Source organism: Phycodurus eques, chromosome 10, assembly GCF_024500275.1.
Source record: "Phycodurus eques isolate BA_2022a chromosome 10, UOR_Pequ_1.1, whole genome shotgun sequence".
Lineage (NCBI taxonomy): Eukaryota > Metazoa > Chordata > Actinopteri > Syngnathiformes > Syngnathidae > Phycodurus > Phycodurus eques.
The window spans coordinates 27,029,971-27,318,328 of NC_084534.1; the positions used below are offsets into that span (position 1 = coordinate 27,029,971).

Consider the following 288,358-nt stretch of genomic DNA (forward strand, 5'->3'; position numbering starts at 1 on the left):
TTTCAAGACGCTTTGTCTGTACGTTGGCGGGCAGATGCCAGCAGACAGAGTGTCTTGTTGACAAGAGTGTGATAGAAATGGAGAGCGAGGAGGAGAAAGCAGGAGGGGCAGGCGAAGTAAACAGCATAAAGGGAGAGGTTGAGAGAAGTTGAGAGGAGAGAGGGAGGGTGCGAGGGGGCACAATGGGGGCGGAGGCGGCAGGCAGAAGGGGCGGGGGACGTGGTGGTGGTGGGGGCTTTGTGAGCTTGGTTTCTGTTCATGAGTGGAGGACCTCCCCATGAACTGTGCAGTCGCGAGCCGGGTCATTGGGGCGAGGTTGTCAGAGCGTGCCTGAAACAGTACACCCAGGGGTTCAGCCAGAGTTCACACACTCGGCGTGCAAGATCCATGTCCCTCTGCCATGCAGCACACACACACACGCATAAACTCTGTCCTCTCGTGTGTGTGTGTGTGTGTGTGTGTGTGAGTCTACCACAAATAATCAACAAGCATGAGAGAAACCTGCCTCGGGCCTTTTGGGGTTTGCGCAAATGTGCATATGGTATGAGTGACGTCTTGTTTTCACACCAGCGCCTGCAAAGTTTATATAGAGGAGACACGTTCAATGTAAATACGCACGCGGGGAAGCAAGGGGGTCACGGCGGTGGAACACATGTAACCGAGCGATACTGCGGCCCGCGACGCCGTCGACGGCACGTTTTTGCGCAAAACGCAGCGAGAGAGATTTTCTTTAATTCCGCTCAGTGTGGTTTTAAATAGGAGAGGCCACTAAGCCAGATTCCCCTCTGAGTGACTGAGCTCTTTGTGGGAAAGCTGTCTGCTTTATTCCCATTGAAGACGGCTTGGCCCATTGTCAAACCCAGAGCTTGACCCGGCGTTGAACCCAATTGTCAAACTTGCCGTGGCGCTTGGGACTTTGGCGGTGGAAGGGGGTGGGAGGGTTGGGGTGGGGGGGGGGGGAGTTCTTTCGGCTGGCTCAGGTTTGGCTCAAGTGTTTGTCATTTTGAAAAGTGTCGTGACTTCATAAGCCACAGCTAATTTTGTTTGAAAAAGGTGGGGTTTCCTGTCTGAGTGTCTTTTATAAGGCCTTTTCGATGATGGCCACCTTCCCCTCTCTCTCGCACGGATTATGTGTCATTCGAAGGTTTTTGACGGACAGGCCCAGCTGTGGCAGTCAGGCGCCAGAGCACCACGCCCTCCAAGTCCAAGGCAGACACAAGGCCCGGACTCAGAACAATCCTGCCTTTGTGGATGTACTGGAAATCATCAGCGGCATCCAAATGACCGTAAGCTGCAGATACAAGCCAGATGTTGGAATTCCTCGACTCTGAGTTCAATCTCAGTCCAGTCTGGCTCATCCAAGCCCGGCAGCGCGGCAGTGGTAGAGCGGTGGGCGGGTCTTCGGGATTATTCTGTTACATGAAACATCTTTGGAGGAGGAGTGTGGCGCTTGATTTTGCCACTAAAAACAACTTTAAAAGACTCGCAACCTCCAGCAGGACACAATGATAAACCGCGAGGACAACAGTCATGAACTTATCAGGTTTATCAGGAAATTGCTTTGTTTAGAGGCCAAATAAATCCGAGTTTTGAGTGAGTTCCCATACTGAAAAAACACGTTTAGAAGGCGTCACAGGTGTAAACATGACTTGGGAAGTTGTGAATATTCAGCTCCCGCAGCCAGTTTCATTTAGCCGGATGAAAGCTGGTAGACATTTCGTTCATGAGTAGACAAACAAAAAAAGTCAGAAAAGACACGGGGAGTTTTCCATTTTGGTGCATATCGGCCATTTTTGGACCATTTTGATCATTTTTGGGGGTCCTTCTAAGACAAATTAATCATCGAGATTTGATCAGATTTATGTCTAATTTGAACCACGTACATCACACAGATGGGCAACGCTAAATGGCGAAAGATTTGTAATCGTCATCGCATGCGGTAGCATGGTTGCATAGTTTAATGACTGGTCATAAAACGCAAAACTCTTGATAACTCATTCCAGAAGGTCGGAACTGGACCAAACGTGTGTGCTGAAGTTCCCACCTGAAGAGGTTCAGAAACCCCCACTTACTGGCAGAAATGGCATTTTGCTTCCAACTTCGTGAACCTTTTGTTTCCCAGTACACAAAGCGAGCTCCAAGAAGGCACGCATGTAGGACTTTGGTGCGGAAGAACAAGCCCATCAAACACTTTTGGGATGAGCTCCAACGACGATTGGTGGAAAGCAAGAAAACCCTCAATCAGGTCCAGCACTGGTAAAATCCGACGTACAAATGGAACAAAATTCAACTCCAGCATCTTGTAGAACGTCTTAACAGAAGAGTTGAAATTGTTATAGCCGCGAAAAGATATGCTAACTTAGCTGTGGATACATGTCCCAACACTTTTGGGACTTCATTTGTCCGTTTGTAGGTTAATTACATGCATTTTCTTGTTGCTTGCGTTTTTATTCCAGGCCCATTCCAAGGCTTTTCATATTATGGGGTATGCTGTCAATTGACCACACAGAAGCAACATGCTGACGCGTAAAAGTTACTAAGGAACAAAACAACCAAAACTATGCACATAATGAGGCCTCCACATGTCTCGGACCGCCGCGTTAACTGAAGTGAAGCTCCAGAAAACAAGGAGAAAAGTGCCCGGCGTGAGGTTTTGGCGTATGACATCAACAAGTCAGACCCCTGCTGACTGGAGCGTTACAGGAAAAAAAGAAAAAGAAAAAGAAAAAGGGGGCTTTAAGGCTCTCCTGTGAACCCACATCCTCTCCGCAGAAGACCTAAGTGACGGCCCTCCAGAGGGATGCTTTCATCCTGACGCACACACGATGTGTTTGGTCTGTTTCCATTTAGCGAAAAGTTCAGGTGTAGTTCACCGAGGCCGCCCGCCTGCCCACGTGACCCGCATCTCGGCGCCGGGCTCGGGAGGACTTTGTTTGTGTAATAGAGCTCTGCGATCTCTCTGAAGCTCCTGTGCCAAGAGAACCCGAGAGTGACGTCCTTGAAGCTTGTCGTTCGTCCAGCTCACGGCTGCCCACGGAGGTTGAAGTGGTGGCACTCCGAAGAAGTGGAGCTCTGAAGATGTCCCCGCTCGCCTGTTTTTGACCTCCGTGTCCGTGAGTGCATGAAAGCAGATGGGAGTAAGTCAGATATGCTCAACTCATGGTAAGTCTCGTGACTTAACCGTCAAGTTTCCAGCAAGTTACTGTGGCAAAAATCAAGCGAGACAAGTTGTCCCCCGCAAAATTACAACCAAGTCAAGGTCATCACTTGCGTGAAGTCATTTCTAAAATATTTGCACATCAGCCACTTTTCACTCATTATATCTACCTAGCTACACTAACATTCACAATCACATATTTTTAATGGTTCCAAAACCAGTCTCGGTAATGGCTAGTACTTCGTTGTCTTGTCAAATAAACACATAACTGACATGACGCAAACATAGTCGACATACTTTATTACGGTTGACCAGATACCGGTGAGCTCAACTGTGACGTTAGTGAGCGTTGAAGCTAGCTGTAGTAGTTGTTGTGTCTCTTACCTTTGAGTTGTAAACCTTTCATGTTGCCATTCTCTTTTTCCAGATTTCAGCAAAAACATCATTCCTGAGTCCAAATGTAACCGTCTACATAGTTGCCTCCATTATACTCGCTTCATGTGCCTCCGCGCACCGCGTCCTAGCATACTGGAGGGTTGCTACATGAAAATGGCACTTTTTTGGGGGGGGGGGGAAACAGGCAAGACTCATCAAGTCATGTACAGTAAGTAGTTCAAGTCAAGTGGAGTCTCATAAATGCCAAGTCAACGTCAAATAGTCTTTCATAAGTTTTAGCTAAGCAAGTCCCAAATTTGTCAACTTCAGTCTGACTTCAGTTCAGTCCTCCACCCCTGACGCACTGACAATGACAATGACAACATAAAAAAAAACAACCAAAAAAACCATCCAATTCCCTCGCTCAAGCGTGACAAAGACAACACTGATTTTTATTCCAGAAAGTGTCGCTCGGTGTGCTCAGATGCATCGCTTGGAAGGTCACTGATTTAATTGGGAGGACGCAGCTCATCTCAAACACGCCACCGGGGGGGAGGCACAAAAAAAAAAAACAAAAAAAAAAACCACACTAAAAATCAAAACCAAAGAGCAACCAAATACAAAAGGCGGACCGCTCAGTGAAGGTTTCATTCGATTCTCAAAATTTGAAAAGTCCAACTGAGAACCCAACCAATTTATTTACCTTGTTGTCTCATCTGTTTGAATACTACATGACAAGGAAAATGTGACGTATGACAACAACGAAACGACTCAGACTGAAGAAACCAGGCAACTAATTACAAACAAACTGACGAGTGGCTGGAGGGAGCTGACTGGTTGACACAAAGAACAGGGCTGACGAGAACAGGTGGACAAAAAAACTTTACAAACAGATGACATGAAAATGACATAACATCATACAAATCTAATATCCAATCAAAAAACAAAAATAGAGTGGGCCAAAGCAAGATTTGGCACTGGATGTTATCTATCTATCTCATATGACCTCATTGTTCAGTGCGGTATGCAAGCCTGGCGAGAGCGACGGCGTCCACCGCGTGACCCACCTCGGATTCACCTTGAACAAGACCAGCTCGCAGGCAAAAAAAACCAAAACAACAACAACAATGGCGGGTCACAGAGTTCACTCGCAGCTGTGACACTTTTGCATAATCGTAATAAATAAATGTCGGCGAGGCCGGCCGGGCCCGTGTGGGAATGAAGACTTTTCAGGAGCGCTCTCCCGCTCCGGTGCCCGTTGGGCTTTCCAAATGCGGCTATTGCGGCAATGTGAACTTTGGTTCACCCTCCCACGCCCTTCCCCTGCGAGTTTTGTTGCCTTCTGAAAAGCAGCCTTCACTTGGCTTTGTTTGTCCCTAAGCGCTCGCCTCCCACTTTCGCGCCGCTAACTGTCGGCGCTGCAAAGCACATGTGAAACACAGCCCAGTGACCCAGAGGGGTTCTCTTTTTTTTTTGTTCTTTTTTTTAATGGGCCCTCAGGAGGAAGAAATGGCTCTCTCTTCTTCTTTTTCAAATCTTCAGGTGGCGCGCAAAATTGAACTGGGAGTCATCGATTTGAGTTCAGAGCTGCCATTTTGGGTAGATTTCAGGGCTCGAGCTTTGACGATCTACCGCAAAGGAATTCATCCAAATGAACCCCAACCAGAAGCAGACGGGCAAGCCAAAATTACCGAGCTTTTTATTTGCCATCTGACGGGGTCCAAATTTGAAGATCAAGAAAGGAATCAGCTTTCTGGGGACATCAACAGCCCCGAAAAAAGCAGTTTTACCAAGCGACACAACATTGGGAAGACATGTCCATCATTAGAAAACACGCCAAAAAGTCTCAAATCGAAAATGAACAGCACGTCGGACATTTTGGACGCATTCCAGTGCTGGTGCTTTGTTTGGCAAACTCCAAAAGCAGGTATCCAAGACAGATGAGTGACGCTAGCGTGGGCAGAACATAGCATGATGAGTTTGATGATCATTTTAGGGATTTGCCATGAAAATCGAGGAATGAATTGCCCTGCTGAGGGCCTCCCCATTTCTGAAGACTCGCCAATTTTGCAAAAACGTGTAAGCTGAACGCAAAGCACATCACTCAGTTGTGAAAGTAAGAAAAAAAAAAAACGGCCTCTGACACCAATTTCGCCGTGCGACACGGCACTTTTAGGGCCGTCAACTCAAAGGATTTGGCTTTAGTATCTTTTACTTTTTTTAACAGCTGTAAATGGCGCAATTACCTTTGAGCGCAATATGTTGAATTATTGTTTGATTTGAGAATGTAGTAGGAGATGAAAATGAATGGGTGTCAATGGCAGGGCTGCCAGGGCCACAAATGTTAGCGCTACCTTCCCCGTTACTGAGCGAGATAATATTATTCTTATGCTGCTCACATTTTTGAATTGTATCTGGAGGTGGCTTGGAACTGCCAGTGTTCCAGCCCCCAATTCAGTGGATATTATGCCCGGGCGACATTTCTCAACCTTTACCAGAGAATTGCAATGTTTTTTTTGTGTTTTGTTTTGGGCTGTAATCTTTATTGCGGCTCCAGCCCGCTGCGCTGCGGCCGTTCTTATCTTTTTTGCCTTGATACGATGTTCTTAATGAGCAGCCGTTAAAGATCAGGATTTATTTTCGAACAAACGTGATTTGCCCGCCTCACACTGGAATGTATTCAACGTGCATTCTTACTTCACATACCGCTGCCCTCCTTCCTTTTATGGATTCGCGTGACTTTACTACATTTATCTACTGTGCTTGTGTGTGTGTTTTGACTGACGCCCTCTGGGCTTGTTGCGCCCCTCGACCTTTAACACCACTGTGTACAATAAATCTGGCCGCTTGACAGGTCAACTGAGGCGTCACGGCTGGCCCCTTGCCGTGGGTTAGGCCCGGCTCTTTTTGTCACGCCAGTCGCCCCGTGACGGATGAACCCCGAGTGCCGAGCGGCCCGGCGCCGGGTAGAGAGGTGGATAAGGTGTCGACACAAATGCCACTTCGCCGTGTTGCCTCCGGGGTCGCCTTGGCGCGACCGCCGGCTCGGGGCGATGCCCGCGGGTCAGTGTGCTTTATTGCAAATATGACTTTTAGGCTTTTTATATACAGCTCTGAAAAAAACGAGACACTTGCTATTTATAAGTACAGTACATATACTGTATGTTTGGGAAAAGTGAATATTTTTGTTTTATTCTGTAAAGAACACACCTCCCAAATACAAATTCGAACATTTACTTTATATGATATGGATATGAAAAATGGCCAAAATACAGAAAATGTTCAGTGTTTTCAGATCCCACCCCCCCAAAAAAATTGCATCATTCCTTTTATTTTTGCATTAAGCCCTCAACTTTGAACACACGTTTCACATTGCTGAGCACAAAGGCAAACAAACTCCAGATTTGCCATCTAATAATAACAAGACAACCTTTCCTCTCCATTAAAAGTTGTCCTGTGAAAATATATAATCAAATATTACCAAAAATGTGTGGGGTGTACTTAATCTAGATAATATAATATAGCAGATCTGACATTTAAGGCTGTCAACACAAAGGTTTAGCTTTGTAAACTGACTTATTATTTTTTTTTTTAACAGCTGGAAAAGGCTTGATTATTTTTGAGTGCAATAATCAGCGCTGTGTGCTCAATTAGTGTTTGGTTTGTCAATGTACTAGAGGAAGTGTGCGATCGAGGGCTACCTGTGTAGTCTCCTCACATCTTGGCGCTTTTTAAAATGAGAAACAGTGGAGCGGACAAAAATGCGTACTGACTTGCCGTCACGTGTGTGCAGGCGGGCTGAATAAAAGTGAAATGCCAAAGCATAAACATTGCGGCGTTTGGTCACAGTTGAGACAGCAATGCGTAACCCCTCGATTCTCTAAAAAAAAAAAAAAAAAAAAAAATCAGCTTCCACCTGCATTAGGTCAGTCACCCTGGCGCTGAAGGCCTTCAGCGGGGAAAAGGGCCTTCCAAGCCCTCTTTGATTTATTTAGTATTTGGCTAACCTTGCACTGAACTTGCCCCGGGAGATTTCAAAACCATTATAGACCTCCTCTTCCAGCATACGTGAGCGACGTGCCTCCCCGACCTCTTCCCATCCCGAGGAGCGGCTCCGTCCCGCTCGGCTTTCGCAACGGCTCGGCCTGACGAAGAGAAACGGGCTTCCCCCGAGGCCGAGCTTCCTCAGCCGGGTGGTCACCGGCTGATCGCAATGTGCGCACGGGCTGGGTTGGAACTGTTCATTACACTCGTCTGGATGCGAGAGGGCAGGTCGAGATCACGCACACGCACACAAAACTGTAGACCAGGGGTGGGCAAAATATGGCCCGTGGGCCACATAATGACACACTTTGTTCTGTAATCCGGCCCACCGAAGATTACATTATCAAGAGTCCTGTAAATCCATCCAACGGTCCATTTTCTTCACGGCTTCTCCTCACACGGGTCACAGGCTGCTGGAGCCTATCCCAGCTATCTTCGGGCGGGAGGCGGGATACACCTTGAACCGGTCGCCAGCCAATCACAGGGCACATAGAAACAAACAACCATTCGCACTCACATTCACACCTACAGGCAATTTAGAGTTGTCAATTAACCTACCATGCCTGTTTTTGGGATCTGGGAGGAAACTGCAGTACCCGCAGAAAACCCACGCAGGCACGGCGAGAACATGCAAACTCCACACAGCCGGGGCCGGGATTTGAACCCCGGTCCTCAGAACTGTGAGGCAGACGCTCTAAAATAATTTCAGGCACAAAAGTTCACCCACCTTGCTGTAGCACTTTTCAAACTGGCCTTCTATGGTGGCTTTTCTTTGGGGGGGGGGGGGGGGGGGGGAGGTTCAAAGAGGCAGAACACCGTCAGTGTCTAAGAGGATAGAATGTGTGGTTCAACACCCAAGACTCAACTGTCTTGAAAGCAGTTGGTACCGACACTGCATCAAATGATTGTAATGTGCCAAGCCGTGTGAACATATGCCACAGACACGGCAATGTCCCACTTTGGCAAATTCTGTCTGACAGACACAGACCAATCGATGTTTTCAATCATGACTCCAAATTTGCTGGGGAGGCTTCTGGAAATTCTGGTGCAAGATTTAAACATGAGCCCAGGGATAATCTGGGCTCAAATAACCCCCTTTCACACAACCTGTGAAAGGCGGCTTCGTCATGTCTCGCTGTTCTGTAAAAATAGCCCCCCCCCCCACCCCAGTTGACGATTGGCCTGAGGTGCACAATCGACGTTCGGTGCACACTTTGAACTGCTATTTAGAAGAAAAACAATCACTCGTATTTGGAACATCTTTTTAAATAATAATAAAAAAAATAAATCGATGATGAAACAGAAGTTGCTAATCCTGATCACGAATGGAAACAAGGCATCAGGTCTTACGTTGGACATAGAAATTGCTGAATAACGGGCGACTCGTTTTCCTCAGAAGCAGAAGGTCCTATCTCCAATATTAACTTTTAATATTGCTGAGCCTGCAAAGACTTTAATCATGTTTACAGTATATTAAGCTATCTGCCACAGCCAATAATTAATTACTCCACACAGAAGATTAAGCATAACTGTCAAAACATGAGCGATCTGACCGATCTCGTCCATTCTTGCAGCTCGGTTTTCTCCAAATGAGAAATTGACACAGAACGAGTACATTCTCAGCGAATGAGATGTCACGCAGTCTCATATCGTGAGCCCAAGACCAGTATGTCAACTTCATAATCCATCAGGACCACACCAGCTACAAACTGGACATATTACAGTAAACACTCTTTTGAATCTGTATGGAATCAAAAAGTGCACCGTCATGATATGAAAACAAGTGAAAGCATCGCGCTGATGCTGACTCACAGGTTGTCGGTTTAATGTGTGACATTGACTTTTGGCCCCCCGATAAAAGAGCTTTAATGGCCGTTTTATGTGGTGCACGAGATGGAGGTCAGACGCGGACGCAGAAGACCACACCGAGTCCGAACACGCCTTAGATCATCCGAGGCGGGTAACGGCAAGGTCCTGGGTGAATTTCACCCGAGTTCGACAGCAGATAATACCCCCAATTCCTTGTTTTATATCTTTGACAATTCCCTCTGTCACAGTCACTGAACACTCGCCTGACATAAATCGAACAAGTGCTATTACGCTGCTGCAGGCATCGAAATCCAGACACTAAATGCTTGAATTATGCACAAAAGAAAGTCATCTCTTGAACTGCATTTTATTGTCGTGATTTTATGCAAATAAAAATAAAAACAAGTTAAAAAAAAAAAAAAATCTGACTAAAACAAGTGTCACAGGTACAAACCTATACATGGCTTCTGAGAAAGCATCTCTGTACAGTATATACAAACACATGTGCAGAAACGCATTCCCTGACATTCAAACAGGGTGAACACTCAGTCCTTTATCACAATTATTTCACCCTGCAGATGCAAAAACCTTGCAAATATCCCCTCGGCGATGACGTCTTCCCCAACTCCAAGTACATGTAGGTCCATTGTCCCCTATTTTAATTCTCGGAGGTGGCGAGGGCGGCCGAAGCTCATGTCCGTCCTTTGAATGTGTTCATGCAGGTATAACTCCCCGTAAACTTGTGGATTTCTTCAAGTGCAACTTGCGGCATGAAGCTGGAAGAGTCACAAAGAACAGGGGCAGAATATTAGCAAGTTGAAAAAATGCGGAACGTAACCACGCTCACCTTTTAAGAACGACAAGCGCGTGCATGGTCCAAGGCAGGTAGAGAAAAGCCACATCCGCTCGGACCGCATCCACAGTCTTTTGGGCGACCACCTCGGGCTTGAGAGGTGGAAACAGCTGAGGGAATCTAGGACATAAACGACAACGGCGTTAGGAAAACAAGGCGATCACGATGAGGGGCTTGAGCTCATTTGTCACTTTCAGAGTCTGGGTGTCTCTGCTCAGACGAGCTCCTCAGATACAATATATTTTGGGATTCTTTATAATGGAAACACTGACAAATGCGTACTGTAACAAAGTGAACTGACCTGTTCGGTGGAAACGGGGCTTAAGTCAATGTGAAGTGGTGGACAATTACAATGAGCGCTAAAGCACAGTTATACTAGCTACAGCTTTTCTTTAAAACTACAATTATTGCACAGGAAGCAGTCGCCGCTTGAGCTCGTGATTGCGACTGGCAACTAAACTAAACTAATGTCCTGAAAACTGGATCAGTTTTGGTCGGATGTTTTGTGTAGAAGCAGGCTTCAGTCAATACGAAACTACTTTTGGAATACTATGTTCTCGTCCAATGCCAAAGGGAATTGAGGAGCGCCAGCAAATATAGAGAAGGTTGAAAAAAGTCATTAACTAAACAGTGTTTAATGAAAAGGAGCGCTGTTCCCACCTGACTCTCATGCCCTGGAACATTTCGGTGTTGGTGTGAAAGGGGAGGACCGTGGTGCAGCCAACGCCGGGACAGTCCAGCAGGCCCAGCGTCAAGCTCTCCATGAAGGCCAGAGACGAGGCCTTGGATGTGCAGTAGTCAATGGCCCCAGGGATCGGCGACTGGGACAGGATGGAGTTGATGCACACGACGTGGCCGTGCTGAAGCTCCAGCATCCGAGGCAGAAAGGCCTTTGTGGTCTGAAAAAAGAACGGAGGAAGGGTAACAGATGTTATGAAACAAAGGGAATGAAATATAGTCAAGAACTGGCCTAGTGTCAAACCACAGATTATTTCCCCATTTCCATTTAGGGGATAATTGAATTTACATCTGCATATTTCAGTCTTCTGATCTCCATTTAAAGTAATGAGGCTATGACTTCCACATGCCCTCGCTGAATGTTTTGGGAAATGAGGCCTTCAGAAAAATTCCACTTAACCTGAACCTCCAAACTTATCAGGCTTGACAAGTTGGAAGGTTCTTTCAAAGGAATTTGGAAAGTCCCATGTTAAGCCTTTCGTCGACTTCCAATCTAGGTTTTTCTCATTTAAAATTTAATATCTTTAGCGGCATGACATTTGCAAGGAAAAGTAATTACCGTACTACTAACACACGGGACTTATTCATTTCATTTGAACTTTAAGCACGCCTTTCCTGCAGATGTCCTTGCTTCTACCTTAAGCACAATAAAAGCAGTTAGCAAATCTAGCAAAAAAAAAAAGAAAAGAAAAAAAAATGCATACTGTTCACCGTCATCCAATGTTTCTAATTGTATACTCTATAACGTAAGCTATGCTGCTGCTAATAATGCTAATACTTCTGTTGACGCTGCTGATAGAGCTAACGCTATGCTTCCTAATATTTCTACTTCTACTAATGTTCCTGCTCTGAAAGAAAATACTGCTAAGACTACTAATAGTGTTATTGCTCCTTCTACTATAACTACTTCTTCAGTACATTTACTGATACTCCTCGTACTGCTTTTGCTATTACTACGACCACGACTAGGAGGCTTTGGTTTTAATGCGACATCATGCTAGTTCGGGTTAGCTGGGCTGCTAGCCATGTACGGAGGATATTTGGAACTCGGAGGTCAACGTCAAACGTTCAGACGGTCGCACAGTCGAACAAGAATCCTAAACCCGAACAAGACGAGACAAGGTAGCTCACTATTAGCTTATCTCTGTTTTTGTTATTTTCTTAGCTTTTGTTTTTTTGTGTAGCCCTTCACAAGCGTATCAAGGATAATGAACCAGAGAGGAAAATTAAAATGACGATAGAAACTTAACAAAAGTGGTCAGTTTTACGAATTTAAAATGTTACCTGTACATTGTTTAAACATTAAATGGAGAACTGTTGAACCCTTGAAGGCATTCATTTGTTTTTAGTTATTTATAATTGGGATAATTTTTTGAACACCCTCCAGAAACTTATTGTTGAAGTTCCACGGATACTATAGCGGTATTTCCCAACCTTTATTGAGCCGGGGCACATATTTTAACATTAGGAAAATCCCACAACACGGCACCAAACGGAAATGTCACAAAAACCTATTTGGTGTGAAATCTGGGCCCGTTTATTAAGACCCAAATCTATTATTCTGTTGTATGTTTGGCAACAGGATACACAGGTTAATTGTAGCTTCTGCTATCTAAGAGCATTTCACTGTCATGCCTGCCACTATTTGCTGATGGCATACTGGAGATAGATGAACAAAGATGCATTATTTGTAATTAAAAATAAAAAAAGTAAATTTTTGGACCAATTAAGTGAAATTGGACCATTTTGCACTGCAGCACGGTGGCTGGGAATCACAAGACAAAAGACATGAGAAGAAATGACTCGCTTATATAACCCCGCTTACCCAAAACTGTCCCATGGTGTTGATGTGCTGCGATTTCAGTAGGGCATCGTCGTCGCTGTCCATCAGGCTCTTGCCGTGAACCACAGCCGCGTTGTTCACTAATATCGTAACATCTCCCACCTGAGAGCGGAACACGAAGAGAGAAAAAGACAGAAACATTGGCAAAAGCACTGCCTGTCTGCTTCCATGAGATAATGCACTTTGCTGCACCAGAGCTGTCATCAACATTCTGCGCTCTTATTCCGAGATTTCAGTTGAAGTATAAATCTATACGCCAGATGGGAGAGACGGAGCAGCCCTGAGCCAACATGCGTGCTCGGAGGCCGGGAAGGAGGAATCGCAGCGAAACATTTCGCCGACTTTCACCAGTGTGCAGTACCTTTTCTCGAACGACCTTGGCTTGCTTGTAAACCTCCTCCCGATTGGCCACGTCGCACAGGAAGTAGTGGCACTCCGTTCCCGCCAGGGAGATCTCTTCGGCCGTCTCTTTGAGGCACTTCTCCGTGCGGCCCCACAGGATCACCTGCGGCAAAAGTTGGTGGTTTAAAGCCCAAAAAAAAAAAAAAATAAAATAAATCAAAAAATTAAAAAAGAGTCCAACTTTTATTATCATCATGACCAGGGGGGCGGCGCTAGGGAGTTGCCAAGAAGAAGAATATCAATAAAAGCATGGATTGTGTTTTCACTCATGGAGGCAGCAGTCACTTCACTATGTCACCGTCGTCAAGTCGAGCGGCAGACCTACTCATATGCGACACTACAACATTTTAGCCAATCAGACGCACAAAGTCATTTCCGGAAAAGGCACTGTGCAAACTAAAGACGGCGCTCCGCCGTGGCCCATAAAAGTGGTGACTTCCGGATTCAAACGGACGGGAAGATGTTAAGGTTCGCGCAAGTCTGTCGGTACAGCCTTTAAAATCCCAGCGTTGGTGTGAAAAACAAACGCAAACACGTGTCATGCAAGGCTCGCCCAGGGCCAACAAAATAGTGTGCATGCCTTGCACAACATTTCTGGCAGTGAGACCGCGTTGGGCTGCGCAGATAAGCAACACTCTTTTCATTGAGAGAACAGAGAGGCCATTTTCACTCTGACAAATAGTTTTGAGCCAGATTAAAGGCTTGCGTGTTTGTGGCGGGGGTGGGTGGCTTTTTATGGCGTATGAATGAATTGTCTCTTCATCCAGCGCAGGACCAAATGAAGGCCCAGTCATCCAAGCAGGGTCCATGGAGTGGGGTAGGGTAGGGTGGGACGTGGTGGGGGTGCGGTACTAGTGATTGGGCAATTAGATCTGTCAGTCTCCGGGGTCAGCGAAAGGTAATGAAATCAGGGGGCGAGCCCTCCTCATCTCTCCGAGCACAAATTCTCAAAGAGATTACACGGCCTTTTGAGCAGATGAGCGCTGTCATCTCTGCTCAGGAAGTCTGCGAACGTGCGCGAAGTGCTGAGGGCACAAGCGTGCGATTTGGCCGCTGGCCCGCGACTTGGGCTAATATCTGAGAGGGAAAGTGCTGTGGGAAGTCAAGCGCTAGTGGCTGAGGCCACGCTGGCCCACTGATCAGCTCGTCTGGAGTTTCAATTAGGTGTGGGCATTTCAGTTTGAATTGGTATTTTCGCACTCTCCCTTTGGTGGCAAATCAGTTGAAAGCTAAAAGTTGAAATCTCGACTCGCATTTGTCTCAACCGCACCAAGTATGCAACTTGTCTCCTGACCTGCCTCACCCCCTGACACCTGGATTTTGGTCTGTTTTAGTGCCACTTCTCCTAAAAAGACATCCCAGCATCAATTGTGTACTTGTATTTAAGAAGGTCAACAGTAACTTAGTATTTATACCGTATTGGCTTTCAAGAGACCCAAGGATGCTTTACAAACAATAATGAGAGTACTGTTTATCGTATGCTTTGGTAAACAGGTGGCGTGTAAGGTGTTGTTCCAATGTGTCCAGTGAAGAGGCAGTGCGGCGTGGGCCTTTGCGTCTTTGCGTGGCTAACCATAACTGTTGCTGTTTGTGTCAATGGCCTACAGTCAGAGGCTAAGCAAACACGGAAATTTGACACCAGGAGCTACGAGCCTCTGCTAACTTATTACAGTTGATTGGTTTTTTTTTGTTTGTTTTGTTTGCCAGGCCAGGAGAGATAAGCGCACAGCAGACAGGTCCTGATGAATAAGCGAGAGCTTTTAATAGGATCGGAGTCTCGCATACAAAGCTGACAAAAGAACCCTTCACACCCCCTCCCAAAAAAAATCTCATTAAATGTCAGCCCTCACCTGTTCAAAAGCACATTCATTAAGGTTTATCAGCAGTCAGGACACACAATAAGCTCGGAGCAAACAAGGATTAGCAAAATTGAAAGGAAACAGTAAGAAAGCAGTTTTAATTAACCCCCTGGGACAGCCGGCCACTCAATCAGTCGATGGGAATTCGACTTATTGAGTTAATTGAGTCCGACAGACGCAAATGAAGTCCGACTGAAACCCAAGCCGATGGGATCTGTGCAACATCTGCCAGTTGTAACACTAACCAAATCCTACGACGCCATACTTGCAGTTTCCCGGGACCGAGCTCATTTACATATTCCGTGATGGGATTGGACAAGCCAGAACTACGAGTCTCAAGGGGAAATACTTTGGCCAGTAAATCATTATTTCCTTCCCTTACGGCAACGGCCAAGTAAAATGAGTCGTTTCTTGTAAAACCTTTTCCCTTTGTAAAAACGGCAAAATATGCACCTTGTAAAAATATGCATAATATGCAACGGCTGTAGTTGGCGATGTCACTTCTCAACTGCTTGGCGTACTGGGTTTCAACATCTTCAGAAAAAAAACATCTTCAGTATACATATGACTTCAGAACTGAATGTTTGTTAGAAATTTGACTGCATTGGCCATACACTACTCATACAAAGATATGGATATTTGGCTTTGGCTTGAAATTTCACGTTGAACCTACAATGTACTATTGATGATATAACCTTTACTGGTGAACTGAATTTCAGCTTCTCTGAACTTCAATGTCCATCTGTTTATTGTTTCAGGATTTTTCGGTACAATTTGCTGTTCTCCAACACAAAATTCACAACAGGTGTTTGACCCATAATAATATATATAATGTCCACTTCTATGCCTTACTGTGACTCTTCCAGTCTTTCTATATCTCCGTTGTAACCTTCTGGTGACACTGAGAGACTTTAAGCTCAGTGGCCACTTCGCTCTTGAAGCCTCGCACTACTGACAAATTCTAAGGCGTCGTTCGTTCTCATGATATCAAACCAGGAAACTTATTGGTCGATTCATGGATCAAACACACAAAAACACTGCATTTAGAGAAGGTCAAAATTAAGTTCAACTGCAAAGGTTACAGAAAGTTTTAGGTTCATCTTGAAATGTCGAATACCTCCAACGCTTTGTGAGAAGCGCGTTAGTGTTGGAGTAAATGTTTACTTGCTGCATTTTCACTTTCAAACCGTTGTGTGTGAACCCCCTCAGCATTTTCGTGGTCGATCTCTAACAGTTTAGCTCCACTAACTTGCGCCTAACAAACAATTGTTCGGACAAGCGGAAGCATCATCGTGCCAATGAAACAAAAAATTCGAGGGAGCGCCGTTCGCCTTAGCTGCAACCCGACGGCGGTCACGCGCTCCACTCCGATGTCTGACTCCCTCCCCCCCCCCCCCCCCCCCCCCCCCTCTTTTTTTGGTTTATTTTATTTTATTTTATTTTTTTATTTCACGCCCGCCACTCTGAAGGGCTCCAGTGGCGGCGCACACAGAGGGGGCAGCGGGAGTTCAGGAGGCAGTCGCCTGCCGCTGTCTAATTACTGCAGAGACAGCAAGGTCAGTCGCAGGGCAATACCCAGCTGGGAGTGGTGTGCTTCCCGCCTCCGGGACAAAACACACACACACACACACACACACAGACACACACACACAAAGCTGTTGTCAGCGCTGTGGCTTTCAAATCCACGTTTTTAGGCATTGGTACTTCATTACTGTACTAAGTATCTGTTTGCATCTTACTTGACTGTACATTTTTCTGACAACTTTTTACTTTTAGTCCATCATTTTTTACATTCTTTGTCAGAATTGGCTGATGGTTTAAAAAAAAAAAAAAATAAAAAATAAAAAAAAAACATAAATAGAGCAAGGTAAATTCAACCGTGGTTCGGATATTGATTGATTTGTGATCTTGGGGTCTTTTAAGGTGTAAAATCCCCCCCCAAAAAACAAAAACCGGGACATCAGCGGTATGGAGAAATGAGAACCAAGGGAGCACTGAAGGCGATGACTCCACAGATTCAGTGAATCAAGATAGTCCTCATTCTCGGGCCTTATTGAAGAGAATCGCTTGACGTTGTCAACTATTTAGTTTTCATTTACTTCCCCTTTATTTTTCCAGTTACGGCAATTGAGAACAGATAGCGTCTCATTTCCAATGTTGACCTGGTTGCAGGCAGCAGAGTAAAACAAAGCAGATACACATCCAACAAACTGTACAAATGTGATATAGGCTAAAAGAGTGATTGGTGGCAAATACGTTGTGTTTTGTGACCGCCTACCGTTTCCCTCGCCACCACTATATTCTGGCATTCTAAGATCTAAATTTGCCATTTTCTTTTTTTTTTGGGGAGGGGGGGGGGGGCATCAGTCAGTTTACAACAATAGCAAAGGCTATGGGAAAATGTTTTGCTAGCATAAAAAAAAAAAAAAAAAGAGCCAACCCTAGCTAGCGCATAACGACATGCAACGTGTTTTCTTCTGTTTTCATTGTGCCAACCTATCAAAAAAGGTATTGTAGAGTATATAAGTGACCCTAAAAAAACAATTTGTTACTTTCAGTAAATTTTCAATGTCTCTATTTTTTTCTTAAAGTACACGAGTTGAATTAGTACTTCCACTTACACCTGTTTCCCCCTCCCCCACTCCCTCCTTTTACTTACTTCAACTTAAGTAAGTATTTGGAGTACTTTTGACACCTCTGCTGAGAGGCCTCATTTTTAAATTTGTATTTATTTATATATATTTTTTTTGGGTTGCCGTCCTGAAGAATTCTTCGGTTTATTGTTTCGGAGCGTCGTTCCGCAACGGTTCTCCGCTCTCCTCCTCGAGTCCCATCTCCGAGGATTCGTTCATCAACTCTGCAGTTTGCCTTTCATGCGGCGCGGAAGTCCGTGCAGAGGAAAAAGGAAATTCTGGCCTGACAATCACAAAGGAGAGACGGTAGGGGTGGGTGGCGCCGGTTCACGTCAGAGGTTAGCCTCATTCAAAATGGCCCCACTGTTTGCGCTTAGCATCAACGCAGGCAGGAGGTAGTTCGTCGCGCACATGAGCGCAGGTGTTGTTTTCAATGGCTTCACACGTAGGGGGCAGCCTGACAATGAGGTGCTAAAAAGCAGGACAACATCTTTTGCTGGGCAGCTGCATTCTGAAAAGGATTATTTTTTTTTTTTTTTTTTTTTTTAAATCTCCCCTTTTTTGGGGAATCATCGATAAATTGCCACCCAAGGCAGAGGTGTCCAAATGTTTTCCTCCGAGGGCCGGATAAGGAAAAATCCGAGGTTGCAAGGGCCACTTTGAAATGAATATGCTCTGGTTTCCTCGCAAACTTTCTGGCCTACTCTGTATAAGACCAGCGGACACTTCATTAGGTACACCTGCACAAACCAAAGCAGGATTCTCCCCACAGTTTTAAGCACCAACTCCAATTAAAAAAATGCAGTTCCTCAAAAGAAAAACGTTCAAACTTTAAACAAAATATGTCATGTATTGAGATCGACACGGCTATATTATATATGAAAAATGATAGCCAATAGAGGAAACTGTTCCAACTATTCTGCCATTAAAGCACATTGTTCAATCAAAGGTAGAAAATTTGATTATTTTACAGTATGTGGATTAAATCTTGAGTACTGCTACCACGAATACTTTTGATACATAAAATTTCAATGAACACAATGACAGATGATCGTGACCAACAACTTTTTTCTCCCCCCCTCTCTCTTTCTGACGCACACGATGATTCGCCTATGTGTCAAACTGCCGCAGTGGAGCGCCAACTACTGGCGAGGATGATTTACCTTTTGCCTCAAGTATCGATGGCTGGTATCATCAGCCTTCACGAGTACTGTATGAAATTCTTACACTCTTATTGATTATTATTATTTGGCGACTCTTAACAATCTTCCCCACACTCCCATTAACCTCTACCACTATTATTAAAACACTTTCTATACCTTTAAACATACGGTACAACAATGCAGAGTAATACTGAATGTACACTTTGCATATTGTATTCCCTGTAATGTGTTTTAATGATTATTATGTATTTTTTACTTTTTTTGCAGTTTTAACACATTCACTGCCATTGACGGGTTTAGAAGTCAAATATCCATGTTAGCTGGGAAGGCTGGCAGTGAATGAGTTTTGTTTTAGGTAAGCAAAAGTGTTTATTTTACCCAAAAAATAAATAAATAAAATTCCACAATGCAACGAGGTGAATAATAATAAGGCAAAAATAATGAGGGAAGACTGTACAGCAAACAGAATGTGGATTTATTCCAGGTGCAAATCCAGCTAATCTGATCGAGAGCTGTGTAGCGCATTTACAAAAACAGCGAAACTGAGTTGTGATTGGCGACTGTCAGCTCGGGTTTCATTTTTACCCCCACGTTATTTTTTTGCAGTCGTAGCTTGCACGAGAGCTTATTTTACCATGAGAGGAAAAGAAAACAGTGTCAATCAAAAGTGGATTAGTGGGCCACTATTTTTCATGCAGCTCTTGTATGGGATGATGAGGCAGGTGTCCCTGAATTAAATGTCCCGCGGGTGCCTTTTTCACACTACACCTCGTCGACATGTCAAATTGTCAATCCCACCCTCAGGTTGTGGCACAAAGCGCGTCATGCACGTCAACTCTTCTTCTTCTGCTGCTGCTGCTGCTCACCAGCAGTCGGCCATAAAACCTATGCGTGACCCCCCCACCCGGCTGTTGTGTAACACTCCAAAATCGCACACAACAACAACAACAAGAACAACAACAACAAGGTGTTTCTTTGCGTTACCTTCCGAGCGCCCTGCTTGGCAAACTCCTTGGCCAGGTGGCGTCCGATGCCGCGTCCCCCTCCGGTGATCAGCACCACCTCGTCGCCCAGCTGCTTGCGTCCGCTCGGCGTCAGCCACGACAGCGCCGAGCGGAGCGCGCACAAGAGCATTTGGACCGGGAAGAGGAGCACCCGACACGCGCTCCTCAGCTCCATGGCGAGAGAAGAAGAAAAAAAAAAAAAAAAAAAAAAAAGCTCTCACCTGCAGCCTCGCTCATGCGCACCTCGTGGAGCGTGTTGGCGCGCACCCAAATAAACCAAAGGCGTCGGAACTCGCTGCTTCGCTCGCCCAACTCGCTCTTGTGCGCTCCGCGAGCCGCCGCGCGCCGCTTTTATACGCCCGAACGCGGAGGAGCGTGGAGCCCAGCGAGAGGGCAGGCTGCAAAGGAGCAGGAGGAGGAAGAGGGCGGGGGTGGCATGCGGCCTGATTGACACGCGCCACCCCGCTGAGCTCCAGGTGGGCGCCTACTGCCCACGCCCCCTCCACCCCCCCCCCCAAAAAAAATCCAATTGTCCACTTCACCTTCGTTGTGACGATTAACAAACTCATTAAAAGTTGTTGTTGTTCAAAGCAAAACAAGCAAAACAAACAAGAAAGCAACTGGTCACTTCATTAGGTACACCCGAGAGCTACGTCATTGGGCAACGTTTACGTTGTTAAATGTCTTTATTTGGCAGCTAAATTGTGCATTACTCAAATGGTAAAGTATCCCCCCCTAATACAACAACATACCCGCATGAACTGCGTTGCTCACGCCAAAGTGGATGACTCACATGCGTGACATGATTTATCTTGCCCTACTTCTTCAAAATCATCCTCATGTCCTGATGTTTCCGTTTACGTTACCAATTATCATTGCATACAACAACAACATTTGCAAAAAAATGTGACCCTTCACAAACTTAGCAATGCAGAGTTGTTTTTTTTTTGGGGGGGGGGGGGGGGGGGGGGTTCATTTCAATTGTTCATTATTGTGCTTCCCTTTCATTCAAAAGAAATTGTCAGTATGCGTTTAACGGGCAAAAGACAGCATTGGAATGAAAATGATTGACTATTAATACCGTTAATACGTTGTAGCTTTTTTTTTTTTTGTGGTGCAGTCAGCCACCCTCATGCAGATGCTTCTCTTCATGATGTACATTTCAGACAGCATAATAAATACATCAAACAGCATCATATTTGAGAGGAGGCATTTGCTAAAAAAAATAATAATAAAAATAAAATAAAATAACAACCAGCATGGAAAGCGTGCAAATCCACCATCATTCAGTTTGCTTATCAATACATACATATGCTATCACTGCCATCTACAGATCAGATGGGAAAGTTCAGAAAAGCCACCCAACCCAAACCCACTCTCTCTCTCTCTCTCTCTCTCTCTCTCTCTCTCGCTCTCTCTTTTAAAATTTTTTTTTTGGGTAGGGGAAAAATGGTATACTGAGATAAAAAAAAAAAAACAATTTAAAATTGTAAAAATGATATGACAATATGAATTCACTTTGGTGGCACAGTGACCGACTGGTTAGCGCATCCGCCTCACAGTTCAGAGGTCGTGGCTTCAAAATCCAGGCCTTCCTTCCTTCCTACCAAACTGAATAGTTTACAAAATACATTCAAAATGATAAATGTCTACATCAAATTGTGTACTTTACTTGTTTGTTTTTAGTTGATTATTCGCAGAGACTCAATTAACCAATCATTTGCTGAGATAAATGAATACATTTATTGGTTAATTTGAGACTCCCCATGCAGGACCCTTCAAAGACCGACAGGTGCATCTTTCTATGGGAACCTGTGCAAACGTGGTGGGAACACAGACAGTTCCGTGAACTGTTCCGAGTTCCTTCTTGAACACCGTTACCTCGGACCTATAAAATCCACGTGCATTTACGACATGTACACTTTCACAGCTTCAAAATTGCCACTATTAGCACGTTTTTCCTTGATTGTTAACACATACTAAAAGTCCATTTCATTCGACAAAGTCCAAACTTGTGATCCGGAACAGTCTCAAAGTACACAAACTTTGTAGCATTTGTAAAATAACAAATCATCAAACATTGTAGTCTTTGTGTATTTTGGCTCACTTTAGGAAAAGTCATCACATACATTTCAGGGTGAAGTAATGACATTCGGTGTTTTATTAATTGCTGTCAAATGTGAAAATCGGTCAAATAAGACCCAATCCAGATGGAAGGGTTAAGGATCATCCGTTCATCCATCATATCCAGGTTATTTTAAATATTGTCCTCCACGCCCAGCTACAGGTGGATAAACATCGTGATGGTCAGACAAGGTCACAAAAAGACTTTGGCTTAATGATGGAACATGAACAACAGAATTAAAAACAAAAAAAGAATAATGGGCCAGGGCTTCTGTTGTGCCGTCAGCTAATTGGACTCATGAACCCGCGCTAATTTCGACGTCCCTGACGCGCGTATGAGTGCGGCGGAGCTAGCAAAATGATTGTTTGTTGCCTTGGCGGCTGCGGTGGATCATCGACAGTGTCACCTTAATTGCCGCTGCTTATTAGATGAGACGCTTCGTTCCTTTTGATCACTTTTCTTTTGTCTTTTCACATCAAATCCACTTGTCAGATTATTTGCGCCTGCATGCGCCATGGATATATTCTGTCTATATTTATATCCGCGAGATATGTGCAGTGTGTTGCTTTGTGTGTTTTGTGTGCGATGCTTTTCAAACACTAACTCAAGTGTGAGCAAAGGGCAAAGTTCACTCAGAACAAGGTCAAAAGTCAATTTGCTACAAACCAGATGGATTCATACCTCAAATGAAAGCTAGTAATGATTTACAAATATGTAAATATGCGGTCCTAATATTAAGACGTAAATGGCATTTAGGTTGTTATGTTTAATTGGCATAAGGATTACAAAAGGGTTTGAGAAAAGCTGATGAAAAATCCACAATTGTCACTGAAACAACTCAAAATTACAAGAAAAAAAATGAAATGTACTGCATAATTGCACGCATAAACTTAACAAATAAAAATGTGTGATGAAAAAAATCAAAAAGAAGTTTGAGAAACGTGCACCGAGAGACAAGGTCAGGTTTTTCTTTAACGTCTTCAAGGCGAAACGCGGCTTCTCGCGAGGAATAACTCTCACTTTGACTTTGAACATCAAGCACCTGTTTGTTTGTTTTTATTTTTAGCAGGCTTCTGCTTGTCTGAATCTGTCGTTCGCCTCCTATAGATTTTTTAAAAAATCACTTTTTTTAACTAAATTCTTTGAGAATCAGCATTGCCTTTGATTTTGGTGTTACTGCTTTGTGCTTCATATAAATTTCAATATAGCTTAGTACGATAGAATTCATGACTGAATCCACGAAATCAATCATCTGTCTGGGTTTGTAATCCTACTTGATTCATTCGAGAGCTCTAGCAAAGTCTCCGTTTCCTCCGTTAGCTCTTTGACAAACTGGAGTGGAGGTCGATTGCTTATTTTGTCAGCTCGATAGCAACACATGCATCAAACTGTCTCGGTGTTTCCTCTCACGGGGTACTAATTGGCCCCTGAGTGCCGTGCCCGGGCTGGCATGGAAACCGCTGCGTTGCCACTTCCTGTCTGGGGCTTATTGGCAGAATTTGGGCTTGACATTTCGCAGAGTGTCATGAGGAATAAAACAACACTGAACTGGACACCTTAATCCAAAGTAAGTAGACGCATTTTATTGAGGAGGTAAAGGTGTACGATTGAAATAGTCAAGAGGGATTTGCCAACCTTGTCTTTGTTGGTTTACGCTGCCATCGTATTTCAGAATCAAGAGACGTCCTTGTTTTTGCACCTGAGAACCTCCCTCGGGAATTAGTTATTGGACCCGAGAATGCCCTGGTGACAAACCGAGAACCGATTTTTGCCGTACCTCTACCAGTTTTGTAATTGTGGGTGGAATTCATGGACAGGTTTACTTACCTTGAAAGTGATATTCAATTTTCAGTTGCTCATGATGTCAAGAGCTCTAAAAAAATAAAATAAAAAAGAAAGGCTTGTTACATTTGTTATCCTACTGAGTGCCTCGATCTGGATTTTTTCCCCCCTACCTTTTCTTTCTGGGTTGAGCATGTGCAGACCTTTTAGACTCCTGGTGTATCTGGAATTGCTTCATGGCTGCAAGGATCAGTGACTTCAGACTTGGACTGGACTCCTTTGGTACCCAGTTGACGAGGAAAATCCTTGGATCCCGATGTGGAAAGATCGTCACAACAATCGGCTTCTTCAACAGTATCTGCAAATCTGCCTTCACAACATCCATTAATCTCCTCTTTGCTTTTCCTCTGTTCTGGATCCATTCCCACTTCTACACATGTCCAAACCATCTCAGTATAGCTTTGTCTCCAAACCTTCCGATGTGGGCTGATGTTTTTTTTTGTTTTTTTTTTACTCCTTCCTGTTCATGCCCATCCTCATCAGGCCTCGCGGATCTCAGACAACCATCGGCTTCTTGAGGAGAACCACACTGGATTTGTAACTTGCATCATTTGCGAACCACAAACAAGACACAACAGCCGCGTGTGGTGCTTTCTAGGGAATGATCCTTGCAAGTTGTTTGTTGTTTTGGGATACTTGATGTGTGATCAGGACCCAGAATATCAGGCAGATTACATGAAACCCATTGGAGGAGGGGTTCCATGTTGGCTTCGGTCAGATGATCGATGCGGTGCTTTTCTTTTTCTTGCTCAACGCCCTTTCTGAACCCGCAGACTGAGGGCAGCAAGAAGAAGCTTCTCGCCTTGTATCATCACAAGTTACCGTAAAATGCGATTATGAATCTGTTTGACCAAGCAGCGAGCAGCAAGGGTTCACCCGATAGACCAGATCTTGGAAATAGTACCAAGTCGTACCTGCACGCCAATGTAAACAGTGTCAATAGCAAGTACAAGCTAGCTAGGTAAATGCAGTCAAAAAGGGGCACATGCCTGATTGTCTAATGGCTTAAAATGTTCCATTTCGATTTTCTTTTCTCACAGAACTTAAGTGAACACATCTGGGGAAGTAGCCTGAGGACACAATTTGTGGGCTAAGTGTTTATCAATGTGTACTGCATTTATTTACGGAAAGTGCTGTACATGCTGCACTCAGTAATCAAAGCTTCTGCCTGTCTTGCTTTTTCTGTTTACTGGAACGATACACCTCAGTTCTCCCTTCCACCACCTGTGTCACAATGAGGCCGAGCAAGACCGGCTCGCTCGCGTTCGGTCTGTTCGAGTAGCTAACCGCGTCGCAGTGCATCAGGTAGAAAAAGAGCTGAGTAAATAGAAGTGAATATAGAGCCTCCAGTCAGTGAGCAAAACAAGGCGCTGCCAGGAGACTTCAGGTTGGTGTCTCGTCTTGTTCTCTGCTGTTGCGTAGCATGGCGGAACATTTGCTGAAGGCGGCATAATTTAAGCAAACAAAAGCACAGGTGCGGCCGAGAACGCGTGCCGGCCGGCGCCGAAGGCCCGATAGCGAACGATCTGCTTTCACATCATGAGACGTTTTCTTTAACCATTCTTTTAATCAAGTGAAATTATACCCATTTCTCAGAATTTGTCTGAAAATGATGATCTATTAATTACAAACACAGTATATCTTTGTTCCCCTATCTGTGGCGGCAACATATAATGACAGGTTGAACAATTAAAGGCTCTTCCATTAGATGGCAGAAGGATCACTTGAGCTGTGTATCCACCTGTTGCCTATTATACAATAATATAGAATAAGTCGTGGCTTCCTGCGATTATATCAGCTTTGCGCCCAGATTTCACACTGAGTAAGTCAGTTTGTGAGAAAATTGAGACGAGATCATCATGAGTTCAGTGTTCATACTTTTTGCGATTTTTGTGTGTGTTTTTTTTGTGATTTTTTAAAATGTAAAACGGGTGTTCTTGGTTCAATGAAGGTCGACAATAACTGCTTCGGGGCGCTGATGCACTTATGGTGATCGCACTCAGCAAGATATTATTGTTTTATAACCTTCCTGACATAACGTATATGTCAACTACATGTAAGATAAGCAGAAGTTTCATACTCAAAAACTACTTACATTCTTTAATCTTTAAAATGGCTTTAGATATTCATTTCTCGGTCGATATTTATTTGTCGTACTTCCTTGACACCGACTACTAACTTCCTATTATACAGGGCTTTGGTCTTTTGGCATATCAGGAAGAGCACCAAAAAACACAAACAGGCGAATTCATGTAAAAATTAACAGCAAATCTACGGGGATTCATGGTTGCTAGCCAAGGAGCTAAGTGATGTCCTACCTATAAGAAATGACGATACGTCCGAACGCTGTTGGTAGATTATTACAGATCTATAGCAAAGCGATTAGGGAGCATCCATTATGCTACATCAGCACTGCCTGATATGAGGAAGACTTATTGCCTTGATGCGGAGGTTCCGCTACATGCAACGATCAGGACCTGAACGTAAAATGACTGAAGAACTGTGGAAGAGTGAAGATCAATAGTGACTAATCCGTGGGCTTGGCACGTCTATCCGTCCCGGCCTCCCGCCATCACTTCACTGTGCCGTTTGAGTGTTTATTCTGTTTGACACAGTTCAGTTGAAACCTAACGACAGCCCACAGCAGTGGCCACCCGGCCTGACCCGGCCCACCGGGACTTCCAGCCAGACGTGTTTGAGACCAGAGCTGCCCTGCTTGCGCGCCTTCAGCCTTTAACTCCTTCAAGGCTTTAACGCCGCTTGAGTGGATGTCACCAGACGGCAAGTCAGGCTTTTAATCCCGGCGTTACACTGATGGCCAAGATAGAAGTCATTAGCAGAACAAATTTCTGGAGTATGTGTCAAACCATCCCTTCTAAGGGGCAATTAAAGGCCGGTTTGCCGGCACCACATAGCGAGCCTCTCGAAGTGTATTATAAAAGAAGAGGTCATGCACTTGAACTATATTAAGACAACATGTGACTTCCAGACTGCTTGAAATGAGCTCCTTTCACACGGCCTGTCAAACGTATTAGAACCCCAACCTATGTAACTTTATGCCAGAGTCTCCCTAAAATTAACAGCATTGGTAATTACCAATAAAACATGTTTTTGTTGTTTCTGTAAAATGTGTATGCTCTTTAGCCGAGATTATATTTTTCAATATATAATTATTGGTATCATCCATGAATTTTCAAATGTACAGTTTTACAAATTGTAAAGCACGCTCTTATTGTTTTGATGAAGATGTCTAATTATAGTTGTTTACTTGCATTCCTGAACGGAATTTTAGTCAAAATGGTAAAACACCGTGCGCTCACCGAAATGGAAAATACTGAAGTCTGCATCAAAGAACAAGCGGTCGAATGCACAATACACAATGGATGGGAGGGAGGTGGTTCTGCAATTGGTGCTGGTCAACAAGCTCCTAACCCTAACCCTAACCCTAACCCTAACCCTGCTTTGGGGACTTTGGCAAATAAGTGCCAACTCAGCTGTTAAAAAAAGAAAAAAAAAAGAAAAGGGAGCTATTGAGTCGGCCGGACCTGATCGGTGTTTAAACGGCCATGGGAGAGCGAGCCAAACATTATTATACATGAGGAATTAAATATTAAACCAGCCGTACCCCAGGGAGGAGCAAAACACACCTTGGGGTTGTATATTTTGGATACACGCAGCAGTTAGGCTCGTGAACAATGACAAGTGGGTCCACCCAGATGCACATTTTATTGTTGCGGAGAAGTTAATGTCTGCGGCGACTTCCTTTATGGCCCTTCCAACCAAACATTGTTTGCGCCAAAGCAGCAGTCACGCCAAGAGTTGCAATATCCCGAGGATTTTCCAAGGCGCAACTCCTTGGAATGTATGGGAATTTTCAGCAATTAATGCAAATAAAAATGCTAATTGCTTCAATGGCTTTGTAACATTTAAGAGGGAATATGTTAATTTTATGAACAAAAATAAACAAAATGATTAAAGTACTATTCACAAATACACTAAAGTTAAACAAAAAAAATACAAAATAAAAAACTTTTTAGAGCAGAAGAAAAAAAATCCCTTAAAAGAAAGTCACCAACTTCATTTAGTCTGTCTGGTCTTTGTGTAGTTTTCACATTATTTGCTTTTCTATTGTATTTTCTATTATTTTGTTGCATTAACACCAAACAATGACATTGAAGGCGTTCTACTCTACCTGTGCACATCACACGGTTCTTTGGGAAGATACAAATGCAATTCTGCAGTCAGCATGCCAGGCCAGAAGTTCAAACTGATAAACTTGATTGTTTTTAGCAAATAATCATGAACTTTGAATTTTATGGCTGCAACACGTTCCAAAAAAAGCTGGGACAGGTGGCAAAAAAGAATGTTGAGGAATGCTCATCAAACACCTGTTTGGAACATCCCACAGGTGAACAGGCTAATTGGGAACAGGTGGGTGCCATGATTGGGTAGAAAAGAAGCTTACCTGAATTGCTCAGTCATTCACAAGCAAAGATGGGGCGAGGTACAGCTCTTTGTGAACAAGTGCGTGTGAAAATAGTCCAACAGTTTAAGGACAATGTTCCTCAATGTACAATTGCAAGGAATTTAGGGATTTCATCATCTACGGTCCATACTAACATCAAAAGGTTCAGAGAATCTGGATAAATAGCTGCATGTAAGCGGCGAGGCTGAAAACCAACATTGAATGCCCGTGACCTTCAATCCCTCAGCATCAAAAACCGACATCAATGTGTAAAGGATATCACCACATGGGGCCAGGAACACTTCATAAAACCAATGTCAGTAAATACAGTTCGGCGCTACATCCGTAAGTGGAACTTGAAACTCTACTGTGCAAAGCAAAAGCCATTCATCAACACCCAGAAACGCCGCCGGCTCCTGTGGGCCCGAGCTCATCTAAGACGGATTGACACAAATTGGAAAGGTGTTCTGTGGTCCGACGAGTCCACATTTCAAATTGTTTTTGGAAATTGTGGACGTCGTATCCTCCGGGCCAAAGAGGAAAAAAACCATCCGGACTGTTATGGACGCAAATTTCAAAAGCCAGCATCTGTGATGGTATGGGGCTGTGTTAGTGCCAATGGCATGGGTAACTTACACATCTGTGAAGGCACCATTAATGCTGAAAGGTACATAGAGGTTTTGGAGAAACATATGCTGCCATCCAAGCAACGACTTTTTCATGGGCCCCTGCTTATTACAATGCCAAACCACATCAAGCAAGAATGGGAAATAATTCCACCTACAAAGCTTCAACAATTAGTGTCCTCAGTTCCCAAACGTTTATTGACTATTGTTAAAAGAAAAGGTGATGTAACGCAGTGGTAAACATGACCCTGTCCCAGCTTTTTTGGAACGTGTTGCAGCCATAGAATTTCATGATTGCGTTAATGATTATTTGCTAAAAAACAATAAAGTTTAGTAGTTTCAACATTAAATATCTTGTCTTTGTAGTATATTCAATTAAATATAGGTTGAACATGATTTGCAAATCATTGTATTCTGTTATTTATGTTTAACACACCGTCCCAATTTCATTGGAATTGGGGTTGTAGACGAACACGGATCTGCGTAGGCTTCATTAACCCAGTGAGAACAAGTATAAAGATGGCCCCAGGCATGTTACTGTTTGCTTTGCGTCACGTGTATGTCATCTGTTGATTCAAACTCTACACTATGTTTAACTTTTAACAGCAATGAACATGCTCCCTTTTCATGTTGCGTTTCTATCCAGTTGCTTCAGATCTTCTCGGTTTCTACATCACGTGCATTTCAGAGTGAATGTGGAACCAGAAGACAGGGGCATAAATTATGTCGACACTTCCAGAAGATAATGACATGCAAATTCCTCCACTCTCAAACGCAGCATTCTATTAGTATTCCCTGAGATCTTGCACAGAAATAATAATAGTAAAAGGAAAAAAAACAAACACGTGTTGATGCCGTAGCTGACCCGAATCTTGAGCAGTGATTGGTAGGAACGCATTACATTTACCCAAGTAACATTTTGAATAAATTATACTTGTCAGAGTAGGTTTAGTTTTAAAACATACGGCACTTTTACTCGGTTACGATAATCGACATGTCGTTCGCGACTTTCATTTATCATTAATTGCGTGCGCGATCCATTTTTCGACTTTCGTTTTCGGCTTCTGCATCGGGTGCCGTTGCTCCAATCCGCCGTAATTACCACAGTGACGTTTGACTCAAGTTCACCAATCAAACGACACAAGAAAGTCACGTGTCCGCACACAAAGTCTTCTATTGGGCTTCGCCGTCCAATCAAAGTGAGTCGTGACAGCCGCGCGCGACTCGTGTGTGTATATTACAGACGACGAAAAACGAACAGCTTCAACGTGCAGTGTGGTTTTGTCACTGCCCAAACGTGGGATATTTCAGCCCACTTCTAAATTGAGAAAACACCCTGCGGATGTTTGTGCTGTAGCTTTGGCTGTGCAAATGGCAACATTAGCCCTATTTTATGGTCACAGTAACTGTTAAACATGCATTGCTCTCTCACTTTATCCGTAAGTCTGGTCAGCAAACAACCTCTTCATTCAGTCGTTTTTGTGGTTAAAGCAAATAATGTTTTTGTAAGGACTTATACATGTGTTGTTGTTTTTTTCCCACTTGAAAATTGAAATGTTGGCAGGTGTGTTTGGAGTGCCGTTGAACATGAGTTTCAATGTGATCAATTACATCTGAACACAGCCACATGCCAGTTATAAGAGGGAGTGAAACTTTGTACATTTTTTATATATTTCATTTGAACTTTATTGAGGCATGTAAAGGAGCAGTTAAAACAGAACATCTTTTTTTCTACAATGGTGACCTGGCCAAGAAGGCAACAAGTTAAACGTCGAGTACAAGTCAATCACATTCCAGTTTATTTCAGTTGTTTATTTTCACCTCCCCTGTCAAAAAGTTACAAAAAATAAATCAGTAGAGTTGTACAAATTCTAGGTCACATTCATGGTGGAAAAGATTGAAAAAGATTTGGTCAGAATTCTTTTGCAACTCAAAAACCTGGCATTTGAACAGGGGTGTGTATACTTTTCCTCTCCGCAGCAGCCTTGTTGCTGTTTTTGTAATCTGCCTGGTGAGCCAACACCATTGTGCTGTTTAACCAGTGGAAACAATATAGTATAAGACCAGTTCTTGGAGCTGAATTTGCCTTCATTTGTTATTTTATAAAGATTGTATGTTTTTATGTTTTAGATGAAGTGACATTGTTCAGCAAAATCCAAATTTGCACATTCATATTTTATTTAGTTATTCTTATTTTATTTGACGTTCATGCTCTGACTTGAAAAACAAATCAGAAGTTACTCACTAGTTACTCAGTACTTGAGTAGTTTTTTCCCTGAGTACTTTCGTACTGTTACTCAAGTAATTATTTGCAGGACTACTTTTGACTTGAGTCATATTATTCGAAAGTAGCTGTACTCTTACTTGGGTGCAATATTTGGCTCCTCTACCCACCTCTGGTCATGAGTCATCCAAGGAGACGTCTGCAGGGATGCATGTAACTGCCATCCCATTAGGGGCTTAATTACATGGAATCAAAGTGTTTAATTAGGAAGAATCAAAGACGCTTATGTTTGACGGTCAACCATCTGCCTGCAACCGGTGGCAGCCCAGTCGCTCGGCTGTGCTGCTGCCGCCGCTCTCCTGTGTCCCGCGGATGATGTTGCAGCAACCTGTCAAGCTGCAAAGCACTGTTCTATTTGCTGCCGCAGCCGCACGATGGTGCTATCGAAGCACATCTCTCCAGGGATGCTGACAGTGGTTCAACGAGCCCCCCAGTCATGAATATACATACACATCTTATTTCTTCCATAATGACCCACACTGCAATGTATAGCACATGCACAGACTGACAAGTTTGTATGTCTTAAAGATGCGTCGAGGACAACAGACTTACCACAAAGAAAAACTCCTGTCACACATTCTGGTCACCAAAGGAGAGCGAGACCGGCTGTGACAGATGCTTTCAGACGCTTGCATCGCTGCATGACACCTCCATTTACATGGTGTTGTATTTGCACAGCGGTTGTAGATAATTGCATCGTGTCCAGGTCACTGTGCCAGTTATATATGTGCCCCGTGTACCACAAGCTCAGTGATGGATGGTGGCCGTGTTGCCACATTTGTATAATGTGTACAACTTACTGCAACACTTACTCATGAGTGGTATCCGGAGCTAGAAGCTGAAATGATGTAAAAGTCACTTAATGGCAAGGCGGAGCAGCAAATCTAAGGGTGGAAAGTGTTTGCGAGGCAGCACATCGTAAGCAAACAGCAGTCAGACGGTCATTAGGGCGCTAAGGTTTTACATTTATGGTCAGAGACTGCTAATAAAGGGACGGTATTTGCAATAGAACGACAATGAAAGCCACATTTTTGTTGTGTTTTGCATGTTTGCGAGGAAATCATGCACAAAGCAATCACTTTAATCCAATAACTCCTTTATGCAGAAATAAACATGTAGAACAGCACACCTACTTTTAGGACATACTTTTGAAATTCAGCATGAAAAAAACATCCGTCAATTTTTACTGTTTCAGTGTGAGACGGATATATTTGACCAAGGTCTAAAACTTAGGGTAACCTCAAAGCTAGCTATGGCCATGGTCAAAAAGCAAGCTGATGGAAAACTTGTGTGTGCTTGCAGGCAGAATGTTATCATCATTCTAAACTACTACTACACGCTGGTCTGCCGAGGGCTCTCATCGGGGAGCGACAGTACAAAGGGGAAAAGCAGGCCCTTGGCTGCAGAGGGGACGCTCAAATCATCGTCAGAGAAAGCCGGAGCTATCTCATCGGCCTCAAACCTCAAGGTGAAGTGACGGCTGACACAATAGACGATGTCGTCCATCGCCACGCACTGGAACGCGGGACAGTGGCGGAGGCGTTTGGTTCCGCACTCGTACCACAGTCGGGCCACGGTGTGGTAGCGGTATACGCTGACCCCCAGTAGAGGGTTGACCTCAAAGCGATACAGAAAGGGTCCCACGGCCACGATGTCTGCCGTCCTGTCTTTGCTGCCCATCATCAGACTCCCCTTCCAGGTGTCGCTCTTGGGGCTGTAGCGCAGAAGCATGTAGCGGAGACTACCGCCGGATACAAACAGCTCGCCATTGCACACGGTCACGTGATGAGCCACGGCGAACGTATCGTTAGGCAGAGGCGCCACAAAGGCCCATCTGTCTGATCGCGGGTCGTAGCGCTCCACCGAGGAGAGGCACTCCCCACCAATGGCGTAGATGTAGCCATCCAGTGCGGCAAGTTTGCAACGGGGCCTGGCTTCATTCATGGGGCTGATCTCCTTCCAAATGGCTGTGAGAGGATTGTAGCAAAACACTCGCTTGGAAGGTGTCATTTCACTCTCTGTGCTTTGGCAGCCCACGGCGACAAAAAGGTAGTTATCCATCGTGCACATGGCACAGGCTTTGCTGATGACTTCCTGTGGAATGGAGCAAAGTTTGTGCCAGGTGTTTCCATAGTCGTCATAGTAGTACACAGCACTCAAGTTTCTTTTCAACATCTTGCTGTTCCTCGACCAGTCTTGGGGGTCCATATCTGCCACCGTGACGAATCTCTTCCCTCTTGTTCTCTGCCTCCTGATTAGTTCCCGCTCGGCATCAGTAAGCCGCCCATAAAGGTCAGGATCCAGTAGTACCTGCAGGTAGTTGTCGGACATAACTTCAATGGCTGCTTGCACCACTGACCTGTGGTCGTGTTTTTTGGCCAAAAACAGTGCCTCTAAACAGTTCCCCAGATCCAGTTGACTTTTGAGGCTTTCCAAATCTGAACGGTGCACCAGACCACTCCCTACTACAGCTTCTAGATCAGACCGTTTGCTCACATTGTGGCATTTATTGTTTGTAGAAGGACTGATGAACAGTGGACCAGCGTTGGTTGAGCTAATAGAGGGAGGAACTGGATTTGGCAGCTCCGACTGTGCTGCAGCAGTTAGATAGCTCTGTTTGCGTAGAGGTCCACATGTCGTGGAGGGCCTCAGATTTGTGTTCCCGAGGAAGGAGGGTTCCTTAGTAATGTCAGGGTCCACAGAAACAGGGGAATCTGTGAGGGTGCTGCTACGGCTTCCGATCTCTGCTCGTTGCGACTCAGATATGCTTTCATTCTGATCCAACACTGTGTTTGGGTCCCTTGTACAGTGAGAAGAGGTTTTCACATAGTATTCATATATTTTTCCATGCACTACCTGGTCTCCTGAACGGTCCATCGTCAATTTAGCGTCCTCCACCTTAATCTCTGCCTTGGAGAGGAAGCTGGAGTAGACCCCATGTCGCTCCAAGTCCTGCCTTAGCTCCCTGCCCACGCCCAAACCGCCCTCCAACTTCTTTAAAAAGGAAGGAGAGTGTCGGACTTTTGTACTTGCTATCCCAGTCGTTACTGGTTCAGGAAGGTCAAGAGTATTGTCACTGGATGAAGATATTATTGCTTCTTCGCCAAAATATTGATCACTGTGTGACAGGCTACACACCTCCTGGGCTGGATTAGCTTCTATTGGTGTTTCCTTGCCGTTGTCAGATGATGGATCATAAGTGACCAAAAGTCCAAGTAGATTATCATCAGTGCCATCAGCCAGCAGGGTCGTCTTGCATCTTTGGCAAGTCTGCGGTTCTTCGTGATGCTGGACTGGAATTTCCTGCGTGCCCCGAGAGCTGTAGAACCTGTAGGCCAGTGACACCAGAAGCACTGTCGCCACAGAAAGACTAATTTTGAGCAGCAGCTGCATGTCGAATTGGACTCCTAGAAGGTCTGCGATAGCCATGGCAGCAGCATCAGCAGGAGCGATGGCGGCAATAAGCGGTTGACTGATCCTTTTGTTAACCTCTCTCAGCTGACAACTACATATCAGCTGGTTTTCATTGCAAACGAGCGCCCATGATCCAATGACTGCTGCTCTTTGCCTCCGGGTGTAAAATGAAACCTGTTGAGGTTCATTTGCATCTTTTTGTAGGCGGAGCTTGAGCCACACAACACCTGTGGTGAGTCAGATGCTAATTCAACACATCGAAGCACACGCTCAATAGCGATCAATGTGGTTGAGCCATTCTCTCACTACCTAATTTTTTCTCTCCATAAAATGTCATCCGAGACTTTAAGACCTAGGTACCATTTTATTTGCAGGTTTTAGTTGCTGCATAAGCATTTCATGGTTTATTACACACTGACTCACTCGACCTGCACAGCTTGAGCTGCCGGTGGAAAGCAGGGTTTATATAAGGGGTGGGGAAGAACAATAGTTTTATCAAATACTTAACAACCAGGATACAACTGTTTGCACAGAACCTTTCCCTTCCATAGTGAGCTCTGTCAGACAAAGTAGAAATGGTATAACAATCCTGCAGAAATTGGCAGAAAGTTGATGGAGTGAGCGTCCAGAGAGAAAACTGACAGCTTCATTCATTTCCATAAGCTGTACATACAGTTCAGCCAAAGTAAGATTGCCATGTGTCCCGCTGATGCACTCGAGCGAGGTTGTAGTCCAAAGGCAAACGCTTGAGTTTAACTTTGACTCTGTGGGAGGCTGTGGCCTCTTATAGGGCTCCCAATAAAATAGTTGGAAATTGAAGCCTATGACTTTTGAAAGGAAGTAGCTTGGTCTGTAACCGGAAGGGTCAGGGCTTACAAAATATGGAAATTGAGAAGAGTTGGTCCAGAAAGAGAATTTTTCTATGCAGATTTTCTGGGAGAAATTGAACTGCTCAACTTCTTTCTTATACCATTGTTAACTACTTCCTTAAGGGGCGGTACGCGACACAGTTTTTAGTTGGAAACTAAACTCATTGATGTTGTTTTGTTTACAAGAAAGTGTTTTGGGAGCAACTCCTATTGCAAACATACATTACTTTCATACGCCGACAAAGGATACATTCATTCATAATTGACAGTGACGCTGCTGACGACTGGCCTGGCACGCTTATTACTCGGTTTGCAATTGTTTTGTGGTTGTATGTGTTAGGGAGATAGTAACATCAGAACCTATCAAAAAAAGTTGTTCAGTCATGTACACGTACCCTAAGTCACCAAATATGCTTTCTAAGGAATTGGATAGGAAAAGGAAGGATATGTGTCAGCGATTCCAGATGGTCACCGTTTTCTCACGTGATAGCTTCCAGATAAGCACATGAAGGAAACCAAACTCTTCAAGGCAGCTTTGACTCGTGAATTATTCACAGGTGGGCCTCTGTGACATTCTGCTGATTGTCTTGAGCTTTTTTCCTCGCTCGGGTGAGCAGTTCAGACCACGATGAGCATGACATGACTGTCTACTTGCAGTGATTTTTTTTAGCTCACTTTTACTTTGCCGCAAGAGAAAAGGTTAAAGCAAACCTACGCCTTGACAAAATAAATAAATAAATAAATAAATACAAATAAAAAATTGGATCAGCACTTCCTGCATCTGTCTGAATGTTGGATAAAGACAAATTCCGCAACTCACACTTTCCAACTCTACAAATGTTTTCTTTCTTACCATGCCCTTACCGTATAGATATCGGTTTTGTAGTTTTAATACCCTCAGACAAAAATAATGTTGGGCGTAACTAAGGTAGCAATGTCGCTCAAACCTTAATTTAGACTTAATTTTCTCTCCACGTACATGGGTGTGTGATTGTTATGCCATCTTCAGCATTAAAATGACTCCCATAACTTTGTCACCAATCGCCTTGACATAGATTTGAGTGACTTATTGACTGCACGTGATTGTTATGCCACACATGTATTAACATAACTCACATAATTTCAATTTGCTCCAGCTAACTTTAATATCCCACATAGAGCCTTGATATAGCTTTGAGAGGGATCTTTTGACTGTGGTTGTTATGCCAAACAGGTATTAACATAACTCACATAACCTCATTCTGCTACAGCTAACTTTCATAACACACATATTGCCTTGAGAGTGATGTTTTCACTGCACGTGATTGTTATGCCACACATGTATTAACATAACTCACATAACCTCAACATACTACAGCTAACTTTATTACCCCACGCCGAGTCTTGGCATACTGTAGCTTCGAGTGACCTTTTGACTGCACGTTATTGTTATGCCACATGCATTAACATAGCTCACATAACCTCTTAATGGTACATGTAACTTGACACACACAGCCTTGACATAGCTTTGAGAGTTACTTTTTGACTCCACAAGTGCATGATTGTTATGTCACAATAGCTTTAATATGACTCAAGTAACCTTAATACTTGTTAAATTTACCTTTTATATGCTACCTTTTCATTGCTTTGAGAGGGACTTTTTGACTACACGAGCATGTTATTGCAAACATAGCTTTAAAGAGGCTCTAAGCAGATATGCGGGTTTTGTTTCCAAATACATTAAATATGTTTGAAGAGCTGAAAACATATGCAAAAGACAAACTACAGTGCTGAATTGTTGAGATATAGCTTAAGCATCTTTTTCACTGTTTGAATTTTCCTGATTTTGTGGGCAGGACTACAACACAGCCCCGTGATGGGGCATATACTTTCTAGTGCAAAGTCCCTCCCCCACTATATAAGTACAAAATAATGTCATTTTGTTTTGGCTATGCTGCACAGTTGTGAGTTAGCTGTGTTCAGCGTCCATAACAAGGCCCATTTGCCACTCCAGCATGCAGTTAGCAAGCTAACGATGGCTACACCCTGGAAATGCGTATTCGCTGGATGCCTCAATTTACAGGACAGCTCGGTGACGTTTTTTTAAGCACCCAAAAAATGAGGAAATAAAAAAAGCGATGGGTTGACTAACGCGGACAGCGAGCTGAACATCAACACCACCAGTCGACTCTGCAGTGCACATTTTACGATGGATAGTTTTGTAAACTTTCACCAGAGACAACATGGCTTCGTGGGTAACTTGATACTAGTGAACGGGGCAGTGCCGACTGTCTAACTACCACGGCTTTTTCCTACCGTGCCACTGTCGTCCGGTGCCGTGTTCGTCTGTAACATTATGTCACCGACAACGAGGGTAAGTTGACTTGCGTGCTTATTTTTATGATTATAGTCCACACGAACCAGTCAATTTTGAAGTTAAGCCTCCTTATGTGATTTCACATCGTATCAGCTATCGCGCCCTCAGTATGTTTGATTCCTTATGACACATCCATTCGACACGCCCACAGCGTCTGAGAGTTGAGAGGTGGGCTAACTATTCACGTTTTGAAACCTAATTTTACATCCTTAGCGATTTTCTCTTTTATAACTCATTCAAATTTGGCAGGCTTGTTAACATTACTCTTCTCTGTGCTGTTTTGAATTTACATGCCATTTTTTTGGGTCTGTTTAGTGCCTCTTTAACATGAATGTAAATTTAATATGTTGCAAATAGCCTGATAGTGACTTTTTCATGAAACAAGCATGTTATTGTTATGCCACACAGCCTTACCATGCCATGCAACGCCACCCAACATGGGTGTAATTTGTTGCTCAATGTTAATTGTTAATTTGTTGCCTGTGAACCAGAGTTTTATCTCACTTGGTGTTGAGCTTTGTGTCATCTAAGCTGGCGATTATTTTTCTCCACTGGAGAAATTCCACTGCAACATTCATCAGGTTCTGTGCAGCTTTGATCAAATGTACTAGGTCAGCAGATGCGGACATACAAACGAACAGTGCCCATTTCCATTCACCCAAGACTGGATAACACAAGATAAAAATGTTCACATCTGCCCATGCAATCCGGAACGCATCAACCTATTTTTATTTTTATAAAGCAGAAAAAGTGCCTCTTGAATTCAAATGGAAATGACAAGTTTTGATGAGATGCAGCCGGTGCACTCCACTTCCCTCACGAAGCTCAGGTCCTCTTAATATTGTTGTAATTATGTTGGAAAGCAGCTCTTCACCTCGAGGGGCCGTTTTGCAGCGTCGTACTGTCGCGAGGGGAGCGAGCATCACAAAAAGCAACTTTCGGAGTCTGCCATCTCTATTCGACCAAATAAAAAAATCTTTAAAACCTTCGCCCGCTCATGCATGTAGTTTATCTTAGGCATGATTAGCGATTTAAAAAACAACAAGCGATTATGGTATGTTAAATTAACCTTCATTTGGACACACATTTCCTTGGTTTATCATTACTCCTCTCCTTCAAAGGCTTGCTGGGGACGTTGGCCCTGTAGTCGAGCTAGAATAAATTTAATGTGTACCATTATGTTGCCGACATCAAACAGGGTTGCAAAATGAGCCCTGCAGCCATAGATATGCGGCAGTCCGCAATATTCTCGAAAAACACTCACCGGCCACAACAATAGGCACACAGGCACACAATACCACAATAATACAAAATACTGTCAACTTGTTCCGTTGCTCTAACAGTGTCTATCACAACTGAACATTTATCACCGTGGCAAATGCAGCCATTTTGAATTTGTGAGCATACACAGACAAGTGATGATTAGTCAGAACACATGCTAACATGTCATAGGCAAAGTCAAGGCGTGTCAGTGTGTTCATCTTTCCACTTTTAATACAGGTGAAATGAAACAGATGCAAACAACCCTGTTTTATCAGTCCGGCGTGGGGGAAAAAATGGCGGCTAGCGTGATGCGGCTAATCTCGGCAAATGTCTGCGTGCGAGACAGAAAGAGAGAAAGAGAGAGAGAGAGAGAGAAAGAGAAAGAGAAAGAGTTACGTATATACACACACACATACAATGTAGGTCACTTAAGATAGCATGACAAGGAAACATAACTGCAACAAACTGCTGCAGCAGTGCTGAAAAAAATAAATAAATCAAAATCACAATCCTGAAAACATCGGACATTTCTGAGACCACTTCCAGTCATACTGATATATAGATATTTTGGAAAAAAAAAAAAAAAAAGGGATACAGATAAAAGCTGCTTTTGTTCTATCAGCCAATGTTTAGATCTGATGGATGAAGTACAAACAACTCGACGACCGTCCCTCACCACAACCCCATAAAACCTCTTTTAATTATCTGCATTATTTACACGGATGTACACAAAATACACTCAAAAAAGCATTTTCTTTTGCCAAGCTTGCCAATGCATTTCAAGTCTTTTTGTACATTCTGAGCCCTCAAAAAGAGGAACCAAAAAAAAAGAAAAATCAAAGAAAAAAAGATACTTGTATAGTATATAGATTGTTCTGTAGGACCGTTTGCGTTGCCCCTGCCCACATCAATCCGTCCCTCCTCCGCCCGCTTGTGGTGATGATCCGGTGTGTTCCGGGACGTGGCGTAGATGTGTGTCGTGTTTTGCTGTTGTTTGGCCCAGTTAGAACCACTTTTCACATTTGCGTGAAAAATGCAATGACATCTTTCCAGTTTGAACTAATTTTATTGGTCACAACAGGCAGACGTGGGACAAAAAAAAAAAAAAAAAAAAGGGGGGGGGGGTAACTTGGGAGGGACATATGGGAGGAGATTGTCCTGTTCATCTTGTTGTTCTTTAGATAGCCTTATCGTGGTGATTATTTTCGTTACAAAAATGGGAGGAGCGCCATTGGGTGGCAGCACGGTGGCCTTCGACAGACGTTCTGTTGAGGGCCGGAGAACACTCGCAAGGTTGTGGAAAGTACGCTGATGATTTGTTCTCTTTTTTTTTTTCTTTTCTTTTTCAATGGTGGTGTGTGTGCGTTTGTTGTATGCAAAGGGCAAGTATGTGAGAGCGAGCGAACGAGTTTTCACGTCAGTTCCACGGTCACTGTGAGGACAAGGGCCATCCACGTCAGGCCGCCCGCGGCGTTCATGTGTGAGGCTCCGCCTGTAAACAACAAACAAGCATGCGGTCAGATACCAAAGTTGCAATTAGAATGCCAGTATAATAAGGTGCTTAAGGGCGGGGGGGGGGGGGGGGGGGGGCTAGTTTCAATAAGTTGCTGACATACCTTTTTTTTTTTTTACCTTTTTTTAAAAGTATTAAGGATATTCCATTACTGTGAAATGCATTTGAAAAATGAACATCACGGCAGTTGCAGTCAAAAGCTGTTGTGCCTCAGTCACTACAGTGGACATAGAAGCAAACACCTGCGGCTAATTGATGAACATATATGTATATATTTTTTTGAACCCCCAAAATCTTGAATAAGCAGGGATAAGCTGCCACTAAACATTTTCAGGGTTGGTTCCCCCACAAAAAAAAAAATAGAAAAAGAAAAAAAATGAAACCGAACTTGGGATAGATTTGGGATTTTGGATAGATTTGAAAAAATCCGTGGGTGCCGAACAGCGGTTATGATCATTTGTGCATTATTCACTACAGTGGACTGGACTGACATCCGAGAACTATTTTCTTCTATATGCACGAGTCCTGATATCGAAGTTTTGCATCAGTGGAAATGTATTCCAAAGCTATTTTCTTATATCTTATATATATGTCTTGATATCAGAGTTACACATCGGTCGCTACTGTGGACAACTAAAGCTGTTGTCCGTCCGACGCATGAGTCAAGTTGCGTATCCGTGACTACAGTGGACGTACAGAATATTCAATTGCTGATCAATTCCATATGCTTGAGTCTTAATGGTAAAATTGTTTATCAGTCATGACAGCGGTCATGCGTTATATTCAAAAGCAGTTTTCGTCTATACATTAGTCTCGATGTCCAAGTTCCGCATCAGCCACTAAAGTGGACGGCTATGAAAAAGCTGCCTCCTCATTTCTTTTAAGCGGCCACTATTGCTCAACCCTGGCAAAATGGCAAAACTAAAATATCTCCCGCAAGACCGATAAACTGCTTTCACAAATAGACCGACAGTTACGCATCATTAGCGTTGGTGAAATCAGCCTCTGTTAGCCAGTACATATTAACAATGTAAATGAAAAGCTAACCTCTCACACATGCAATATGAGCTGTGCGTTGTCGTTTAATGAGGGAAGCGCTCGATCGAGTGGCAAATGCATTTTAATGGGCCCAAAGTGTAATCGCCGCGTAATCCCTTTTTGCACATGTGTGACGGCCATGTTTGGTGCGGTGCATCGTGGGAACAGCTTTTGCAGAGCAGATGGCGAGCCCAGTCGACAGAATGACACAAATCAGTGGTAAAAAAAAAAAGTTTGCTGTGGACGCATGTCGATTCTTACCATTAAAGGGCAAAGGGCATCATCTCTTGTGGAAAAATGACTTAAGGCTGCCGCACGCCGAGCGATGCGGCCGAAACCTGCTGCCTGACATGAATGTTTTCTTGACATTGTCGTCATGCACATACACCGTCTGTCCTTTATTTGCTCTTCCTTGCTGTTGCTGCGCCTCTAGCTCTAGCTGTGGCTTGCGGATCCGCATTTGAATATTCAAATGTCAGCGCGGGAGCAGGTGTGTCACAGCAAGGACAGAATCGGGTCAGACACACACACAGGCACACACACACACACACACACACACACACACACACACACACAGCTCGCATGCAAGTTAAATTGGTGTACGACGAGGACCCGGGAGGCCATCGCGGACGTGCCCGCTCGGTGGCAGCTCAATCCCGGGTGCCTCGACCGCCGCCGTCTCCCGCAGTTGCCAGGAAAAACGATGCTTCCTGTGTTTGGACACGCAACCAACGCCGCCAACGCCCTCGCGCCCACGCTTTATGCCGACTCCTCTAAATGATGACCTTTAACACAATGTTATGCCCACTTTAGATAGAGGAGGCAAAAAAAAAAAAAAAAAAAGTTCACAATTTAGCATGGCTCAAATGTTTAACCTTCAAGGAAATTTTTTCAAGCACCCCTCATAATCCTTGCGCCAATTAAACATAAATAGGATTTTAAAAGTTGCCTATTTTCGAGATGTTGGAAAAATATATGCCTATGCCTTAACCAATATGAGAATGAAGTGAAGCAATTAGCTGAAATCTTGCAATCTTTTGTTCTTATTGATTGAATTCTATTGCGACAGTCTTTTTCGCTGTTGCAAAGCACACACTGGCAGAGAGAGACCACTCCCACAAGTGTCGCCGAGCAGGCTGGCAGAAGCTCAACGGCGTCCGAGCCAATGTGCGAAACGCAACAGATGGCCGGACGACTTGCGCGCGTACGCCAGTCGACTGCAAGTGGACCGCAGAGGACGCACTCGCGGTTGCATGAACCCGCTTTTGGAAGATTGACTGCGAACAACCTGCTGCTGCTGTTGTTGTTGTTGTTGTTCAATGTTGTATGATGCGTATACATAAAAAGCGGATTCAGGTGTGAGCAACATGCCAGGTGAAGATGATGTCATATGGGGATTTGCAGCACGTAATGAAGTGCAGTTCCAGGAAGATTGGGCCTCATTCAAGTATATTTAAGAACAAATTCCACAGTTCCGCTTTTTCCAAGAAGAATGTGGCATTCGCCGACGTACGAACAAGCCACATACTACTGACAGATAGTGAGAGCATGGGCATGAATTTGTTAACTAAAACCAACATGGTTAGGAGCTGAATATTAATACGACAAGATTGTGCTAACACATCATCCACAGTGCTCGGTGGAATTTTTAACAAAAAATGTCTTGTGCGACGGCGTCCCGCCCTGAAAAGCGTCACTGGCGCCCCCAATTGGCAGAAAGGCATAGATGCAATAACTTCCCTGCCCACCAACTGCTCTTAGGAATCACATTGACTCGTCTGGATTGTGTCTCCATTTTGACTGGCTGTCGACGAGGTAATTCGCACCTCACAAACGCGGTTAAGCGGGACGCCAAATCCCGGATGTTTATCCAGGATTTGGTGCTTTGGGCTCCAGAGGATAATCTGTGCTGACCACGCACAGCGAGGCCCCATCCAAAAATCGCCATCAGCGTCTCAGACAGCGAGAGCTAAATTGAAAAATAGAGAAATAACGTGGAACAATTGCAAACGACTGGAAACAGAGAGACGGAAGACTTGCTGCCACAGTCGTATGGAAAGCCGTATGTCGACTAGTGCACAGTTTTGCCTCGCAAGTAGTAGTTAGTAGTTGTCCTCCTGGTATGCCAAAGTTGTCCTACGAGTGAGGACAAGTACGTTGACCTTCAAATGGATATTAAATTAATCCTCAGAGGGTTTCATTGAAAAGTGTTTGTGCATTTTCTTTTCAAGATCTTTCGATATCCAGCTTTCGGTCCAGGTAGTAACACACTCTTTGCCCTCACTGATAAGACAATCAGCACACTAGAAGAATAACTAGGGCGCACTACTAGACTGACTGTCTTACTAGTCAAGTATTTCCCAACTACTGCCTTCCACTGCAGTATGATATTTCGTCACACTCTAGTCAGGACAACTACATTTTGCTAGTGAGGCAAAACTGTGCCCTAGTTGTTGCGCGCTACTAATACTACTAGTGAAGCGCTAGATGTTAACTAGTAGAATTTTATAATGTCACAATCTTTTGCTTGGTCGGTCATATGCACACATTGGGAATTCAGTGACGCATTTCGATGACACTCGCCCACTGGTCGCGTAGACGTTTGCGTGGTGGGAAAACTTACTGTTCTGGCTCTGCGTGTTTTTCATCATGCTTGGATTTTCTGTGGGAGACACACAAAAAAAAAAAAAAAAAAAAAAAGGTTATTATTGACAATGCGGCGTTCAGGCTCTCTTCCCCAATGAGAAAGACGACAGCCCGGTAATGGAGTCGGGGAACACAGTGCACCATAACAACTCGGCTCTGTTTGTGCCAAACACTCCAGGATTTGAGTAAATGACTTTTTTTTTTACATAAACTTTAATAACCAGTGCATGCCGAATGATTGCAATGTGAGGAAAAAAAGAGTGCCCCCTGGGTAAAAGCAACGCCTCCTCAGCTATTTCTGGATGCTACGAGCTCACATCTGAAGTGACGTGTCAACTGGATGTGCAGCGTGAGAAGCGAAGGCGCTCCGCTGAGATACACCCGCTTTATTAGGTACGCTCCTCAGGAGAGCCAATCCAAGAGACAACAAATCTCACCTTCGTAGACATATTCATATTCATCGTTCAGATGTTGTTTATCCAACTGCAGAGAATGTCAGCTAGCTGTAAGGCATTTATTCGGAAGCAGATACTTTGCTTACCTTTGTTAGCGTAATGATAAGTCATAGAATCTGCCCCAGGGCTCCGCCTGTGATGTTTAATTTAGTATGAATCTGTTAACTGACACCGACGTAGATTTTTCTGGGGTCCTTTGAAAATAAAACTTTTCTTCCAATCCAGTCCCTTGATAAATGCTAACACTACTCCTCTTCTTCATCATCATAAAAATGTAGCCCCTGAATCCAGTTTCATTGAGCAACATGAAATTTGGTAGGTACGTATAGACTCCCCCCAAAAAAAGTCTCAAGAAGCCATGCCAATGCCTTGAGACGGTCAAATGATGGTATGAAAACAACCATAATGATGAGGATATTAATAAATTAATACCAACACTATCCACAATATCTTTGTAAAAGCCAAATATACTAGATAATACGGCTCTTGTATTGGCAAGAGCCTAATGTTGTGGCCAGTGCATACATTACATGTATGCAAAGCACGGCTGCGAATTAGCGTTAAGTACGCAACCGAGGTTACGCGTGTCACTTCACGGCAGCCTCGCACGCTGGATGATGATGCACATTACAGGGATGCCAGCGCCTGGCGTCGTGGTTACACGCAATTATTCCTGCTGATGTATATTGGACATGTTGCCAGTGCAGAGCGGTGTCCCATCTCAAGGCCGTGAGGGAGGCGCCAAGGTCAGTCAATCACCATTTACTTCCCCGAAGCCGAGAGCGGGCGCGATCTACAAGGAGAAGGGGGGACGGACGACAGATGGGGCCGTACGACGCTCAGGGCCGATGATGCCTTCGGGGTCCACCGGGTGTTAAGTAGGCATCGGTGTGCTTGCTTGCCAAACCTTTTCCAAGGTAATGTCTCCCTGTCAGTTCTCCCTAAAAGTTGTGTTCAAATTGTGCCTGATACAGATTGAACAAGCGTAAAAGACACCTACTGCCGGAAATTAATAAATCGTGTGATAATGTGAGAACCTAAAATTGGCATCTCACGGAATGATTTTGTTTGATTTGTAACAAATACAGCCCCAAAAGCTGGTTTAACTTAGGAAATTGAGGTTTGGTAGGCATGTCTATCATGAATAGACCAACAAAAAAGCTTCTAAGTGCCATGAGACACTGAATCTGAAAAAGAAAAACATTTTTGAAGTTTGAAGCAGATCTTTTGGTCTTCAATGACAAATATTTCCCCTGGATTTGTGAAAACTCAGCAGTTTCATCCAAAACTTTGTCTTTTGAAAATGCAGCCCTTAAAGCCAGTTTCATTTAGCACGATGACATTTGGTAGGTCTCCCTAGCATGAATAAACCCACAAAAAAAGAGCCACAAAGACCCAGAAAGTTTGCCATTTTGCTTTGAAGCTACCATTTTCGGGTTTTTGCAGGTGTCCTTTAAAGAGAAAATTGTCCGAGGTATTTTTGCAACTTCAGCCCCGTAAGGCACTTTCACTGAACCAAAATGAGATTTCGAAGGCGTACAAGAAGCCACGCCCGAAAAGACACAGCTTTTTCTGCCATTTTGGGGTCATTTTGAATATTTACAGCAAACTTGCCTGAGGGATTATGTCCAATTGCTACCAAATTTGGACTACGTATACGAGACAGATGGGTGACACTAAACTGTGAAGAGCTCGACTTCCCATCATGATGTGTAGTTTGATGATTCCCCATAAAACACGCAACTCCGACTACGCAGGTCCGAGCCAGAACAGACTGGATGTGAAAGTCTCGCATTGAAGAGTTCCGTAGGCGCCCCCTACTGGCATTGACATGGAATAATTTGGTTCCTGACGCTCTGAAGTCCTTCAAATTGTGTGGACTGCCGTCATGTACTCCATCGACTCCATTATGCTCGTCGCCCGTTGGCGCTCGAGCGAGACCGCCGCTACAATGCTCGCCATTGATGGACTAAATCCCTCGTTAAGAGAATAGTCATCTCTCTAAGTGCAGTCTTAAAAAGAAAGTGTTGTTGAGCCAATTAGGGACACAATCTTTTATTAATCGCACTCTCGCAGCCGCATTAATGATTCATCGCCAAAAGTGGTGGCATAAATCTCAAGAGTTATATTTCACAGTTATTGTAGATACAGTACATGGGATAGATTTTGTCCAGTGATGTCATTCCCCCCCCCCCCCCCCCCCCCGTTTACTTAATTGCGTGAAGAGCATTCCAGCTCATTGTGGTGCAGTCCATTTGGCACACGTGCGCCATTTTGTTCTTTTAAAAAAAATAAAAATAAATAACTGCTCCGACTTGAACTTGATCGCTGTTTAAACTGAATAGAAAAACGTACCGAAGACGATGAGGCGGGTGTGCGTGTCCGTGGAGCCCAGAGGATTCTGGGCCGTGCAGCGGTACATGGAGCCGTTGAGCTCTGCCGGCACCCGCTCCAGAATCAGCTCCTTGCCATCTCGCTCGGTGCTGCCGTCCAGCAGGCGGCCCCCCACGCGGGTCCAGGTGAAGAGGGGCTCCGGGAACACCTCGTTCTGCACCAGTGCCGAAGCCAACGGAGGATCGAGTGCGGGGGTCGTTGCAGAGAAAGAGATTAAGAGCAAAGAATACATGAATACCACAGCCTGCCCCCCACACCCCACTGATTCAACCGTGAGTTAACAACATGCATTTATAATCAACACTCCAGTTTACAACAGTTTATTCCCCTCGCAGTTCTTAACCCTCCGGTAAACAAGAACATTGCTAAAAATAACGGCACCAAGCATATTTCCACGTGTGTCACTGTGTCCGGGGATAGATTCAAAAGACAGTAGAAGATACTTTAGCTACACACACACACACACACACAAACGTCCAATCGGTTGTACGTGCTAAAACATGGACGAGTGCAATTTGAACTGATTCAGTTTTATCGCCCAGATTGAATTTGAGCAATCTGGCAACGTATAACATAATATCGACGAGGTCACGCTGTCCGTATATCAAGAAGCAGAATGGATTTCGCTACAAATGGCAGAGGATGCAAATAATTCGGGAGCAAGTGCCTCCAGGGGCCGCGAACAGTGAATAAAAGCGCCTGTTCTCGACTGGACCAATACTGAATGATGACAAAGTGCAGGAATCAAGATTCGTGCAGCGGTGCCTTGAGATACAAGTCAAACTTTTCTTCGTTGGTCTCCATTACTGTATCGTACTGCCACCTGGTGACCAGGTCATGCACAGCAGAATGAGCCACAATGAATTCATCATGTTGCACCAACTGTTGAATTCTTTAACCTCTATTTAATTGTGTTACTATTATATGTTTCTTTAAAGTACAATATGGAATGTTGTTGGCGGCACGGTGGGCGACTGGTTAGCACATGTGCCTCACAGTTGTGAACACCTGGGTTCAAATCCGGCCTCCCCTGTGTGGAGTTTGCATGTTCTCCCCGTGCCCGCGTTTCCCCTGGTAAACGCGGCAACTGATGTGTCGTACATTTGGTCCAAAGCTACTTCAAACCCTTTGGATACGGTTCTGTCCTTCAAAAGGAGTAGCGTTCTCGCGAAGTAACCGCTCAAAAGATGGAGATCAGTCGAACAGCGCAACTGATTTTTCATGATTATTATTTGACAACTTGTGACACTCACAAATGAACTCAAAGCTGCCAATAATGTTGTGGAATGGAAATCTGTGCTCTGTGCTGCTCAAACCAGCAGCAGTGTCATATTGAATCTCATAAATAAAGCAACAAGGGGGAAAAAAAAGGAATAGGGAGAAAAAAAAACCAAAAAAAAAAAACCTGCACTGCCGAGGCGTCCTCAATAATAAATTCCCTGAAACAACACACCGTGGGGCTCGCTTGCTTATCGCTTCATCTCACTGCCAGAAGGGCAAAATGATCTGCATGGTGACGCGCAGTCATTTGTCATGGTAGAGGCGGGGAGGTGGAATTTGTGCTATTTGGCTAACCTGCATGCTTTCTTCTCATCGTCCGGAATACTCAATGGACAGGAATGATATGAATTAATTACAAAATAAGTCAAACAAATTTGAAATGTATAAAGTTGTGATGGAATTGTTCAATCGATGGTCTTATCTCTCCATTAGCATCAAAATACACACAATGTCTATATAAAATAAATAATTTTGTAATTTAAACTGTAAATATACAACAAATTATGATCCCAAAAACATTTGAATATTGTCTCAAACATTATTTATTGTACAATCTATTCCACTGAACAGACCAAAAACATAAAAATGCAGCCAAGCTGGTTTGTCAGCTGGGCGTGGTTTCACACATTCTATGGACACGCCCACAGCGTTTGAGAGCGGAGACAACGGCTTGATTTTTCATGATTATGAAGCCTCCTTTTACTTGATTTATTTTTTTATTCTAAATATTTTTTAAATCATTCCAATTTCGGATGGTTGTTATCATCACGGCTCTATGGTATCATTGCGATTAAGAATAATAAGACTGTGAGAAACACGGCGATGTTCAACACAAGAGTGAAAAATGATCGATGATATTGAAAGAGTCGATTCTCATCCCACGTGAGATTGAATCGTTTCACTTTGGTGCTCCACACTTACCCCGTGAGGTCCTACCTGGAATCCTTGCACAGTGATGCGCACTGTGTCTCCGACTTTGGCCCTGCTGGGGGTCATATAGAGCTTCGGGCCCTTCGGGGCAGCTGGAGGGAGATAAAAAACAAAAAGGAGAAAAAAAATAAGAGACAAAAGGTCGTCAGACTGCACATGGCGAGTAGAAGCACCTGTTCTGTCATAGGAGGAGAGGGACAAATACAATTTCCTGTCAATTAAGGTCACTCGGCAAGAGGCGGGGGACCTCGCAGGTCCCTTTATCAAAGCAACGGTGCTGGATTTATTCCCCCTCCGAGAGAAAAAGGGACTAAATTGGGTGGATACTCATTACTGGAGGAGAATGGGGGCGCGGCGGGTGGAGTGTGGAGGCGGCGAGATAAGGGCCGCTCGGAGAGCTAATTCCCTTGTCTTGCTGTGGACAGCCGGCCCTCGCCGGCTTTCGTTTGGACCCGCTACAACAATGTGGCCCGGGGAGCGGGGAGGTTCGAATATTCCATGATTATACGGGGGTCAGGACACGTCCCTTATGTGCCCAGCCTCGATAATAACACACACACACACAAAAGAATGATTTTCATAAGTTTAAAAAGCAAAAATGTTCATTTTCATGGCAACCCGGTGACCGTAAGATAGCGTTTGAGGCCGGTCTCAGCCGCTTCTGCATCATGTGATACGGCGCTACATGCTGAGCGGCGGGGTGCGGTTTTAGACGAACGAACTAATTAATCAGGGATGAGAGTGGAGCTGAGGCCCCGCTATCAATAACATCCATTCATTTGCTTGCTTTCAACTCTTAATAGAAACCACATGAGACGCTTATTTTCATTGACGAGCGGAAAATAAGAGGCAAATAAATAAAAACAAATATATGAAATCACTTGACGGCTATTTATCTGGCCACTCGAGGCTAATGATGAACTAATGATGGCTTTTGTAGGACGACAAGGCCTGGAAAAAAGATCAATTACGCCCTTTTAATTGTAATGCAACAATATGTCAAGCCTATGGATAAAAATGCATTTTAAGTATCTATTAGAATACATATAAAAGAAAATATAATTTTTAATGCTTGTACACAAATAGTTGGACGTGCCCAGCAATCCAGTGTGGAACTAAACAATCGAGACTTGTCTGCCTATTTCTGAAGAAGCGCCTACTCACAGACATACGTACCGCACAGAACCAAAATCGAGTTTCTATGCCCGTCACTTGGCAGCCGGGCTGGCCAAAGACCCTCGCCACTTTTGCTGCTGGTGGTAGGGATTTTACTTCGCGCATAGTAGAAATGATCAACAACATACATTAAAAAAAAACAACATGATTCTGTGAATTTGTAAATAGCAAACAGGAGGGGATTCACTGTGTATCCTTGTTCAAATGTTGAGTTATTTTAATACGCTCCACAGACTGAAGTATATCTGAAAAAAAAAAAGGATTCCCAAAGTAGGACAACAACAGTGACCAAATTAAAACTATAAATCTCTGACATTTTCCAAATGAGACACAGCATCAACATATTTCCCTTGGCAGCCGAAGCAAAGACGTAGCAGCGCGCGTGGCACGGCCCGGCGGGTCTTCTTATGCCCGCGACGGATGCCATTTCACAGGCTACTTCTGGCAACGGTGAGCGCAATCGGACGAGCTTCTCGAATTTTCATGGTGTCACACACGGAGCTTGCCGGGCATATGGCCGTAAACAAAAAAAAGATGATGGCGGAATTCTGGGATTTGGTCCAGTGGCGACAGTTGGCGTCCGACGTCGCCCACCCTTAAATACGGCATCAGGCGGCGAGGTGGACGTGAGGCCGAACAGCTTCAGCTCCAGGACTCCATCTTACCACAGCGGTTCCCAGGCTTACAAAAATTGTAAACATCAAGGTGACGGTTTCTGTTGTTGGAATACTTAATTTTGGCATAGGGGGCGACAGAACTTCCATATTATAGGTTTGAGACTGCCTCCACGTGAAAGACGTACTCAGCACTCCATAGACATGAGGAGGAGGAGACAATTAAGACACACAACGCTTTATTCCGCTTTGGTAAATTTGTGAAAAACTAAATAGTGACAAGCCATGAAGAACAAACCGGGTTTACTGACCAAAAATCGATTTTTCAGCATACCATTACACCCCAAAACACTACATCTTATTGCTCACTACTGCCTCTGCTGACCATGTACTGGAACTCAAACTAACCACCAAGTTTAATTCTACTATGGAGCGCTTTGTGTTTTTCTATCCTTTATGGCAGGGGTATCAAACAATGTTTTTGTCATGGGCCACATTGTAGTTCTAATTTTCATCAGAGGACCATTACGACTGTGAATTGATATCAATGAATTATCGCCTCATATATAGATAGACACAACAAATTAATGGATAACTAGTCTAGCTGACACGCGCGCCGCAAATCCAGGCGCCACAGAGACTGGCGACCACCTGAGAACCCCACTCCTCCACGCTGCCCTGCTGTGAGAGGGCGACGACGACAGCGCCCAGTGTTCCTCAAGTGGACCTTAACCTAATTAGCAGCTTCCCGTCAAATCTTGGCCCCGGGGCCACGCATTTGACACCGGTGCGTTAGGGGCACCGTATTCCAAGCTCGTACTGAAGACAACTTTTTGGCCGCGCGTCAGGTGTGCTTTGACGGTCAACAGGTGCGGCCAGCTGCACTGCCGAATGCAAAAGATGAGGGCAGCCTGTCGCATTTAGCGGGTGAGCGGCTTTGTGAAAGAAAAGGAAGCCGAGAGGCGCACAAACTACATTTGAAAAAGGCCCGACTGACGTGCCGGATCAGGCGCCGGCTCCATCCAGGTGTATCCGGCCATGTAATTCCTTTCACGGATCCGAGCGGGAACACTAAAGCCGCCAGATAAGACGTATTGATGAGTGGCCAATGCTAACACAAATAACTGCATGCGTCTACACACACACACACGCACACACACATCCTCTTCATCCTCTATTCACATGCCAGTGCCATCTGGAGGCGAGCATCTGCTCTTTGATTATCCCTGGCTGGCAAAGCGACGATGACGTGAGGTAGATATGAAAGCGGCGCACGAAATAAGACTTGCGGCGCACGTGTAACAACGTTAATATTGCACACCTTTGCTTGCCGAGATTTTAAATATTCAGGCGCCGACGTGAACTCTCCAGGAGCGTCGGAATACCGCGACGATCTCACGGAGGAGGAGCGCTCCTTTCCGACGCCCCGAGGCCCAGCCGGCGCCAGCCTCTCACCCCATTTATATGGCGAGCGCGCTGCCCTTCATGAATATTCAAGGCGTGTATTATAACATTGGTTCGATTGTCAGAATGTCGGTCCGTCTCATGCGATGAAATTAAATCGCTCAAAGATTTATCACTTATGGTCAGGGCAAAGACCACCGATTCGTTTCCTGACTGAGAGCAGCTCGCAGGAGCGAGCGTGCATATATTGCTCACTTGTCACGGATATGATGTACGAGTGGAAGGGATCATTATCAATTATACGATGCTTTTTTTGGTAACAATTTAAAACAGTTCTCAGGTTTCTGTCTCAAAATACCCCAACATTTACAAACCCTATATTTCGCCTTACACACGTGGCTTGTAAATGGCAGATCTTCAGCCAGCCTCGCTTCCACATCATATGGGGGATGTTATTATTAAGGCCCAACCGATATGGATTTTGTTTTGTTTTTTCAGGCCGGTGCCAATTGTGATATTTGGCGGCAAAACAATTACGATAACCAATTAATTGGCCACATAATTTAAAAAACATATATATTAAATAAAATATTTTTGGTCCCTCAGTGCTTACAACAACAAATATTGTATATAACATGATATAACATGATTGCTACATGATATAAGGTTGAATACTGACTCAGGAATGGTGTCAATTCTGGTCTTGTTGGATCTCAGTGCGGCTTTTGATATAGTAGTTTCTAATTTACTGCTGAACAGGTTGGAAACGTGGGTAGGGCTAAATGGAACAGTCCTTAAATGGTTCAGGTCCTACCTGGAGGAAAGGACTTATTTTGTAACCAATGGAAGTGTTCAATCTCATTGAATGGCAATGACCTATGGGGTCCCTCAAGGGTCAGTTCTTGGACCCCTCCTGTTCAGCCTGTATATGCTACCCTTGGGTCAAACTCTTCAGAACTGTAATTTTGACTAGCTAGATTTGCAGATGACACACAGTTATATCTAGCAGTGTCTCCAGATGACTACAGTTCAATTGAGGTGTTGTGTCAATGTCTAAAACAGATAAATACCTGGATGAGCCAAATTTTTCTTCAATTAAACCACAACAAAATAATAATTGTTTTTGGCAATAAAGAAAAGAGGATTGCTGTTAATAAATACCTGGAGTGACTAATCTTTAAAAACCAAAGCCCAAGTCCGAAACCTTGGCGTTCGGATAGATTCCGACCTGACTTTCAACAGTCATATCAAACCAATTACTAAACCAGCTCATTCAGAACGCAGCAGCTCGGGTTCTGACCAGAACAAAGAGGTCAGAGCATCTTACTCCAGTTCTAAAGTCTTTACACTGGCTTCCAGTCAGCTTTAGAATATATTTTAAAGTTATGCTACTGGTCTATAAATCACTCAACGGTTTAGGTCCTGAATACATGAATGAAATGCTAATGGCATATAAACTCAGCAGGGCTCTGAGATCGACAAACTCAGGTCGAATAGTGGAGCACAGAGTCCAAAGCAAACATGGTGAAGCAGCATTTAGCTATTATGCTGCACACAAATGGAAGAAGTTGCCAACATAAGTGACATCAGCCCCAAGTGTGAATGTTTTTAAGTCTTTTTTTCTCATACTTTTTAGAGCATTTCCACTTTGAAATGATATTTCTTGCACTGTACGCTGTTTTAATTGTACTTTTATTTTTTCTTTGTTTTAAATGTTTATAAGCTTGTTTTTTTCTCTTTGTTTTTTTTAAATGCTTTTAATCATGTAAAGCACATTGAGTTATCTTGTGTATGAAATGTGCTATATAAATACATTTGCTTTGCTTTGCTTTCGATTGAGGCCATAAATGTATGCAGTAGATAAGCAACATAATGAGTGAAGTTACTGGCAAAACATTGTGCATCCCTTCACCACTGAACCACATTTCTTCTATTCCATTATTCTCTTTGCCGTGACGCCTTTGTCAGACGTCAAAACAAGTCATCTTTGACAGAGTTGCATTTTAAATGTATGATGTAGAACGAAAAAAAACTGTAGCCAATCATTTTGCGTGTGCATTAGATATGTTGATTGTTTTGTGCATTGTTTTTAAAAAAAAGTGTACTCTTTATTTCCTGTATTGTTGTCTGTTTGAATATGTTTTATCATTATGTTGTAATGTGTTGTGTTAAAAAAAAAAGTCAAACATTCGGGCAGATTTGAAAAGGTCTACTATTTTTTTTTTTTTTCAAATTAAGCAATCGGGCCCTAGTTATTATGTAAATTATCCCCGCTGTAACATCACAGTGGGGCAGACATTCACAATGGGTTGACTAAAGATATATTTTCAGGAATAGGCAGATAAATGATGTGCTTGGTTGGGCAGGCACTCTCGAGATCCAATTATTTGTATACAAGCCATTAAAACGGCAATTTTCCATAATATGTCCCCTTTAAAGTGAAATGTCTGCAACCTTGTCTGAGGAGATACTGCTCGATTGAGAAGTATTTTGTGTTCTCGTCTCCTAAAGTGCGCTGAAGAGTGTTTGGCATTCCAAATGAGCTCTGATTCAATGGCTCATCTTCTATTCCCTTTCCCTCTTAACACGAAACTCAAATGTCTGATGAGGAACACGGTGGTGATAAACGAACGACTTTAAACAAATTGTCAAAATAAAAGCGGCGTTGACATTTAGCAAGAGTTTGTACCCGTCTTGTCGCCCCCTCCGCGGATTTGTCATGGGTTTAATCATCCATGTTGGAAGGGAGTGAGCTGTTAAAATATTTATTGCATTGCGCTTCAGTCTGATGAAGACCGCTCATGTCGTCGGCGCTCTGACTGACGCCGCTGAGTCGGTTTTGCACGTGATGAACTACATTTCTCCTCTCTGGGGGCGGGGGACGGGGACGGGCCTGTGACAGCTACCGCTCTCCGCCAGGAATTACCTTGTGAGGCGGGAAAAGTGAGACCTGGTAACAAAAGAGCTAAAAAATATATATATATATAATAATAAATCCATCACATCCCATTACATGTAATTTAATCATTTGTCAAAAAAGAGAAGAGCCTCCACAGATTAGCAACATGGGAAAACAGTCAACAGTTTGCCCCGAGATGACTCCAATAATATGAAACGCATGTCAGTGCAAATTGAAAATGACCTGAGCAGAAGGAAAGTTAACACTCGGTTGTAAACTCTTGACCACACCGACAGAACAAAGGAACATGAAAGCGAGGGTGCACACACACACACACACAGGGGCGTCCAATTTGATATACCCCCCGCGCCTCCAACTGGATTTGACAACCAACTTGGCCTACACTCAAAAACATGCAGTTTGGAATTTTCGAGGCGAGCATTCAAATATATGTATTGCTTGGACCTAACAATAACACTAAAATAATATAAACGCACCTCTTACAGAATAGATTTTTTTCAGTGTTAACGCAAAGATCTCTTTCATAAAACATCGTTTAAATGCATCTGCGCGTACATATCTTACATGGAAGTCATGAAGAGTCGACACAAAGTCAGCTAACGCTGCAAAAACTTTGAATTGATTGATTGACAATGAGAAATTTCAAAAACCGTGCCAAGCCTAATTCTTTTGCCAATGCCCGCTGTCAGTGTGGACCGATTCAGTGTCGACAACAGAAAGGTGTGTCCCTTCCGGGCTAATCGAGACTCTGTAGAATCAGCCTAATTATCCAGATATGGATTTGTGGACTCTGGCAAGGAAATCTTCCTGGCGCACAGAGAAGTGAGCATGCCTCAAAAACAACACTGGACCCGAGAGTGATTCGACAAGAACAGATGTTACCTCCAGCGGTCGGTCGGTTGAAACAAACATGATTAGCAGGTAGCATCATTCTAATGTTGTTTTTACTGATTTTGGAGAGCATTCACAAACTTTCCACTCTCATCCCAAGCACGACCAATGCGTGCTTCTCATGGATCACGGCGCTCATGACGCCAACGTTCCGCCTTTGAAGTGTTAATCCAAAACGCTGGGAGCCATCTTTGTTTTTAGTTTACAGGAGAAAAAAAAACTAAAGGTTTGTGCATTCATCTCCAGGATAACGAATAAAAAACAATACTTTACCCCTAAAAGTTTGACTCGCTTGCTTCATTGGATTCATTCTTTTTGATTTGTTTTTAAAATAATCCCATGCTAATAATAGCAATAATACAAAAAAAAGTGAAAAAACAGTCAAAAGACCTTCAGAGACATGCACAAATTTGAGAACGTTCTGCAACCTGTCTGAATTGTCATCCCACGTCTCTAATTCAGGTTGACTTTTTCCAATAACGGCAGCGCGTTAACTCCTGTGGCGGCAGAGAATTGGCCTGTCAGTCACTGTTGTTTTTTGTTTTGTTTTTTTCATTCCCAACCCGAAACTCCCAATCTGCTCAGCTGCAACACAATTAGTCGGCGTCAAATTAAGAGTTGTTCTGAGGTCGAGTAAAATTTTTGTTTTGTTTTAAATCTTGGCCACAATATCTATTCGCAGTTCATCCATTACTCCCCCGCCATATCGTGGATTGTTACGCAAACGTTTTCTTGAAGGGTTTTACAGTATGGGCAAGTGTGAATTTTGGTGTGTAGAACGTGAAGGAGTGTTTTTGTCTTTTGATAAGTTTAAATATGTTAAAAGTGTGTGGGTCTCATGGTCTCAAATTATCAATTTTTCTTTTTTTTTATCCCCAGTAACCAGTGATGCCGGTAACTCCCCAAATCCGCCATTTTGAAGTAACACGATACTTTTCCCGGAAAGTAAATAGACGACAGTTACTTCTTCAATTCAACAATAGCTACCTTTGCATCACCAATGTCTCACACCAAACAGTAATTTGTACCTGGTGATTCAAACAAAGAGCAGTCCAGTTGTGCACAAACGATTAACAAAGTTCACCCTTTTTTCCAACCAACAGAAGAAAGCGACTGCGCAGTGATGGTTGATTCTACAATGCACAGTGACGGTGCAGTACCATAAAAGTGCACAATTTCACTGTCACCACACTATTTTTGTTATTTTCAAAAGTAAAAAGTGTGTTTGATTGTTGTTACGTTTTTATGTACATGTTAAGAATACAGTTTTACTGGCGTGTTAATTGTGGGTTAATTATTCGTACTGAGCGCACGATCATCGATCAGTCATGGTGGGTAAGGACTGAATGAAGGACTTACAATAGCTTAAATAATATTTACAATTTACAATTTATTTACAGTATTTACAATTTTCGTCTGAGAGCTGATGGAACGCGCTGCACGGCTGACGTCACATAGTAAGAAAAAAGAATACAGAATAATGTGTACATAAAATACTAAGCCGTGGCCAGTATATACTAATTTGTGGCCACGAAATACATATAACTTGTGCATGAAATATTACGTTGTGGGTTTAATGTCATTGTGAGGAACAACTTTGGCATCCGGGTGAGCAAATGGAGCTGGAAACGGCAATATGCAAAGTCTTTTCTTATTCCGCTCTTGTCAATAATAGCCTTCAATGTCAGGCTGTTTAGAATGTCATTGTGGCTCCTCCCCATCCTAAAATTAAATTCGATCACTCTATCCTATTCCATTGCGTAGTCTCAGGGCATTGAATCGATCGACTGTTTGGGTTTTCGTTGACGAGTTTCAGCACTCATGCGAGCGGGCTTCATTAGTTCAAGCTGAAAGACTCCACCGGACCACCCAGGTCTGAGAGGATGGTGCCGTATCCAAGTATTTCTACTGGAAGGTAGAGGAACGCTCCAACCAAGAATGGTTCCACTCTTTCGGGTTACAAAATGACAGTCGAGTCCTCTGTGAGTCAATGACAATCGTATGGAGGGACTCACTTTATTAGTATTGCATTCAGTTGTACCAGTGATCCTGGAGGCACCCGTAGCCCAAAAACGGCTGTCGTGTTTGTTATTTGTTAAGAGTTTATTTATAAAGGGGGCGAGAAAGGACAGCATCCGATGTGGGAGATAAGTGATGACGCAGATCTTCTCCTCTGTACAGAGATGATTCCTGAACCTTGTCATAGTCGGTTTCCCTTGTTCCTCTTTCAAACCGTCGGTCTTCTCTGTCCAAAATATGGACATTTTTGTCCTCAAAACAAAGAGTGTTGCTTCTCTTTGAGGTGTAGGTAGTAAACTGATTTGTGTGGTGACGTGCGCTTGCTCAATGGCTGCTTGGTTTCCCCAATATATAAATCAGTGAACTCCTCACTGCGCTGGATAGCATACACCAGATAGTTTTGCTGGGTGACGGGGTTTTCGGTCTTGGAGGCGTGCCAGCCTTTGTCTCAGGTTAAAAATTAATTAAATGATGCGCCTTTCCCTCACTTCGACATAATTCCTTGGTCCCAAGATGCCACAAAATTTATATTACACAAGGCTTTGAGGTGAGCACAAAATAATGAAAAGGTAAGGTCATGAATAACAGAGGGTAGTGTTGTATAACACCCCCCCCCCCCCCTACCGAAGGATTTGGGAAATTCACAAATGCCGAACTGTGAATATGCATGGGTTCACTGATATGCTGTATACATATTGTAGCCGCCGCAATTTGATGTCTAGGGCTCGCTAGATACGGAATTCTAAAAGAAAAACAAGGCATCATACCCAATGTGACCTCTGTCTGCATGGGCATGGAGAGCGCCGGGTGTTTGACCTCGCAGCTGAACAGGGCGTCGTTATCCAGCTGTGGGTTGAGGGTCCACGTGAGGCGGGCCTGCACCACCACCGAGCCGTCGCTTTGCGGGATTTGCGTGTGGCTGAAGTAGTACAGGGGGTCCGTACTGTGGACCCAGCGGGGGAACTCTCGGCTCACCACCGTTTCGGGGATGACCTCGGTGGCGGGGCTGGGCTCGGAGGCCCGCAGGCCCTGAGTGCGGACACGCTGAGGCCGTTCCGTGTACAAATGCGCCGAGCGGCTCTCGGGGTCCAGCAGGGAGAGGGAGCGCTGCAGCTTGGTCTCGTCCAGGTCGCGGCTGATGAGCGGCCTGGCTCCTCGGAACCATGCCGAGCCGCCGCCCTGATCGCCGGCTGACGGCTGAGTGTAGGAGATCACCTCGATCAGCTCGCCGTCCCGCTTGAAGTACACCTTAGACACAACATGGAAAACAGAGTTAAACAATTACTGTGTTGTGAACTAGACCAACAAAACATTCATTGTTTTTAAAGTGAATAAAGTTGCAAGGAATGTTGACTGAGCGCCTGCACACTCTTGACAAATCCTTGAAATAATCAATACACTCTGATGTCATGCTTGGCCCACATTGACATTTGGCAAAAACAAAATTGACAAGTAACCCATCTGTATAAGATACAGAACCTGCCTCTGATAGGGATCATTTGGCAAATTCCCCAAGTAGGAGCCACGGAATTCTTACAAAATGGCTGCTTCAAATCAAAATGGACCACTTCCTGTTCAATTTCAGGCATGGGTATTGACTTTTTTTTTTTCATGTGTCCTTTGTGTGTCGTGATAAACGTCCACCCAATTTGGTGTGGATTAGTGAATTCTTTTTGGAACCTCTCATGGGGCACTACTGAGGGAGTATTGTCGCTGTGTGTGTTCGGGACTCCAAAATACAGAACACACATTTTCAACAGGTAACATACATGTACAAATATTGGAGCGCTTTCAAGAAAGTTGAGGCTTCATTCGTCACGTTTTCGTGGTGAATCCTCGCAATGATCGTCAAAACTTCCTCATGCTATCAGAAGAAGTTGTGAAAAAGAACAATTGTGCTTAAAAATTGGTGCGTTTGAGCTCTTTGAGGCCCTCAAAAAGGCAATTAATTTGTGGGAATAATACTAATAATAATAAACAGCGATTCCAAGAGGGCCTTCGCTCCGCCTGGTGCCCGAGTTACATTTTGGGGCGCTGACTGAGGAAAGGACGCCAACAGCTCCAAACAAAACATCACTTGTTTGGAGCTTCTGGTCCCCGACAAACATATGCTGTAAAATACAAATCATCAAAACACTGAATTGCGTGAGGGGACAGACTGTACGTCTTATTTGGGAAGGAACGGGAGACAAAACCATTGAGGTCGGTCGACTCTTGTTTGGATCCAGGCCAATATAAGGTCATGTATAAATGTGATTGGATCCCCGCACTGAAATCTCTCAAGGCCCATCCATTAATTATGGTTATTGCTTATCCTGTATAGGATCTGGTGTGGCTGGAGCCACAGTCAGCTCCACACAGTCAGCTCCACATCCCTATTTAAGGCCTTGTTGATGATGCAATCCGGGTCAGAGTATCCGGAAATCATACACGCAAGAGGTTACAACACAACCCAGTGACAGTTCTGCCTTGTCACGTTTACCTCTTCCTGCCCCTGTGGCTGTTAGGGATTCTGTTACAATGTCAAAAAGGTGTGAGTTCGCTGTTTCTCCTCTCTTTGAATTGTGGATTAAGACAACAGGGAAATCTGATTTTTTTCTGGCCTGCTATCTGTGGATTATGGAACATTGCACCACTTTGGCAACAATTTCTTCAAAGCCTGACCCTCTTAACTGTGAAGGGAACGGCTCTGTATGCTGGCTTTGAATTGACCTTTCACAGCTAATCTTAAAGATTATTAAAATCGTTTCAAACTTTTCCCATGGTTTGGTGTTTTGCATTTGGATCCTTCACCAGTCACCACGCTCGCCTCGTGTCATAAATACAGAGAGTCTTTAAGCAATCTAAGGTGACCAGAACTGCGGTAATACCGAATAAAAATAAAAATTAAAAAAATCCACAAAACCAGTTGAACTCACATCTCCTCCGGCTACGAACAATTTAAAAGATAGAAGTCAAACTCAAGGTCTTTTTGACCCTCAGGGATCCAATCCACCTCTCCAGTAAATCCTGTGGGAAATATCATTTTTGCCTTTAAAAACTCATGTCAATTACAGTATCTTCTTAAAAAAAACAATAACCCCGGTTTATATTGGGATTTAATTCCATAAATAAGTCTTGTTTCTTCTTTGAAGCCAGAAGACGTCTGGTCTATGCTATAATTGCATCTGATGGATCATAGGACCTATTTTACATTCATCCACCTGCGCACTGATTGCACGTTAGACTCTGCATATCACAGCACATTTCATTTGTTATTTTATTTTTTTATAGAAATTGAAAAACATTAACATATCACTGTTTATTATCAGAATCATCTTTATTTGCCAAGTATGTCCAAAAAACACACAAGGAATTTGTCTCCGGTAGTTGGAGCCGCTCTAGTACGACAACAGACAGTCAATTGACAAAGAACACTTTGGAGACATAAAGACAATGACCAAAAAAAAAAAAAAAAAACAGTCACTGAGCAATAAAGGGTTGCTAGTTATCTGGTAATGCCGGTACAATTTTTATTTTTTATTTTTATATACTAAGGCTGGCTGGCCTTCACTTGCCGTACAAAGACTTAATCACTGGTACCCATTCACGTACAAGGCTATTGTAAGTATGCTGCCAGTTTACATCTGCTCTGTGATTTCACAAAGATCACACCACCTTTCAAGAGGTGAAGCGATTGTGTCGCCTTTCAGGAGCGAGCACGGACAAAAGGCTTTTTCATGCTCTGCTTTACTTTCCTGTAATGAATGGCCTTCAAAAATACGTGGAACTCAAAGAACTTGCCTCGTTGCTTGCTTTTCAACCAATCCTCACAAGTAACTTTTTAAGTAATGTTGCTCTAAATATTTGTGTTATTTTATTGACCTTGTTCGTAATGGTTTTCTGTTCAATGTTGTTCTTATCTGCAATTTCCTGCTGCTATCTTGCAAAGGAGAGCTTCCATCTCATACAGAACAACTGGTTTTAGATATATATATATGGGAAAAAAATCTAATGTGCAGTTGCCTCCATGTGGACACGGCTGATTGTTGTTCAAAAATCCGAAAAGGAAATGAAGAAATTCTGTGGAGTGTCCTTAATACAAAAAAAATAAGTTGGTCAATAGCACATACTGTACTTAGACAGTTCTCAGGTGTCTTAATTACATGCATGTGGCATGCTTTAATCAAAATAGCGCAAGGGTCAACACTTATTGATTACTTCCTCCCCTATTTTTTGGTCGAATTAGCCTGCTTTCAGGGGGCAGCCCTGTCTCATGCAAGTGAGCCAGAACTCACATATACTGCCAGGGCCAACGATGAGTACGGCTTTCATTACCATGACAAGTAGGGGCGGAGCCAGGGGGGGGGGGGGGGGGGGGTTCTGTAATCGGAGCGACGAATCTAAGGAAGAAAAAAACCAAAACAAACCAACACAAAGGCAAAAGGGAGATTACAATGTTTTCTCTCATGGAGTCAGCACTTCAATCAACATGCTGCTGCATTGTCACTGTGTGGAGATCATGTTTCAGTGTCGTCCTGCTTGAAAGTGGCAAATCTTCAACCAGCCTAGCGACCAGGTCATCTCAGAGAAACTCAGTGTGGGGGCAGTTAGCATGTCAATTAGCTATATTTTCATGTCACAAATTAGCAAAATAAAAAAAAGAGGGCTCGCTCACGCAAACATTTATAGAAATAGGCAGATAAAAAAAGAGGGTACAGTACTTGTTTAATTTCTCACTTCATGGATAGGCAGGCACTCCAGAGACCCAACTATTTGTATCCAAGCACTTACAAAGTTTTTCAATGTCTCCTTTGAGGCAAAAAGACGAGATGTTAAAGTTCCAGAGAGCAGATCATGTGCGCACAGTCGATAATAATAGCACAGGTGCATCTAAACGCGGAATACGCTAGACTCAAGTGATGTCAATGCTATCATTCACACATACACTGATGTGGAAATAATAATAGGGTTACTGGTATCCACAGAAACATAGCCACAGACACCAAACGTGCATTATCGAGCGAGCGTCTTGAGCTGATGCAGGTACCACCCGGCTTGCAAGCTAATGACGTCGCTTTTGTTGCTGCAAACATGACCTCAGCTACAAAACGACAAAAAAAAAAAAAAAAAAAGAAACATAGCGTTGTCTAAAAATACATCACCTCTCTTGCATGAACAGACTTAACATAGGCAGGCGTGCTCCGAAAAGTACGTAGGGATCTGAATGCTTGCAATGCTAAGATGAACTACATTTGCGAGTATTGTGGTGCTGCCGAAGGGGAGCAATTAGTTGTCACATTAAAGAAGACTCATTCGCCACGACGTGATCTAGGACTGCAATCCGGGGACCATAGACTATGTGAATGTAAGCACATCATTGGCTGCAATTCCTTAAATTCATGTTCATATTTGTTTGCACTCATTATTGCTGTTTCTACACTCAAGGTAGCGAGCCTCAAGGTGCCAAGTGCAGCTAGTGGCCACATAAATTCACTTAAGTGCATGTACGTATCTGCGGATCATAGACACTAGGGATGCACTGAACTTTCTTTCAGATCGGGTACTCTACTTACATTTGAGTCCTTGCCGATACCAAATACCGACACTTAACGATGTCATAAAATCTTGCAATTGTCATGAAAATGTGTTTAATTTCCATCAAATTTTGTTCAGAGACACAAACTGATATTGAACATGTCATACTTTTCACTCGAATACAGTGGTGCCTTGAGATACGAGTGGCCCGCAAACGAACTCACTTCAACTCAACTTCACAGCGAGCCGCAGTTTGGCAAAGTGAATAAATCTTCGAAAAAGAGGCTTCAAACTCTTTAATGCCACGCCCAGTTAAAGTTTACTTATATATCGGAAAACAAACGGTGCAACGTGTAGACAGAAAATTCCAATATTGACGGGCCTGTTAGTGCAGCTTACTGAGTCGGTCATTGTGAAAGTCGTCTACATTTTGTATGATTCTATTATACTGCCTCCCAGTGGCCAAGGTGCGCACACCAAAAGGAGCCGTAATGCATTAATCATGAAGCACAAAGTGTTTCATTCTTTACATTCCATTTAATTATGTTGTTATTAAAAAGAAAAAGCCCAATATTATAGAGCGCTACTTTCCTTATACAAAAAATACACAAATTGTACTTGCTTTTTGAGGGGAGGCTGGAAGAGATTAATGGCATTTCAATGAGGAAAGATTATTCGAAATACAGGTTTTGTTTGAGTTCTGAGGATGGTCACGGAACAAAATAAGCTCGTATCACACTGTATACTACTGCACATCTTACACAGACATATCACGTAACCTCACGACATTGTCCGCTGAAAGCGCTTTACTGCACTTTATGAAGTCACCAGAACTGTAGAACTATGGTGTTTCACATTACGTGTTAGCATTAACATAGCGGACAATGTGTTAAGTTTAAATACAAAATGTGTAATTGTCTTTATTTTGTGTTTTAAAATAAAATTCAATTGGGCGGGTCAAGAAACAGCCTTAAGCAAGCTCATGCGGACTATTTTTGAAGAAGTGTTCTCTGCCAAATGGCACACTACATGCTCAGGGAGGGCAGAATAGTAACGTCGGGCCGGTAAAGTGCTATCAGCGTCGTAGTTTTTGAGCAATTTCACAAGTACGAGTACAGACGTACAGTATCCGCACCGATACCGTTACCAAATAGCCTCAAACAAATCAGATGAGCCAATCGGGAGAGAAGTGCAAAGTGCAGCTAGCAGGGTGCGAGTTTTCACTGGCTTCTGTTTTTGTTTGACAAGATTCTTTGAAAAAAAAAAAAAAAAATAGGCCTAGCCTCATTCATTGCGGAACTTCAAACAAATCGACCGCAACTCGGTGTACTCGTGAGTAAAGGTACCACTGTGTAAAAGTTTTAGTCCATAAAGGTTATTTCCAATGGGAAATCGAAACAAATGGAGCAGAGTGCGCTCTTTCATTTTTGAATAACATTTCTCAAAGCTGTCCCTAAATGTGTTTCTTGCTAGTTGATGGAACGGAAAATGAGGATTGACAGCTTTGCACTGGAGGTGAGAGACTTTTTTTGGGGGGTGTTGTTGTTGCCCTGCGGTTCTCTCCCCCCCCTTTAAAAAAAAAAAATTACGAGGAGATCACACACAGATGAAAATACTGCTTGTGCACACCGAAATAGACATATAACGCCATGAGAGTGTTTTTAGTGCATTCCATGCGGATTATATTATCTTTGGGGAATGTAGATGCTGTTTATGTCTGTCACTGATTTTCTTTGCCACATCTTTTGCCTGAATTGCCAGAGAGATATTCCTCTTCAAGAGGGTATAATCACATTTAATTGTGTAGTGTTTTGGGCTGACGTCAAAACAGAATTGTCAAGTGAGAGTCCCTCAACTTTTTCAGTGGATCGGTCATAAAATTGTCCTAATGTTGACCTCAAATGAGGCAGCAAGCGCCATACTGTGTTTTTAAATATTGACATCATCCCAAGCCCATCTAACGACCTGACCATGACGTGTATTGTTGTTTTATTGTTTATTCCTTTGAGCTGTGAAAATGTAGTTTTCCAAACATGTAGCTCAGTTTGACAGGCGTTGGTAACAAGCAGCAACGGGAAACAACACACGTGAAGTGTCTTCAAATGGGAGCGCACACACTGATTAATTTTCCTCAAGTGATTATGAGGCTGCCGGAAGATGTCGCTCACTGTGATACGTGTAAAAAAAAATATAAACATTACATTTCCCACAGTGACACGGGCACGTCGCTGTGCCCCTTGTGTGATTTTCCGACATTCAGCATGCAATTTGTCATGAGAAAAACAACAACAAAAAAGCTCCAAACAACCAGACTCATTTAAGTCTCATTAAATCGCTGCTGAAAATAGCAAATTGCAGATAACAACACAGCAACACTTCCCGACCTGCCGCGGTGGGACTTGAGTGGAAAAGATGAGGAAGGACACTTTGGTATGGCGCTAATAGCATCTATGCTAACAGCCTGAAGCCTTTTAAATAAAAAAGCCCGTTTCAAACTGTGTGAATGACTAAACAACTATAAAATCCACCAAAAACAGGCAAACGACATCAAGTTCATGCGTATGAATAGCTGGTCAAACATTAAGCTTTATGTCAGCTACGCACAATTTGCGTCCTAGCTTGAATGGCGCCCGATGCGAGAACCCGCCTCGCCGACGCACACACATACAGACGAAAAACACATTTTCTTCAAAATACATTGAATCACAAGCCAATTCGAATACGGCAAAAAAAAAAAAAAAGAATTATGATGAAGGTAACAGAGAACAAACACAAGCCTTGCGCTGCGCAATTTAAAAATACACGAAAGAACCTCGTTGCAACAATTACATTCTCAGCACGGGAACTTTCTATCATGACGGGTAATGGATTGTTCCTTTATTTCCCATGTGCAAAATTATTCTTCCATTGCACCAGAAGATGTTATTAATTTTAAGATAGGTCCTTCCTTTCACCCGCAATACATTTAATTGAACAGATCATAAAGTAATGCATAATACAAAAACATAATACAAACTATTGTAAGTACAGATACTAAATGCTAATATATGTTGTGACCACTTGCTTAACCCAAGTACAGTGGCGCCTTGAGTTACGAGTAATGTGCTCCATGTCCGTGCTCTTAACTCAAAACACATCTCAAATCATCTTTCCCCATTGAAATGACATTAATGCCATTAATCCATTCCAGCCTCCCCATCCCCTCTGGACAAACGAAGAATAGACTTCTTCTTCTGCTCTTCTACCGCACGGTAAGTTGCTCTAATAAATGTCATTTTCGTCAACGACAAAGAATATATGCCTGTAAGTAATGTTATATTATCTGTCTGTGTGTTTTTCCACCATGTGCGTTCAAATATGCGTGAAAGAAATCTAAAAGCGTTCTAAGTTCATGATGATTTGCTAAAAACAATCACGTTTATCAGTTTGAACATGATATATCTTGTCTTTGTAGTGGATTCAATTCAATACAGCTTGAACACGATTTGCAAATCATTGTATTCTGTTTTTATTTGTTTAACACAACGTCCCAACTTCAGTGGAATTGGGGTTGTACTTGAACGAGAGCAGCAGTGACGTCCAAACGTGGAATATGACTGTGGGGTGACGTTAATAAACTGTGAGGGATGCCTCTTGGAATGAGATCCCTTTTCACTGTTACTGAAACGTCCCATAGAGAGGCAGAATCACAATCGCCAGCTGGGCTGCTGAGCTGTCTATCATGTTTATTGTCACCGTTGTTATCAACAGCCACGATCGTTTTGTTTCGCTCGAAAATGCAGCCGCTGTCAGAAGGTCCGTGCGAGCATTGTCCTCCGCCAACATTGCCGGTGAACATGTTCAACCGTTTGTGCTCGTACGCAACGGTCGGCAGATATGAAATTCACGGAAGGCACGTCTCTCCAAAGCGTCGCTGTCAGGGGATGACGGAGGCCGCACCGCGAGTTTGTCTTCCTTTTTATACTCACCGCAGCAACGGCTTTAGCTGTATTTTCTGCAGCGTCTGATGGTGCGTTGGCCTGCATGATAATTATTTTACTGCAGAAGGCACGCCTCTCCAAACGGTGGCGGTCGGGGGATGAGTTTGTCTTCCTTATGTACCCATAGCAGCCACAACTTCAGTGCTGCTTATTAGCACATTCTCAGCGCAAAAACGTGCTTTGATTGAAAAGAGGGCCGCTGATGTGACGCGTGGTCATAAGGAGGAACGCGGACAGAGTTGCCGCCTGCCGTTCGGAGGTATACCGGCACCTACACGGTAGTGATCCTTCCGCAGGTTCACATACTTTTACTTTCGCCAGATCAGCGGTGCCCAAACTACAGCCCGGGGGCCATTTGTGGCCCAGCGTCCATTTTCAGCAGCCTGCGGAATCAACAATTGACACGGCCCGTGTCGTTTGGCTGCATTGCGCAACTTACTTTCTATATTGGGTGGCAAGGCAGGAGACGAGAAGAAGAAATTCGTTCTAATTCCTTTCCTTGAAATTGTTGGCTTCCCCTTTCTGCTGTGGGTGTAAAGAGAGGAAAAACTCATGGTTCATTCCTGAAAAGCGGTTTACTTCCAAACAGCAGCTCTGAGATTCAATGTGAGGGGAGGTGGCGAAAAGACTCATCGCGACAACTTCGCCACCTTTCCTTGTCATTATCGGCCCTCTTTTTTTTTTTTTTTTTTTTTTTTTTGCTCCTCTCCAATCAGAGAATGCGCAATGAGCGGCACTGAGAGGCTATTAGCGCTGACCCTCGTCATCATCATCACGGCAACGTGCCTCGAAATATGAACACGCGCGGGGTGCAAAAATAGTTCCTAAATGTCAATGTGACGTGAGTGTCATCATCATGTTGGAAGGATGTATTAACGGAAATTACTAATGCGCACTTCAAAACATGGCTTCATCAAAATGACTCAAAGCTTTCTGTAATTACGAAATGAGAGGTCGCCTAGCAACAAGGGATCATTTGCATGGGGAGGTGAGTCAGTTCATTTGTCACAACCAATCACAATGTGTCTTTCCCATGAAATAAAACAAAATAACAACAAAATAAATTCTCTCTATGATGAGATCACGTCTAGGCCGCCATGTTTATTTGTAACGTTTATTTGTAACATCAGAATTATGTCTGACAGGCATAATAATACAACGCCGGCTATCAAAGGGCTTCAGCTGTTTCTGAAGTGTTAAAACAGTTTAAAAAGCCATTAAAATCTGATGATGACCCTCGAAACGACGTTTTAGTTAAATGACGGCGACACATTCTGCTGTTTAATGAGCGACTCATCCCTTTCTCTTAACAAGCGTCCATATTTATGCACGGCATGCATAAAGCCAAGGATTGGCACATTATAATTTATTTTTATCAAATGTATAACAAATAAATGGTTTGATTTATGACTAAAGTAAACCCCTCCTATACGCGATGGATGGTGACCGAGCCCTGCCGTTTAGTATCGTCTATATGAATAGTTTAAACTTTAAGTATACCACACACTACTATATGATCCAAAAAAAATGAAACTAACAAGTATTATACCCTTAAAAATAAAAGGCTTACAGATGATCTGATGTGGAAAGAACAAAACAAAACGTGACATAGATTCTCTGTAACTTCCACTAACAACCCGGACTACATTTAGCTCCTCCCTGAAATACAAAAGCGTGTGTCTTAGTTGAAATGTAGCACTTCAACATACTTTCTAGACACCAATTACTGTACTGCTTTCCTATTTAGAGAGGGGATAAGCACATTTCGAAGCGAATAGCTGGTGTAAGGTTACACACACAAAAAAGGCAAATCGGTGAATTTGTGAATAGTGACTTGCAACTATGCAAGGATTTGCTGTTTTGTTATTATGATTATTAATACATAATACGAGAGATTTCTTTTAGAACGGGTTCCCAAGCAATTTAATTCCTCGATATTGTATGTTAGCTTGACTGACGACTTCGCTTATGGATTCCTTTTAGGAAAAATAAATAAGTAGCGCTTTGAGCGGGGGCTTCAAGCGCCTCCTTCTCCGTCGTTATTTGGCCGATGCAGCGAAGGGGAACGCAGGGAGCGGGAGCAGCAGATAGGGGAAAAACAAAACAAAACAAAACAAATAAACACTTTGACCAGGGCTCAGCCATTGGCGACGTCGCTTTTCACGCTCATCTCTCGTGTGTGCCCCCGGGGAGGCTCCCACGACTCTCTCTGGAGGTGGCAGCTTCTAAAAAGTGAGTTTCTATAATTGTGCGGAAGGTATTTTATAAATCCAGGTCAAATAAGTTTTTTTGTTTGGTTTGTTTTTACAGAAAAACTCGTTGTCTTATGTCCAAATTAATTTTGGGATCGAGTTGAATAGAAAAGGAGCACTGTAAATATTCCCAAATATGAGCAGCCAAAGTGTCATAGATAAGGAAATTTATTCAGTGAAAAAAATTCTATAACTGTTGCATTAAAAGGGAGCTGATATTCTGGCAGGAATGATGCGAGTGTCAGTCCCAATATTTAAAGTTGTTGTATGAGTTGAGCTGAAAAACTCAAATAATTTCTTTCCTCTGAATCAATAAGGGCTGGACTGGGCAATTTCCCAAGACACTTTGATATCTTGTAAGGTACGTAAAAGGTGCATTATACTTTTTGGTCTCTTGACATACTGAGAAGGATACATTACAGATGAGTGCATACTGGATATGTTGTATTTTCTGTCCAAAGAGGATATTAAAGAGTGAAGGCAAAGAATCCCAATTGTTTTACTTCATTCCCTCACGCAATGGGAATCGATAAGGAGTATCGATACTGGAATCGGAATCGCTAAATTCTTATCAATTGCATTATAAAAATACAAAGTAATAAATAACCTTATGTCCAAAATATGAAGTTTAAAAATTCACTTTTCGTTCATTAAAAAGTACTTGACTGCATGCATCGTTCCAGTGCAAACGTGGGTGAGATGACTTCCAGTCAAGTATTAAGATGTCAACGAACGCTTCACCCGCACACACGCTTATAACCTTTCATTTCCTACTGTGAGAACAGTGAGTCCTTCACACACAGGTGTTCTCACTCGTACTGACTGATTAAACCTCTCTTTGCGATTCTGCGCGTGTGCGCGCGTGCATGTGTGTCCGCCCGTGTGTGTGTGTGTGTGTGTGTGTGTGTGTGTCACATCCGCTGGAGTGAACAACAAGTTTGGCTGATTAGCTCTGTGACAAAAACACTGCATGAAGGTGGAGGACTTTTGCAAAGTTGCAGCACACACTCTTTATTATCCTCCAAACTCACACGTGGGCGCGGACGCACACTTTAAACGTACGCTGATAGCACGATTGCTTGAAAATGCGGAAATGATGGTGTGTTGTTATTTCTATGGCAAGTCTAAGTCGAGCACTAGATATCTGAGAAACCTCTGCTGCTGCACATTACCGGAAGTCACACACAACTGCAGTGGCTCTGCTTGGATTTTTTTTTTTAAAAAGAAAGCAAAGGAAGACTCATTCAGTTTTAGATTGCTCAAAATCAATAGTGTTCTACTTTGACATGAGAAGACTTGAACGCTTGACCGATATTGGTTAAAAAGTGCTCCCGGTAGAATGGCCGTTCTGATTAAAACTTTGAACTCGGGGACCTTTGTCATATGATACCGGGTAGAACTCAAAATGGCGCTCACCTCAACTCACGTCACAATAAGCAGCAGTTTGGCCCAAAAAGCTTTCAAGCATCAAACAACGAGAATTACACGTGCCGTATTGACAACAAGCACATGAGTTGGATTTGAAGTCTGCTCGCTTATGCTAACACATTAGAGGAAAAGCTGGAGACAGGCTAAACGTATAGAATCTACAGCATGTGCTAATGTTATAATGCTTTAAGGAAGAAATATTGGAAAACCACCTGTGGAGCAACACATCTAGACAGACACGATAACAATAACCTCTTTGAAAATGCTAAATTACTCGGCTAATATTACTGCAGATTACCGAGTCACTTGCAGTAGTGGAGTGTAAGTCTTCTTCGTTGATGTCTGCATGTCTGTTTTATACTGCCCCCGGTGGCCAAGTCACACACGCCAGAAGGAGTCGCAATGAATTAATCATGATGCACAGTTTAATTCTTTACTTATTTTCTATATAATTATGCGATTACTATATGTTTGTAAAAGTACAGTATTATAGAGTGCCATTTTCCCTGATTAAACCCCCCCCCCCCCACACATTTCAACATCTTTGTTGGCTGTTTTGGGGAAGCTAGAATAGATGAAAGGCATATCAATTCACTTCAAAGGGGAAAGATGATTTGATACGAGTGTGGTCACAGAACAAATTAAACTCTAATTTCAAGGCACCGCTGGCTTGGTTTAACGGTGAGTCTGACCAAAATTACCCAATAAATGTTCTGATTTAACCTTTAAAACTTTGTCCTTATCTGCCAGACTGCCCTCAATATCAACAGTTTTTTTTTTCTGACAAAAATAAACTTTGAAAGCTTGACCAATCATAGCTGAAAAGTGTTCATGCTGAAAGGCTGACAACAAAACTGATTTCACATTTAATTTTGAAAAAAAATGGATTTCATTTAATATATATTTTTTTTAACTTGGCTAGGTCCGTCACAATCAATAGTCGTCCCGGTGTGCAGCACAGGTGCCAGCACCCCCACCCTGAGAGAAGGAAATCACATTCGCCTTGCGTTCACTTCTCGCCAGGTTTCTAATCGCTGGAGATGCGAGCGCCGTGGCTGGGAGGCCATTAGCATGCGCGTGTGTGGACAATGATTAATGACTCATTAATGACCCGAGACCCGAGGGGCGGAGCTCTCGAGCTCCCGGGACAGCCTCACTCTGGAGGACTGGCCTGGCTCGTTTACACATCGAAGCAATCATGTATGGTGATGATGATGATGATTTCTGAGTGCATATGATCAACATGGCGTCCCTGCCATTACACGCTACAGCATGGCAGATTTCACAAGGTCATATGCTGTATGTTTCTTTGTGATTCTGCGTGGATTGCTCTACATTGCAGCAGCTCTGAAGCCATAGTAACAAATTACGGGATGTTACATTGGTGCTAAACGTTCCAGGATGTTCCACCGACCAATTGAGTTCACTAACCTGAAACCCTAACCTTGAATCGAAACCATCATTCTCAAACCAAAGCCTAATTTGGAAGTGAAATTTTGGCTTGAAACCCAAATTTGAAATGATAATTTAAAACCCCGATCCTGGCTTTAAAACCTGAACCCTGACTTGAAACCCTCATTTGCAACCCAAGCCCTAATTTGGAACTGGAACCCTAACTCGCTATGCTAACCCTACCTTGAAAACCTAACCCTGATTTTAAACTTACTATTTTAAAAGCCTGTCTTGAAACCCTCACTTAAAACCCTAGCTCATTTTTGTCACGGGCCACATCGTAGTTATGACTTCCATCGGAGGGAACTGTGAACCCATATAAATGAAAGATTACCTCCTACGCTGTATTTACGTACAGGATGCGCAACACATTGATGAATAGCCAGTTTTGAAATCAGAAACCTATGAAAACATGTTTTTCAACTATTACATTTCTTTTCAAAGGGGGATTGGTAAGAAAAACAAATGCTTGCAAATATCTCAATGGTATTACACCAGAACACCATGAGCAATTTTGATTTGCTTTCGCGGGCCACATGAAATGATGTGGCGGGCCAGATCTGGCCCCCGGGCCACCAGTTTGACACCTGTGCCCTAGTCTTTGCTTGAAACCGACTCACCGAAACTTTTACCACAAACACCAAGTGAAAATTTACCACCAATTGACATTTCACGCACAATTGTGAACAATAACCTTCAAAGTGGTTTCCAGGCTGCTCCTCCAATTCATTTTGTCCACTCACATCGGAATTTTTGGGGTCGCCATGGCAACACCCTTTCTTTTTATAAGTCAGCTTGTGAATGATTTTCACTGTGTTACTTTAAAGTGTGAAGTATAGCCGTTTGAGTATGTATTCAATATAAATCAATTTCGAGCTTCGGGCCCATGTACCAGTTTGCTCTTTGTCATGACTAGTAAGATATTTCAGCACACTAGTAGAATGAATTAGTAGATCTGATGATGTCAAACTAGGATTTTTTTTCCCTTCTACTATCTTTCACGACTTTTCTGCAGACTTGTCAGCGTATGACGTTCTTGTTAAAAGTAAATGGAAATTGAAAACAAACGAGTTCCCCCAACTCACCGACGGCGCGGGCTTTCCACCCTTGGCGGTGCAGATCAGCGTGAAGTTCTGGGCTTGGTATCGACTGAACGGCGCCGGCGTGTTCTCGGCCACCACTGAGATGTTGTTCGGAGGGGCTGACGGGGACACAAAACACAAGCAGAGCCGTCAGTCACGGGAAATGTTTAAAAACAAAAAAAAAAACGCAATTGCTGTGTTAAATTGATAATTTTACAGTTAATTCTAAAATGTGGAAACCCTGATTTAAAACCCTAGTCGAAAATCCAAACTTGAAAGCCCAATCCTGTCTTGGAACCTTAATTTGCAAACCTGATATGAAACCTGAATCCTGATTTAGAAGAACTTGAACTTGAAACCTTAACCCAGATTTCAAATCCTACTTTCAAAACCTAACTTCGGCTGAAAACCTCTAATTTTGAAACCCTACTTTGTAACACGAAGCCTGATTTAGAACCCTAATTTGAAACATGAATTTCACCCTAACCCTATTTTGAAACCATAAAGCTGATTGCAATACTACTTTGAAAGCCTAACCAAGTTTTGAAGCCCATAATCCTGAACCCTGCTTTGAAACCCAAATGCGTTTCAAACAAAGGCTAGGGTTTCCAATTCGTTAAGGATTCAAAGTAACGTTTCAAGTCAAGGTTAAGGATTTTGGCCAGGGTTAGGGTTTCAATTTAGGATTTCAAACCTGTTTTAGGATTTCAAACAAAGTTAAGGTTTCCAATTTCATGCCCCATAGGGTTGAAATGAGAATTTCAAAGTCAAGTAAAGCTTCAACAGGGTTAGGGTTTCAAAGTATGGTTTCAAGTCAGGGTTATCGTTTCAAGTTCAGGTTTCAAGACAGGATTAGTGTTTCAAAGTGCTGTTTTCAGCCATGGGTTTCAAGCGTGAAATCCTACCTTAAAACTGGATTTTATGTCACTGAAGAAGTTTTTCAGATATATTTTTTTGTTAAAGGAAATTGTTGATTGTAAAGTATAATTATATCGAGAAATAGTTTAAACCCCCCAATGCCAATGTATAATGATTATAGCAGACTTCCTTATTGACTCTTCACTTTGCAGCCCCTGCAGGTGTCTGGTGCACCGCGAGGGGTTTGGGCCTCCGCGCTCTTCAGCAAACAAATCGAGCGCTGGGATGTGCTGCGTGTTGACGCTCATCCAGAAGGGAGCGTCACCTGTTAACAAGTTAACAGAGAGGCTGCGAATATGTGCACCCCCCCGGCCCCGGGGGGTCGTCTCACGCGAGTCACAGGAAGATGGTCAGGTGGAACAGCTTTTACTGTAGGAACTGTATCACATGACAGGCAAGGCTTCCCAACAACAGGTTGTCAAGCTATGATTACGTTTTCAAAGTTTTGAATTTCATGCCAGGGCTACGCTTTCATAGTGTTTCATGCTATGTTCATGAATACGATAAATATAAAATGAGATTGTTGCGCGCGTCAATGAGTAGTTTCTTACGTGAAAGGTTTTCTCATCGGCTCTGAAACAGCCTCCAATGATCTGCTGTATGAAATCCAACACCAAACCTTTAATACTCGGGCCGGCACGGCGGTTGATATTTCCCTGAATCGGCCGCCCTATTGTCTATGAAATATTCACAATCCTATTCAAGCCCACGACGGCGAGGCACTCAACGGCCGCGTGTTGAAAATTCGATTTTCTTTGCCGCCTCGGAAGGATTTCCATTCATTGCTCGCTCCTCTACGAACGCCGTCTCACCTTGCTATTTGGAGTTAGGGATCCAAAGTAGGATTTCAAATTAGGGTTTCAAGACAGGCTTACATTTTCAAATTACTGTTTCAAGCCTGGTTTAGGGATTCAACGTCTGGTTTCAAGTTTGGGTTCAAACACTGAATTAGAGATTGAGAGATTGCGATTGAAGATTAAACTGTGGTTTCAGGTCAGGGTTAGAGTTTCGAAATAGGGTTTCAAACCAGGGTTAACATCCCAAGTTAGGGTTTCAAGACAGAATTAGGGCTTCAAAGTAAATGTTGACGACAGTGTTAATTTTTTATTTTTTTTTCAAGTTACTGTTTCAATGCTGGTTCAGGGATTCAAAGTAGGGTGTTAAATTGGGGTTTAAAGGCTGGTTTATGGATTCAAACAAGGTTTTTAAGTTAGGGTTTCAAGCCAGAATTAGGGTTTCGTAGTAAGCTTTTAAGCCAGTGGTAGGGTTTTGTCAAATAGGGTTTCAAGACAGCGTTAGGGTTTCAAAGCAAACTTGAAACCCTACTTTGAAACCTTAACCATGGCTTGAAACTTTAATTTGAAACCTTGACCCAGGTTTGAAACCCAAACCTAGGACTTTAACTCAAATTTGAAACCTTGACCCAGGTTTGAAACCCAAACCTAGGACTTTAACTCAAATTTGAATCCATCCATCCATCCATCCACTTTCTTTGCCGCTTTATCCTCACGCGGAGGGGCGAGAGGAGAGGCGGGGTACACCTCGAACCGGTCGCCAGCCAATCGCAGGGCACAAACAAACAAACAACCATTCACTCACACATTCACATCTACGGGCAATTTAGAGTCTTCAATCAACCTACTACAAATGTATTTGGGATGTGGGAGGAAACCGGAGTGCCCGGAAAAACCCACCCTGGCACGGGGAGAACATGCAAACTCCACACAATTGAACCCCGGTCCCCAGAACTGTGAGGCAGATGTGCTAACCAGTCGTCCACCATGGCGTCCAAATTTGAATCCTTAAATCATTTTTCTAACCCTTCAAAGCCTAACTGTGGCATGAAACTCTAATTTGAAACCCTAAACAAGGACTAAAACTCAAATTTCAATCACTTACCCATATTTAAAACCCTAAGCCGGATTTAAAGCTCTACTTGGAAACCCTAACCATGTCTTGAAACTGTAATTCAGGAATGAAATCCTAATTTGAAACCATAAAAATGACTAGAAACCCTACTTTGAAACACTAACCTTGACTTGAATCTGCAATTTGAAATCATAACCCTTTTTTGACACCTTAACCCTGCCATAAAACCTAACTTGAAACCCAAATTTGAATCCCTGGTGCAGGTTTGAAACTGTCTCTTTAAACTTTAACCATGACTTAAAACGTAGAATTATATCTTGAAACTCTAATTTGAATCCCCAACCCATTTCTGAAATTCTAACCCTGATTTGTAACTCTAATTTGAAACCCTAACCGTGGCTTGAAACTCTAATTTAAAACCCTGCCCTATGTTTGAAACTGCAATTCAAAAACAGAACCTAATTTGAAATCGTAAACCATACTTAAACCCCTACTATGAATCGGTACCACGTTTTGAAACCCTAATGGGAATCCCAACTCAAACTTTGTTTGAAACTCAAATTTAAATCCCAAACTCATGTTTGACTGAAATCGCCACCCTGACTCGATCTCCTACCCGTGGCTCGAATTTAAAACCCTCCCCTTTGTTTGATACCATAATCCTGTCTTAAAACCCAAACTTGAAATCATGACTTTGTCTTGAAACCCACATTTGAAACCCATGCCAAGGTTTGAAACCCTAACTCTTGAGATTATGGTTCAGAAGTGGAAACAAAGTCTTTGTCCTTCAGATGAAAGGACCTTAGACTTCCTCCACGCACGTTAAAGCAGAGAGAGGCAGCTGCGAGTCATCCATCACATCAGTCAGCTTTGTGTTTTTCGCCAGAATCTCAATCGATACGTGGAGAATTTGTTTGGCGGGCCCGAGCGGAGGACGACGTGACCGCGGGTCTCCGGCTTTCTCGTCAGAAATGATCATTGGACCGCGGCTCGTGCGGCCCCGCGAGATAACGACAAAGGTCAACGCGGTGGATTTTGGGCGCACGGCTTTAATGTGTGAAATCTATGAGGTGCGCTTAAACAGACATGTCACAGCAATTAATTGATTGAAGGCATCTTGGGGATTTCGCCACTGGCCCCCACGCCGCTGTGCTTCCGCACCTCTTAATTGCTTATTGATGGGATTTATGTGCTTGGAAATTAACCTTAGGACACTCCATTAGCTTCCTGACAAGCCGCCGCGACCCGGCGCAGCACGGGATCGAGTCGTCTTAACCGGCCCACGAATCGACAAAATAGACTTCACGCAAATAGAGGCACAGGCTCTCTTGCTTGAAACCCTAACCTTTGTTTAAAAACCCTAACCCAGGCTTGAAACAATCACTTGAAATTTCAACGCTGGCTTGAAAACCTGACTTTGAAACTAGGATTGTGCGAGTACCAATACCGGGTATCGGGCCAATACCGGCCTTATTTCAAGGTATCAGGGTACTCGTGAAGGCTGTCGGCACCAGCCACCGATATTTAAGGCAAAAAATATCTGGCATCGACTAAGTCCGACTCAGTATTTGGTGCTACACTGCGGCGGTTTGAAACATCGGCGAATCATGTGCGTCAGAAGTCACAATTATCTGTCATTGTGTTAATTGAAATTTTATGTATCAAAAGTACAAGTGGTATCAGTACTCGGTATTGCTGAGCACTCAAGATGGAATACTCATAGTGGTAAAAAAAACAACAACAAAAAAAAAAACAATTTGGTATTGAACATCCCAATTTAGAAACTCTACTTTAAACCTAGTGAAACTTCACTTGAAACACTGCTTAGAAACATAATGCCAGGATAAAAAATCTATACTTTGAAACCTTAACCCATGATTAAAACCCTACTTTGAAACTTTAACCCAGGATTAATAACCTACTTTGAAACCTTAACCCATGATTAAAACCCTACTTTGAAACTTTAACCCAGCATTAAGAACCTACTTTGAAACACCAACCCTGTTCGTAACCAGAACCATGGGTTGAAACCTTAGTTTTAAACCACAACCCTTTTTTTTTTTTTTAAAACATAATCCAGTTTTGAAATCCTAACATTGTCTTGAAACCCTACTTTGCATCCCGAACCCGGGTTTATAACCCTAACTTGAACTAAAGTTGTTTTTACATACTGTATTGTGATGTTTTTTTTTTTTAAATTTTTGTTGGTTTTCAAATACAATTTTGTTATTGCGAGAAAATCTTATCTCAAGTATGTGATAATAATCTTAACAGTTGCAACAATAACTGTCAAATCCCAGCCTTGGCCAGCCGGATAATCGTTTGTACTCCCCTGACAAGTACCTTTGCCAGTGAGCCTCGACAATCAGTGCTCTTGACTTCTCGCTGCATAAACTGGGGGGATAAATAATTGATCATGACACGCTCTTGTTTGCTGCCGCGTGAGGCCGAGGACCGCCGACAGAATAAAACCGTATACACAGTTTCTGTGAGGGATTACGGCGCTTGTCTGAGTCTCTCCTTCAGTGGTCTCACAGCTGATAGGTTCAGTCCATTTCTCTGCAAGTCGTGCACTCACACACCCGAATCCAAATGCGACAAAAATGTGCAAAACCGAGTGCAAAGACAATATGAAACGTTCGCTGAGAAAGAACATTTTCCGAAGCCGACAAACATTTTTGGGCAAAAACTAAAGTCAATGCGGATCTTTCTTTAAAGACGCATAAAGATTGAAGAGCAGTTTTTAAAAAATTCTAACTCAGGCGTCTCGCTCTCTCTTCCTTCCCATAATGAAAGCGGCTCAGTTTCCACGGAGTGGCGCTGAGGTAGAAACATCTCGGCTGGAATTCCGATTGTGTTCGACTCTTCTATTTTGCTGGGAATTATTAATCATACTGACACACATCGTCAGGTGAGCGCTTGTGGATGTGACATTCATTTGTCCCTTTTGTTGGCTTCGAGACGGAATTTATTCTGTGAAAATGACACTGCAGAAGATCCTTTCCGTTTGGAAAAAATACAGCAGGAGTTTTTTTGTTTTTTTTTGTGTGTCTCTTCCAGGGTACATTCTACATCAGTTCTACATGTATGCGACATACAGACAATTGATAAGATTGCATGTATTCCTTTAAAGGTAATTGTCAAGGATATACAAACATTGAAACTCTAATCCTGGTTTCAAACCCTAACTTGAGACATTAACCCTGGTCTGACCCCCTAACACTGAATGCCGAACGCAGGCTCAACACCAATCCGACATTGAAACCCTAACACTGACTTGAAACGCTACTTTGAATCTCTAACCTATGCTCGAAACACGTTAATTCAAAACCCTAACCCATGTTTTGAAAACCTACTTTGAAACCCTAACACTGGCTTGAAACCTTACATGGAATTCCTAACCCTGGCCCGAATCCCGAATCCTGGTTTGAACCCTAAAATTGATACCCGAACCCTGCCTTGAAACGTTACATTAAGTCCCTAACCCAGGCATGAAAGCTTAAATCGAAACGAACCTCTGTCTTGCAACCCAAATGTGAAGAAACTAACCCTGACCTGAAACCCTTCGATGAAGCCCTAACCCATGCTTGAAACCCTACTTTGATTCCCTAAACTACTCTTAGTAACTCTCATTCAAAACCCAAAGCCTAATTTGAAACCCTAACCATGGCGTGAAACCCCATTTGAAGAAACCCTAACACTTTCTTGAATGCTTACTTTGAAACCCTAATCTTATTTTAAAACCTTAACTTGAAACGCTGGCACAAATCCCTAATTCTGGCTTGATACCCTCAATTGAAACCGTAACCCTGGTTTGAAACCCTTCTTTGAAGAAACTAACCCCGGTTTGAGACTCTACTTTGAATACCTAACTTAAGCTTCAAATCCCTAAACTACGCTTGGAAACCCCTTCACTGACTTTAAACCCTAACTTAGAACTTTAACACTGGCTTCAAACCCTAACTGAAAAACTCTAACACTGGCTTATAAATTCCATTTGTGACCCTAATCCTGTCTTGAAACTTTAATTTAAAACCTTAATGTTTTAAATCAACTCTCCTGTAGAATCCGGGCCATCCAAACATGCCCTTTAAATGTTTAATTTATCCCTTTTATGCCGGAACAGTTTTACAGGACAAGCGTCGTGGACCCGGCTGTACAACCGAAGTGTGGTGGGAGTGGCTATGCAAATTATAAACATCTATAGGACCAGAGTGTAAGTGAGGGGATAGTTAAGAAGTTATTTGTCGCAATGAGTGAGTGGTCCCACATCCAGCGAATAAATCCCAGGGGTGCGTGTCTGTCAACACAGCATCACCATTCTGACCTTGAAGCTTTTTTTGGGTTGAAATGAAGCACCAACAATGGTGCAACCAGAATGCTTTTTGGAAAGCAAACATGGATCATTTGTCGCCATGGAAACAAGCACCAAACACAAGGATTCAAGGGACAGTGACTCACAATCCGCTGCAGGGTCATCATTTATGCCGTTCAAGTTGTATGAAAGCGCAGCACGACAAAGGTCTGCTGCTTTGACAACGTGCGATGTGCGCTTTTGATACAAGTACTTGGAGTGACGTATTCAAGTCACAAGAATTGTTATCCTACATGCTGTATTATATTTAACAAATGTTTTCGACCAGCGCCCAACTGCAAGGTTTTAGCCACAACCGCCCGAAATTAACAGCATTGACAATTTTGTACGAAATTGCTAAATTGCAGCCACATAGGCTAGAAAGTAAGGTGGTGCTAATTGGCGAAACCCGTTTTCATCGTTGCCTCTGGGCAGTTTGAGAAGTTTGATGACTCGCCACAATACACCCAAATAAGGCAAATGAATCAGCTCCAATAACCAGAGCCATTCGGGGGCTCCATACGTCAATATGCTAAAATGTTGGTATTAACGGGTCCGACTTCTGTGTTCCTTTCTCTCCTTCATATTCGACGTGATTCACGGCCTAATCTTGATTTGCTACTCAAAATCTTGTGTCTGTCGAGTCCAAATTAATCAACCATCTGCAGGGATCTGTCAGTCATTCCAGTGGTTTACAAACCTGAATTTCGCAGAGCAGCTGCATGAGACCCTTTTCCAGGCCTACCTGTTGAAAACCCTACTTTACGAGTATATACATCCACGGCAGTGAATGCGTGAATTGATTTAGCATTTTCCCCCTAATCCTGCTTTCGTGATGTCAAAATGATGAAAACCACAAAGCTAGTGGTGGCCAAAGTCTTGTGTGCGATACTGCAGAGAAACACACATCACCAGGATGATGCTTCTCTTGATCCTAAATGGAATGGAATCCAAATTCATGTCATTGCCGTCTTTGTCACTCGTTACCGTTTTACCGTGTAAGACTGACTGCTATGGGGAGAAGGTCCTCAAGACAACAAAGCACCTTCTATATCTTATCTGTATCTTGTTAAGAGACGCCCCTGGGGTGACTTGTTGCGGTTTCTTTGTTGTTATCATATTATTTTTGGAACGTGCATGCCCAGACCGAACGGGTGCGTGGTGCTGGCAATTACCGGGGACCCTCTGTCAAGGGAATCCTCTGCACCTGTGTACCCAGTTTGTGGGCACAGGTGCAGCTGATGTGATTCCAGCAGATGAGAAGCACCGGCTATCTTTTCATGAACGGAAATAACTGTGGCTGCCGATCTAATACTCTTAAATGAGAGCATATGGCGATGATGCTGTTTAGATGATTAGTAATGGTTAGGGATTGAAATGAGGCTTCCCCCCAATGGTATGTCATGGAAATGTACCAGAACAAATTGTCGCACGGATTCCCATAAAGTGCTCGTATAAAGTAACACGAGGCCACGATTCCTGTACACAATATTCTATATAACTGTCAATAAAATACGTTACGAGCACTGCTCCCTCCAAGCTGCGCGCGTGCTTGCGGTTGCTGATGTGGACTCCGCGCACAGAGATTTCTGCGTTAGAACATACAACTATTCAGTTTTTGCTATTTTGCAATGTGATTCAATGAGTGAGGGGTGACTGGCTGCTACATCCGATGGCACAATTGACATATGTACTTGCGCAGCCTGTCAACGTTGTTGACAATGACGGCGTCCGTATGCGCCGCCCGCCACCGGTCAACGTAGAGCGAAGACGAGCTAGACACGCCGCTTATGTTGACCCTCGATAATTATGCCGAAACGAGCGGGGAGCGACGTATCCTCAAACCAAGCCCAAGTAAAAAAGAAATGCTGCTCTCTTAAGATGGAATGGCTGACGGAACATGTGCAAATAGAAGAAAAAGCGGTGAAAGTGGTCGAGAGTTTCTCTTTTACGAGCGAGAAAGCTCTGGTCTGCAAAACATGTTGCGAAGCCCAAGTAGCAAGCGAGCTTTTGGAAGGAAAAGTGTGGCCGGAATGGGAGCTGGACTACCTCCAGCGTCACATTCAGCACAAAAGTCACTTGAAAACAGTTGGAATTGTGCGCAGGTGTAAGATGGGAATGGGGATCGGTCCCTTGTTGGGGGAGAGCGTCGAACGAGCTGACGCTGGTAAACAAATCGAACCCAGAGCAAGTCAAAATTCTCATCGACGATATTCTGCTAGCCATCAACGTGAATGCATCTCTGCTGTCGGTTCAACAAGTTCACAATCACGTGGCAAAGTACCGGAGGATACCAGAAAGCTGGCGTAGCAAAAAATAGGTTCAATTATATCAATCGAATTGTAAAGGATGAGACGGTGTGTAATGTTAAAAATGCACATTGGCACACCCTCATCATAGGTGAAAGCACAGACATTAAAGTGCACAAAATGCTAGTTCTGTACTTTAAATACAGGGAGGAAAATAACGTTCACCATAAAACTGTATTTGGCAGCATCATTCAGCTGTCAGCATGCACCGCTAAAGATATTGTCCAGGCAATAATTCAGTTTTACACCAAGCGTGCACTGGACCTGCAGAGAATGGTGATGCTGACCTCCGATGGTGCCTCAGTAATGCTAGGAAAGCACAACAGAGTTGCAAACTTTATTGAAGCGACAAATACCACACTTAACTGAACAACACCGTGTGGCCCAGAGAGAGGACCTGGGCATTGAAAGATGTGCCTTTGAAGTTTGTTGACATTTTCATTGTAAGTTTGCAAAAACACTTCAATAGAAGTGTTCTGAAGGGAATGTAAATGATGTTATCTGATTCTTTTAATAAGCCATGTAACTTCAATGGACGTGACACTGACCTGACCACAGTGCACACGTCTGATGTTGCTCACAGTGGTCGAAGCGAGCGATCAGGGGCTTAGTGTGTTTGTTCAGACACACAAACAATTAGAGGGCACATTAGTTACGAGTCTTCGTTTAAGACTTCCACTTGGGTAGCGCATCCTGCCAGTAGCCCGAGTCAACCTCCTTTTTTCATGTATGCAATTTTGCAAAGTCGTAAAATATTTATGATCAATATTTATTTTTGTTGGGCATGTACAATATATTATATTTTTTAAACGGCTTCTCAAATGAGTTTGACGTACGGGCAAAAGAATATTGCTGGCCGTGACTTCCGCTAGCCTGAGAGCGAGCTACACTATTTGTTTAAGGCGTGAACCAGGCGCGAGAGCACAAAAACAGCAACATATGCCGTCGCTGAACTAATACGTTCCGTGTTGGAACTTGGTACACCCACGTACTGTACTGAAGAAAAAGCCTGAATAAAAATATACAAATACATGTAACTTTTTACCAACTGTCCGTGACACACCATGGGTCGGACGACCCACTTTTCCACCAGTTAGGAATCACTGCTTTAGCCAATTCTTAAACAATTTCGAGTCTTTTGCATGGGCTAGGTCCCTATGCCTCGGGACGTATCACAATCACACATTTACATCGTGCTTCTGTGCTTTCTGTCCCGTTTGTAACTTCAACTGTTGGATTTCATCCGCCAACCCTCTTGCATCCATCACGATCCCTCCCTTCCGCGTCCCGTTTCAACTCTTCTTCTTTGAGGGCGCGGGCTGGGGAAGGACGCGGCAAATGGGATCGGTGAATGTGCAGAACAAGACAATGTTTATTGCTCTCGCGAGAGTACTTCCTCTGACCTCATAATTAAGGGATTTAAAGCTCCAGAGACAGCTGGACTCGCAGGAAACACTCCCGGCGTCCCCTTGCGCTAAGAACCCTGGCCTCCAGTCCACATCTCTGGGGCATTCCTTCAAAGTGTGAACGATTCGAACAATACGCAGCGATATTACGCTTATTCCACAAAGCTAGAAGAAAATGTCATTGAGTACTATTGAGCTAGAGCCTATGATTGAATATGCTGCATTAGCCTCAATTGCAAAGCGGTGTCGACCCCAATTGGCGCGCTTCCGCCTCTTGTTTTACACTTCAGTGTGATACATTCACAATGGGGAGGGGGGGGGGATACGGCAGTGTCGACACTTGGAAACATTTCAGCTATTAACCCGGGTGGTGCTTTTGAAAATTGGAAAACCTTCATGTGAAGATGACAGCAGAAATAGTCATGGCACCAAACATTTGTTTGAATTTTTTTGAAAAGATATTTTTACACAATACAAATGAATTTTCTTCGCTCGTAAATAACTTTGTAACTACAATTGTTTGAACGGACTGAAGTCTAGTTTTGCCGACGTGGCTCCGAAAGACTTCCCCAGTTTGTGTCAATTAACAAGTCCCTTTCTTAGATGATTTTTGTACTTTCCCGTTATTGGCCCTGACAATGAGGCCTTTTTGCAAAAGCTGCACTCGATCCCGATTACTAATGACAAGTTAATAGGCACTTGGCTTTGTCAAGGTAAGACTAGAATAAGGGTGGGCAAAGCTTTGAGCCAAGGGCCACTTATTAAAAAAAAAAAGAAAAAAAAGACATTCATAGAGCAGAGAAGGGGGAAAAAAAGTTCAAATGCAGAAATATGTTATTTCAGTAAAAGAATAATGCACTCATTTTCAAATTCTCTTGTTTATAATTTCTCGCAATGTTTATAATTTTCTCACAATCACAATGGCTGGGTTGTTTATAATTCGTTCAATTATAATTAATCAACCACTTAATACAATAAATACATGTTAAATGAATATGCAAAACACCTTGCAATAATAAAACAATTACATTCTTGTTTAAAAATTGTATTCTTTAAAAAAGAAACTCATCAATTTTTAAATAACTAATAAATACATGCTAAATGTATGCCTATAACAGCTTATTGCGCAAATATTTATTTTATGCAGAAAACATTAATTTACCAATAATTGAATACAATAAAAGAATAAATACATTTGAATTAACCAATTTCAGGTTGAACAACAGCTTAATTAATGAAGCAAATATTACACATCTTGATAACGAGAATGCCGGATGAAAAACAATGGAGCCGTCCCAACCCTGGGCGAGAAAACTTCAGCACCACCGTGTGAATGATTTAGTCGAATGGATGTAAACGTCTGAGCACAACTGTATTCTCCCTGTTGTTTGGAGACATCGTGGCGGTTTTCTGTCGTCCCCTCCGGGCGGGAGAGAGTGCAGACAGAAGGAGACAAGTCGCAGCGTGTCGACTGTCCACGGAGTCAGGGGGCGCGTCCGCACTTGGCAACCCCGCACCACGGATGCCATTACCTGCCGAGCTGAGAGACGCTAACGCTGAGAGACGAAGAGCTTTCGGGAGTCCTTCCGTCGCACCGAGGCTCACTCGCGCCGCCTTGGCACCGACATACAAAATCCAATTTGTCCTTCTTTTTGCTTCAAAGATGCAATAATCAAACATTGGCGGGGGATTGGAAAGTTTGGAAGAATATTCTTTCCGCCGGCAACTCCAAATTGGAGACACAAAGGCATAAATAAGAGGTCATGCGTGAAGAATTGAAACAGAAATACCCAATACTGCACATTAAGCAATTAGAAATTCAAATTGGCAAGTTAATTGACTCTTTCAGCTAATCCATTCAAAGTTAATTGCTTCAGTCTTGAGCCAGTCGTATGATCTCGCCAACGCTCATAGGCTGCAGGGTGTGAGGCAACGTCCGACAGGCAGCTGCAGGCGATGTACCCTAGGCCGTTCACTGATGGCCGACTACATGCTAATTAGAAGCTCTACTGAGGAATGCTCAAACTGTGGATGGGTTCCAAACCTTGTTAATCCGAGCAAAACATAAAACCACAGGGAGAGGCCGACGGTGCAACCTGAACGTCAGAAGGCCAAAAAACAAGCGTAGTCAATGGAACTCATCCAAAATATCTCCCACTCAATAAGAAATAGTCTCCCATTGGTCAAAGCCTTAAATTGACTTTATGACATACAAGGGCAACTAGAACATTTTGGATTTTATTACAACGTAAACTCCACAGACCGCAAACAGTTCGTACGTTTCTCGTGTCGAAATTCACATTCATTTGAGCTCACTGAAAAAAAATATTGTAAAAGATTATTATTATTGTAGCCACTTGTCGCTAAGCGAAACAAATATACCAAGCTGAATTAGCAATGCTTCAAAAAAAAAAAAAAAAAAAAAGGCTCCATATCCACTCTATTGGCATTCCCAATTCGCTCAGCCTGCTTTGTTTATTTCCAGCATGCGTTATTATTACTATCTGCCGCCCATTCAGAAACCACAGCGACCCTTGCGGCCAATCGGGACGCCAGGACGGTGGTCCGACATGCGGAGACACAAAAAGCTCATATCAAAGCCAGTCAGCTGCACGTGCGGCGCGCGAGCCCCTTAATTACAACCGTGGAATTCCAGCGTGCGTATAAGCGACGCGCCTGTGTGCTTGGGATTTATCTCTTGAAGAAATGTGTGTGTGTGAGTTCATATGGGAGAGCATATGGTGTCACTGAGGCGTGACTGAGCGACGGCAGCTGCCTCGCCTCCCTCAAGTGGACGTCATATTAGGACATTTGCACCACCTGCGTGCGCCAATGTCATGCGCTAGGCTGCAAATACTGCTGGTTCCTATGGAAATGAGGATGTAACATATTACAATAGTGGGGAGGGGGGTTGTGTTCTAACATCATCTGCTTCCCATATGATGGCACGTATGTCGGTGTATGGGTGCACTTGGTTGATGCCGATGTGCACTTAAAGCATTGTTTGTCAGATGTGGGGATACGTCACACATTGTAGGTGGTGAAGACTCTTTGAGTGAACCGACATTTTCTCGAGATACGAGACATCGCTCAGTGGATATTTTGCTTTGACTTGTGGCCTGGGAAAAAAAGAGATAGAGAAGCCATCCATACATGGTGGCAGCCAATAATTAAAAAAAAAAAAGCCAAGCGCTTGCTTTAAGCTGTTTGTTGCCACGCCCAGTTGAAGTCAAATGTCAAATGAAACATAAAACAAAGAGAATGACACACTGTGTATTTAAAACAACGGCATACCTTTGCCTTATACGAAACTCCGCTCGCTTAACGCTATCACAAAACCAAAAACGCTATAGACGGGCTAACGGAACTAGCATAGATAGTTCGATCGTTAGACACATATATATATATATATAATACTGCCCTCCTGGTGGCCAAGGCACGCAAACCAAAACGAGTCAATGACTTAATTACGATGCACCAACGGTTGACTGTTTTACATTCTATTTAATTATGTTATTACTGAATGTTGTTATAAAGCACAACACTGTATAGGGCTATTTTGCGTATTAAAAACATGTTACAAAACCTTCGGCTGATGTTTTATTGGTGTTTGCACGTGACTCACTTTGCACTCGGTATCTCTTCCTGCGTTAGTTAGTTGGTTGTCCGAATATATGCACAAGGACATCGTTTTATTAATGGCTCCAAAACCAGTCTTTGTATTTTCTGTTACTTTATTGTCTTCTTATTGTCTTCATTTAAACACGTAGCCGGCATGAAGCTTTGTTAAGGTTTGACCAGCTATTAGTTAGGCTCAACAGTGAAGTTAATGTAGCTTACCTGTCTTTGTGGGCTTTACGGTGACAAATGAAGCGAGATGTTGTAGCTGTTGTTTCTCTTATCTTTGAGTTGCACACCTTGCTTGTTGCCATTCTTCTTCCAATTTCATCAAAAGCCTAATCCTTGAAACTAAACGTAACAACGTTCGGAGCTCCCTCCATAACACTTGCTTAACGAGGTGGCCTCTGCACTCTGCATCATTGCACACTTGGAGGGTCGCCAGGTTTGCTTGCACTACACAAATAGTTTGCTTTTCAAAAACAAAAATGGCACGCTCCCTTGAAAATGCAGATGTTTTTCTTTTTAACGTAAACAGGCGATAGTTGTCAAGTTACAGTATGTAGTTCAAGTGTAAAAGTCAAGTCTTTCCTTCGTTTTAGATAAGCAAGTCCTAAAATTGGTGACATTAAATCTGAGTCCCCAACTTTTTTGTAATGAGCACAAAGGCGACAGACGCCAGGATTTGGCCAGCACAGTTTGAAGGCTGAAACCGGACAAAAAAAACAAAAAACGGATTTGCTTATTTCTCTGCCTCCATGTGAGCAGATGGAACTCACCCTGTATCCTGCCCGGCATTAATTATGCTGTGACTGGCATACTCATCCCTTAAGTCCATTTGTTTTTGCCCAAGGACACGGGGTTTAGGGTTAGCAATCTGTTCTTGTTTGGCCTGTTTACCTTTCCCCTTGTCCAAAACACACTCAATCCCCTCCAAACCTCCCACGCTGCTACCACCTACTTGGCAACCATGTCAATATACAGTACAGTGCTTAAGGTCCAATATGCCTTGGGAGCACCTCTGACAAAGGTCTGGACAAGAGCGTCAGCGAGGCTTGGCTGCACATGTGACATGTTGATTGGGTTCAATTTTTAACAACCCCGAACTTTGAGGCAGAGATGGCGAAATTACCTCAGGCCAGAGAGAACAACAACACGTCTGCGAGGGGGAAAATCTACATCAAACGCCCTCAGCTCGGCAAATATCGATATAATGTGCGCGGCATCCAGGGACGGGGGAGGAGAATTCATATTTCAAGCTGACACGCAAAGGTTGTTGATGGGGAAGTGATGACAAAGACAAATCGCTGACCATGGAGAAGAGATTTTGATTCTTTTTCTTAATACACAAGCATGACTTTGATTTCCTCGATTTTATGCTTTTCTCACGCAAAAGCTAATTCTTCCATTAGCATAAACAAAATAATATTCATTTTGTAAAATTATGACCAGAAGTACCTGGAAAGTGACTCATCTTTTTTAAATGATTTTGCATTGACACACTATTCAATGCAGGAGGTCCTGGGGGACGTTTTGAGGTTATAAATGGCGTGCAATGTGCAGCAGCGTAAGAATAGGTGGTCACGTGGCACAAAACGCACTCAGTTACTCCTTTTCAGTTGACTGCTTTATAATTACAGCAGAGAACCTTTTTTTAAATATAGGGGAAATTTAGAGTCTTCAATAACACTCCCATGCATCTTTTTGGGATGTGGGAGGAAACCGTAGTGCCCGGAGAAAACCCACGCAGGCACAGGGAGAACATGCAAAGTCCACGCAGGCGTGGCCGGGGATTGAACCCCGGTCCTCAGAACTGTGAGGCGGACGCTCTAACCAGTCGGTCACCGTGCCGCTCAGTTTTCAAAGTATTCAATATTAAGAGGCACTACCAGACGAAACATGCTAACTACGACAAGCTAACGGCAAACGAACGCGCCGACAAATTGTAGCAACTGGAAGCTGTTTTGATAGCACAGCAGCGTTTTTTCACAAGAGCCCGTGAAGTTGAGTTCCCCCTCCCCCTCATGCTGGCTTCTTGAGGTTGTTCCAGGCAGCGCTGGTGAGATTTAGGTTTTCGACAAATAGGATATTCCCTACATGTGCGTACACGGGTCGCATGTCATGAATGTTACATGCTGTATCTTGGCTTGTTGAGAAACATGAGTGTGTCCAGGTGTCCCAGGCATCAAGTGTCCCCAGAGTAGCGATATGCTGCCGTGTCCGCGCATGTCAATGGAAAAAGAAAAACTAATTGTTGTAAATCTTCCTAGTTTGCATTTCTTTCACAATTTCAAATAGTTCCAAAGTGTCTTATAGGTCGCTTTCTCCTTATGACCGGGGGCGGAGCTCGGTGACTTTTCCAATCCCTCTGGCGGATATTTTTCCCAAAATGTAAAGAGTGAAAAATCCAGCAACCTTTTGTGGTGTTACTGGAGACACTTTTTCCCTCCAGAGCAGTTCACCCCAACGTGTCCAAACTCCTAATGAATGGCACGTGCGCAGTCACATAAAATTCACACAAAACTCTGTGAGTACTAAATTGTGGAGAGAGTGTTAAGCCTTTTTTTCACCATGCCAGTATTCCTGATATTTTTAAGCATGGCTAAAACGTTGTCCAGTGAAGCACTTTCGGCCTGGCATGAGTCGCAGAAGAAATTGAACAACTTCATTGTATCAGAGGCTGCTTTAGAGCGCCTCGTTGTCAACCTCGAGTGTGTGCACGTCACACAAAGAATGGCGGAAGAGCAAGGAGGGAGGATTTTAAAAAAAATAAATACATTTTTTTAAGTCCGACTTGACAGCCAGCATGTGGCCGCTTTAGAGCGCATTGTTGCGGCGCGAATAACCCCAGTGTGAAATATTCCAGCCACCGGAGTCGCGGCACAAACGTAGCATGTAAGCATGAGAAAGATAGTTGATGACGTAGCGTCCATAATTCCAGGTTCTAGTCATGCTATTTGTTTGACAGTTGACAGTTGAGTGGAGCGTGGTTTCAGTTCATACAGCGGACACGCCCACACGATGTTCAAAAGCAGAGAAAACGGCTTGATTTTGCACAATTTTGAAGTGTCATTTTATATACTTGGCGGGTTTTTTAATCATTCAAATTTGGCAGGCATGTTAACAACACTTCTTTTGTGGTGTGTCAAATTTAGAGACATTTACTTTCACGATTTATTTTTACTATCCAGGAAAGAGACTGACTTCAGTTCAGCAAGCATCAAAGGGTTAAAGTTTTATTACTGACAGTGGTGGAGGTCGCCCAGCATCCTGGAACTTTACAGGTTCCACGGTAAATCATTTTATTGGACAGTGGCGAGATTTTACTTTAAATGCAGTGAGGCTCAATGTTGCAATAGTGACGAAACGTGCTAAAGCTAATGCTAAATCCACAAGGATGCCGGTTACTATTTTTTCACTAGGCTGGAGCAACATCTTTGAAGCAGCTTCAGTAACGGCTTCTTGGAATTGCTGTTTGTTATTCAAGTACTCTTCTGACGAATGAATCGCCTTTTTAGGAGCCTCAACATGCCCAAACACTCAGGTTTTTTTTTTTTTTTTTTTTTTTTTTTGCAAGCGCATGTGTTCTAATTAAGGGTTGCCTAACATGACCTTCAAAACCTCCTCAGTAGCACCGCTTAGAAGTTTAAAAAAAAAACAACCAAAAAAAACACACAAAAAAATAGCGCCCGATTCTCAATTTATGGATCGACCCAGAATTTGCTGGACAAGTTTATCACAACAGGACGCATGGAAAAGTCTCAAGGGCACATCCTTGAAAACCATACAAGAGTTTTGGTTTAAAGCTGCCGTTTTGAGGGATGTCCAGGACTCGTATTTTCACGAACTCCTACGAGGAAATTCTGACAAACTAACCCAAATTGGAAGCTTAGATTGAGTGACGCTAAATGGACAAAGTCATCTAATGTGGGCGGAGCTTGGTGTCATCAATTGGTGTCAACATTTGAGGAGCATTTTGACAATGGAAAAAGGGGGTGCATCATGGCCTGTAGCTTAGAAATTGTAATTATTACAATACACTTGAGAAATGAATTTCACAAAATCAAAAATTAGTTCATAATGCAGAATTTCTCATACATCTTAAATTGTATCCTATTATCTCCTCTCAAAGAGGCAAGCTGCATTTCCCCAACATTCATTCCCAACACTTACCTGGCAAATATTGAAACGAACCGTCCCCCTAAAACAACTTCAAACACACTGCAGCAAATATCACTTGATCCAAAAAAGCTCTCTTCTGTTTCCTCGCAAGTGTCAGACGCCTCTTTTTGTTGAGATTTTCTTTGTTTGCCGGGCGGTTTTTCAGGATTATGCGAAGCACTCAAAGATAAATACGGCTATTTACAGTTCATTATAGTCGGGGAAGATTTGATGAGACGGATTTATCCAGAAGATGAAGGTAGGAGATATCACTTTCAAGGTGTACTTCTATGAAAAGTTTTTTTTTTCTTTGTTTGTTTGTTTGTTTTGCATATTGACATTCTCTTAAAAGAAAGACAAAAACATAAGTCAGACTATTCGACGACAATACATAAAATCAATAGCGTTATAGTTAACATCATCTCAGCGTTTTTCTACATGTGCTACACAAGTGAAGAGCACCATTTGCATGGAAATAGTATTCTTAGCCTCCCTGGTGTGATATTACATCTCCAATTCCTAAATATTCATGAATGAATGAATTGGCTTTGATTTTGTCAGAAGATGTGGCTGTATGGTTAGAGAACCAACAAAAGGGCTCTTTTCACACTGACAATCTTCAGGAGACTCATTGTGCTATAAGCCATTGGCAAGCCAGTAGCCTGGGCTGAATGTTTTATGACACCTCGGTCCACACTTTTTTGGCATCGTCCATCGTCAGCGAATTAATCCTACTTCATTTTCTTTTAAATTTCTCTTCTGACAAAATATATCTTTGACAAAGGCAGCTTGGCGAATTACTCCCGCCAGAAATCACATTTTGTACTTGAACCATTTCACAGTGGGCAGGCTGGCAAATGTTCTCAATTAGATGAAAGGCTTTTGCTTTGGAATTTTCAAGGCTAGAATTAATTGCCTAATAGTTAGAAATCCCACCGAGTTTGCCAGGGTGATGGGAGTCATCGAACCGACGCGTTAAAATGAACAAGAAGATACGCCGCACCTGAAATAGTGGCCATACAAAAAGAACTATAATGTCTGCTGTTTTCTTTTATTGCTGCGTTAACGGCACGTTAGGCAAAAGTGCTGTCATTCATCTTTGGAGTCTTTAGAGTGCATAACGAGTCAACATGCAATCATGTCACGCAGAGTGCAGAAGAAAGAAAGAAAACACTTATGGGAAGATGTAATTCCAGTATGTCAATGATGTCTCTGTATGTTGGCTGGCAGGGCGATTACATTCATATTACTCTTTCGACGTGTGTTCACATATTTTGACGTATTCCAACACTGTGAACCTGCGCCTACTCACAAATTGACCTATTCGTTTGTTGTTGTTGTTGTTGTTTTTTGGGTGGAAAACCTAACCCTCACCTATTCAGAGACCACAAGATGTCGCCAAATCGCTGGCTAATAGGAAAGTACTCATTGTGTCAAGGAAGTATTTGGAAGTAATTCTACTCCACTGAGAAACTATGATCATTGCATGTCAGGTTGAGCCAAACTTAGTCCGGGTTGTTAGCGTGTTACGAAGAGTGTATGTTTCTACGCTACTGACTGGTTACTAAAAAGCCCCTTTAACCCATTTATCTTTAAGGGTAATGTTTTAAAATGGGTTTGAAATGTTGTGTTTGTGTTTTGGGATCACAGTATTAGCAATTTGCCCTCTGAAAAATATTTTCCCAAGTGCTGAATGATTCTCTGTATTGTAAGTGCACTGAAATAAATGAACTTTTCTACCATATTCTAATTTTATGAGATGTAGCTGTACAAGAGCAATACAGCTTAATGCAAGCTGACTATTTGGCACAGAGTAAGTCACTCTCCTGACTACGTTCTTTTGACTTATCACCTTGATCTTAAAATATTAGTGGCATAAAGTTGAATATGACCTCACGATTTGGCAGGCGGTAGGTCAATCTCATTGCTACTATATAGCCTTGATCTTAACATTTTAGTGACAAAAATGAAAATGATGCACAATCGTACAGAGCCCGTAAATGCCATGTTTGAGTGGCTTGGTTGTATGGAGATGGGCTAATAAAGAAAAGCATACAGTTTTAAAAAAAATCCAATATACTATCTGCCAAGACACGACGACAATATTAGCATGAGTGTTGTCTAACATTGTGTCAGTTCATGTCGACAGCCAAATAATGTCAACTGAAACACACTGGCAAAATAATACTGGGCGCTTACTTTTAAATGAACTATTTTAAATGTTAAAATAATGCAGCAACAATTGAATTCAAGACTCCTAGTTAGTCTAGAGGGATTGCGCTGTGAGGTTTTTTGTTTTAAGGAGTGGAGTGACATGTGCTAATCAATGCAAACAAAAAAAAAAAAAGGTGGGAGAGAGCAAAAGCAATCTGTAAATTGATTGTTCCTCTGAGCACATTTCCATGTGAAAGCGCACTTCTCCATTTTCTTGGCAGTCGCGCAAATGCAAAGCAGCGGTGCAGTTTGTCGTCGGTGAGAAATTGACGATTTTTGTTCTCATGGTGATGATTTATTGACGGTTCCTTCCAGCTATGCAACAATCAAATGTTCTTTCACTAAATGGCAGAAGGAATAATTAACCTGTGTATCCACTTTTTGTCACATTTTTGTTTGCTGTAAAATATGTGCCTGGGCTCAATAAAGGTCAAGTAACACTGCATTAGACCACCGTGCTGCCGCAGTTGCTCTTAATATCAGATATATTACATTTTAGAAGTAACTTGCCCAACTCGGCTAAAGCGCTGTGGCTGATTTCCGCAATGTGTCTTGTTTGCATTCTAAAACGTGCATTGAAAAAAATTCGTTTCAAAACACACCATAGTCCAAAGGACTGATGAAATCAAAGAGCATCCAACAACAAATCCATTGCTGTAGAGACAAAAAGCTCAATTGTTTGGATATGAAACAGCCATCAAATATATGCAAATTCAGTCCAGGCAGTGGCTGCCTGCTTTTTTTTGAAGCATCTGTGAAACTTCCAAGGATAATGTACAGCATGTATTAGTTGTCACCGCAGACTCCATGATGAGAAATTATGAGCGAGGCGAAAGGTATTATTGTAAACGTCTTTGGACAAAGCATTTGCTAAATGATGTGATGAAAAGTAATGGCCGGAGCCTCATTTTGAGTGAGTTAACAAATGTGCCGGTGTATTCGTCTTCATGAAGGCGGCGTGCAAAAGCCCCCCTCCAAAAAAGTGCGATTGAAATAGCTCGATTTCTAATTGTAAGTCGGCTTGCACGCCCGTTTCGATTCCGCAGACATTCAGTCACAATGAGATAGGAAAAAGTGTGACTGTGCTCCGAGGCAAAGTCACAGGCGGCGAGAAAGCGGGCAGGCGGGCCGCCAGTGCCAAGAGAGAGAGAATGAGAGAGAGAGAGAAAGTTCATTATACAGAAAATAAGGAATAATTTACAGAGCACGGTTACCATGGTTGGGGGCAATCTGACAAACATATTGACTTTGGCACACATGAGGCTGCATACTGTATATCTATGCACCCACTCCCACCTCACACTTTAAGCTCTGCACATTCCTCCAAAAAATAAAGAGTTCGATCCACTTGGTTGTAGTATTCAAAAGTCACAATGTGCATCTGCCAGAAAAACACCTTTAACCTACTTTTTCTGTCTTAAATGTAAGTCATTTTTAATGAAAAATTGTCTTGACTCTGAATACTACTTAATGTAACGGCATTCCCCTATGTTCACATCCAAGCCCACTGGTCTTCAATAGTATTATTTTGAAGTATTCATGTTCTGTACTGCTCAATATGATCAGGGTCACGAAGAGCAGCTGGAGCCTATCCCAACAGACTTTGGGCAAAAAGTGGAACTAGACCCTTGACTGGTTGCCAGGCAATCACTGGGAAAATGTAGAGAAAGACAAACATTCACATTGTCACTCAGGGGGAACTGAACATACATTGCCTGCACCGTAGTCAGACACATTACACTAATAATCATTTGTAATTTTCAATCTAATTTATTTATCTTCATCCCTGCAGAATGCTTCTCTGTGCAGATGACACTATTTGATGCTGTTGATTAGCATTTTTACACCGTCACTATATTTTATTAGTTTTATCTTCAATTTTATTGTCAGTGTCTGACTCTACGTAGATGGCTAAATTGCATATTGCTGATTTATTTAGTTAGTTGGAAATTTATTGCATTCTTGATTATTATATAGTAATTGCATTGTTCATTTTCTTGTAATTCAGTGCCTGCTTCTGTGCAGATGATAAATGATGTTGTATTTTTCATTATATTACATTTTTATTTTTATTTTTAGTTCATTGATATTCAGTGCTCCAGTACAAATTGCACGGCACAATATTTTATTTTCTAATGCCTGTGTTATTTTTATTACATTTTATTGTTAGCCATTTATGCATAGGACAAATTAACACTGTTGGTATTTATTTTCTTATTGTATTGCCTTTTTCAAAGTCATTAGTGCAGATGACATAATTATTTATTGTATTACAGTATTCTTATTTGATTCTTTGAATCTGTGATTCACCTCAGTGCAGCTGGCAAAGTGTGAGTATTAATTTTGCACAACCCTAGCCATGATTAATTGAATTATCCATCCATTTTCTATTTTCCGAGGTCGGGTCGCGGGGGCAGTAGCTTTAGCAGGGACGCCCAGACTTCCCTCTCCCCAGCCACTTCATCCAGCTCTTCCGGGGGAATCCCGAGGCGTTCCCAGGCCAGCCGAAGCATGTTGACTCTTCAGCGTGTCCTGGGTTGTCCCCGGGGTCTCCTCCCAGTGGGATATGCCCGGAACAGCTCACCAGGGAGGCGTCCGGGAGGCGTGCGAATCAGATGCCTCAGCCACCTCATCTGGCTCCTCGCGATGTGGAGGAGCAGCGGCTCTACTCTGAGATCCTCCCGGATGACCGAGCTTCTCACCCTATCTCTTAGGGAGAGCCCGGACACCATGCGGAGGAAACTCATTTCGGCCGCTCGTATCCGGGATCTTGTTCTTTCGGTCACGACCCACAGCTCGTGACCATAGGTGAGGGTAGTAACGTAGATCGACTAGTAAATTGAGAGCTTCGCCTTTCGGCTTAGCTCCTTCTTTACCACAACGGACCGATACAAAGTCCGCATCACTGCAGACGCGGCACCGATCCGTCTGTCCATCTCCCGCTCCATTCTTCCCTCACTCGTGAACAAGACCCCAAGATACTTGAACTCCTGCACTTGGAGCAAGATCTCATCCCCGACCTGGAGAGGGCACGCCACCCTTTTCCGACTGAGGACCATGGTCTCAGATTTGGAGGTGCTGATTCTCATCCCAGCCGCTTCACACTCAGCTGCGAACTGTTCAAGTGAGACTTGGAGGTCACGGCTTGGTGAAGCCAACAAAACCACATCTGCAAAAAGCAGACATGCAATACTGAGGCCACCAAACCGGACCCCCTCTACGCCTCGGCTGTGCTTTGAAATTCTGTCCATAAAAGTTATGAATAGAATCGGTGACAAATGGCAGCCTTGGCGGAATCCAACCCTCACCGGAAACGAGTCCGACTTACTGCCGGATATACGGACCAAACTCTGACTCCGGTCGTACAGGGACCGAACAGCTCGTATCAGGGGGTTCGGTACCCAATACTCCCGAAGCCTCCTTGACATGAATTGCTACTTTCCTATTAGTCAGGGCTTGGGCTTCATCTTTTGACACCTTTGGGCGTTACAGAGAAAACCCAAAAATGCAAAGAGATGAGTTTTTCAGCGAAAGCTGAGGATAGTTTCACAGAAAACACGAATCACGAATAAGCAGAGGTTCATGCCACGAGACTGGATTCATTCGTCAACATTTTAGAATTACTGGTATGGCACCATAAGGCTTTTCTAGTACTATAACACTGTGACTGTGTATGCTGTTATATGCTGTAGCTATTTTAAAACCCCTGCTGCATTGCTCCCCGGTGTGCTGTGTCAGTCCCTGCGAGGGCTCGTCGGGTCGACACAACAGTTAATTAAGTTGCGTCGGTCGCAACACGGTGGCGGCGATAGCGGCTTCTGTGCAGCCAAAGCACACATTGCGGCGGCGTACTGCAAATATGAAGGGGGAAGATTGGACGCGAGGCTTCATTTCCATAAACAGTTTCTCCTCCAAAAGTGCTTTTGGAGTGTGCAGAGCGATGAGGCAGCTACTGCTGTGATGTGGAAACCTGAATTGCGCTAACTGCACTTCCCCCTCATCTATTGCTCACTGCATTGTATAACTAAGGCTGTGAGATCATCTGTTCTGGTATGGAGGTGAGAGAATAATATAACATTGATATAAACTTGTCCTATATGGGTGGAAATGATAGTTTTGCAACAGGAAGGGGTTACCAATTCAAGTCCGAGTTCTTCCAAAATCCTATCAGTGTACTTTTTTTTAAAACAGAGAATGTGACATCCATTAATTTCTGCAAAAGCTGTATAACAACTATACAGTCCTGTGTATATACAAACATTTTCCTGTTCCATCTCTGTATTGCGTCTGACAAACGTAAATGGAAATGAAATGTATTATTATTAGTAGTATTATTGTAGTGGTGGTAGTAGTAGGAGTAGTTGTATTAGTATTATTACTTTATTTTAGTTTTGTTTTATGGTGGAATTTGATTCATTCATTTAATATTACTTCCTATGGGAAAAAATATTAGTAAATATTGAAATATTCTTATTTGAACAATCCATTGTATTAAATGTATAATTTCCTGAGGTCCAGTTAATTAGCAAAGAATTAAATAGTTGCGGATACAATTAGTGAACAAATCTTTTCCCATAAGTGGATTATGTTTTAATTCAATTACATTTTCCCCTGTTTTGTTCTCTGCTTTTTTGCCAATTTATTGACTTTTGACTCTTGAGATTTACAGCTGAAAAAATAATTAGCATTTTCCATTTGAACTAGCTATCTATCTTGTCCTTCTTTTATTACTATACAGGTTTAGAAATATCTGCACGCACAGTCACAATTGGTTGGACAGATGGAAAGAATACTTTGAGGACTTGATGAATGAGGAAAATGAGAGAGAAGGGAGAGTAGAAGTGTGGTGGAGCAGGAAGTGGCAATGATTAGTAAGGGGGAAGTTAGAAAGGCATTAAAGAGGACGGGAAATGGAAAGGCAGTTGGTCCTGATGACATTCCTGTGGAGGTATGGAAGCATCTAGGAGAGGTGGCTGTGGAGTTTTTGACCAGCTTGTTCAATAGTATTCTAGCGCGTGAGAAGATGCCTGAGGAATTGAGGAAAAGTGTCCTCGTACCCATTTTTAAGAACAAAGGTGATGTGCAACTGTGGGACCTATAGAGGAATAAAGTTGATGAGCCACACAATGAAGTTATGGGAAAGAGTAGTGGAGGCTAGACTCAGGACAGAAGTGAGTATTTGCGAGCAACAGTATGGTTTCATGCCTAGAAAGAGTACCACAGATGCATTATTTGCCTTGAGGATGTTGATGGAAAAGTACAGAGAAGGTCAGAAGGAGCTACATTGTGTCTTTGTAGATCTAGAGAAAGCCTACGACAGATTACCCAGAGAGGAACTGTGGTACTGCATGTGGAAGTCTGGAGTGGCAGAGAAGTATTTTCGAATAATACAGGACATGTACGAGGGCAGCAGAACAGCGGTGAGGTGAGCTGTAGGTGTGACAGACAAATTTAAGGTGGAGGTGGGACTGCATTAGGGATCAGCCCTGAGCCCCTTCCTGTTTGCAGTGGTGATGGATAGGCTGACAGATGAGGTTAGACTGGAATCGCCGTGGACCATGATGTTTGCAGATGACATTGTGATCTGCAATGAAAGCAGGGAGCAGGTGGAGGAACAGTTAGAAAGATGGAGGCATGCACTGGAAAGAAGAGGAATGAAGATTAGCCGAAGTAAGACAGAATATATGTGCAAGAATGACAGGGGTGGTGGGGGAAGAGTGAGGCTACAGGGAGAAGCGATAGCAAGGGTGGATGACTTGAAATACTTGGGGTCAACCGTCCAGAGCAATGGTGAGTGTGGTCAGGAAATGAAGAAACAGGTCGAAGCAGGTTGGAACGGGTGGAGGAAAGTGTCAGGTGTGTTATGTGACTGAAGAGTCTCTGCTAGGATGAAGGGCAAAGTTTATAAAACAGTGGTGAGCAATGTTCCCTCTAAGCTGCGCGCCTGCGCAATCGCGCACTGCTAGCACGTACTCAGCGCACAAGAAAATCTATGCTGCGCAAAAAAAAAAGAAAATTCAGGACTCCTGTGGTTAAAGCATTTTCATTTCAAGTGGGCCAAATCAATTATATTAAAAGTTAACCAATGAAAATTGCTGCTGTAATTTGGTTCTTTAAATAAGCCGTGCAACTTGCTATGATCCAAGGTTTTGAACAGGTGTCATACTGGTGTGTGGCCACAGCGGGCACATCTGATGTTACTCACAGTGGTCCTCAGTGCGCTCAAGGAGCTTGTGTGTCTGCCCAGACACATGAAAAATTAGAGGGAACATTGGTGGTGAGGCCAGCCATGATGTACGGATTGTAGACAGTGGCACTGAAGAGACAACAGGGAGCAGAGCTGGAGGTGGCGGAAATGAAGATGTTGAGGTTCGCTCTCGGAGTGACCAGGTTGGATAAAATTAGAAATGAGCTCATCAGAGGGACGGCCAAGGTTCGATGTTTTGGAGACAAAGTTAGAGAGAGCAGACTTCGATGGTTTGGACACGTCCAGAGGAGAAATAGTGAGTATATTGGAAGAAGGATGATGAGGATGGAGCTGCCAGGCAAGAGAGCGAGAGGAAGACCAAAGAGGAGGTTGATGGATATCGTGAGGGAAGACATGAGGACAGTTGGTGTTTGAGAGGAGAATGCAGGAGATAGGCTTACATGGAAAAGGATGACGCGCTGTGGCGACCCCTAAAGGGACAAGCCCAAAGGAAAAGAAGAAGAAGAAGTCACAATTGGTTGGATCCTGGCTAAGATTTTCTTTCATGGCTTCCACAAGCAACTTTTATTTATTTATTTATTTATTGGGTATGTCTCCCAATCCTTTTGTGCATCAAAAGATGAGTGTCAAGTGTCAGAGCTCAGACCGCAGTGACATAAACTCTTTTGGAAATGTCTGACATTTTTCACACCTCAAGCGCAGTGGGAGGGTAAAGTAAAGTGACATTTAAGCGCCCCATTGGGAAGATGGGAACACAGTCCTGCTCACCATTATCGGTACTCATGAAGTTTAAGTACAGAATGTGGTATATCTCCTTAAGAAAATTAATCTAGTGAAACAACATGTTTCTATAAAGAACTTGTGTTTGATACTAAAGAGCAAATGATAAACAAAAACTTTACAGCCAGATGAAACAAAAATAGAGCTTTTTTAGCAATGCACACAAACAGTATGTTTGCAGACAGCACAATGAAGCCTTTAAGGAAAAGAAAACCCTGCCAACAGTCAAGTATGGAAGAGAATCCATGATGCTGTGGGGCTGCTTTGTTACATCTGGTACTGGAGGCCTCGACTGTATCACAGGTATCCTGAAATCATAAAGTTACCAAGAGATTAGTGTTAGAAAACTTGGTTTGAGGTGAAGATCATGGGTACTCGAGCAAGACAAAGACCCAAAGCACTCATCCAAAAGCTGGATGAGGAAAAAAATGGACTGTTTGAAAATGGCAATTGAAACTCTTTTGAGGGGGTGGGGGGGCTGAAATCTGTCATTGGGGAAACGAACCCTGCAAATGTTCAAGAGCATGAAGAAGTTGCAAAGGAAGAGTGGGAGAAAATACCACCTGAGAAGTGCAAAAAGCTCATAGATGGATACAAGAAACATTTGGAGCCTGTCATCGTTGTCAGTGGGTGTGCTAGCAAATATTAATAAGGGCTGCCATTATTGCTGCACATGTTGTTTTCTGTTTGTTTTTTTTTATTTGGAAATATAACATTATAGTTGGAAAAAAATGTCTTTGTTAACTTACTTTGGACCTCCAATTAAAAGATCCTGATGATTTAAGTTTGGTACATCTCCATTTATTTCTGAAGATATTTCACAGGTTATTAAAAAAATGAAGGAGCGGCAGTAATAGTGAGCAGGACTGTATACCCAATGTAAGTTGGGTATACAGTATAGTTGGCTCTACAGTTTACAAGTTTCTTAGAGGTGTCAGCATTATCATAGCAACATAATCCTAGCAATAATAATAATAGTCCAACATATAAAAAAGTCACTTCAGTCAACCCTGCACCTCCCAAAATGGCAGTAAAAATGACACTGTGAATTGAAATGCAAATGTTTCCCGCAATGCAAAACGAGCATGCTTCTTGCTTTAATGGCGGCTTGGTGATGACGTGCTTTCGCCACAAGTGAAAATACATTTGATGCTTTGACCGTCTTTATGGGCGCTTGCCTTTTTTCGGCACACTCCAGGCTAGCCACTTGCCCAGTCGTCATGGTAACTCACGCCATACTTGGCATTGGGTCCACAATAAAGGCGGTGGGGTGAGCAACAGCAAATTTAAACAAGACAGGACCATCCCCCCTCAAGTGGCTAAAAGGTGACGATAGCATATTATTATTTTGACAGACGTGTTATTAAGACGCCCTTGTGAGGATGAGCGGTACAGAAGATGGAAGGATGTTATAATGACACATGAGAACATTTTTAAATTGTGAAAAAAAAAATCCGATAACCCTTGTCTCCTTTTGCTTTCAATTTGTTGCAAGTATTCAAAATCACTTATGGTCTTGCACGATTGTGACTATTCTTAGATTTGGATTAGATGCTTAATGGACGCTACCCAACAAGATCAAATATCCCATTTCAATAGTCACATTTCACAATTTTTCCGCCATTACTGGTTTAATAAAAGATCTTTGCTTCAATGGAAGACAGAATATCAACTACTGATAAGCGAGCACAGCGAGGAGATTGACCGCAAGCATCTGAAAATTCATCACAAAGCCGGCTATAAACAGCAGGCAGGTGATTTCATATGTTTTGTTATAATTAAAAAGAAATTTAAAAAAGTTCAACAGACAGCGGGAAAAGATAAAAATATATCAAATCATCCCGGGGAAATGCTATTAAAGCCTCGACAAGACACACGGGCCTTCTTTCATCCTTGCCCGCACTTTTTAGCTGACATCCTTCATGTCACAGATGGCCCTGAGTTAGTCTCTCGAAAGTTTAATTAAAAAAAAACGCACACCCTCCTCGAGAGGTTGAACCGATTCGCCGTTACAAGAGAAAAATCACAAGACCGTCTGATAAGTTTTGTCAAATTTGTCAAAGCCAGACTATTTTTATGGCTATCGCTCAAAACGGGAAAAAGATGAGGTATCGAGCGAAGGTGATAGCGATGTAAATGGTCCAGAGACTTTTATCTGCTTCTCCACTGTGGCCTCCCTTGATGGAGCGGAGGGACCTGGTTGGGAGAGCAAGTGATGAAGACATGCTAAAGGGGAGATGGGCCGGGGGGGTGATGTGCCACAAGGAACCAAGCTTCCACTTCACAGTGTGCTGAGAACAAAAGAGGAGACATCAGGGGAGCTGTTGTATTCCATATCAGACACCCACGTCTGAGGATAAGCCAGAGAACCATGAAAGGAATCATGAAAGACAAGACAAGGTTATTCTAAAGTGATGCGTTAAAAGACTATGGGAATACTTTGAAGATGTGTTCTGTGTTTTAACTGTGTTTCTTTTTCAGAAATGTGCTGATTTGCTCAAAGTTTTGCCAGGTAGGCCCAACAAGTTTGCACTGAAAACAACCTTGGTCATTTTTGTTTTTTACTGTTCTGTGTGAAAGGTAGCGGAGTACACAGAGGGGATGAAGTCTACCCGGCAATTACATCGCTTTGGAAGTAGTATCAGAGTCGTAACACATGCGGGGCTGTCTGTGTGAAAGGGAATAGCAAAATATAACACCTGACACTTCCAACCTGTTGTGTTGAAAGCAATTGTCACGGTCTGACAAGCACAGCGGAAAATTCAGTTTACAGTGTGCCCAAGAAAAAAATCCCAAGGGGTTTAGGTTAGGCGCTGTCGGAACTGTTGTAAACCGTGGACTGCATGTCATTTTTTTCCACATGTCCGCGACCCACCCATCATGGTTCTGCGACCTACTTCTGGGTCCTGACCCACCAGTTGAGAATCACTGACCGACACAATGCAGGATCCTCCGAAGGCTTGCGGTCATGCGTACAGGTGTAATTCACCCACTCTTAACCAATCTCACAAAGAACAACTTTTTGTTGTCGAGCTCAGAAACACCCAAATTTACAGTACATTTTTTTGTCGCAATGAAGAAGGAGCTGAGGCTAAAGGTGAAGTTCTGGATTTACCGGTCGAGCTACGTTCCCACCCAGACCTGTGGTTACAAGTTGCGGACGGTGACCGAAAGAACAACATCAAGGATGCAAGCGGCCGAAAGGCCAGTCATCAGGGAGTAGAGTCTCATCGAGAGGAGCCAGTTGAAGAGGCTCGGCATCTGACGGACGGAGTTTTGGATGGTTGGTGGGTGGCCGCAATGTCCCCAATAAGGCTACGGTATCAGCCAGGAGGTGGCAGAGTGATGTTATTTAACTCCGATTGCAACCCTGCAAAAACTACCATTGAGGCTTGGCTGTTGTGTGTATGAAGGCTAACAAAACTGAAGGCGAGGCCGCCGTCATCCTCTGCAAACTTGAGACGGGCGACGGACGAAAAAGGATCTTTGCAAAAAGCTCCAGCAGTGCTGCTCTGCAAGGGCGATCGTCTCACTGTCGGAGCCAAGGAAAGGTTCTACATGACGGTCGCGACCGTCAGTTGTTGCCGTGCTGCCCTACAGGTGTTTGATAAATATCTGTCCATGTCACACACGGTCAGTGCAGTTTGTTCGTTGCAACAATTCACACTTTCGTTTCCAAACTCTTTAACATAAATGCCAAAGAGTGACAGGCGCAGCAGGTTCCGGGTTCAAATGAGAGGCTTCACAAAGAAGTGACGACAAGTCATGAGAAGACATGTCAAGACAGCAAAATCAGCTGTTTGATGTAATGTGAAGCGACTCACCTCCCGGGCAGTAATCTCCTGCCGGATTTTTGCCACCGCAACTATTATGCGTTAAAGTCAACATAATCGGTTGTTATTACATTTGAATGTAGAGCACTTCTTTTTTACACGTGAATGAAAGTGCAATGCATCAAGTTTATCACCATGTATATATGCGTGTACCGTGCTACATTATTTTTATTTATATAGCATTAAACTTCTGTTTATGCTTGTGTGACAATTAAGAAACTTAAAATATTTGAGAGTTTTCAGCCTGGACCAAATTCAGTCGATTTCATTCATTTTTCTATGTGAAGTAATATGAAAAGATGTTTCTAAACTCAAACAAATCAGCGATCGATCGGCGTCGTGGCACAGATATTCTTTCTGAAAGACTCTGCTGCACTGCACATCCTCAATTTCCAGTTCAAACTAAAAATCATTCATGCGGTGCATGCAGCTATGGAATGTAAAAGCCCTTACTGCAATTAAGACCACTTTAGGAGAAGCCTCACACACTCCAACATGCCCAAAACCGATCGTATACTTTTTTTAATCAATGCATATTCAGTACAGTACCTCCACCACTGTCAAAACATATGTCAAGTGGAGTCAGTAAGCAATTTCGGTGGTTTTGCATGCTGAACTCATATTTTCCCTGGGAATTTTAAGGACTGCCTCTGCTAATCTTGACAAAGACACTGCTGCTCTACTGTACGCATGCAGATGTAGCGCTTTCCACCCTCGTCTCGAGATGCCGCCTGGGCTCCAAAGCGGCAGAAGAGAAACTGATGAGGACGACGACGCAAGCATTTGCCGCTTGTTTCCTCTCTTCTGCGCGGGAAAGTGTAAGCAGACCGAACTAAAGACGTCGCCGCCATTATGGTGCACGGGGTTACCTCGCCGATGGCTCCTTAGGGTTCGTGTGCATGGCGAAAAACATTTCAAAATGACTCTAGGTCAATTGTAACAAAACAACATGAAGCGGTTCTGCTGTTTTAGTCTTCACGTTTTGTTAAATAATAATTTAAAAAAGAACAAGCAATTCAAGACTGCAAAGTCTTGATCACAGACAACGATGCCCGGACTGCCAGTTTAGCGTCGGGTGGGAAAATCCTTCAGGAAGCTTGTGAGCTGTTTATATTCTCACTCACTCATCACCCCAGGGTTTCGCTCAAAGATAAACATTTAATAATTCATCTTCTCATTCTTGCTTCCTTCCTCCACGGGGCTCTGAGCCAGCACATTTATTGGCGCTGTCACGTCACCCAGTCGTTTACACTGAATGTCAAGAACCATTATGTTACAGAGTGGCGTACGTTTCTTCTTTTAACAAAAAAACAAACAAAAAAAAGAAGTGGGGGTGTTGATAGTACAGAGACGAATTGATGCCGGAGGACAAGAGAACAATAAAATTAGGGCACAACGCTTGTAGCTGCATCAGCTTGTCGCTAACTGTCATGTCGTTGCTTTCGCACGAGACTTACAAAGTAAACGACGAACTTCAAAAAAAAAAAAAAAAAAAAAAAAAAAAAGCTAAGGCGCAGGGTAAGTGACAGACTAATCGCAAATGATATCAGGAAAGGATTGAACAAGGGGCTCAGCTGGAAAAAGGTCGAAAAAAAAAAATACAAATCAGGCCGCCATCTTTGGGTCGATGTCGCCCGACACGTTCTCCTCACGTTCCCTCCGCGGCAATCCATCAAAGCGCGCACGCAGCCTCTTCTCCATACAAGCCAACTCTGATGCCATTAATCCCGCCGATTTATAGACAAGCGGAGAAATATTCGCAGCACTTAATTAAAGTCGGTCATCAATTATTCAAGCAAATCCCGCTTTTGTGGGATGAGCAGGTAATTAGCCTCTCCGCGCCTCGTCTCCATGTGCTTCCAAATACCGACGTATTCTCCTTCCTCAATGTTGTGGAAAGATTTTTGGTTTGTTTAAAAAAGACAATAACACAGCGGTTAGCAGACCGCACCCTTGGGTTCTCAAGGTTAAATTTAAGACTGAGGAGACAAATGACCTTTCCTTGTCAGCTTTCCAACGTAGCGTAGGAATCACTTTGGGTAATAACAAATAATGACCCAATCTCCAACAATGGCAAAAGACATATTGATTCCTTTCGGCCGCAAAGCCTGAAATTACGACCTTAGCTTCATGAAGATGGATACGTCTCTGTCCGCACGATGAAATATCTATTTTATGTGATTGGTGATGGGTCAGAACCCCCACCCCGACATAATTGAATCACAATATATTGAAATGCCACGTTAATGTCCTGAAACGTCAGTCCCACAAAAATCCCACAGACAAGGGTCACTTCATACTCATAAATATACAAATAAGGAAACAGGCACATTTTTACAGCAACCAGTGTGGCATTACTCAAGTTGTTCACGTATTCTTAAGTCTTGTTGAACACCTAATTACTAGGAGTGAATACATTTACAATTACTATTTACAATGTTTCTAAAAAGAAAGGATCCAGGATGTGGCAAGGGGCTTCTAAAATAAATATCTGATATAAATAAATATGCCAGGAGTTCCTACGATGCAACATGGATGGAAATAAAAAACTAGCAACAAGCGACTTCATTTACATGCAAACTGAGATTCTCCTCTGCGAGCGGTCTAGGCGCACTTGTTCGGCGCCCACCAGCGTTTGGATGCTGGCGTTGATCAAACTCTGATCAAAAGGAATCAGGAGAGAGAGGGGGGGAAAAAAATTAATACAATTTGGACTCAATCAACGCTGTCAAGTGTGATTTTTTTTTTTTATTGTAATGAAACAAAAGACGATTGGGAACGGTAGATGAACTTGCTGCGTCACCACCTCACCATTTACTAATCGTGTGTTTGTTGTATTCTATAGGTTTGCATCCTCGTGAATTGTCTTCGAGTGTTAAAATAAATGGCTTGGTGTGGCTTCATTTATATTCATGCGCCGCCATAGAGAGTAATAGCTGGCGGTACTTATGGGCGTACAGTGCAATGTAGAAAAAGGATGTTCATAATTATGTCGCTGGAACTGTCTGGGGGTATTACTGTGCTTTTAAAAAAGCCAATATAATCTTAATTACTTTATATTTAAGATCTATACATTATTACACTGCAGGAGTCATTGTTATAGCTTGAGTTGCAAATGTGCACGATACTAAGGCGAAAAAGTTCATAGTGGATTCAACACTGGCGAAAAAAAGCAAGGTCTTTTCCAACATTGCAGGCGATAAAGGACACCAGCAGAAGGTAGCAACAGTTCAGGGTTTAGCCTTTTAAAATTGGATGACTGCATTTCTTGGCAGGCGGAATCATTAAAATGATCATTCTTATTTATGAAGCCCTTTAAAAAATTAAAATACTCTGTGTATTGCTTGCTATTAATTAAACTTTTTTCCTCTCCCTGTCCCTGGCTCTTTCAATTTCTTTGCTTCCTTCCACTCTTCTACTTCCTATTGAACTTGACACACTAATAGGTTATGAATAATTCTGTTTCAGTTTAGACGGCAATTAGCCACCATGCCAGAGGCCATTCGTCTCCGTCTCCAGCCGAGCGGTAATTTAGGACCCAGCTGAGTCGGGGGACGCTTCGGTCGTCGCGACGACTGCATCATTCACTTTCTTTGTGCGCAACGCGTACAACGAGAAGCACCCGGTGAGGAGACCCTCGGCCGACACTTACAACTTTGACAAGGAGAGTTGGGATTTAACTTGGGTCCGGTAGGCACAACCTCAAGCTAGTTTTAGCGTAGGTAGCGTAGCTGTGGTCTGGGAACCAAATAATGACCTTGAATATAGTCCAAACGTTTGAGAGATATTTAAAGACAGTCAGCAGGCTTGTCTTGTCTGGGTCAAATATCTTGGCCTTGAAATCAAATCTGTAGAAACCAAGGTCAGGACAGAGACGTGTGTGTGTGTGTGTGTGCGCGCGTGTGTGTGTGTGTGTGTGTGTGTGTGTGTGTGTGTGTGCTCAGCATAATGTCACAATGTAATGCAATGCAATGCAATCGAATACAGTATTTCCAAAATGTACCATTCTTACAGTGTTACAGGAAAAGCCCCAAAATACACAGCGATTCCAGAAATTGGCAAGTTTTTCATCAAATAGCTGAGGATGGTGCTCCACAGAAAAAAAGTCACTGGTGAATTTGTGAATAGCAAATCAGGAATAAGCGGGGATTCACTGTGGATGAGAAAGCAAATCTTTTCCTTGGATCATAGCCAGGATTAGCCACGAGCTAGTGAGTAGAGCATGTTGATTTTGTTTTCAAAGTCTGACCAAAAGAGGATAGTACTCACACATGACGGTGAGGAAAACATTCCCTGACGCCAGCACGACCTTCTCCCTGGTTGCCCGGTCGTAGATGCCCACGTGGCATTCGTACGGTCCATTGTCTGAGATCCGAACCTCCGGGAGCCTGGGAAAACATTTCAATTATGTTAAGTTGTTACATTACAAATAACTGAACATGCATGATTTTGGAAGTCCGAGTACCCGGAGAAAACCCAAACAAGCACGAGGAGAACATGCAAATTCCACAACAATTCCATGAATAAGAATCGTCTAAAGACATGGATATTACAAAAACATGCTGTGTCGTTAAGCAGAAATCTAGCATTTCACAGCCAATCAGCTCAAAAGGTTCATCCAAGGTCGTTTGCACTTGGTAATGAAAACAGCTTTTGTTTTGTTTTGTCTTGCTGGTCTTTAAAAAGTAAATATTGGCGGCGTGGTCTAAAGATGAAGAAGGTGTTTTGAAGGACAGTTATGGCGGCCATTGGAGATACTTGTGAAAACTTGTTCGAAATCATGTTTTCATTGGTTTAGCTACATTTTGCATGCATTCGAAGTTGGTAGGAAATATGAACAGTACATGTGCGTTTCTTGAAATAATCAAATGACCAAAAGAAAATCAAGCATGGATTACATATGCAAAGCAAAGCAAATTTAGTTATATAGCGCGTTGCATACACGAGGTAACTCAATGTGCTTTACATGATTCAAAGCCATAAAAAAAAAAAACAGCTTGTAAATATTTAAAACAAAGAGAAAAAAATAAAAGTACAATTACAACAGTGTACAGTGGAAGAAATATACAACCCCAATTCCAATGAAGTCGGGACGTTGTGTTAAACATAAATAAAAACCGAATACAATGATTTGCAAATCATGTTCGACCTATATTAAATTGAATACACTACAAAGACAAGATATTTAATGTTCAAACTGATAAACTTGATTGTTTTTAGCAAATAATCATGAACTTAGAATTTTATGGCTGCAACACGTTCCAAAAAAGCTGGGACAGGGTCATGTTTACCACTGTGTTACATCACCTTTTCTTTTCACAACATTCAATAAACGTTTGGGAATTGAGGACACTAATTATTGAAACTTTGTAGTCGGAATTCTTTCCCATTCTTGCTTGATGTACAGCTTCAGCTGTTCAACAGTCCGGGGTCTCCATTGTCGTATTTTACGCTTCATAATGCGCCACACATTTTCAATGGGAGACAGGTCTGGACTCCAGGCAGGCCAGTCTAGTACCCGCACTCTTTTACTACGAAGCCACGCAGTTGTAACATGTGCAGAATGTGGTGTGGCATTGTCTTGCTGAAATAAGCAGGGGCGTCCGTGAAAAAGACATTGCTTGGATGGCAGCGTATATTTCTCCAAAACCTGTATGTACCTTTCAGCATTAATGGTGCCTTCACAGGTGTGTAAGTTACCCATGCCATTGGCACTAACACAGCCCCATACCATCACAGATGCTGGCTTTTGAACTTTGCATGCATAACAGTCCGGATGGTTCTTTTCCTCGTTGGCCCGGAGGACATGACATCAACAATTTTCATAAACAATTTGAAACGTGGAATGGTCGGACCACAGAACACTTTTCCATTCTGCATCAGTCCATCTTAGATGAGCTCGGGCCTAGAGAAGCTGGCTTGTTGATAAATGGCTTTTGCTTTGCATAGTAGAGTTTCAAGTTGCACTTACGGATGTAGCGCCGAACAGTATTGACTGACATTGGTTTTCTGAAGTGTTCCTGAGGCCATGCAGTGATATCCTTTACACATTGATGTCGGTTTTTGATGCAGTGCCGCCTGAGGGATCGAAGGTCACGGGCATTCAATGTTGGCATTCAATGTTGGTTTTCTTTAAACTCCTTTTCTACCCAATCATGGCACCCACCTGTTCCCAATTAGCCTGTTCACCTGTGGGATGTTCCAAACAGGTGTTTGATGAGCATTCCTCAACTTTCTACCTGTCCCATCTTTTTTGGAACGTGTTGCAGCCATAAAATTCTAAGTTAATGATTATTTGCTAAAAACAATCAAGTTTATCAGCTTGAACATTAAACATCTTGTCTTTGTAGTTTATTCAATTAAATCTGCAACATTTGCACAATCAACATTGTCCCAGATTAACACGCTACTAGTCACTTTAAACTGCATACATTCCTTGAAGTCTCTGCGCCGTTTGCACAATGGTCATTGCAGCCGGACTATTGCGAGATTAGTCATTAAACTAGTGCTAGAGGACTCGGCATCTTTTTGCACAATTGTCAAAAAAAAAATAATAATTGTACCGGCATTACCAGATAACTAGGAACCCTTTATTGCTCAGTGACTGTTTTTCACTATGTCTCCAAAGTGTTCTCTGTCAATTGACTGTCTGCTGTTGTACTAGAGCGGCTCCAACTACCGGAGACAAATTCCTTGTGTGTTTTTTGGACATACTTGGCAAATAAAGATGATTCTGATTCTGATATAGGTCGAACATGATTTGCAAATAATTGTATTCTGTTTTTATTTATGTTTAACACAACGTCCCAACTTCATTGGAATTAGGGTTGTAATTTAAAAGTGGAAATGCTCTAAAAAGCATGAGATAAAAATAATAACTCCTTTCCCCCAGGTAGGACCTGACCATTTAAGGACTGTTCCATTTAGTCCTACCCACGTTTCCAACCTGTTCAGCAGTATATTATGAGCCACCGTATCAAAAGCCGCACTGAGGTCCAACAAGACCAGAAGTGACACCTTTCCCGAGTCAGTATTCAACCTTATATCATTTAGAACTTTGACAAGAGCAGATTCTGTACCGTGATTTGTTCAGAAACCTGATTGAAATTTGTCAAAAAGTCCATTTAAGTTCAAGAAACCGCTGAGCTGATTAAATATAACTCTCAACAATCTTGGCTATGAAAGGGAGATTTGAGATGGGTCTACAGCTTGCTTACATGGAAGCGTCTAGCGTTCTATTTTTTAGAAGATGCTTAAGGACAGCTACTTTAAGAGCTTTAGGAAACTCGCCTGACTGAAGTGAGCAATTTGCTTATTTGCTGGAAATCAGCTAGCACAGACTTCACAATAGCTTTGAAAAAGTCAGATGGTATTGAGTCAACAAAGCTCGTTGATGGTTTCAGCTGCTGAACCGTTTTCTCTTCAGTATGGTCAACTGTATAATATTCTGACATGGTAATAAGAGTTTTTCCTTGGTGGCTTCAGATGTCGTATCATTTAATAATTTTGCTGATTTGTGATGATAGTTAACCGAATGGATTGTATTTTTTCACTAAAATATGAACAAGTTCATTAATCAACAACAACAGTTAAAGAATACAGTGGCTTCAACTATAAGTTGTTCCAAAAAGAAACAGGACAGTTTCCGAGCTATTGCCCAGGACATAAATATTTAGTAATAACGACAAGGTCATCCGCTGTGCCTCGATGTTATCTCGTCCTCGTTCGTGCTGCTGGTCCACAGCCACTGCCGGAAAGTGTGTATTTACGAGGAGAACGAGCTCCCTTGACGCAATCCTTGTCACTGCTGGGATGCATTGTCCGCATACTCAACATCTAACCATGGGCTTTACATGCTAATTTAGGCTGCTTCGGTGTGACTGACTGAAATAGCTGTAACGCTGATGGAAATAGCACATCAGAGTCAAAGAAGATGCCGAACGAATTCCAAACAGTTTAATTCCAAACTTGTACGAAGCTCCAGACGTCCCTCGGCAACATCTGCTACCACAATTATGACCTTCAAGCCTCTACTTTTCATTCATCCATGGACAGCAATCATCAGGAATGAATCAATTAGAGGTAGTTCAATTGGAGCGGACTGTTTCCGATTGTCAGGCCGGGGTATACCCCGCCTCTCGCCACAAGAAAGCCGGGATTAGCACCAGCGTCATCATAGCCCTGAACAGAATATACGTAGTGGATTGGAATGGATTGATGGACGTATGTTTCTGATGTTTCATGTGAACCCGCACAATGAATTATATCTTATACGCAACTGACTCTGTGTTGGTGAGAAATTGCATTTTGTATTTACTTTGGTTCTATTTGTGAGAATAAAATTGGCTTGATGATCAGAAAGTGGTCAGATACTGTTTTACGAATGGCCCAAAATCTCTGATTATTAGGTGAAGGGTATCACCAAAATTATATTAATTCATTTTCTTTAAATCTTTAACCTGGCTGAAGCCTTGGGTCCTATGTATGCTGCAAGGCCCCTGGCAACACAATTCTACCATTCATCCATCCGTCCACCTAATCCCTATCCTTCCAAATTCTTCCATTAATCAAGCGAACCTCCATTCATTGATGCTAAGACAACACAAGTAGTATTCATCATATTTGAGATAAGACTCGCTAGAAACAAATACTTGTGAAATGATGACCAAATGTTTGAAAAAGCAAAGTATATATTAAAAAAAAGTGAGCACCTCGAGACATGAAGTGAGATTGTCTCAACCTCTTCCTCGAGGGATAAGTGTAAAACAGTCCAATTTTTTTTCCCCTCTCGCCATTGTATAAAATGATGAGCATAGCACTGTGAGTCTCTCCGGAGGGGAGCTAATTGGCTTTGTCTTGGCTGGCTACATCTGAGTAAACGCTGATGTAGCCCGTTGCTTTCTTTTTAAACACAAAGCCCTATCTGGTATCCACAATCCTGCCTGACTGCAGCATTCATGGATTCAAACTGAGATCAGAGCGACGAGAACCGGAGAACATCAAGGCGAGGATATACACCGCCTGCCAGGAGAAGGGTGAGGAGGCCACAAAGGACCCTCCAAGTAACCACAGCGACTTCAGATAGACTGACCAGTGGTCTCTAAAAGTTTGATTGTGAGAAGGAGGACCTGAAACACAGATTCTTGTTAAATAATTTACTACTGTTCTATGAAATTTTGAGCATCTGCTCTTTTGAAACCATAGATTTCATGGTAGTAGATTGAGGATAAGACGCATTGTCTTCTTTCCCTATAAATAACTGAATAGACTTAACTGAGCTGTAAAGTGAATTAGCAGTACAAGGATAACGTTAGGGCACACTTGTAGCCCCTGAGAATGCCCGATCTCGTCTGATTTCAGAAGCTAAGCAGGGTCGGTCCTGATTAGTACTTGAATGGAAGACCACCGAGGAATACCAGGTGCTAGGGTTGGGCAGTAGGCCAATCACCTGCTCTCGTAAAAACCTACGGATTACCAAAATCGCAATTGTGTGTCTCATGGCACTGAGCGCTCTAAATAACAAACTAATTAACTATTTTAGCTGTCACCGAGTTGAAGGTTCAGGCTAGGGTTTCAAGAGTGTCTAATCCCTGACCCTTAATGCCAAACCCTGACCACAAACCCTACCCCCTCAACTCAGAGACAGCTACAAAAGTGCCTTCACCCTTAACCCTAACACATCGGCTGAACCCTCAACTCAGTGACAGCTACAAAACTGTCTTAATCCTAATCCTAAAGCATTATCTGAACACAAACCTCTAACCCTAATCCCTCACCATCCTAACCCTAAAACGAACCACCTAACATCTAACACTAACATCAACTCAGAGACAGCTACAAGAGTGCCCCGAACGGTAGCCCTTAACTCTAACACCTAACCCCTAACCCTGACCTTCAACTCAGAGATGGCTACAAGAGAGCCAAATAAACACTTACAGCAGTCTAGTGCCTCCATGAGTGGTTTGAACTGGTAAAAGAACAAATTCTCACTTTTGTAGGTCTTGAAATGTATCCATTCATCCATCCAGCTCCTGTACCACTTATCCTGTCCAGGACCAAAAAGCTCTATCCCACTGGTATACGCTTAACTGATCATCTGTCAATCACATGGCACACAGTCTTCACTGAAAGTAACATTTCAGGATTATGGCGGAAAGTTGGCATCCACATGCAAAAGCTTGGGGAGAACAGGAAAATTTGACAATCAAAGTCCCGCTCAAATACACAATCAATTCCATAATGATTCTGCCGTGAGGCAATGGTGCTAACCACTCAACCACTGTGATGCTCAAGATGTGCAATCATTCAAGTCTTAATCGAAAAGTCATTCCAGGTCTTGAAAAGCACTGCACAGGAGAGTCTGTTGCAAAAATAGGCGAACCACGCTGTTATTGCACTTAACATGAAGAATGAAAAGAGTGAACAAATGTGTATTGGGCGCCTGGGCAGGATGTGTTTGGTAAATTGGAGACAAATGACGCTCATTGTGAATACGGCAATTAGTGATTTTATTTTATTTTTTTCAAAAACACAATCAACTCGTAACCACGGCGTAAGGACAAGAAAACCCACAGATACAATAAATTCAGCTCCTCACTCTAAGTGTGCTAATATTTTGTTTCCCTTGGTGGGAAAAGATATTGGCAAAACAAATATTTTTGCAGGGGAACCGTGGCGAGAACACCACAGAGGGGAATCGATTGCCCTCCCACAGGGGTTGTATCGGAAAGCTCTTTTCTATTTAGTAGGCCTGTCCGCACGGCATATGGGACTGACTAAATGGAGCATGAAACAGTGCCGCTCCTTCTGTCAATCCCTACATCAAAATAACAAGCCCGCCATCACATATTCCTTCAGGGGCACAGCTTTATGGGTGAAGAAGGTCAAAGCGGCCAGAGGAGGTTGGCTTCGGCATGCAAAGAGAGGCGCGTAATCACTCGTGTCTTCTGGAGGAAGGAACACAAAGCAAAAACGATGAGGATAATGCGAGCACCGAGGGAGGTGTGATTGGTTTTGCTAAGATTACACTAAGCGCTGATGTTGCCTGTCTCACTGTTCCTTTACCCAAAGCTGCGGTTCTGCTGTTTGCTAGCCTAAGTGCCGCATTCAAAGATTCAAATCCTGCACGAATGCAGGGGGACCAAGCTTGGTGATAAAACAGAGAAAGAATTATTGGAAGGAGAATAAATCACAACACAAGTGCAGACTTTTCAGTGATCCCAGCGCTTCATAAATCCTAATTCGGTCCCGCTGCTCAGATACGTGTAGACACAATAGCGAAGAATGTGGAGATAAAAATCCTCTCGTCAGGGTACCGATCCCAGTCGTAGGGTATCTAAAGGGTAAAGCGAGACACCATTCAGTCTATTGATTGGTCTGTTGACAATGGTCACTTAGAGTGAGCACAGGAATGGAATGGGAAGACCAAAAGTAACTTTTAGTAAAGTGCATGTGAAGTTTTCTGTTTGGCTGCAATATGTTGTATTTTATTATTGAGTTGTTTGCTCAAGGACAGATAATGGTACTTTTGCGCACCTGCATTGAATACATAAGCAAATCATGTTGAGCTTTTTTAAACAAAATTTAAATTGCCACTTTTGTGTGGAAAACCAAACACATAATGCCTGTGGTGTAATGCACAATGAACCACGCAGACTTCCTGGTAATCTGAGGTTGAGCACAAGAGGTCCTTCAAACCTTGAGTGTCATCAGATCCATGCTAGTGCTGTTATGTTTGTTTGCAAGGGCTAATCTGAGCCCTGCCACTTGAAAAGAAAGAAAAAAAACTCACAGATGCTCTGCTGCTCTTCTACGTATTAAAAGGTTGCGTGTAATGGCCGTCAGAGCAAAGCGGCGGCGAGCCATGTCGCATGAAGTCCATATCAGTGTCACATCATCTGAAGCTATTTAATCATTGGACAGGCGTCGAGCAGCCACAATGTCTTCCATGATTGTGATTTATTTTATGGGGAAGAAAAAAAAGGTGAGAGGCCCATCAAGAGGAAGCTCTTTTGCTTTATGAAACATAAATATTGATTTCTGGCTTGCAGGCACGATAATGACTTTATCAAAAGCAACATTTTGAGTGTTTATGATGTTAACACTGTTGTGTGCAATTAATTGTGCGGTGTTAATGTGGTCTCAAGAGCTGTCTAAAGAAGCAAATATAACCTCAGCTACAGTCAGTTGGGCTGCACTCAGAAAGTCTTTTCCAATGGAAACATTCTGCATCAAAGCATGTGTTCCGAACATTCAGAGATTCTCCCATCCCTTTAGAGTATTTCAAAAATAAAAATCAATTTATTGACTGTAGGGGTGGGGCTATACCGATTATTATCCCATCAATCGTTCGTGTAATCGGATAATTGATTTTGCGATGTTTACATTTCCGTATCAGTCATAGACATGTATGCCCGTTCTGCTTTTCAAAGACACATTGCAGTTTCTTATTTTTTTTAAAATGAGATACATTGTTTTGCGCACTCTTTCCTCCTTCCTCCTTATTTCTAAATGAGTCTGCAGTAACATTAGTCGGTGTGGAAACAATCACTGCGAAGTCTCAAAGCAGACATTTTGCTGTGCCTTTTTTTCCTCATCAAATTATTGAAGTTATTCAAATAGTCATTGCAGACCTATTTGATTGTTCATTTCCCCCCATAGTCGATAAAGCACATTTAGCCAAATTCCAATTACTAATGCTAAGATAAGCCTCTGTGTGTGATGAGCTAAAAAGGCAACATTTTGCAACAACAACAACAACAACAAATAACAAAAAAAACCCTTTAAAATGCATTTTAAAGTAGTCAGGGGTTAAGGGCCAAATAATATATAATTTTCATAATAATCAGTACTTTTGTAAGATGCCGCTGAAGGAGATTGTCCCAAGCTGACCACACAGGCCAACTGCGCTTATCAAAATGTGAGTAAAGGTCAGTGCGGCCTGGTTTCTATTTGCATGCTCATTTTTAAATCAGACTTTTTCCCCGGTGTTTCGTCGAGGCTCTTTTTATGAGTGCGTATTTTTGTGTGTGTCTGCGTGCGTTGTAATGATGCTACCCTCCCAAAGGGATAGTAAGCTTGTCCAGATAAATCATCCTCAGTTGGGCAGCCGCACCAAACAAGAGCAGAGGGGGGGGAGGGGTGGACAAAGCCATATAAACAGGACAACGCACAACGAGAAAGACGTTAGCGCGAGCTGGACCTGCGATGAAACACGATGACGAGCGGTATTGTTACAAAAGCTTGCCCGACTCAAATGAAGCCGTAAGTTTGACATATGGTCCGGACTTCTAATGCGTTGCTGAACATATCTGAGCCCAGCAGTAGGCCAAAGCAGCAGAGACTAAAAAGGAAGAGACAGCCAGCCAGATGTTAGGCCAAGCATTGAGACTCAAGACATCCCATAAAAGATGCCTAAAACATGTTTCCATTACTCTCACTTTGTCTTCCTCTAACTCGCACAGACTCTCATAGAAACCTGTTAATGAGTATGTAGCGCGAACCTTAACAGGGATTTAAGCACCACTAAGAGAACACCGGGGACAGATGTTTGCTAATTCCCAAAGACTGAACCGGCCTATCCTTAACAGAGTCGGTAATTAGTGTTTACCCAAGCACAATGTCCTTACTGATGGAATTTCAGGCTCAGGTTGGCAAGCCTATCGGTCCCAGGACCTGGTCCTGAAGGGAAATGCCTTTCTATACGGCCTCATTCTAATGTTTCTTTATGCAAATGTAATTACTGGAGTTCACGGTATGCACTTAGGAAACTGCAGTCTGTCATTGGAGAGTTTGAAAGTACACTAAGAGTTAGATTAAGTCAAACTCGCCGAGAACATCAAACCGAACGGGACTCCAATACGCCCATTTGTGTCAGCAAATGTTTATCCAACAGAATCACTGAATAAAGAAGTAGTTACATATATAGAGTGGCTACCAGAGGAAGTACATTGCCCTTGCACAAAACTTTGGCAATATCACAAAAGATGGGAAAAATGGATGTCCTATCAAAAAGAATCTTGTAAATTCTATAACACATTCACTGCTAGGGATGTTTATACTTGTTAGCTTGAATCCAACCATTAACTGCCACAGACGTATATTTCATAGAAATACATTTTTCAACTTGGAAGAAGGTCTCAAGCCAGCAAAATTCTGGTTTGTTAACTACTGTAATGACTAACAGAGCTCTGTAGATGGCAGTGTTGCATCGCTTTAGATGTGATATCAGCACAGCTTTTGAGGAGACGATAAAGATTAGGCGGTGAATCGCAACTTGTCATGCCAACATGTTGGAAGTCGGACAAGTTTAGGCACTTCACACTTGAACCAAATATGGATTTAGAGTAGGTAGTAGAAAGCGTGCGTCCCGACGGTGGGAAACGGTGACACAGTTCATGGAGTGAATCACGAGCGGCGTGTAAAAAAGCCAAAAGTTCAACTCGAGTCATGCGGCGAGCCAGCATCGCACATGGTGCGTTTCTTAGTTGTACATCTGTAAATAAGTTACTATTTTGCCATCAAAAGCCCTTTCTTAAAATTGTTTTTTTTTGTTTTGTTTCATAGTTTGAGGCGTCACAACAGCAAAACATATCAGCGTCAAAAGTCACGGTTCTGCTTGACATGTTTCTTATCACAAAAAGCTCGGTCAGAAACTTTTTGTTGTTGTTGCCACCAACCCATGTTCTTCCGCTGATTATGAAAGAATGCAAATGTATAAACAAATGTTTTTGTTCTGGTGAAAGAACAACTGTTCTACTGTTTCTTTTTGTAGGTGCTTATATAGTTACAGAACACAATGTACTTGAAAGATCAGTCAAAATGCTTTAAAACACAATATGGGAAAATCTGCTTTGAAAAAAGCTCACAGTCAACAAGTTAAGATGGGCAAGCGTCATAAAGTAGCGGTTCCATATTTCATCTTACAAAAAGAGAGAGAGAAAAATGGCGAGGTTAATACATGGTGGGTCAGTTCAACAGCTTGTTGCAAACGAGGCTCACCGGACAGTTGTCTGGTACACGAGGTCCTCACGCTTGCGGTAGTCCTCCATGTGAGAGTAGTTGGTATTAAACATGGCGTCGTAGGTGAAGATTTTCTGTTTGATGGTGCCGCCGTCTGTGACCTGTGAAGCAAGAAAAAAAAAAAGGGAAGAGAGAGAGGACAATCGTGATTCATCTGCTGATGGATGGGACAGGGCCAACCTTTTTTGCACCGAACGCTCTGCCGACGCACAACCTGTTGTCCACGAGGCCCGCAGTGGAGGACATGCGTGTAATTGCTTCATTGATTAATGTGCTGGAATGATAAGCCTGTAGATCTCGAAGCGAAGCGAGTTAACAGCTGCTTATTGGATCGCATCTGGGATCTTTCCGGAGTGCGCATGGTTAAACCTTCACGACATGCGAGGCATTGAGTGTGTCGCTTTCTGGACAAATAATGGCTTTCAGAGGAGGATATTCAAAACACTGCTCTCATCTTTTTTTTTCTTTCCCGGGCAGCGGGATGGATGATGGAGTAGTTCTTTCCTTCCTCTAATATCCACAGGATTGCTAAAGTCACTTAGCATGTGAATGACAGTGAATGCTTCTCTTCCCCGCAAGCCTCAAGCTGCCATAAAGAAAAAAAAAAAAGGCTGTCAGGATTTTAATGGAGCCGCTAATGCCGCTTTGAAGAAGGAAATCGTTTGGTGGGCCTGGATGCAAGCCCTCTTTGCCTTCTTCTAGTTTAGAAGGTATCATTCACATCCAGTCAATCCCCTTTGCTGGGGTAAACAATGGCAAGGCCTTTCTTGATTAGCTATTAAAATGCAGACATGAAGACAAAGCCAAATTGTGTTTACACGAGAAAACAATTGTTCTACGTGCACCATGGCCAACTCGTAGAACCGCTTGCCTCCGGAGAAAGCTCACCGCCTCGGGAGAGACGACAGTGCACAAACAACTAAAAGTACGAACGTGGACTTAAATAACAGATGAGTTTAAGTCACATGCGAGTCTCGAGTCAAGTCATTTCGTCTAGGGTAAGTCACTGGTTATCGCAAGTTTCTTTGATGAAAATGTGCAAAGGTCGGGTCTCAAAACTTGTTTTCGTCAAGTCACAAGTCATCAAAAAGTGACTGGAGTCGAGGTCGGGTCGCAATGACTGGAGTGCCCATCTCTGGTAAACTGGCTTCATGCCAGTCACCAGGAAGAGGCGACGGATACTTTGACACACTGAAAATGTGACAACGCTTTGGCGGATTTTTTTGGACGGATATGCTCAGGCGGCTTCCGCTCAGGAAGCAACATACCGCCCAACGCTAAAAGCGAATCGGTGTTTGAAAATCCTGTTGCAACCCCATGCACATTCATGACAGAAATGGACCTCTGGACCAGTATATATTTCAGTCAGAGGTGACTTAGAGGAAACGCATTTACGTAACATAAAACCTTTGTTTTTTTAGACTTGAGCTATACACAATCAATTTAATGTACAGACATGGTCCATTTCCATTTTCAGTAACATGTCTTGTTTTGGGGGGGCGGGGGGCGATGGGCGGGGTTGGGGGAGTAAACTATGAATTTGATTGGATATTTCATAGGACATAGTTGAACGAGAGCACACACACACACATTTTGTGTTGTTGACATTTTCTTGGCCTTGTTTTTACAGTAGTGTTTTTGAAAATGGCAGGAGCATAGTTCTCAGTCTCAACTCATCGGATTGGATTTCAACTACGAGAAGTTGAGCTCTATCCAACTCCTCGGGCAGCATTATTCTGTTCAATTCGACACTTGCATCCAATGCAGGAACTATGAACATTCAGTTATTCTAAACAAAGTTTTTTTTGTTTTTTTTTTAAATAACAATCAATATTTACGCTTCCTGAAGGAACTCAAATAAAAAAGGAACATATTGTCTAAAAAAAATATATATATTTTTTTGTACTGTTGTTGCTGCTGCTCGAACCTTCATTGCTGTGAGTGACACCTCCCAAGGGATTAATAATATCTACCTATATACAGTATCCACAGACCCCAAGACCAAGACCCCCTAGATGGATTAATTTCTGTTACATATCCGTCTGCCCACTGTTATTGGAAAATGTAAATGTCAAACATCATTAGTGTAATTTTAGATAAACCAATCTATTTTGTGCTGGGAGTAAATACTGAACTACAACCCTGCAAAATGCAATGTGGATGTTTGCTGCACACTGCACACAAGAAGTCTTAATTATCGTGCACGAACCAGTGCGAATCCAAAAAAGTACTTGGCTTTGGTCAGAGGGGTCGTGTACACGTGAGCGAATGAGGGAGCTGTCAAATGGCACCGGTGTAAAATGGCACGGAGTCACTCTTTGCCATTTTGCCGGTGTTAAAAATAGAAGCGGGCACAAAGTGAAGGGAGCAATAACGGCGGCCGCGAGGTGGGAACATATTTAGAGGGGTGGGATGGGTCTACAACCAATCACATTTAATATGTTCAGAAGCTCATATGTTAACCTAAGTAGGCCATTACCAATATCATCGCCTGATTGCACCATGGTTAAATCATGTCATCTTTACACGTCATCAGAAGAAATGTTGCACAGGGCGAACGGCTGCCTCACGCTTACACAGGAGTCAGCTACCTAAAATATCACACGTGAACTCACATCATGTGCCGAACATTCACAACAACAATAGGGACAGGGAAACAGGTCTTTTTTTATGATTAGAGTGAACAAAATCAAGTATTTAGGGTTCAAGTCCCCCCCAAAAAGGCTGAAGAAGCCATTCCTGAAAAGACAAGAGAAATTCTTCCATTTTAGTTTGAAGCAGCCATTTATTTTATGTCATTTTGGCCATCACCAAGCAACCTTCAAACACAAATTGTCTTCAGGATTGTTTGAAAATTAAGACCGTGAGGTCAGTTTCACTTAGCAACATAAAAGTTGGTAGGCGTGTCTATTTTGAGTAAAAGTCTGAAAGACGACACGCCTGAAAAGACACAGGAAGTCTGCCATTTTGGTTTGAAGCAGCCATTTGAGCCTCATTTTGCCTTTTTCCAGGAGTCTTCGAATTCAAACTTGGGGTTGGGATTTTTTTTTTCAAAAACCAGCACCTGAAGCCCCCCCAACAAAAGCAAACAAAAAAAAAATTAAAGAAGCCATGCCTGAAAGGACACAGGAAGTCTGTTCGAAGAAGTTCGAAACGCGGCTATGCCTTTCCCGCATTTGCGTGAGTTTTGTCCAAGTACTCTGGCTTCCTCCCACGTTTCAAAAACATGCATATTCATGGGGACTAAATTGTTCATAGGTGTAGCCATCTACGACCCTAACAAGGAGAAAATGGACTACAAATTAGAGACTTCCTGATTGATGCACATCAAAGAATGTGCAAAGAATCCCCCCCGCCCCGATCTCAATTGCTTGGCAAGAGGCTCCAGATCATAATGTGTGAGGGCGGGTGGAAATTCAATTGGGAAGGCGTGAGGGGATGATGAATAGCATCTGATTGCGGTAAAGTAGCGTCAGTCGAGGAAGGGAAACCTTCCCAGCGATTGTTTAGCAGAATCTAGGCCACGGCGTGCACACAATGCATAGCACCTCCCCAACATTCGGCGGCATTAAAGAGTCACGAGACATTCCCTCATCTGGCCGGCAGCAGATAGTGGATTTGGAAGGTGAGAAGCGAGTCCGCAACAGGTAGCCAACAATGGGGCTGGGGGGGTGCGGTGACCGCTCAAGGATCTCGCTGGACGCACCTGAAGCGGCTTCTACATTGATGTCTCACGTATTTTATGAGCAAGGGGGTTAACCAGAACGCTGCCAGTGTGCCCGTGCGCTATTTAAAGCCACGGCTGTACAGGCAGCCGCTGGAGGAAATTCGGACTAATTCGCCACAGGCCGACTGTGAGCTATTCAACCTGAATTCCTTCATCATCACCGCAGGCCGGAATCACCACAGCTAGTCCTTTTACGGTTCAGTAATCCCCTGCTATTCGTGAGGGGATAGGGACTGAGCTCTGCAACGAATGGATAGCAAAAAAACTGGGAGTAATTGCCTAACAAAAACATTTGTAAATTGTTTTTTTGTTTTGTTTTTTATAAGAAGATTAGCATTCCATAATGTTGTACTTTTCAAAACATACAGTAATGACAATTTAATAGAATGTAAATGATTAAACCGTTTTTGTTAGTTTTTTCTTCAATTCAGTGGACATTGTGCTGCTCCTCCTTCTTAAGGTAAATGGCTCGATTTGATTTCGAGAAAAATGCATCTGAAGTGCATGTTTACTCCTCCCCAGCATACAAAGCTTTCCTCTCAGCGGAGTTGTATAACTTCGACATACTTCCTTGACGCCAATTACGATTTACTTGGGGTTGTTGGGGTTTGGTGGCATCTTGGGCATTTTCAGAAAGAGCTTTAAAAAACACAACCCCCCCCCTCTTCCCCCCCAAATGCAATTATAATGGACATCAATTACTCGCGGATTTTAGCTCTTCGCGGTCCGGCCCGGTCCCTATCCCCCGCGAATAGCGAGGGTCCACTGTACTAAACGAGCTCACAATTAGCAGCTCTCTAAGTGTGTACTTTGTCTTTTAATATGCACAGGGGAATCACAGCTTTAAATATTAAATCCCACTTTGCGAGCATTTTCTTTGTGATCTCTAAATCTATACGAGTCTCAAATGTCCATGAGAATCTGCTTCATTCTTACAATAATTATCAAACAAAAAGGTCTCAATGAGATTTATTTCTTTTGAGCGCCTCATTAGCAGCCCGAGACACGCCGCAACAAAGGCGATGATCAGAGTTTTGTCATGAACCAGCTTGGTACATTTTTGTCCTTTCCATGCTAATTTGCCTAATGTTATTATCACATTAAGTGTCTTTCTGAAACAGATGAGGGGTGGGGAGGGAAGGGGTGGCGAGTCGCATAGGGAGGCATTGTCTTTTTGTAAAATAGCTAAGTACTCATAACATTTAGACATTACAATTCTAGATGTGAAGCTCAGGCATGGTTTTCTTGTCTTACTATTAACCATACCACTGTATAGGACAGTGCTTCTCAATTGTTTTCTGTTACGACCCTCCCTCCCAGGAAGAAGAAAAAAATTTGCGACCCTCCCACCCGCAGCCCCCGCGAGTGCACCTCTATATAACATTGTATACAAAGGATAATCTAATCTAATCCTTATAAACATTGAAGAAAGTACAAAAGAAAGAGATGAGCATTGACTTTACATAGAGTATGAGCAGGTCCCAAGGTACAGTGTTTTGCAAGAAAATTGTGCTCTATTGCAATAATCACAGAACACAGTAGGGGTATTATAGCAAACATAGAACAGTGGAGTGTGGCATATTGCAAGCTTTTACATTGCGTTATCGATTCAGTCAAATTGTTTTCTTACGATGTAGTATATTTTGTAATTAGCTGATGGGAGGACAATGCACTATTAGTCACTGGGGATATCAACACACTGACGTCTCCGAACAAAAACAAAGCAAAACGCACGTCTGCAATTTGGGTGTGAAGCGGCCATTTCCAGGAGTCCTTGGGATATTTGGAAAATCCAGCCAGTTTCACTTGGTGTCATGACATTTGGTAGACAAGTCTATCATGAGTAGAGCCAGAAAAAGTCTCAAAAGCCGTTCTTGGAAAGAAACAGGAAGTCTACCATTTTGGGATGAAGCGGCTATTTTAGGGTCATTTTGGCCATTTCCAGGCATCCGTCAATGACAAAATACATGACTTGAAGTGTACACTTACTTGACCGATGGGCGAGGCTAACTAGCATCCTGGAAATATTTAACTGATTTTCATTGCATGGCAGTGAATTTAGATTGCTTTGGATGAAACACACAACTAAAAAAGAAATGTTTGTCACCCAGGCTCCAGATACGTTTTTTAGCTAGACATTGGTGTTTTTCCAATGCAATATTAGCGCGGAAAAAACAGGTTGCGGTTGGCGGCCGCGTGGAGCTGCCAGATTACATGTGCGGATTAGGGACCTGCCCACGTGGGAAAGCGTGCCACCGACGGGAGCAGAGCGATTGCGTCGGGCTCCGCCACCGTGGTATCACTCAGACATTTAGCTGTTATGCAAGCGTGTTATTGAACGCCATCTGAGACACGCGGGCGCGCTTAATATAGCAGCCATTGTGAGCGAGACGGTCCGTCAGCAGCGAGGAGGTGAGGATCGAAGCAAAGTAGGTCGGCTGCTATGTTTCTTATTGTGAGAGCGCTCACAGGGCACAACATTAGGTACACCTGCTGATGTATAGAGATGGATCACCAATTCTGCCTTTCAAGAGAGATCATGAACACTCAGTTTCTATTATATCAGCATCTACATATATGTTATATTTATTGTTTTCCTTTTCCTTATTAATGAAATAACGGGTTGATATATTGCAGAAATGCACACTGACAATATCAGAGAGGTATTAATTGTTGATTAATTGTTTGTTGCCGGTGCTGCAATTGCTGCGTTGATTATCCTCCTTGGGAATTGAGAACAAAATTAATTTCCAAGACCAGTTATACTAATCAACTCAAAATTGGGCACGCGTGTGTATCATAACAGTTGCAAGGACACGTGCACAAAATCAAACAGGAAGTCAGCCATTTTGGTTTGAAGCTGCCATTTTTGGCAAATTCCAGGGCTCGTACAAATTCCTCCTGGGGAATTTGCCTCAATGACTTCCAACCAGAAGCAGGTATCCTAGACAGATGGACGACATTAAATTGTGATTATTATGATTATTTGTTTCAATATGGACGGAGGGAGCTTGGTGTCAAAGTTGGGCCCGAATATTGCTGCTTAAATTGTGGTTTTACTTTGTTTCTAAGGTTTTCGCGAAATGGTCAAAATAATAGAAATAGCTTACAGTATCATGGACCGCTAAGATCTAAAACCTAAAAAATAAACCCGTTAAATTAATACCACTCGGATGGTTTCAATAAAAAGTGGGCTTTATTCCTTTTGAAAAAGCAAAGTTGGAATATATTGAATGTCATTAGTCTATGTAGGTTTACCTTATCGTTTGGCTGGTGTACATTTTCATTTCTTTCCATTTAATATACTTCAATGTCCCCAATTCGGTGTGGACTCTGCTCGTCCTGCAGTACACACCAGAAACATACATTTGACAGCGCACAGCAAAAGATGCCCATTTAAAAATCAAATCACAGGCATGCAAACGTCAATATGTTTCCAGTGGTGCCAGACTCGAATTCCCAGAGTCACACTTCTGCAGAGTCACCCCAACGCTAATTAGCAAACAATACAACATCGCAAAGTTATTCCGGGCTGACTCCGTCTGTAAACGAGAATCATTTGAAGAACTTCAGCTAATTAATAGGCTGCCAAGCTCATTGTTGCTTGAGTATGGAATTTCTTTTCAAAGGAAGGTAGATGAAAACACCTGATTTATCAACGTTTACACCTGAAATTAGCTTTCATTTCAGCCGGTGAGTGACATATTTTTTTAAGCCTAAGCAGGGACGATGAGGGGAAATGAGATGCGGCGGCAAACACTCGTCCTTAATCCGTTTGAAAAATCAATGACTGTTTGGTGACTCGGAGTTCTCTCACCTGACGACGACATGTCGAGCGGGAAGAATTGCAGTAAAACATCGAAGCCATTTTTGTGACTTACACATGACTCATCATTGATTTGTTGATATTGTTGTTCCTATTTTAACGACCCGCCCCCAAAAGACTCGCAAAATCATGTGAAAAACTGACAAATAACAAGGTAACCTTTGACCCCAGATACTTCACATGTTCCACTAGGGATGATGAAAGACAGAGAAGTGTTCTTGCTTTGATGGGGAGAGCTAGGGCACGACACATTGAGGAACGTTGGCAACAAACTATTATCTGGGACAGTACATTGTACTCAGATGTGCTGTGTACATAGATTTTAATTAGTGAGACGTAAAAACATTATTACACGATCCAGCAAATGTACCCTAATGGGACAGGGGGCCAGATTGCAGTTAAAATGAATACTGTAGTGTTGTTGCTTGGACAGAACTCAATAACCAACGGAAAGTTAAGACATTCGTAGAAATTTGAGGAAACTGAAATCTTGCAGATCATTGATAAACTCATCTAAGAATAATTGACCTTTAATCTCTGCCTGGACAAACATATTTGGGCTGTCAAACTCTTAACAGTGTTCTTGCTTTGATGCAAACAAGTTAACTACCGGAACTCTGAGGAACAACATCTGCAACAATCTGATAAATATTTCAGGGGGGAAAAAAATAACGAAAAATTGTCTCCTACAGAGAACGCGAGCAAAAGATCTTTTGAAAGAAGAAAACGGATGGAGAGAATATATCGATGTATAGATGGAAAAAAAATATGTAAGATGGTCGATGGAGAGAAGATGATGTGATCGATGGACAGATGAGACGAGAGATAATAATAATAATAGAGGAGAGACGGTAGGTGGAACTATAGCTGAAAAGAAGATAAATCAAATACATTTCTATTGTGATCATCTGACGTAGCCCATTCTGGTAAAAAATTCACTGAGATGGATCGCAACAAAAGCATAAATACAGCAAATAAACGTGCAGAAAAGCGCATTGAGACCATTTGACCAAGCTGTAATTGAATGACACCTCCTCCATGTGTGTAGTCATTCTTCTCCTTTACAATAAGCGTGCCTCAAGTCACTCTTCTTTCACCCGTTTCACCGCAGAGCTACAATATCCCTGGCTTCACCTTCAGCGACGACACTTCACGGCCAAACGGCGACTTACAGCGTAGCGCGTCCGCCACTGCGGTTATCTCCAGGCTCATTTAAGGTCCCGATATTCAGACTCACAGGTGTATGAAAATAAAAGAAAGAAGAAGAAAAAAGAAAATACGATGTAAACAAGCTAGCTAGCTGGCAAACTGTTAGCATGGTGAACAAGTGTTTTTTGAGCTGCTCGACCTAGCTAAAGAAAGTTCCACACGAACAACCGAAAGAAATCTGTGATAATAAATTAACTATTCAGTACTTTATACTGTATTCTCATTAGTTTAAGCGTTAGTTTGTTTGCTCTGTTGATAGCATTGTTTTAGCCTTGCTAGTCCAGACAGCTTTTGTTCTCGTGTTGTCTTATTGGTGCGCCTGTCGCCATATTTACGTCTATTTTACTCATCTACTTATTCATACCGTGAGAGAAATTACATTAATTAAGCATGCTTTTCTTTTTTTTTCTTTTTTTTTAAATGATATGACAAATTATTTTGCGGACGTTTGAGAACGACAGATTGTGGACAAACATACGATATGTAAAGTCAACGCTCTCAGTGTAAGTGCTTAAATCGTGAGCATTGACTTTCCCCTGTGTGTTTAATGGACTTTAAAAACTGTATACGCCCAATTCAAGGCATTGACTGTTCATGTTTTTAATTATTATTTTGCTGCCGATGGAGTCTGTAACATTTTGTAGTTTCGCCTTCACACAACAAATGAGCTCAAAAGAGATCATTTCAAGTACACCGCAGATGGGTCTCCAAAACAAGCGGGGGGGCCTTCGCGGGCAAGACAAGTCTGCCTATGTTTGCGGCCTTCTTGTTTTTCTTCCCTGCATGGCTTACCCTGCAGTCACAGCCTACAAATGCTGCTTGACGGACGCACAAGGAGCGCTCTTCGAGCCATTCAATCATGAAGCTGCTGGAGAGCGCATCGCAATGCTAAAATAGACCATTTTACCCCACTTTTCAAAATGTTATGAGTGAGTTTATCATGATAAAGCGTCGTCTTTGTTCGCACTAGGAGGATATTTATCACTGGGACAATTCTCAGACAAATATCGTCTGAAAGCACAAAGTTCTTTGAAGGATAAAAAAGGCGCGATTTAATTTACCCTTGGGAAACTAGTGAAGTCTGTGCACTGAAGATGACTATAGTGTAAGGTTGGAAATACTTGCTGGAAAACACTAAAATGGAGATTAATTTTAAGTTAACAGTAATAGTCAGTCAAGATATGGCCCTTGAACACAATTTAAAAAAAAAAAAAAAGTATCGCCAGTCTACATCAATGACTTCAAATGAATTCAATGAAATTGTCAGTCTAGATAAAGTGTTTGGCACCAAGACTTAAAGTCAATTCATTGATTTGTTTCTAAACACGTATACATGTTTGAAGATGGTTGCTGAAAACGTGTAAAGACTGAGAACCATGTAGTAGTACTCACTTGTGGAAAGATGGTGCCAAACTGGTTTTCACCGTTTCAGTTTTCCTGATTGTTTGGGCGTGATAAAAAACATTCGCACACACATTCACACCTACGGGCAATTTAGAGTCTTCAATCAACCTACCATGCATGTTTTTGGGATGTGGGAGGAAACCGCAGTGCCCGGAGAAAACCCACGCAGGCACGGGGGGAACATGCCAACGCCGCACAGGCGGGGCCGGGATTTGAACCCCGGTCCTCAGAAATGTGAGGCAGACGCTCTAACCAGACAGTCACCGTGCCGCCGCTTTCATAATTGCCTCATGAAAATTTGATGACTTTCCATGTGTTGTGTGAAAATGATAGCGTCGGCTATAACCGAAGTTTTTCATGCAACTCTAAAGAATGGCTTTGTTTTCGTTTTTTTTTTCTTTTGGTTTCCGTATTTCTCTGTCCGTGCGACACTCGGCGTCGAAATCATTTCATGCTTAAGTACGATTTTCAAATCCTTCATGTGGCAAGGACCCTTTAACATTTTTAGACGTGCTTGATGTAAATTGGGGAGGCAGACACAGGCGCACGTAATTAACTCCAAATAACTGTTTCAAGGGTGACTCGGGCGTGGAGCTATGCTGAGCTAATAAACTAACGATTTCATATTAAAATGCTTTTATTTGACTTATTCACACACACGCACAAGTCATCTCGTTGTTTCACTGCCTTACAATGCAGTTAATGGCACGCAGAATGTAAATACATACACAAACACACGACACAATATATTACTTGCACAAAACCTTTATTTGCCATGCGTAGCAAATCTATATAAATTGAACCCTCCTTGCTTTGCCGCTTTTCATTGGCAGTTCGAGGGGGGAAAAAAATGTCTAAGAATTACACCTTCCTATGACAACTGCTGAAAATGGAGAACTGTATCCTGTAGCGAACAGATGAGAACTATATGGAAGAAATTGTCTCAAACACAAACATGTTTGGTGACAAATAATAAGAATGCATGGATAGACAAGTGTCTTTCCGTGCTACAGAATGGAAACTAAAGATTTGAGGAAAATTGGCACAATTTGTTTCCGTGACCACCGAAAACACGTATGTATCATCCCAACTTTTGACTACAGCTTCTTCTTCTGACTGAAATGCTCATTTTATGAAAAAAATAAATGTAAATCTTTAATTATTATTAATTATTACATATTTAAAAATGGAAACATTTAAAAAATATATAAAAATAACACCAGGGGGGGAAAAAAAACACCGTTTTGTAATAAACGTGATAGACTGTCATTTGAAAAAAAAGAAAAATTTAGAAAAACAAATAAGGGGGAAAACAATGCATTAGGCCTAATTGTGTAATTATTATGATAAAATTAAAAAGTAATAGAACATTTTTAAATATAATATCACTGGGCAAAAACTACATAATCGTGCAACTATCATGAGAGACTTCCATTGGAAATAATAACAATAATAATAATAATAATAATTTTTCAAACAAAACAAAAGGGAAAAACAATTGTGTATTAACTATGACTTTTCAAAAAGAAAATGAATAAAATCTCAAGGGACAATGTAAATATTTAAGTATTAGGCTCTATGTTATCTATTTTTTAAAATCAATTAAAAAAAATGTCCATAGAAGGTATCATTCCAACTTAAACGATGCGATGTTTGGTAACTCAAGCAAGATGTCGTTTTCTTCATTCCCCGAAAAGTAGTGATTTTGGAGTTGCGAGGTTTCCGCCCGACAGCGACGATACACTTTTATTTTCACTTCTACTTTAATGTTGGTCATTACGGTGGCAGCTATGTATTTCAGGAGGTGATACTCGATGTAAAGAGCTTGAGAACCACTGAGCATTCGAATGCTTTAAACGGGGGAATTTGGTGCCCCAGGTGGGAACAATGTGCATTGCATTGCATCGCTCCTTATTTTGAGACTGCTGAGGCAAAGATCCCACGCGGTCTCGATGAACAGCTAATGGGACACGATTTGATGTGGCGTCCCCGTCCTCCCCCGGGCACGTCGTCTTTGCAATGTGCTGGACTAATGATGTGCCCCTGAAACATGACTTCTCAAACGCTCGACACAAAACACTTTGTAAGGTAGAGCCGCCCTCCTGAAGCTCACTCTCTGCTGCCTTTTGTTCTCACATCGGCAGGAGAAGAAACCGCCAAAAACGTCAAAATGGCTTGCGGGGACTTAGGGCCTCACTGAAAAGAATTAGGGGTGCACTTGATGTTGGTACAGTGAGGTTGCCACGATAAATTGCTTATCGATTAGTTTGGTAACACATTATAAAGCCATATGTGTATGTATATACATATGCACAGTATATGTACTTTATGCATATTTAAGTTAATCAATAGATGAGAAAAGCTATTTCGCCACTGTTTGCCAGCGAGACGGTAAGCCCACATTCATAGTTAAAAGTGTTCATGAAGGTTTATTCATAACTTTCAAAAACCTTTGAACATTATTAACCACCAGATGCTTATGCGCTAGCAAGTCCGGAGAATAAAGGCAGAACTTTTTAAAAATGTTTTTAAAAAATGCCTTTTGTTCTCACATACGCAAGAGAATAAACAATCTGAAAGAAAACGTTCTAACGGCTTGTGGTGAGATGACGTCGTACGAGAGGAGATTCTGGGCCACACTGAAACCAATTAGGCGTGCCCTTGACAATGAGGTTACCGCCGTGGATTAGTTTGTTAGCACCCTGCACATTCTTAATAAACAACTGTAGTTGAGTCACAGATGCGACAAGTTAGTTAGAGAGAGAGAAGAGGGTTGTTAACAACCCTGGCAGATTTGAATGAATAAAAAAAAAAAAATAATCGCCGAACGAGGCTTCAAAATGGTGAAAAATTAAGTCGTTGCCTCCGCTCTCAAACCCTGTGGGCGTGTCGGCCAAACGTGTGAAACCACACCTCGCTGAAAAATGGATGCTACTGCATCTAGCAACTTTCTTGGGAATTGAAATAGCAACAGCGAGCTCTTTTGTAAATTGCGGCATCCAGAGAAGATGGAGGTTAAGCGTAGCTAGCTAGCTAACTGCACACTGTAGTGGTAGAAATGGGCCTAATAATAATAACTTAAGTAACTCCCAATTGCGCCGGATAACCATTGACACGATCGAAGCCACTCTAATTCTTATTAAGCGGTGGACGCTGGACTCATGCCGGACGCCCAAATGCGTACTGGGTGCCGTTTTAGCCACAACCCCACAAATCAAGAAAATTGAAATGGTGGCAAACACACAATTCAGTACTACATTTTTCTCAGTCCTCCCACGTTTTATCTTGAAATGTTTGTAATGTATTTTGAAACAAATTATTTGATTTTCAAACTCATGTTGCAGTCCCCTCACTCATCTAAGCCAGAAAATAGAATTTCCCCTTGCAGGAACATTAAGGGATTCCGTTGATTTATTGTCATGGATTATACACTGTGAAAATAATGTCGAGAAATTGCAAAAATGGACTTTATGGGCTTCTCCCAAGCCCCAGTATATCACATTCATATTGTGTTGCAATAATCCTGCTGAAAAAAAAACAAAGAAACAATCAAGTCAAACTGTAAACTTCTTCAAAGTGTCAATCAAAATGCGCATTATTACTTTTGCAAAGGCAGAATTGTGACTATTGGACGCCCTTTGACGGGTGCAGATGTACCTAATGTTGTGAAAAGTGTACATCATGAATTAATTTGAAAGGAGGGTGACGTAAACGGATCCAATCATATTTTTGTTTTCCCACTCTCGTCCGGCGCGAGAAGCCTATCGGCGCATCTCCGCCGCTTTACAATTCACTTTTATCAGTGTATCGCTAGCCTCGCCGCTAAACCAACTCTATTTATCCTCAGAATTGATTTCAGCTGTACTTGTACATCGGGGCGCCTTCCCGCCTCTGATAGCGCCGAGGAAACATCTTGCTCCGGAGATAGCCGCGCCGCTTTCGAAGGATGCATCGCCCGGCGACAGATTTATCTGACGCCGTGAATTGCGCTGACTTTTCCACCTCGCCGGGGCTTTTATGTGTCCGTTTGAATGCTGTAATTAGAGCCATAAACAAGACACTTTAAATGCCAGATCGGCAACTGTGCCGCATGGGCATTGCTTGGAGCTCTGCCCTTTCAACTCAACGCGTGTTTTACTTTTGACTGCTTTGCCTACCTGAAAGAATGCAGTACTCACACTCTGTTCTTGAGTAGAACAGATTACATGAGTATAAAATATTTTCAGAGTACATACCAAATGAGAAATACAAGAAATATAACTAAGTGTTTGTACTGTGTTACTTCCCAGCACTGGCTGCAAAGAATCCAGCGCGGCTCTGCGGGGTCAAGCGGATTGTGGCGACGAGTGATTTAGCGCTCGGCTGCGCACGTCAGGACACTTATGTCAGGGTTGCAACCAGCTAGATTACAACATGTAGATTTTAATTGGGGACTTCTTGTGGGAGCATCGTGGCAGATGTACACCTTTTTCCCAGAAGCCAAACACCGACTTAGGGCCTACTGACAAACCTGCATTCGGGTTTCGGGGTTATATTTCTATTGCGCAATGTGACGTGTATGATGAATAACTGCCGGCTTTTTTAAATGTTTTAACCCACCTCTTGACGATCTGGACTCCGCACCCAAGCACTCACATGAGCGACGCGTACTGGACTTTAGGTGTCAAGTAGGCTCCTAGCATGATGTGAGTGAAACCTTTGTAAGGAATAACACTAGTGAGAATTTTTTTCTGCAGATCCACTTTCCTCAAAAGAGCTTTTAAATAATACAACAAAGACGAAACTAGCACAAGAAAATAAATAAAAAGCCGGTGTGGACACTGGGCCATTTTTTCAAATCAGCTTTAGTCTTGTGTACACGCTGCAAGATGGGTGGCGCTCACTCAGCTGTTACTGTGTCAACACGGCTGAGCCTGTGTAAGCGATTTTGTTCACAAATTGCCACTAATGCCACGAATCAAAATACAGTGCGAGTGCTTTTATCGGGCCCTTCTTTCTTCACACGTTTCATTTGACTTCTCCAGCTTTTCTAATAATTTTGAGGAAGTGTCCTTGGCATTTGGTTAAACTATGAGGCTGGTTACACAGGACAGTTTCATGCACACGAAAGGTTCCCGGCATACTGGCAAAAAGTCAACACCTGCGTCATACCTTGCTGCACCGTCTTGATGAAGTAGCTTGTAGATTTTTGAGGACTTCTGAAAAGTTCATCAACAATATGAAATCCGACAGCGGTTGTTCCTCTCCTCCTTGAAATGCAAACGCGCTTGATATTTACCATGAGAACAACAATTTATGGCTCTGTGATAAGGTTTAGAGCCCAAACAACTTCCAACACTAACAGCCCCTCTTTGGGATTCAGAATGAACAGTAACGTGTGAAATCAAAATAGCTCCAGACACTATATCTGTATTTCGTAAGCGTAATGCAAGGCTTGTCGCTTACATACAGTACAAAGCCGCATTCTCTCCCCGGCGACGTCGAGACTCGGGAGTCAATTGCGTTGCCACCATTCTAAATCAAGACACAAACAAAATGCTTTTATCTTAACTAGGACGCCTCAGAGCAATATTCATATAGCATACATCAAGCACAGTATGCAACTATTGCATGGTATGATAGATGATCCTGTTTTTACAGCCATTTTGTACATGTATTTACAATTCATTGTTTCAATGTGACCTTAAAGTAAGTGTGACTTTACACTTTCCATTCCAGGACACTAGTGGACTTTCAACACTTTGTAACTTCACAGCAATTTTGAAAATAATATGTTCCACTGTAAAGCCTCCACATACGCTACAGGCAATGTTTTGAGTAACCTTTTAAGATTATGAACAGTCATACAAGTGTACAATGAAGTCAACCATTGTGTAATAAAAGCAAAATAAACTACTCATTCATTGAAGACACCTGACAGACATGTAATGAGAAGAAACAGGAAAATGTTTTGCAGCGCAATACTACCGACACCCAAATATGCATCCTCCCTTCGAACAGTCCGCTGGTCGCTTTAGAGTGCCTTGTTGTCAGCTGTGAGTGCTTACACGTTACGCAGAGAAAGACGGACTACCGAGGAGAGGGGGAAAAAGAGTCCAATGTGAAGCCAGCGTATGGACAGGGGGTTCGCCCTGGTGTGGCCACTTTAGAGTGCCTCGTTATTGCGGCATGGAAAAACCTTGTGGCGACTCAGTGGAATATATTCCAGCCATCTGAGGCATTAAGCGGATACATATTGACAGTTGAGCGGGGGCGTGGTTTCAGCGCATTCAGAGGTTACGATTTTTTATTCATTTTTAGTTAACGACGCTCTTCGCTGTGGCCTGTCAAATTTACAAGACTTTTTTTTTCATTTTACAGGGATTTAAAGTAAAACGAATATAGACTTTGAAATGTTCTTAAGTACAAAAGTACAAATTAATTTTACTGTCAATTATGTACTGTACATTACCCGTTGTCACATGCTGTTGTTTTCGAGCTAGCTAGCTAGCATTGGCTGGACTTTTATGCTATCAAACCAATGTGTTCCTATAGCTTTGCTAATGTGAATTGACTAACCAAAGAAATGCTAAAATTAGCTAATGATAAGTGAAAAAATACAAAGTCCCATTGTTAATGTCGTCGAAGTTAGTTTAAGCACGACTAATTCTGAGGGACCTGGGCAGATTAGATTGACATGGCAACACAGAAAGACTGAAATCTGACTGAACAAAAAGTTTAACACCCCATACACGCACTGGAAGCAATGTAGCCAAGAGAAATTATACACATTTAAAAAAAAAAATCAAATTATAGACTAAAATCAATAAATCCATACAATTTCATGAAAAACATTTGAATCGAGATTGTAAATGTTTGTCAGTGGCATTGCACAAACAACTGTTGCTTTTAATGCTCTTGAAAGCCGGAATATTTTTCAACTATATACTTTTTTTTATTTTTTTTTTTATTTTATTTTTTTACACCCAGCAGTGAGGCTACATTTTTACGTCCGTACCGCTCGTTGGCTGACATAACAAGCGCACTTGTGCAAAGTCGCGAGGTGATGAGGAGGGCGGTGACCTCGCTCCATTTGTTCAGGTCTGACAGCGCAGAGCCTCCGGCCAATGTCTGGGGGCCCTCGCTAGCCAATTTTTTATTATTTTTTTTATTGATAAAGGAACTTGACTGCACTGATTTCCCTGAGAGGCGTTTGGAGTTAATGACCACAAGGAGTAATTTTGTGATGTGACTTACAGAAGCCGTGAGAATGATGTCCTGGATGAATATCCTTTGGCCCACCCGCTGGGGACCGCTCCTCTGATGTCGTTAAGAGTCTCAGACCTCGAGGTCAGCGTCTCATTTTACACGGACAAAAATCTATTAGAAAAGCTATCTCTCTGCACCCGCATTAAATCCACTGGGGAGGAGAGGCTTCCCTCTAATTGTTTTTTTCTTGGCTGCACAACTGGGCATCTTCTACGTTGCCAGTGGACCTTCTCGCCATTATTAGCGTAATTAGCGAGCGAGTCGTGCATTACTCGGGATAGCATGGCAATTTTGGTGGTGTGGTGCCTTTAATCTGGAAATTATTGTCTCCTCGCGTGATTTAAGATGATATAGAGGCTCAGAGGTTTTTGGAGCTATCAAAACAGTTCTCTTGGGATGTTGGGATATTTATTGACGTCCCACGCGACTGAACCCCAAATTATGTTTGACTTTTGAATAATGTGAATTAAATCCGAAGTGACAATGCTTTTGGCTATGAATAATAATAAGGTAACTGTGTCTCTTTACTTGATTTTGCCTCAACTGGTTTAAACATCCAAAATGTTGGAGTGGAGTTTCTTTAGAAAAACACTTGAGTGGCTGTCACGTCCATTCCATCTTTGATGGGAGATTGCGAGGTTTGATTGGTAAAAAGCCTTCTCGGACCATTGTCAGACTTTTAAAAGCATTGCGCTGTGCGAGTGTGTCACAAACGACAAGTCGAAGAGTAAAGTGCATCGCTTGACAAGCAGCCATTTGAGACGGGATAAAAACATCCATCCATCCATCCATCCATCCACCATTTTCTACCGCTTATCCGAGGTCGGGTCACGGAGGCAGTAGCTTTAGCAGACGCCCAGACTTCCCTCTCCCCAGCCACTTCATCCAGCTCTTCCTGGGGGATCCCGAGGCATTCCCAGGCCAGCCGAAAGACATAGTCTCTCCAGCGTATCCTTGGTCGTCACCGGGGTCTCTTCCCAGTGGGACATGCCAGGAACACCTCACCAGGGAGCCGTCCGGGAGGCATCCGAATCAGATGCCCCAGCCACCTCATCTAGTCCCGAAGCACCCCCACAGGACTCCCAGAGGGACACGGTCGAACGCCTTCTCCAAGTCCACAAAACACATGTAGACTGGTTGGGCGTACTCCCATGCACCCTCGAGGACCCTGCTGAGGGTGAAGAGCTGGTCCACTGTTCCACGGCCAGGACGAAAACCACATTGCTCCTCCTGGATCTGAGATTCGACTTCCCGACGGACCCTCCTATCCAGCATCCCTGAATAGACCTTACCAGGGTGGCTGAAGAGTGTGATCCCCCTGTAGTTGGAACACACCCTCCCACCCCAGTCTGCCAATCCAGAGGCACTGTCCCCGATGTCCACGCGATGTTGCAGAGGCGTGTCAACCAGGACAGCCCCACAACATCCAGAGCCTTGAGGAACTCTGGGCGAATCTCTGGTGATCAGTTGACAGCTCCGCCCCTTTCTTCACCCGAGTGTCCAAGACATGCGACCGCAAGTCTGATGACACGGCCACAAAGTCGATCATCGAACTGCGAGCTAGGGTGTCCTGTTGCCTCACAATACGTTTGGGCCTGCCACGTCGGACCGGCATCTTCCCCCACCATCGGAGCCAACTCACCACCAGGTCATCGAACTGCGACCTAGGGTGTCCTGCAGGAGCGCTCTCCAGCACCCCCTCCAAGGACTCCAAAAAGGGTGGGTACTCTTAACTGCTGTTTGGTGCATAGGCACAAACAACAGTCAGGACCCGTCCCCCCACCCGAAGGCGGAGGGAGGCTACACTCTCGTCCACCGGGGTAAACCCCAACGTACAGGCCTCTCACCGTGGGCAACTCCAGAGTGGAAGAGAGTCCAACCCCTCTCAAGAGGACTGGTACCCGAGCCCAAGCTGTGTGTGGAGGCGAGTTTGATTATATCTAGTCGGAACTTCTCGACCTCACACACCAGCTCGGGTTCCTTGCCTGCCAGAGAGGTTACATTCCACGTCCCTATAGCCAGCTTCTGTAGCCGGGGATCGGATCGCCAAGGTCCCTGCCTTCGGCCACCGCCCAGCTCGCACTGCACTTGACCCCTATGGCCCCTCCCACAGGTGGTAAGCCCATGGGAAGGGGGACCTACGTTACCCTTTCGGGCTGTGCCCGGCTAGGCCCCATGAGTGCAGGCCCGGCTCGCCTTCGAGCCCCACCTCCAGGCCTGGCTCCAGAGGGGGGCCCCGGTGACCCGCGTCCGGGCAAGGGAAACTGAGTCCATTGTTTGTCGTCATCATAAGGGGTTGCAATTCACAGTTTTTATTTTATTTTTATGTTTCATTTGAAATGTCATTAAATCTGTTATGTTTTGCATTTTGTCCCTTTACCACACCTAATGTGAGCTGAACCCTGGCCTTTAAATCAAGGTACATGCCAATCTTTAACATTCAACATTATTATTTTGAGCATTTTGGTATAGAAGTTTGTTTTGTCTTTTCAAGTTCCAAAATGCTGTTGTCATGTCATCAAATGGCCACATTTTTCATCTCTTTTCAGTTAAAAAGAGTCTAGGTTGCTATATAGCAGAAGTATGCTCTGGGGTTTCGCGTACGTCGAGAAAGATACGTATCGTATTTTATTAATCGTCTCCTAAGGGTGCCAGAAAGCCGCGTGTCGGTACAAAGAGTGAAGAGTGTGTTTTGATGCATGAAGAGAATCAACCGAGTCCTTTTGGAGAACGGCAGTTTAGCCTGCAGCCATTTCTCAATGGCATCAGAAGCCGCAACAACAACAAAGATGAAAACAAAGACGAGGGGAGGGGGGGGGGGGGGGGGGGGGGGGGGGAAACAACACTATCTCTGAGACATTCGGGATTATCGAAGGAAAGCGCTTCACAAGTAAACACAAGTATTCACAAAATCAGGATTTTCAAAGATGACCAGAAAGTCAAACAGCTTCAAGTTGATTCAAATATTTATTGTCTCCGTGTCTGACAAAAGATGTCGCGTACGTTCCCTAATCGATGATTATTAACCTCCGGTCTTTACCAGCTGCTGATAAGCGAACAAACCCTGATAGCGAGGTTAGCCCTCCCACTGTGTGTTTTTCGGGCCACCAGCTGATGTCCTTGAATAGGCAAACATTAGGATGACGCTTGATAACGCCGATCCTTTTTGTGTTATTGTATTTGGGTTATAAAACACAAACAGTCCATCATTTCGAGGAAAAAACAAAACAACGCTTTCTGCTGCTGCACAAATCTTGCATCATCAACTGTTTATATTGATCCCAGATGCAATTACATTGCTGGTTCAGGCCGGTACACAGAAATATGAATATGCGATGACATCATTTTCAAAGGGAAGATGCCGTCGTGCTTAGCGGGGGGGGGGGGGCATCAGAACCCCCTGCCTAATTCCTAATTCGCTTCTCCCGAATCAAATCTCACTATGAGCGATTGCTCCTTCCAACTAAAAGCTGCCTTTTGATTCGTATCGGCGTCATGACTTCAGTGCTGTTTGAATGGATTGAAACCAAAGGGGGGGCTATTATTGAGTTTGTGCTCAAGTCGCATAAGAGTCGTTCCATTTTTTTTTCCATTTGCTTGAAATTAATCAGCGACTTGCATTATCAGCCAGATGACTGTTCCTTCCAAGATATTTCCCGGACTTTTGAGATATGCACTTGAAAGCCACCAATTACATAACTTTTCAGATACGATAGCAGACATTTTGGAAAAAGGCTCAGTTTTTAGTTAAGTATATTCATAAACACGGGCGGAGCATTGGCCATCTGCCAGGTCGTACCATAACTCGATAGAGGTCCGCGGTGGACCCACAATTGTCACGCTCGAACCAGACAAACCTGCCAGTAACCACAACATGTCGCTGCCACTGCCAACCACAACCCAATCTATAGACTCAATGTCTGTTTTTAATCTATCTACCATATCTAGATATATTTAATTTAATACCTTATGGTATTAATACCTGAGTGCTTCCCGTCCTTTCTGTCACAAATGGAACCATTCCCATTCCCCATATTACCTCATACTACAATTGCCGCATTTCTTGACTGATTCAAACCATTCCAACTTCCACATTTTCAACTCATTCCTATTACCAAAATTGAAAATGAACAGATTTTTAAATATCCACCGTTACCTCCAATTTCCAAATGTCTTGACAATTTCAAACTGTTCCAATTTCAAACTCTTCAGCTCATTCCAATTCCCCAAATTACTGAATTTTCAAAATAGAAGCTCAGAATTAAAATATGTTTTTTAAAATATGTTTAACTCCAGCTTCAAACTGTTCATCTCCTTTAAGTTCATGAAAAACTTTTTAAAAACAGAAATTTGGGTTTCAGACAGTCAGCATATCCATTCAGAATTCCCGCGGAGGTTTTTCTAGTTAATATTATTATTACTACATATTTGTATAGTTTTTTTTAAACAATCTACTGTGTGCAGCTTTACCTTGTCCTGCTGTATCGCTCTAATTTAAAATGTTTTCTAATCTTAAATTAAGAAAGAGAGAATGAAAACCGCAAGCATTGATTAACGCACACCCTTTTTCCAAGGCGACTCCTCGCAATGATCATCAGAATTTGACGCCACACTCCAACAAAGGCAAAATATCTTTGCTGTTTAGCATCGGCCATCTGTATTGCGTACTATGTCTACTTCCAATAGGGGCTTATTTGGGCAAATTCCCTAGTGGGTGTTTGTCAACGTACAAGCCCTGGAATTCACTCAAAGTGGCTTCAAACCAAAAAGGCCGCTCAATTTCAGACACGGGTCCTTGAGACTTTTTCGTGCGTTCTGATCGGATGGACGTGTTCAGCCAATTTCCTGTCGATCTGTGTCTTTTTTGTGTGTTTTTTTTAAACTTTCCAATGGCGCTCCTGAATGAGTCACATTCCTCGGAAAATACAAATGTATGAACCTTGTCCCCAGGTTACACGTGCTTGGAAAAATGTTTTGAGTTCGAGCATCATGAGGCTAACAGAAAAGTGTTTAATTTGTCTGAAGAATAATCAGGAAAGCAACGATTACAAGGGGGCCTTCACACCCCCTGGTTCTAACATCCTAAAAGAAAAAAAAAAAAAAAAAAAAAACATTCGAACGGCGTTCCAAGGCTCATCTGGCATGGAGATGACGTGGACATCCAATGCAAATGCCACAATGAGGGCTCTGATCCACTCCTAATCTCCAAATAATCACTTTTCTGTTTGATTCTTCTGCGATAATAAGAATGGATTTTTGAAAGCCGGGATGATTCTGGTCTGAGGATTATAAATTTGGAAGAAGCCAGAGTTTAAAAAAAACAACAACAATGCAGCAGACGTGATTAATTTAGGAAAATGCTCTAGATGGTCCTCTGTATTCTATATATACTGTACATACGTACATAGACTCGACTGAGTGACTGTTAAATTTGTGATCATTGCATAAGCAAGCATGTGTATCTTGGGTGAAACTGAACACAACACCCCTCAAACTTATGCAGTAGTAAATTTAGGAGGGAAAAAAAAAAAGAAAATGTGCCCCCGACACCGGATACACCAATCGACGGGGAAATTGGTGATGTCCAAAGTGAAAACATCTCAAGGACCCGTGTCCTTGGGTGAATTCAGAGCCTCGTAGTTTGACGAACTAATTTGCCCAAATGAGATCCAATCAGAATCGGGCATCCTAAACAGATGGTCGATGCTGAATTATGAAGCTCCCCCCCCCCCACCCCCCCACCCCCCTGACCACCCCAATGCCATCTAATATGGGCAGGACAAGGTGTCAAAGTTTGATGCGCATTTAGGACTCCCCATTAAGTCTCCTGGTATCCAAATATTTTATATTAAAGAACTGTGTATGAATATGATGAAAAGATGAAAATATGTTTAGCCCTCATGCCTGAGAGAGCAAGAGAGTCATTAAGGGAAAGTCAGGCGATCTGAGTGAGCTCATTAATTAGTCAGAGGGGATGTGCTTTGTACTTGGAGACGACAGTAACAAAAGACGACATTATTTACTCCGGGCATCACCGGCAAGAAAGCATCCCATTTTCACGTCAGTGGCATCCATTAGCGGCCCACGACTGCTCCCCTCGCTGCTATTAGCATTTGTGGATGAAAAGGAGGCCTCGTCTCCTGTTTTGCTGACATGAAGTGCGTAATTATCACCCTGTGTACAACAGGCTGCCTATTTGCCTCTGTGAGATCATCGCGGGGTGGGGGAAGGTGGCAACGCAATGATCCACATCACTGTAGCTCCCTTTGGGGCGCCATAGTCGGCATCGAGCAGCGGGCCCGTCAGAAGGGGGCTCCTGGCGCTCTTATATAATAGAAATATATTATATATATAAGTGCAGAAAAGCACTTCATTTTCCAAGCTACGTTGAGGGTGGTTGGGCACCTCAATTAGAAGCAACACACCTTCGCTAACCTGGAAACAAGAATTGCAAGGCATATCCCAATTTTGCCTCAATTTGGTTTCCTGATAAGAAAAGAAATGGCTCTGGAGTGCAGTCACCAAACCTGAAGATGGGTGACTCGAGTCACGACTTGACTCAAGTCAGACTTAAGACACCAATTTTAGGACCTTGACTCCCTAAACTAAAAGCCTCGACTTTGGCTTGGTATTCACGAATTTGATTTAGGCTTGAACGACGAGTCTCGCCTGCTTACATTTGAAAATCTACATTTTCAAGATTTTTGTTTGTTTTTGAAAGACAAGTAAATGTTTGATGAGGCGTGCAGAGACAAGCGAAAGATCCTAAGATGATGACATTTGGATTTGAGAATGACGTTTTTGATCAAATCAGAAGAACAGAATGGCAACGTGCAAGGTTTCAACTCACATACCACAGAAGCAAGAACTGTCCCTATAATACCGATAAAGACAGGGAAGCTGACTTCGCAGTTGAATTCAGATAGCTGGTCAAACATGAACTAAGCTTCATGTTGTTTATGCGTTTGATTCAGGAGACAAAGTAAATGATTGTGAATGTGTCGGTACAGCAAACTAAGACAAGTTCAGTTACTGTTGACTGATGACTAGCCCAAGTATTGACTTGACTCGACTGGGAACTAGACTTGACTTTCTTCATTTTTGCCACAGTAACTTGGGACATGTTTGAAACTTGACGGTCAATACTTACTCCCATCTCTGCCAGTTACTACAACAAAAATATTAAACAGTGTTCAATGACGGACTGTGTGAATATGTCCACGAATGCTAAGAATTGTTGTGTTTTTATCAAGGTGGCTCTTGAACTGGCTATCACTGTGTACCTAATCTCATGGTCAGTGACGGAGTGACTCTGTATGATGAGAAAGCGACCATATTCGTTTCATTTCATTCGTTAAAATGACATATTTCCCAATCTAGCGATTTCGTTATTCCTCATGACTAGTGGTTAACATGTCTGCCTCACAGTCAAGCGATCTGTGTTTGAAACTCTGTCTAACATGCATGATAGGTTCTTTAAAGACCGTCGGACCATTGCCCATCGGTGTGTGTGTGAGTGTGAATGCTTGTTTATCTATATGTGCCCTATGATTGGCTGGCAACCACTTCAGGGTGTACCCGCCTCTTTCCCAGAGTCAACTGGGGTAGGCTCCAGTTAGCCTAGTTGTTCTTGCACCCTCTGACTGCATCCTTTTGCATAGCAGATGTGAAAATCTGTCTTGAAGAGTTTTGTCATATGACTCACTTAGTGTGCAGGATACGCTTCCTACTCAATTCCCACCGGGGACGAGGCACCGCCGCCAAGTTGGACACCCGAACCATCGCCACAGGAGAGCGCTGCGCCTTCCACACCGAGTGAGCCGACTGTTGCCCGGGCAACCCTTTCTTGCAGATTTTAAACTTGGCTCCGACGTGAGCCTACGCCTGCGTCTCTCCACAATGAAGGAACAGGATTAAGGGCAAGGAGAAACAAACGCTCCAGTATCTGCAAGTATAGCGAACCCTTGGAAATAGGACAACTCGCATGACCTCAAATTTCAAGTCAAAGCTGCACTAGAGAACTAAACTGGATTTATACCGCAGGTCTAAGTGCTTAGCACTAGAGAACTAAACTGGATTTATACCGCAGGTCTAAGTGCTTAATTCCAATTTAATACCATGTATGTGTATGATGTATATGATATTATATGTGGATCTGCATGTTTACGCTGCATTTGCAACATAATGTATGTAAGAGGCATGATTCCACGATTCAATGCATATTTTTTTCTATTAATGCAACTACTATGGCTTAACAGAGCAAAAAATAAAAAATAAAAAATGTGAATGAAACCAAACAGTGTAAATCCTTCTTTGCCATGTTTGTATGAAGTGCATTTTTATCTGTTTGCTAAACATGTTGTTTTGAATCTAATTTGCCATGTTGTCTTTCCTGCAAATTCAATTTTTGGTTCTTTGTTACCGTCAAGTTATTCTCTTTGCTAGACCGTGTGGTGGCATCATACACACACACACACACACACAAATAAATAAATAAACACCAAAAACAACAATATTACCTTCTGCAACAGATTTCAAAGGAACTCATGCCAGCGTCACATCGGCCTCAGGTAACACACTCCTATGCTTCTTGGCAGACAACAGATAAGTCATTTGCATGGCTGCTAGATTGAGCTTGGACCCTGTATACAGCCTTAATGGGATTTGAGAAAATGTGGGCCAAAGGAAATTTGAGGACCAACCGCCCCAGTGAAAGCCGGAGGGCATTAAAAGAAGACACAGCGAACCTGTGTGGGCATCAAGTGTCTCATTGCACTCTACTACTACTTTTTTTTTTTTTTTACTTGACGTCTACTTTGCACTTGCACTCAGGTCAGCGTGTCGAAATGTTTCCAAATATAATCCTTGTGTTGTTCTCCAAGCAATTAAGGCAGCTGGCCCGCGTCCAAACACAGCTGGCCGGCGATGCTTTAACTTGCACGTGGGTCACGTTTGTGGGCTCACAGCATCACAGCGAATTAAGTCAGGAAGGAAGACCGGCGAATGCGGCATTTGGAGAGCACGACGCCTACAAAGTGACTAACGGCTGCGATGTGTTTTCCGCGGTGCGGTGGAAGCGAGTCCGCAACAAAACCCGAGATGTACGACATTTGTTAAACAATTACATGAACTAACTCAAGTGTACGACCTAGAAAAGCACTGTATAAATCAGATGAATTATTAAGACCCAAGCAAGTTTACTGTTATTCTTCTGAAGAATGAATTGCCTTTCGGGGCGGCTTCAACATGGCCAAAAACTGACCAATTTTTGCAAGAGCATGTGTCCTGGTAAAAAGGATATGTATTATTAGTGGTTCCCAGCAAGTTGGAAATAATTAGCTCACGAAACCAGTTTTACAAATTGACACGAAATTGGGTGGACATTTCTATCCTAATAGGGTGTGCGAAAAAGTGATCACTAAGTCATTGGAAAGCGCAATTTTGGGTGAATTCCACAGCTTGTAATGGGAGGAAATCCTCCTATCATCATCATTATTATTATTATTATGACCATTTTGTCTCTAATGCTGCAGAGGTTTAAAAATGCGCCGTTTATTGAGTAAAATATGAATCTCACTTTGTGGAAAAGGCAAGCATGAGGTCAAGTTTGTACGTCCTTACATTTTACTTTGCAGAAGAGACCTCATTCACCAGTAGGAATAAAATGGAAAAGTATTCAATATGAAAGAGACCCAAATCCTTCAGTGTTATCTCTCTTGTTCCGCACATAAAGTTGAAGAGCGTTCTGATTAATTGTGGCTTAAAAGGTTCTCTAAAGCGATCCGCTTTATCTTGACGTGCACGCTCGCTTATTCCGACTGCAGTCTGCAAGCGGCGAAAATCCTCAAACGGAATATGTCAGGATGCAGAAGCCGCCGGCGTTGAAATATTCCGTCTGAGCGCAAGTGGTGCTGATTGGCTGAGCTTCGATGAGATGAAGTATTCCCCAGGTGAGTGTCAGCCTGGGTTCCACTGGAACTGGAGGTAAATCGAGAAGTCAACAGTATTTAGTCAAATAAAAGGCCAAGATGAAAAGAAAGTTTGGCAGTAGAGTACGAGCCGCTGATTTATAATTTATCGGCGGTGATGCTGAGTCGAGGCCACCCGAGAGACGGTCGCGGCCGCTTTCTGCTGCAACCTCGTTACTTGCCTCGTGAGAACGCAGCCTTCAAAATTTTCTTTCATCGCCGCCTGATGAAATTACCTACGCCGTCGCACGAAGGAATGCCGTCAGTGATACGCAGGTGACTTCCTCCTGACCTTGAGGAGGTCGACTCGCTCTGTAATGACCTCAGCCAGAGAGGAAGTAGGAAGTATCCGAACAATGTACTCTAGTTCCCTCGTGAATGGACAGATCTCCACTTTAGACGTGTCTGTGTTGCAGTATTGTGACTCCATTAGTGTCAATTTACGACTGTGTCATCACAGTATCGCTTCTCAAAAGTGTCACAAAATTAGTATTTGGTTGGATGAGAGTTTCAGATGTATTATAGTATTACAGTACAGCTGTGTTACACTATTACTACAAGATTGTGTTACAGTTACATCTATATTACAGTGTTACTTTGCAACTGTGCCACATTATTACGATACGGTTGTGTTGGAGAAGCTACAGCGTACTAAATTATTACTTTACGAGTATAATACGATACGGATACCGATACCAAGTACCGATACCACTAGTATTTTTGATATATAAAATTTCAATTAATACCATGACAGATAATTGTAAACATAGACCTTGCTCTCTTTCTAATGCACATTATGATTTGGTGAGGTGTCAAACTGCAGCAGTGTAGCGCCAACCACTGGCGAGGAGGACTTACTCGTTGTCGGACTTTTATTTTATGTATTTATTTTTTTGCCTTCAGTATCAGTGACTGCTGTATTAGCAGGCTTCAGTGCGTACCTTGAAATAATAATACTATAATAATAATACCGGTATCGTCCCGATACCGATACCTGGTATTGGTAGTTGCCCATCCCTGTATGTAACCAACATTGTACATTAGACTACATTACAATTTACTCAACAACAGAGTAGATTCCTTGAAAAGCGGTTGCACGATCAGATACGATTGGTTATTTTTGGGGATACTTTATTTTATTGTGTTTTTATTGATGTTGTTGCCATTTTTTTTCTACATAAAAGGTGTGTTTTCCAAATAAATGGAGAAAAGATCTGAGTAAATTGCCATATTAAGGAATAATACTACATCAGAATAAAATTTGGTCCATAAATATATTTTGTATTATCATAACATATGATTATATTTTTGATTTTTCAAAAAAATCAATGACAGCATATATCATTTGTATTATTTCATTCCCTTAATCAATGTGAATTGATAATGAATCGAATCAATAAGCAGTATCGACAATGGAATCGTAATTTCGAATCAATTCCCATCCTCAGTTGCGCTACAACAGAAGATCTGGAAGCAGCGTTGCCTCATGTTGCCTGTGTCACAGTATTCCTGTGTTACCGCACAAAAACGTCACAGCAATACTTTACTCTGTCTCACTTGTGTTACTACACGTGGGTCACGGATTCAGTTTGCACTTGTGTTCCTGTTCGACTTTGTCACATTGTTATGATGGGACTGTGTCAGTTACTATAAAAACCAAGTGATTATAAATGACCTTTAGAATACTTGTGTGTCACTGTGACTCAGCCATATAGTGACACTGTGACATTGTCATATGGCGACGCCCGGTCACAGTACGAATGTGTCCCAGCGTGAGCGACCGCATTACGGGCGCGTCGTCCGCGTGATCGTAGCGTTAGTGGGCAACTGTATCAGTGTTACGCCAAACCTGTCACACTGTGACGCTGGTTCGGGCTCTTCCTGTCATTTTTCCTGCCAGCGTTCTCCAACACGTTTATTTGAAAGGCATCATGTTGCAAAAAAAGGAGAGACATCAAAATACTTCGAGGGTGTGTTTGCGAGGAATGGAGTCAGCAGGTAAATAGAAGAAACCAACACGGGGGGTGAATCGGAGAGGGGCCGGGGGGCCGTGCAGCCGTGCCCTCGTTTCCAGCAGCGAGTCCAAATTGTTTTTGTGTTTTCCAACAGACCTTCACAGCGGATGATTGCTGTTTGTTTGCTGCGAGAGCAATTGCGCTGAGACTTCAGTCCAAAACACAGATTAAGGTTTGTTCCGTCACCTTAAAAAGCGGTTACCGTAACCGTGGTAACGGCGCTCACCAAAACTTAAAGGAGGAGCCAAAACAATGGGTCTGAATTTCTCATGTAAAAGCAGGTGAGCTGCATGAGAGTTCAGCGAGACCACGTTGAGCGAACAATCAGATGTTCCAAAACCAATCAAATAACAAAAACAAAAAACTTCACGAGCCAAATCATGGTTACATGATCTAATTCTAATAGAGCAATCTCCCACTACTTGCCCTAACATAACCGACAACACCCAAAAAAGTTAGAATTGCCTAAATTAATACTGTAGTTTAAACTGTAAATATCAAAATATCTGTACAGGCATTATTTTAAGTCGTACGCGTAAAGATAAGTCAACCACTGATCTGAGTAAAAGGTAAAAGCAATAAAACAGCCAGTCTTAACTTTAGGATGACAACAATTGTTTTGTTTCACATGCACCACTCATCAGCCTCATTAAGAGTCCTGCTGTTTTGACAAAGATAAAGGTTACTGTTATTGAGGAGTTTTAGTCATAAAGTCAAGAATACGACAACGCACATCAACGAACACACGCGTATTAATTTCATGCAGCGGCTTTATGGCCCAGAATAAACTCCTACCGGCATACGTTGCTTTTTTTCCCCCCTTCTTCTTCTTCGTCTTCTCCCCAACAGAAATGTAATTATTGGCAGCAGTTGCACAGCGTAGTGAAGCGCTCGGGACTTTAATAACCGTTGACTCGCCAGCTGTGAACTATACAGCCAGGGACGCCTCCCAAGCAGCTGGCCAAAGTAAAAGGCCGAGGCTTGACATGGCAGAAGAACTGGCACACGGGAGACCGATTTCCTTTGTCGCAGTAAAAGTCCTTATTAAATGGTTCACTCACACAGAGGTACAAAAGGTACTCACATCCTGTACTGTGTTTTGAGTTTTAATTGATTGTACATTCCAAAATACAACCCTTTAAACTGATAACATTTAGTGTTGTAGTGAAGCAACAACTCCATTATGAGCAAGTCATGCTATGAACGTAGCAGCCGAGGCTAACATCAGCTTGTTTAGTTAGCATTGCTAGCGCTGCTACTTTGTTAAAGAGCCATTTGCGTTCTCTGTGAATTTGACAATTGCGCTCGAGGGGGCGAGGGATTAGTGAAGCGAGGCTACATTCAAATCTTGCTAACAGTTTTAACACTTCAATCTCCCCCTTTAAGTAGAAGTACAGATACTTGTAAGAAAAAAGATCAGTTTTAGTTTCGTTTCCCTCTTTTATTAACTTACAATGTGCTAGCATTGAGAAGCAAAAAACAAACAAACAAACAAAAACCACGTCGCATGCTTTTTTGAAACCAAGAACGAGCTCATGTTGGCTCGACTTGTTTCCTTTGCTAATGTTGAGTACAGAGGAACAAAACATTTTAAACTAGCTCATAACTGAAAAATAAAAGTACATTTCAGAGATTTTTTTTTTTTTTTGTTATTTTCTTTTTTGAACTCCAGAACCACCGCCGTACTCACCCGATACCAAACGATTTCCCGGAGCCTCCCATCTGTCTTGAAGTTACACTTGAGAGTCACGGTCTCCCCCACGACCACGGGAGGCAGCGGCTCGATGGTGACAGTCAGATATCCTGCCAAGGCACAGACGCACAGAAAAATCACACACACTTTAATCTGGAACTTGAACGAAAACAGTCGTGCCGCCATAAGATGTTCATGGATTTTAAGTATGTAAAGCAGAAAAAGAGGCGGCTAATGACTGATTTCCGTCCCATCTGGTAAAACCAATTTGTGCCGCGCAAACGGCAAGTTGGCCACCTGTGCGCAAAGACGTCTCGAGTCATCCTTCATAACAGGCTAACTGTTGCATGCAAATGACACTATTCCTGTGTTTATTAGGAGAGGCCGCCTTGATAAAGTTTCTGTGGGGAGCAAAAAAAAAATACAAAATAAAATGGACAGCTTGCTGTCTGGTGAAAAGACATCTCAAGAAGGACCACTGACATAGCTGACTTTGATGCAGTCGGCATGGGATTAATTCCCATTGATGAGCCTCTGAGATTGACTAGAGGAGGAGAACGGCTGGATGGCAAAGAATAAAAGTGGCACTAGTTATTTGCTTGTTTCCAGACTAATACTGTCATGTTCTGATCTACGCTTCCATCAGACGGGACATTGTGATTTCACAGGAAAGTTGTAGAAGTGTTGTAAAAACTTGAATTCGTATTAAGTGTTGCATATTGATATTTATCGCTTTACTACGTAGTTGAATGATAGTTGATTACTGTGAGAAATTGGCAATATGTTCACTGTCGCCATATACTTAAATGAATATCATTATCGGTACATGTATACATATAAATCAAGGTCATTTGACCAAATTAATTCTTTCAGAAGTGTGCATCAAACTGGTAGCTCTTCGCATTAATCGGTATCCGAAAAGTAGCTCTCAGTTTTAAAAAGCTTGGAAACGCTGCGTTAGAAGTTCTCGGTGAGTCGCACCCAGTGACAAGCTTCAGTCTCCATTGATGCATGTCAACAGCAGCGTTCCTACTGGGAAACGACAGTAACAACCACAGGGGGTGAAAATGCAAGAGAATATGTGTTACACCCCACTGTCTGCAGCTTTCACTCGCCCGGGAAGACTTTGTATAAAATCGGAGCGTGTGTCTGTGGTATTTGTGAAGTGATCGGTCAGTGATGTTGGACCTGCTGGCTTGGGATCGAAAGAAAGTTTAGAAATGCGATTACAGTGCAGGCCATTATTTCTACCCTTTACCAATTGGTGTTGCGTTATAAATGACTGAAAAGGCTGATTAGTCAGCCTCGGTGAGTGTTGGTTTGGAAGTTCAAGACAAGTCACATTCCTGAACCAAGGTGAAAATCCGTGACAGAGAGATTTTTTTCATTTAGAGTTTAATCCTTAAAATATCCCTCCCACATGATTTCAACACATTTAAACCGATTAAAACACTGTTTGCGAAAATTCAAAAGATATTTCAACTCATAAAAAAAAAAACAATATGTTCAACCGACTAATCTCCAATACCCCTGGTATGACTGCGATAGAAAAACTCCGATGTAGACATACGTAGACCTTAGGATTCAATGACCTTGATAGATCGTCTTCAACCCGATACATTCAGTTGCTTGCCAGCTAACAGTAGCACCGATGCTCAGCTTTACATTCCGGCTAACCGAAACCAGAACACGGTAAAGACAAACCACAGAAACCTATGCGCCCACGTACTGTAGATCACGAGCAGCGTGTCCGTCACGTCAGCGCAACCTTAAATGTGCTCATTAAAGGATGTTAATTAAATCTGCGGCGTTGAGGGCTCTTCTCTCTCGAGTCAAGTTGAATGGTTAAACCTTAGCTCATCATCCGCTTTGAGAAAATCCCCAACACTTGACACAAAGCCACCAGCGGAGCAGTCCGGACTCGCGAATGTTTTTGCCTTGGAAGAAAACGTGCTCATCGTGCATGTCCGGAAGATAATAAAGCTTACCTTTGATTGACATGGTCAAAAAGGTTCATTCTTCCAAACTTAGCAATATGATCCTTGTAAAGGCAGAATTGTCGAAGTAGGTCTTGTATTGGATTGAGTGAGATTGTCCTACTATTGTGATATGTGAGACTAGGGTACAATATTTTAAAGGTCTCCTGGTTTACTCATGCTGGTGAAGAAAGGCAATTCGGTGTGACACAGGGGTGGGGGCCCGGAGGGGAATGTAGTTTCGCCAGTGGACGAAACTCTGCAGGAAAGGACGGGGAATTTTCAAAAGAGCAAATTGCACGGATGCTGCACTCGTCAGGGCGCTTCACGTCTAGAGGAATCGCGGGCTGCGCTAGGCGAGCTCGCTGTTCCCACGCGAGCCAATCGCGGTCACGTTATGAATTTCATGCGCTGTAATTGCTGCGTTCCTCCCAAACAAACCGTGCTTCTCGTTACACCGAGGCTAAAAGGGGACCCGTGCGGGTGGGAGAAACGGCAGCAAAGCTCACGCTTTCCCATCAGTTTTCCACAAAACGAGAGCATGAAAATGGGCAAGATTTGTACTTATCGAGAGGACATTATTTAAGCAACTGCATTGCAACGCCAATCTGCACAGGGAGCGTATCGGGACATGGTACACGCTGCTACATTGTGAAAACGGTACCAAACAAATCACGCGAGGGACTTGCTTCGGCGACCCCAAATGGGACAGGCCGAAAGTCGCAACATTTAAATACCAATTTATTAGTGCAGTTAAAGACACAAACAAAAATCCACTTATCTTCATATTAAGTCCATTTGCAGGTGTGGAGTGGTCAACCAGAGTGTGCGAGGCATTTAATTGGCACATATTAGTGGCTCGCTGGCATCTGACTTGTTTTCATCCGGAGGAACAACAACATTTAATGAAGGCTCCACGCTCTTCTTCGTCCCATTAATAACGGCAATTTGCCCGGATGCAAATTGCTGTGGTTTTAAATAAATAATCTATAATATATAATATAATATATATAAAATAATAAAATAAGAGTGACTGGCATGAAGGTGCGCTCACCTTAACAATAAGAGTGACTGGCATGAAGGTGCGCTCACCTTAACAATCAATCCAAACCATGGTCGCATCTTTATGCTCATTCATTGAGAATGCAAATGTTGAAAGACATATGAACATACAAGAGACTTCATGAACTACTAGTCAAAAGTCCAAAGTACATAGTTTCACACTCTGCGAACATCATCGATTTGATCCGAATGACGTCAAAGCGCAAACTCTGTGTTATGGGAATAAAGCAAGCTTTAACAAAAGCCTTTCTACCGAGTTACGCAAGCCTGCTCCTTTCATCACTTGTCATTCGCTAGACTTCGGGCTCAGGTGTGTGTGTTGCGGCCCTAACGGAGAAAAAAAAGAAAAAAAACTTCTTTGTCAGTCGGTGTTGGGGAGGAGCGGTGTCAATCAAAAGTCCAACAATGACACAGTAATCCCCGCATATTTGCGGTTCACCATTCACAAACTCACCTTTCCCCAAGACGCCACAATATACCACCAAAGCCTGCCTTAAAAGGAATTGGTATCAAGGAAGTATGTTGAACGGATACATCTGGACTGCAAGACAAGCTTTGTACGTCGGGTTTTAGCCTGGGTTGTTAGCAGAAGTTATGGAGAGGCCTCGCCACGTGTGCATGTACACGTGGTACACGTCCTGTGTATTTCTCAAAATATGGAAACCAAAAACAGGCATAAAAGTAAGTCCACATCTCATGATCGGAAAAAGGTTATGTGACATTACATAAAGTTAAGTAAACGGACAAACTGTAGTTGTTAATCAAAATCAGACTTTTTGACTAAGAAACCAAATATGGACAAAGCGGATACAAAACTGGGTCAAACCGATGTAGCTGTCTGAGGGGCCTTTTCTGGACACTTGTATGACAAAACCAAGGTGTTTTTTTGTTGTTTTGTTTTTTAAATACAATTTACACTTATTTACCAAGTCCATGTTAGAGAGTCACTATGGAGGTCTAACTAGGCAAAATATGGGACCTTTAAACTGATTTTCAGGGGATGGTCCTGTCTCATTCACCCCGCCACCCTGTACTGTGGGGCAGAGTATCGCATTGTTTTGAGCAGCAACTACTTATGGCAGCTGCAGCCCAGAGTATTGAAAAAAAAAATTCCCTCATGGAGGCAGCTCTTCATCACCAAGCTGGCAAATTAGTGTGCGGATACGTGCACGTTCTCAATGCAGCAGACACATCGCCAAGTACAAATACCCCCAAAGTACAAAGGACATGTCAAAAAAAAAAAACTGCGTAAATTAAGACTTTGCCAGTAAATATATTCATGCGTCCATTTGAATGTTCAAACTCAAAGATATTTACGGGAGGTGGGTATGTATGAACGTGTGCCCATTGGGAGGCAATCCAAATTAGAATTGATTTGACAGTCTGCCAGTTTCACAATCGTCAGGACCCCAAATTGCGCCACGATCCATAAAATCCCACATAATTATACAGCATAAATCAGAATCCATTAAGGACCCCAGAAGAGTCTTTGATCTCTGAACACGTAAAATAAGAAAAATAAAACACACACACACAAGCAAGAGGTGAGACCACAAGGCATGGTTCACGGAAGCAGCCTCGGGAGAGTCCGAGCCGTCGACGTTTCACGGCCACAGTATACGGGGGAAGATAAGACATGAATCCAAGAGCTGTCCGGGAACGTCGATGTGGGGAGGATAAATGCGTCGTTAGCTCGTGTGTGTGTTTCCTCTGGAGAGTTATAAATACTTATATAATCAGGGCAGGGGAGGCGGGAAGCATGATGAGTTTACCGCCAACACAAGACGTAAAGCGCAATACTGTTGCGGGTAAAGCTCCTTAAAGACGTTGATGGAATTTTAAATGTAAAACTATCATGAAAGCATTAACTCTAGGCACGGTTTTGCGTATTTCTTTGGGTTTCTGTTGCTAATTTTTGTGTGAAGCTCATTGGAAAAGATGGAACAGCCTGGAATGAGTGGACACAAACTTCCAAGTAGGAAGACTCCAGGATCGTCCTATCAACCCCGACTTGTGATCAAAGTTGACCTCAAATGTTTTATTGTTTTGATTCTATTTCATCTTTTCCCTATTGAAATGAATGGAAATGACATGCATCTGTTCCGGCCTCCTGAAAAAAAAAAACACGACATAATATATATTTTTAATAAGACAAATCGCACGTTTTAGTACTTTACTAAAAAACATACAATAAATGTTTGAATGTAAAGAAATGGAACAATTTTTGCTACTGTTTTTGCTTCAATTCAATGGCCATTGTGCTGTCTCTCCTGGTATGCACTCCTTGGCCACCTGGAGGCAGTATAATAGAGAGATGAATATACTTGCACATGGAGAGGGTCTCAACTCCTCAGTAAAGCGCTAATATTAGTCGTTATTCGCAGAGGATAAATAATTTATTCCTGGGAGTATTGTTATTGATGCTATTCTTTTGCATTCTGTTAGCTACGAAATTTCCCATAATGTGTCAACATTAAGCCAGCAGACTTTAAGACTTGGTGATGTGGTTGTTTTGAATACACGTGAAATTGTCATTGTTCCATTTACTTTGACAGTAAACTTTGACTGAGCGTGGCAATAAACAGCGTGAAGCCTCTTTTTTGAAGAATTGTTAACTCGTATCAAGGCACCACTGTAATGGTAAAAAAAAAAAAAAAAAAAAAGTACTTGAAAAATTATGCCGTTTTGGTAACATCAATATTACTTTATTATTGCCATTATTTCCACTCAGGAATGGATTGTGTCCCAACCTTAGCAGTCTTATTGTGTATGTTTATTATTCAGTGATTTCCGTTTCGATGATATACAGTAAAAAGTATCATTTTGACATATCTGGGTGGACTCTGTGGGAATGAAGCTGTAAATGCATCCTTCCTGTCAGTCATGTAAAAACAAGTCAGCCATCTGGCTTCTTGGTAAGTGCATTTTAAAAAAAAAACTTCTTGACATCATCGACTGCGGGGGGAATCAGGCACTTGAAGGTCGGGTATGTGGCGATGGGAGGTGGGATTGCAGTTCTCATCCAATCATGACAAATAGGTCATTTTCGAGACTGAGACTGCTGTCAACCAGATAAAGCAATGGCTTCACTAGCCACGCCCCCAAAACATATACAATGTTCCATTTAAAATGTCACAGTTACTGTAAAATAATGAATGATGAGCTTCTTCTGAAGCACTTCACATTGACATTAATGGAATTGCATTGATATTTGCCTTGCAGTCATATCAAACAGTGAACAACGTCGGCCAAGTATCACTTGTGTGGAGACAGCCGAACAAATGCAACATTTTTTTTACCAGTACTGTCAGCGAGATAAATGAGAGCCGGTTAGCTAAATGTTCTTGCTTTTCACATTTCAACGTGCTCACAAAAAGCCTGAAATACAAATGAACTGGTGGCGGAGTAGATAACGTCGGGCGGGCGTCTAATGCGGCAAATCGACTGCAGACACAAATACAAACGGGCCGTGTCAGAACTTGTCGGTTCTGCTCGAACGCGTTATTCGTTTTCCTTGTGAAAGCAAAGGGACACCTGTGCCGCGCCAGTATACACCGCGCTCCCCACCAAATCCCCGTAGCTTAATACCATGCTCCCAAAAAAGCAATCTCCCAAACAGCCGTTTATCTTGTTGTTTACCGCGCTATATTTTAATTTGCGTAAAAGCCTGCTTGCAGTGCAATCATTGTTTTACATGTGAATGCCACACACGACAAACTGATAAATACACATAATTCCAAACTGTGTCCTAATGTTATTTTCACCTCTGTTTGCAAAGTGTCCGTTTGTATTTACAAAGGAGATATTCCGTTGTCTTTAATAAGCAACACAGGACTCGGGCGGCATATTAATGAAGGCCTCTGAAGCAGCAAGTTGTCGTGGTAATGCGGAGTGGGGACAGGCGAGTGCTGCGGTCCGTCGCCATTTGTGCATTCAGCGCGTGAACTTCACACTAGCGCGGGTCACAGGCGCTGGCAGGCAAACGAGGGAGGGCGGCGTGGAGAAAATGGCGGCTCTGAATCTCAAAATTCAGCGAGGATGAAGTGAGACGCCGCGCGTCTTCCGTGTTATTATCCGAAGCTGCATATTTAAAGGCTTTCAGAGTGGGTGCAAATAACGAGAAATAAAAGCTATAGAACCGGTCAGCCTTGACGTGATAGAAAAGAGAGGAAGGACAACTACTGAAGAAGTTCCATGTGTCATACAAATTGCGTCGTGGGTTCAGTCCAGCTTGCAGGTCGGTATTGGCGACTTGGCTTTTGTCCCTGATACCGCGATAAACTCCGTCGATCCACATGCACTGCTTCAGCAGAGATGGGAGTCACAAGTACTGTATGTGCAATATGTCTCAAGTCGTAACCATCTAGTTTCAGAAGTCCCACACTACTGTGGCAAAAATGGAGTCTCGCCATGACTTGAGTTAATCATAAATGAAGTCACACGATCTTGCTCAGTCACAACATCTATTCCGCACGTTAGCCACTATGCACTCAGTAGTCGCTTGTGCTAACACGTTCACAATCACATTCTTATTTTGATGGTTCCAAAACTGTCTCCGTAGTGTCTACTGTCCTCAGATCCACAAACGTTGAATCAAGCCAACTGGACTGTTCTTGTTGGTTAAAGATGTTTCACCTTTAATCCCAAAAGGCTTCTTCAGTTCTAAATTTTGAGGTCAAGTCATATGTCTCGAGTGACCCCCACCTCTGCTATTTAGTACGACCGAGTCCGACCGTTAACACGCTTACACAATGGTCTCACGGTGGCGACGTGCTTTCAAAAAGCGCAAATTCAATTAAGTGTGGCACAGAGGCCGAGAGCCCAAGGACAGCATGCGCTTTGTAATTGAATCTCACTATTATTTCATCTTACTGTATTGCGACCTTAAGTAGTTGTTGGCTTTCTTTGACGTCCACAGCTGCCCTTGAGCAAAGCATGTCCTCATGTCTTTCTTGCCCTTTGTGAAATCCAATTCAAGCCTTCACGGATGCTTTTCCGACATCGTTTCATGTCAAGATGTTCGGTGGTAAATCATGTTTGTTAAATGGCATCAGATTCGAGATGGTCAAGGGAATGGAGATCAAATAGCAGATTGCTGGCTTGGTACACTTTTCGAGTCTTGTATAGACTTTTGCTGAGCAAAGCACTGAAAGCACTGTAGCATGGCGGTGGTACTCCAGCTCTGTCCGAGTTCTTTGCACAGTAGAGACTATGACATCCCAAATAGTTGGTTTGCCAAAATATGTCCCCTTTAAGCACTTCCTTTTGAATGACTTATTCCAAATGAATCTTTTAGTTTGTTTGTTTAATTGAACATTTATGCCCGCATTACAGGATAACGAGGGGTAATTACAGAACAACAAAAGCAAAATTGTACAAAATGAATCAAAGGACTGGGGCTGGTGATTGGAGCTGCGTTAAGCGGTGTTAAGCAGACACATTAGGTCGAAAAGAAGAAAATATAGCTCCTTATTTCACTTAATTGTTGACGGAAATAAAAAGGATGAACAATGTGGAGTAATGTTTGGATCCGCTCTCAATAAATTGCATGAATGGGGGCCAGGTATTGTCGTAATGAGTGGTTAATGGGTTATTTTTTATGGTAAATGAAAGTTGACCTACAGTTGTTAAATGAGGATGAACTAAGATGTTTGGGGCTGATAAAGAGGAGAAGCCACTTAGCGAGGCCATATTTATGAATATCACTCATCTCAATGGCAAAATATTCATTTGAAAGTCCAGCAAATGGATGTACTGACCAAGATTTGTTTTTAATGTAAGAGCTTGTCTCAGCAATATCTTTGCAGCATTTAGATGCCTTTATAGTGGCCTGTTGTGACCTCCAGTACTTGCGTTGTCAAACTTCCTGGCGACCGCTACTCTGTGCCTGGCTCGAAGCTACCTGGACCCTGAGACCGTGCACCTACTAGGCCAACACCTCGCTCCCCAGATGGGCCCGGCGCAGAGGGCCAAGATCCGTGTTTGGCTATGACATCAAAAGGAAATTACGGGCACGCAGGATTTCCATCATCACTCAGAAGCCAAGCGCAGCGGTAAGAATGAAACTCTGGCGTCCATCTATCAGCCCCGCTGCCAGGATTAAAGTCCTGCCAGACCCCCCGTCGCCTGCAGCGCCGGCCCACTGCCGACATGCTTTGTTTCAGCTGCTTTTAAACCTCCTCCGCCTCTGAAGACGTACACGTCAATGGAGCCGCCCGCCGTCCCGAGCAACGTTGCGGCAAAAGAGGCATCAAAGTCCTCTGCGGCGAGGCTCCTCTGTGAAAAAGCGCCGGCATGTTAGCGAGGTAAGCAAAGCCTCCTTTTTCCTACCACTCAACCTCTACCGTCAAACAAAGGAGAAAGAGAGGGGACGCGCCCAACACGATTATATGCTCAGGAGGGCTTTGGTGCGTTGATTACAACAATGAAATAAGGTCAAAAACATCTGAAACAGATTTATGTCAATGCCATGCTTTTGTACAAGTAGGTTACGTCGTCAAATGATGTAACCACTGGAAGCTGGTAAAAGTATAACCGACAGCAATCCGATCCCAGTTGCTGGTCAAACTGATTTGTTGAGTTTTGGACATTGTTCCGATTAGAAATAGTGGGAAAAGTCAAACTGTCGCCATCAAAAAACTATTCACCTAACTCCCCCTTTTATGTTCCTTCTTGTGGAATAAGTATGTAAAGCCAACACAAATCAGCGACTGAGTTAATACTTTGAGAAGTTCCCAGGTGGCTAAGTAATTTATCTGTGACATACACTAGATCCATCGAAAAACCCAAAGGATCAAGAATAGTAGCTCAGCCTGTTTTGAGAAGGTCCGTCTGATCTCCTCGCCCCCTCTCGACTGCGGTGTTGTGCCAGCGCGAGACCAACCTTACCATGCCAACTTTGAATGGAGCTAGGCTGTGGCTACTTGTTGATCCCAGAGTCTAAAAAAGTGAGTTCCAACTGTAAAACACACTTAAAGCTATAATCCACGATTTCTGGGGCCCCCTAACGCTGGAATTCAGCATTACAACAAAGCCTTCATCGCTTGGATATGACATTGGCTAAAATGGTTGTCCCGCCTCCTCCTCCACCTTCCAACCACGCATGCTTTCTAAAAAAAAAAAAAAAAAAACGCGCCACCAATTGATCCAGTGCGGGAATGTATAGGATAGTCACGAAATATAAAAAAATCATCCATGCATCCATTTTCTGAGCCGCTTCTCCTCACTAGGGTCGCGGATCGGCTGGAGCCTATCCCAGCTGTCATCGGGCAGGAGGCGGGGTACGCCCTGAACTGGTTGCCAGCCAATCGCAGGGCACATTCTAACAAACAACCATTCACACTCACAGTCACACCTACGGGCAATTTAGAGTCTCCAATTAATGCATGTTTTTGGGATGTGGGAGGAAACCGGAGTGCCCGGAGAAAACCCACGCAGGCACGGGGAGAACATGCAAACCCCACACAGGCGGGACCAGGGATTGAACCCGGGTCCTCAGAACTGTGAGGCTGACGCTCTAACCATTTTTTAAATCAATATTGAAAAATATAGCAAGATCTGTCAGAAGCTGATAGGATTAATCTGCATTCTGTCAGCTACTCTTGTAGTAGCTTGGGTGGAAATAAAATTTTGCAAACAAAATATAGTTGTGGATGATAGCTATAAACCCCCATAAATGCAAGAATTGCATTTTCACTCATAGAGGCAGCACTTCATAACGACGCCATATTAGGCTTGTCAAGTGGTGTACATATCTATGTATGTGGTGCATGCAGCGGACACATAGCCAAACACAAACGTAGTTAATTGTAACGTCCGTGTTCCAGGGAACAACGGAGAGAGACTGCTTCCTGCATCGGTTGTTGTGCGATGGCTCTCAGTGGTTCTTGAACATTTGACTCCTAAAATAAATACTTTGATCTCCGAGTAGCATCGTAATTAATTCAATTCGGTCATCAAAAACAAAAAATAACTAAAAAGTGTTTTAAATATTTTAATTTGTAATATTGTAAAATTATGCACAATTTGAACATTTAACACTGCACTTAAAATATAGTCAAATAAAAAAACCTGTACTTGAATAATGATTCGATTAAAATTGAACATTGGAAATAACTTAAACACAGTACAAAACACTTAAAGATTAAATACAAATGTGTTGCACTTAAAAGTTAAATAACCAAACTGTACTTAACAAATGTACTGAACTGGATTTAAAAAAAGAGAAAAAAAAAAGTTTTAAGCCAATGAAACATGATCCACAGTTTGAAAATGAAATTCAGTGATCGTTCACTACCACCACTTTGAGAATCACTGCTCCGAATCAAAGTCATCGGAAGGATTCGTTGCACAAACACACCACAGCGAGAGCAGAAAGGTCAGTGAAAATACAAAGCTAGTTTCTAAGGGTTCCGTAGCATAAGACACAATGTACTGGATTTATTTTGCCATTTTAACTGACTTCACATGCATAATACAGTCCAGATCCTCACATCTGTATATTTCTGTTTTTATTATCGACCATGTTCATCAATTGCAATCCTCCTCCAAGCCTGTACTCTGACCTTTGTACTGTTATGGAACCTATTTGTTTAAAGCACAGAACCTTTCGCCGACCTTACAAACATCCCACAAGGCATTTGCGCCTCGTACGCCCACACGGCAAGCCAGGAAGACTTTTGCGAGTCCTCTACTGTACAGCTCGTATACTCCCACTGAAAGTCAATCTTTGTCAATTATTTTTAATGCCAAGTCTAATTGACAGAAATGTATTATAATTTCTCTGCTTGGATGCACTGTGCTTATGTTATACAACCACGCCGGCGCCGTACGGTGGCATTGCAAACATTTCCCGAATTAAATATTAGCATATTAGCGACCGACGAAAGACGCATGACACGGGATGTACTGGATTACCTTTCGCTGATTGACATTGGGGACAATTAACACATGTTTTGCTACACATTGTTTTTAATGGGAAGGGAGAAAACATGATTATATAACAATTGATTCCACACAATTGCCCCAATTCTTAATAGCTTTAATCCCATGTTACAGTCCATACAGAACAACAGCAATTGTTAGGGATTGTTATGAAAAAAATGCTTGTCTCAACATTATTAAAAGTGAAGACAATTTGAAATTTCGGTATTCCCGCACAAAACATTAAGTCGACGCACATGATTTGCTTTCGCCTGCCATGTAAAATGATCCGGCGGTCCAGATCTGGTCCCCGGGTCTTGAGTTTGACAAACTGTGATTTAATGGAATATTATGTCCAACTCCAACGCAGTTCCCACGTTGCGGTCCATGTGAAACTCTAGCAGCACTCTTGAATTGTTGAGAATTATGTTAAACAAAAATTTGCATGTGAAAACGGCTTAGATGTAGCAACCGTCAAGGAATATTTCGCCCTCAACTCTTGAGGGATGATCGGTACTTCGTGCGAGTTGCTTCTTTTGTTCTTTTATTCATATTCCGCCAAACCCAAACTATTTCACAATTGATGCAAGATCGTGAAATGTACCCTTGAGGGGCGTCTCAGCTAGCTGCACCTGAACCGAGCTTCATAAGGCTGATGAAATGTGTTCGGATTGAACAGAAAATGTATTGTATTCTGCAAATTACAGTTTTTAAGCCCTCATCACAGTTGCCCCCCCCCCCCCCCCCCCGCCACCCTCGTGGCGACGTTTATACCGAGCATTGATCAGTAGGACACGTCCCACGTCCTGTGTCAATTTCCTTTTGGTCAGCCTGCGATGCTGTTGGAAACGAAATATTAGTTGAGCCAGAAGGTCACGCAAGAAGTGTAAGAATCTAAAGGGATAACAGTATTCGTAAGCCTGAAGCAAAACCGGGATATCACAGGCTGATTATCAGAAAGTCAGTGGGGTGGTACTCCCAAAGGAACTACTTTTGTAGCCCGGTGCCCCTTTTCTTTTTTACAGTTTGGCATTACACTTCTACATTTCTGGCCCTGAGGAAAGTGCAAGCAGTTACCTTGTCCAGTAACGAGCCCTATTAGGTACATTTCAGCAAATTCAGAATCCAATACACAACAACACATTCTTAATATCATTTTTTTTTTTTTTTTTTTTTTTTTTTCCCCATCTCAATGAGGCTTTCCCGGTGAAACAATTTCAAATTACACCATTTCATTCAACCCCACCACTGCCATTACGCTCCTCAGTTCTCCCTCTAATTGCGCACTCTGGTGTGGCTTTAAGGGCTTTTCTTCTTCCACCTTCTTTAACCTTCGGGAGCTGAGGCATTGCTAAAGTGGCCAACGGCACAGAGCGCATCCGATCACTTTTTGCAGCTTCGCGGCGAAGGAAGTGGGAAGCATTGCTATTCACAGCTATCCCTCCATTTTGGATGGCACTCGGCGCGAGGATGCAGCCAAGTGCAACTCTGACACATGCGCCACCTACCCCCCCTCCAACCTCCGCTGCTAAAAGAGCCACTGTGTTAATTGGGCCAAACTGCATTAGGGATGGGAGGGGAAATTAATGTAAGCAGGCATAGATGGATCACATCTGGCAGGTTCTGGGACCAAAGACCACGTACACTCTCCTGCATCTTAGTCCCTTGGTCACATCAGCCAAATGTAAAATCAACTTGTACACCCCCTATGGAAGTCTTCACTACACACGGTTAGCTCCTACATTCACAGTGCAGCTTTACAACTGTCGGCGGGGAATATAAGGCTGGCCCAAACCACACAGACGTGTTACTGTGTTGTTGGAGAGGTTCCAACACTCAAACACCAAATCCAACTTGTACATTTGGAAGAATCTCCTTCCAGATTAATAAAGGGGATTGGCAGTGAATGAAATTTACGTTTGATGGACATGTCCACTTAATTGGCTAAAGTACAAAAAAGGTAGAGTAGGGAAGGAGGAATAAGGGTAGGTTTGGGGGTAATTGGCTAAAATTAGCCAGATTACCAAAAAAAAGAAAAGCTGGTGGGTAAAGTGTTGACTGGCTAAAATACTGAAGGAGGGTAGGTAATTGTAGGTAATTGGTCAAAAGAGACAATTGTTGTAAGTGGGCTAGCTTAGGAGATAATTGGCTAGTACAGAAAAAGCATGGTAGCTAAGGTGCTAATTAGCGTAAACGTTGCAAAAGCAGGATAGGAAAGAGGGTAAAATGCCAAACAAGAGCAAAGGCACGGCAGGCAAGAAGCTTCTTGGCTAAAATACAAAGAAGCAGCGGAGCTAACTGATCCATCTGAAACAATCTATCGTACAGCCTTCCTTCAACAGCAGTTTTTCATGTTACAAAGCAGATAACTGATCCAGAAAATCCTCAGCAAACTCCTCCACAAAAGACAGATGGATAAGTCATAAAATGCCATCCGGCGCTGTGTGCTAGACGGTAGCCACACAAGCGGCAGAAGGCTTTAAGGTAAGTTGCATTATGTCGTACGCTTTGTGCCACCAGAGAGAGCGCTCGCTGTTGTCGGGCAACCGCTTTGGTCTCGAACAAAATAAGCCAAGTTTCTTTACTTTCGAGGTTGGTTTCTCTTCTATGTGTCAGTCGCCTTGATTGGTTGACACCAAGTCTTCCCAAAGATCAAAAGATGCCCATTTTCTGTTCCTTTCGTTGTAGCAATATTTTCATGATCTTATGAATAAAAAAAAAAAAAGTTTCGCAAAAGGATTAAGTTAGTAATGGCTGCGGTGCTCCCGCCGACGCCATTTGGAGCCAACTGTTATGTGATGGTGTGAGAGAAAAAAAAAAGAAAATCGCAATCTGGACGCCTCTGACTGCAGACGTCCAATCCTCGGACGAGCACCCGCTCAATGGAAAAGAGCTTAAAGGTTTTTTATTTACTGCAACTCTGGGAGGGAGACAATATTATTTTTGACAGCTTCTTTCAAGCCTGTGAGCAGGCAATAATTGCGTGCAGCCAGAAGCGCGTGAGAGCTCGGGCGACTGCCGACAGGTAACGCGTGCCTCGCCGACACGAGCTGCTAAATGCGCGGATGCTTTCTCCGCTCGCGCGCCTCTTTATTCTGTTGGACTTGCTGCGAGTTATTGTTGGTGTATGAACGTACGTGTCAGAAATAATTGAATTTGTCTGGGTTGACGGTGCGGTGTATACGTATAGCACATAGCTGACAGGAAATTGGCGACACAATCAAACACAGGAAAATTATCTCGAAATAAATCACCCGCCCTGCAATTGTACACATCCTAATTGATAGAAGGGATCTTTGCACTCTTTGTGGCTTTAGTCATCTCAATATTCTGATCAATGTATCAATGTATATTCATTCAGGCGTCTGCTACATTGTCTTGACGACTCTTAAAATATTCTACCCATTGGATGTTACTAATTACACCAGTGGTTCAATTCTTCTTCATAGCATCCTGAATAGTTTTATTGTATTGGTAATGGCAAATGTTGGATTTTCCGTCTTCTCTCAGCCTCACAGTTGTTTTGTTTTTTCATCCATAGACATGTCTTTGGTTTTCATGTTGGTTACGCATCAAACTCGTATGAATGTATGGTGGTGCCTTGACTCACGAGCTCTTCATATTCACTCGCCATTTTTCCCACTGAGATAAACTGAATTGCTTTATTCCAGCGCCCCCCCCCCCCAAAAAAACCACAAAAAGTTTTGTTTATGAAGAAAAACAGCACTGTATTGTATAACAACAACATATCGAAAAAGAATATGTAAAGAAATAAACTGCTTTCCAAAAGTGTACTACTGTATGTTGGGACAAGCCAGAAGTCACAACAGTAGTGTTGTGCCTTTAAGGGGTGTGTCCTGGTAAGTGCTGTCAGGAGCCGGAGTTGGCCTGCTCAAGTTCCTTGCGAGTGTCCTCAGTTTGTATTTCTGTCTTTGACTGTTTGAACCATTCAATAAATGGCTGTTGGTGTTTCAGTTATTGTGGCTAACTAGTTATGGCATACCTGAAGTTTGTGCGTAATTAAAATGTAAAAGTTAATTTTTTATTAGTTTTGCTCACATGTACAAACAAAAACTGTTTTCTTCTAAGTCAGGGGTGTCAAACAACCTTTTGTCGCGGGCCACATTGGAGTTACGGTTTTCCTCAGAGGGCCGTTATAATTGCAAAACAATAGACATATTTAATCGCTTCATTCTATTGTAATAGATACACAAACTGATGAATAACTGATGGAAATGTTTGTTCAGCTATTGTTGTAGTTACTGCAAATAGGGTTTTGGTGACAAAAAAAAAAATGCAATATCCCAACATTATTGTTTATGACGTATGACAATTTGAAATTTTGGTACAGACTTCAGCAATAATCATGGAAGCTGACTCCCATGATTTGTTCTTGCTGGCCACATAAAATGATGTGGCAGGCCAGATCTGCCCCCCGGGCCTTGAGTCTGACACCTGTGTTTTAAGTTGTGCATCGAAAACAGCGGCAAAAACCTTGTCCTATAAAAACTTTTGTCCTATAAATGTACATTGATTTTTTATTCTTTTGATGCCAAACCAAAATGTTAATAGCCAAAATGAAGGAATTGGCTGCACTCTCCCAATACATTTGTAAGGGAGTAGATATAAAGTAAAGATAAAGAACAAAAACTGCCAAGAAATTGAGTTTTGAGTCATCATTAGGCCACCCCAAAAAAACACATTTTGGTTCCAGGTGTTCCTAATGTAATGCCTGTTGAGTGTCTGTACTCCTTATATGATGGACTGACGATTCACACATCTTTATTGTAAATCAGATGCTCGCGCGCCTAAACGTGCGTCGTACACGTCGTGAGCGATGGCTGCGAGGAAAGACATCAAGCTAAAAGATGGAGGACAACCTCCTCAGCCACCCCGCCATCACCGGGGAGGCTCATCCGTCTCTGCTTCGCCGTTTAAGCAAAGCCGTCGAAGTAAGGACGGCGAGCGTCACCCTTGGCAAAACCGTGAACCTGCCCACAAGGTTGGGTATCCGCCCGGGGACGTCGGGTTATCGCCATCATTGGGGAACGGCGCAATTGGTTGCAAACATCGCCGCTAAAGCGAGCCTCTAATTCTGAAGCGGGGCGGTGAAGGACTGGAGCTTCCCATCCTGGGTGAAGATGTATTACAAGAGTTTCTAAGAATGGACTTTTGACTTTACGTCTGAGAGTGAAAGATCATACATAGTTTTAGAGCCAACACATTTAAGGGCTTCAATTATTCAAGCAGTTCAATGCACGGCCAAATTTGATATCAATCAACCGCTATCTTCATCCCGTCCATTCCCGATGCTGAGATGCAGCACATTAGCGGGCATAATGGCCGCAATGTGTGTTTGTTTGTCTGGAAACGTTGCCAAATTTGACTGAGCAGTTAAACCTAAGTGTCTCTTAAAGATGAACGAGTGCGGCATTTGTTAGGGGAGAGAAAAAACAAAAAAATCAAACCATGAGATGGAAACGCAGTCCGAGTATTGTGATTTTCCCGCCATAACAGTAAATCAGTTTTAAGTACTGACATTTGCAAACAATTATCTCCGGCTGCCAAGAAGCCACAGCTGTTCCAGTTGAAGCAGTTTCGCCATCACTCAAGAAAAGTGGCTCTTTGACCTTAGTTCCTCTTGTTTTGGAAATCTTCGCAAAATTAAGGAGTTTGTGGTGAACCTATCCAAACCTGGACAAGGAACATGGATCTGCACTGACTAGATGGAATTCACTCTAATGGCAAATGCACATGACTGTCACACATAAATGTATACTTTATATGTGATTCTCAGAATACCCAGTACAGTATCCGATGGACATACGTGTGTGAACGTACAGTACAAGTTGATTTTCCATCAGGACACTACGTACAAAAGCAGATCAGTGCACTTTTTACCAAAGTACGATTGTAAGAATGGGATATCAAGCTTTTCAAGCACTTCAAAAATCATCTGTTTTACTTCCAAGTACAGTATATTCCACAATAGCAGAAGCCCTCAAATATTCTTGGGCAACATAAGTAAACACACACAAAAAAAATGTTGACCAAAATGTTTTGTGAATTCTAAAACAGTAGAAATTTAACAAAACAAACAGTCCCAGTTGTGTTCTGCGTGCGGCCCCTTTAAGGAGTGGTTGAGAGATGATGAGAATGAGGGAGCAGTAGCAGTAGGTATAAAAAGTATTCAAGTAAACTACCGTAATTTCTCGTGTATAATGCACATTTTTTCCCCAAAAATACTGTCAAAAGTCAATAGTGTGCATTATACATAGGTATAGGGGGAAATTGAAAATACTTTCACATTTTATAAATTTATGCCGCCATCTCGAGGTTACGAAAAAGCTATACACTTTCATTCTAATATGCCATCGCCACCTAGAGGTGATGAGAAAGGTGTAGCCAACAATTTCATTCCAAGATGACAGTGGGTACATATGACTGCATATATGTACAGTTGTGCTCATAAGTTTACATACCCTGGCAGAATTTGTGAAATATTGTTTTTTTTAAATATGAATGAACAACATCCATCCATTTCCTTTACCGCTCATCCTCACTAGGGTCGCGGGCGTGCTAGAGCCTAACCTAGCTATCTTCGGGAGGGAGGCACGGTACACCCTGAACCGGTCGCCAGCCAATTGCAGGGCAGACTGAACAACAACCATCATTAATTTCTTTATGGGGATGTTTTGTTTAATGAATATGCTTTTCTGAAATGCTTGACCGCCTAATTTGAATTCCATTAAAATAAAATTAAATGTGTTTCTTCTGGTTCTTCAAGTTTTCTTGAAAGAATTGTACCCATCTTCCAAATTCTGCCTGGGGAATCAAACATATGAGCACAACTCTTGTGTTTTTAAATAAAATAAAAGTACTTGTGGCTGTGAATTTCAAAATAAGAGCAAGTCAATTACAAAGGTATTACGTGTTCAAATAAAGTGCTTAAGTTCAGAATAAGTCTTTGAAAAAAAACTACCAAAATACAGATCATATTTCATGTTTTGATCATATGGGTAGGAGCAAAATTATGCATTGTAAAAATGCATTATACATAGGTGGAAGGGTTTTCCAGAATTTTGAGGTCAACATTGGGGGTGTGTATTATTCATGGGTGCGCGTTATACATGAGAAATTAGGGTATTTGTTGCTTTTCATAGAAAAATAAATTAACGAAACAGCCATTCATCCAACCAATTTCTTTACTGCTTATCCTCACGCGGGTCGCGGGCGTTCTTGAGCCTATCCCAGCTATCTTCAGGCGAAAGGCAGGGTACACCGTGAACTAGTCGCCAACCAATCGCAGGGCACACAGAAACAAACAACCATTCGCACTCACATTCACACCTATGGGAAATTTAGAGTCTTCAATCAACCTACCACAAATGTTTTTTAGGATGTGGGAGGAAACCGGAGCACCCGGAGAATAGCCACGCAGGCACGGGGAAAACATGCAAACTCCACACAGGCGGGGCCGGGATTTTAACCCCGGTCCTCAGAACTGTGAGGCCAATGTGCTAACCAGTTAATCACCGTGGCGTGTAACGAAACGACTATTGAAAATATAATAAATTATTTTCATTGGACAATAATTGCAAACCTAAACGAGACGGTACTCAAACAGCAGCAAGGGGAGGAAACAAAGACGAATACAGATACAATAAGACGTTTCTTTGAAGTTTTCAAAGTCACACGGTACATTCCTCGCTTTTTGAAATGACAACCTCTTTCTCGCTGTCTCTCTGACAGGTGACATGTTACGTTCCAAACAACATCATCTTGGCTGTTGTACGCCCCTGCGCAAAAAAACCTGCCGGTGACATTTAATAGCTTATTTTGCGCGCTGTCAGTTACCTTGACGACCCAATACAACGCTGGCTCATTGACTTTTGGGCTGTAAGTGCGCTGACGGCGGCGTAGGAGGACAGGTTCTGTGGGCTCCTGGCACTTTTATTCTCTAACTTGTCACATTTGTGCTTTTGAGGCCGTCGGCGGACATGAGGAGAAACGGTCGACTGAGATGTACATTGGGAAAAAACGGCGAGCGGGTTCAAGACCATCACTCCTGGGGTTTGTTTCTTTTAGAGTTCTCAAAACGTTCGTTGTTAACAACTGTTTTCGTGGTCTACCTCTGCTACCCTTTCTCGAAATCTGCTATTTAGTCCAGTGAACAAATTCACAATACGCTATTCACACATTCACCGATTCAAATTTTGTATTTATGTTTTTAACCTATCCTCAGCAACTCGCTAAAAAAACTCACGTTTGCTTTTTTTTTTTTTTTTTTTTGCTATTTAGGCTGTCAGGTTTTCATGTTTAATTACGCCTCTAACTAGTATTACTGTAGTCTCAAAAGGCAAAAACTGAATCTGAAATTGCACATAGACATTCAGTGCTATGTATTTTGGGAGTAATTAGCATCGATTCCGCTTAATTCTCTTAACTTGTCGTGGTTTTAGTTTTGTGGCGGCCGGCAGACAAAAGGAAAACAGTGGACGGAGGTGTACATCGGGAGAAGGGGTTTGTGGAAGTTACGGTGCATGGAGTGAGCGTCAAAGTCGTTCAATGACGAGGAGAGAGATGCAATAAATATTATCTTTAAGTGGCGCGTCATGCAGGATGATGACTCGCAGTCGTCCACCGAGGCTGTCACTCTGTCAAAGATTGACTTTGCAGCCAGCCAACATGAGCTTGTTTGACCTGCCGATGAACTCCCCCCCCTCTGTCAGGGTGAAAATGACAGCGGGATCGTCGGTGCAGGAATGGGGTGAGAGGGGCAGGGGGATGGATTTTGACATTGCCTCTCCGACATTCACAACGCTTAAAGGACATGGCGAACATTGGCGGTGGCCTCCTCCTCCCCCGTCGTTTTATGACGAGCAAAGACGCTCCGCAATCTGGTGGCGGCCCGGGCAAGCGTCGCTCCGGTCATTATCTTGCGGAAGCCATTCCATTTGACCTCTGCAGTTGACGCGCATTATTCACGATAGGAATAGCACCTACTCTGCCACGGCGGATAAAAGACGAGGAGACAAACAAGTTCAACGGGAGGAGATGCACAACTCCGGGGATGCGGATGGCACGTGGAGCGAGTGCTCGCCCTCCATTAAACGCGGTGGTCACCTTCAAACAAAAATAAATTGACCGCTGAGTGTCTCCGCCCCGTAGCAAACTCCCCGCCTGCGTCCTCATTAGAGCCTAAGTAGAGCTCTAATGAGCGGGAAAAAGCCCCGTGTGCTGCGAGCAAGATGAATGGACCTGAGAGGCTGCTTCACGCCCCTCCGCTGGAAGCTCCAATAACATCTCCATCTCTGCTACCCGGGCGCCAGGGGGTGCCTTCTGGTAAGCCCTCCACCGACCAAAGAGTCCTATGAGGTCCTAAATCATTCAGCTAATTATCCTCAAAGCTGTAGTCACAAATGCGGTCCTTTTTATGAACAAGAAGGACGACCTAAAGGGACTGAAAGGTTTGTAATCAGAACGTCCAGGACGCAACCATAATCTTGCTTTCGCACACCACATAAACTTTTGCGTACAATTGTATGTATGTTGACTGCCGGCAATGCACTGTGCATGTCAGGCGAAGATTCTTGGAAGACTGCCCACCAATAATTTGAAAATGGTTCAACTTTGTCAACTGTAAAAAGCTTTGGAAATATTTGTCAAAACAACAATCTGTCAATACGACAATCTATAGGGACAGGAATAAGTCTGATGGGACTATACATATATTTCATGCATGCCACTAACTCACACAACCAACAGCCCATCCATCCAACATCTAACCATTCCTTTATCAATCGAGCCATCCTTCCATATACCCAACATACAACTTTCATCCATTCACGTCATCTGTCCATCCATCTCCAACTATCAATGCATCCCTCTACCACTCATGACTCTTTCATCAACCCATAAACTATCCAACCCCCAATATATTCGCTCGATACGCATTACCCATTTAATCCACCCAACATCGAACATTTATCCATCTAGGCGTCAATGATCTAAGCCTCATACCACAATCCATTCGTCCACTTATCCATCAGCCCCCTCAGCCTATCCATCTTTCCTTCCATTCACCCCAAGAGTTTGACAAGGCAAGAATAGCAAAAGCTTGTACAGGATGCGACGCTGATGAAAAGGTGTCACCTCGCACAAAATCAATCTCGGAAGAGCCGGGCCATCGGCATTTTCCAAATTCATCACTTACTGCAGCTTACTGTTAAATGCCACCAAGAGTACATTCTTTCTACTGAAGGCTGCGGAAATTTAGAGAATAAGGTCCAAGTCGGCTGGGGAATGGATCATTAAGGGGCAGTAAGTTATGAGTCTGCCTGAAAAGGAAGTGTGTATTCATCAAGACTGAGGCCAGGAAGAGGAAGCCGGTGCTTGCGTGGATTCCGTGATGGATTTAGCCGTCTAGGGCTGCCCGTGACTCAAGTGGAATAATGATTGGCTTTATAGCAGAAGCACATATTGCATATGCTGGAAAATGACGGTGACAGTGCGACACATCCCAAGCTTTTATTGAACCGTCATCCTCAGATGTGTCTATAAAGCATATTCAGCAAAAAAAAAAAAAAGAAAGGCTGCAAAACATTCAGCAGGGCAGGGCACTATGCATGTAGAGTTTTTCCTAATTAGCAAATGTTCGCTTGACGAGCCCTTTAGTAGACATAGAGGTACAAAGACATTTCTAACTACAACCCCAATTCCAATGAGGTTGGGACGTGTTAAATACAATACAGAATACAAGGATTTGGAAATCATGTTCAACCTATAACTAATTGAATACACTACAAAGACAAGATATTTAATGTTCAAACTGATAAACTTGATTGTTTTTAGCAAATAATCATTAACTTAGAATTTTATGGCTGCAACACTTTCCAAAAATGATGGAACAGGTGGCAAAAAAGATTGAGAAAGTTGAGAAATGCTCATCAAACACCTGTCTGGAACATCCCACAGGTGAACAGCCTAATTGGGAACAGGTGGGTGCCATGATTGGGTATAAAAGGAGCTTCCCTGAATTGCTCAGTCATTCACAAGCCAAGATGGGGCGAGCTTCACCTCTTTTGAACAAGTGAGTGAGAAAATAGTCGAACAGTTTAAGGTCAATGTTCCTCAACGTACAATTGCAAGGAATTTAGGGAATTTCATCATCTATAGTCCATAATATCATCAAAAGGTTCAGAGAATGTGGAGAAATCACTGCATGTAAGCGGTAAGGCCGAAAACCGACATTGAATGCCCGTGACCTTCGATCCCTCAGGCGGCACTGCATCAAAAAGCGACATCAATGTGTCAAGGATATCACCACATGGGCTCAGGAACACTTCAGAAAACTAATGTCAGTAAGTACAGTTCGGCGCTACATCCGTAAGTGCAACTTGAAACTACAATGCAAAGCAAAAGCCATTTATCAACAACACCCAGAAACGCCGGCGGCTTCTCTGGCCCCGAGCTCATCTAAGATGGACTGATGCAAAGTGGAAAAGTGTTCTGTGGTCCGACGAGTCCACATTTCAAATTGTTTTTGGAAATTGTGGACGTCGTGTCCTCCGGGCCAAAGAGGAAAAGTACCATCTGGACTGTTGTGGACACAAAGTTCAAAAGCCAGCATCTGTGATGGTATGGGACTGTGTTAGTGCCAATGGCATGGGTAACTTACACATCTGTGAAGGCACCATTAATGCTGAAAGGTACATACAGGTTTTGGAGAAACATACGCTGCCATCCAAGCAACGTCTTTTTCATGGACGCCACCTGCTTATTTCAGCAAGACAATTCCAAACCACATTCTGCACGTGTTACAACAGTGTGGCTTCGTAGTAAAAGATTGCGGGTACTAGACTGGCCTCCCTGCAGTCCAGACCTGTCTCCCATTGAAAATGTGTGGCGCATTATGAAGAGTAAAATATGACAACGGAGACCCCAGACTGTTGAACAGCTGAATCTGTACATCAAGCAAGAATGGGAAAGAATTCCACCTACAAAGCTTCAACAATTAGTCTCCTCAGTTCCCAAACATTTATCAAATATTGTTAAAAGAAAAGCTGTTGTAACACAGTGGTAAACATGACCCTGTCCTAGCTTTTTTGGAACATGTTGCAGCCATAAAATTCTAAATGACTGATTATTTGCTAAAAACATTAAAGTTGATCAATTTGAACATTAAATATCTTGTCTTTGTAGTGTATTCAATTAAATATGGGTTGAACATGATTTGCAAATTATTGTATTCTGTTTTTATTTATGTTTAACACAATGTCCCAACTTAATTGGAATTGGGGTTGTGGGACTTCATATAAATCAACATTTAAGAGGTGATGTAGACTTCTGGGCCCTCACTAAAAATAAAAAGTCTAACCTCTAAAAAGAGTCCTTTTAAACATTTTGCACTTGTTCTCTTTTTAAAGACCGAAGCGCTTCTGCCGAAAGCCGCTTCCTCTCTGACAGCAGAATACGGAGGCATTGTATTGCATTAGCGCCACGCCACAGGTTGCCATTCAGATCATCCTGCTTCCACAGTACATTTACAACTGCCCCGGTATGCACACGGTTTACATCTAAATGGACAAATGACCGTAACGAGTGAATAACAGATCACTGACCTCCAAACACTTAGAGACGACATTAGATGCAGAATCTACAGAGCTGCTGTTTGCAGAGCATTCAGTCGGAAAGATATCCCGCGACACGTCGGATCCAACAACTAATGATTTTCCACCAGCACAACTATTTCCAAGACAACCATCCTTACAGTACGGTTGTGTTGGAAATAGCAGAAGTGTATTTAAACAACTGATTGAAGCTCATCATCGTTGCAAATGTCCAATCGTCCTGGGCAGATGCCACAAGTTGGATGACTTTTTCGGAAACAGTCTTACAACTTAATATCAGTTCAGTGATTCATTGGGGAAGCAGCCTGGTGGGTTCTCATATTCCCCCAAAAATATGCTGTTGATTGAAGACCAGTCCAGGGATGTTTTCAATTCTGAAAACAAAATTCAATATAAGGATCTATTTTATTTATTTTTTTAGCTTTCCTGTGAATCACTGAACTATTTAGTTGTATTACCACCGTTTCTGAGAACTGCTTCACCTCTGTGTTACACAGAGTCGACCAACTTCAGGCACCAACCCAGGACGATTATAGGGATTTAGAGCTTTACTCACTTCTTTTTTTTTTTTTAACACCAGTATTATTCTGAACACAACTTCTTAGTCCTTAGAGGGAAGTCTGGACCACTGCAGCCTAACTCGAGACAGACTCCTATAATTGGGATTCATGTTGCATTCCAAGGTGTGAAAGTAAGCGTAATGAGAGCGAGCAGGAGGAGCTATGATAAAACAACATGGTCTAAAATGCTGTCAATTCAGCTGTGGGATTGATTCATTGAGTCATTTGATGTGGTTGCTCACTCGCCAAAAAATGAAAAAAGAAACAGCTATTTTGGCACATCTCCCTTGAAATCACACTTAACTGAAGCTAATAGGCCGGAACACGTGGGGAGCTGGCGGCATGAGAGCACATATAAATATCCTCCTGTCAATCAACGTGCAGCCTTTCCGAGGATCGGTAGGTTAAAGCGGGTGTAGACGTCGAGAGTGACAGACCTCGGCGAGGAAGCGATAATTCCCCGGGGTCAGCACTCGCGTTAAGAGTGATGCGGTGACGACAGGGGCGCCGACTCGAGCACAAATTTGTACCTAGCGAGATTGGCGTGACAGCGTATGCGCTAATGAGGCGTCTCCACACCAGCACGTGTCAGGCCAAAGTGAATCCGTGTGTCTTTCGTTCGTTCCAATCAAAAATAAAAAATAAAATGGATTGATTATTCACTCATCCACTCTGCAATGACGGAAATAGCTTGAAGTCAATTAATCAGCAAACACGCGTTTGGGCATTAACAACATGGATGCCTCGTTGAAATCTACAGGTGGTCGGTTGACGCAACAAACTAGCCGCGGTGCCTTAAGGATGTGGAAATATTTCACTAAAAAATTGATTTGTAGCACGGTCACTTGCAAAATATCCGAGTCCATCCCCAAAAATAATAACTACACGACATATGCAAAGGCAACTGCTAACGCTAGCTGACGAACAGCTTTGAATCCTCACGTCATCCATCAGCGAAATCACCGAACATCCTCCTGTATGAATGAAAAGACAGATGATATGCTGTCGCATCTGCTGAGACCGTCGTGGTCAATCCACCTCTTTATTGTGAAAATTAACTTTTAAAAACCACATCCGACTCGTGTTTCTTTCAACCATCAGAGAGTAGAAAATGCTTGGAATGCTCTTCTTTCTTCGACTGGCCCCACCCACTGAATCACTCGTCCAATCACAAAACACAAACCCCTTCAAGGTCTCACGGACAGTGGGGTCTCTTTAAACTCTTGCAACAATGCATGCAACACACCGGCAGGTTTGCTACAATATATTATTGCAGAGCATTACTTCCTGCTGTGTTTTTGTTATTGTAAACTATTATTACATACAAAAGTGCATTGTGTTCCGTAAATTGGTGTTAACAGTTTTACAATTTCTGACTGTCTGCGAGGCAATGATGTTGTCTGCATGTGAATGTATGGGATTGGATGACAGAGTCAGGGGGTGTGGCCTGTACAACCAAGGACAGCTGGGAAGAGTGACTGAGCGCAGCTTGTTTTTGGACGGCGAGTTGACAATTGAAAAGAATATCAATAATGATTTATCCAAGTCCACTTGATTATCATCAACACTTATTTCCTTTTTCGATTTTTGATTGTTAATTTCAAATGGGGGGGAAAAAAGGCCACACGCAGTCTTTTGTTGCCTCCATGCTTGTTTTTTGGGGCTTTGGCAAAAAGGTTTGTCTGTCGATGTTTTGCAGGCAATGCGTCAACTTCTCTTTGTGCGCGCACGGATAACTTTTGTGCGCAGACATTGTTTCGTCTGTGAGATTAATCACCTTGGGAAAGAAAGCGGATTTGGAGGCAAGCTGCGACCCAAATACGAAGACAGGAGTTGTTCCTGACTGCAATGTAAAGAGTATATTTGGTTTACACAACGCAACTTTTTTTTTTTTTTTTTTTTTTACCTTTCTGAGGTGATCCTGTAATAATGTTCCTAATTTCCAAGGTCAAACCGGCCACATTGTTTATATTCGAAAAAGCTCACGGCGCACTACCAAACAAATATGCCACAAACAGTATGAATAGTGGGAAAATTATGATTTCGTTTCAACTTACTCATCATGAAATGTTAGCCTCATTAGCTGAACACAAAGCTATTACACTGTTGCATGAATGGCAACAGGTGGATACACAGGTTAATTGTACCTTGTGCTTATCGAGTGAAAAAGTATTTCAATGTTCTGCTTGTCACTGCATTGCTGGAATAGCTGATCAAATTTGTATTATTTATGGTTACGTAAGGAACCTAAACGAGGCCCGTTGCTGCCCAGCCGGCCCTCGAGAAGGGGAAAGGGGAGTCCTAGAAGGAATTCCTTCGTCTCGGTTCTGGATTTGTTGGTGATCTTGTCCTCAAATAAAACCCAGAGAGAGTAAACTTGTCTTTGAATATGTATTACAGCAAGTAGACATTACAAAATGACAAAGCTATGGTCGAGTAGAAGATAAAATATGCTGGACTCCCTTCCTTCTCTCGTGGGAGCCGGAAGACAAGTAAGCATTCTTTTCAGACAATAGTTCCATTTTCCCTTTCTGGGCCACCCCTCCTTATCAAACCAGTTCTTGCCTGTTCTTAGCCTGAATGTTATCAGTATGTCTGTAGTGCAACTGTGTGTGCGTGTGCGTGTGTTCATAACATAGTGTGGTCAGTTTTAAGAAAGAAAAGCAAGTGTGAGTGTGAGTGTACTCGTGTCCTGTAAACAGCAGCATGGAAATATACCTTATAGTTAGATGTAGTAAATAAACATTTTCGGACCAATTAAGTGAAATTTGGTAATTTCCCGCAACACATCTGATGATCTCACGGCACGCTAATGTGCTGCAGCACAGTGGTTGGGAATCGCTGCCATCGGGCACAGCAAGGACCCTATTAGTTTCAGCTAGATGAATATTAAAAACATTTCAGCGCAGCGCGGTTGTCAGTCTGAGACGTCTCCATCACGATAAGCTTCATTTGCTAACGCGGGCACACGTACTCATGAGACAGAAGGGCCATTATTTCAATTATTTGTTCGTTTCATTACGCCGCTAATTCATCCCCGGTGGTGCCCTCCAAGGTGAAATGATGACATCGCTCGAAATGGCACGCGCTAATCGTATGATAGACAGTCAGCTCTGTCTGTTTCCGTTGTTTTCTTCTGTAAAGTAATTTCCGCCGCGTGGTTTGTCATTGTTTTCATCTGTCTAATGAGTTAAATCATGGTCCTCTCAGCCCGTTGCCTTTGTCTCACCTGCTAACAACCTCCCCGTGCTTTGCGCCTGTCTTGTTTGTTGCCCTCTCGTGCTCAGCACGCGTTTTACTTCTCTTGTCTCGCCACGTTTAACCTTTTTGTCTTGCCTGGCTATTTGCCTCACGTCAGTCCAATCTTTAGTCGTAAACAAATCATTCTCACACCCCACTGTCCAATTGTTGACTGCTGGCTCTAAATATTGACTAGTTCAACCATAAAAATGTGTCACTTTATGAGACGGAAGGTACTTAGTCAAAGGTTTCTCAAGCATATGAGAAACATTCATGACATAAAATGAACCATTCTCGAGCCCTTGCTGGTGACACTTGTGTTCCTTATATGTCAGCACCTGACCGGTTGAGCACGTTGCCTTTTGAGGACGGGTACTGGCTTTGTGGACACAGTGTCTACACTAGACTCGTTCCCAATTGGTCAGGTCGATGCACCCCTATTGTTTCGACATCTCTGCCACAACCCGTTCCCGTCATCGCAGTCGGGCCCAATTTGAAGAACACGATGCAGTTTGGGACACACCGATCACAAGGTTTGGGAAGCAGGTACCAAGGCATTGTACTCTCTATTTCCTCAAATTGGGGTGGGCAAGTTGATGTTGCAATCTGAAACTTATCGCTTCTCTAGTTTTGTGAACACTACCCTAACAATTCTTGAAGCGTCACATGTGGAAACTAATTCGTGAAGTAGCTCTCCAAAACCCCATGACACTTGATTTATTGGCATCTCAGGGCAATGTCTGCACCCTCTTGAACCAAACCTGTTGCACATACATTCCTGACAATGCTGACGATACAGATGTTGTAGCCAGTGGCATTGAAAATCTCACAATACTCCGCGATGTCGTTGCCCGCGAGGAGGTTCTCGATCGAGCTGGTTCAGTGGACTCGGATGGAAGCATTGGTTGTATCGCTTTGCACTTCTGGTCTGTGTTGCTCGATTAACATGGGCTAACAGCATTTACGGCCAATATTTATTATTTCTTGATATTATTGTCATTGTTACCATTATTGCTGTTCTTATTGCTGTTTTTGCTATCATCATTGCTGTTATTAACATTTTTTTTGTTTTTGTTATTTTTGTTATTGTTGTAGTTATAGCTGGTGTTATCAGGATTGCTGTTATTGTTATTGCTATTGTTATCGTGTTGCTATATTTAAAAGAGTTCCCCGGTGTCTTTGAAGGGACAGTAGAGTGAAAGATATATATTTTAAATTTGACACATCACAGAGAAGAGTGTTGTTAACAAGCCCGCCAAATTTGAATGAATAAAAAGATCGCAAAGTGTATAAAATAAGGCTCCAAAATCAGGAAAAATAGACACGTCCTCCCGCTTCTTGTGGGTGTGTCGGCTGAATATGCTGGAAACCACGCCCCGCTCGACCTTCACCTTCACCACCTCAATTTGCAGCGGCGCAAAATACAACATTGGCAACTCTAAGGGAATATTTTTAGATAGCATAAAAGCCTGAGCCAACATTAGCTAGATCTTCTTTCTTCTCAGTATGTGCACGATATACGTTCATAAATGAGGGAAAGTATTTTCTGTGCAGTTTCTTTTCTTCATTTCAGAATCTGGACTTTTTTATTTGTATTTATGAATCAGTAAATCTTTTACCAGTCTATTTTACACAAGTACCACTATCTGTACTTACAGATAAGTACAGACCTTGTGTACCTTTGCCACCTTTGCCTAATAATTGTGTGCCAGTAAATCTCTATTTACTGGGAAATAGAAAAGTTTATCTTTTTTTTTTTTTTTAAGCTGCCTGGAAGCACCACAAAGGGCGCTCCCGTCCAATACGTGCTCTCCTTATTATTCTAATAATGGCTGTCAATGGTGATGGATTAGCGCATGCGTGATCAAGCTGCAAATATGAACGCCAGACACTGCATAGCTGCTGCATGCGCTTTGGTTTTTAGAGGCAAGCCCATGCGAGGCATTAATCAGGATCAAATGTCTCTCTCATCCATTTCCACTGGCCCGGAATGATAATGAATCATTAAACGTTGTGTTTCGCTCAAATCCATCTCCATCTCCGGCGATATTCCGAGATGATTTGCATTATTTTAGTCTCCTGTCAACGTGCAGCAGGCACAGGATCCAATTGTAAAGACATCAGCAGAGCAAAGATGAGATAAGAAGAATTATGTTTAGCCTCTCAGTGGACTGAACGACCTTCAATCCTCTGCTGCCACGATCAAGCTGGTGGACAAAGTCTTACAAAGTGGACATAAATTTTTCTCCTCGGGTCCAAATTTATTCAATACGCTTCCACCTACAGGAGGATGCAAATTTGCTCAAATATATCTTGTATTGCACATCAACAAATGAGAAAGATCACAGAAGACGTGCATTGCATCCAAAATCAAAGGAAATAATTGACTCATTTCCTTTTTCTTTTCAATTGGAACTGTTCGGAGGCCAACCGAGCACGCTTAGACATTTAACGTTCGACCTTAAACGTTCAAAGTGTACTTGCATGCCCATTAAAATTTTGTAACCTGTCAACAATATCAAGACCCTGATTGGTTCTGAAGGTAACTGAAGTCAAAGCGAAAAATTGTTTAATGGTACAGCAAGATCCAGCTGGATTTTTAAGGATGTCTGGGGAGAACAGGCAAGAACCCAAATGATGTTCAACAGCCGACAAAAGTTGTGTTCCACGTCGCACCCCAACACGTCCATGGATATGATTATACTACTACGATATGTTGTGTTTGGAGTGTAACTCAAAAAGTACAGGAACCAAACCAAATCACTCAAACTCCGTAACAATAGTCACAAAAATCAAGGAAAGAATGATCAAAATGGCAAAAGCTTCAAGTAGCTTTTTTGCTCAAAGTCAGGAACAGTGAGCAGCGACGGGAGACGGCCAATCCAAAACACTCCAAAGGGCAAAATGGTATTCAATCAAAGCTGTTCTAATCTGCGCTGCATTGTGGCCTGGATAAACACGAGACGGGCTCGATTGCTGACGCAGCAGGACAACACATTACTCGGAAGCCTCGTGGGAGCTCTTGTACTTTATTATGGGACTAATTTAGGGCACATTTTTGAAAAATAAATATATATATTTTTTAAAGCATGACATGTATTTGTAGTCTGAGGCACTTATGAAAAATACTCTTCTGGGAGAGAGCTTTTTTTGTGGAACAATTGGACCTTCTCAAGAGAATAAAATATCTTCTGCCTACAGTATGTATAAGCATTTTAAAACAGCATTTTCCTCCATGTTTTGTCCACACAATCATATTTACTTACTTACCTTTCGTCAGGTTGCGTCTTAAATTTTAAAATCATTGACATTTTTCAATAAAGATTTTCCCCAAACGCACCGAGGAGAAAATCCCAACAAAATGCTAAAGCACACGTTAAAAACTGTTTTGTTTGCGTGGTAAAAAGTTCAGCATAAAACCATATGGGATGGTCGTTAACGGCCACAAATGATCCCAACAGGCCTTCTCGTATTTTTCACGCCTAGGGGCCCCGACGTTTGTACGTCTTCACCAAAAAAATGACAATTGAAAACAAAAATTAAAGGTTCTAAGGGCAGCACCCCATCACATACAAGACGTTGAGGGTGTGTTCTAAAACTTTTCACCAGTCAAAAGGCACCAAATGTCACGGTGCTAACTCACATCGGACTTGGCGCGGCTGAACTTTTCAAATCATTCCGATGGGAGAAACCGAGCCAATTTTGGGGATGCCCACCCGCGACAGCCACCAACGGTTGAAGACAACCTTCTCAGCATGATGTTTACGAGTATAAAAAAGACCACAAAATGCTGATTTATTTGATTTAGGAATAATGAGGATGAATAAACAAAGTCATTTCTTGTCACATTCTACCGCTACAAGAGCTGGTAGTATTTTGGACTTTGAGAAGTAGTTTGTACATGTGCTCTGCTCCAATCGCGGCTTTGAACACAACTCACTTGACTTAAAGTGTGTGCATGCGCCGGGTGCGTAGACTTCATATGGCTCCTGTATACTTGTTGTGGTCAGCCCAAGGTTCCTGTGAATATGCAATAGCAAGCCTCGCGTGTGAAAGAGTGCATGAAATGATGTAGGAAACAAGATTATTTGCATATGTTTTTGAATGAGGCTGCTGCACTCCTCCGCCTTGCACTTAATCAAGCGTTTAATCAATTCACCACATACAGCGTTGCAACAAAAACTAACAATCGCTCCCAAATGTTCCTTGAGCCTCTCGATGACCGGCAACAAATGTCATTAAACCACGTTGGATATATTTCACCCCATGTACTACCCCACACAACAAATTGATGTATAAGTAGTTTTGACATCAGAATTCAAAGAAGAAGTTTCTGGAAAAAGGGGTTTGGTAACCCCCCAAAAAATGCCGGCAATATTATATTATATTTATTACATACAGTATAACCATTTGAAAGTTTGGTGCAGACGTTAGCAAGAATCATGGAAGTTGAGACAAATGATTTGATTTTGCTGGGCCACATAAAATTATGTGGTGGGCTGCATGTAGCCCCTAAACTTTGTGTTTGACACCTCTGATATACAACCTGTCAAATATAAAAATACATGATGAACTGAAGTATCTGGTGAAGGCACAGTCTCCATGAATCATAGCCAACTAGCTGCATGTTTTAACCAGATAACTAGTGCCCCCCAACCCCCCAACAATTGCATAGCTAATGATCGCTAGCGTCAATGAACATTACCTATGTTTTACCCGTTTATTTGCCATTGCTTAGAATGCTATTGTAATGGGGGGAAAAAAACTTTAAAAAAAGGCCAAAATGACCCTAAAATGGACGCTTCCAACCAAAATGGCAGACTTCCTGTGTTATTTCAGGCATGCCTTCCTGCGAAGTGTGTATGTGTGTGTGTGTGTGTGTGTGTGTGTGTGGCTACTCTTGATAGACAAATGTCACGCTCCTATGTGAAACCGACTTGGAGGTCTGAATTTCCAAGACATTCCAGGTGCTACCGAACCTTCGTAAGTTAGCGAGCTTTGTTTTTCCTCACTTGTCCGCATGCCAGAATCATCACGATATAGCAACGGCTGACTCCTTGTCTTTTCACGCATGGCTTCCTGAAAATTATTATTATTATTATTATTTTTTTTTTTTGTGGCTATACTCATGATAGATATGTCTACCACATTTCACGGTCGCAAACAAAATTAGCTTTGGGGTCTGACCTGTCAAAACATTCTCGGTTGAACGCTACTGAGCTTTCGCATATTAGCTATGTCTTACTCACGGTTTGGCATGCCAGAGTCAACAAGCCTGTGACAGGATATCAGTGCATGATATAGCAATGGCAGACTTCCTTAGTCTTTTGGGGCATGGCTTCTTGAGTTTTTTCTTTTCAATAGACATGCCTACCAAATTTCATGCTCCTATGTGAAACTGGCTTCTGAGGCAAAATTGTCCAAACTGAGCTGGCTGCTTCCATGAGCCTTCGCACGTTGGCTACATTTTCCTCACTTGTTGTCATGCCAGGAACACATAGGTCGCTATTTAGCAATTTTGTGGGTCTACTCATGATAGACATGCCAACCAAATGTCATACTGGCTTAGGGGACAGAATTTTCAAATCGTTCTGTAAAAATCAGCTCAAAACGGATCCTTTGTAAAAATGGCACCAAAGTAACCCAAACCCAAGGATCCATGCAAACTCATCAGCAGCAGTTTGTGTCAAAAACAAACCCGCCCGACGTCAGTGTTGTAGGGTTAAAAGAGAAAATGATTTCTGACTTTCATCTATAATGAAAGCCCCACATTGCAGAAATCAGCTTAGTTCTCCGTTGAGGTACATGAAAAGAACATCAACAGTTTGTGGCACGCGGAGCGCCTTTGTAGTTGACCTGACACAGGTGCTCGGCGGGCGCCCGCCTCTGTACGATTCCCGAACTCGCCGAAGCCCACGGAAACGACACGAGGCCCGCAGCTGTGCCTCATCGTTTGTGCAATCGAGCGCGGGCCTCGATGTCGCAGCTGATGGCGGTGAAAAGTTCCGTCTGTAAATCTCTATTGATTACCTTTTGCTGACGCTTCGCAGCTGAGCATTTGGCAAGCGCTCGATTCTGTCGGAGTGCTGCCCGAAGCAAAAATACACGCGGTGATGGAGGAGCCTTTCAAAGGCTCGGACAAGCGGGGTGCAAACCTGTGATGGTGCTTTGCTAAAGAGCCCAACGGGGGAGCTATTGGACGGAGACCAGAATGTTCCCGAGTCACTTATGTGAATATGTTTCCTTAGAGGATGTCCACCAAGGACATGTCCTGATTTTTAAAAGGCATTTCAAAACATCAACTATCAGTGTACCATCTTCAACCTGCGGTGATTTGGGAGGTTTCCAAGTAGATTTTTCAGGTGTTTGATTTTTACTTGAGGATTTGTTTTTCTGTTCTTCATAGGCCCTACTTTGTCAAAATAGGCTTGTTACTTTTTTTTAACTTTGGCAGACAATGACACAATGTTAAAAAAAAAAAAAAGACGTAAATCGGGATCGGTCAAGTCAACTGCGCTTGAAATTTTGATTGCTTGACTGAGATCTTGGGCATTCATTAGAGGGAACGTGAACCAGGGAGCATTAAAAACAATGAGTTGAATGCTGTAAAATTCTGTTTCAAGAGTAACTGACAGTAAAAATTCAGTTTTACTTTTGTACTCCAACACATTTCGTCTTTTTTTTTTTTTTTTTTTTTGCTTGCTTACTTAAATAAATGACTTGAATCGCTACTCTTTTAGCTGTTTTTTTTTTTTTTTTTGCTTTTGTTTTTAAACATACCTTACTTTTTTGTCACCTCTGTCCAAAAGGGACAACGGCGCATGACAGCGAATGAAAGTCACACACGGTAACTTCAGTGAATACCGTCAAAGTCTTTTGTCGGAACGACAGCAGCCCAACACTCGGTTTCATAAATGAGTATTCTCAATGTTGCGCCCTCACTGACAAAGGGCATCGACTACTCACAAAGTCCAATCCGGAGAGGCCGAGCCTTTCAGAATATAAAATAGCACGCAGCTTTGTCATCTGCCGCTTTCTGTGCCGGCGATATTATTTTGAAAGGACACATACAGTATTATGACATTTTTCTCCACATAAGAAAACAGTTCCCAGGTGTGTTACTGAAACGTCTGTGGTAAGCCAGAGTCGTATTACCCCAAGGAATCAAGAATTACAGCACAGCTCTGGTGAAAGCAGTCAGCTTTGTGGGCGGCATTGTCTCCTCTACTACGGGGTGTGGCCACGCGAGTACAGTTTTGCTTTTATTTATTTGTTGACATTTATGTAGCTAAAACGTCTGAGTCTGTGCAAAGTTCGACAATGTTTCTTCCACACTTCAAGTCCGAGGCACCTCGCAGGAAACCAAACAATTATCATTTAAAATGCAGCGAGCTACAAACCTGACAGCGAGTCGATTCAAGAATATAAAGTACTCACAGTGAGAGAGAAGCATACGAAACGAAAACTGAAGTTTACAGAACGAAAGAACTCGCAAATACTGAACAGCAGCCGCCCAACTGTGGATTCAAAATAAGATCACAGACGAAAGAAACACTACAAAGTCAAATCCAAAGAGACAACGGCTCGCTTCCAAACCAAACTCATCCAAGCATGTCTTTATGGACCTTAATCAACTACTACAGCCATGTGACCACTACGGCAGCTATGTGACCAGTACTATAATACTCACTGTCCATTAAAACAGTCCCTTCAACAGTCATGTGACCAAAACTGCAATTATCATTGATCAACACCTCTCCCATGCAACGCTTACTAGTCCCTACGGACTACTCTACTACTACTACTTTACTCTACTACTGCCACGCAACCACTACCACAGTCACGACTGCGGTCATGTGAACACTACTAACTACAGCCATGCGACTAATACCACAGTCACTACGACAGCCATGCAAATACTACTAATACTACTACAGTCATGTGACTACCACTAATGTCAGTCATGCAATCCTACAATAATCACTGACCACCACAACAGCCATGCGAACAAAACTACAATCACTAAAGTAGTCATGTGACCACTACTATCCTGTATGTAATCACTAATCACCAAAGCCATCACGGAATATAACAAATAACATAAAACGACTTCCAAGTTTTTGAATATATAATATAATACAATACAATAAGTAGCTTTCGAGTGCTAGCATTTTATTTTCTTGTATTCATTCCAATTCTCCCGACTCTGTTCCCCACCTGATGAATGAAGTCATTTTGTGGCTTTCACGGGCAGCGCCAGTGCTTATTAGCATTGACTTGCCCTGCTCTTTTTTTTTTTTTTGTCGTTGTTGTTGTTGTTACACAAGAACCAATGGAGGAGCCTTCATCATTTCTATAGCGAGCCCAGGGCACTTCACAATCGTTCATTCATTAAAAATGCTCACTGGCAGCGAGGTGAAGTCCCGAGCTTTGCCGCTCTCTTTGATAATTCAACCCACTTATTATTGCACCTTTTCTAAGTCCTTGACAGCTCTCCCATTTTTAATCTGCGCTGGGATTTAGCCGGGCCGAGCCGCCCGGCGAGTACACGCTTTTGGTCACACGTTGTAATTCTGACATCAGCCCACTCACGCTAGAAATTATTTTTGAGCCTGGCAAAAGCAGAAAGCTGACCTGCATTTCTATTCGTCTCTGTGCAGAGAGAGAAGCGGACGTGTTGCCTGGCGAAACAGCAGGCCGCCTTTTCATGGCCGTTTCCTCGCTTTCGTTTGTGCGAAACGTCCCCGCGTGCCACTTCGCACAAACCAGCGAGTGAAGTCAAGAGTGCGTGGGCAACAGCTTTTTGCGCTAAGCGAGCTGCTTTGACTGTTAATAGCGTTAGCATGTCGCTTCCCTGGAGGGTTTGTGGCCTTGCTGTTTAGACTGTGTCCTCAATCAAAGAAAAAGGAATGCAGGTCTTCCTTCCCCAGCTCGGTATATTCTAATCCTCCCGTCGTCTGATGTCTTTCCTCACGAGTGCAGTTCCGACAAAAGGATTAAACTCGTGTGTAGCCTCAGATGGAATGGTGAAAGTGGAACGGAATTACGCAAGCCTCGGTGCTGACAACTGGGAGATTAGCATGCTGATAGCTATCGGCGGCGTCTCGGAGTCATGTACCGAGTTTCTCTCTGGAGGATGACAAACGTGCGCCTTGCAAAACAATAACTGGGAACGTAGTGGGTGACGTGAGTGGATGTTTACACAGGTGAGTCGGACTTACGTCTTAGGACTTGAGACTCGCTCGGCTGAAATTTATGATAAACTCGACTTGGCGTGAAACGCCACAAAGTAAAGGACAATCCGGAGTCCATTATGTGACTGTGTTAGTACAGGTAACTAACACAAGCGCAGGTTCTGAGTGCAAAATGGCTAATGTTTGAATATATAATGAGCAAGAGTGAGTGACTTGACTTGAACCTTTCTAAGACTTGAGACTTACTTATGACTTGCACATCCTTGAATTAAATCAGACAGTGCTTAGCTCCTAAATCAAACAGTGCTTAGCTCCTCCCCAACATCCAAAGATCTTAAAACGGTCAAGATGTATCCCTTCAACATACTTCCTTGACACCAACTACTGCGTTCCTATTCAAGGGCTTTGGCACCATCTTGGAACATCTAAGCACAAAAATATGCCAAAATCTTCTAATAGGTGAGGTGGGGGTTCACTGTACATTTCAGATAACGATGCAGACCACGGGGTTTTTGTCAATTTGGGTAACCGGCTGCTGAGGGAAACATCATTGCCAGGCCAGCATGTTCTCTCTTGGCGTTACCGTGACACGACGGCGGGCTCGCTATCCCGCTGAACGTCGGCTTAATGCCCGCTCAGCTGTGGCGAGCTCTAATGCGGGCATTCTCACACGCTCATCTCGCCTCAGAGGCGGCGGCCAGACGAGAAAACGGCGGCGGCCAGAAGAGGAAACGGCGGCGGCCGCGCGGGCGGTGGGTCATCCATCAAGACCGACGAAATGAAAGCAGTTTCAATTTAACAGGCAAGGCGTGTTTTGCCAAACAGGTGCATCATTATCATCATCATGGCGCAGGCGAGAGATGGCTACACGAATGCATCGTGATGGGAAGTCATTTGACGTAATGGGACCACAACGTTGAAAAAAGCCACAGAAGAGTGAAGACGCATTTTGAGCAGTTGCCATTTAATCGGCACACCCTCTCCTGTCTATACCTATGAAAATAACGCTAAGCATATTTCTTTTAAATGTTGCAAAGAGTTTCGACTGTCTCAGGTACTGTGAATTGTACTTTTATTCAAGACTATTTAGGATCGGCCACTCTACCAGCAATATTTTCACCAAAGCAATATGTCTTATGGAGAGAAAGTGTCTGTATATGGATAATGTACGTATGCATTACAGTTATACTGTCTGCATCAATACACATAAGAGGAGTTACACACTCTTGGGTGCAAGTTTGCATTAAGAAGAAAAAGTATAGGAAGCAGCAGAAGAAGCCTTAAAAGAATAAGTGAAAGCGTAAACACGGCAGTGAGCTGTGAGGAGACTTCCTGCTGAATTTTTTATTTTTTTTTTTCCAGCTGTGAAAGGCACCCAGACTCTGAGAGGTCTGATGAGAAGTGGTCTCGCTGGAAATTCGAAGCGTATCGAGTGTGAGAGAGAGAAAAGAGTCATCGTGGCAACAAAAGTTCTCGACGGCTGATTTAAAAACATTTTAAAAATAAAAATAAAAAGTGGCGGGAAACTGCAATAAAAAGAAGGCTGATCAAAATGTCAACAAAATAAAATATAATAAGCAGTTTGGACTTTTTCACTTCTTCCATTGGTATGAGAAGCAAAAAATGCTCAACATGACAACGTTAGGGTTAGTTACGTTACCACAAGTGACGTTTGATTCCATTTCACCAATGAAAAGGAGCCAGGCAGTCACGTGACTGCACACAAAGTCTCCGTGGCGCCAGCCTGAAGCAACGTTTTCAAAGTGACTTAATTTCCATGAAGTATGGAACGACGGCGTGCAACTGGCAGTCAGAAGAAGCAGACCACTCGCGGCCGCACATTCTATCCATGTTTACCGTAGGTTCTCATGTATAATGCGCCTTTTTTCATCCCAAAAAATGTCAAATATCAATGGTGCGTATTATACATGGCTACAGGGGAATATTAAAAAAAACTCCCTTTTTATAAATGTATGCCGCCATCTCGAGGTTATGAGAAAGGTGTACGCTTTCATTCTAATATGGCAGCGCCACCTAGAGGCTATAAAAAAGGTATAGTCTACACTTTCATTCCAATATGACAGGGGTACGTATGACTGCATATATGTACAGTTGTGCTCTTAAATTTACATACCCTGGCAGAATTTGTGAAATATTGATTTTATAAATTTGACTGAACAACAACCATCATTAATTTCTTTATGATTATGTTTTGTTTGATGATAATGCTTTTCTGAAATTTAATTTGAATCCTATTAAAATAAAACTAAATCTGTTTTCGCCTGGCCCTTCATGTTTTCTTTAAAGAATTGTACCCATCTTACAAATTCTGCCTGGGTAATCAAACATATGAGCAAAACTGTCTGTTTTCTCATTTACTAAATAAAAGTAGGGCTGTGAATTTCAAAATAAGAGCAAGTACATCTAAAAAAGTATTACGTGTTCAAATAAAGTGCTTAACTTCAGAATAATTATTTGAAAAAAACTAACAAAATACAGATAGTACTTCCTGTTTTGATCATATGGGTAGAAGCAAAATTAAGCATTGTAAAAATGCATTATACATGGGTAGAAGGATTTTCCAGAATTTTGAGGTCAACTTTGGGGGTGCGTATTAAACATGGATGCGCATTATACACGAGACATTGCGGTAGCTTGTAGACGACCTAAAAGAGCAGCCATGTCATGCGCTGTCATCTGTGTCTGCCTAAAAATGCCAACATTTCAGCCTACAAGAACGTGAGAAAAGCCGTTTTCTATGTAATCTCTGCCTGATGGGCGTATTGTGTTGTTTCGCGAGTTGAAACGAAGAAAGTTAAATCAAGGCTATTTATTGTGCCTGAATCTCGATGTTATTATAGTAAGATTTAATTTGTGTTTTTAGTAAAGTGATCTTGTCGGGCAATATCTGAATTTGCACATTCCTATCTTATACTTCTGTCAATTTGACTTCATGGTATGATTACAAAAGAAAACAAATCTGGAATGACTAAAGTTACTCAGTACTTAAGTAATTTTTCCAGTAAATCCTGATTTACTCAAGTAACTTTTTGTCGAATTAATTTTTTTTTTTTTTTTTTTTTTTTTTTGGAGGGGGGGGTTGGACTTTGGGATTCATATTATTGGAAGTATTGTATTATTGAAAAGTAAGTGTACTCTAACTTGAGTACATTGATGTGGAAAATGGATTGGTTGTTTTCAGTCAACAGTATATTTTATTTGCTAATTTTCCACCCATAGAGGGCGCTCTGGCTTTCACGTCGGTGACACATCAAGTTGTTTCTTCATTGACAAAACCCAAACCTGAAATTGAGCGCAGACTTTATGTGCTCGGATATCCGGTTAACAATTCCAGTCACATGATCCAGTACTTCTTTACTGCTCACATGAAATGGACGCGTTCAAACCTGTTGTTTTCAAAGACGGAGGAATTGGCCCCACTTTTCCAATACGTTTGGCAGAAAGTGTACAGTATAAAACAATAAGCTTATTGTAGTAACACAGAACAATAATCCAATAGAAGATCGGTGATTCATAGTGAGGTAATAGAGACGAGGTACCGAGTTTACCTCTGACATCTAGCGTGGAATCTCATTCAACACCAACCAGCTTTAATAATTGATCGAAATTTGAAGATGATTGAGGGAGAATTGTCACTTTTATTAAGACGACAGTCTCAATATTGTTACCCTTTTGTTTTTTTTTGTTTTTTATCAAGACTTCATTCAAATGGCTTCATCTCAGTTCATGATAATAGATGGATCATTTTCCATCTTCCTACTTGTTTTTCCCTGTGATACGACTTCAGTGTTACCGCCACCTGTTAATCACATTCATTGCAAACGGGATTGAATCGGGCCTGCGTGAAAAGGTCTAATAACGTGCAGGATGAATGGGTTTCTGCGCTCCGACGGCACGGCCACCCCCGGAGCACAATCAACACGCGAGAGGCTAGATTACAGGATTTGCACTTATATCCACAACGGGGGGACGAGGATGAGACAAGACAACAACGACAACACCGACGGCCGAAGCGCGAAGCTTTCCAAACTTTGTGTGAAAGGTGTCACCGGAGGCAATTGAGGCTGAAATCTGCCATTTCGAAGCCTAATCTCCATCTTTTAATCAGCACAACAAAGGCGGAACATGACTTTATACCACGCACTATTGCAGAAAAATCTCCGAGAGGTGATGCAAGCGTTTTTCCAATGAATGGCCAAGTGTCAACTGTGATGAGTCATAAAGTGTGACGCCAAATGACCCCTGAATTCACATTTACAGTGCCTATTCTTGTATGCCACCCTCCAGTGTCTCACTAGTTGCTTTGTTTTGGTTACGTCTTTGTTCATTGTTGTCAGTCTCTTAATAATTGAATTTTTAAAAACAATAAAATGATGTATTTTTAAACAATAACCTTTATGAGACAGTATAAAACTATTGTTCTATTAGTCATTTCAAACTGCTCTAATTGCTAGATGATTTCGCACAATTGTTAATGTATAACCACATTACTGGTAACCTGCTATTGCTCAGTGACTGTGTTTTTATGTTTTTATGTCTCAAAAGTATTCCCTGACAGTTGTCGTACCAGAGCAGCTCCAGCGACCGGATACAAATTCCTTGTGTGTTTTTGACATACTTGGCAAATAAAGATGATTCTGATTCTGATTCTGATATTCTATGAATTATTACTGATGATGAGTCAAATCTTCAGATGAGTCAAATCAACAACAACAATTCAGATTGATCAAACTGCTACGGTTGCATTGTTCATTTCCTCAAAAGTTATATAAATAGCCGCTGTCAGGCAGAATCCCCGCATCAGTTTGCAATTTGTTCCCTTAACGTACTGAATGTGAACCAACTTGTGACCTTAAACCTAAAAAAAAAAACATTGAAAGAAATCTGGTAATTCTGGCAGGAATCTTACATTGCCATGCCATTCCAATCGCAAGGATGGCGTTCTCAAATCAAATTGTCCAAAGCGACGAGCCATAAAGAGCGAGGCGCTCATTCCGACGACACCTGACTGAATCTTTACGGCCACAATGTTTCCACACTGTTTATTAATTGCTTAATATCAGGTCGCCGTAACCATCCCGCGGGTCCCAGCCCCTCCGTCTGCCTTGATAACACGGCTCATACTGTATTTAATATAACGGCTTCTCAAGCAGCAGTAAAATTAATTGCGAGTCGTTTCAGACGCGAGGGACGGCAATTTCATATCGGAGATTGTGCTCAGGGAAAGAAATAGCTACTCGCATAAAAGTGAAGAAAAATGGAGACGATCGCTAGTCTGCTCACATTAAAAGTCACAGCGGGCGAGATGCAATTACCAAAAAAGCCATTGTACGCATGCTCAGAGCTGTACGTGTGTGTTATTATGTTAATGTACATTTAAGGCGATGGCACATAGAGACGAATAATCTGTAAAAAATAAATCAATCAATCAATAAATAAAGCTCTTTCCACAGCGCTACCAAAGCCTTTAGCGCAATAAAGGAGATCATGTTGGGCCGCTATGCTTGTCATACATGCGCGTACAACAATGAACAGCACAAGATATTCATGTAGCGTGCTGGCTGGCAACGCCAAGAGAAAAAAAAAAAAAACATTACATTTTGGTGCATATTCCGAAATATGTTTTCAATTGTGTTAAGATCATGAGCGAGCATTTCCCCCCCCCCCCCCCCCCCGAAATTTTGGTTGAGTCGCTCTGTGAATAATGCATGAACCTCAATGACAATACTCAGGAAGTGGCTACTTACAGAAACGTACACATACTGTAAAGACCGTGACTTTACACTAACAACCCGGGCTAAATTTGGCTCCTCCCCAGCACACACAGATCTTAGAACAGGAGAGATGCATCACGTCTACATACTTCCTTGACACCAATTACTACTTTCCTTTTAACCAGGGCTTTGGCGGCATCTTGTTGCATTTTACAGCGTTATAGAAAGTAGCACATGTTTTTTTGGTTTATGACTGCAAATTAGGGAAAGTGCTTGCTCTTGGTTTTGACCAACATCCTTCAAGCCAAAAGCGCAGAAAAAGACTCGTGCCGAACTCTTCCGCAGTTTCGGCACATCCTCGGCTTCTATAAGCAGCGTTCAACTTTGCGCCGGCGTTCCCGCTCGAGATTACGGTCAGAAGAGGAGCCGATATCACGCCGTGACCCCCGACAAGATCTGTTTACGCAACAGTTCCATTTCCGCGTGCGGCCATGCGAGGCGATGGCGGCCGGCCGACTTGCACGCGACAACCGGGTAAAGAAGGTTTCCCGCAATCCTCACTTTAGCTCTGAATGAACACTGAGTGTCTTACTAAACAGGAATAAATGCTATCCTCTTTGCTTTGTGTAAAGATGTGGCAAAACAACCTCCGTATTAGCCAAGTAGTAACTGGCATCTGCAGCCGTAATATGGCTGAAGAATTCAAGTTGGTGCAGATTATTTCTCTATTTGCATGAGGTGAATCAAAGGTTTGCTGATGAATCTTATCGCAGGAGGCAGACGTTCCGGAAGGTCCTGTCATGCGCTGACTCATCAGCGGGACCGGCTTGTGTGATGACACATTGATGGCTTTTATTATTAGTAGTAGTAGTATTTTCAATGTGGGGAGGTTGTCCTCACGGCGAAAAATAAAATAAAATAAAGAAATTCCCCCGTGACTTGGAGGAAGTCAGCATGCATAAAGTGGGAATAATCTGCCAGATGCATGCAGAAGCCACACAATCCTCGCTTCTGCACAATTTCAGCCTATCCAGTGACGTCAAATGTGCAGATTAACAACCCTCCTCCTCCTCCTCCTCCTCATCCCTCCCCTCCTCTCCCAAAGCCGCTGCCGTGCTGCGTTGACTGGCTGCCTTTGAACGAAGCGGGATCATGCATTCAAACCTAAAGATCAAATTCAGATGAGCACGCGCAGGGTGACTGTGTATTAAAGCATAAAATAGCATTCCTGTCCAGATATTGATCACATCGCAAATTGTATGAAAGCAATAATTTTCAAGTGTGGAGGAAAGAAGACGTAATAAATCCAAAAGTGTTGTCAGATATAATTTGTTGAGGTTAAATTATGTGTCTTAGTTGCTAGTCTATATGAAGTCTTTGCATCAAATAGTACAGTAAATAAGGTGCATGATATTTTGGGAATGCAACCGTGAAATAAATACAATTCAAACAGTGTACAATTGACCCTGAAATAGTTGACGTCTGAATTAATGGCTGGATGTGTCGTCCGTAATCACTTAATGAAAACAAGAGAACCAAAATGTGCAATGAAGCCATGAAGCAAGCGAAAGCTTGAACACATGTAAAACAAACTGCAAGTGCAAGCTCAAACGTCAAATGATGTAGCACTTGCATAAGCGCTCACGAAAATAGAGAAGGTCATTTTAATCACTGATTTACTACTTAATATAGCACAGTTTGATTCGCTGACCAAACACCCTGATTCGGTCGGAGTTTCAAGCGTAGGTGTCCAGGCGAGATGCCATCGTGTGACTTCAGAGCAATTCATCAGGGGAAAAAAAACAACAAAAGACAAAAAATTCATATATATTTTTTTTTTAGACAAACCGTGAACGCACAAATTACACAAACACGGTGTGTTGATACACGATGTGTGACCGAGACTAAAAGGACATCGCTGGTGTTAGCCAGTTACATATTTGATTCCAAGCATTTGCACAAATAAAGGACTCCCTTCCAAATATATGGAAGAAGAAAGAACCAAGCCCCTATTTTGAGGAGAAACGGTTAGTTTTTCTTGGATTTGGGGATTTTTAGTTTTGCTCAATTTCCTGTCTTCTTGTGTTTTGTTAATTTCGCAGGAGTGTTGAGGTGTGGCCGACCGTTTACGGAGGTGCAGCAGGGCACACCCGATCCCTGTTGCCACTCGTCAATTCGTCCAGAAAAGCCGGGCTCAAACTCACCACCCTGCTAGAAATTTCTGTCAAGTTCTGTAGTGTCCCCATATTAATTTCATCTGCAGTCATTTCCTTCTTCTCACGTTTTGCTTCCTGCTGCTCCAGTGCTCATCAGTGTGCCTCGTACTTTCCTGGTCAGCCTGCCTTTTACCACAGTCGCCTGCAGATAAGTTCTCCTGCCTTCTTTTGTTTTTTAACTTGATTTTAGGCTAATAAAGCCTGTCCAGTTTAAAAAAAAAAAAACTGCTAAAAGAGATAACCCTTGTTTTTCTGTCGGAGAACGTACGAGGTGATTAGCTAGCTAGGCCAAGCTTGGCCACGACTGTTCCGTTTTTAATGAGGTCGATATCAATATCAATTCTGAAAAAAGAAAAATGCAGTTTATACGTCTATTGTATGCGTGAAGGGAAAATAGTCAGCGATCAAATTGTGTGACTGAAGATCACAGGCGGTTTCAAGTCTCGCGAGGGGGCAGACTCTCGTTCCGTCGCTGCGCAGGGAATGAGAGTTGCTTCAAACTCCCACGCAAGGAAAAGACATCAACCAGGAAGCCTTACATCTGCCAATGAAGGACTTGGAAGGCGTGGCGAAAACCCAAGTTAGTTCACTGATTGAACTCCCTTGCCCTGAGCCGCAAGTTGTCTCGGATCATCACAAGATTTCTCATTTGATCATTCGAAGTGCACTTGGGAGAAAGAGAAAAAAAAAAAGTGCTTCAGCCATTCAAGCATTTTTTTTTCTTTTCTTGATGCTCCCTTTTTTTTTTTTTTACATGCGGGAGGAAAGATTTGTCAAGACGGTGACATTCTATCGTTTGCGTTGTAGCACACAATATATTGGAGACCTCCCGCCCGCGGCCCTCCATGAGGGCATCGCATCCGTTTGAATGCAAATGCCACGCGAGCGTCGCTGAAAACATCCTCATTGTTTCCCGCCGTCTGGCTGAGTGCAAACCTCCCACTTTGGCGTGTCTCAAATGTCAACAGGATGATTGGGTTTCGCACGTTTTGGCTGAAAGGCAGATAGCTGCCATGTATGCTAATGCGGCGTTATCTTCTAACGCGTAGCTTATCGCCGTCTCAGATGTTTCGGGGACGCCACGCTGCTTGCTGTGAAGCGATTTAAAAAACCTTGCTGTGTTTTGCGGTGCGCACCCACCAAAAAAAAACAATTACAAAAAAATAGCAGCAAACGTGTAATTAGAGCAGTGTTCTTCACCAAAATGAGAGCAGTGGTTCTCAATCTGGGGACTGGGGACCCATGTAGCGTGGGGCACCACAAAAAAAAGGAAACAAATATGCACATATGCACTTTTTTTTTTTTTTTTTTTTTTTTTAAAGTGCATATGTACCTGTAAATGGTGTAGATGGGACTGGAATGCCAATGAAAAAAAATATAGATCTTTTTTTTGTTTTTTTAAACAAAGACATCTTTTCCATAAGAAAAGGTGTAATATTACGAGAGGAGGTTGTATTTCTTGAATTCCCTGATATAAATGGGACTTTCTTCTCTTAATCAACTTGACTTTGATATCGTAATATCATGACTATCTTGGAAAAGTAAAATTTTATTCTTAAATAGTTTGTTGGGGTAAAAAAGTTGCAGTCTAACTAGCACCCCGGTCACCAGCTCTTCCGGCTCCTTCCCTCAGGTAGGCGCTACCGATCAAAGCAAACTAGAACTAGTAGACATTCCGACAGCTTCTTCCCTCTTGCGATCAACTTCTTAAACACCTAACCTATAATTCCATGACAACAAGCTGGCAATTGTTTGACTTGAGTTCGTTGTCACATTTCTGTGGGGCCAATTATGTATGACTCGTGCACTCACTGTAGTTGTCTCGCCATGCTGCACTATTTGCATATACTGGCCACTCATGCCAGAGTAGCATCTGCTCCATTTGCACACGGATTGAGGAATATCTGTAACATTTGCACAAACAACATTGTCCCAGATGATCGCACTAATCGTCACTTTAAACCGCATACACTCCTTGAAGTCTCAGCGCCCTTTGCACAATGGTCATTGCACCGGACTATTGCAATATTAGTAATTCGAACTGCTCTAAGTGCGAGAGGACTCTGCATCTTTTTGCACAATTGTTTTTTGTCAATATCTTTATGTCCCCAAAGTGTTCTGTAAATAGACTGTCTGTTGTACTAGAGCGGCTCCAACTACCGGAGACAAATTCCTTGTGTGTTTTGGACATACTTGGCAAATAAAGATGATTCTGATTCTGATTCTGATTCTGTTTATTTCTGCTGTGCGAGGGAGTGATTTTAATGAATAACCAATGGCGTGAAGCCATTGCCCACCTCTTCCAAACACGCTAGAGATCAAGCCCACACGTTTTTCTTCTTCTGCACAGGTGTGCTTCACTTGAAGAAGTTACAGAAAAAGCCTCCAACGGTCGTATTATGAAGCGACGAATGCCCTCAATTCGTGCACGAGGCCGCATGCCGTCAGGCAACAAAGACAGACCTTTTGAGGAGATTTGGGCCTTTCACTGGAGGCTATTAGCACGCCAGCGAAAGCGCACAAAGCTGACGGCAGCCTCTCAACAAAAGCCTTGCTTTCTGGGTCGCCAACCTGTTTCGAGTTTTCATGCGCTGCTTTCATAACATTTAGTCACGAAAGAGTTTGTTGGAAAAGGTGAGCATAGGCAACAATCAATCCTTCATTTGAAGGAGAGGCCGGAATCAGGAAAAGTGATTCCCCCCTCCCTTTACATTGAACTCTGTATAGCACCATGCTCTATTACTTTTTAGTCAATTCGGGTCAACCATGGAGTGCTTTTAAGTTGCTGCATGCCGACTCCTTTATTCTCTGATTAAATCGCTGCCTATTACAAGGTTAAATGTTATATATTTCTCCAAACCGCACAGCCACAGCGTTAGAGAGTGTCGCATTAGAGCTCGCAGTAGAATGCATAATAGAGTGAAGGACTAATGGGCTTCGTCGAGATGTGCGGGATACCCAGTCCACTCAAACTGGATTGTGCAATGTGGATCAAAAATACCCTGCAGTAGTCTGGTAATTAGTTATTGGCAAAAATGAAGACAAAACATATATTGTACCAATTTTTCCTGTGTAACTGCACTTGATCCCTAGAGGCTTTTGCATTGGATATCATTCTTATTACCACTTAAGAGTGCCACGCAGCATTAAAAGGTCGGACAGTATTGGCACTGCATTACTGGTGTTAAAAATGCTATTTTATTCCGGTTATACCAACATACATTTTCGGTAAGAATGTGTCTCGAAAGTCGCTCAAATGTTCAGAGTTCAAACCGCCGGCAGGATGTCATGCGAGCTTTCAGTTCAGGAAAACAATCAAAGCCAAAGAAAAGGAAACATCGATGCTGCTTCACCGAATCGAAACAGCTACATACATCACAGGTGTCAAACTCAAGGCCCAGGGGCCAAATCCGGCCCGCCACGTCGAAAGCAAATCAGATGCAACTTCCATGATTCTTGCTAAAATCTGCACCAACATTTCAAGCACTTTTTGGTTACCAAACCCGTCTTTTACAGTAACTTGAACAATAACTCAACAAAGTATAATCATTGAATTCTGATTTCAACACTAGTTATCCATCAATTTGTTGGGTCTATGTAATAATATGAGGAGGCAATGAAACATTTATATGGTTTTATAATCATAATGACCCTCTGAGAGAAATCGTAACAACAATGAGGCCCGCAATAAAAATGAGTTTGACAGCCCTCACATAGATCAACTGATCATGTAGCAGCCTGCGCTGGTAAATTTCTATTTTTATACGAAACATCTAGCCACGACCTGATCATAAATCTACAATGGTTTGAAGACAAATGGAACAGGGAGTGCAAAATAACCTTGCGTAATGATCCACATGTTGCCTTACCTCATATAAATCTAAATTCATAAAGTGTTTTTCTGTGTGTCACTGTCAGAAGAATACCCAGCCAACTCCTCTGCCCATCAGTCTGCAATCTTTTTAGCATTTAGCCGTAAATGCTACAGTCTGGCTCAAGTCTGTGGGCGAGGCCACTACACCCGAAAGCGCCACGTTGAACTGATCTGAAGAGCACTGAAGCAAAGCCTGGAGGTGGTTTGCTAGATAGCAGCATCACCACCACAAGCCCTTTCCGTCAGCTGCTATCTTGTCAGTGTGTCAGCAGCAGACAGTCACGGTGCGACGCTCCCATCACAGCCCAAAGAGATCCAGCGGCCGTTAAATCGGCCGGCGTGGCTCCTCGCATCTATCCATCTTCAAGGCAAACGGTTATGTGTGCCAGATTTTTTTTTTTTTCCCCCGCAGATGATTTATTTATCAGGGGTTTGGATACACTCTCCCAATCTTGGATGTTTCAAATTGAATGCTTTCTTTGTACATTTAATGTTCCAATTAGGAATTAAGTCATTACAGGCATGTCAGGAAAGTTTCACAGATGAATGAATGTACAGGTACGAGCTACCATTACATTAAATGTGTATTGTGAGGCCACAACCACACTTTGGTGTGTAGCACACACATCCTCCATGAAATTTAACATTAATGCATGGCCTCTACTCTTAAAGCCTCCTAAAGTCAAACCGCTTCTAACCGCTATGGCAAGCACGGGTCAAGTTGTCTCCAGATCCAATGCACCTGGCTGGTCACCAGAGACCTTTATGAGGTTCAGTTTCAGGATCTGAGCTTGACACCTCATCTAATAGAGCCTTAATTTGGTAAAGCAAGGTCATCGTTTGTTGCGCTGAAACGAGTCTGGAAGGCCAAAGCGATCACCCAAGCCACCATACCTTGTATCCTCAATAACAATGTCAAATTTGGGAAGTACCGTAGCTGTGAAACATGGAAAACAATCAAGTCGAGGACCCACAAGCTTCAGACTTTTCTCAACAAATGCTTGCGATTGATACTCTACATCAAGTTGTTAGATTTATCTTTCACAGTTGGTTTAAGCACTGCTTGAGCAACATTAAATCACGCTTCAGCAAAAGTTTTCACCCTTTGCACGAGTTAACAAATGTGTCGAACAGGGCACACACACACACACACACTTCCCTAATGTTTTTGAGATCAGGGTCAATGTTCTCGAGATAACATCTGGAATCTCCCCACACTCTGTACCAAACGTGGGCGATTTGAGTAACAGATAAAAGGTGATAGAACTCTGGGAAAAGCAGTTCATCCAGCGAGAAAGCAGATAGTGTAGGCTTGACTCGTTTTGGGAGCAGCGTTTGGGAGCTGCTCCCAAAACGAGAGTGCGGTTTTTACAGCACGCTGCTTGTGTTAAACATAAATAAAAACAGAATACAATGATTTGCAAATCATGTTCAACCTATATTTCATTGAATACACTACAAAGACAAGATATTTAATGTTCAAAGTGATAAACTTGATTGTTTTTAGCAAATAATCATGAACTTAGAATCTTATAGCTGCAACACATTCCAAAAAAGCTGGGATAGGTGGCAAAAAAGACTGAGAAAGTTGAGGAATGCTCATCAAACACCTGTTCGGAACATCCCACTGGTGAACAGGCTAATTGGGAACAGGTGGGTGCCATGATTGGGTAGAAAAGGAGCTTCCCTGAATTGCATCATTATTCACGAGAAAAGATGGGGCAAGGTTCACCTCTTTGTGAACAAGTGCGTGAGAAAATAGTCGAACAGTTTAAGGACAATGTTCCTCAACGTACAATTGCAAGGAATTTAGGGATGTCATCATCTACGGTCCATAATATCATCAAAAGGTTCAGAGAATGTGGAGAAATCACCGCATGTAAGCGGCAAGGCCGAAAACCGACATTGAATGAACGTGACCTTCGATCCCTCTGGCGGCACTGCATCAAAAAGCGACATCGATGTGTAAAGGATATCACCACATGGGCTCAGGAACACTTCAGAAAACCAATGTCAGTAAATACTGTTCGGCGCTAGAACCGTAAGTGCAACTTGAAACTCTACTATGCAAAGCAAAAGCCATTTATCAACAACACCCAGAAACGACGCCGGCTTCTCTGGGCCGAGCTCATCTAAGATGGACTGACGCAAAGTGGAAAAGTGTTCTGTGGTTTGACGAGTCCACATTTCAAATTGTTTTTGTAAATTGTGGACGTCGTGTCCTCCAGACCAAAGAGGAAAAGAACCATCTGGACTGTTATGGACTCAAAGTTCAAAAGCCAGCATCTGTGATGGTATGGGGCTGTGTTAGTGCCAATGGCATGGGTAACTTACACATCTCTGAAGGCACAATTAATCCTGAAAGGTACATACAGGTTTTGGAGAAACATACGCTGCCATCCAAGCAACGACTTTTTCATGGATGTCCCTGCTTATTTCAGCAAGACAATGCCAAACCACATTCTGCACGTTTTACAACAGCGTGACTTCATAGTAAAAGAGTGCGGGTACTAGACTGGCCTGCCTGCAGTGCAGACCTGTCTCCCATTGAAAATGTGTGGCGCATTAAGAAGCGTAAAATACGACAACGGAGACCCCGGACTCTGGAGAAGATGAAGCTGTACATCAAGCAAGAATGGGAAAGAATTCCACCTACAAAGCTTCAACAATTAGTGTCCTCAGTTCCCAAATGTTTATTGAATGTTGTTATAAGAAAAAGTGATGTGTTGCAGCCATAAAAAGTGAATTATTATTTGCTAAAAACAATCAAGTTTATAAGTTTGAACATTAAATATCTTGTCTTTGTAGTGTATTCAATTAAATATAGGTCGAACATGATTGGCAAATCATTGTATTCTGTTTTTATTTGTTTAACACAACGTCCCAACTTCATTGGAATTGGGGTTGTACATTCACCATTTGGAACAATTCCTCAAGACAGCATTATTCTGATAACTTTATGCTCAGTACAGGAGTTCAGAACATTCAGAGAGGGATTCTACCATCTCATGAGCGATTCAATCTAGTTAATCATTTATCAGCTGTCAGTTCAGGGAATTCCAAACTGAAGCAAATGAGCAATTCATCCGGTCTAATTAAAGCTCATTTCTAAGGCTAGAATCCAAGGCTAGCACCCAAATAAAAAAAATTAATAAAAAAAAAAAAAAGCACAAAAACCAAGCAGTTCGTTATTTTATGTTATTTTTTTAAGACATTCCCTGCAGCTCTATATTGAGCAATAAAAGCACAAAAGTTAAATGGAGGAAACTGGACACTTCTTGATGAAGATATTACACCATTGATCCAAATGTCTTCGTCACTTCTTCAGAAGACAACATGTAACTTACACACAACTTTGGCGCACCAACATGTTTTGGTGTGTCTCGTCACCAAAGACTCGTAATTAATTGCAACTTGTGCCCTCGTGTCTTCAACTTGCTCAGAATCCCGCCGGGCAACCGAACAAGTCGAAAGACATTTGAAAATAAGCCCATCACAGCTAATTTGTTCCATCTGTCAACCGCTTGCTGAATGGGATTTGATTCCTCTTAATGAACATTTGACCTACAGCGGAAGGGCTGAGATCAATCCTCATCATGACGCCTACTTATGCTCGTGCTGCAAAAGTCAATTGGGCAAAAGCAGGCTGAAGACAACCCACCCCCCCCCCCCCCCCGCCCCCGCCCCCGCCCCCGCCCTCCCCGTCTGGCAAATATATCACAAGATATACACATCTGCCCTACCAACACCAGTGAAACACACGAAAGCAGTGCTTCTCAAATAGCCGACAGCTTGTATAACCGTGTAAATGTAATGTCCCCTCATAATAACTCAACACACAGTCAGTGTCTAAATCGCTGGCAGCAAAAGTGTGTACACCCTGAAGTGAAAATGTCTACATTGGAACCAAAGCAGCCGGCACGGTGTACGACTTGTTAGCACATCTGCCTCACAGTTCTGTGGACTGGGGTTCAAATCCCAGCCCCGCCTGTGTGGAGTTTGCATGTTCTCCCCGTGCCTGCGTGGGTTTTCCTCCCACGTCCCGAAAACATGCGGGGTAGGTTGATTGAGGACTCTAAATTGCCCGTAGGTGTGAATGTGAGTGCGAACGGTTGTTTGTTTCTATGTGCCCTGCGATTGGCTGGCGACCGGTTCAGGGTGTACACCGCCTCCCGCCCGAAGATAGCTGGGATAGGCTCCAGCAGCCCGCAACCCTAGTGAGGGTTAGCGGTAAAGAAAATGGATGGATGGATGGATGGATGGATGGAGCCAAAGTGTCCACATTTTGTGTGGCCACCATTATTTTCCAACACTGCCTCGACCCTCTTGGGCATGGAGTTCAGCAGAACTTTACAGGTTGCCACAGGAATCTTCTTCCACTCCTCTAAGATGGAAGCTCCACCCTCCCCACAGATGCTCAAAAGGGTTTAGGTTTGGGGACATGCTTGGCTAGTTCCATCACCTCCACCCTCCGCTTTTTTTTTAGCAAGGAAGTGGTTGTCTTGGAGTTGAGTTTTGGGTCGGGTTCTTTAGAACAAAAGGCATACTAAAGGAATGAAGTCATTTTTTCAAGAATATATAGTCAGGCGTGGCTTACAAGAATAGAGTTGTAATTTTGAAACTCACTTATTCATGTTATTTCCTCCCTCGTTTAACTTTGACTTTAATATCAGAATATTACAATTATCTTGGGAAAAAAATATATCTATCCTCGAATGATTCTGACTTTTGAACCTGGCAATATACATCTTTGCTCTTGTAAATAATTTACTTTCATTGAAAAAAAAAACACCTCATAACATTGCAACTTTTTTCTCCCCAAAAATGTATCCATTGTAAAATTACAACTTTTTTTCACAGAAATAGGGAACTTTTTTCATTTGTTTGCCGTTTAGGGGAGATGGTAGTAATAATTTCTCCCCTGTGAAGAGTCACTGGATCCAAACATTTTGAGAACCCCTGATATCTTTGCTTTACATTCAGTGTCTTGGGGAAATATTAAAAAAAAAAAAAAAAAAAAAAAAAAAAAAAGACAACACTGCCCACTATGCACTCATAGTCGAAGAGCACATGCATAGAGCACATGTTTAAAAAAAAAAAAAAAAGAATCACTGCTGGTGAAACATTAAAAATGTAACTGAGCATATAGGCGGCCTGCTTCTGGAAGAGTGACTCTTCGACATGCTTCACAGGCACACAGAAATCCTCAAGTGCCCGAGCGGTCAATTCAACATGCCGCACGACGCCGCGCCACGCAAAGCAACGCAGTGCCACGGACATTAAAAGCCAACATGTGTGTGCTGTGAGTGACACCTCGGGGAAAGACAACAATGGCCACCGAGAAGCTGAAACCCGTCCGCTTTTGTTTCATCTCTCTCCTACAGCTGGACGGGAATCAGCTCTCGAAAAAGCTAAGAAATCCCCAAAAACCTTTTTATAGTCCGAGCCCACTGTGCTTTCGCTGTCACTTAAACAACCTGAGCTTTAGCGATAGCAAAGGTCAGAAGACTCCATTGCATCATGTCACGGAATACGCAGCATTGAGGAGCGTTATTGTTGCGGCCGTCCTGACAATAATAAAAGTTTACCGGCGAAGCAGGCGAGAGTGAATGCGAAGTGTGATTAGCATACAATCAAACACCGCATACAACACACCTTATCTTGTATTTACAACATTATCTTGACCACTCAAGTCCAATGGATTGATTTAAAAGTGTTCGTTGAACTAACATGAAAAGCCTCATTGACAACAACAAAAAAAAGACAACCCAAATGATTTCTATCGATTTCCATGAGTCATAACGCAAAGGCATTGATATTTTGGACATAATTTGTGGACATGGATGCATGATGGTGAAAGGTGTCATGAGGGAGAGCGGTGCATAGCGCCACACTGCTGTTGAGCACCATGCAAATTAATTTTTGAATTTTTTTATTTTTTTTTTTGCATATGGTGATGCTGCAAGATTTGTGCAGAGGGGCTGGGTCCGGAAAAGTTGACCTCCAACCCCTCCCCTGGACTGAACACCACTCCAACTCATGCCCAGTCGAGCTCTTTGCAAGCGTGCGCGTGCGTGTTGGAGGGGTGGGGTGCTGACACTTACCCGCAGCTAAATCCAGCAGAACCGCGCACAGGAGCAAGCACAGCGAGAAGATGCTCATCGTTGCCCCCCTTTTTCACGTTAAAATCCCAAACTCGTCTGGCGTTTACATGCTCCCCGGGACGACGCGGCTGTGCGGTGCCCACCGTTCCAGAGGTACGCGGCTGCCAGGTGCCCCCGAACTCGTGGTCATCGTGATTGCGAGCGCAACCGAGTGCGGGCGGGCGGATGCGAGGACGGGCGCACGAGGGATGGAGACGAGGGGTAAAAAAAGATGGAAAAAGGGGGCTTAAAAAAAAAAAAAAGAAGAAGGCTGTTCAGGCTGGTTGTGGTCCACAGCGAGCAAGCGTCAAACAAAAGACGGCTGAGGCGAGCCGAGCCGCGCAGCAGTGAGACAACACACGGAGAGGTTCGGATGGAGGAGCCGCTCTCTCTCTCTCTCTCTCTCTCTCTCTGTCTCTCCCTCTCTCTCTCTTTTCTCTCCCCTTGCCTCCATCTCTCTCATCCCAACCCTCCTCCTCTTCATCCCGCTCCTCCTCTTCACACAGACGCACAAGTCATTTCTCTTTTATTCCACACAGTTGCGTTCGCGTTTAATCCCCAGCCCGGATTGGAACCTCTCTAATTCTGTCCATCGACACAACAGGCGCACACAAACAACAACAACAACAACAACTCAACATTTGAATGTAGATATGCAAATGTATACGCAATAAATATCGGACTCAACATTTCAACAACAATAATTCTGCCTTTTCAAAAGTAGTTAGCTATCGGACAAAGGTGCAAAGTATTTACTCACTTTAGTGTAAAAATGGATTGAGTATTTTTTTTGTACTGTAACTCTCCTGTTATATTCATTTCTTGGCTGAATGCTATTCGTTAGCCCGTGCCGTCTATGGCGTTTTGCATTGTGTGTACAGTGTTAGCATGACGTCAGCAAACTTTCCTTCAGCAAAGTTATGGGGTTGTTTTTTTTTTTTTTATGGGCTATACACGAAACGTCACGTAACCGAACCTGAAGAACCGGTAAGTAAACTTCCTGCGTATGCTGTGATAACGAGCATAACTATTGGTTGATGACATGATGGTTTGAAACCGAAATTGTTTTCTTTATGGCTGGTGTCTTCCAACAAAAGTTACATATCATTGATTTATACAAATAGGATAGGGTATACGTAAACACGAATGAAGCCAAAAACATCGGATATTGTCGTCTTTGGTGGCTGTTGAAGACATCTTGTGTAAAACAAATGCCATTCTCTATGCTTTGTCCCGGTCTCCTCCCGCCATTTACTCGAGCCAGAAGGAAGCGCTTCGAGCGGTTTTGCCGAATGCAGACGTCGGTTGCACAAATAACCCCTCTTCACTTACTTAGATGTTTACTTTGACAATCAAATTCAACCGGCCAAAACGGCACTTTTTTGAAAAACTGCAACAGTAGGTCATTATTAAAAAATGTAATTCTGATTTTACTTTGGCACTTTTTGTCTAGAGTACATTTGCTACACATATCAGATTGATGAGATGAGTTACGAAAATATGTCAATTGGGGAAGAAAATGGAGGGAAAATGCATCCGGAAAATAATGGATACCAATATAAATACACCAATACTTATTTGTTTCATTTTTTTCCAGCATTTTATTACACTACACAGTTTATAACTAAAAAAAAAAAAAAAAAAAAAAAAACAGCCATATTTTTCTGTAGTTATACTTAAGTACAATTCAATGAAAGTAACCGGACTTAGCTAAGGTCTCGCGAGAGTTGCTTTCGTCACACATTCTGCAGGTTTCGTTTTCCTTTCGGGACATTCTGCTTGAACTCCAGATAGCAGCAGTTCACTGTGGACAAAAATGTATTCCGAAATTGCCGTCGTTAAAGTAGAGCTCATTTATCATATATTATGTTGAGAAGCGATCCGTTCCAGCTCCATCCCAGTTCAGACTCATGCATGCATAATCATTTAAGATGTTAATTAGAGGATATTATTTATTGATTTAACTCATGCAGTAGATGCATGAGTGCTATCAAAGCTCAAAAGTAATCTTCATCACGAGCTATCCCTTCGTCGTCTTGGTGACACCACAATATATTATTTGCGGAGAGTAGAACATGCCTCACTAACGGTCCTTTATTTATTTGACCGCTCATCCTAACGTCACACGGATATTCTATACGCCTCGGAGCAGCGCTTCTTGTAACGCACAACCCAGCGTGAAAGGCCGCATGGCGAAACTTTACGTGTGAACGCCGCTCACGCCGGAGAGTCTGTTAGCAAATGTCACCTGCCCTGAAAACAGAATTCCCTTAGAAAAAGATATGACAATTGCGCACATGACCAATCAAGTCACACGGCGGTCGCTTCCGGCTGTGTCGCTCCCGGCAGAGGCCACGCCCCTCCGGGCGCGAAGAGTCAAATGACCCAATGAATAAAATCAATTTGCAGCATGTCATGTCGTAACAACAATTCAAATGTGGCGGAACGTAGCGCATTTAAATCAAGCCCTGCTGCCTAAATTGGCTGCCAGACAATTTGAATTTTGAATCAAAACAACAAAACGCTACCGCACTAATTAGAGTTCGGTTCCACAAGAACTTAGCGCATTGACTCAATTTTGGTAGCTTGGGAGTATTTGTTTTCACAGCTGGAAGAGCTACAATTGTATTGTTTTGTTTTTATTTGGAAAGAAGATAAAGCTCACAATCAGTTAGCGCATCGGTACAACTGCAGTCCCCCAATTTTGCTACCTTGGGAGCATTTTTCTTCATTAACTGGATGAAGCATCAGCGACATTATTTTTGTTAAACTTGCTTTGCGCATTTTAATTCCAAAAGGTTACGCTCTGAAGCTCAGATGGTGTTTTCTCTCTGTACCTTGGCAGAGTTTGTTTGCATCTACCACTGCACTGTTTTTTTTAAAACATTTTTATTGTTTTTAATTTGGAATGTAGACAAAGCTCACAAAATCTGCTTCCCATTTGCAAACATGTGACGACGCTGGATGGTGTAGTGGTACACTCGCCTGACTTTGGTGCGGGCAGCGGGGGTTCAGTTCGCACCGTCGGGTGTGAACGGTTGTCCGTGTCTCTTTGCGCCCTGCGACTGACTGGCGACCAGTTCAGGGTATAGTCTGCTTTTCGCCCGAAATCAGCTGGGATAGGCTCCGGCGCCCCGCGACCCCAACCAGGTTAAGCGGTGTTGAAAATGGATGGATGTATGGATGACTACACTGATTGCAGACATACCCGAACCTCAGGCTCAGCTGCACATTCTGTCTTTTGTTTAAACAATACAGTCTTTATTCCTCTGCAGTTCCCACAGTTCTGCACATCACGTTTGTTCTTAAAAATGGCCACCAGTACACTTTTCCTCCATTAGTCAGACATCTTCTCACGTGCTAGAATTCTATTGAACAAGCTGGTCAAAAACTCCACAGCCACCTCTCCTAGATGCTTCCATACCTCCACAGGAATGTCATCAGGACCAACTGCCTTTCCATTTTTCATCCTCTTTAATGCCTTTCTAACTTCCACCTTACTAATCATTGTCACTTCCTGGTCCACCACACTTGCCTCTTCTACTCTCCCTTCTCTCTCATTTTCCTCATTCATCAATTCCTTAAAATATTCTTTCCATCTATCTAGCAAACTACTGGCACCAGTCAACATATTTCCATCTCTCTCCTTAATCACCCTAACCTGCTGCATATCCTTCCGATCTCGATCCCTCTGTCTGGCCAACCTGTAGTGATCCTTTTCTCCTTCTTTAAACTCCAACCTGCCATACATGTCATCATATGCCTCTTGTTTGGCCTTTGCCACCTCTACCTTTGCCCTGTGTCGCATCTCAATGTATTCCTTTCGCCTCTCCTCGGTCCTCTCAGTGTCCCACTTCTTCTTAACTAACCTTTTTCCTTGTATGGTTTCCTTTACTGTGAGGTTCCACCACCAAGTCTCCTTCTCTCCTTTCCTGCCAGAAGATACACCAAGTACTCTCCTACATGCCTCTCCGATCACCTTGGCTGCAGTGGTCCAGTTTTTCTGAAGAAACCTCCTCCTGTCCACCGAGAGCCTGTCTCACCTCTTCCCGAAAAGCTGCACAACACTTGTCCTGTCTCAGCTTCCACCGCGTAGTTCTCTGCTCTGCCTTTTGTCTTCTCAACCTTCCTCCCCACCACCAGAGTCATCTTACACACCACCATCCTATGGTGTCTAGCCACACTCTCCCCTACCACTACCTTGCAGTCGATAACCTCCTTCAGATGACATCGTCTGCACAAGATGTAATCCACCTGCGTGCTTCTGCCTCCGCTCTTGTAGGTCACCCTATGTTCCTGTCTCTTCTTGAAAAAAGTGTTCACTACAGCCATTTGCATCCTTTTTGAAAAGTCTACCACCATTTGTCCCTCCAAGTTCCTTTCCTGGATACCGTACTTACCCATCACTTCTTCATCACCTCTATTTCCTTCACCAACATGTCCACTACAATCTGCACCAATCACGACTCTCTCTCTGTCTGGGATGCTCAGAACTACTTCGTCTAGCCCCTTCCAGAATTTCTCTTTCACCTCTAGGTCACATCCTACCTGTGGGGCATAGCCACTAATCACACTATACATAACACCCTCAATTTCAGGTTTCAGCCTCATCACTCGATCTGCTACTCTTTTCACCTCCAAGACATTCTTAGCCAACTCTTCTTTTAAAATAACCGCAACTCCATTTCTCTTCCCATCTACACCATGGTAAAATAATTTAAACCCTGCCACTAAACTTCTAGCCTTACTGCCACACAATATATCAACCTTTCTCCTAATCATCATGTAAACCAACTCCCGAGATTTTCATAGTCCCAACATTCGAAGTCCCCACATTCAGTTCTAGGCTCTGTGCGTTCCTCTTCTCTTTCTGCCAAAGAACCCGTTTTCCACCTCTTCATCGACTTCGACCCACAGTAGCTAAATTTCCACCAGCGCCCGGCAGGTTGACGGCGCCGGTGGCAGACGTCGTTAAACCGGGCCACGACCGATCCGTTATGGAATTCTTTGGAAGAACGCTCATATTTGTTTGGCAAAGCCTTAAGCCGGATGCCCTTCCTGACGCAACCCTCTGCATTTATCCGGGCTTGGGACCGGCCTACAGTTTGCACTGGCTTGTGCCCCCCATAGGGCTGCATTTGGTATAGTAAAAAGTAACTTTAATTTATCATGCTCTGCTCTGGCATTTGAATTTAAAAAATGTTAGCTGTGAACCACAGGTGGTGTTGATGTTCTTCACATGTTCTTTCATCTTCAATATGATGATGATTTATTTTTTGTCTTGAGTTTGTTGTGACGGCACGGTGGCCGACTGGTTAGAGCGTCAGCCTCACAGTTCTGAGGAGCCGGGTTCAATCCCCGGCCCCGCCTGTGTGGAGTTTGCATGTTCTCCCCGTGCCTGCGTGGGTTTTCTCCGGGCACTCCGGTTTCCTCCCACATCCCAAAAAACATGCATGAATTGGAGACTCTAAATTGCCCGTAGGCATGACTGTGAGTGCGAATGGTTGTTTGTTCCGATGTGCCCTGCGATTGGCTGGCAACCAGTTCAGGGTGTACCCCGCCTCCTGCCCAATGACAGCTGGGATTGGCTCCAGCACGCCCGCGACCCTAGTGAGGAGAAGCGGCTCAGAAAATGAATGAATGAATGAATGAGTTTGTTGTCACATTTCTGTCGGGCCAATTATATATTACTCGTGCACCCACTGTAGTAGTCTCGCCACGCTGCACTATTTGCATATCTGTTGTTGACCAATACTGGCCACTCATGTCAGAGTAGCATCTGCACCACTTGCACACTGACTGAGGAGTATCTGCAACATTTGCACAATCGACATTGTCCCAGATTATCGCGCTACTCGTCACTTTCAACTGCATACATTCCTTTGCACAATGGTCATTGCACCGGACTATTGCTATATTAGTCATTCAAACTGCTCTAAGTGCTAGAGGACTCTGCATCTTTTTGTACAATTGTCCAAAAATATATATATATTAAAAAAAAAAAGTTTTCTCAATGTCTTTATGTCTCAAAATTGACTGTCGTCATACAAGAGTGGCTCCAACTACAGGAGACAGATTCCTTGTGTGTTTTTTGGACATACTTGGCAAACTAAAGATGATTCTTATTCTGATTCAAAAAGGTTAAAATATTCGAATGTATGGGAATATTCATATCATATTCCAATTCACTGATGCAAGAAATCTTTTTGAAAGCCCATATACCATACTCCCAGTCTTTGCTCTGTTGGAATTAATTTCTACACGATTGCTTTTAAATGTACAGTACATATGTTGCCATGATGAGGTTGTTCAATGGTTTTCAAAAGACTGGACATTTCGAAGCACAATTACACCAAGCTGTGAACCAAGGCCTGAGGAAAAGTCAAGGTAATGCGTTATTGAGGTGCCCACCCACCTGCAGAATCCAATTTCCACATCCAAAAGTTTGAATGCACTTGAATAAAGCCATGGGATTTCCATTCTTAGCAAAGACGAGTCAATATAGCAAGGTAATAAAATTGTATTGATTGGCACGGGAGTGACTCAAAGAGACCTTCAACTGTGAGTGAACTCCCACTAAATGCTGTTTTCTTGCTGGTAATGACTGGTGGCTTTATACGCTCCCTTTTGGAAGCTTGTCAAGAAGAAAGTGAATCTCACTGGAGTCAACATGACTCGAATGGGTATATGATGCACGGGTGTACTGGCACGAACCGGAAAGAACAAGAAAACGACTCCCGCGTGACCCGCCCTCCCCTTCGCCGTGAGTACCAATTGGTTTAGTGGCTCACGTGAACTTGGTTCACATCCCTGACGGGTAGTGTCAACAGCAATTTGCTGGCGTAACGCTGTGGCGTAAATGGTTTCCGTGTACTTCCTCCTCCACCGTGAGCACAAATCAATACACTTTAAATAGCTGGTGGCTTTTTTACTTTTGGTCAGAGGAAATGGCACGGGGCACAACTTGTCCTTTTGGTCACCATGTACTTGTCGCCGGACTGCTGAGGCACACATTTATGCGCGGTCCATAGGGGATTCATGTACAACTGGCCTTCTCAAACTTTTTGGGACCAGCAGCCTCTTACAGGGGAGAAATCTTTCCAAGGACTCACTCATAAACATATCGCCTATTCAACATAACTACCTGTATGCCCCTAAATTGCCATAGAAATTAAAAAGTTGTCTATTTTCAAGGGGGGGGGGGGGAATCATATATCTTGTACAATATGTATATTTTTTCAAGTTGTAGTGTGAGAAAAATTTTTTCCCTCAAAATGGTTGCAATATGACCTTACAATAGTTTACTGAGGGAAAAAAATAATAATTTAACCATGGAATTTTTAAATATAACTATTCCTACAAGCCATGCGTTTTATTCTAAAAACAATAATAATAATACAAATAAATAAAAAGGTTTATTCTCTTTAAAAATAGAACTATATTCTCAAAACAATGGGACTTTATTAAATAGAAATATGCCTTTTGTTCTAGACAAGAAAATAGACCATTTTACCTGTACTACACCTTTTGTTCTAAAAACAAACATTCAAGCTGGGATGTCAGATTTACTGTTATACAGTTTTGCCTCAATTTAAGAGTTTCATCCATTCCATGACCACGCCAGTGACACAAAACAATCGTATCTCAAATCATCTTTCCCCCATTAGAAAGAATGAATATGCCATTAATCCATTCCAGCGCCCCCCAAAATACCAACAAATTGTTTTGTAACATGTGTTTTAATAGGAAGAACGGGAATTTACAGTATGGCATCTCATGAACACACAGATGGTAAAGAATTCACAGTTTATGCATCATGACAGTTCAATGGGCATTGTGCTGCTCATTCTGGTGAGCACGGCTTGGCCACCAGTGGGCAGTATAATAAATACAGTCATACGACATGTAGCTTTGATGATGAATCACCAAGGAAGACTGTCTCAACTAACATGCAATAATATTGGTCATTTTTCACACAGGATATTGAGTATTTCGGTATGCTCTGTCTCCATGCCACTTTTGTTCAAATATTAGTTGTTTAAAGGTTTCAAAGAAATGGCATTTATCATAAAGTGCTAGTGGGAGTACAAAAATGTCAACAGAAGTGCATAGACAAATTGCAAGACAAATACACAGAGATCTACTAACGTGACTCAAGACTGCTCACATCAGAAATAAGTTTTAAAAGAAAAAGAATTAAGCAATGTTCCGGAAGACCTCGGACATCTACCGGCCGCACGAGAAGAACATTTGGTGATAATTTAATTCTACTTTAACTAAAATGGAGACGACTAATGTTTACTTTTACTCCATTCAATCAGGGGTGTCCAAACTTTTTCCACAGGGAGGAGTTTGGATATCTCTGCACGAAAGTCAATCTTGTTTTCTTTACCTCACTAGTATCGACAGTGCATCCAGAAACCCCTCAATCAAAACAAAATGTCTGAGTAATGGCCGGTCAGAGAGTGTGAACATATTTTACGGTCATCCTGTATATGTTGAGAGTCCAGACAAGCGCATCCCAATGCACCGAAGCTTTCTAACTCTTTTACAGCTCTTGTGCTAATACGTTCTTGGCTTTTCCGAGGTGAACCAAGTCGGCTGGAATTAACCGCAAGTGAGTCATGAGGGTTTTCTGAGGCGAGCTCTAATTCACTGCACGGAGAGAAACACCCGAGAGTGATAAAGTCGCTCTCATACGCACTACTGAAACACGTATTTTAGTCTGTCATATGAACGTATTTCAGTATGATGTGTGAGAGGATTTCAGTAGTGTAATGTATGTGTGTGTGTTGGAAAGAGCGGGGGGGAAAATTCTGTCGTGCGTATGAGAGCATTTCAGTCGTCTGCATGAGAGCACTTCAATGTCGTGTGTCAGTGTTTCAGTAGCGTGCAAGTGAGATCATTTCAGTTGTGTATGTGAGTAAAAAAAAAAAATCTGTGTTCAGCAGTGTTCGTGAGAGCATTTCTGAAGTGTGTGGGAGTGTTTCAGTCGTGACTGAGTAAAAAAAGAAAACCTGTAGCCTATGAGAGCAGTTCAGTTGTGTGTATATGTCTTTCAGAAGTGAGTATGAGAGCCTTTCAGTAGTGGCTGTGAGTGTTTCAGTCGTGTTAAGTAAAAAAAAAAATAAAAAAAAAATTCTACAGTGTGTATGAGAGCTTTTCAGTAGCGCGTGTGAGAAGTAATCCTGAATTATGTCTCTGACGAGCTCATACGTCGGCGCCGCCTCGTTGTTCAATACACTCCACGTGTGGCTAAAAAGCCACAGCTCTGAGTGAATTACTACACAAGTGTGCTGCATTGGAATTGGCTCTTATCATCAGACGCGTCGCTCGGAATATCAATGTCAGTGTGTCATTTGCGGCGAATGCAAATGACCCGCCCGCCGGCCACACGAGCCCTGACCGCAATCTCAAGACATTTCATTTCTCAGGTACAGTTGGAGCCATTCTAATTGTCCTCATTACGCCGTCCAAATGGCTTTCGTTTCTTCGACAAGGAATGTTTTAATAGGATGCCGCGAAAAAGAAAATTCACTAATGCGGTTGCGGGACGTGACGAGCATCGCCGAACGCCGCTGTCGCCCCAATATGGCCGACCTAACCTTTTCCTTCCCTGGCAATCGCACCATTTTCACACATTGGAGTTTGCCGTCGAGCAATGGCAAAGGTCAGCTTAACAATTTGGCTCGCTCGTTACTTGTCAGTTATGTATTAATTGTCACCTGTCAGGTTTTTCTGTTCTATTCAGGAGCAAGAACATCTCTCCCAAGATGTGAAATGTTGCCGAGGCACAAAGTTAATATCTACAAACCTTCGCAAGACAATCTCCACTTATCGTCCTCAGATTTTTAGGAATTATTGTTGTCAAAGATTTTACACAAAGTAACACCTACAAAAATGGTAGTTGGCCAACGGGTTCAGCAAAAATGAGCAAAAGATTTGAATCTGAAAAAGGTATATTTAATATTATCGGAGGTCACTGTAACATGATGCAGTTTTAACATTCAGAGTCTCGTAAAATACAGGAAATTTAGAAAAAGTATTTAAGTCATGTTTCGATTAAAACGTATTGCAAATAAAACAAACATTTGAGCTAGATACATGTTTGAAAACAAAACATTTCTAAATCAAATGCAAATGTATTGTACTTATAAGTTAAATACAACTCAACTGTACTTAAATGTACTTTATTGGATAAAAACACTGTAGCATTGTACACAGTTTGAACATTGAATTTAGCGATTCTATCACAGGCCACTAGGGGGAGCCTGCATACCACTAGTGTGCCTTTGGAGCGTCAACGCAAGAATCCCACCGGTTTTTATCCTTAAACTGATAGTTTAAGGTGACTCGAGGTACTGTGCTGATCAAAGGCCAAACGACAACATGGACGCGAGTATGCTATCAATTTTGTTGAACCTTTGCCTGTGATATGACTATACGATAGCCAAAACGCAAAACCTCTTTATCTGAAGAATTTTCTGATTGCTGCGCGTAATCTGATTTAAATTACCCTATGTCACAGCAAGAACCCTAATAGTTTCCAAAGCTATCCAGGGCCAGCTGACCCAAGGTTTCAAGGGTGAAATCCGTTTCCTATTCACAGTCACCTTTCAGCTGCAAGTCACAATTTCACACTGATCCGCTCTAAACCTTTGGGGATTATTTTCCCTGTATTGGAGCAGGAACCAAAAAATAAAATTCATAAAAACAGTGGCGGTCATTCTAGATTTGATTTCACTATTCGGCCGTCATTGATTGTATTTTCTGTAAGACAATTTGGACGTCCACACGTCATCTTCTGCTCTTTTGCAAATGATCGTGCAGAAAATGCTATTTTTAGGCCACAAATCTTTTCATAACTGCTTTCAAAGAACCTAATAGCAATCTGTGTAAAACCTGGATTAAAGGCAGGTTTTTTTTTTTTTTTTTTTTTTTTTTTAGGGGGGCGAGTCGTTTTCTCACTGGCTTTCCTCAGGCCCGCAGCTTTGAGGCTCTTACATGTTGCAAATGCTCATTTTCAAAGAGATTACAACACATATCTGTCAGAAGCAGAGGTGCATGGATATTATGCATGGAAGGGTGCGGGAGTGGGGCTGGTTCGGTGGGTTCAAGATTCAGAAGTGTGCCGGTGGGGAACACATTGCAGTGAGGCCAGGGATTAGCAGTGACTTCCTTAAAAATGGGACAAGACCAGGCTGCTGGGGAATCAATCAGGTGTAATGACGTATTCGTACGCTTCCTCTTATTAATGCGTACAGTGTTTCAATTCCAAGATATTGTACAGTGACCCAAATGTCGCACCATTCGGCAACGTGGTTTCGACGACTCTCAGAAAGTATGAAAACACGGGCAGAGAGGTGCTATCGCAGGAATATTATGGAAAAATATTTATCTCCACCCCAAAAATGAGGTCGCATGTTCACTCATCTGCCGCCGTCTGTCAGTTAGTCGACTTCCCGCAAGTTAATCAGCGGATTTGGATGAAATTTGTCGGCAGATGGCCGTAAGCCTGTAAGGTTCACTTGATCAAATTCTGGCGATGGACAGCTGCCACTAGCCATTTAATTACCTTTTTTTTTTAAAGTCATTTTGCTTCTATTGGTAACGATTTGTGCATCTTGTCTTGATTGAAATTACATATCACTTTCACTGCTACTTGACTTTAGAATGACGCAACAAAATAACATGTTTTTGGCATCTCATCTGCCAATCAGCCATATTCCGGAGGACTTCTAATTTGCCCGTTTGCTTTCATCGCCGGACTACAACGGTCAGTAGAGCAAATGTCCAACCAACAAGGCACCGTATTCATCATACATCTGCACGGGTCCGCGATTAACAAAATAAGATGGTTGTGGATGAGAATAGTGGTTAGCCTTGCGAGCTTTGGCTATTCCAATCACCACTAGTCTTATAAGATTCATACCACTAAGACTGACTGGACTCACGGCGAAGAATGAGGAACGTGAAGGGAAGTAAAGATTCGTTTTGTTGACAAAATGTTATGTCCAATATTGCTCGGGCAACAACAGTGTGATAAAGGACTTGATTCTTTTCACATCACGCACCAACATCGCAATATTTGAGTCGCGAAAGAGAGCTGTGCTTAATTTGTTAGAGCCTGGCTACAAAGTCACGCCTTCCAACACGCTATGCTTTGGACCGACCAGCTAGTTGAAGAGGAGAACGTGCAGTGCTCCTACTAGTTACAACAAGTACGTAGATACAGCATAATGTTGAGCTTGTGGTGACCCACAAGAGGGAGCCATTCATCAGGGTTGTGTATCTTCAAGGAGATGAAACAGTAAAAGGGGGTTGTTGGCTTCATAGGGAGTGGTTGGCTGTTTGCTGTAAAAGCAAGAAAACTTTGATCTGAAACAATTCAAGAACGGTGAGAAATGGTATTGTTAATTCACCAAACAGGCTACAGTATCTGCTTCTACAAGATGGGATCAGATTCGATTCACAAATGCGTACACAAGCGGAGTGACATCACCAGCGCCAGCATCTGGTGTTGCTACAATATTTCACATGCAAAACCGACCGATGACGGTCCAGTCAGATCGTCCTGGACGGCGATAATCATGCAAGACGACCGAAGAATCCCATTGTCAGGCCAGTGGGTTTGTTATTGACATGTTTTGCAATAAGATTCAATTCATTTGGAAAAACAGTGGGCAGGCAAATCTCATCTTTGAGCTATTTATTGCTGCCTGAGCCACCTGGGGTATAAATTATTGATGTCCAGCTCATATTGATATTCTTGTGTGCCGCTACTCTCCAGGAAACTATTAACTAACCATTGTGGGACTAATAAAGGCTTATTGTATTATATTCTGTTCCTTGCACCGCAGATGAGTTTAAGTGTTCCCCTTCTACTGATTAATGATCAATCCAAACAAAACCTGAATAATGTATACCTTTCTAATCCTCCAATTACTGACAAAGTGGCTCTTAATTCAGTAGTAATTAATGAAGCCTCCAGCTGATTTTCCAATTGAAATGCACACACCGCCGCTATCACGCCTCGGCGTTAAGCAGGAATAAAACTCACTCTGCACACTCGATGAGTAGTCATATTAATGTATTCATTAGACTGTAACTGCACATAAAAGGTTGAACGCTATGTTGAGGTCGAGCAATGCATTTATGATCAACAACAAAAAGAAACAGAGTATGGAATATTAATGGCAAGCTCTAGTATTAAATTCAACATTGATTGTACTTTTTGCTTGAATAGAAAACACTGACAGCTAAATCTGAAAGTTAATTTCAGGCATAGGTTCTTGAGACCTTTTCCTGCGTCCTGTTATGATAGATATGTCTACCCAATTTCCTGTTTCTTGATAACACTGGTGACAGGGGTATTTTTTTCCTAACTTTCCAAGGCATTATGATGATTTTTTTTTATTCATTTATTCATTTATTGCAGAACTATAAGGGCAGATTTTTTTTAATGCTCTTTAGACTGAAAAGTGTCATGAAGAAGTGAAGTGCCTATCAGTAACGAATATAAATAGAAACAAAGCGATATTCCAACCGTTACGAGCAGCTCCTATCCCGTGGCTCAAATTAGCCAAATACCACTGCACAATGATGAAGCTCCACCACACGTGATGCAGCTTATAGACACACACACACACACACACACATGCACAAACTCCATTAAACCCACGAGAGTCACTAATTAAATTGGCTAATTTGATCCCAGGTGCATCTCGCCCGGAGAGGTGAGCTCGCTTCTACTCGTGTAATTAAGTCAAAACATTTGGTACACGGCTGAGAAGCAAGTGTTGCACGTGCCCCCCCCCCCACGCCCACCACCCCCCAACAAGCCCACCCCGCCCTTTACAAGCCCCCAAGTGGTGCTTCCGAGTCCTTTGATGAGCCGCTTGATTGAAGGTGCTTCAAGTCTTGCATTCCACACTCATTGTCAGTAAGGACCCAAGTAGCCCTATCATTTAAAATTTATTTATTTGGTTATGTCAGTGGATTTTTTTTCTCCCATGTAATAATAGCAATTGGTGTTGTGTTTTATAAATACGACCCCAATTCCAATGAAGTTGGGATGTTGTGTTAAACATAAATAAAAACAGAATACAATGATTTGCAAATCATGTTCAACCTATATTTAATTGAATACACTACAAAGACAAGATATTTAATGTTCAAACTGATAAACTTGATTGTTTATAGCAAATAATCATTACCTTGGAATTTTATGGCTACGTTGAGGAACATTGTCCATAAAATTCCATTACCTTGGAATTTTATGGCTGGGACACCTGTCCCAGCTTTTTTGCCACCTGTCCCAAAAAAGCTGGGACAGTAAATACAGTTCGGCGCTACATCCGTAAGTGCAACTTGAAACTCTACTATGCAAAGCAAAAGCTATTCATCAACAACACCCAGAAACGCCACCGGCTTCTCTGGGCCGGAGCTCATCTAAGATGGACTGATGCAGAGTGGAAAAGTGTTCTGTGGTCCGACGAGTACACATTTCAAATTGTTTTTGGAAATTGTGGACATCGTGTCCTCCGGGCCAAAGAGGAAAAGAACCATCCGGACTGTTATGGACGCAAAGTTCAAAAGCCAGCATCTGTGATGGTATGGGGCTGTGTTAGTGCCAATGGCATGGGTAACTTACACATCTGTGAAGGCAACATTAATGCTACATAAGGGTTTTGGAGAAACATACGCTGCCATCCACGCAACGTCTTTTTCATGGACGCCCCTGCTTACTTCAGCAATACAATGCCAAACCACATTTTGCACGTGTTACAACAGCGTGGCTTTGTAGTAAAAGAGTGCGGGTACTTGACTGGCCTGCCTGCAGTCCAGACCTGTCTCCCATTGAAAGTGTGTGGCGCATTATGAAGCGTAAAATACGACAACGGAGACCCCAGACTGTTGAAGAGCTGAAGCTGTACATCAAGCAAGAATGGGAAAGAATTCCACCTAAAAAGCTTCAACAATTAGTGTCCCCAGTTCCCAAACATTTATTGAATGTTGGTAAAGGAAAAGGTGATGTCACACAATGGTAAACATGACCCTGTCCCAGCTTTTTGGGAAAAAGTTGCAGCCATAAAATTCAAAGTTAATGATTATTTGCTAAAAACAATCAAGTTTATCAGTTTGAACATTACATATCTTGTCTTTGTCGTGTATTCAATTAAATATAGGTTGAACATGATATGCAAGTGCATTGTATTCTGTTTTTATTTATGTTTAACACAACGTCCCAACTTCATTAGAATTGGGGTTGTACTTGGAAAGACTAATTGGTTTCTAATCCATATTAACAGCGAGGCAAAATATGTAACGATCGTGCTTCTGTGGAATTAGCAGCTAAAAATAGCTTATCAGTGATGGGACATTGATATTTCCTAGGAATGCTGTAGAAATGATTTGAAAAATGTAAGATAGAAACACAGTATTGCATATCGATATTTACCTTTCCTACAATGTTGAAGTCTTAACATACATGACAAGTCAAACGTTTGGGCGCACTTTGCAGTGCTTTTGAATGACAAACTGTGTCCAAACCTTTGCGTGGTAGTGTAGCTGAATTATTATTTTAAAAACTTATAATTGTAGGTCAGTTACACATTGTTTTAAAGAAGTGTGCATCTAACTGGTAACCCTTCGCATTTAATACCCAAGAAGTAGATGCTAGTTTGGAAAAGGTTGGTGATCCCTGGATTCAACATATATGACAGATGATTTTATTCTCATATTTCTATGCACCATACTTGTATTCCCCATGTGCTATGATGTCATGTATTGAATTGTATATTATGTAACTATATTACACTGTACAGTTTGTTTGCTTCTATTTTGCTAAATTGAAAATCGGTTCTCAATTGCCTCAACTGGATAGATGAAGGTTAAGTGAGTAGATTAATTCGATTTTGGAAAAAACAAATGCAACCTAAGTGTAACAAAGACTAACTTTCACTAACAGTCCAGACTAAACTCAGCTCCTCCCCTGAGACGCAAAGCTTATCTCTGAGTCGAGATGTATCACTTCACCATATTTCCTAGGACCAACTACTGTCCTACTTTCCTTTTTAGTCAGGGCTGTGATGTCAACTTAGAGCATTTCACAAAGAGCGCTTAACCATGACGAGGTGACTATCAGCGAATAGCCGCGGATAGGTTCCACAGAAAATAACGCCAATGGGTGGATTCATGAATAGATAACTTCCAATTTGTGGGGGATTACTGTACCAAATGTGGATTAAATAAAAGGGAGAGAAATAAATAGACTGAAATAACTTCTTGGGAGGAGTTAGCGTAGTTTGTTCAGCTTGGCTCAGGGGGGCTGTGTGCATCCCATGCAGGAGTGGACACATCAATGCGTAATGATAGATGGATAAATGGTACTTGCCTGGGGAACCAATTATCCTGCATCTTCCACGTTCAAAATGCCATGTCTTGGAGCTCCACGACTGGAGGGGGATTGAGAAACACAGAACGCTAATTGTCCTTGATGAAAGGCACCGTGGAAGCCTTGGAGTTTGGCGACCATTTATTCAAACTGACTCAACGAAGGGCAAGGTTTCATCTCGTCGAGAAGGCGCACTGAACTGTTTGTTTTTGTGACACAGAGAATTCCTGATGCTATGAGACGTGATGTCGGTCTTCTTCCGTGGCTAAATTCTCAAAGTCAGCCCAGCAGAGCAGCTGTACCACAGAAAACGTGAAAAGTGATTTCTGGCGATGCTAGAAAGCAGACGCCTGGCCTGCCACACTTTGTCGCTCTGTTTCTTTTTATAAATATCCAACATGCACATATTGCCTCCTCCACACCTTTCTGCGTGATGATCCGTGCGCCCCAAATTGATTTAGCGCTATGCTGCATGACAAGGTAGGCCACCGTCACCAATGAAACGGTGTGTTTTTTTCCACACGCTCCATCTTGATTTCACTCCAGTGAATTTGAATAGCGTGTTGGGCTCATCCAGCTCTGCATTAAAAAAAAATTGCACACTACGTTTCAATGGAACGGAATGGCGAGTCGCGATTTAAGCTTATAATAATACAACGGTTTTGACTGGAAGGATCAAATTAGCGCCAGAAGAGTGGCCTGAATTCTGACGACATCCACGGTTTACATCAACGATTGTCAACGTGTGCTATGTGGGATCCCGCAAGTGGTATGTTAATCAATCACTAAGTTCAATACAAATAACATTTTCAATATTTAAAACATGAAATACAATCAGATTCATTGCAATGAAGCTTGTTGCTATTTATACAGCTTGTTTAAAATGTTTAGAAACGAATGCAGTACATTTTTTAGTTTTTTTTTAAATACAGTTCAGTTGTATTTAAAATTTAAGCACAATATATTTGCATTTGATAAGTTTTTTTTAATATTCAAATACAACTTTTATGTGCAATACATTTTAGTTGACTTTTTTAAAATGTTCCTATGCTATATCCACGAGCAGCGTTACTGTTCAATCTGTGCATGTTACAGTGGCTTCCAAAAATAAATATACAGTATTAATGAATAGAACATCTCATTTTTTTTCATTTCCATATAGGCGTACGACATTGCTGTAATTTAAAGATTGGTCATTTTAGTGGTACTTGGAGAACTAAGGCTTTTTTGAGGTTTGAGAACCACTACTTTACATCAGTCTGAATTTACACTTTCATGTAACACTGTTCTAAACTTTCGCTCTCAAGTAGCACAACTGGGATATTCGTCATGGCATAAAGAGTATTAAACACATGAAACCGGATATCTTCAAACAGCGATCAGGCCTCTTCCAAATGTGGATAAAAATCAGCCTACTCACTCACCTTTACTCTTATATTGTATCAAATTATCGTAATCTGTCGTTTATAATGCGCATTCCCCCCCCCCCCCTCCCCCCCCCAGGAAATTGTCAAAAGTCAATAGTGCACATTACACATATATAGGAGTATAGGTATAGGAGAAAATGAAAAAGGCTTGCATATTTTATAAATGTATGCCGCCATCTAGAGGATATAAAAAAGCTGTAAACGTTCATTCCACTATGCCACCGCCACCTCGAGGTTATGAAAAAGTTGTACACTTTCATTCTAGGAGGCCACCGAGAGGTTATGAAAAAAAGTGCAGACTACACTTTCATTCCAATATCCATCCATCCATTTTCTGAGCCGCTTCTCCTCACTAGGGTCGCAGGCGTGCTGGAGCCTATCCCAGCTGTCATCGGGCAGGAGGCGGGGTACACCCTGAACTGGTTGCCAGCCAATCGCAGGGCACATACAAACAAACAACCGTTCGCACTCACATTCACACCTACGGGCAATTTAGAGTCTTCAATTAATGCATGTTTTTGGGATGTGGGAGGAAACCGGAGTGCCCGGAGAAAACCCACGCAGGTACGGGGAGAACATGCAAACTCCACACAGGCGGGGCCCCGCGGGGATTGAATCCGGGTCCTCAGAACTGTGAGGCTGACGCTCTAACCAGTCGGCCACCGTGCCGCCTTCATTCCAATATGACAGAGGTAAATATGACTGCATATATGTACAATTGTGCTCATAAGTTTACATACACAGGCAGAATTTGTGAAATATTTATTTATTTATTTATTAATACGACTGTTGACTAAACAACAACCATCATTAATTTCTTTATGATTATGTATTGTTTATTGATAATGTTTTTCTGAAATGCTTGACAGTTTAATTTGAATCCCATTAAAATAAAATTAAATGTGTTTCGGGTGGTACTTCATGTTTTCTTAAAAGAATTGTACACATCTTACAAATTCTGCCTGGGCAAGCAAACATATGAGCACAACTGTGTGTTACTAAATAAAAGTAGGGCTGTGAATTTCAAAATAAGAGAAGTAAAATAAAAATAAAGTATTATGTGTTCAAATAAAGTGCTTAACTTCTGGATAATTCTTTGAAAAAACTAACAAAATACGATAATATTTCATGTTTTGATCATATGGGTAGAAGCAAAATAATGCTTTGTAAAAATGCATTATACATAGGTAGAAGGGTTTTCCAGAATTTTTAGCTCAACTTTGGGGGTGCGAATTATACATGGGTGCGCATTATACACGAGAAATTACAGTAATCAATTAAAGCTACAAAAAAGGTAATAATAGGGTTTGAATGTGAAGAAAATAAAGTCCAATAAATTGTGGACAACACTGAATATTTCCCAGAAATACAATTATTATAGTGTCTAGAAAAGGATAAAAGTAAGGCTTTCAAAACCAGTTATGCACAACCCTTTGGTTAACCGTGACTCTTAGCTTGCATCCGTCAATCTCAGTTGAGATTTACTTTAACAGTCGATAACAAGTAATGAACCACCCGCAGCAGCCTCCTCTGAGCTCCAAGTCTCCAGGCCAGAGAGTTTTAATTCACCACGGACGCACTCATCCAAACCCAAAAGCTCCAACAGCTTCAAGCTCGGCTGAACTTTGCAGCTGGGGAGAAAAGTCCAACGACCAGATGAGACGGACCGAGGCGAGTTCTTTGGCCGGAACAATGACTTACCACCGTTGAATGGTGGTGGAAACATAATATTCCATATTTTACAGTAGACGGCATTGATCCCGCATATAAACAGTGACGTACAGCGTCCAGTTTACATTGACTTGAAAATCTCATGACTGTGGACTTGCACCGAAGCTGAGGGCCAACTGTGGGCTTTGAAAATAGAAATGACTGAATGCAAGCCGTTCCAAGGACAGGCAACATTTCACAACAATGATTATTACGTTCAATGATTTAAAAAAAAAAAAGTCTTTAAAAAAAATCTGCTATAAAATATTAATTTCATTAACTTAAAATCTGACCAAACTATGAGGGATTTCAGGTTTCACAATTCTATGCACTTACATATTTTTTTCTTTGTTTGCCTAACACTATTTTATACCTGTGTAACATTTCGACTGGGCAGGTACCAAAGCATTAGGTTGTACATATAAATGAATTATAGCCTTTTATAATTATATTTACACAACAAATTGTTGGATAACTAGTTTTGAAATCAGAAGCGATTACATTTCTTTTCAAAGAGGGATTGTAATGGAAAAATGCAATATCTCAATGTTAGTTAGTTTTGCAAGAAACATGAAGTCAGCATACATGATTTGCATTCACTGGCCACATAAAGGGATATGGTGAGCCGGATCTGGCCCCCAGGCCACCAGTTTGACACCTGTGGTGAATGTAATCATTCATTCATTCATCTTCCGTTCCGCTTATCCTCACTAGGGTTGCGGGCGTGGTGGAGCCCATCCCAGCTATCTTCGGGCGGGAGGCGAGGTACACCCTGAACCGGTCGCCGGCCAATCGCAGGCACACATAAACAAAGCAACCATTTGCACACACATTCACACCTACGGGCAATTTAGAGTCTTCAATCAACCTACCACACATGTTTTTGGGATGTGGGAGGAAACCTGAGTGCCCGGAGAAAACCCACGCAGGCACGGGGAGAACATGCAAACTCCGCACAGGCGGGGCTGAGATTTGAACCCTGGTCCCCAGACCTGTGAGGCAGATGTGCTAACCAGCCTCCACCGTGCCGGCTATATGTAATCAATCAAATTCAAAAAAAATTTCAACTGACCTTTCAATGGCATTCAGTCAGCTTCCAAACTGAGATCTGCATTTGGTCTTGTTGCTGCAGTCCCAATTGGTGATGGAAAAAGTAGTTGCCATGACTCAGCAAACTTTGGAAAATGAATATGTCATCAGACATCTGTGTTCAAAGGCTTCAACCCTTATCACTCGTTGAAAGGCCGCATCCAGTTGTTTTATAATGGAGGCCCCTCCTATGGGACAAACCACAATTTGCATAAATCAGTCAATGTAACAGCTCAAGATAAGCGTGAACCGCGCAATGGGATTAATTCAAGGTGGGCTCGAGAAACGAAAGATGCCTTTTTTCTTGCTTAGCGCTTAAAAAAACATCCAGTTACACTTCCTGAGGGCCGTAAATAATGCCAAGCTAACACCGGCTTGCTTGTCAATGATATGGCGTCATCCCGGCTTGCTCACTCCTAAAAAGCACGTAGCCGGCTATTATTTGCATTTCTCAGGTTTGACTTCAACTTGAACTGTAGAGAATGGTTTCATCGCCGGAATGAACAACAGTTTACTGGATGAGATCATGCTAACTACCAAATGCTACTTCAGGTTAGCATAATAACCAGTCAAAAGTGGTGACACAACTGCAGCCGTAGTACAGCAAATGAAAACAATTTGATTGTCAGGTGTAACTCATTTAAAAGGTGTGAAAAATTATATCTATAGCCCAAAAGTTGGTGATTTCAGGTTCAAAGTGGACATTCTAGGCTCATTGTGACCATTTCCAGCAGTCCTTAAAAGTCGTAATTACTACTAAATTGGAATTATGTATAGTATACAGATGGGCGACACTAATTGGCATACATTTTTTTTGTTTTCGTCAACATGCGTGGGCAGAGCCTGGCAGCAAAATGTGATGATTCTCTGAGAAACACAAAACTCTTACCGCCACCAACATTCAGACTGCGAAACAAATTGTATGTATCAACATGGAATCTGGGCGTCAATCAAGGCCATCAATCAGGAGTAAACTCACAAAAAAGGCCTGCATGAACCCATGCTTGAAAAGACGCAGGAAGTCAGCCATTTTTGCTCAAAGCAGCAATTTTAGGTTCATTTCCAGGGTCCCTTCAAAGACGGACCACGCCTAGAGTTTTTTCAACTTGCTACCAAATCTGATGACTACATACTAGACATATGGCAATGCTCGACTGCGAGACAAAAACATGTTTTTGTCATTCTGTATGGGTGGAGCCTGTCGGAGAACTTTGATGAAACTCTCATAACGGAGTTCCACAAGGTAAGAGCCTGACTAAACATCTTGTGCGTGATAAAGGTCTCACCTTGATGACATTCTTTTGCAGCCCCTACAAACTTTGTATCCTCTCGTCCTGTTGATTTTTTTGCAGGAGATACAAGTAATCTTTGGTGATACGCTTGACTTGCAACTAATGACAACTTCTGAGAGCCTTGAGGCCAATGGAGAGGTTAGCCTTGATGATTACATTCTGAGGCTTTTTTTTTTTGGAATAAAAGTTTAAATGTACAGTATTGTTACGTTTATGCGTGTGGGCAAAGCCACATGGGTGTGGTATGGATTAGTTGGAGCGAATTGTGCTGCGAACTGTGTAGCTAAACCACGCAATGGGATTAATTCAAGGTGTGATCGAGAAACGAAAGATGCATTTTACCTTGTTTACGCTCAACTATGCCGCCTTTCATCAAGCTTATAAGTGTTCCTTTATTGAACAGCGTGCGCTGTGTAGTCATGCACGCTATGAGAACTGTATGCACTATTTATCCAACTCTATTTGAAGGCTATGCATCTTTATGGAGAGCCAAAGTAATAGGCCTCCATCTTTTGCAAAATGTGAGGCAATTAAGCTACTTAGTAATCGCCTTTTTATGACACCTTCAAAAGGAATACACATCCATGCTTTAAAAATGACCCCCCTAGGGCCAGTATTTGAAATATTTATTGTCAGACAGAAGGGTTAGCTAGCTAAAGTTGGGAGAATTTTACAGCCCTACTTTGCATGAATGTACTTTTATCTCTTCTGAATGACTCTCGGTGGGAAATGATATTCTAAAGCACATAATCATAATACTTTAATCATATACTATAAATGTTGCGTCGCTCTCCTTGCTCTTGATTGAGTTGCTTGAAAGCAGGAACACCGTTGTCAGAATTTTGCCAGCACATGTCAATTCCTAAAATCTAGCTGGTCCAGCTTCGAGATTATAAAGATTGACGATGCCATCTGCATTTTATTGGGATCTCATCATTTTTCCAACAGCGACAACAGAATAGAATTGAATTAAACTGTCAAGATCACAAAAAACCTTTACAGACCTTTATGTTTTAAAATCCTTATTGTAGATGTAAAAAAAAAAAAAAAAAAAAAAAAAAGGTTTACTGCTCTAAATTAGTAGGTTAAAGCAAGGAAACTAACAAACAATATAAGAGGCCATAATAGAATTGTCACCCAGGTGCTCCCCCGCGCATTTCTGTTTTTAAATAGTAACTGTCATACTAGAGTAAAAAGAAGTTACTGAAGGTGGCTAGCTGTTTAGCTGCTAGCTATTTAACAGCTATCGCTAGCCGCTAACATTAGCAGTGGGCTACACTGTGCGAATGTCACTGCTGCAAAAAAAGCAAAAGACACAATTCGATGCTTGTTGAACTGAGCGTTCATCTCGTGAAATTTTTGGAATTCAAGCGGAGTGACTTTTGTGTGACTTAAGCAGTGTTGGGAGTAGCTAATTTCATTACATACAATTACGAGATTACATAGTATAAATACAATTGTAATCATTACATTACTGAGAGAAAATGTGTAATTCCAGTTGCTTTTGGAAATTTCCATGATTACAATTTGAGTTATATTTGGAAAAATAGCTGCAAAAGCTCCTTTTTTCCCATATCACTTCCTCTTTCTACAGCCAAAGCTTATGATTGGCTCTTTCTGGTCATGTGCTATTCTGCTGTAGTCTCAAACATGACATACTTTTGCAAATATGACCTCGAAGCGCCACCTTGCGGTGCAACCTATTCGATTTGAAAAGGTTAGCCTCCTAGTTAGTTACACTTTTTGAACACAACAGAATATTGTCTTTTGAAGAGTTTCATCTTTATCATTTGGGACTTTTTGATGGAACATTCACTTATCTGGTGTGTCATTTTAAGCAATATTGTCTGCTGTTTCTTTCTACAATATTGACGATATTTCAGGATGTGTAGAAGCATCTTCTGAATTATTGTGATGGGAACTCTAAAGGTTGGAGAAATGAGTAACTATGTACATGTCCATGAGTACGTGAGCACTCCACGTGCCACTTCCTTTTACTTGTGCATTGCCTTCCTTCACTTCATTTCCAACCACACTTCAAAATTTGAAGAAAATTTGACAGGTGAACGGAAAACTATTGTTTGATTTTGATATGGAATGACACACAAGCCACAACCTTTCTCCAATCACGTTCAAAACGTTCCATCAGCCATTTCTGTCTGAACATTTTGCGTCACCTCTCTTTTAACATCTGACAGTCTAACACTAGGTGACCTGAACATGATGCTTGTGACCACTAAGTGTTACGCTGCAGCAGGTGAAAGCCATTAATAACATACTCAGAAAGCTTTGCCTTCATCCCTCGTGATTTAGATCAAGTGAAACGTGCGGGGGGGTCGTGATTCAATCCGAGTTTGAACACGAACAAGAAAAAGAAGTGCGTCACAGGATGGGCGCCATCTGCAACACATGATGAAGCGCTTAAATGTCCTTGTAGGTATAAAGAGGATTTCATTCATTCATTGTGACTCGATGGGCAATTGGAATTTTTCAAGAAAGCGCAGTTCAATCAATCAATATGCAATAAATGTTCATCTAATTCTAATTTTCATTCTAGTTACCAGCAGTATGTAAATTTTTTTCAATTTAAAAAAGATCTGTACTTTTTCTCAAGGAAAAAAACATCCATGAATTGCTTCTTAAAACTTGGCTAAATGCGTTCACCATGGAAGTTCCGTTTCAGACCCAATCGTGATAGGTGAACATCTGCAATATAGAGAGACCATTTTGTTTTTAAATCTTTACATTTTAAGCCCTTTATTGAGCCAGTATACGTATTTTACCACCAAACAAAAAATGTCACAAAATGTGGATCGACGGGTTAATGACGTGTTCTCGCCCATCAAGTGGAAACGTGTGTAATTGTTCTGCTAGTCGCCAAATGTGGCTGGCATAGATAGATGAACCAAGATACTTCATTGGCAGTAACTAAATTCTCATAAATTCTCTGCAGCTGCGAATTTCATTCAAATGTACGTTATTGCGGGTGTGAAACAACAAGAGGCCGTAATACAATTCCCTGTGGCGTTAACAAAACATCCTGAAACGCCGCTTGCCCTCTTTAAACGGACATATCTTTACCAAATGTTAGCCGATTACCAAAACCAATACGTCATTGGAAAACATTTTGAATGCCTTTTCTGAAAAGGAAGTTTTTCTGAAACTTCTGATTGGTTTCATGCTGGAGGGTCACGTATTTCAACACAAAGAAAATGTGTGTTTCCAGAAAATCTGAGCTTGAACACGAATGATAAGAGTGTCACAGGACTGGCACCTTCTGGAACACATCATGAAGTGTTTCAATGTTCTAATAGCTATGAAGAAGAAGAATTCCACGTGTGGGGAATCGATGGCGATTGTGAGTATTTCACTCACTTCAGAGGGGGGGCGCTGGGAAACTTGCGCATCTCGCACTTAACCCTCGCCACGTACTCGAACTTCAGGTCAAGGACGAGCCGGTTTATCTCTCAGCCCAGTGACAGGAATCGGCCGAGCGACAGAGAGAGGACGGAGAGGCGCTCGCTCCGAGACAGGACGGCAAAAATGGCTGCCCCTCGGGGGATAAGTGTCGTTACCGATGCCTACTGCCGGTGAGGGATGGTGTCTAGCTACTTCCGCGGCGCTCAATAGATGGCTATCGCTAATGACAATGTCTGCTCTGCTAGTTTTGGGGGCCTGTGTGTGGTGCCGACAAGCCGATTAGAAGTTCATCTGATGATTAAGCTGCTAACTAAGATAGATATTTAGCTCCACCAAGGACAAAGTGCCAAGCTGGGGGTTATGTATATCACCGGGTACGTACAATACAGTCCAGTAGACGGATGGGTGCAATCCACTGCAACCAAACGTTGCAATAAAAAAAGCAAAAGCAAAAAGCGTCTTGGCCGTCTTCAAAATGAACCTCAATGTGTTCACCGTGGAATTTAGATTCCAGATCCACATGTAATATGTGCAAATTCACCATATGGAGAGACCACAACTGTTAATATGTTGTTTCGTTTAAGCCTTAAAATACCCCACCCACATGCCAAAACTTATTTGAAACACTACCATATTGAAAATAATTTAGATTATTGCGGTAATATTACAATTTATTGCCTGACTTCAGTGCCGGGAAGATGCGTTCAGTTCCCACTCAGTGGCAGTGTGGACGTGAGTGTTCATGTTTGTCTGTGTCTATATGAACCCTGTGTTTGGCTGCTCTGCCTTTTGCCAACAGTCAGCTGTGGTAGGCACCAGATGACCGTGACATTGAACAGGATAAACAGTATAGGTATGCTTGTAACATCAACATGCTTGCATCTCAAATCATCTTTCACCTTTGAAATGAATGGAAACGCCATTAATCCGTTCCAGCCCTTTGAAAGAACAAACATTTTCAATGGACATTGTGTTGCTCCTTCTGGTGTATGCACCTGGCCCACTGAGTGGGAATGCAAGAGTTTCACAACTGACTCAATAAGCTGCTGTAATATTTGTCCTTTTTCGCAAAGGATAAAGTGTACTGTGTATGTCTGAGTGTTGTAAAATGAGGGAGAGAGGTGAGGAGTGGCAATTAGGACAGGACAGGAGCCAGGTAGTGAATGCAGCTGTTGTTTGGTGCGAGCGGCTATGCAGTGGCATGAGCCCTGGAGAGAATTTGACTGAGAATGAGGACAGTTCTGGAAGGTGGCGTGATCCCAAGGACTGCGTATCACAATTACAGAGTGGCCCCACACCAAGCAACAAAATCCCGCCCACGTATGACTGTGTAGTGCACAACGTATAGTGTAGTGCAAATCAGTGACTGGCGGGTGAAGACCCCTCCTCTATATGGGGATTAAGGGGGATCACTGCTCTCATCAGGAAGCACTTGAAAGATTTAGTTGACTCGATCAAAGATAGCGCTGACATATCTACACCGTGGACGACATAATAGTCAATCCCAAAAGATTTTTCACATTTGTCTCTAAAAATTTTTTTTCACTTTGTCTTTATGGGGAACTCTGCAGTTGTTTTCCGTTTGAAAAAAAAAATTAAATCACTGCCTGCATCTATGAAACAAACTCCCAGCATATATATTGAGTAATTAACATTGTATTGTTAAAGAGAGAAAGTCGTTTGCAGGGACTTGCGTTACTATGACGCCACATTAAATGTTCTGCCACTAACCATCCACAAGTCTTTATGACAAAACTGCCACCGTTTAATACCGATAATGCTTAGTTTCAGGAAGCTCAGCACTCCAGCTGAAAAGCCTGTTCAGAAAAAAATAATAATAATTCTAGAATCCAGAACCCACATGACACTGACTGAAAGCCTTTTGACACAATGTCATGCGGAACTGGCTGCTTAGTTTTGCCGTGGGTGGAGAAGCTTGTGTATTTAGGCAGGAGGAAGCTTCATTGTCACGTCAAAATGTTTTCGCGCGAGGCGCGCCGTCCTCCGTCATTATTATGATAAATCTGTCATCAATCAGCTCTACGGGATGCATAATGGTTAAGGTAATTTCCCGTCCTGTGACATCTCCAGGGCAAGATGTACCAGTGGTACATGTCTGCTTCCAATTTCCCCAGTGGGAGTTTGCCAAAGGATCGGAATCCGCCCCAAGACTGCTGCTTCACACCACAATGGCCGACTTCCTGTTCAATATCAGACATGGGTCCTTGAGACTTTTTAAGACCTGCGTCTTGTTATGATAGACACACCCACCAAATTTCATGTTAATCTTTCAAACTGCTGTTCTGGGGCTGGTTTATTTATATTTTTTCAGTGAATTTTTTTTGTGGGGGGCCGGGAGAGGGCGGGGGGGGGGGGGGGGGGGCTGTTAATGAGACCACTAAAATACAGCAACAGTGTAAAATTGTCACCGCCCCTAAAAACGTTTAGAGTTGCCTATTATAATAGTTTAAAGCCAACATATGGTTTAATATAATTTCAAACTCATCTTAAAACATTATCCTTAAAAATAAATGGCTTAGAGATGATTTGATTTGGAAAACAAATAAAATGCAGCAAAGATGAACATGTACATGCGGTGAACACTTTCCGTAACCCGCGCAAAATGTAGCTTCTCCCTGACAACGATCTTGTTCTCTAAGTCGACATGTATCACTTTAACATACTTCCTTGACACCAAGGACTTTGACTGCATGTTGTGACATTTGTGCACTTTCGAAACAGCTCAAAAAAGGCAACAGGTAATTTTTTTCTTTCTTTTTTTTTTTTCAGTGCATATGTTCCCCAGAAAAACGAAAATACTATAAGTGAACACTTGAATTGTGAACCATGAATATGTGGGGGATTACTGTATAGAAATATCCCCCCCCCCCCCCCCCCCCCCCCACACACACACACAAGACGATGAATCTGTTGAGAGAAGAATCATAAACAGCAGTTCCTGGTGCTCAGGCCCTAAAATCTACAAACCTTTAAAGTGCCAGCTTCACATGCACTTTTTTTTTTTTTTTTCTTGCTTGCAGCTCCTCAAGTGGAGAAAAGCCCGGGTTGTAAATGTCATTTATTGTGCTCGTATAAACAATAATGCGGCTTACATGCAACACCTGCAGGACACGCAGTAATGAACCGCAGAGGCCTCACTCTTGTCGATCAGTTGCTGACATGAAATCAAATGAGCGGCCGCATGAGGTTAACTATGGATTAAATATTCTCCTAAACAATGGAATGACTGTCATTGGGTGTGCGCACTTTTACTGCTCTGTCTGTGCTCTTGTGATCCGGCAGCACCAGAGGTGGCCTGTCCGAGCTTTAGCCTGTTGAGAGGACGTCGGGAGTTCCACCCACGTCCGAGCGTTGCCGTGTAGAACAGCAAGATAATGTCAGCGCTGTCGGGATTAATCTGCCTCTACTCAGGGCAGAGATTAAGGCCAGCTGTGAAAGTGGGACAACGCGGTATCAGGTTTTTTTTTGTTGTTTTTTTTTTTTTGGCAGGCGGCCGTTACCCGGCTGAACCTCACCAGCTTTGAACAGCGCCACCACGCGTCATCGACATCATCTTGTTTTGCTGTACTTTTGCAGTTCAAACTACGAATATTGTTAATTGCTAGAAAATTCAATTATTTGCAGAGCTCGGTCCCTATTACTCGTGTTAATTGCAATTAATTGAATACAAGATATTTGGTCCAATGTCTCATTCAGGTAGGAAAGGAAATGTAGCTGTGTGAAATATTGGCTCGACAGAGAAAAAAACAACAACGACAAGCACTTGACTGAAAATCAACTAACATAATATTGAACATGACATTTAGTTTTGCTTATACTGACTGTTCCCGCCATTGGTGCCACAAGCAGGTCACATCGACATCACTCCACGTGCTTTCCTCTAGTTTAATGGTCGGCGGACCACGGGGGCTTTTGCTGGAGTCGTGATTTACCGCCGGTGTCGTGCGGGTAGACGCGCGCCATTGTGTGCGCGTGTGCGGCATCAGCACATTGTTATCACACTCGTTATGTATAAACGCTGTACGTATACCGTATTTAAATCTTGAATTTAAAAGGTACAGCGAGAGCGACACAGTGCGTTGCGGTCCATCATTCGCGCAGCAATCGGGCGGGAGTGCTTTTCATTCATTAAGGTCCATGCGACATTGTGTGGCTGTAATGACAAACTAATGATAAATAACCCACAAGTGCTGAATTTATTACACCAGTCAAACACTTTTAGGGATCAATAAAACAGCTTACAGCATTTTACCGTGACGTTCAGCGATGGAATAAAAACGTACGAGACATGACCGCAAACCTGCTTGCAGTAAATGCACCAATCAATGAAAGACCCTCAAACTGAAAAAAAGAATGTGTACAAAAAAAAGGAGTATTTAATATACAGTACTGTACCTATTCACAATTAGTAGGGTTGCACAATTACGGCCAAAATAATAATCACAATTATTTTGATCAATATTGTAATCACGATTATTACTTTCGATTATTCTTCATGTTAGGGGAAAAGCCTTGTTTTTATTGCGCTACTTTTTCGTTGGACATCGATGCCAGTTTAAGTTTTTATTTTGAAGTTGGCCCCAGAGCGCGGTGCCTGCCCTTAAGGAAGCCTTAACTATACGTTCGCCCCCTGGTGGCTGGCTGACTCGGTCGCGGGCACTGACACAAATGAAGCACTTCATATGCGGCAAGTGCTCGCTTTGAGTGCATATGTTTGATTTTGAATAGCCCGTTTTATTCATACTTTCACAAATAAATAATTACAAATAATAATAATAATCACCAATCAGGCTCATCTAATAGAGGAAACCAAAATCACAATCGTGATTAAAATTCGATTAATTGTGCAGCTTTAACAGTTAGCTATTCAAATTGGTAAAAAAAAATAATAATAATAATTGGTGAATATTTTTTTTCTGTGGAAGCTATCCGCAGCTATTGGCTACACAGACGTAAGGGGGGGGGGGGGGGGGGGGGGACACAGTTTTTAGCAAGCACATTTTTTGTTTTTGATTTTGTGGCAGTAAGTTAAAAATGACTTTTAGCTACTTGGCAAACGATCATACAGTCAGCAACACTAATTCCAGCAATACGTAAAACTTAAAAATGACTCTCCATTGCAAGTCGATCAGGTGCCTATTTTCACTGTACTTTAGCATTGCTTTATGTTAAAATGTTATTTTAAAGCAGTGCCTGTACGGGCTATTGTGGTTTAATGACGGCCAGTAAATTTGTAATTTGGAACAATTTGCATTCGCTTGACGTTATTTCCTACTGAAAACTTTGTCTTGAAAGTGCAACTTCCGCATGCAATGTGGCTCTCTTCCATTATCCGCGACCGCGTCCATGGAATCTTTTGTCGTTTTATAAGCTCTCGATTCATGGGCGACCACCTTCGTCAGCCGCTATGTGAAAACCTATTACGATAAATTCAGCGGCGCCACTTCGGCTCTCAACTAGCCGTAAAAAGGCCGTTTGTAATATGTCTTTTGAGTTACTACTGTATATGGCGAGACAAAGCCTCCTTTATTCAGTTCTTCGGTATGGATTCGCTAAATGAGCCATGCGCCTTTACTGAGGCCAGACCCCCACTGTTTTGGACTCTGTGGTGGTTTCTCTATGGTGGCTCCAATCCATTTTGATGACCTGTTATATTGATGACCCCGCTGTGGTTACCGCAGAGAAAGCCAGACGGGGGGGTAAACGCATCCCGGGCGATCATTACACAGATTCAGCATGCCGACTATGTTGATACAAGGTCAAAGTACAAAGAGAAAACAGTGGATTAAGCTTGGCATAGAAGATGAACAATCAAATCAAATTCTGAAGTATCATAGAATTCAATAAAACTCAAACCATCCCAAAGAGTTTGACACAATGCTGTTCTAAAGTCAATTTAGTAGATAACTGAAAAAAATACCTTGAGATAAGAGTTTCATTCTTTTCGTGACCATCGATCTTAAATCATACCCCAAGTGAAATGAATAGAAATGCCATTAATCCATTCTAACCTCCCTCAAAGAACAACCATTTTTGCAATACGTTTTCAAAAAGGGGAAAATAGCGCTATAATATTGTACTTCAATAAAACAGTAATAACACACTTCAGTTGATAACACACTTCAATTGTAATAACACACTTCAATTGAACGTAATCATGCAGATTGCATTATACTGCCCAGTATTCTGCATCATCTGCAGTAATATTTGTCATATTGTACGGAGGACAAAAGTATTGTTATATTCGCTGTTTTCATGTTGCTGCACCGATTGTGTCCTCAAAGCTGCCGTCACGTATGTTATCGAGGGCTCTGACAAGATTTATTTCAATTGATTAATCTGACGATTATTTTTCGATGAATCGATGAATCGGATTTTATTTTTTTTTTAAAGAATTTTTACATTTCCATCCCCTTTATTCAAAAACAGGACATTATTTCAAATTGACAGTGCAGAAAATGCACAAACAAATTGATTAAGACTCAGTTACTGGGTTGGTCCATAACATGTCGGACAAAAGAAAATTAAAAAAAAAATATATATATATATATATATATATATATATATATATATATATATATCATGATTTATTGTGGCCATGAGCTTTTAAGCCCAATGTTACGTTTGAAGCAGACAATTTAAGAATCAAAAAAGTCTTAGCAATGCAAATAACAAGTCCATAAACATGGCTGACATGCTGCACAAAATGTGTATATTGCAATGGAAACCTTTTGGGGTGTTAGTAGATTAGGACATAATATTTTTAACACCCAAAAATTGTTTTTGTATAATAGGGTTTCGACGACTACCAATGCATCCTTTGTAGCGAAATCGACAAAAATAAGATGTAAAAAGAAATAAATATGCTGCTAAATTGTGACAAAATGTTTTGTCACCAAGGCTTAAACGCATGCTGTCTGTTGTAAAGTGAGAAACAATTCAAATCTGTGACCACCTCATGACAGAAGAAATCTCAGGCTTTGTTTAGCTGTGCTGCTGTGCTCGAATTGAGTCTTTCATCTTGTTTTTTCTTTAATTAGGCAAAAAACATTCTTTAACTGGAAGACATTGCTAAAAAAAAAGTTTTTTTTTTTTTTTTAAGTAGCAGAATTTCACTGTCCACGTCAGCAGAGTTTTTCGATGAATCTCCTTCCCAGCGCGGAGGAAAATGAATAAAACGGCGCAAAACCGCGACGACGTCAAGGGCCGGCTGGTGAGACGTTGCTCAATTGAAGCGTCCAGATGGTTGCGTTGAGGCTCTGGCGCCGAATGGCGACAGCGGGAAGTTGGAGTCGGACGGCGGACTCGCCATGTCAACAAATATGCACAGATGAGCGTGTTTCCGTCTGTTTGGCCGCATTGTCTGCAGCGTGCTAACAGTATGTTTGCATTGCTTGTCAAAGCATTTGTGTTTTGGCAAATCCTTTTCTCGAAACGCCACGCATCCCTCTTCCCCAAACTTGAACATCCGTTAATGTCCGAGCAGTATGTAAAGTCGCTCCTGCAGTCGAGGGAGTTGGCAATTTTCCCCCCAAAAATATTTTTCTCAAAATAGGTTTGTTACCTTTGTTTTTTGTTGTTGTTGTTTTTTTTTTTTCAAACCTCCACTGATGACGACACGATGCAAAAAAGAAAAGACGTAAATAGAGACAAAACAAGTTACAAATTTGTTACTTTGTTACTTCCCACCACTGGTAGTATATGTTTATTATGTGTGTGTGTGTGTGTGGGGGGCAACAGCGCCTTTGTTTTTCCAGCCCCGTCTGATTTATATTTACAATCTATTCAAATCGGGGTTTCCAAATGCGAACGTTGCAAGAGCATCAGCATGAAAGCGTAATCGTCAATTCCACGCAAATGGCAAATGGCGCCGCGTTATCGGCGGATGATTTGCGTGGCTAATTAGACGCCAGTAGGCTGGAGATGTGAGATACGGCGCGGGCCCAGCCGCCTCGTCCGGCGGGTAAACTGGGAAAGCGGCTCGAACGGCCCCGGATGACGGGAATAGCCGAGAGCCGCTGAGGCGGTGAGTGGCTATCGCTCGTAAGGAAAGCGCAAATGTGACGACTCAGACATTCTTTTTAGCGCAGGGAATAAATGTAAGAAGTATTGATTGGCTCGCTTCAACAAAGAAGAAAACCGTGTAAGGGTTTAAGGAACACTTGAATATTCTTCCTGAAGCGACCAGCCAGTCTGCAAAAGTCAGCAAGCTTTGGTCCGTTTGAAATCAATGGCATTAATGGTGTCCAATTCAAGAGGAATTACGACGTTCGTGTCGGGGTTCTGTTTTACATTCAAGTTTGAAGACATGGGTGAGGTTTTCAAATCGGGGTTAGGGTTTCAAATGACGGCGTCAAGACAATGTTAGGGGTTGCATTATGGGTTCAAGCAGCGGTGGTGTTCAAAATAAAGATTAGGGTTTCAAGTCTGGGTTAGAGTTGCAAGTTAGGAATCAGATCAGAGTTTTAAGCAAGATGGGCGCTTCAAATTAGGGTCTTAAAGGGTCTTTCATGTCAATTTCACGTCGATATTTGGATTTAAAGTTAAGGTTTCGGGCAAAGATGGTGGTTTCAATTTAGAATTTCAAGTTAGGGTTTCAAGCCTAGGTTAGGGTTTCAAACAAGAGCTGGGTTTTCAATTTAGGGTTTCAAGCCAAGGTTAGCGTGTCAATTCAGAATTAGGGGTTTAAGACAGAGTAGCAAATTAGGGTTTCAAAGACAGGGTAATGGTTTAAAAAAAAAAAAAAAGGCTTGAATCAGGGGGCAGGGTTTCAAGCAAAGATTCGTGTTTCAAGCCAGTGTCAACATTATTTGAAGTTAGGGCGTCAAGCCGGAGTTAGGGTTTCAAATTCAGGTTTCAAGTCAAGATTTGGGTTTCAAATGAGGTTTTATAGACTGTTTCAAATTAAGGTTTGAGATTGGGGTTTTCAAACCAGAGTTGGAGTTTTAAGAAAGGTTTAGGGTTTCAAATTAGGGTTTGAAGACAGAATTGGGGTTTCAAATCAAGAGTAGGGTTACACATTTTTGAAAGTAAGGGTTTAAAATTTGGTTACACTCCAGAGGTAGGGTTGCAATTAAGGTTTCAAGCGGGGATTTGGGCTTCGAGTTAAGTTTTCAGATAAACACGAGGGCAAAAAAAAGAAATGCGGCGCTAGTTTTGCTGGACAAATCATCCATTTGTCAAAGACCGGTTTAAAGTTGTGACTCGTACGGAAGCGAGCGCGTCTCGATTCGAGCGGTCGGGTTCCCGTGAAAATGTTCAAATGCGGTTCGACGCGCCCGCTCGCCGCCGCTGACGACAGAACGCCTCCACGTGTCGTCGGCGCCGCGCCAGCTCGCGGGAAAAATCCAGAACTTTTCAATCAAGCGTGGCGTTATTGGCAGCTGCCCATGTCGCTAATCTTCCCACCCGATGCAGCGACTAATCGAGTCTACCCTTCCGAGCCGCAAATGTGTTTAGTGAAGGGCAGATAAGACCCGTCAAATATGAAATCTATTTTTCTCGCCACCTCACCTCGCCGGTAATGTCCCGACTGATGTAATAGCCCTGGCTGATGTCGAGACATGAATGTTGGGGGTGAGACGCGGAGAAAGGGGGCAAGCAGTTAATGGAACATTCCAATCTCATTGAAGGCCTTCGACTGGCTGATTGTTTTCTTTTTCTCCCCCCCCTCAACCTCGTCCGCATGTGCTCACATGTGGATGATCAGATTGCGGCGTAGTTGAGGCTCTCTCCTACGTCTTATTTCATTTCAAAGTGACCGAAACGTTTTGAACCACCACATAATCGTCACCACCGTCACGGCGGTGGGGTCATTGGTTTGATCTCAAGGTGCAAGGATTAAACGACAACTCATTGATTGATTTATAATTTTTGATAATCGGGTAATCGCTTGGACACAACTTAAAAAATTGTCCAAATCCTCAAAATTTCTGCCGTTATTCTCAGATTTGTGTCGTCCTCCATGAAAACAGACTGATTATACTGTATTGGTGTTTAGTCAAAATAAGACAATTTATGTTTGTGCATTTTCTGCCCTGACAATTGTAAATAATGTCATGTTTTTTCTTTAAGGGATGTCGATTTTGTTTTAAGTGTTTCTTTTTTTAAAAAAAATCAGATTTATCAATTCATCGCAAAAATAATCGAAAGCTGAGTCGATTATTAAAATAATCGTTAGTTCCAGCCCTAGTATTGATTTTAGTTAGTGGAGGACCTGGGTTATTCCATCAACATGATTTTTGCTTTGATGCAGAACGCCACGATGTCGAAAAACCTTCCGCGTAGACTTTCATCGCTGCAATTCTAGAAATGAACATTTTGTCAGCAGCTCACTGCAGCAGCGTGCAGTTATCGCCTGCAGTCGACAGTTTCACTCGCCACAATACAGCAAAAACATTTGGCTCGCTGATCCAACGTGCCGGCCGCCTTTCAAACTCCAATCAGGCGAACAAAGAGAACGGCGACCCGAAACAGAAGGCGTTGAGGAAAAACACCGCTTTTCGCAAAACGCATACCGTTCATGTCTGGATTCGGCCGAGCGTCTTTGTAATTAAGACGAAAGTACGCGGGACAGATGGGCGCTCGGTCGGATTCCTTCCGAGTTCGCGCAACTGAGAGGGAGCGATCGAAATGGGATCGCGTGATCCTGCCGCCACCGAGCTGGGAGCACACGTGCAGCGCCGCCTGTTTCGCTTCGCTTTCGTTACGTGGTGCTTTGTCGTCTCGCGTCAAATGGAAGACAACCTGAGTCGAGCAAACGTGTTCGTTCGCTTATCGTCGCCGTCGGGCGGAATCCTCGCATCTCCAAAATGGCAACTTAGGTCCTTCAAAGCCTGTGGCAAAATGGCTTTATCAACTGATTTCAGATGGAAATGAATCTGGATGCTCTTACCTTTATTGCTTACTAGTTCCTGCTCAACCAAAGCATGAGAGACAATCCATTTTTAACAAAACAAGCTCACTCAAATGTATCTATCCCATTTTCAGTCATTGTCAAAAAAAAAAAAAAAAAACATCCAGAGTTTCAATTTTGATGCAAAGTAATGCCACACAGCTTTCATAGATTTCATAGATTTGCTCTCAGGCTATTTTCAACACTTTCAATTGGTGAATAAAAACAAGAAAAGTCTTTGCGGATGAGTTGGGCGATTTTGTTTGATCACCTTTCGCATTTCAGATTTCACGAAAAAAGAAGCGGCACGGCGGGCGACTGGTTAGAGCGTCTGCCTCACAGTCCTGAGGACCGGGGTTCAACAATGATGTATTTTTGTTTGCCGACGAGGGTGGGGGTGCGAGGCCCGTTATGAATGTCCTCCCTGATTTCCTTTGCGTTTTTTTTTCCTTCTTCTTCTTTTAATGTCAGACATTTAATACACGAGCAACGTGTAATCCACCGCTAATCATCATAATCCCTCGTGCACAGCGTCATAATAAATGTTTGCTTTTTAATGGGACGCTTCTCCAACGTTGACGTGCCCTCCGCACGTGGCTGTCACGGTCGCCGCGGATGCGACGACAGCTGACAGCTCATCCGTCTCCCCCCGCTGACTTGAGTGCTTTATCGAGCTGCGCTCAGGAAGCGTTTTGGATGGGTGTGGGGAATAAAAATGAAAAAAAGAAGTCGAGCAAGTGTGCGCTCTAAGCAAAGCGCGAGAGGCCTAAACGGGCGTCTTTCCAAGATTCCGCTCGTTGTCTCACTTGTCTTGTTGTCATTGTTTTGTTTTTTTGTGTTGTTGTTTTTTTCAGCTCGACAGCATCCTGGCAAATCCGCTCTTCCCACTGATTCTGCCTCCCGGCGATGAGGTCCGCTCATTAATAATCTTCAAGATTACAGCCCCCAAGTTTGAAGCGTAAGCAAGCTCGCGGGCGGCACCTCCGCAGCAAGGTGGTGAAAATTCCTCTCAGATGAAGTTTCGATACATTTGATTGTCCATGAAGACAGAAAAGTACATTCTTGCACCTCAAGGGTTTTTCACTGCAGTAGTAACCTCAAACTTGTACTTCTTGGCCCTGGAGAAGCTACAAACCATTTCACCATGGCCCCTTTTTCCCCTGGACATGATCGGCTTGGCTTCAATTTTCTAATTTTCCATTCCATAGTCCACAGTCTCCACTTTGCTGCAGTTTTCTTCCTGCCTGCAGTCCCCTCCCGAATGAAATTTGTCTCCACACTTTTCTTCACTTGCTGCCTATAGTTTCCTCTCCTCTCTTCTGTCTGCTTACTGGCTGTTTATCTCGCTGCCCACAGTCTCATCGAGGATAAAATTGTATATTTGTTCTCTTATCGGTCCAGTTATTTGCTACCAACAGCCTCTTCTTGCGGGGAAGAAACCACTGTTTGTGTTGCTGCTTGCAGTTTCCTCCATTTAATTTTCTTGCTGCCCACAGTCTCCTCTTGGATAAAATGTTTCCTTACCAGACCATTTTCTAGCTGCCTGCAGTCTCCTCTTGAATAAAACGTGTTACCGCTCCGGTCCAACTTCTTGCTGTCTGCAGTTTCCTCTTGAATAAAAGGTGCCTTCTTTCCAGTCCATTTACTTGCTGCCCTTTGTCTCCTCTTGGATAAAAACTGTTTCCTTATTGGTCTGTTATTGTTTCTTCCTGCAGTTTCCTCTTGACTAAAAGCTCTGTTTACTGGTCAGTTTTCATCCTGCCCGCAGTGTCCTCTTCGATTGAATACTGATCCATTTTCTATCTGCCAATTGAATCGAATGTGTTTATTCTCTGGTCAATTTTCTTGCTGCCCACAGTGTCCTCTTGAATACAAGGTATCTCCTACCGGATTGTCTTCTTGCAGCCAACGAGCTCCTCGTACCTAAAATGTCTCTGTGTTCTGAACTCTTATTGGACAATTTTGTTTGATCACCTTTCTATTTCAGATAAGGAAAATGTGAAATTCCGAGCTTTTCACTGCACAGCAACGATTGCGATTGGCCCTCGATGAACAGCCGCGACAAACGCGTCATCACCTTTGCCCGGAAAAACCCGAACCGGTTTCACCATCACACCATTTGTAGGTGTAAAAAAACACTTAAGAAAGCAGAGAGGCCTGTGCAAACTCAAAGAAATAAAGAAGGCCTTGTAAGTAAGGAGTAGGCTGGTTAAAAACATGAAAATAATAACCCCTCACCATTTTAACATTATTCATTCATTGCTGCAGAGTAATAGCAGTGCTCTGATTATCTTTCTATGGGAAAACATCAGAGATGTCAAGATTTGTTTTTCCAGAGGTAAAAGGCGGTGATTTAGTTTTTCATTTTCTTCGCTTTGAATGGAAAAGAAAACTCATAAACGAAGTCGGGAGTAAGCATTTTTCATTTTCCCCGTGTCCTCAGAAATGTCCCTTCAGAAAATGTCTCAATAACGAAAAAACATAGCAAAATGCCACCCGTGCGCCATATTTCTCCTGTCCATGGCGCGGCGAGGCGAGCGGAAAAGGAGCCCCCCCCCCCCCCCCCAAAAAAGTCATTCAATAAACTGTATCGCATATTGTTTCTGTGCATTTTTCAACCCATCAGCAGTTTGCCAGAAAGCAATATGGACTCTCACTTTCTCCTTCTACTGTTAATGCAAAAAGCTCCGCAATAATTAGCATCTTTCTCATATTTTCCACCCTTTAGAATCCTGACAAAAACAAACTGAAACCTGTAAAGGAAATCTGATTTTTTATTTTTTTTATTTTATTTATCTTTTTATTTTTTTACTGTAGTTAAAACAGCTGCTGTGCTAGTCCGAAGACCTCGTGTTCTGCACTTCGTATCTTTCCTATTCTGGCTCGTCTGTTGCCACTCCGCTCACTCGTTAGCGCTCGTGTAGCTCATTTGAATGAAGCTGAAGCAGTTACGGTATTTAATAATGCCAAGCGATCATTCGAAATGCAGAGACAAGTCCACTAAAGACAATTAGCACATTTCTACTGTTCATGTGAGCTTGAATATAGCAGCCTTCGAGGGTCAAAAAAGCTTCAGTGATTTGCTCCAAAGGTTCGACTTTGGTGTGATATATATATATTTATATATATATATTTGAGTTTTCATCGTCTTTAAGAGTCCAAGCTTACCACAGTTCTAATATAATAAAGTATTTGATTATTCACAATTATATTTAATGTAATCAGGGACGTGGAAATGTTTTTGCATGCAGAAAATTCCACCAGTTTTATTCCAACTCATTTGATCTTTTAAAGCTAATTTTATAAACTACTGTACATGCAAGGTGTTGTATAATTAACATTCTGTTTGCAGGCGGAGCACCCCTAAAGTTCAAATGCTGGCTATGTTATCAATAAGGCCAATTTTGTATACATTGATTGCAGCTCCTGGTGTTTTTTTGTTTTTTTTGCCAAACTGCAGCCTGTGATTGTCCCAATTATTGTCTGCAATCATCAACCGTGCCAGAGATCCATCAGTTAGCGCTTGATTATGTTAATATACTTCCATTAAATCATGTCATGTTAACCGGTTTGATAGCAACAGACCTCTGGCCAAGGACGACGCGAGCACATTCAACGGCCTGTCTGTCAAACCGCATCTGCGTCAGTGCTGGGGAACGAAACTCGTTCCTTCGCCAAAGTGCGCCGCTCAATTATTCATCCATTTAAATGTGTTTGCTGTCAAGATGCTTCACGAAGCTGATGGAAAACATCCGCTGTCACGTCACCGGTCTGACTGATCTTTCGGGATGTTTGCGCAAGCCCGCAGCACGTCCACGTACGTCTCCGCGGAGAAGGACTTGATAGAGCGCGTGGAGACTTTGTGCCAGGTTTCAGTACACCGGCATGTCCTCCTTGACCTTCTCCAGAGGCGCTTAACTCAAACAAATGATGAGCGTCTGCTCCCTAAGTCATCAGTCGAGTATTCATCCCTGGGGCCCAATGCGCAGCTGCGTATCAGCACCTGATCCAAGGCAAGAAACGCCACATGAATTCCAACCCTGAAAGGATGAAGTTGGAAGTATCTGGAGGGTCCAAAAGAAGGCCAAGGCCAGTCGTATTTGCCTTACTGCTAAAATAACTTCAGCTAAAGCTGGAAGCAGTTATGAACATACCCTCGCATCCAATGGCGAATCCTCCAAACGATCAAAGTTTGACGCTACACTCCGTCCCCTATACAGCTTGGCAATTTGACGTCACCCATTTGTCTAGGACAGTGTTTGCTGTCACGCATTGACCCAGGTTAAAAATTTTACGTGAGTAAAATCTCACGGCAAACCCCCGAACCAATGTCACCAAACGTATTTGTGCGGAACTAATGATCATCTTGTCTCAATTTACGCACAAAGTTACTTCAACACTGGTTTCGAAATCAGTGGACTACAATACCGACTTCCGAATCCCCAATAGAAATAAACAGTCATGGAATCCCTACAAACAAACAAAGTACAGTAGAACCTTGGTTTACGTATGCACTGTAGCTGGAATGATTCAGTTTTCAATAACTTTTTTTCCATTGGAATTTTGGCCCACTTTTCAGTTTTCATACAAAAACAAAAAAAGGGTGACTCTGCCAATTTTTTGTTCCCGATGCCAGCTACTTGATAAAGAGGCCAAGAAAAATGATGGGAAAAGGGATATTAAATGTTCATTTATCCACTTCATTCGTCATTTAATGTGTATTTATTTTGCACGGGTTTCTGTATGTAAATCATTTTTCACAATTAAATGTATTTTATCTTCATGTTTTTGGGTGTCTGGAATGGATTAATTGGATTTACATTATTTCCCAGGGTAAATATTCCTTTGGTTTTCATACGAGTCTGTTACAGTCAGGCTTTCTGGCACGGATTCATCACAAAAACTGAGGTTCCACTGTATCTGAAATTTAGATAGGATTCCTGAAAAGACGTTTTTGTGTGTCCTTTCAAATTTTCACCAGAATGCTAGCGGCAGGCAAATTTGAGGTTTCGGGCATGTTGAGGCCCCTGGAAGTTGCACCCAATCTTGCGTCAAATGTGGAAAATGGTGTTAGGGAGCTAATTATGTCTAGTTATGTCTGGGACCCCTTCAAATGCATGCATTTTCACCACGATACACTCACAAGGAAAAAAATAGTATTTGGTCTTGTCGAGGCCCCCTAAAAGGTGATTAATTTGTCTGAAGAATAATAACAAACAAAGCAATTCCAAGAGGGTCTTTTGCACTGCTTGGTGCTTGGCCCTTAATTAGAACTGTTTCAAAGACAGATGGTCTACGATATCTCCTAACCATAAGTCGTATTCCCAGGTGGGAGCGTGTGTAATTTTGCTTATTTACTCCAACATTAGACTGGTGCTGCAGTCAATAGTTCCTCAGCAGGAAGTCAAAACATTTTCTCGCTATAATGAGTCGGAAAGCCGGGCTTTCCGTCCATTTGGATAAGTGGTAAATTTAGTATGAAGCATGAGAAGGAGTATATGAAATGGTTGGTAAAGATGTTTCTCGACGAGTCTCCTTAAAACACAAAATATCTTTTTCCAAAGACACCAACGTAGTCCATAGTGGTTAAGAGTTGTAAACATCCCACTTGGAACTGTAAATAAATACAAACAAAATACACTGGGTTTACCAAAAGTCACCATACACTTTGTTATTAGCTATTTAATTTCAGGTATCATTCCGACAGACGGCGTTGCAAAATTGCAGCCTGGCAAGAAGTTTTTCGGTCCCTGCCAACAAATCAGCACCAGCTTGAGAAGCTTTATGTATGTCACACTGCTCCAAAGTGCAGTACGAGTTACGCTTTCCATGGAAAGTTTCTCAAAACAGGATCTTTGATCTCTTCACAAACCACACAGTCAAAGGCCTGCTATGAAGACCCCAGATGAAAACACAGAACTCTCAGAGCAGGCATCTGCGCAAAGCCAGCGAGCTCAGCATCAACAAAAGCTTGATTCAGCTGGTGCTTCGGGAAGTGATAATAATATCTGTACCGACTTCAGGTCATTTTATTGAACGCAGCATTAATCCAGACATTTATTTATTTTCATTTATAAGTGAAGCACATTTGGCTCGGTTAAGATATTTGTCATTACTTGATTCATTTAGCTCAGGTTTCAAGAATAGGATCATGGGTAAAATAAATATGTACTTACATACATACAGTACAGCACTACATTTATTTTTGATGGGCTCTCTTTCATTCAGTGTGTCACACGAGTCACTCTCGGAGCCATTTGCGGTGTACGCTGGGGAATGATTCACAGAGCCCGACAATAAGCAAATGATAATATGTAATTACATACGCTGTGATTATAATGGCAATGTCACAGTGAGCGAGCACATTCATGAATGTTGAAATGCTGTGACAAAAGCTCGATGGTACAATATGTTTCCTGGTGGATTTGAAGCTGCTGGCTTGTACGAGACTTGACGACGCATTCATTTGATAGCTATACATCTTTATAGGAAGGGTTGTTTTTTGCTTTATTTACCGACATTAAAGATTGTCTTGGCTCAGCAGTTTACATGTTCAAAGGGAGTAGGAAGTAGTAAAAAAAAAAAAAAAAAAAAAAAAAACTATCTCGCCCTATCCCTTGTTGTTTATAAATCTTACTCATATTATGTTAATACACAATAGATGATTCATACACTGTGATGTACTACTTGTTAATCAAAAGTAACAAAATATTGACTCCGACGTACACATTTCTACATACATTTTCATGACACTCAAGCTAACAAATCCAGAAGTTCTGACATTTCTGCAGTTTCTCATATTTAAATACCAGTTATATATTTTTGCAGTAGTATATTTTTAAAGTTCTTTTTGAAATTCTCAGTTCCGTATTGATCCGTGAAACTGGTGTCAGGAAGTGATTTATTTGTATTTTCTATCCTCTCCCCAAAGTGAATGAGACTGAATGAGTTTTGGGTCGTGTTGTGTTGTGAACCCCTGAAACACAAATACACTCACTTGCCAACATTGGTGAGTTTTCAGAAATGTAACCCCCCGTCCCCCCACACTATTGGTTTGTCGGATCTATAATAATAAACACAGCAATCCCAAAACCTGTGAGTCCGGCGTGAAAGAATCATTTAGCCAGAGAATGACTTTATCAGTTTAATTAGTCCGTCTTAACCCTATCGAGTTGCATGGCTTTGACCATTGTGGAGCGAACAAGGCGATAAAAAGCATCAAGAGCGCAGCGACACAGCCGGGGTCAATGCCTTCGACCGTGGCCTGATGGCGGCGGCGCGATTAACGCTTTGCGAGGCCCTCGTTCGCTTGTCGGAGAGTCTGTAAATATTTACAGATCGTACCCAACCCCCCGGGAGCGACTGTTCTCTTCGGCGGCCTCGGGGGGCGGAGACTGTCAAGGGAGATGAAGTTAGCCGCCCTCAAGTTAGCCGCAGCCGCCATTCGAGCTCCACAGTGCCGCCCGCCCATCGTGCTCACGCCTGCCGCACCTCCGTCGCATTTCCATCTCGTGCAGCCCATGCATTTAAATGGGATGTTTAACTGAGCTGCAGCGGCCCCTTGGCGCCCATGCTGGTCACTTGTACTTGTGCAGAGAGTGGACCTCACTTCTTTTTTGTAGCTCCATGTTTTCATTTATTCGTATGGAGCCCCAGCATGATATGGGAAACGAAAAACTGGATTGTGGCCACATTACAGATAAAATGTGTGCAACAAATTCTAATTTAGCCCAAAATACAAAATTGCTGTCACAGAATACTACGAAAAAAGAATAATGTAGACCTGTCACTATCAAATCTTTTTAGAATCAATTATATTTATTATTCATAGAACAATCGAAAAAGAATCGACCCCAGGCCCCCCAATGTTACCAAACATATATATTTTTTGTACTACGAACATGCCTTTTATACGCATTTGTGACGGATGATTAAAATCCTTAAACTGCATATGTTGGCATTGCGTGTATGGTACAACCCCAATTCCAATGAAGTTGGGATGTAGTGTTAAACATAAATAAAAACAGAATACAATGATTTGCAAATCATGTTCAACCTATATTTAATTAAATACACGACAAAGACAAGATATTTCATGTTCAAACTGATAAACTTGATTGTTTTTAGCAAATAATCATGAATTTAGAATTTTATGGCTGCAACACGTTCCAAAAAAGCTGGGACAGGTGGCAAAAAAGATTGAGTAAGTTGAGGAATGCTCATCAAACACCTGTTTGGAACATCCCACAGGTGAACAGCCTAATTGGGAACAGGTGGGTGCCATGATTGGGTAGAAAAGGAGCATCCCTGAATTGCAAAGATGGGGCGAGGTTCACCTCTTTGTGAACAAGTGCGTGAGGAAATAGCCGAACAGTTTAAGGTCAATGTTCCTCAACGTACAATTGCAAGGAATTTAGGGATTTCATCATCTACGGTCCATAATATCATCAAAAGGTTCAGAGAATGTGGAGAAATCACTGCATGGAAGGCCGACAACCAACATTGAACGCCTGTGACCTTTGATCCCTCAGGCGGCATTGCATCAAAAACTGACATCAATGTGTAAAGGATATCACCACATGGGCTCAGGAACACTTCAGAAAACCAATGTCAGTAAATACAGTTCGGCGCTACATCCGTAAGTGCAACTTGAAACTCTACTATGCAAAGCAAAAGCCATTTATCAACAACAGAAACGCCGCCGGCTTCTCTGGGCCCGAGCCCATCTAAGATGGACTGATGCAGACTGGAAAAGTGTTCTGTTGTCCGACTAGTCCACATTTCAAATTGTTTTTGGAAATTGTGGACGTCGTGTCCTCCAGGCCAAAGAGGAAAAGAACCGTCCGGACTGTTATGGACGCAAAGTTCAAAAGCCAGCATCTGTGATGGTATGGGGCTGTGTTAGTGCCAATGGCATGGGTAACCTACACATCTGTGACCTGGACCATTAATGCTGAAAGGTACATACAGATTTTGGAGAAACATATGCTGCCATCCAAGCAACGTCTTTTTCACGGACGCCCCTGCTTATTTCAGCAAGACAATGCCAAAACACATTCTGCACGTGTTACAACAGCGTGGCTTCGTAGTAAAAGACTGAGGGTACTAGACTGGCCTGCCTGGAGTCCAGACCTGTCTCCCATTGAAAGTGTGTACTGCATTATGAAGCGTAAAATACGACAACGGAGGCCCCGGACTGTTGAACAGCTGAAGCTGTACATCAAGCAAGAATGGGAAAGAATTCCACCTACAAAGCATCAACAATTAGTGTGATCAGTACCCAAACGTTTATTGAATGTTGTGAAAAGAAAACGTGATGTAACCCAGTGGTAAACATGACCCTGTCCCCGCTTTTTTGGAACGTGTTGCAGCCATAGAATTCTAAGTTCATGATTATTTGCTAAAAACAATTAAGTTGATCAGTTTGAATTTTTTTAAAAGTGCCTACCTACATATTAAGACTGGCGTGCCGATAAAAAAACAAAAACCATTTACTCCCTACCTTTTTGCCAAATAAAAGTACTGCTATAATTATGATATATCACATAAATCTGTCATTCCTGCATGAATGTTTTGGGGTTTTTTTAAGGACAAAAGATGAATTACAGGAATAAAGTCTCATTTCTTTCTTTGTTTTATTTTCTCCCAACCATATAGTCCTATTTTTTAAGAGAATAAAGGCATCCTTTTTTTTTTAGAATAAAAGACAAAATATTGCCATAGTTTTTTTTTTTAATTCACTTTTTAAAATATGACTCTTCGTTTGTTAACCTTTGACTTTGTCATATTTTGAATTTGCCCCGTACAAATATGACTATTTCGGTATGACTTTTGATCCTGAAAAATGTGTCATTGTTCTTGTAAAGATTAGAACTTTTTTTCCCCTAGTCAAAAATAAATAAATAAATACATGACAAATTGTTTATTTTAACATTACCACCTTTTTTCCTCCCCCTCAAAAATAGGAAACTTTCTTAATTCCTACGGCATTTAGGTGTACACATGGTCGTGATGATGAATTGTCATTAGGTTTATGAGATGGTACTGGGGAAAATTTCTCCCCTATAGAGAGACTTTACTTGGAGGTTAGTGTTTATTGTGTCTTCTTTAAGTGCCCCTGGGTAATAATTGCAATGTCTGGCTTTTCCGAATTTCATCCTCAAGTAAAATTCATTCCCTCTATCCGTGTCCATTGCGTAGCTTTAGCCCCAGCCTCCCTGCCCTTTCTTGAGAAGGTGCGCTTGATTTGTTTACTCAACCGTCCGGTGCAGAGCCACACCTACTGTACTTTGTGGCCACAAATGAATATTTCGTGTGCACGTTTTATTTACATTGTGGCCACATTTTTTTCCTCCTCGTGTCGTGTCTGTGGCTCTGTATATTTGCACCTGCTCATCGTGTGTGTACATCTCTTGACACTCGACCTGCTACCTCCTTTTTCATCAATTCTCTGGCCGTGTGAGTACCGCTCCCATTGGAATGAAACCAGAGTGGGAATGAAGGCAGATGAGAGCCTCTATCATGGCAAGAGACAAATGTTACAACTTGGTGCTCTTCATTTGTCTGCCATGAAAAAAGCCAGGACGACACAGGTAGGAAGACTGCAGGGCAGCGAAATGCACGGGCAAAGTGAAGCCAGGAACGTGCAGGAAAATTACGTGAATTCACTCACAATTGCAGCCCTCCATGCGTGACTGGAGCATTGGCAACAGACAATGAGAGCGGGTACCCTAATCAAATACAGAATGAGCTGGTAATAACCGCTGGTGGTTTAAATATGCCTGCGGACCTCGGTATCTGTCTGCCTGTGCCTCGATCAAATTGACCAAAATCGCGTTAGACCAGCTGACCGGTAGTAAGACGTGGTCTGAGATTGTTCCTCTGGCAGGCGCGTGTCGAAGGACAACGCCCAGCTTGGCGCGGATCGGTCTGCCAAACTGTCAGGATACGCCGGGATTTGAGCACGGCCGCAAATGCGCCATCTCGGGAAAATACAGTCCGAAGTGTCAAGCTGCTGTTGCACTGCAATTTCCATAAAATGACAAAAATGTCCCAAATTTTCCAATCGAATGAAAGGAGACGCTTATATTATTTGCTGAGGTTGCATTTTGCAAGCTGCTTCTAATATTTTGAGCCTCTGATTTGGCAAACTATAGGAACCAATTTATTGTAATTTGGTGTTTGTTTTGTGATGAACACTGAAATGGTCTTAAGAATGGTGAAGTACTTCAAAATCAAAACAGCCTCCAAATTTATTTTTGGGATATTTCACTCATTAATGAAATTATATATTAAAAGTAAAATTAATCATGGAAAGTAACATTGTAATATATCAAAAGTACTTACAAAAGTACAGTACTTTCAAATAAATGATTACATTAACTGGATTAGAATTTAAATGATCTCAAATATAAAGTGATAATATCTTGAAATATATCATGTACTAATATATCAAATGATTAAATTTAATGCACTGGATTAAATATATTGTATGAGCGTTTTAAAATAGAAAGATATGATCTTTTAAATTATTGAATTACATAAATGTAACTATTAAATGTATGATAATACACATACAATACAATAATTAAATGATCGCATAAAAATACTTTGAATTTTATGTTACATCATATAAAGTCAGCTGAGATAGCCCCCGCCTCACTCGTGACCCTAATGAGGATAAGCTGAAAAGATAATAAATTGCTTCGGATAATGTAAACTAAAATGATGGATTAAAATACAGTGCTTAACAAATGTTTTACACCAGCACCCAATGTAATGTTTATGTCACAGCTTCAGTAAACAAACAAACAGAAAAGTGACCAAAAAATTACCAAAACCGTGTTTTTCTGTTTCAGTAAGGGCGAATACGCCAGAATGCAGAATATTCTTTACTCCGTGAATTTTCAAATGTACTGTTTCACAATCGAATGCCTGAAAAAATACTTGGTCCTGGTAAAACAAGAGAATGCGCATCTCGTTTTAATGACACGTGATCTGATAATGTGCCTTAGCTTGTCGAAACATCTCCTGCCACTTATTTGGATGGAAATTGAAAAATATAAAATCTAAACTTGTGCAGGGTACGCCCAGCTTTAGGCTACAACTTAGATTTCCCACTTAAATATTGTTCTCATTTTCTACGACGGAAGACCCAAAGGCCAACGACCCCGGTTGTCTTATTTCCAGAGAGGCAGTAGGGAAGCAAGAAGACCAGAGAGTCCTCTTGTCCTGTTTTTTTTGTTTTTTTTTCCATTTGTTTTATTTTTGCGCATGGAGACAATTACAGGAGGTTACTGTTAATTAGCGCGCATCCACTTCAAGACCTCTTCTCCTTGGCAGCAGCCGCACTCACTCACGCCTCAGCTTCTGCTGCGGGGCCTTTTTTACGGTTTCATTTATCAGCGGGCAGTCCTTCGCTGTTGCGTTACGGCTCTTTTCCGGCGCACTCATTTAATTACGACCGCGTTGCTGAGAGCTATACGGCTCACCTGGCTTCCCTAATCCGATGGCAACTAAGGGCCACATCCATCTCAGTGAGTCAGCCGCAGTAATGGCCACACTTCCTCTTGTCTCCGGGGCTCCGCGATGACACAGGGGCGGCCATTCAGCTTCCTTTCATCCCTCCGTTATTCTTATCGTCCATCACAGGAGACCCGGACAGATGAGCTGGTGTAATAGCAGAACTACGAATGCGGAGGCGCATCATGTCCTTCCGTTAAAGAGACCGGCTGATTTGGAGCCCGGCGCATTTTCCCAAAGGAATCTGTCACCGCTAGCGGACGTTTTAATTGGACCATTAACTTTTGGAAAGACTCCTCGGGATATCTTGATGAGTTTTTTCTCCCCCTCAATACAAAGCACAAAGTCCGTTTTTGTAAGACTCGTACAAAGTACCGGTGGATCAATAAAAGTGATGGGCAAAGGTCAATGGAGAGGCCTGTTAAAATGGGACAGTATTACGGGAGTGCTCAACCTGAGCTGCTTGAGTGTTATGCGCAATGGACGCATTGCCTTCAACACACTGCAAGTTTGGATTTTTAGAAAGAAAATATGACTTAGGTAAAGTTTTATTTTACATGCTATTTGGAGTCCGACCGTAGTCTGACTTGCATTCATGCAATTGATAGAGATCACTGACCTTGTACAGTACAGTAATCCCCCACATATGCACTGATCAAATTGCGGTCAAAGCCCTGTCCAAATAGTATTGGTGTCAAGGAAGTAAGTTGAAGTGATACATGGACTGAAAGACAAGCCTCAGGGAGGAGCCCGAGTTGTTTGTAGAAATTTATATTCATGTGGATTTCTATCGAGCTAATTAGGGTTAGAGGTTAAGGGTAAAGGTTATTTTATCTGACAAGGAAGCTAATGCAACCTATCGATCGACTGTTAAATTGGTATGTGATTTGCTAATTAATTTGGGTTCGGACATTAAGTTAGGATTCTTTCATCAAACATGGAGAAAGTTAATTCGAGCTTACAAATGAGCTTGTGAAGTCGTTGCGCATACTGGCAACTATTTTTCTAGCCACGTTTATGGATTGTTAGTGTTAAACGTTATTGCGACTGACAGAAGTTAATGCAAACTAGAACGTGAGTGTGTGAAATTGTCGCAAATCTTGACAATTATCTAACCCGATCTAATCAGGGATCGGGTTAGTCAGGGTTAGGGTTGGGGATATGGTTATTGAATGTAACGCTGAACGGCAAGCCCATGCTAGCTAGCAAGTGAGCATGTGAAATCGGTGCGCACGATGACAATTATCTGTTTAACTCGGGCCTAGGGTTACTTAGCTAGTTAGCTAAATTGGTGCGCATGCTGCTAACCACTTTTTATAATGCTAGTTAGCATAGCCAAGTAGGTAATTAGCATTAAGAATAAGGAAACCTTGTATATTACCATTGTGTGATGCAATTTTGCTTCTGTAGAATGGTCTGAATTTCTTTCATATTTAATCTCAGCGACCTAATCCACATGTAATCCTTTCTTTTTGCAGATTGAAGCGTCTTTGTGAACGCCACTGCATTTTTTTAACATGTCGTCTGAACGAGCAGATGCCTTTTCCCCCTTAACGCTTGATAATGAGCGACATTGAGGTGTCTCGGCGTGTGCTGCACAAAAAAAAAATCACAAAAAAAAACAAGAACAAAAGCATACAGAAGACAACCTCCTGTAGGGGTAAAGACAGTATGGCACAGCGGGCGATGAAGATAAAGAAGGGGAGCGGTGGTGGAGAGTGGCAATCCTGGCAGCCTTATTGCGAATAACTAGGCAGATGGATGAGGTGAGAATGGAAATAGAAACAGAAAATTGAGAGAAGACATTTTTTTTTTCTGCTTCCGCCTCCTCCGAGTGTGGAGTAATCAGCGAGGCAGACGGCAGAGTGTGATCTCACACTGGGTTCGACAACTCGGCCCATCTCGAGATTACATTATCTCGCCCCAAATTGCAAGAGAAGCCTCTCAATCCAACAACCGATGAATCAAAGATTGCCGCGCGAGTGTCGAGTGGATGGCGCACAGAGCGGCAGGAAAAGTGTCTGCGGTAAATTATTAAGAGCGTTCGGCGGGCGATTTTCTTTAAACAAATGTGAGCTCCTTTGGAAACATTCGGGAAGATTGAGCCTGCTCGCCATCTGCAGGTGAAAATATATCATCTATAGACACTGCTTAACTACTGTATTAGATAAACGTTTCCCAATGTTTATTGAGCCAAGGGACATATTTTACATTCGAAAAATCTGGATATATTTATATATATATATATATATATATATATATATATAGGCACACGCACAGAACCACCAGTGACATAAGCCCTTTACTTGGACTTTTTACTTTTACTTACTACTGAACGTAATTCCACATTGTTCTCTGTGCCGTATAATGTATTTTGTCCATATTTCCTTCCGGATTAATGTCATTTACACATAGTCCCTACAAAATAAGCAAATTTCAAGCATTTCATGATGCTGGATGGTCTCTTCTTGTTTTTATGGCACGGTCAAACAAATGTGCCGTATTTTCCGTTCTAAATATCAATTCACAGATGGGTGAGCGTGTAAATCGGAGCCCCCCCCCCCCCCCCCCCCCCCCCCCCCCCCGCTTGGACGTGTGTACGGCCCCACGGTCGTGAGAACAAATTGCTGTTAATGACCTTGAAATTGGTGTCCGGCATTAAGTCAACGTTGTGAAAGGTTGGCGTTGACCCTATCCCGATGTGCCGCTGACCACCCGTAAGTCACCGTGATTGCATTTTAATGCGGCCTGCAAAAAACACGGCCTAATGGCCCGGCGTTGGCTGGGCTCGCTGACAGAGACTGATGGCTCCCGCTTTGGAGACGAGTCCATCAACGCCAAGGCCGTTGCCAAGCACGTATCGTCGGCGTGCGAGCCTGTCGGAGGGGTCGCGGCGCCCCGCTAATATGCCTTGAAAGACGCTCCGCCTCACCCACAAAGGGAGGTAATTACTCTGCTGATATTCAAAGCCAAGATTACAACTGCGTGATATGATCTCTGCTTCCCTGATGCGCAAAATGAGCATAATGGATCTAGGGGGACCTGATAGCGTTGTTGATCAATACCAATGACTCACTTATTACGCTGGCAGTTTCTAGGGCTGCCGCCTTTCAAACTTCATTTACCAGCTCGTTTTCTGTAATGAAGAGAAATCTACCTATCAACATTTCTGCTCACATAAAACAGATGAATTATGTTGCTGATATACACGAGTAGCACGTGAGCACCTAACTTCACAACTGCATTGGAGCTTTAGCTCACAAGCAGACATCTAATTGTGTACTCACTCGTCACTAGACTGAATTGACGGGGCGCTCGGCAAACATATAATCACGATGTCGTTTCCCTGACAACTGAGGGCTCCGCCGCCGCAGACATCAACGGAAGGACAGGGTGAATGGCAAGAACACAAGATCGACACCCGTTATCATGTTGCGACAGAAACTACAGTGATGCAAATGTGTATTTCAGTTCTCTTGTTGCTAAGGCGGATAAGGCTCGCAAAAATATGCCAGAAAGAACAGGGAGAAGCGGCAGCAAAGACGATGTTATCCAGACGCACAATACTCTGAAAACAACTCTGATCATTTCAGACAAACCTTTAGTTATGATTCATTTTGCAAAATTACACTGTATCAATGTGAAATTAGTATAAAAGAATCCCCAAAAAATTTTAAGATACAAGAAGATAGAACTTGCTGGATTGCTTGTGACACTGCACTTTCCACTATTGCAAAGTTCATGTGGGATACAGTGTAACTAAAAAATAGGACACAGATTGCTCGCGCAGTCCAATTCGGGAGGAAGTCTCGTGGAGATCCATTTGCCTGGACGTCGCCAAGGAGCCACAGAAACACTGCGAAGACTTCGCCGTCTCCCCAGTTGAGAAAGGAAAAAGTCGGCAAGAGGTTACAGAAATAAAAACATTGTCTGAATTTACCAAAACGCCCTGTGAAGCCAACTAGTCAGTAGACGCTACAGAGACGTCTCCGCAGCCAGCGGCGAGTCGTGTCGCCGTAAAGGTCGCCAACTAGTCTCCAGGCCAATGAGATAGACCCTGAAATTGCTGCCATCCTCCCTCAAATTGCAGAAAAGGGACAGGGAGAGGCGGATTGCTCCAACAACATTTGACTCATAAAATGAGTATGAAAAATAACAACGCTTTTTGTTTTATAACACCACAGTTTCTCCTCTTTCAAAGCTGTTGTGGAAAACTGTGTAACTCAAAATGCATTGTCACAACAAGAAAAAAGAATTGTTGACAGGCTCTCATATAGCAGAAAAAGGACAGGGAGGGGCGTCAGACAGACACACTTCTGCATGATTGGTTCAGGAGAACTCGATAATAGCCACCGTAAACACACTTTTACCTCCAATGCATTTTAGCATTCTGTAGCACTCTACAAAATCACTTTGTTCCTTTGAACCTGGGAAGTTTTTGCTTTTTGGCATGCAAAGATGTGTTTTTACAAGGTCACGGAGAAGAAGCCGTTTAGTGTGCCGCCATCGGCCGCATACAGTACGGCGGGCGTGCACATCAGTAGGATTGAGAACTGACTGATTGCTTAATGCGGCAAAGCTCCAACACTGAGGCCAACCATCAGCCGTCTATTAACATCAGTCAGAGCTCCGGGCGTGGCTTCCGAGCGAGCAGCCAGCACTGGCCGCGGAGCATTGATTTCACCCGGACGGGGGGGTTGGGGTTGGTGTGACTTTGCAGCTGGCTCCGAGCAGCGCAATTGTGAAATTGCGCACAATGTAGCGGCCGCATAATTACGATTATCGGCGCAGCGCTAGACAGTAATAAAGAGGCCGACCTTGCTCTTTGGAGCTTCGGTAATTTTGGCAACAGTCAATAAATGTCAATAGTTGGACTGGAATTGTGCTGACTGCAAATGTCAACGCTGGAAAAGTACAAGTGATGTTCTGCACAGGAGTCATTAGGCGTGCTGAAATTCTAATGAACGTCTTTAAGCCGCTGTTTCTGCGAGTCGAGCTGCCCATTTTAAATACCGCCGTCTTTAAAAAAAAAAAAAAAACAGCAACATAATAATTTCACCACAAACAAGCTAGTAACTAAATTAACTCAAATACATGAAATCATATTTCCACAATGAAATGAATAGAAATGTGAATACATTCTACCCCCCCCCCTAAGAAAAAGCACTGTACAGTGAACCACTGCATATTTGCAGGTTTGCATTCGCAAATTTGACAATTCGCTATTTTTTTGTGTGTGTGTGTATTTTGGAGTGGGGGGGGGGGGGGGGAGCCATAAGTCAGGCCATAAGTCATGTCTACTATTACATATATTGTTTTGGTTAATAGAAAAGGTGCTTTGCCGCCATCTTGTGGCAGCAACAAAGCTTATTGGGTGGGCGCCATTTAGGGATTTTCACTGTTCATCCCTAACAATGTATTGTATGAAAACAGTAAAACATGAGACAAAAATTATGTAAACAGAATGTGTTACTACTGCAGATACTGTAGTATTCGTGTGCTGGATTCCTGCTTTTAAGGGGCGTGGCCTAGTGAGTGACGTGAGGAGTTGGACTCAGTCTGTGTGTGAGCATCTGGGTGTGAGCTGTGGCCTACACAAGTAATTGATGCTCCCACCTTAACTTTTTTTTTTTTTTTTTTGTAATTGCCTGCATTATTCGTAAATATTCCCCCATCTATGATCCTAAAACACTTCAATATAAAAACATTATCCTTAGAAATGAATTGGTTTTGGGGGGGGGGGGGGGGGAGAGTGCTTTTTAATAGCTTCAGAGCATTATTAAATAATCCACGTGTGTGTGGCAAAGACTGTCTGGAATTTCTGCTCACAACCCAGGCTAAACTTATTCTGATAGTCGTATGACTATGATTGTGACTGAATACACCGAACCAGCAAGGCATTGTGTTTTTCTTTCTTTAGCAGAAAGGTACAATTCATTTTGCCTGAATTTATATAAAGTGAAGAATTACACTTGGTGGATTGCCAACAACAAATCCTGAATTTAAAATGCTCAAAATGAACGGTCCAAGCATGAAGCATTCACCATATTTAGCTGCCTGTCGTTCACCGCTCCCATAGGGTTGGAGACTTTACATTGAACGTAATTGTTGCTGACAAGACTCCAAATGTTTGCGCAAAGAGACGTTAACATTTCACTGACGGCCTTTATGCACTTGTGCCTCCTGTCTACTCACAAGAATGAAATCGTTCAATTTGCCACGGCACCAACATCGCCTCATAAAAAGCCTTCGGTGGCCGTGTAAGCAAAAGATACAAGACACAGAAAAAGGGTGGCTCCATTATTTGAAAAGAAAACATTCAAAGTATTGCATCCCCATGTAAAAATTCGAAGAGTTCATTTTAAATGTCAGAGCAAGAACCATGCAGATTTGACAAAGTATTCTTTTTCAATCATAAAATCTTCACATTGCAAAATTGTTTTTGGCCCAGTCAGTTTCAACAACATTCAACACAAGACAACAAAGGTGACACACGCACACACACAAAACACATCTCAAATCATCTTTTCCCATTAGAATGCATGGAAATGCCATTAATCCGTGCCATCCTCCCCCCAAAAAGACAACTATATTTGTAATTTGTTTTTTAAAAGGGAAAATAATACTCTCATATTGTAATGTATAAAACATGTAGTAAAAACATACCATAATTAAATAGAATGTAAAGGGTTTGTCCAGCACGATTAACCCATTGTGACTCCTGGTGTGCAAGATATGTAACACAGTCGTAAAGAGAAACGGATAAAGAATATACGCCGATGAGTATTGTTCTATTGTCTGTCAACATGTGTCTGTTTGTGTTGCAATTTTTCCAATACTTGACGACGGATGCTATTCTTGAGCCTGTTGAGTCGTGGAACTGCTGTGTGTCAAAGCAACAATTCTTGTGTTAGCTGGGAGCGAAGTTAATTGTGACGCATATTTCTACCCGTAAATGGAACGTCATCATGAAATGCGAAGAATTGACATGCCTCTCCGTCTTTGAAGAAGCCAAACTCCCTCCGCCCGTCCGGTGACACTGGAAATGATTGAAACGCACGTGATTTATACCGCCTGCGAATGTGAGCGTTCACACACGTGAGCGAGGCTTTTATCATCACCGGCCCCGAGTGATTAGCGACGGCCGCTCGTGACGTCAGCGCACTGGCGTGCAGAGCAGTTGTGGCGATGTTGGGTGGGGGAAATGCCACTGTTTGATGTCCTGGCATTTCTGACGGGAACTTCTACAAATCCTTGTCGGCTTTAATGTCCTGATTTCCGTTCCGGCATTTTGTGCTGCGCTAATGCTATCTGCTATTCTTCCCGTTCACTGAACTTGTTTGGCTTTCCAGGAAAAGCCCGAGTGCCCAATCGGCAGCCTGCCTAAGAGCCACACTGCGGTAATCCCCTTACAGTAATGGTGCGCTGTCTGTATTCCAGGTGCGTCATTAGCCATCAGCTAACACGTTTAAAGTGCTGCCAGATAGCGGATGTTTGAAGCATCTTCAAGGTCTTTACGCTCTCACTCGTCTCACTCTTTCCACGGTGTTGAATGACCATGGGCATGTTGAATGGCCATCTTTTTGCCACGCAATACCTAAGGCAACAGACCCACATAGATATATTGTGAAAAAGAGACTTTTTAATTGCTTCGAAGCACATTTTGGGGTCTCTAGAGTGCCTGCCCAACCCATTAAGTGTTAAATTACACAGCTAGGTCAAATGAAAATGTGTGTTTAAGCAAGTTGTTCAGATTCTGGCCCACTCTAACGTCACAGTCGAGCTAGTTTTTCATTAATACCGTCTGTGTTTTTCCATCCATGACCCTTTTCTTTTCCTGCAAGGGGAATATGAACTACCTGGGAACACCATTGCATCAAAGCCAAAATCTAAAAAGAGCTACAGTGTTTTCGGAGGCACTTATTTGTATGTAACAGTACACGTGGCCGGTACATTTATTCTCTAATAAAAGTCTTGAAGTTAACTGTGGGTTTTCAGCATATAATAGAAACGTGCAAAAAAATATATACCCCACTATTTAAAAGTTTGGGGTCACTTACAGATCCTGTTACTTTCCAAAATTGAGGACACTTCTAACATTTGAACTGTAGTGTGTATTCTTGAAAAACACTGAAACGAAGCATCACTGGCAAAACCTTTGGCCAAGAAGCTGTATCTTTAAGAGTTGCAGTGCCAACTACTGGCCTGGCATGCACATTGCAGTTTCTGTCTTATTGCCTCCTTGTATAAAAGTAGTAATTCTAGTCCAGTCAACCCTCACTATATCGCAGTTCACGCTTCGCGGTCCAGGTGTTGGGTGTGTTTTTTATTTATTATTATTATTATTATTATTGCGCAATATTATTTTTAAAATTATACACTAGAGGGTTTACCAGTCTCACTATAGTATTTCCTTATCCCGGATTTCACCTATTGTGGGGGTGGTCCGGAACCTAACCCCTGAGGGACTCCTGTATAGCATAACCAACTGAATCATGGTGTTTGTGTGTGTGTGTGTGTCTGTGTGTCTGTGTGTGTGTGTGTCATTTTCTTGTGACTAAATGGAGGCGCTTTTTGGTTTGCTGGAACAGATTAATGGCATTTCAATTCATTTCAATGGGGAACATTTATTTGACACACACACACACACACACTGTTACAACCTTGGTCATTGAATAAATTAAACTCCTAGGTCAAGTACTGTACTTTTGTTCTTAAAGTGCATTTCGGAATGTGAAAAACATTTAAAAAACATTTATTCAGACATTCCCCCCCCCCCCCCCCCCCCACGTACTGTAAATCTGATCCTTGTTGAGTTGTGTCGTGTGTTCAACATTTCCGATGCCATTCTAAGCACGTCACATGACGTTTCCGTTTGAGAAAAGGTTATCCTCCCCTTGCGGCGGGAGGTTTTAAGTACTTGCCGGAATGGCAGCAGCTGAATGGGAGCGCTGTGTATTCATACATAAACTATGCGGTGACCTCTGTCAAGTGAAAGAAAGAAAAAAGGTCACAATCCCTCATGCTTTATTAACCACAGAAGGCATCGTGTCGGATCCTATCGCCCAAATCCCACCAGCAATTTTCACCCTTTAAAACCAGCTGTCGTTCTCTCGTCGTAGCTAACTGATTATTCACAGCTAATCTCCTTTGCAGCAAAAGAAAAACACCAAAAGACACCAAGGTTCGGAAAGTATCGAGGAATGACATTTTTTGGTTTTGGGTCCTTTGCAACAGTGTTGTGATCTATCACACGACCTCTCCGTTTTTTTTTTGTTTTTGTTTTTTTTGTAACCGACATCTTGACGTAATCTGCTTTTACCGGTGGCCGTGTTGCTTCTCCATTCAACTGTCCGTCACTTTTAATGCGCCGCGCTGTCATCGTCAACTTGCTTCAACAGTTTGAAATGACCAATTACACAGTTGGATGGCCATTATGACCACGTAAGCCGCCCCCACTCACTGAGCCCTTTTTAAATGAGTTTTCCTCGCGCAAAATCTTAAAAATCCTAACACTATTATGCAAATGAGTGTAAATATCAGGGGGACAAAGATGGCGGAAATGGCGCCAATGAGCTGGGAAAGACAGAATAGATTACCATTAAAAGAGAGATTTTGTCATTCTTGGACGTCCTCACGCAACTCTTTGTGTGAATGCTGAATATTATTATTTTTATTTTTATTATTATTCGACCAATTTTCGTGCATTTCTGCTGCTACAACCGATTCAATCCAATCCAGTGCCAAACTATTCAGATCATTCAGGAAGTCACAAGATCATTTCCGGAATCACCTCAAATTCACCATTTTTATACACATTCGAAAAAATGAAATATCCAGCTGAGAGTCATTCATTGACCTCAGTGTTCATTTTTGACGGATTCCACATTTTACATGAGAAAATTGAATGAATAATACAATAATAATTAAAATAATCCAAGATTTTTCAAATATATATTGAGAAATGATGATTTTCCATCATTTCTCAACCTATTCGCACCATGCTACAAAATTGCCATCATTCCAAAATATACTGCTATTGAAGAATTCTTCACATTCAATTCAATTACTGGCAAAAAAAAAAAAGCTATTTTAGGTTTTCAAAGTCTCACAATCATTCTACCGCATTTCATTTCAGCGTCAGTTCTTCACCTTTCTACGGAAACCTCGAGTTCCAATTATTATAATTTTTTTTTTTTCCACAGTCATATCCTGTTTAGAGTTTCTACAACACACGTGATGGACACACGCAATTCAGTGCAGCCCCAGCGGGAAGCAACCAAAAGCGATCTGAGCGTGCTCGGTCACAAATCGCCTCCCATTTGCGACCCGCTTGAGGGTTCGGCTTGTTTGGCACACGCCTGCTTGCCCTCATGTCGGGAATGTCGTCACCATGGTGACGAAGTTATGAATAACAGCCTTCCATGCAGTTAAGCAATGCACATGCTGAGTTTAGTCATCCCCTAAACTTGTCATTTCGTATCAAGTACAGAAGACGACTTCACGTTAGAGGCGATGTTGAAACTGAAGACCTCGCCGCTGTAATCAGAGTTCTTGAGCCATAATTCACAAGAGATCAAATTTGTCTCTCCCGCCGTCCAATTTGTCTCTCCCGCCGCTCCGTGTACATTCTGTAGAAAATAATACAGCATGGATAATCTACTGTCCATCCATCCATTTTCTGTACCGCTTTATCCTCACAAGGGTCGCGGGCATGCTGGAGCCCATCCGAGCGATCTTCGGGCGAGAGGCGGGGTACACCCTGAACTGGTCGCCAGCCAATCGCAGGGATAACCTACTGGATTATTGAAATCCTAAAAACTATCCATCCATCCATCCATTTTCTGAGCCGCTTCTCCTCACTGGGGTCGCGGGCGTGCTGGAGCCTATCCCAGCTGTCATCGGGCAGGAGGCGGGGTACGCCCTGAACTGGTTGCCAGCCAATCGCAGGGCACATACAAACAAACAACCAGTCGCACTCACAGTCACACCTACGGGCAATTTAGAGTCTCCAATGAATGCATGTTTTTGGGATGGAGTGCCCGGAGAAAACCCACGCAGGCACGGGGAGAACATGCAAACTCCACACAGGCGGGACCGGGGATTGAACCCGGGTCCTCAGAACTGTGACGCCGACGCTCTAATCCTAAAAACTACAAACCAGCATTTCTTTGCTTTCTGCAGGGAGAAAATGTAGTTGTTACCTTCACGATCATGAATGGATGGGCACATTATGTATGTGCGTGAATGCGAAGACCCATGTTTACATTGTTACATTGAGCGGTTGTGAATAAACACACAGATATTAACATGATGTGTACAAACTGCAAGTACAACCCCAATTCCAATGAAGTTGGGACGTTGTGATAAACATAAATAAAAACAGAGTACAATGATTTGCAAATCATGTTCAACCTATATTTAATTGAATACACTACAAAGACAAGATATTTAATGTTCAAACTGATCAACTTGATTGTTTTTAGCAAATAATCATGAATTTAGCATTTTATGGCTGCAACACGTTCCAAAAAAGCTGGGACAGGTGGCAAAAAAGACTGAAAAAGTTGAGGAATGCTCATCAAACACGTGTTTGGAACATCCCACAGGTGAACAGCCTCATTGGGAACAGGTGGGTGCCATGATCGGGTGGGAAAGGAGCTTCCCTGAATTGCTCAGTCATTCACAAGCAAAGATGGGGCGAGGTTCTCCTCTATGTGAACAAGTGAGTTAGAAAATAGTCCAACAGTTTAAGGACAATGTTCCTCAACGTACAATTGCAAGGAATTTAGGGATTTCATCATCTACAGTCCATAATATCATCAAAAGGTTCAGAGAATCTGGAGAAAACACCGCATGTAAGCGGCAAGGCCGAAAACCGACATTGAACGCCCGTGACCTTCGATCCGTCAGGCGGCACTGCATCAAAAACCGACATCGATGTGTAAAGGATATCACCACATGGGCTCAGGAACACTTCAGAAAACCAATGTCAGTAAATACAGTTCGGCGCTACATCCGTAAGTGGAACTTGAAACTACTATGCAACGCAAAAGCCATTTATCAACAACACCCAGAAACGCCACCGGCTTCTGTGGGCCCGGGCTCATCTAAGATGGACTGACGCAAAGTTCGACGAGTCCACATTTCAAATTGTTTTGGGAAATTGTGGACGTCGTGTCCTGCGGGCCAAAGAGGAAAAGAATCATCCGGACTGTTATGGACGCAAATTTCAAAAGCCAGCATCTGTGATGGTATGGGGCTGTGTTAGTGCCTATGGCATGGGTAACTTACACATCTGTGAAGGCACCATTAATGCTGAAAGGTACATACAGGTTTTGGAGAAACATATGCTGCCATCCAAGCAACTTCTTTTTCATGGACACCCCTGCTTATTTCAGCAAGACAATGCCAAACTACATTCTGCACGTGTTACAACAGCGTGGCTTCGTAGTAAAAGAGTGCGGGTACGAGACTGGCCTGCCTGCAGTGCAAACCTGTCCCCCATTGAAAGTGTGTGGCGCATTATGAAGCGTAAAATACGACAACGGAGACCCCGGACTGTTGAACAGCTGAAGCTGTACATCGAGCAAGAATGGGAAAGAATTCCACCTCCAAAGCTTCAACAATTAGTGTCCTCAGTTCCCAAACGTTTATTGAATGTTGTTAAAAGAAAAGGTGACGTAACACAGCGGTAAACATGACCCTGTCCCAGCTTTTTTTGGAACGTGTTGCAGCCATAAAATTCCAAGTTAATGATTATTTGCTAAAAACAATAAAGGTTATCAGTTTGAACATTCAATATATTGTCTTTGTAGTGTGTTCAATTAAATATAGGTCGAACATGATTTGCAAATCATTGTATTCGTTTTTTATTTATGTTTAACGCAACGTCCCGACTTCATTGGAATTGGGGTTGTATATAATGGGTGTGCAGACCTTTTATATCCACTGTATGCCGATGGCCAGATAATGTATTTGAATGAGGTGTAATTACACACACGTGTTGTCTTTGTTGGAAATGCATGTGCGTAATTAGAGCTCATTCATAAGGAGCTTTCCTGCATAAGTGCATGAGCGCAAAGGAGGAATGAAGCTTTTCTCCACGCTCTTCTTTACAGCGTGCTGACCACTTTACCAGTCGCATCTTTAAAAAATGGTCACGGTCGCTGAAGGATAAGCAGACGGAGCAAATTAGAATTACTCCTCATTTGTATGTGATTTCCATTTTCCATGTGGGTCTTCAAAAAGAAAAAAAGAAGAGCAAGAGTTGGACTCAATAAGCAGATTAAAAGCAAATACTGTATATACTTGTCAAAGCCAGGGTTTGGGTGAGACTTCCACGTCAGTTTTAAGTCGTCGGGCCCGGTTGCTACTGGAGGAATTAAGTGTCCTTTTGTTGCAGAATCTCTGAGCGAGAACGCGCTCTGCCTTTTTTCAAATTAAACGCGGAACTTTACTTTTTTTCTTGTATGAAGCAATGTATGATTGCGTGCAAGTTCTCCACAGGAAAGATGAGATCACGTCGGCTGTATTCATGCCACGTAATGTACGCGCAATCCCACTTAACGTGTTCATTCAGACCCGGACGTTGTTTTTTCTTTTTCCTACTTTTGGAAGTGTAGTTTGGAATGCATGGCCTCAGTTGACAGGTGCAGCCTAAAATGTTGGGAGCAGCAGAGTGGACACTCTGGAGTATCTGCTTGACTAATAAGTAGTCAGTCGTCACAAGACACGTTAACAAACAACAACGGTCTCCTCTCCTGAATTTACTTCTTGAATGTTGGCCACAGAAATAATTTCAGAGGGGACAAAGGGAAGAAAGAAACGGCGCACCGCAGCCAAGTTGAGACTGTGGACCAACGAGCACCCAGTTGTCAGGAAACACGTTATCGAACAACAAAAGAGGAAAACAACCGTCTTTTGTCCGTCAGAGAGGTCATTTCTTTGATTGGCTAGATTCCGTCTCGCGTCACAATTTACGCCGCCACGACTCATACGCGAAGATTTTTGACGTAAAATATTGAACATATTGAATGTTCAATATTCAAGATTGCCGGCCCCCATCTGTTTCGGACCCTATAAATCAGGCGTTTGACGTCTTTGGACGGGAAGGAGCAAAATCGGGACCACGAACAACCCGATTGTCTTTTTGTGGACACCGCAAAGTGCGGCAAAGTAGAAAGTTCAGAGCATCTGCTCCATCAATGGTTTACGTCTGCTTGAAACACCAACAAAAAAAGACAGTATCGGCTTATGTGTTTTTTTTATAAAACTGTGGCAGTGAGTTGGTAAAACGAGCGCGAACCATATCGAAGTTATGTGGCGGCGTTTAGCACTGTCAGCCTCTGCAGACCTTCATTGGCCACACTCGAGGGGGCGCGGCATTGATCCCTGAGCCAAAGTTGCCAGGGAAGATTATAAACTGTGTGCTGGCACAACAGCAGACGTAATTGGGTGCTTCAAAAGTTAATAACTTTGGAATAAAAGTGCTTGTCAGCTTTTTAGCATGTCACATGTAAGCTGTGACCGGGGCGCATGCTAATGAAGACGACAGGGATTTTAATTAAATGCCTTTTCTCCCCTTCCACTGTTTGACTTCGTGTATTTCAAACGCATTCCAACTCAATTCCTCACACAGATTGGGATTTGAATAATTCCTTTGCTTAAAGCCCCTTTTGAATTTAATTAAGATGCCTGTTTGTACACGTCGACCAGCAGATGCCTCGGTGTTGGTTTAGCATGAAACAAAAAGCAGGCAGGTTTAATTGAACTGTGCACCTCGAATGCGGTGCCGAAGCGGAAAGATTCCCAAACCTGCACCATTGCATTATTTCTCGTAGTTTTTGTTTTGTCGGGACAAGGCGATCGTGTGTATGGACAACTGTAAGCGCGTAGCAAGTGAGGGGTTGAGAAAGTACATCTTTATAAATGGCAGTAGTGTATGGACAAGTTTGCCCTAGCTATATATTTATCGCTTTACATACAGTCTATTTGAGAGGTTGTTTGCAACGATCGCCCTATTTATTGAGTGCACTCGTGCGTTGTAGCGCTTCGCTTTTTAGCCACAGGTACATAAAATTATAAATAGAGTTCATTATTGTTGAAAATATACTTAAGTGCATGTGCTATAAGCTAATTTTGTTGTGATTACGTCATGGCATATTTGACTGGCCGTTAGGTCAGTGACGTTGCGACACCGTTCATCCGCCATTGAAATTTCGGAACGAGTTGCCAGTCTTTAAAACTAGGTGCAGACTCTCGCGCACTGCACCACAGTTTAGTCGCGTTTGGTCGCGTCGCTTGGCGTGTGTTGGGCCAACGGGAGATTAAATGAAATGAATTATCAGAATGTACAGCACGCGTTAAAAACAAAGACGTGAGGTTTATGGTGTGTCACATTGTGCAAAAAGCTAAAACACTAAACCGGATGCAGGATGCTTTGATTTGGATCCCGCTTTAAATCCTCCTGTAGGAATGAAAGCACTCCCCCGGATATGCCCCACCATCTCCCCTCCCCTCCCCCCTCAGAGGCCTGTTAGCGCACACTTGATAGGCATCCTCGTTACCTCCGTGACAAGGCCGTGGACCAAACAAACATCGGACCAGAACAAAGCTGCCCGATGCTCGCCTCTGTGCTCATCAGCCCGATTAAACAGCAATAATCACAGTAATGATGTGTGTCCGAGGGCGTTTTGGAGCGGGGGCGTGGAGGCGGATTGGGTGAGGGGGGGGGGGGCTGCAGGCGGGATGCTAATCTGGGAGGCTCGTGCCGACTTCCAGGGGATAGCAGGAGCGCTGCGTGCGCTTAGATAAGGCCGGCGAGCCTCGCGTTCCCGGAAGGAGCCGGCCCCTTCGGTGGGCCGGGGGGCTTGCCGGAGTGCGATAAGATGCTCCCGAGCTTTGGCCCGGAGCTCAGGTATTAGCCGCCGTCCGTACAAAGGAACGCCGAGGAATCGCACGTGGAGGAGGAGCCCAGACGCCAGCCAGACACTCTGGGCGAGCAGATAAGTGGTGCTCGGACAACGGCCCCCCGCCGGCCCCCGCTGGGCCAGATGAAGGCCGGCTCAACATGACGTCCCAGCACGCACTGCACGCAAAGCAGTAAATTCCTGCTGCTGTGTTGATCTGCAAGACGCTCAGTGGATGTATGAAATAATCCCGGAATTATTACTGAATTATGTTTTCTTCCCATGCACTTTTATCTGCGTTTCCTTCATAGATTTCACTGAATCGTTAACAAACTGCACTTCTGGTGCATACCAGTGGACGAGATGCACACATTTCAGAGGATTTTTATGCAAGAGGTAACGTGAGATAGAATTATATACTGCATAGTAGGGTTTTAAGACAGGGTTCGGGTTTTAAATCAGGTTATGGTTTCAAACCGAAGTTAGCATTCCAAATTTAGATTATATGCCAGTCTTTGGGTTTCAAATTGGAGTTTCAAGCCAAAGTTAGATGTTTCGAATTAGGTCTTCAAGCCAGGGTTTGTGTTTAAAACAGACATTATATGCCAGGCTAGGGTTTTAAATTAGGGTTTCAAGCCAGGGCTAGTGTATCAGACAAAGGTTAGTGCTCCAAATTTGGGTTTCTAGCTAGTCTTAGGGTTTCAAGCCAAGGTTAGCGATTCAAATTAGGGCTTCAAACCAATTACAAGTGAGGATGTTAAAACGGGTTAGGGTTTCAAACAAGGCTTTACGTTTCAAAGTCAGTTTCAAAATAGGGTTTCGGATTCAAGTTAGAGTTCTAATTTAGGTTTCCAAGCCTGGGTTAGGGTTTCAAAAATAAGTTTAGCGTTTCAAACGAGGGTTCCGAGAGCTAGGTAGGGTTTTAATACACACTGGTATATATATTTGAGATATGGTCTATATTTTGATCGCAAAGACGTGAGCGAGAGGCATTATGATTTTCTTCTTACCGACGAGGCTTTTCAAAGTGTCACATGCACAGGCCAAGGAAGAATATGGTACGTTATGTTCTGGTGAAGATCCGAAGAAAGTTGCACATTCAAGCAGTCTTGTCTCCTAAAAAATATAAAATAAAAAAACATTTTTGCAGCATTTCCACCAAAAGGAGATTCATGATTACTCATCCCAAAATTCCATTCAGATTGTTGCTCGAACAATATTGTAGCCCTAATAATGTAAACTCAGTCTCAGCATTGAACATTTCTGGGAACTCGTAAACATTTAGGACTCATAATAATTTCCTCTTCGAAAATTCCGCAAAATGTTAACTCTCCACTCTCACAATGTGTGCGCCGTCGCTATAGCGAAGGAAGACAACAGATGCCCAAACATCCACTCTGCAGTCAAGCCGGGCACAGTTTAATTAATTACGAACTGCCCTTGATTGAAGTAAACAGCACGCGATTGTCAGTCCATTACCGTTCCCCGAGAAGTTCCTCTGGTTTTAAATCGAGCTGTCTGCTCTCGGCTGTTCACGTCAGCGACGCGAACAAAGTTGTGTCTCACTACTCCAGAGAGAAACACTTCATCAGTATTTTTTCATCAGTGTTTTCAAGATACTGTACCACGTGCTTATTTTATGGTGTGGGATGCGCCAACCTGGAAACCCACCCGTATACCATGATGCGGAGTGAAACGCATAGTATGGCGGGAGCTAGGAAAATTCTTACATTTAGATTCGAGGCCTACTGCTGTATGTTGTTGTTCAAAATCGGAATCAAAGTGAATGGCAACATGCAAGGTTTGTAGAAATAACCCACAAAGTCAGGACAGTCGCAGTAATATAAAGTGATGGCACACACCGAAACGGAGAGAAGCCTGACTGCTTAAAGAGCAATGTGGACATGGCTGACTTGAAAGTAAAAGTAAATAGACCATCAAAAGAAATCAGGCACTAAATTGGAATCGGGGCATTAAGACCTGCAGTGTAAACGTAGCGTCAGATAAGAGATACGTCACCTCCTTCGCGTTGTGCCTCGGTTGCACTTTGTGCGGTTGTGCAATTTACGCCGCGTAAATGATCCCCGCGAGGGGGGAGCTGGCCTGTCACCGCGACGCCATACTTCAACGCAAGCGAGCCAATTCTGACCAGCTCGTAATGCGAAGGTGTATATGTCGCGCCGGCCGCAGATTGTATTGTATTGTGTTGTGTTGTGTTGTGTTCTGTTGTGTTGTGTTGTTACGAGTGACGTGGAGGAACTCACACCGCCTCGCTGGAGGTCGAGAGGTTTACTAGGCTACTGTACAACAATTTGTATAAACATACAAAACTATACAAATCTCAAATTGTTTGAAAATAAGAAATTACAATAAATGTTAACATAATATACTGGATGTACATGTCAAATCTTTTAATAAGTTAATCCATTCAGGATCGTATCGTGTGTACGACAGTAGCTACACAGCGCACATTTTTTTCTGAATATCCTAAAATATTTACAAAACTGCTAGTATAATAGCACACAGCGTAAGATGTGAAAATGAAAATCTTGTTCATATTTTGAAGAACTCATGATCAGCCAATTTCTCGGATGTCTTCACCTCCAAATCCCTCGAAGTGAACAGATTGCTTGTTTAAACACGTGATTATATCCCCTAGTTGAGAATTGACAGCATTTAACTGCTGACGCAAACTTTAGACAGCAGCTACCTTGGGTATTTTATGGACAAATATAATGGGAACAAAATAATAATAATAATCGCTCGAGAAAAGCCCAAATTGTATGAATGTAGCAGGGATCAAATATTCTGTGGCTTTGCTAATTGTTGGTGTTGATTATTCTGGTTGCGTTGTCAGTAGCGCCCCCTGCAGGCAGGTCATGCTGTGTACTGGAATTATACAGCAGCACAACAATGCACTGTAGAAGGGAGGCCAGCGACCTCGGCGCTGCTATCCGTCCGGCTTTATTGTGAGCCATTAGCATTAGCATCGTCTCTGTAAATGGCGATCCAGGTGAGGCCCACGGACCATTTAGCGGGGCCTCCCGGGGGGCTAATGGGCTCGTGTCTCATAATTTACCCGTATGGCTCGTCCTATGCAGCGCCTTAGTACAATATTTAATATTCATAGGATATTTAAGTTGATGTATTTGGAGCTCCGTTAACGTCTCAGAGAGGTGAGAGCCGTTGAACTAATGTATTAACGCTCTTTTATTGGAGGCCGCCATGGAGATAATTGATGCCATTTATGTAAGATCAATGATATGATAATGAATGATTACTCCGGACACACAATTAGATAGCGGGCGTTGTGTGAACTGTGTGTGACTTTGGATTGTTCGGCTATTGTATTTCTATTCATCATTTCCTCATCCCTCCATTCCGTCCACCCGGCCCCAAGCGTCTTGTCTTCATACATCCACCCATTCGTCTGTTTATCCGTTCACGATCACCCGTCCTTCACCTATTCATCCTTCATTCATCCAGCCCACTCAAGTATTCGCCATCGGTCTACGCTTGCCAATCTGGCGGCCTGTCCGTCCACCATCCGCTCATACGCGATCCATCCGTCTGTACGAGCGTCATCCATTCATCGCTCAGTCATCCTTTGCTCATCCCTCCGACCGTTCGACATCCATCTTTTCCTGTCCGACTGTCCATCCGGACCTCAAAAATTCCAAAATCCACCCATGCCATTTATTTGTCCAAAATCCATTCGCCACACATTTATCCGACGAGCCGTCACTCCAACTGTCCATCATCCATCTGTCATGATTCTCTTTTTTTTTTTTATCATCATCCATACTTGTCTGTCCATCATCAATCCAGCCAATGAGTCTTGTAAAATTCATCAACCCATCTGCCATTCATCTGTCCATAATCGTTCTCTCATCCATTTTCACACTTTGATCATCCATCCCATCCATCTGTCCATCGTCTGATTGATAACCAACCCATCCATCCACCCGCCCATCATCCATTGATTTCATCTCTGTTGGTCCCTCATCTCGCCATCCAATATTGCCCTCTAAAATGAATCTAACCATCCACCATTCACAATCAATCCATCTCATCATCCATCCATCAGCAGTTCATCCCTCATTCAACCGCCCAGCCACCTGCCTGCATCCACATTGTCCTTTCATCTGTCTTGTCCATCATCAATTCATCCAACGAGCCCGCTAAAATTCATCCATACATCCACCAGTCATCTGCTGAGTGGTCGTCTCCCCACGCGAAGGTTGCGGGTTCGATCCTGTGACCATGCTTGAGCAAGATATTTGCATCCCTAGTTACTGTGTTATTAGCAGGTGAATCAGGAGGACAGACAGTACTAAAGAGTTCTGAGTACACTTAAAGCAGAAAAGCACAATAATACTAAAGTATACTTTTCAGCAGGCGAATTCCTACCGAAAGTTCTGTATTAAATATAATTTTGATCTTGTCTTACGATGGTGCGTTGAGATACGAGTGACCCGACTTGGTCGTTTTTTGAGACACGAGCAGTCATTGAAACGATTTTTTAAATATTTTTTTGTTCGGACTTTCAAGCGCAAATTTGAGATATGCGATACATTTTATGTGTGGCAGCAAACTCAACCCACATCGCAAAGAGCAGCAGTTTGGCAGAAAGTGAAACGAATCTTCAAAAAAGAGTTCTTCAAGCTGTTTATTGCCACTCCCAGTTTACGTTTCCTCTCAAACTAAACACGAAACGGAGATACAGTACACAAGTTGTGTATTTCAAACAACCAAACAACTTTGCCTTAGGAATGCCCCCGCGAGCTTAATGCTAACTAACACATAATGGAAAGCTACAGTTGGTATTGATAAGCAGTGGATATTTGAACATTTTGATTAGCTTCAAGCTGAAATATTTCGCTTCGTGTGTCAGTGAGTCGACATAACGAGTTTCATGTTTTTCATTGAACTATTGAACTGAATGATGATTTCCACGATATTGTACTTCATTGAGATGCGTCTGTATTTCTGAGTATCTGATCCAGCTCCCTCATAATTGCTCCGTCATTTGCACATTCGCCGTCATTCGCTCGAAAGAAAGCCGCCGTACGCCGGCGTCGCCGAGCGAAGCTGTCTGCGCTCAGCTCGTACGCGGGAGACGCACACGCGCTTCTGTAATTGGCTGCCTCTGTCGAGAGAGGATGTACCTGTCAAATCGCTGAAATGACTACACGCGGGCGTTCGAGTTGAGAATGCTTGCATCTGCAACATCTGCGATGATCTCCCCAATGAAGCCACGCCTCGCTGCCTTTTGGTGTCTTTTGCAAAATGAACCAATTCTCCCAGAAATGGTCAGTAAACCCAAGTAGAGCTCGGAGCCGCCGACGTTGAACGTGTCCCGTTGCGGAATGAAATCTAATGTATAACAGGTAAGTAACACGTTATGATAACAGTTTGGGGGTTTGAAGTAAGAGTTAAGGTTATGGTTATGGTTTCAAATTAGTGTTTCAAGCTAGTGTTAGCATTTTACAGTAGAGTTTCAAGTCATGGTTGTGGTTTCAAACAAGGTGTGCGTTTTTAAATAAAAGCTTGAAGACAAGGTCGGGCTTTCGGGTTAGGGTTTCAAATTGGATTTCAAGATAGGTTTAGGGTTTCAATCCAGAATCTCAAAGCAGTTCCGTTGACGGGGTTAATGTTTCTAAGGAGGGTTCTGAGCCACGGTTAACAAAGGTATGGTTTGATGCCCGGATTATGGTTTCAAAAGAGGGTTTAAGACCCAGGGAGGGGGTTTCAAGTGATGGTTCAAACCCGAGTTAGGGTTTTAAGACAGGATATCAAGCCAGTTTCATTGCAGGGTTAGGGTTTCTAGGTTGGGTTTCGAACTAAGTTCGAGTTTAATCAAAAGATAGGGTTTGAAGCCAGGGTTAGCGTTGCAAGTTAGGGTGTCTTGCACGAGTAGGGCCTCAAAGTAAGGTTTCGAGCCAGGGATAGGGTTTAAAACAAGTGTCAGGTTTAAAAGTTAGTGACAAGCTTAGTTTAAGGTTTTCAATTAGATTTTTTTTCAAGCCAGACATAGGGCTTCAAAATCGGTTTTCAAACAAGGGTTAGGGTTTTAAGACAGGGATATGGTTTCAAATCAAGGTTACTGTGTCATATTAGTGTTTCAAGACGGATGGAGTTTCAAGCCAAGGTTAGGGTTTCAAAATAAGGTTTCCAGCTTCTTCCCTCTTGCCATTAACTTCTGAAACAGTTAGCTTACAACCCCATTGCCGCATGCTGCCGATTTTGTCGCATTTGCGTCGGGCCAATTATGCATTACTCGTGCACTCACTGTAGTAGTCTCGCCACACTGCACTATTTGCATATCTGTTGCTGACCAGTACTGGCCACTCATGCCAGAGTAAGTAGCATCTGCACCATTTGCACAATCGGCATTGTCTCGGATTATTGGACTACTAGTCACTTTAAACTGCATCCATTTCTTGAAGTCTCTGCGCCTTTTGCACAATGGTCATTGCACCGGACTATTGTTCTATTAGCCATTTCAAACTGTTCTAATTGCTAGAGGACTGCATCTTTTTGCACAATTGCCCCCCTCCCCCACCTCCCAAAAAAATAATAATAATATTTACCGGCATTGCCACATTACTGGTAACTTTTTACTGCTCAGCAGTTGTGTTTTTTATGTCTCAAAAGTATTCTGTTGTCGTACTAGAGCGGCTCCAATTACCGGAGACAAATTCTTGTGTGTTTTTGCAATACTTGGCAAATAAAGATGATTCTGATTCTGATTTTGCTGGCTCGTGACCAGCTTGTATCACCGAGCAGTCTTGTAGTTTGTGTCATTCTATCAACAGTCACTTTCACTGTCATCACATTTTGACATATTTGTCAAAAAGTGACATATTAATAGCCACGTGCGAGACAAGTATGGCGTGGAGTTAGATTATCATACCGCTGGAAACTTCTTGATACAAAGGCTATATGTTGCAGCGTGTCGCTATCTTGTATTTTGATGTATATGACACACCTCGCCCCGCCGCGCTTGCGTTGGTTAATGGGCTCTCGCAGCCTCTTGACTGTTCATAAATCAGACGTTCAGCTTTGGCGCTGTAACAAATTGAGTAATCTAGCAAAATGCGTGTATCCATGAATCTCGACTGTGAATGTATGCGCAGAGAGAGCAGACAGAGTACCGAACGCTGAGCCTGCAGTATTTTGCATGTCAACGGCTCGGTCAAAGAGTGTGGCTTTCATCTCTACACGCACAAATACCCCACCAGATGTCTTTTTCAGATTTTCAAGCTGCAAGCTGTTGCTTGGTCGATTGTTCATTGCTTTGCTTCGCGAGCCAAAATGTGAGTTTCAAGCGAGCGGCAGATGTGCCGCCGCTCAAATGAAGTGGGGGGGGGGGACAGTTCAACGTACTGCGATGCCCTCGCATGTGGGCAAGGAGAGCCACGGCCGCCGATGTACTTTCAGCCGTTTTGTGGAACGGAACAGTTCGACGCACAGATTCAAAATGAAAACACTTGCAAGGAGCATGGACCAGATGCTCACACTGAACTAAACGCCCGGTAAACCCGAGTGACTACAGTTCCTGATGTCACTCATTAGGACACGCCATCCCCCCCCCGTGATTTCTTTGCATTTGCATTTCGAACAAAGGTTGAGTTTCAAATAGTTCCAGGAGCCAGGAGTAAGGTCTCAAGCCAAGGTTGAACTTTTCACAACATGCGCTTTGAGCGCCAATCTTTTGTAGTGGCCAAGTAGAAAGACATTGTGCCGTATTGATCGTTGTGTACAAGAATAAGCCTTCTCGATGCCTCGGGAATTATTTGAACGAGAACAACATTGGATCTTCATCACGCTTGTTGGGGGGAAACAAAAAGCGTCTTTAAAGAAGCGCCACAGAAACACTCAGCGTACGAGACTGCGGAAATGCAATTGATTTTCACTTTGTCTTTCGTGTGTTCAATTATTTAAGCGGCACAGTTCAAGAGAAGCGAGCTTCCATCCTCCGCCCGGGGGCCGACAACTTAACTGTCACGGGAGTTTCCCTCAGATTCAGCCATTCAACATTACATTCTGGACTGACTGCGAAGGCGCACGGTAGAAGAGATCACGTCAAGGTCGCCACGTGTTGGCCGATGGCGTCGTGGCGTTGTCCAGGCCTGCAGCGTCGATGCTAAACGAGACTTTGTTTCGTTGTCATTTGTGTCCAAATGGCGTTCTGCAAAAATGGTCAACCACCAATCAAAAAAGGGCAGAGGTCAGAGACCAAGGCTTTTGGGAGTCAAGACAAGCTGAAACCGAGACGAGACCAAGATAAGCTGAGACCATGAAAAACAATTTTAAAAACCCTGACAAGGTTGAACACTTAAAAGGGCATTTTCTCTTTTATGTTCCTTTAAATACAGATGAAAAGTTTGCCAACTCTAAACGAGATGGATGACTTGTCAAGTCACGTAGTTCAAGTCAAAGTCAAGTCAAGTCTCTTGGCTACCAAGTCTAAAGTTAAGTCTTTCTGAAGTATTTGGCAAGCAAGTAACTAAAAATAACATAAAACTGGGAACCCGAACCCATCTCTGTCTAACGTAGCGGCTCATGCTGTCGAAGATTGATCATCACATGTTGAGGATTTCCTTGCCGCTTTAATTCATGTTTTTTTGTTTGTTTGTTTTTCTCCTAATGAAAGTTTCAACCTCTGTTTTTGAGGTTGGAGGACAAGGTTTTTAGACACAATTGAATCACTTTGATGCGTGACGCACCATCAACTGTCCCACTTGGCCCTCATCACACTGGATTATCTTCTGTGGTTTCAGATTCCCGTGGCGACATCTGCACATGCCAAAATGTTCTCGGCCTGTCAGCCGCGCGTTGCCCACTTTAGGCCCAAATGTCGTCTCCAACCAGCGGCTGAGAGGATCAAGCTGTTCCTCGTCTCCACTTGGGACCCAAAGTTGGGGTGTTGGTGTAAAGAAGGAAAAAGACGTCAACTTGTCATTTTTATTCCAGATGACGGATGCCAGACGATCCTCCCTCAACGGGTTCAAAAAAGGTCAAACAACTCACCTTCTCAGTTCAGAAAGAGAGTTTCTAGTCAGTGTTTCGAGTTTGGGGAAGGGTTTCAAACAAGGTTAAAGCTTGTTTGAGTCCAAGGTTATAGTTTCAAGTTATGGTTTCAGGCCAGATAACGGTTTCAAATTAGGGTCTTACAACAGGGAAAGGCTTCCAAACTCAGGTTACGCTTTAAAAAACAGGTTAAGGTTTCAAATTAGGTTTTAAGGCCAGGATTAAGCTTTTCAAACACGGGTTAGAATTTCAAATTTGGGTTTCAAGACAGGGTTAGGCTTTCAAACAAGGGTAAGGCTTTAAAAGTAGGATTTCACAAACGTCAGAGGCTTTTAAATTTGGGTTTCGGGCCAGGGCAGGGGCTTCAAATTTGGCTTTCAATGCAACGTTTGGGTTTAAAGGCTTTAAATCGAGGGTAAGGTTTCAAAACAAGGGTCGGGTTTCAAGTTAGGGTTAGACATTCAACCAAGGGTAAGGCTTTCAAAGTACATTTTCAAGACAGAGAGGGACTTTTAAATTTGGGCTTCAGGCGAGGATCAGGGTACTAAACAAAGGTTAGAGTTTTAAATTCATACTGCGTGTCGACAGGGGAGCCAGTCTTATCTATTGGGGGAGTTACACCAGACTACTGGAACCGGGTCAGGACTGTCCTGTGCCCTGCTGGCCTGAGCTCGCGCTGCTCTATAAGCAATCTGACTGAATTGACTGGTTGCGTTTGTTTCTATTGAGCTCCGTGGTCTGGACTGGCAAGGGGAGGAACCATTGCCTTGACATATGAGTGAACCAATTTTTGGCCATTTTCCTTCATTAAAAAAAAAATACACATTACAATGTTCTTTTTATTTTTCGGGGGTTGGGGGGAACCTACAGTAATCATATGACCCATCTAGGTTGCGCATGACCAATCATGATGTTTCAGACGAGCAAACTTCCTGTTTTTTTGGCGTCCAAATAAAGTCATCATCTGAACTCAACATTGAATTACAGATGTGAAATCCCGGAAAACCCGAACGGTTCTTCAGATTTGCCGCTGTACGACGGCATCCGCAATAAGAAGCCTCCCCCCGTCTATTTTTCCTCTTGCCACGATAACTCGGAGGAGTGACTGTTTTGACAGGGCATCGTTATCATCGCACAGGGGGCACGTCGGTCTCAAAAGGCTTGTTGGCGGGGATTACGGGGGTGGCGGCAGGTTCTTTAGCTGAAAGGACGATCGGACGACTGCTTAAGGAAATCACACTCACTGATTGTACTTATATTGCAGTGCTTTTTCTATATCGTAGGATTTTGCTGTGATTATTTTTCCAGATAAGTGTGAGCCAGGAAGAAAAAGTGCTTTAAGTGCTTTGCAACTGCGGTAAACCTTAGCTAATTGAATATAGCCTACCACCACTAGTAAGGATGTATTGTATTCCATAACAGGTGGTTTGGATGGACAGGGAATGGAAACAGCCACTGGTCCTCTTTCAATCGCTTTACTGAAAGAAAAAAAAACGGGAACAGTAATGAACAAATAAAGAAAAGACAAACCTATTCCTGGCCTGAAATCTGTTGATTTTGAATAATGACTTCAAAATCAACAGATTTCGTGACTTTGTCGAAAAGAAACATGACATTTGACGGACGCTACTTGAGATTTATTTCTATTTTTTTGCTGGGTGTCGCTGCAAATCAATAGGGTTCTTGATTGGCACAGTGCTATAATCCACTGGCTTTTTTTTTTCACATCTTCGCTCGAACTCAAAGCAGTCAGGCGCATCGGTTCGAATAAAAACAAACAATTTGATAGGCATCCTTGTGAAAGAGCGAAATGAAGCGCCACTTTGCGTCATTAAGAAATAAAGGAGCCTGTCAGTGGCTTTGAATGCACTTTGATTGCGTTCACTTCGAGGGCAGGTGCGCAGACAAAACGTCCAATTTACGCCCCTCGATCACCATTTAGCGCCTCTTGTGCCGCGTGGGCCACCTGGCGCTGAACTCGCCGCATGTATCAAATACTTTCGACGACATACGACTCGAAAAAACAGGCGACATCATCAATACTTTCTGAATCCTCCACAAAACCTGTTACCCACAATCCTTTGCACTTTGACGCATATATAACACGTGACTTGATAACTCTTCACCTTGAGTTTCGAAAATGCTTCAAATGCTAAAACCGATCCGATGTTGGTCAGGAAGGAAAACCAGCATAGTTCAGGTTCCTTTTTGAGGTGAAGAGAGTTTTTTTCTGAGGTGGTCCGAGAATTACACGTGGAATAAACCAAGTCACAAAAATGCCTTACAAAAAGTATTCGACCTTAGTACGAACGCACAATGCAAAACATCATCAGAGCAGTAACGGTGCATATCGATTTTTTTTGTCATACTGTATGTGGGGTCACTCACATAAAAACAAAGAAATCACTTTGCGATGGCCTGTTGGCTGTTTCCCCGTCACAATCATAGCGATCGTCACTCAGCCATACTTGTGTTGAGGATTTGCGATCGTAAACATTGAACAGTTTGAACAAATTTGGCCTGATTGTCAGTGTGCTGCTTAAAGATGTTAAAACCTGGTGCGTGCACCAAGCTCGAACTGTTTTTTAATTGCTTCCTAATTGGCTATCGTTCCGTTTCCCATCGCTATCTATGAGACTCAATGTTGTCAACGAGACTTTGCGACTGTAATTATTGAACAGTTTTACACTGGTTGGCCCCCTACTGCTTTCTAAATCACTTGACACACCCCACACCACCGAATAATCGCTCGTGATAATCTTTCAGAGATGTCCTACAATCGCGTCTTTGCCGACTTCGGTCGCAAAATGCTCAGATTTGGCGCGGGTGTCGGTACGCGTGTACGGCGAACTCGAGCATATTCACATGCAGCGAATAGCAAATATCATCAAAGCAAATATTGTTATTACAGAATTGCATCTTGGCGCCAAAGTAACAGGTTCGTACAGTGAGTTGAGGAGCTTCATTTAGATGAAAGTAGCCCTTTGCCGCCATCTTGGCGTGGCGGGGCTCGGTCCGCTGTGCCGCAACAATAACGTTGGTTCTCTATAACCGGCTTAAAAACATTTTGCTGTCGTTGTTTGGATTTCAAAATGAGAATACCAAGAAAAACCCTCAAAAATGTTTCCAATCGGCTTCCTTTGTCCTCATGTTCACCGTGCTTCTCTCACTAATAAAAAAAAGAAAAAGAGAACAAAAATATTAAATTGTAATAAACTAAAAAAAGAATAATTTAGAATCTTCGTCCTCTACGTTGTCAAAGCTATGACACCCAAGTGTGTCTGCCGAGGACCAAAGCAGGCGGCAACGTGAATTTCCAATTCGGCGTGGTCGCACTCCAAATCGTGCAAATCAATTATGCGCGTTGCGAATGCGGAAATGCAGAACGCGTGGACGCGGGCGAGGTCACCCAGGAACTCTCAACGCTCCGTGCGCCAACCTTGCGATGAAAGGAAATTGCACGCATATCTTCCGACTGCACTTTATTATCCACGGCAAATACTGCATGTGCATTATACACACGTTTCACATACTGCAGATGCATTGCATCCTTATAGGAGGAAGTGATAACCTTGATAATGCAGTAAAAGAGTCCAAATTTACAAATGCGTTTTTCTATGGTGATATAAATTCAAATGCATATACGTGCATAAAGTAGATGCATGGATGTATTTTTCAGGACAATTTGAATTATTATCCTTTGTTCACCAGGCAATGAATCCACAAAAATATTATATTATTAATGTAATATACATTATAACTTTAGATTTGAAAATTATTTTTAGGCATTTATTAGGGTCGGTCTATTTTTTTCACAAATGCATTTCTTTTTGTTTTTGTATATAACGAATATAGTATATTTCAATGTGATATCACTAAATTCCAAATTTATTTGAATGGAAATATTAAACCAAACTGAAAATATTTCTCAGCGGGAGATCTTTATTTATGCCAATACATTCTACGGTTAATTGACTAATAAACTAAACACACAATGTGTTGTCTTGGCATAACTAAAAAAAAAAAATAAAAATAAAAAAAACTAGAGTAATTAGATGTGTGGTGTAACGAATTACCAACTAGCTAACTAACCCTGCTAGCTTACTAATTAACTGACGGATAACTGATGGTTATGCAGTGCTTCCCCTCGGCGTAACTAACAACGAAACAACAATCCTACTAACTAACTAACTAACTAACGAATGAACAAACAAAAATAAACTAACGATATGCAATGTTTGCCATTTGCATAACTAAAAACTAACCAAAGATTCTAACTGTGTATCACTATGCCATGTGTTCTCCCTTGGTATAACTAATTAACCAACTAAATGGCCCACTAAACAACTAATCTACTAACTCACTGACACTCATCCACCGAAGGTCAGCAGAACGAATTCGCCGACTCGTCTTTTTCAGGTGGGATTTGATATGTCTTCACTCCTCCGTATCGTAGTTTCGATGGGCCAGCGCGGACGTGCGCACGGAGGGCGCGGACAGGAAGCGCCATTTTGATCAACAAACGCCAGCGGCCGTGACAGCTGCCGCTGTGGGGGATCGACGAGGCGGAACGTGGCCAGTGTGGAGAGAAAAAAAAAAATCGAACCAAATAATGTCGCAGGCAGTCACATTTCCACTCGTCGTGATGCGATGTACACGCTACACGTGGAACAAACAAAGCCACTGCGGACATTCATGGCATTCTGGCACCCTACTATTACGCAATACCACCTAGCATACTAATTAACTATTCTACCTAACAAACTAATTACAAACCAAGCAGCCAACCAGCACTCAATTGCCATCACTTTGCCTCGATGCAAGTGGACCGTAACAGAGATATGGAAACTCTGCGTAGCGCTGCGCATTGTGTTCAAATGAATGAACTGACGAACTAACTAGCTAGCAACTTACTGGCTAGCCACCGACCACACGGCATATTACTGACAGACCAACTAACCTACTAATTAGCAAGCGACTAATGAATGAAGCAGTGTGTTTTCTGTTGTTTTTCATAAACAAAACAAAGACACTCTGGGCGAGAAAAACGGGACGGAGGTTTTATTCCTAAAAAGAACGCAAAATATGACTCGAAGCTAATGTAACATTATACGCAATTTCAACGTTGACGCTGTGCTTCAATTAAAATGTACTGCGCATTAAAGTTAATAAAACTTCCTCAAGAAAAGTTTGGTCGAGCCAGGTTTAAAAATAAACTGTTCTTAAAGATTAAATGCAAATGTATTGTACTATAAATCCAATGGAACTGAAATCACAGTGATTCTTTCACATGCCACTAGAGGGAGGACGCACAGCGCACTTTGAGAGGACTTTTGAAAAACACTCCCAGACGCACTTTTAAAACAACGTCACAGGCATCCCATAATTTTCCTCGCTCAGTTTCAGGGTCCGCGTGCGGCCGACCCCAACTAAAGATCCTCGTCAGATTTTGATCAGCCCCCGGCAGGTGCGTTTTGAAGAAACCGCAGGCGTTGATTAAGCAAGCGCTTTGAAAGAACTAAGGCTCTTAACTGCTCCCCGCCTGTGCATTCATTTGGATTAAGAGGACAAATCGATCTCAGTGAGGCCGAGCGAGTTGCGTTCTTTTCCTCGGTTCACTTTGGCCTGATGGATGCAACGTAAACAACGTAATCGTTGACGCGGCCAAAGTCTTGACGGGCGGCGTCCGGGAATTGCACACGCGTGCGACCTGAACGTTAAGCATCACCGAGGCATCCGAATGTCGACTCGGTGACTTTCAGGCGTCTTCTTCGTTTCCTCTTTTGTAAATGTTTTGGACGGGAGAAAAGCAAAACAAACCAGCCGAACTAAGTTACCAGCCCATTTATTAAACAACAAATATACTCAGCAACTAACATAATAACCAACTAACTTAGTAACCTCCCGACAAACCAACTTACTAACTGTGCAGCAATGTGCAATGTGTTTTTTCCCCCCCTTGGCATGGCTACTAACTACCAAACTAACTAACGTGAATTGACACTAACTTGCTAGCTAACCTGAAATCTTTAGTTTTGAAACCATAACATTCAAAGCCTAACCCTGTTTTATAACGCTATCTATGACTTGAAACCCTAATTTTAAACCCAATCCCTGGCTTGAAACCACAATTTCAAACCATAAATCTGCCTTCAAATCCTACTTTGAAACTGTAACCTAAACTTGAAACCCTAATTTCAGACCCTAACCCTGTCTTAAAACCCTACTTTGGGACCCTTACCCTGTCTTGAAACCATAAATCTGGCTTCAAACCATATTTGAGGCCCTTCAAAACCTGTCCCGGGCTGGAGACGCCAATTCTAAAATCTTACCATCGCTTGAAAGCCTGAATGTAAACAATCAATGATTTCATAAATCGCAAAATAGCAAATCGCAAAGCACCCCCCCTCCCGCCCCCGCCACACACACACACACACACACACACAGCCTGAAAGTTATTCCAGCAGGCGTGACCTCTCCTTGAGCGCGGCATGATGACAACGGCATGCAAATTAGATTTTCGCCAAAGATTTACGAGAGCGCTGTAAATAAAGGATAAAGGAGTGGAAGGAAGGGGAAGGCCCACGGAGGTGTTTTGCCCTGGGGGAGGTCCACCCACTGCAACGCGTTCATCCATTCATCCATTCATCTTCAGTGCACACGCATTTGGAAGACACTTCATTAGGGACACGCACCTCATGAGATCACACATACAACAGCTGCACCAAATGTGAGGATTGAACTGACATAATCAAATGCTTGATCATTAATTTATGATTATTGTTTGTGGCACGAAACCCTATTTTTAACCCCTTATTAAAATCCTAACCCTGTCTCGAAAGCCTACTTTGACACCTTGTGTGTGTGTTCCTTATCCTCTCCTCCTCTTTCTGCATATGCACGGCAGCATTTTCTTTTGTCGGGCTACGTTTTGTGCCTTCTGTTTTTTTTTTGTTTTTCTTTCTGGCTTTATCTCGTATCCGCTGGCAAGCAAGCCTGCGGAAATGAAAGCTGACGCAAATACGAACAGCCGCCCGCCCGCCCGCCGGCCCGGTCGGCCGTTCGCTCGTGCGCAGATAAAGCGAGAAGACCTTCAGAAACGGCATCGCTTCGCGCGATCGAGTTGAGCCGGGCGCGCGGGTGCAACGCCGAAGTGCCGGATTGGTAGAATCTCACCGCGTGACTGCGC

General features: G+C 42.7%; 3 protein-coding genes across 5 annotated transcripts; all 3 read right to left on the reverse strand.

Annotated features, from left to right (window-relative positions):
• Nucleotides 1–9,736: 9,736 nt before the first annotated feature.
• dhrs3b (dehydrogenase/reductase (SDR family) member 3b) lies at nt 9,737–20,284 on the reverse strand. Its single transcript, XM_061688560.1, has 6 exons — nt 19,861–20,284; nt 13,181–13,324; nt 12,802–12,921; nt 10,899–11,137; nt 10,233–10,358; nt 9,737–10,161 (listed from the first exon to the last, which is right to left on the reverse strand). The coding sequence occupies exons 1-6, from the start codon at nt 20,053–20,055 to the stop codon at nt 10,077–10,079; spliced, it is 909 nt and encodes a 302-aa protein (XP_061544544.1). The 5' UTR covers nt 20,056–20,284; the 3' UTR covers nt 9,737–10,076.
• A 12,270-nt stretch (nt 20,285–32,554) lies between these two features.
• On the reverse strand, nt 32,555–34,689 carry klhdc7a (kelch domain containing 7A). Its single transcript, XM_061689033.1, has 2 exons — nt 34,357–34,689; nt 32,555–34,269 (listed from the first exon to the last, which is right to left on the reverse strand). Exons 1-2 carry the CDS (start codon nt 34,649–34,651, stop codon nt 32,555–32,557), a joined length of 2,010 nt encoding a protein of 669 aa, XP_061545017.1. The 5' UTR covers nt 34,652–34,689.
• A 4,559-nt stretch (nt 34,690–39,248) lies between these two features.
• igsf21a (immunoglobin superfamily, member 21a) lies at nt 39,249–207,929 on the reverse strand. 3 transcript variants are annotated; one of them, XM_061689109.1, is made up of 10 exons: nt 207,413–207,929; nt 151,895–152,007; nt 120,787–120,908; nt 110,056–110,174; nt 74,120–74,235; nt 59,173–59,653; nt 49,388–49,473; nt 47,132–47,324; nt 44,299–44,337; nt 39,249–40,616 (listed from the first exon to the last, which is right to left on the reverse strand). In XM_061689109.1, the coding sequence occupies exons 1-10, from the start codon at nt 207,468–207,470 to the stop codon at nt 40,537–40,539; spliced, it is 1,407 nt and encodes a 468-aa protein (XP_061545093.1). In that variant the 5' UTR covers nt 207,471–207,929; the 3' UTR covers nt 39,249–40,536. The 3 variants fall into 3 exon arrangements, with proteins under 3 accessions (XP_061545093.1, XP_061545092.1, XP_061545094.1); XM_061689108.1 differs by having other exon boundaries at nt 49,373–49,473; XM_061689110.1 differs by lacking the exon at nt 207,413–207,929 and adding an exon at nt 154,966–155,056 and having other exon boundaries at nt 49,373–49,473.
• Nucleotides 207,930–288,358: the final 80,429 nt, after the last annotated feature.

Bases quoted from the DNA above. Each gene is read 5' to 3' on its own strand.
- dhrs3b (XM_061688560.1), bottom strand. From the start codon at position 20,055: ATGGAGCTGAGGAGCGCGTGTCGGGTGCTCCTCTTCCCGGTCCAAATG. The intron at 10,359-10,898 runs GTGGGAACAGCG...TTTATGTCCTAG, and splicing joins TTCCAGGGCATGAGAGTCAG to ATTCCCTCAGCTGTTTCCAC. The intron at 10,162-10,232 runs GTGAGCGTGGTT...TGACTCTTCCAG, and splicing joins GCGCTTGTCGTTCTTAAAAG to CTTCATGCCGCAAGTTGCAC.
- klhdc7a (XM_061689033.1), bottom strand. From the start codon at position 34,651: ATGGCTATCGCAGACCTTCTAGGAGTCCAATTCGACATGCAGCTGCTG. The intron at 34,270-34,356 runs GTAGCCTGTCAC...TTCCTGAACCAG, and splicing joins TAATCCAGCCCAGGAGGTGT to TAACGACTGGGATAGCAAGT.
- igsf21a (XM_061689108.1), bottom strand. From the start codon at position 207,470: ATGAGCATCTTCTCGCTGTGCTTGCTCCTGTGCGCGGTTCTGCTGGAT. The intron at 110,175-120,786 runs GTGAGCCTCGTT...ATGTTTTCCCAG, and splicing joins GTGTACCAGACAACTGTCCG to GCTCCCGGAGGTTCGGATCT. The intron at 40,617-44,298 runs GTAAGTTTTCCC...TGTTGTTTACAG, and splicing joins AAACACGCAGAGCCAGAACA to GCGGAGCCTCACACATGAAC.